The sequence below is a fragment of the Aphelocoma coerulescens genome, chromosome 5, assembly GCF_041296385.1.
Source record: "Aphelocoma coerulescens isolate FSJ_1873_10779 chromosome 5, UR_Acoe_1.0, whole genome shotgun sequence".
Classification (NCBI taxonomy): Eukaryota; Metazoa; Chordata; class Aves; order Passeriformes; family Corvidae; genus Aphelocoma; species Aphelocoma coerulescens.
The window spans coordinates 65,942,160-66,187,385 of NC_091019.1; the positions used below are offsets into that span (position 1 = coordinate 65,942,160).

A 245,226-nucleotide genomic window follows, 5' to 3' on the forward strand; every position below is an offset into this window, starting at 1 on the left:
CTTATCTGGGGCACTGGGCACCCCTTTGGACGCCCACCCATAAGGGGCCATGGCTGGGGGACCCAGCAGAACCAGGACGTGGTGAGTGCACAGGAACACTTGGGCTGGGAAATCACCACAGGGTCCTGCCCTGGGGTGGGGTCAGCCAGGCCCTGCTCCCCCAGTTCCACCTGTGCCTGCAGTATCCACAGGCAGCAGGAGATACTCACTGTGCATGTGCAGATGTGACACAAAGGATGCAGCTCAAGGGCTTGTACTTAGACACCTCTGGGGAGGATTTAAGTGCAGCACAGCTGATAACAGAATCCCAGAATGGTCTGGGTTGGAAGGGACCGTAAAGCTCATTTCATTTCACCCTCTGCCATGAGCAGGGACACCTTCCACTATCCCAGGTGGCTCCAAGCCCAATGTCCAGCCTGGCCTTGGACACTTCCAGGGATCCAGGGGCAGCCACAGCTTCTCTGGACACCCTGTGCCAGGGCCTCTCCACTCTCACAGCGAGGCATTCCTTCCCAATCTCCCATCCATCCCTGCCCTCTGGCAGTGGGAAGCCATTCCCTGTGTCTTGTCCCTCCATGCCTTGTCCCCAGTCCCTCTCCAGCTCTCCTGGAGCCCCTTTAGGCCCTGCAAGGGGCTCTGAAGTTCTCCCTGGATCCTTCTCTTCTCTTCTCTGGGTGGACACCCCCAGCTCTCCCAGCCTGGCTCCAGAGCAGAGGGGCTCCAGCTTTTGGAGCATCTCTGTGGCCTCTGGGCTTGTTCCAGCAGCTCCACATCCTTCTGATGGTGGGGGCCCCAGGGCTGGAGGCAGCTCTGCAGGTGGGGTCTCTCACAAAAGCAGAGTAGAGGGGAATAATCCCCTTCCTCAGCCTCCTGCCCACCCTGCTGGGGATGAGCCTATGCTGTGTTTGGCTTTCTGGCAATGCCAGCCATAGGGAGCTTGCCCACTCCCACCTGCTCCATGTGAACCAGCACAGGAGTGAACACACTTGTCCTCAGCTACTGTTTGCCCACACTTGTGATGCCAACAAGCTGCTGGAATCACCCTGACTCTGGATCCACAGCCCTGTGCTGCTCTTTGGAAGACGTGGCACAGCAGTCAAGGAACAACTAATTAAACTGGAAATGTGGTGGTCACCAGAGGGCCAAAATTTGGCAGGATAGGTGGGGAACTGAGCCCCAGACCGTATCTGCAAGAGGAGATTTTGGGAGGGTGCTGATCATTTCTGCACTCTGGCCCACAGCAGCCAGGGAAAGCCAGTGGCCATCCAGCTTTGTTGGATTCACAGGAGCCAGCAGGATCTGCTCTTCATTCCTGACAGCAGGAAGAACGTTCAAAAACGAACCAATTTTCAGTTCCAGGCATCTGAGCTGTACCAAAGCCATGTGGTGTTGTGCTCCCATTGATATGCTGATACTTAATTCCTGAGTGCCTCCTCCAATACTCTGTGACTGCCTCCCGTTGGCCTCTTCCCTGTGTTTACAGCATCAGAAGGAAACATATAATTTTGGCTCTCTGAAGTGCTGGCTCTCTCATGTGGCACACAGCTGAATCCTGCCCACCCCTGCTGGGCCCTGCGACCACGAGGAGCTCACTCAGCTTTGCAGAAGCTCCATTAGGATTTTTTATAAATAATCCCTGAGATTGCATGTGCCTGTTGCTGCTCCAGTGCAGCAGAGAAGAGACAGGTGTTGTGAGGAGGGATTTCTTACGCTGGACACTCTCAGAGGGGTTCAGATAGGTTGAAAGAGAATAAAAGAAAAGCAGCTGGGGAATGGACAGGGGAGGAAAGAAAAAAGAGGATGGAAAAGGAAATTTGTTCATTTGAAAGTCTAATTAAACTGAGATGGGCTCAGGTCCTGTTTTCCTCATTCTTTTTGAAAATTGCTGCTAAGGTCAAGCTTGTACTGCGCCATTTACTGGCATTTTCTCCTTTTCTCTTGCCATTATGGTACGTGGTATCCCAGTGAAAGAGAAGTGGAGAGGTTTGATGCTGTGCTGTGCCAGAGGGATGGTCTGCATGAACTACCAAGGCCTTTTCCTCCATTATTTCCTATGATCCCAAGTCAAGGGGATGATCTTTTTTCCAGAGAGTGACTCAGCATTTGCTCATTTTCATCCATCTCTTCTCTCCACCGATTCATCCTTCCTTTATTTTCCCAGTTGCAAACAGCCCTTCTTAGGAAGCATCTTTACATTCTTGCTGCTGAATGGTCATGGACTGGAAGGATTCTTGAGGAAAAATGATGCTAAATAGGGGAAAGGCAGAAAGAGAAAATACCCCGCAGAGGGAGAGCTCAGCCAGTGGTTCAACACCGGGAGATACAGCGCTGGAAAGGCCTCAGAATTTTGGACAAAACCTGGATTTAAATCCATCCTGCATTCTGCTGGCAGGAGCTGTTTCATAATTTACCTTGATTTGAGTGTCCCACTTACCCAGGCAGCATTTCCAGTTGCTTTTCATATCCCCGGCCCTTCGCAAACAGAAACCGGGCGCGTTGTGCAACGCTTATGTAAGAGGTGCCAAAGAGACACTGCCAAGGCTCTGCTCTTGCTCAGGTGCCACCACGGACTCTCTGGGACTTGCTGCTGAGGGAATTGCCACCATCCACACGAGTTTTCCTTGGACAAGGCGCTGCCTGAGCCCCCAGGTGACACATCTGTTCTTGCAGTGGTTATCCGAGGTTCTGGGATGTGTTGGCTTCCTCCCCGCAGTTTTTATTGTCACTTCTGCCTTCTTGGGCTTTGCTCTTTCACTGCTTCTGCTAAATTGCATGGGAAAGTCAAAGGGATCAAGATGTCAAATGTGTCTGAAGAGCATTGCAAGGGGATGTCTCCCTGGTGCTTATACTCTCTGGCAGGGATTCCACATCACTGATTTTAATTTCTATACCCTTATTCTAGGGTTAAGAGGCCTCAGTTCCTTGGAAATACCAAAAAGGGATAAAACAGAATCAGCTTTTTCCCTGGTCCTGAAGCTACAACCTTCCTAACATCTCTCTGTTGTTGGTTGTTTTTTTTTTTTCTTACTGAAATATTTTAAGTGAAGCAGATCTTTGTTGCTTAGGAAATCCTGCTATTCCTGCAGTTCCCATTTCTCACCCCGAATTGTGCTATGACCGCCTACATTTACATGGGCTTTGCAGCCAAAGGAATTAGCTTTGCTGCTTCTGTAAACATGATGGCACACTAGGACTGCACAGAGGTATTTCACTGTGGAGGAGACAGAATTCCAGCAGTTAATTAAATCACTTGTTTAATCAATCAGAGTGGAGGTTCTTCCTTCTGGAAGATGCTCTGTAAACTGAAGGAGCTACTTAAGAATAAAAAAACCCATGGACATAAAGAACCATCAATCCAGGCCTGGTTTTACCTTGGTGGCTTGCCTTTGCATTATCTGACTGTGATCCTCTTATTTCTCTTTGTTAGGAAAAGGTTCTTCCCCAGAGGGTGCTGGGCACTGCCCAGGCTCCCCAGGGAATGGGCACGGCCCCGAGGCTGCCAGAGCTCCAGGAGCGTTTGGGCAGCGCTGCCAGGGATGCCCAGGGTGGGGTTGTTGGGGTGTCTGTGCAGGGCCAGGAGCTGAACTGGATCATCCTCAGGGTAATTCCGTGATTCTACAATTTAGAGGTCAGCAAGATCTCTCCTAAGCCAAACTTCCCATTTATTTCTGATACTGTTTTTAATTTGTTCCCTCCCCCCTGCACCGACAAGCAGATGGACATTATTGAAAACATCCTTCCTCACCAGCCTCTTTTTCTGTTTGCAACGTGGCTTTAGTGAGCCCAAGCCAAAATCTGTGCGTGCCAAGTTTGTTTCTAGGATTTCCCCCTGAAGATACACCTCAGCCAGGAAAAGGCTTCCAGCTCCTCTAGGCAGAACCAACTGAATCCACCTGCCTGGATGATTCAGCAAGATACTTGCAAAATGTTCCAGCCAGGTTTGTGCACCTGGGAACGGGGGAAGCAGCCGGGTTTCCAGGCGCCGCTCTGAATTTCCCTTTTTAATGCTGTTTTTCATGGAATGGCCACATTTTCCTGCATCCTTGAGCTGAGCAGTTGCTGTCTGGTCTCACCTCTGCCCTCCTGTGCGTGCACGTGGGAGGGAAGGGCATCCAGCTGGTTTCCTTCCTTTGAATGCAAAGAGCACAATCAGCTGCAAAGTCTCCTGAGATGCATCTACGTAAACGGGGTGACACAAATATAATGTATAGCCACAGCGCCCCTCTTCCTTCCGTGAAAAACAAATCCTGGCACACAGGGCTGAGCTGGGTCTTGTTTCATTCTCCTGCTCCTGCAAGGCACACAAGGCTCCTGAAAAGGCTTTGCTCTCCCATTGGTGTCTTTTCTCTCTTCCCAGAGCATCTCAGCTGGATGAGATCCTCAGTCTACAGCAGACTGATGTTTCCCTGAGCAAGTGTAACTCCCAAGCTGGACATAAGAAACATCCAACAGGCCTGGATGTCTCCTCCTTCTCTTGCCCTCGGCTGTGTTCTCTCCATCCATCTTGCCAGGACTTCTCCCTCTTTCTGCTCTTTATTTTTTCCCAGGCATTTTTTGTACCTGTCATCACATGCCCACATCTGCTGCCATCCCAACTGTCCTCAAAGGGCCATTCCAGCAGCAAGAAACCATTCAGGATCCCGCAAAAACCTGCCCTATTCCTCCTATTCTGAATTCTGATAGCAGAGCAGGTGAAGCAGCATTGACAGCCCTGAAAGCTGCCAAAGTGATGCCAAGAAGCTTTAGGAGGTTCAGCATCCTGAACTGGACTCAGGGCTGGAAGCTGCCCACAGAAAGCCTGGGAATGGCTCCACTGCAGGCCCTTCACTTGTGGCCGTGGGTGAAAGCAACAGTGTGTGTGCCATCAAAGAGGAAAACCAGCCTGAAAAACACAAACCACAAACTTAAAAAAAAAAAAAAAATCACAGGGAAGGTGCTGCAGCAGTTTTGAATGCATTCCATGTGGCATTGTTAGACTGTGTAAAATTAAAGATATTTTAGCAGTCAGATAAAGAACTAGGGCTGAAGTATTTTCTCTTCATGCTGCTGTTTCATACTTCAGTGTCCTATTTGCCAATGAACATGCATCCACAGGCACAGTGCATTCCACTGCTTTTAAAACCACCTTTATTATCTCATTCAGTTAGAAATTTCTACAGCTCTGCATCCACTGTTACCTGGTGAATCTCAGAGTCTCGTTAAAATAACCTTGGCTGTTCTTCCTCCTCAGACTACAACACAAACAGATCACATTCTCCAAATCCACGTAATGCCTTATGTAAAACCACTTAACATTCCTTTTAAGGCTGGGACCCATTCAGATGGAAGATGCTGCATAAAAGCACATTCCTAAACACTCTTGACTAGAAAAGCAACGTGGTCTGGGGTGGAAAATGCAGTGGGAATCGGTGTGTGCTCAGGAGTATGGACCTGGCAGGGCACAGGGTCCATGTCTTTGAACTGAAAACTTTGCACAACTCGTTAGAATCATTAATTAAATCATTAACATTGTAAAAGCCCTCTAAGACCATTGAGCCCAACCCTTAACCCAGCACTGCCATGATCACCACTGCCCCATGTCCCCAAGTGCCACATCCACACTGCTCTTAAAACCCTCCAGGGACGGTGACTCCACCACTGCCCTGGGCAAACAATGCCTGACCACCTTTTCCCTGAAGAAATTTTCCCTAATATCCAACCTCGACCTCCCCTGGCACAACTTCAGGCAGCTTCCTCCATTTCCCTGCATTTTCCTAATCATGAAATGGTAACAGTAGTACAGTCCCAGTGCTGCTTTTATCTATGTACACCTCCCAGTTGTGCTTCCAGCAGGGACTGAGACCCAGCTGGGAAAGGTGGATTAAAGCTCAGAACACGAGATGGGCTCTGAGAGCTCACTCTTCACCACTGGCAAGATGGGATGAGAAGCTGCACCTCCAGGTGGGAAGTGAAACTTAACCCAGCAAGGACTAAACTAAATACAGGAGCTTTTGCAGTAAACTGTAGCCCCTTGGATCTGAGAGATATTCTAGGAGTCCGAGTCTTAATGCACCATCTGCCACTGGAAAATGAAATGTCCTTTTTGCTGTGCTGTCATCTGATGGCTTGTCAGGAGCAGCAGAGCGAAAAGCAGTGTCCGAACCCTCAGATGAGGAAGGGAAAAGAAAAAGGACACAAACAGCTCCCTATCAGGAGCACAGGAAGCTGATTTATGAGGGGAGAGGTAATTGCTTTGTTAAAAATCACTTGAGGAAATACAGCTCTCTAAAGGGTAAATAGCTCCTTATTTGTTGGGGGTTCAGGAAAACTTAGGTATTTATGTTGGAAAGGACACACAGGATGCAGAAGGCTTGGAGAGTACAAGGGGAAATTAAATGGGAATCTCTTTAAGTGAGCAGCCCTGAGCTCCCCTGTTTTGGGGAGGTGGGGCAGGTTACATTTTGCAGCCCAAACGAGCCCATAAATAAATCCCAATAAACCCAAAGGCCATTGTGCAATTCCCAGGAGTCTGCACACGTTGCCTTTGAGTTTAACCTAAAGCACCACAGATCCTAATGAATTCTGCTACAGAGCCTGTGGTTTGAAAGAAAAGCTTATGCAACCCACACCACTCTGTCAGGTACTACATGTGGGATTTCTAAATGGAAGAGCAAGTTCAAAGCCCAGGCTCCATTTTAAACCGAGGATCAGTGCCTGGCTATGTTGGCATTAGAATACATTGGACCTGCTTGGGCTGTGTGGCTGCCAGAGAGGCAGAATCTGTTCTGAAATAACCAATCCTGGACACCAAAGACTCGTACATCTGGCATCCATTTGAATTTTTTCTACCTAACTTCTGCAGACGTATTTCCTGCACCGAGTATGTGGTAGTTTTTACGCCTAGAAAATCACACCTCCTTTCAGGCCCTAATGACTCTCCGTGCAGTGAGTGCTACTTCGAATTCCAGCATTCCTCTGCTCCCTATCCCCACCTTTGGGCTTCTTAAACTGTTTAGCATTGATTTCAGAGACCATAGGTGAGCTTTGCCCAGAATTTCAGCTGCTTCTCTGAAAATAATTGGGAAAGGCAGCTATAAATGCTTTCCACTTTGCAGTTTCACAGAAGCTTCTTTTGACTTAGGGAGCCCAGGGAGACAAGTCCCAACAAGTCCGAGGTAATTCTGGTGTGACTTTCATTGCACTGGCTGCCCACAAAGCTAAATGCCATGGTACCTGATTAGCCCATGAGAAGGATTACACGACGTGGCTGCAAGGCTGCAATCCAGATCAGTCCTACATCCTCCTTCCTCCTCCTTTTCCTCCGCATCTCGAGCCTCTCTGGAAGCATCCCAGCCTCTGGTGTGAAAGATGGAAAGCTTGGCCTGGTGTTTGGTACAAGCATATGTGTGGCTATAAATATATATAATATATAGGTGGTGTAGCCAAACTGGGGCCTTTCTTCCTGCCTCAAACTGAGGGGTACAGGCTAAAAGTCCTGCCTGTCCCCACACGTGTACTTCCTCAATGAAGACCTGTTGGAGCAGGGTCAGAAGAGGCACAAAGATGCTCCAAGGGCTGGAGCCCCTCTGCTCCAGGCTAGGAGAGCTGGGGATGTTCACCTGGAGAAAAGACACTTCAGGGAGACCTCAGAGCTCCTTCCAGGGCCTAAAGGGCATCCAACAGAACTGGAGAGGGATGTGGGACAAAGGTCTGCAGTGACAGGACAAGAGGGAATGGCTTTAAGCTGAAAAAGGGTAGATTTAGGTTGGATGGGCTATTGGGAAGAAATTCTTGGCCGTGAGGGCGAGGCCCCGGCACAGGGTGCCCAGAGAAGCTGTGGCTGCCCCTGGATCCCCGAAAGCGTCCAAGGCCAGGTTGGACGGGGTTTGAAGCAACCTGGTCCAGTGGAAGGTGTCCCTGCCCAAGGCAGAGGCTTGTCACTGGATGAGTTTTAGGGTCCTTCCAACCCAAACCACTCTTGAGATTCCATGAGCCCCGGACGTGGCGGCCACAGGGTCGCGGGCAGGGCAGCGCCCGGTAACAGCCCCACGGCAGCGGCTCCCCGGCCAGAAGCAGAGCGGGGCCGAGCCTGACGCGAGGCCGAGCCTGAAGCGGAGCGGGCGGGGAGCGGGGCCGAGCCGGGAGCGGGGCCGAGCCGGGAGCGGGGCCGAGCGGAGCGGGGCCGGCGTTGACCGCGCCGGGGCGCTGCGGCGGCGCGGAGGCGCTGCCGGCCCGGCCCGTCCCGACCCGAGCGAAACCCGGCTCGGCTCGGCTGCGGAAGGAGAACGAGAAGGAGGAGGAGAAGGAGGAGGAGGAGGAAAAGGAGGAGGCGGCGGCGGCGGCGGTGCTCCCCCTCCCTCCCTCCCCGGCGGGACAAAGGGCTGCGGCGCGCAGGTAGGAGCCGGCTCGGCCTGGCCGCCCCGGCGGACGGGCCGCAGCGCCGGCGGCACCGGAGCTCCCTCCCCGCCCGGCCCCGCTCCCCGCCCGCTCCGGCGCTTCCTGGTTGCCCCGGGGAGCCCCGGGAGCCGCGGAGGGCGCGGCTGCCCGCCCGCCTTTGTCTGGGCCGCCTGGAGCCCCCCTGAGCCGCCGTTGCCGCCGCAGGAGCCATGGGCCGGGGGCCGCCGCGTTAGGAGCATCCCGGGGCCGGCGGGGACGCGGCGCTGGACATGGAGCCGGCGGCGCGGGCCAGCGGGGATATCCTGAGGCGGAACCCGCAGCAGGACTACGAGCTGATCCAGCGGGTGGGGAGCGGCACCTACGGCGACGTGTACAAGGTGAGCGGCGGGGGGGGCCGCCTCTGGTAAAGCCGGAGGATTCCCACTTGTGTGAGAAAGGATTGACTGTGAGCGAGGTGAGGCCCTGGCACAGGGTGCCCAGAGAAGCTGGGGCTGCCCCTGGATCCCTGGAAGTGTCCAAGGCCAGGTTGGGTGAGGCTTGGAGCCGCCTGGGACAGTGGAAGGTGTCCCTGCCCATGGCAGGGGGTTTGACTGAATGATCTCGAAGGTCCCTTCCAACCCAAACCAGTCTGGGATTCTGTGCTTGCAGCACCAGAGAAGAGTCTCTCTTACCGCCGCCCTTCTTGGAGGTTTGAACTGGTGAATATCGCGGGCGATACTTCCCACGTTACTGCCCAAGGAGGTAGAGGATATCTCTTGGCTATACCTGTTTGCAGAACGCATCCAGTTAAAGCACCTGATTAAAAGGGTGCCACTTTATCCTCGAGGTTAATAATAGCCCGTGAAAAGCAGAAGCAGATTAAAGCTCTTCAGAAGCTGGAACGGAGCTGCAGTACGAGGTAGAGTTAGTGCAGCACATCAAGTAGATGCTCTTGGAATGGTGCATACAAAAAGTGACCTTGTCCATGACAGGGAATTGGAGCTGGGTGATTTTTTAGGTTCCTTCCAAGCCAAACCATTCTGGGATTCTGTAATTCCGTACTGGTGTGCACATCGCCAGAACCACGGGCATGGGGGGCAGGAGGTGCAGGCAATGGTGTGTTCTCATAGGAGCTCTGTCCACAAACATCAGGGATGTTCCTCATACCTCAGGGATGCTCAGCAGCTTTTAGGTCTGGATGGATTGTAAAGAAAGCCTTAAAGGTTTCAGCCTGTGCTTGGCAATGTGCGTGTTCAGCTGGATGGAGAGGGAGGCTGTGTGATGTTCTCCTTTGTAGTGCTGTTGAGTGTGTTTAAAATAGACCTGACACAGCCAAGTGTGCAAGGGAAGGTGTGTTACTGTGCCACATAAAAGGCAGGAGTAATTGCTCCTGCTGGGGGAGGGCTCTTTGCTAATGCTCAAATTGAAATTTTATAGATGGATCCTGTTCCCACCACCCCTTTGAAATGGTTACTTGTGACCTCAGGGAGTTATTTTTAAAAGTTTTTGTGGTGCATATTTACCTTCCTCTTCTATTTTTTTTCCCTCTCCTACAGTGTTGTGCACAGATCAGTGAACTTCTTTCCTAGGGATTCTAGCAGTAAATCCTTTAAAAGAACATTTCAGCTGTCATAAATCTGGAACTCAGCATACCTTGAGCTGCTTTGTTTGTGTGTGCCTGCCCAGTGCAGGGCAGCATGACAAGAAATAACCAGGCAGCACGACAAGAAAAATAACTAGTTGTATTGCAGGGAAATGTTTTTGTGTCATCTCTTTGTGGAAAAAGAAATATTCTGCTTCTCATTATCCTGGTAATTAGTGGAGAGCTGTGCTGACATGTCATCCAGCTTCCGGTTCCGGAGCTGGGTTGGATGCATGGCTCTGCTCTGTGCCATGTAAACACATCCATCCCCTTTAAACAAAAAACCCACAACCCTCTGCCCCCCCTCCACTCTTTGGGCTATGAAGAATGCGCCTTCCACTCCTGAAACGGTTTCAGATAAGGAATAAACCCAAACTTTCTCCTCGTGCAGCCTGGTAAATTTAAATCAAAGTTTTTGGCAGCCGTTTCAGACGTTGTTATGAGTCTGAAACAAGTATAAAGTTAATGAGTTTAAAGTAGTTTGAGAGGCTGCATTTGTTTCCAGGTCATTGGTTTGCTCTTTGTTTTTGTAAAGGCCTGCAACAGGGAGGAACTCTATCAAGGGAATACTGAATCAGATGGCACTGCCTCTTATGACAAATATGCACAGCAAACTTATTTTTTAAAGTCATTGATGTTATGATAATTTTAAAAGGTAAACCTTTTTTTCTTGAAAGGACTTGACGTATAAACATTGTACTTTTATTTTTATTAGTCCGTGGTAAGTGTCAGTGCAGATGGCACATCTTGTACTCGTTGAGGGCTGTTGGAAGTGTTTATAAAATGCATTTATTAGTGAATATCCAAGTGTTTCTATGTTGCAGAGCTCAGGAAAGGTTTGCTGGAGAGTGCTCTTAAATTAAAATGGAATTTTCCCCTCACCTCTTCAAGTGGTTTCTCTGCTCCTTCACTAATAATGAGTCACCAGCGTCTCCAGCACAGTTGTTTTTGGGATGTCTAAACCAGGCAGCCTCTCTGATTGTGGGACATCTGCCTCTTCCTCAGATGCTTTTTGGTGGTGGTGGTTAATGCTTCAAATTCTTCTTGAGGCATTTGGTAGCTTTTAGAGTAAATTGGCTCTTTTTTGGATGGTGAAGGCAGAGGTTAAGCAAATATTTCTCTTCACTGTTAGGTTACAGAAGAATATTTAAGGCTTTTCCAAATTTCTCCTGCCCACTTTGCTTTTCATTGCTACCATGAAAGCTTAAAACAGAGATGTGTTTTCTTACTGTTCGTGGGGTTTATTTCTCTTGTCTGTCACATGGCACACAATGGTTGATTGTAGGATTGCTCCTAAGTGCTGGGTTGTTGATGTTGTTTTAATATCTTTTTTTCCCCAAAATGCATTTCAGGGCTGGGGAGAAACCATCTGTAAATAAACTCTTGTCTATTCACAGCCTGTGTAAATAGATCCAAGTTTGGGTTCAGCAGTCTTGGAAGTAATTTCCATTACAATCCTAACTTGTTAGTTGTCTCATCTGTGGTGGGAAACCTTTTTTCTTTTTAATAGAGGATATTAATATCAAACCAGTTCTGATCCATTGGCATAATTTATCCCTTACAGCATTGCACCAAGATATCTTGAATTACTGACTTGTGAAAGAGGCTGTAATAACAAAGATGAGAACTGGAACTTAATAATATGCTGATTAAAAAACAGTCTTTTTTTGTCCCTACTCTCTCACAAATCTACTCTGGCTTTCCTGGAAAGGTCTTCCCACTGTGGTTATAAAAATGAACATCTCAAAGCAGTGTTTAAAAATGACATAAATTTGTTCTGTTTGCACTCTGAATTGCTTCTGTTTCCTGCTGAAATAGATGTTGTGTGTGTGTGGTTAATGGAGAAACACCATTTGACTGGGGTCTTGGAGCAGAAAATTTTAAAAAGCTGCTGGAGACTGTAAATGGATTTTAACCTCCAGCACTAGGAAGTGGCTGGTCAGATCCCATCCCAGGTAAATTCCCAGTGTGGTTAGATGTTTCCCAGGATGGGTTTTCACACCACCATGACCTGTGAGTGAACCTGCAGCTTTTCAGTAGGGCTTTGTAGTCCTGATTTGTTTGAGGCTGGTTTGATAACAAGGTCACGCCATCAGCTGTATAAGCACTCGTTTCTGCAGTCTGTGGTATTTTCTGGAGGTACTTGGAATAGCATAAGACTGGCCTGTTTTGCTTAACTTGTGGAATTTGATTGCATCAGAACATCCACTCATTTGGTTGTGTGTAGTTGAGGATCTTGGTGTCCTCAAGGGACTTTGGAAAACAAGAGTTGTATTTGGGGGATAATTTGCTGCTGCTCGTCCTTCCTGAAATTTCCTGTGTGGATTTTTTTATTGGAGTATTTCTTAATGGCTCTGAATAAGTTTGGTGGCGAGATTATGAGGAAACCTTCAGGTGTCCAAGGCCAGGTTGGAGGGGTTGTGGAGCAACCTGGGATAGTGGAAGGTGTCCCTGTGCCTGGCAGCGGGGTGGAATGGGCTGAGCTTTAAGGTCCCTTCCCATCCAAACCATTCACAGGGCTTGGCTTTTTGTGTTTTTCATTCCAAGTGCCCCAAACAGAGTTTTAACTGATCCTTGGTTCTGCAGAAGGGAACAAAAGGGTGGTTGATGTAAATTGATGTAAATTCATCCTTGTTGAATGCTGTTGTTTGGCAGCTGAGCTGGAAGCCCATGGATGTGCCGGGCCCAGCACTCCGGGCCGGCCGCTCCCGCGGGATGAATAGCGGGATGTCTGTCCTCCCCGATGATCAAACATGACCTTGTGCAGCAATTCTAAAGCTGGCTTGTTTGGGGTTTTCCAAGCAGGATTGTGAGCAGTGCCACAGTGGCTTTCTTTAAAAGTAAGCACAAGGGACAAGGAATGTACCAAATTAATGGCAGAAACTGCCTGTAAACAAGAGACGTATTTTTATTGAATATCATGAAAATTTCATTCTTTCTGGAGTCACCTGCTCAGTCTCTCTTCTCTTGAGATTATTATCATTATTTTTTAATCTCCTTCACCAAATAAGGGCATTAACTTAGAAGAAACCTCCAGTGTTTTGCCACTGATTGCTGCTGGAAAATAGTGAGCAGTGAGATTGAATTGCGGCACACATAGACTCTTTGCTCAAATGCAATTTAAACAACAAAAAGATTTGTTTTATTTTCTTTGTGTTTTCTTTCTTTAAAGGTTGCCATAAAAGTGTGACTCTGTCCAGTTTGAATCAGGCTTCAACCCTGCTTTGTGTGGTCACTGCCTTATTCTCAGAGCTCTGTATTATAATTCTTGGTGCAGCCAAAGGCTGTTGAGAACCTGTATTTGATGCTTAGAAAATAATTCTCAATGTCATTCTAATCTCTCAGATAATGAAAGTTTATCAGTTAAAGTGTTTTACTGCTTAAGTCAATAGGTTAAGAGCAGAGTATTAAAGGATTTTTTTGATACCAGAGAACAGTTATGGCTGTGACAGCTTTTAATCACATATTCCCAACTTTACACAAATATGTTTTGGCAGCTGCAGACCAATTGGATTTGGCCATCCCTGACTCAGCACTTCTGTCCCTGGTGAATATAGGTTGCTTCCACATATAAATGACCATAAAACATCTGTCATGTTGGGGGATTCCACTCTTCCTCTGCAGATCAAAGCCTTCTGGTCAGCAGTGTTTGCTGTAGTCATGCCCGAACTCCGTGTGCTCTTTTTTCCATGTGAAGGGTGTTTGGAATGACATCAAACCAGTGCTCTTGAGTTTTTTCTTATTGCTGTGGAGTTCCTCTTCTGGGAAATGGCACACTTTTGTTTTAGGATGCAAGCAGTAGGATTTCTCTTTTGAGAACTAAGATGCACAGTGGCTTGTTGACACCCTCTGTGAGGATATTCAGGAGTGGAAGGCGAAACCTTTGCATTTCCATTTTGTAACGTTTGTAACAGCTTTCTTTATTAAGGATTTGGTTTTTGATGTGGAATGTTCCAAGCTGCTTGGCATTAAATATTACATCCTGTCACTCATGTTTCTCTTTACCAGGAACTGTAGTGACAGGACAAGGAGTAATGGGCTCAAAGTGAAAGAAGGGAAATTCAGGTTGGATATATGGAAAGAATTCCTGGCTGGGAGGGTGGGCAGGCCCTGGCACAGGGTGCCCAGAGAAGCTGTGGCTGCCCCTGGATCCCTGGAAGTGTCCAAGGCCAGGTTGGACACTGGGGCTTGGAGCAACCTGGGATTGTGGAAGGTGTCCCTGCCCATGGCAGGGATGGAACTGGATGATCTTTAATGTCCCTTCCAACCCAAACCACTCTGGAATTCTGTGGTTTCTGTTAATGGGAAGTTACATGGTGGGAGTAGTGTTTCCCCTATGGTTATTTCTCCCTGTCTCTTACTTTGAGGAGCAGGCAGTCTCCAAAATCTTTAAAATAAGGTCTAATTTCTTCTCAATGTGAGATATCCATTAAGAGGAAGCAAACAGTGCAAATCACACACCACCCACCCCTCAACAACAGAGACCTGAGAGGGAAGAACAGATCAAAGATCAGAACATTTGCCTGCCAGGATCTGCTTCCTTTCTCTCCAGAAGATGCAACGGTCATTTTCATTGCCAACATTAGGATAACTTGGAAAGCATCCAGGATTTCTGGGATGAGTGGCTGAGCCCCAGTTCTGTCAGAGAGGTGCGTGGTAGGAGCTCACAGATCATCCCTGTCAGAGGGAGCAGCTCTTCCTGTCAGCAAGGCCGTGACGGAGTTTGGCAGCGCGTTCCGCTGACACCAGCAACTGTCCGTCCTCATTCCAGCTGGAAAAACAACCTTCCCTGCTACCTTTAGCTGGGTTTGGCACCTGCTGCTTGCTTAGAGCTGGGAGTGAAGGAGGAGAGGCAGCATCAGCCCAAAGTGTTTCCAGTTCAGAGTGATGCAAAACGGGTACATCCCCATATTCATGAAGCTATTCTTCAGCTCAAGGCAATATCAATGCCTTGTGGTTGAGATTGCCAAGGCTTTTCACAAGGACATGGAGTGATAAGATGAAGGGGAATGGCTTCACACTGACAGAGGTCAGGGTTAGATGGGATATTGGGATTAAATTCTTGGCTGGGAGGGTGGTGAGGCCCTGGCACAGGTTGCCTGGAGAAGCTGTGGCTGCCACATCCCTGGAAGTGTCCAAGGTCAGGTTGGACGGGGCTTGGCACCACTTGGGACAGTGGAAGGTGTCCCTGCCCATGGCAGGGAATGGAATGAGTTGGGTGTTAAATTCCCTTCCAACCCAAACCATTACGGGACTCTGTGACTTCCTCACACTTTGCCATTTCATTTGGCTTTTGGATTTTAAATTTTCCAAAGAAGAATTCTTTCCCAGTTTTTGAGGGATTCTTAGCAGTAAGAGCACTCAGCAAGGTTTGGTGGACACAGCAGCCTTTGATTTCGGGAGTTATGCTGGTCCCAAATCCGTTCTGGATTTCCAATAAATAATCACATATGGGGGCTGGATAAACTCCTCCTTTCTAGATGGACAAAAATTTGTGAGTTTGGCACATAGAGGTTCCTGTTCTGCTCTTCAGCTTTCTAAATTCTTTCACCCAAGTGTTGGAGTGATTCATTTCATCCAGCACAGTGGATATTGTCAGCAGGGTCCTCCTCAGCCAAAGCTTACCTTTTTCCATGATGGATGGAAAACACTGTGTGGAGAAGCTGCAGCTTGACTGTATCTCAGGAGCTTGAGTGAAAGAGCACATGAGAGGATGAGCAACAGAATTTATTCCAGGATTGTCCTCTTCCAGTACTTTCACCTAGTCCCTTATCCTATGTGTTGCTCTGTGTATTTCTACTGACTTCTGCTCTTCTAAAGATAGTAAAAAGATCACACAAATGTAGTCAGGGATACCCTCAGAACATCCCAGTCCTGGTGTCCAAATCTGCTGCATTATTGATCCTTCAAAATGGCATCTTTAATGCCAGATTTGATGTCTTGGCACATTGGAATTACTCCTCCCCCAAGTGTATTTTTGTGTCTTCTGCATGAATATAGTGTCTGGGAGGTTCATGTTTTCATAGAGATGAGGAAGATTTGGCTGGAGAAAGAATGTCTGAAAAAAGAAAACTGAATGAACCATATTTTCAGCTCAGTGTGAAAAAGCTGGATTTGTAGCGGGTTTGAAATGTGAATTTTGAGACATTCCAGAAAGGCAAGTGAAGAGGTTATTGCAGAGGAACTCTGTTTTCTTATTGATAAGAAATCATTCCTAAGGGGATTTTTTTTAAGTAGCTTCGTTTTGTGCAGCATTAAAGGCATAACTTCTTCTCACAGTTGAGGAGATGGTCCACCCCAAAAAGCTGTAGTTGTGATGATCCACCCCAAAAAGCTGTATTTTTGTCCTGTTCTCAGCTGTGTGTGTGATTCTTTGCTGATCATTGCTGTTGAAACAATAAAGAATTGAGTTATGTTTGCATTAACTTGCTGTTTAACGTACAGACAACGCAAGATCAGAGTTGAGTTATAAACATCAGGCTCCCAAAGATATTTGGGGGATTTAGTCATTAATCCCGTGGGAAGATAAGTGGTAAAGTCTCTTGTAGAGGCAGAGGTACAAACATGGTAGGTAGGAAGAGTAAAGGGGGAGCCATACTATCTTTTATGGGTGTATTTTCTTTTGATAAAACTAAAAGAATTAAGATTTGACAGGAAGCAGTGCCTGATGGGTGCTCATTGCTCTCAGTGATGGAAGAGCTTCAGGTATTTGTGTTTTATTTATGAGGCCTTGGGAAACAACAGCAGCTGAAATTTTGAAGCATTTGGTCTACAGTGAGTAAAGGGAGAGTATTTGATTTGTCCCTTGTAGATATTCACAGCTGAGACTCCAGACAGTCCCCAGATGAGCAGTTTCTGATGAAACCATTTCGTTTTCAGGCATGTTATGTGATTAAATTTAAAGTACTGGTTGAGCTCTGATCCTCTGATTCTTGGTTAATTATGAAGAGGCAGGAATAACTTTTGGATTAACACAGAGCCTTCTAAACTTTGCCAAACAATTCCTGTCCTGAGAGTCTTTGTTTTTAAATGAGGCTCACAGTATCAAACAGGACAAAGGGATTTCTGAGGATGGATAAGGAGATCTTGATTTTTTGGTTTCATGATCCATCAAGCAGCTGCCTGTTCAGGGCACATGAATGTGGATTTTTCCTTTTTCTCATTCCGTGGGTGTTGAGGTTTGTGTAAATCCTGCATTGGGATGTCTTGAGCACAGACTGACTGTGCTGGCTCGAGGCAGCTCCAGGAGGGATGGAGGAGGAGGACGGGCTGTGGCTCTGCTCCATGAAAGCATTATATGAAATTCCCCATCCCTGGAAGTGTTTGAGGCCAGGTTGGACAGAGCTTGGAGCAACCTTGTAGTGGAAGTGTCCCTGCTCACAGCAGTGGGGTGGAAGGAGGTGGTGTTCAAGGTCCCTTCTGACCCAAACCATTCCATGATTTTAGAAGGAACTTTCCCTGCGTGCTTTGTTGTGCTTCCTCGAGCGGAGCCGAGGGATAGTTTTGGGAACAGGGAAGCAGCCAGGCTGCACAGAGTCTCTACCACGGTTTCCTCTGGCTCTCTCAAGCACATTCCTTAGTGGTGTCTGGCTCGGGAAGGCTGGTCCATGGAAAATGCACACAGCTGCTGGAGGGAGAGGATTTTATGTTCGTTGGAGATGGGAGCAGTGGGAGAGCCGAGTGTCCTCCTGGGATGGAGGGATGGGCCCTCCCCAGGGATCAAGCAAAGGTGAATTAAAAACCCTATAGAAACAGGATAAAGAAACTAGAATATAAATAGACAAGAGGAATGAGGCAAGATGGAAAATGTTCTCAAGTGTGTTAAAATTTAAAAATACTTCTTTTAAAATTCCACTTAAATCATCAGGCCCAATTTACCAGAATATTCTAATTATGTAATAACACATATTACTTGAGAGCACAGTTTTGGTTCATCTTTCAAAGTAAAGTGAGGAAGTGCTTGAAATCAGGTGACTGAAGTGAAACTGGAGCTCGATCACTGTAGGTGAAATTGTAGAAAAAATTCTTATTTTCAAGTGACATCTTGACAGTGTCTTGTTTTCAGGTGGCATCATTTACATGAGTTAATCAGTTAAAATTAAGAAAACAATAATAAAAAGAATCAGACCAGCTTTTTTCCTCTGTTCTGGCTAAAAATAAAGTGTGAGAGGATGAGATAACTTGCACGATTTTCAGTTATCGTCTGTAATGAAATGGCAGCATATTTCCTCTTTACTTCATCAGCAGAAGTGCAAAACCTGTTTTATCTGTAACCTTTCTCATGTACCAGCACATTTAGAACTTCAGTTTTTCCTCACTAAAAAACCTCCTGAAATGTCATTTCTGTTTATTCCAACAGAATTCCAGGTTCTGATTTCACATTTTCTCCTGAATTAGAAATATTGCTGGTCGCTGTTTTATCCCCATAAAACGAAGCCTGTAAATGAATGCTGGGGTTTATTTTAGTAGAAACAGCTGTGCCAGTATCAGAAAGAAGCATCAAATCTTACCCATCTCCCACCCCAAGAAGGTGACAATTGATGCAGTCCAGATGCAAACCAAAGCTTAATTGTAGAGCAGAAAAAGAATCTTCCAGCTTCTATTTTTAGCTAATTCCATTTAACTTCTTCATTTACACAACTTCTTTATTCATTCTTTCTGTTCTGGTCACTGTTTTATTTAACAATAACAACAATAAAGAGCAAAGCACTGACCTGTTTTCTTCATCAAGGCAAATTTATGGTGTGTTCCTTTTAATTTTGTAATTGTGAGTTCATCTCTGAGGAACTGAAATTTTAAGGAGGTGATTACTGAACAGCTTTGTTGGAGGTAGATTTTTCTCCTTAAATCTACATTTTCCACCTGAATCTCTCTAGAGTCTATCAGGTAAATTATGATAAGGAAAAGGAGTTGATACAGATTTTTGCCTTTGGTTTGCATGGTTTCATATAACACTTGCAATCTCAAAATTCCATTTTTTTCCCTTTAAAATGCCAGTGGTGGCTCCTCAGTTTTGCCTTTCTGAAGAGACACATCTCACTGTGTGTTAGCTCACAAAGCAGTAAAAAATATCTTTTTCTTTGGTAAAGAAGTAAATGCTGGTCTTAAATTCCTTAGTTCTTAATTATAAAAAATCAACCCATTGCCTTTTCCTTCAGAAATTTGTTTTTTCTCTGCCTGGAAAACCAGATTTTTTTTTTTTTTTTTTTTTGGTCAGTGAAAAGAAGACACATAGATATTTTCTTTCAAATATTTTGTTTGTCACATCTCTTAGTTCTTTCATCTCTAAGGAATAAATAAATTCCCCTGCAGCTGATGAAGCACACAATCTTTTAATGTTACTTGGGTTTGTACTCCATAATACTGTGAGGGGTTTTTTTTTCTGTCATGGTCTATGCATTCAACACAGGAATACAATAAAATTATTTTACATTTATTCTCCCTATCTTCTGGTGAATAAACCCTTTTAAAATCTATCTTGGTTCATAGTTTAATGTATTTGAAGGTATATTTTCTTTTTTTTCCCTCTTTTTTCTTTTCCCTATTTTATATCCTGGCCTGTAAAGCTGTTGAGCATCTGTTCATTTTTAAGTATATCAGCAGTTCCATGGGCATTCTTTGATTTTCATGATCTTATGTTCAAAAATGTGTATTATTCCCCAGGAAAGCGAGCTATTTCGAGTAGCTTTTCAAACCACTGTAATGCACACAGTTGTGACTTGAAAAGGTTCTTTTCTGCTTTGGTTTTTGCTCCAGCTGAGTCAAAATTGGGGCCTTTGTTAATTTATTTTTTTTCTCATGTGGTATTTGTCTGTATCTTTTGTGCTGCATTAGTTTCTAAACAGTACTTCTGTGGTCAGGGTCTGTTTCTAGCTTTAGCTTTCCAGTTTTACAAGGATGATGCCAAATATTTTGTAAAAGATGATCTGCCAAGAAAATTTCAGAGGAGAATAACTAACCTCTGCTTGGAAACACATAGCTGACTTCTTCTGTTATTTTTTCCCCCTAAATAAATGTTAAGATGTTCATTGATCTTTGCTTCGTTATTGTTATCTTTATTGCCACACTTCTTTGTCCTTCAATAATTATCACCAGGGATGAGAATTAAATGTTTTAGTGGCTACTGAGACCTGCAAAATCCCTTTGCTGATACAAATCCTCAGTCTGGTTTTCTGGAGAATAAAGGGAGTTGGCCTCACATCATTAATGAGCTGTTAATCCCTTATTGCTTGAGTTAATTGGCCTTGAGTAAGAAAGTGTCAGAAGTCTCTGAGTGAAAGGTAGGTTCTCCTCCTCCCAATATTCTCTGACAGAGATAAACTATCTGAATTTCACCAATTGCCAGCAAGAGTAAATACATTTAAGCCTTATTTGCATTATAGCTGTGGTCAGAGGTGCCAGTCTGCATCTGGGATTCAGGTTTTAATGTGGAATTTATTTAAATCCTGGGTCTTCTGCATATTCTGGGTTCTGTCCTTTCGACAGGGGAAGCTGGAAGTGCTGTAAATGTGGAAATAAGGAGTGACAGCTGGGAATTTTTCATCCTGCCTTGTGCTGCTGCATGTTCTGGGGGATGAGAACTGGCAGTGTCCATCTGGAGATCACCAACAAAATCAATATTTGTCTTTGTACGATATTCAGCTCAGAGATCCAAAGTGATGGCTCTGATGCCACTACAGAATAAACTAAAATTAGCATGTAAATCTTCATTTTGGGTTTATCCCAAAAAGTACTGACTCCTGGTTGTAAGAGATGATTGTCTTTTAGTGTCTTGAATCTATAAAGTCTCTGTTTGGGAAATAGTTTCTGAAAGCCTCTGTGCCTTCCACTATAAAGGAGCCTGGTACTGCTCTCCATCTCCAAAAACCCAGCTGGAAGACTGCAGGGGGAACAATTACCTCTGGGTCTTTTCTGCTTCCTAAAAGCCACACAGCCCTGAAAATTAGGAATGGTGTTCGGGTGTCTTTTTGCAGCAGCAGAGAGTAGCCAGACGTCTGCCACAGATGTGAGCAAACCTCCAGTGAGGAGTGGAGTGTCCCAGGGGGAGGGACAGCTGGAGCACCACTCCATGAGGAAAGGCTGAGAGATTTGGGATTGTTCAGCCTGGAGCAGGGAAGGCTCTGGGATGACCTAATTGTGGCCTGAAAGAGCCAAAAAAGTATGGAGAGAGACTTTGGGCAAAGGCCTAGAATGACAGGACAAGGGGAACTGGCTCCCACTGCCAGAGGACAGAGTTAGATGGGATATTGGGAAGGAATTCCTGGCTGGAAGGGTGGGGAGGCCCTGGCACAGGGTGCCCAGAGAAGCTGTGGCTGCTCCTGGATCCTTGGCAGTGTCCAAGGCCAGGCTGGACAGGGCTTGGAGCAGTCTGGGACAGTGGGAGGTGTCCCTGCCCATGGCAGAGGATGGAACTGATCAATCTTTAGAGGTCCCTTCCATCCCAAACCATTCTGGGATTCTGAGGTTCTATGGCAGTTGTTTCTGTCTGGCACAAATCAGCCTATCCAGTAAGATTGGCATTAACATTTGCCAGAATTGTCCTACTTCTTTCGGGGGTTTTTTTAAGCTTTCCCCCTTTGTTCCTCTTACATTTTTAATCCATCCCCAGACCTTCAGCATTTGTTACAGAGACACTCTCAGCACCAGGCAGGAGGGTCTTACCCAGTCTCATACTCTCTTCAGGTTTTCTTGGGATGGAGCTGTGGGGAATTTTGGCTTGGTTTTGCTTATTTTGTTTTACACAAAAGAAGGGTGGAACCCCCCAAACCAAGAACTGCACCTGGGTGGGTTTGGTCCAGGCACCATCTAGGAGGCAGAATCCATGGATTGTTTGCCATTCCTAGGAGTCTTCTGAGGGTGCTTTAGGATGTGCTGCTCCTGGGAGAGGAACCAACACTCTCTCTACTCACTCCAAAACTGGAAAGCAGTAGTGGGAGCTGGGCAGAGGAGCTCTGCAGCCACACTGGGGCCTGGATAGTGATTCTTCCCCTTGACACCATCCTGACACCAAGGTATGGATCTGCTCTGAGCGGGTCTGGCTTGGCTCTGTCCTCTCTGCTTGGCTTAACCTGCAGATTTCTAAGGATATTTTAGTTTCAGAGAGTTTGGCTTCTTTTACAAAATGTTTTCCTAATGTACAGCACTGCGGTGTCCTCCTGTGTAGGATGGCAACTTCAGGCTCACACAGTGAAGATTAACTCCTGTTGCTGTTAATTTCTCAGTAGTTTTCTGGCTTTAACTGACATTTTAGGAATCCTCAGCTCTGCAGTTGGGGTGTTAAACTGACTTGGCAAAGAGATGGTTTTTGAGAAGAACAAACATCTCCTTTCCAGTCATTTAGAATATATTGCTGATACTTGTTTCATCTGCCTGATAGTTTTCCAGCTCTAGTTATAAAGCATTTTTAAAATCTGTTAAATTTAGGTAAATCACAAGAGTAAGCAAAATTGTGTCGTGAAATATAATAAACACTAGGAACATTTCTTTTAAATTCTGCATTAAGACATAATTCAAATTCTGTTACAGTCCAGCAGATCACCATCCACCAAGAATTCCCTGTTTTCATGGTTTTAGGGCAGCCCAGGTGGGAAACATTTCTTGTGGTCACTGCAGTCGAGTGAGAGCTCTTAACAGTGGTAGATGTGAATTCAGAGATGTAGAAAGGTGAATTCAAGGGTCTGTTTGATTTGGTGCTGTGAGATGTGGAAAGAAAAACAGCCTAATGGGAGTTTCTGAACCACACAGAGCAGGTTAAGAGTTATAAAGTGTAAGAGGTCAGAAACTGGAAAGCAGAGGAGCTTCTGTTTCAGTCACAGGGCAGGAGGTCAGGTACCTTTTGAAGGGATATTCAGTAGCTGGGGACAAGCAGGCAGCACTTGAGACAGCAGAATGTCGTGGCCACTGGTGAGTGAAGTTTGGCAAGGGCTGAATAAGCTGGGGAGGGATGGGAGGGCTGCCACAGGAGCTGCAATTATGATTCAATTAAATGAAGACACGCTCCAACAAACAGCTCCTCTGCTGAATGGGGCTGTTGATCCAGGGCTGAAGATGAGACAGTGACATTGGGGAGAGGAGAGGATTTCACCATGGAAGTTGAAAATACTAATTTGGAGCCTGTGAGAGGGATATTGCTGCATGAATCTTCCCTTTCTCTTCCTCTGTGGTTAGGAGAAAGTGGCTGGAAAAGGACACTGAGCACAGATTCAAATGTCCAAGATTCCCCCATTTTTGACCATCTCACGTGGCTCAGTACCATGGACCCCCTGGGCTGGAACTGTTTGGCTTGCACTCTTGAAAACAAATAAAATACAAGTGCAGAGTGCATAACTGGTTCTGAAACCAGTTTTCTGTGTTATTTCTGGTCATTGGCTACAGAAAATGTCCTACCCAGAGTGTTTTTTCTCAGGTGTGGTGTTGGGTGTGCGGTGGGAAGCGTCACACACAGGGATTGCCACGGGTCTCACCTCGGGTTCCATTGTCCCACAGCAGCTGTTTGGGAAGAAAGTCAAGTCTTAATGGGAAAACCCAATGATTTTTTGTGTGTAATACTACAAAACTCTCCCAACTCCCCCAAAATAGTCCTACTAACAGTGCTGTCACATTAGTGGGGTGGGTGTGCACGGTCACTACAGCAACTCAAGGGGATATTAAAAAAAAGCCCCAGAGGATGAGTATTTGTGTTTTGTTTTGAACACAGATTCCATGTGATGTTCTGCAGTGTTAGTATTCAGCTGCTAAAATATTCTGGAAGAGCTGTGCTCAGTGGGATGCTGTCACTCATCCTCTGTCAGGCTGTGGGACAGCTGAAGAGGTGACCAAAAGGCTGCTGCCAAACTCTTCTTTCTCAAGAAATACACTCTGTAAATGACATTGAGCAAAATAAAATTTGGCTGGGGTTCACCTCATTCAAAGATATCCTTGTTCTGATCCCATTCTTGTGTGGGTCACGTTGGAGCTTTGCAATCCTTCTGCCAAAATCCTGTTGTTTTAGTTTCCATTCTATAGGGAACATGATTTTCAGGTTTGAGTCTCATTGAATAAAATCAGGATCAATATTAATTAAGGGCAAAAGCTCTGTCTTCCTCTTGGAGAAAGTCTTACAGCAAATGTCCTGGGAATTTGGGATCTACTTCTGTCATGTGGAAGTGGACCACGTTGTTGAGGGAGATGTGGACACCAGCATGGAGTCTTTCAGCCTTTAGAGTCAAATGAATTCTTAGGAGATTTCCTTACATATCAAATGGATCAAGGCCAGAAGAATTAAAGACAATAAGACATCTAACAAATTTTATCTTCCTTAAAACTGAAATATCAGGTTTCAGAAGAGATCATCAAAATTCTTTATATATATGTCATCTTTATGTGATAAATGTGTATAAATGATGATTTCCTTTGTCAATAATAGCTCATGAGGTACTGAACAGGTCTGGATTGCTTGGCCCCCTGGCCTCTGGCTGCTTTTAGCTAATTTTAAATTGAGACTTGAAATACTGAGGAAATTTCAAGGGATGAGGAGGAGGCAGATATTTTGCTGTTGGGCTTGGCAAATGTAAATAACATGAGTAGAAGAACTGTAATTTCTTAGCCTGTAGTTCCCCCTCTGCAGTGCAGAAGTATATGAATAAGACAGACTGATAGATCATTAATTAATTTTTCACATCAGGGACTTATATTTTTGTCAAATACCATTTCTAGTCAAATTTCAGGTTTGATTCACAAAACCAGTGACGTTGATGTGGTGCCTTCCTGTCTGTGACTTCCTTGATAACTGCACAGTTCTTTTTAAAAACAACCAGAACGATTCAAGCTGCAGTCACTCGTGGGAAATGAGGATTTATTTAACTAACACATCCCAAAGTGATCTGAGGAATCCTGATCTGACAGTTTCCATATCTAGGTGTGTACACGGAGAACCAGTTTTTAGCCCTCGCCTTCTTGCATTTTTAATGAGAGCAGTAATTCATTATTGATCGAGTGTTCAGCTGACAGGTGGGAAAGGGGAAGGTGGAGCTGTGTGTACCTGTGCAAAGCTGCTGCAACCCAAGAGGAGGGAACAAAAGCCTCCAGGGTGACATTTGTGGGTGGGTGACGTCTCTAGGGAAGCATTTTGGGTGATTTGCTGGGTGCTCGCAATGCCAATGTCTAGACTGGAGATCTAAAACCATTCCTTATCTGTGAACATCCACACAAGGCTTTTGAGGGTCAGGGAATACTTGGGATTTTGCCTTTGATTCTGGCAATGACAGGAGTTAATGATCACGTGTGGTCTGGGTGTCATCAACTCAGGAATGTGTCTGGTGGAAGATTAAAGCTGTGGGACCAGAAAACACAGTGGCTCAGACAACTTGATGTGTTTAGGTCATAAATATCAACCCAGTGGGAGCTTTTCTGTTCCAGCAGGCAAAGTCTGATGATTGAAACCCAAAATAGTCCATGTCCAAGCTATAGATTTCTATATAAGAGCTTTATGGTGATACTGGAAAGCAGCAGGACACGATTTAGTTGGGATTGTGTCGTGTGTGAGAGCTGAGAGCCAGGAATCGCAGTGATCCCCAGCCTGAACCTTCAGATCCCAGCCAAGCAGACCTTTGGCAGACTCCATCCATTCCTTCAGGCTTCAGCATGACAGTGGCAGTTACTGCTTGTATGGAAAAGGAATATTTGTAAGGAATACGATCCTTTTAGTACTCCAGAAGTGAAGCTGATATTCTGGAAACGGTGCAGGCGACTTTATCTGCACAGCTGAGCTGCTCGTGGATAAAAGTGTGGATAGTGGAGCATCCCTGGCTTCACTGAGGCAGAGTGTGTGTCCCTGCTGGGAACATCCCTGTTTCCCATCACTCATGTAACAGGACCAGAGCAGTCCCAATCCTTCATCCCACTGGGATCCTGCCTGCTCCTTCTGGGTGTTGAAGGACACCAAGGATTTTGCTGTGGTCTAAGAACACCTCGGTAGGAAGGAGCTTTCAGAAGTGGTGAATGTTTCCTTTGTGGTTTGCAGATGACGCTGAGTGATTTGGTCTGCAGATGTTTGAGTCCTTTGTAGGGTTGTTCAGGTTCTGTTTGAGATCAAGTTGAGTCATATTTGTGTCCTTGGCCTGTGTTTTGACACCCATCTCATGTCTTAGCACTGCAGGACTTTGAAGGGCTGATCATTGGGTTTGGTTTGGTTTGGTTTTTTTCCTGGCTGGAAAGCCTTTCCCTATTTGGAAGCTTGATAAGTTTTGAGGGGATAATCCTTCAGGTTCTTCATTTCTCTATTTCTAAGACAACTTCTTGCCCATGCACAAGAGAAGAATGTTCTGTAGTGACTCCCTTCACAGGGCCAAATTTCCTCTACATCCTTAAGTCCAAACTGATTTAGCTTAACCCAGTTTTCCCTCCATTTTCTGTGATCCACCTCTTCACCAGATTTCAGCTGTTCAGAAGATTCTGCAGGTTTGTTAGGCTAAAAATGAAACAATTGGGTTTGGATTCCTGTAACTCCTGGATGCTCAACAAAAGGGGAATGCCACAGTGCCTAATTAAATCAGGCTGTATGTTCAAAATAACAGTTTAGCTCTGGTGATGGTGTCTGAGTGGTTTAGATCATTAAAAAGTGTTAATGGAATCCCCTCTTAAAACTTGCTGTATCTGAGGTTCCTGCAATGTTTTTTTCCAGCACTGAATTCTCAGTGTGAAGTTTGGAGCATATCCAGAGAGGACAGAGTTCTGAAAAGGCTTAATTGGAGCTGCTGCTTCTTCTTCCTGAGGATTGTGGGGACCAAGGTCTGCTGGAAGGAGTTTGTTTCCAGAGTGAAGTTGTTGCAGGGAGCTGTGACTCATCCCTGGTGCATCTGCAGTGCCTCCTTGCCCCTCTCAGTTCCACTTTCGGGGCACGCTTGAGGTTTGGCACTGTGGGATGGGTGAGCCCCTGATGCATCCTTGGGTGGCAGAAACTTCCCTTAAAAATGGTGTTTGAGAGGTGTGAACTCTCATTTCTAGGTTTAGGTTGGACCTCAAGAGGAATTTCTTCCTGGAAAGGGTGATCAGGCATTGGCAGGGGCTGCCCAGGGATGTGGTGGAGTCCCCATCCCTGGAGGTGTCCAAGGAAAAACTGGATGTGGCTCTCAGTGCTCTGGGCTGGGTGACAAGGTGGTGACAGTCACAGGCTGGATGACCCTGGAGGGCTTTTCCACCCTCAGCAATTCTGCAATTTGCTGGTTGATGTTTTAGTCTGGAAAAGAACTGCCAGGAACACTTCACAATTCCAGCCAGGCTGGTGCTGTGCTAATTCCAAACCCAGATTATCCTCACCCACGTTGGTCTCAGCTTTGCATTGTATTTATATCAGACAACATTGTATTTTTGCACAATCTTTAAGACTGTGAGGTGCCTTTGAATTATAATTAAATGTATTTTAACTCTCTTGTTTCAGGCTAGAAATCTTCATACAGGAGAACTGGCTGCTGTAAAAATAATCAAGTTAGAGCCTGGTAAGTTTTACATTCTTTCCTGTATTTTTGAATCGCATTTTCATTTTTTCCATGTGTTTATTTTCACCCACTGTGAAGTTCTAGACAAAAGAAGTGTTTGGGGTTGGTTTTTTTTGTAATTTCAGTGGTTAGATGACAGGAAGCCCCGCAGGATGTACCACTGCTTTTGGCTGTGTCCTGCTCACTATTTCCTTGTTTGTTCTTATCTGCCTGATCAATTGCTGCATGAAGAGATGTTGCAATCCTGTTGTTAGTACAAAGAGAAGGTTAGGGACAGATGGTAAATTGGGAGCTCTGAGACAGTGAGGAGCTGGTGGGCTGTGGGAGTTGAAAGGGGGAAGGGATCAGGCAGCGATGCTGATTCCCACCAAAGGTGCACTGGGAAAACCAGAGCCCTGTGCTTTTGAATGTGTCATCTTTTCTCTAACCTGTGCTGAGGGAGGAGGGTGGCTCCTACTGTCGCTTCCCCATGGTGTTTCTGCCACTCCTTCTAAAAACAGGGGACACAGGAGATCTCCCTTGCTGCCCAGGAGATTTGCTGAGCTGAAGTTTAATCTGAGTCCTCACAGAGAGTTGAAATCTGAAATTGTGTCCTGAGTGGAAATCATAAAATCCTGGAATGGTTTATGCTGGAAGGGTCACAGAATCCCAGAATGATTTGAGTTGGAAGAGAACTTAAAGACCATCCAGGGCTGAAGGGCCTGAGGGGAGGGTTAATTTTTATTCCTGGTTGGTTCTGGGCAGAAAAAGAGATGGGTTTGAAGGCTAAAGGTAGAAAAAACATGGGGAGACTTGGGGGAGAAGTGAAAACCACTGCCTTTGAGTGACTGTGACTGCTCACCTGCCCTTGGCAGAGCAGGGCTGGGTTTATTGCAGTGATAAGGTTAATTAGGCAGTGGGAACACAGTGGAAATCCCTCGAACCCTGTGTGAAACTCTGTGGCCAGAATTTGGGGCAGTGGGGCTGTGGAGAGCAAACCAGTTTTCCCAGCAGGGCTCTGATGGGGCAGAGCGATGCTTTAGTGACAGAAAAAGGACAGTAATAACCCACTGCTACCTCAGTGAGAAGCTTCCTCCAGCATTGTGCCACTGCAACTGACCCAGGTGAAGTATATCTGGTTTTATTCTGAATTTGGAGAATTGTTTTGAAAGCTGAAGTGAAGCAGAGGCTGAATCCTTTGTCGATAGAACTGAGGGAGGAGCACGATCCCTCCTTTCCTTGGTGCTGCTTAAGCACTACAGTGATAAATGCAAGCCTCTGGCCCAAAGTCTGAGAACCCCATCTTAATTAGCACTGATGACCATGTCTTGTGTTTAATTATATTGGTCTGATCACCACAGGGAAGTGGTTTCTTCTCATTTTGTTGGTTTGGTTTGTTTTTTTTAAATCTGTCTTCTTTTAAATGTTGTCAACCTGATCTCCATCCATAGCATGTACACCCACAGCCTCTTGGCAGGGATCTTGTTGGGTGTTTTGTTTTGAAGGAGCATTATTTACTTGTTTATTCCTTTTTAGCTCTAATGTTCAAAATATTCCAGATTTTAAAAGAAATAAACAACTGACTGCTACACACTTCAATTTTCTGACTAATTTTAAGGGCTTTGAGTAGTTTTTTAGGACTGTACTTGCAGTGCACTACTAATTCCTGGACCAGGTCAGGAGCTGTTGGAATTACCTGTGGTGTTTTCCTGGGAAGGGCAGCCCCCTCCAAACACCAGCACAAGCTGCTGTCACACTGTAGGGCACAGCTGGAAAAAAAATGATAATAAATTCTCTAAATTAGTCACCAGAGAAATAGGCTTGTGAGTTATATACAGCATCTTCTGGAGAGGAGGAGGAGGAGGAGGAGGAGATGTCTCATCCATGGGAATTAATCAGCAGATGGAAAAATAAGAGCTCCAAACTCAACACTTGATTAATACATAGACAGGGGAATTGGGAACAGAAGACAAAAGACTCTTGAAGCAGAAAGTGCTCCAGAGGAGGTGAGGAATGTGTTGAATGAAAGCTGAAGGACCTGCAGACAGTAAAATGGCAGGATTTGAGGAGATTCAGGATATTGTTGGCATAGCAGGGGTAAGTCCTGGTTTGTTCCTGTTCCTCCCTCATCTCCTGCAGGTAGTGAGCAAGTAGGCAAAAAGACTCCAGCTTAAAACAGATCCCAGCATGGATCTGTATTTATTTCATCAGCTCTTACCTTTGTCTCTTCTTCAGGCAAAGGAAACAAACTCAGCTTCGAAGGGTGCTGCCACTAATTTATTTGAATTTGGGGCAGTTCTCTAGGGCTGCTCCCACAGTCACTTGAGCTGTGCTGCTGGAGTCAAAATAGTGTTCTTCCCTTTTTTTTTTTGGCATAGACTTTGGAGAGCATTAGGCAAAAGTATTATGGCACACTAATGACATTTCCCAGCATTCCCTGAGTACAAATGCTTCAAATAATTTGGGAGCCAATTCTATTTCTGAAACTAATCCAACTGTACTCAGCAGCATAGCAGCCAAAGCTGTCTGAAACTCTAAAGCCTCTTCCTTCTATGGGTTTAGCAGATGAATCGAGAGGGGACTCGATACAAAGAGGGAACTATTTGCCAGTGGAGTTTTCAGCCACAGAACTTTCTCCCTGGGAGAATATCATAAAAAATATTTTTAAATATGCCAGTGTCTGTTTTAAATACTGCTGGTCATGATAAATAATGCCCTCTGTCGTGCTCAGAACCTTCTGCAAGGTTACAAGAAGAATCTCACTGCTGGGTTGGTTTTTTTTTTTTTTTTTGGTCCAATGATTGCATTTTCCATTTGAGATCCCAGAAATAGCCAGTTACCTATTTCAAGTTGGATCTGAAACTGGACATGGAGCTGTAGGAGGCAGAGTCATCCAGAGGTGTGTGGTGTTGTGCTCAGTGCATTCCAAGCCAGCTCTGGTTCATGAGGTGTGTGTTGAATCCCATGGTTCTGCTCAGGAAGGTGATTTTCCACACAGGAGCACGGCCACGGGGCTGAGTCAGGGTCAGATGGGGGTCTGGGCCCTCTGGACCACGAGAGCAGCACAGCAGAGCTGCACTGTCAGTGCAGGGCCCTTGGGGACTGAGGCAAGGCAGCCTTGTTTTCCTTATAATAAATTCCCCAAAGATGACATGAGCTATGGAGAAGAACCAGCCTGAGGCTGATTTAAACTAAGCCCAAGGCTGATTCAAGCTAAGCCCACTGGGCTCGAACTCTTGTTGGCAGCACCTGGGGTTGAAGAAATATGAAAATAACTTCTCATTACCACACACACACACACCTTCCCTGCCTTGTGCTGTGCAGCCTGATTGGGTTTGGGATCGTGTCTGAGGCCGAATGCCTGAGGTTCCGAGTGTTCCAGAGCCATTAAAGCCTGGACATGGCCTGTGTGTTCCATTCCGTGTCCCACGTGGTGCTGCCACAGCCTCAAAGCTGCTCAAACCCACTTTGGAGCAGCCACAGAGCAAAGCAGAGGCAGCGTGGACTTCAGAGCCAGAGTGCCCAGCATTTTAATTGTATTTAACTTGTTGAAATGGGGTCAGATTTTACTTTGCATCCTTACAATGAATTTATAATCCACTGTTCTTCTTAAGAAGTGTGTGGGTCCAGAGCAGGATCCAGGTAGTGCAAGTTTTCACTTAAAACAGGGTTTCTGGGATGGGGAGGGTCAACAGAAGGGGTTGTGGTGAGAGAAGGAAGTGCTACAAGTAGGGAAGAAGCTGGAAGGTCACACATTTTAGTTGGAAAGTAATGCAGAGTGTGACACTTGGGGTGAATTCGGAGAAAAATAGCAATAGTGAAGAGGGAGAGTGGAGATGAAAGACTGAGATGTACAACAGTGAGTAGGCAAGGCAAGGAGAGAGGGAAAAAAACTGCTAAGAGAGAGGAATCCCAGAATCCCAGAATGGTTTGGGCTGGAAGAGACTTCAAAAGTCACCTTGTTCCACCCCCCTGCCATGGGCAGGGACACTTCCCACTGTCCCAGGTTGCTCCAAGCCCTGTCCAGCCTGGCTTTGGACACTCCAGGGATCCAGGGGCAGCCACAGCTTCTCTGGGCACTATCAATTAACATGTTGACATGGCTGCTCATAAATAGGACCCCCCAAGCAGGGCAGAAGAGAAAATCCACAGGGAGATTGTTCTGGTGTTGGACCACACGCTCCAGGCTCTGGTGTGCTCCCTGCTGTGGAGCTCGTGGCAGCACATCACCATCGGGGATTATTTTGTATCAGCAGAGAGATAATGAGGACCATTGGTGGTTAGCAGTTGGCAGCTCCATGCCCAGCAGGAAAATCTGCTGGTGGAAACATCACTGGTTCCAAAATAGCTGTTTCCTGCTTGGAATCAAGCTTCTGAGTTTCAAGTTTGGGGAATTTAAATTCTTTCTGTCAGACTGCAGGTTTCCATGAGTCTTGTGAAAAGCAGTCTGGATAAACCAGCATATAAAAGAGTTATATACAAGATATGGATGAAACAGGATGACAGATCATTTTGGGAAAGCCATCCCTTTCATCAGCACAGCCTGAACCTTCCTGAGGTTCAGGAGAGTGGTTTGGAGTGAGTGATTGGGATCTGTTGAGCACAGAGATGTTGGGAAGTCAGCACAGACCTCACCTGTGTGAGCGGTTGGGAGAGCTGGGGGTGCTCACCTGGAGAGGAGAAGGTTCCAGGGAGAGCTCAGAGCCCCTTGCAGGACCTAAAGGGGCTCCAGGAGAGCTGGAGAGGAGCTGTGGCTGTTGCTTGGCTGTGGAGTTTGTGGACTGGGGCAAATCGTTGTCATTCCCATAGGGATTCCTCTCCTTGTTTGGGAACTCAGGGTATTGAAATAAGAAATGTTTGAGGAATGGTCCCCACAGAGGCTGCGATGGTGTGATCCTGCTCTTTGTCCTTCAGTGTCCCTTACAAGTGTCCCTCCAATCCTCTTGTTAAATGTCATCTCGCTTTTAAATGACAAATGTTAACTACAGTGTTAAAAATCCCAAATCTTCGTTATATTATTAAAAATCCCAGGTCAGGCTGCCTGGAGAGGTTTGGGAGTCTCATATCCATGTCCATCAGCGTGGTGGGGCCTGTGAGGGAGTGGACAGGAGTGCAGCAAGGGTGGCTGCACCCTGAAGGTCTGACCTCTTCAAATGTGCCTCTGTCCCACCCTCTGGTGACACTGGGATGACTCTGAGTGCCATCACTACTCTCCTGCTGGCCTCCTGTCCCTCCCTCTGCTCCCACACAGCACCAGCCCCGTGATGCAGCTCTGAAGTGATGCAGAATGAACCAATTTAAAACAAAAATGAGGAATTTCTCCCCCAGGAATCACCTTTTGGACAGCAAAAGGATTCACCACTTTTCCCAGGGATAGTTGTGACAAGTGACCTGGGGTCTTCTTGCAGGATGGGACCACTCAAAGCAGTGGAGCACAGGAAAATATGTGCAGGAATAAATTTGACTAAAAACCATCAGGATCAGGAATGCCCAAAGATCCAACAGTGCTGTGTGATAGGCACTAGAGCCATCAGAGCCTTCCCAGGCTGTAGGATCCAGGATGCACGTGCTCTCCAGCTAGGAAAACGTGGCAGGATCTCTGTACGTTCCAGCTCTGCACAGAGTTACAGAATCATGGAATGGTTTGGGTTGGAAGGGACATTAAAGATCATCTTGTTCCACCCCCTGCCATGGGCAGGGACACCTTCCACTGCCCCAGGCTGCTCCAAGCCCCAATGTCCAACCTGGCCTTGGACACTTCCAGGGATCCAGCGGCAGCCACAGCTGCTCTGGCAATTCCAGCCCAGCCCCTTCCCACCCTCACAGCCAGGAATTCCTTCCCAATCTCCCATCCATCCCTGCCCTCTGGCAGTGGGAAGCCATTCCCTGTGTCCTGTCCTTCCATCCCTTGTCCCCAGTCCCTCTCCAGCTCTCCTGGAGCCCCTTTAGGCCCTGCAAGGGGCTCTGAGCTCTCCCTGGATCCTTCTCCTCTCCAGGTGAACACCCCCAGCTCTCCCACAGGTGAGATCTGCAGGTAGAATAATTCACAGCTGTCCACGTGTCACCAGTTTTCTCCACCATCTCCCATTTAAATACAGATTTATCATGAATTTACCAGCCCTTATCTTGCTTCACTTCTGGCATGGGCTCAGATCCCACCCCTCATGACAGGGCTGTGGGTTCCAGCGGCCGCCATCCGAGGAGAATATTCCATTGTGGAATATTCCCACGTGTCCTGCCTGTCGCTCTCTGCAGAAGTAAAATTCCCTGCCAGAGGAGGCTGCAGTGACTCAGTCCCTGCTCGTGGGCCTTGCAGCCTTCCCTGATGGATGTTCCCTCCTGGCGTGCCACACATCCCAAAACTGCGAACATGTGAGCAGGCAAAAACGAATTTTCCCAATTCCCTGTTATTCACCATCCAATCCTTGCTGGCTGAAACAGATCTCTTTGTATGGATATTTTGTCACCTTTGGTCTAATTCTTTTTATCTTGCTGTCTCCCTCTCAGTGAAGTATTTTCTACAAATTCTGTCTGGGTTTTTTTCCCTGCTATCCAAGGATCTTTAATTTTTGCCCTATTCCAGTGTCTCTTGCCAAGATTAATACTCCAGCTGCCTGGAAACTCTGAATTCGTTTGTTTTGTATTCATTCTTGTCATCTTTGAGCAGCTATACATCTCCTCTCCTATCTCTGTGTCTCATCTTTCTGAATAATTTCCTACATATTTTAGCCAAACTTTGCTCATGGATAACTTCTCTTCTTTCCATCTGTTTGCTACTTCTCTATCAGCTCCCTGTCTTCTTTCTTCTTTCTCTTCCAAATCCTTTCCCCCCCCACCTTTCTCTATAAGTAACCCCCATTTCTTGCATGAATTCTTCATTTATTAATAGGAAATCACAAGATCATCTTTGCTGTCTCCCTCTTCTACAGGCAGGATCATTCCAAGTCATTCCTGGTGGGTTTTTGTTGAGTGTTTCCTTCATTTTTTTTTTTTCATTTGTTGGAGATTTCACAGATTCCCATCCCTTCACGTTCAGCACTGCGATATTACTCCAGTAGGAGAACCTTTTCATCTGTCCAGGGAATGTAGGTTAAGGCAATCTAAACCCATTGCTAATTATGCTGTTATAAAACTGGGAATGGATTATCCCTTCTCCCCACTTCCCTGCTATCTTTTATGTGCCTGAAGGTTGTTATCTTTTCACTGCCAGTCCTTTGCTAGCCTGAATCTCTGCATTTCCTTCAATGTCCCCCCATTAGTCATGGTTCCTAGAACTGCCTTGGCTGGTGCCCCACACTCAGAAGCACAATCCCTGTGCTATCCAGGGGCAGTTCCAGCTGCTGCCTGCAAGGTTTTGCTGTTTTGGGGATGCTTCTCAACCATGATTTTCACATGGGTCAGGATTCAGCTGTGCTGAAAGGCTGCAGCTGACGTTTCAAGGATTCTTTGATTTGAAGAGGCCACGGGGATTTGGCATTGGATCTTCTGAACTCATGGTGGTGGAGAAAGATGGAATTTTTTCAGTGTGGGGTGGGAGGATTTTGCTTTCAACCTTGTTTAGATTTGACTTTCTTGAAAATACTTGAGTAGTTTGAAAAGGCTCCAGTTGTTGACTGTGAGAATTCAACAGTTTGTTGGAGAAATGGGAGGAATGAATCCATCAGATTCAAGCTTGAATTAAAGGATCTTATGAAAATGAGTGAGAGGGACTTTGAACAAGGGCTTGGAGGGACAGGACGAGGGGGAATGGCTTTAAGCTGGGAGAGGGTAGATTTCAGTTGGATATTGGGAAGGAATTCCTGGCTGGGAGGGTGGGGAGGCCCTGGCACAGGGTGCCCAGAGAAGCTGTGGCTGCCTCTGGATCCCTGCAAGTGCCCAGGGCCAGGCTGGACATTGGGGCTTGGAGCAGCCTGGGATAATGGAAGGTGTCCCTGCCCACAGCAGGGGGTAGAACTGGATGGGATTTAAGGTCCCTTCCAACCCAAACCATCCCATGCTTCCATGATTCTCTAAACTCAGAAATCCTTCACTCACAGTGATCATTTATAAGCAGGATGTGTGAATCCAAGCAAAGTTGTAGCTGCAAGGTAACCCCTAAACCAAGCCCAGTGTAAAATCTGTGCTAAATTTATGGAAGTTGTGTTGCCTTTTCTCTTTTTCATTGGTTAAAAAAATACTACTGATGTTTATAAAAAGCCTCTTGACATTTGAAACTTCTCTACTACTGTTTTCCTGCCCCAGTGAAGTGTTTCTCCATATAATTCAACATCAAGAAGCCCTTGAGGATTTACTTAAATCGGTCAGGGGTGGATTCTCGCGAGTGGGTTCCCTTCTACCTTCGTTTTTCAGAGTTATTTTCTTAAATAAAACTCTGGCAGTCACTGAGACATAAAGGTTGTGATAATTTCTGTTGTAACACACTGCTACTTTTTTTGCCAGCGCCACTGTTCTCAGGGAAGCTGCCTCAAAGCTCAGCAAATATAAACATCTATTTTAAAAGAGGTTATTAAAAAATATTAGCTGTGCTGTTACTTAAATAAACACATGAAGAATTCAATTTACAGCAGTGCTTGAGTCCTCTTGGACTTGTCAAAATCATCTAAATTAAAGGGAGCAGGATAAAGCACTTCATGTTTGCTGGGTTGGACATCCCTGACTTTAATATAGGAGGGAGTTTTACTGGGGAAACTTTAAACAAAAGTAAACATCCCAGAATAATTTGGGTGGGAGGGGACCTTAAAGCTCATCCAGTGCCACCCCTGCCATGGCAGGGACACCTTCCACTGTCCCAGGCTGCTCCAGGCCCTGTCCAGCCTGGCCTTGGACACTTCCAGGGATCCAGGGGCAGCCACAGCTTCTCTGGGCACCCTGTGCCAGGGCCTCAGCACCCTCACAGCTGAGAATTTCTTCCCCATATCCCATCTAAATGTCCCTTTCTTCAGCTTAAAGCCATTCTCCTTTGTCCTTCCATGCCAAAGGATGAATAAAGTTAATAATATATAAAATATTACAGCAGAGCTGCAGGGTTTGAGTTCAGGATTCTGGGGAGAACATCCTCTTCTTGGAAGTTCTCTCAAGGGGGTTTCTTCTCTACAGAAATACAAATTGCATCTCTGAAATGACTGCTTTTTAATTTATAAAAATTTACCTCTTTGTATTCAAGTGGCAGAAGCATGCCCTGCTCATAATGGATTTTTCAGTAGATGCTTTTTTTTCCCCCAAAAGATATTTAGGATGTGCCAGTGTGCACAAGTGTCATCACCCAAAACCACCCTTGTGATGAGGCAGCTCTGAGTCAGCCGAGTGGGCGTGCAGGCCATATGCTCCATCCAGGTCCCTTGGGAATGAAATATTCCTAATAACCAGCCTGTGGAATGTAGCCTCCACTCTTCCCAGGCAGAAGACTCTGGAAGTAGCTTCCAGCAGTCCTTGCTGCTGTTGTTGTGCTGTGAGCAGCTGGGGCAGCTCCAGCTGGGGCTCTCTGATGGGTACCCCGGGGCTGCTCCGGGGTTATCCCGTCCCTTCCCGGGATCCCTGTGCTGCTTCCCTGGAGCTCCCCGTGCGTGCCCAGCCCTCTGAACTCACAGATCATGCTCAGGCCTCCAGGCCAGCCCTGCTGTGTTGGTCTTCAAGAAATATTTGTGCCTCATAAAAGCATGGAGTAAGGAATTCTGCTGTGGGGATGGTGGATAACAGGTCGCTGTGCTCGGAGGGTTTTGGCTGGGATCCAAGCCCTTGGCGTGTTTTCCCAAGTTCTGTGCATCGCTCCAGACCTCCCCAAATGTTCAGCCATGCATGATGTAACCCTGGCTGCTTCCTGTTTTTCAGGAGATGACTTTTCACTGATACAGCAAGAGATATATATGGTTAAAGAATGCAAACATTGCAACATAGTCGCCTATTTTGGGAGTTATCTCAGGTAAAACCCCACTTTTTATATCAATATTCCTGCTGGTTCTCTCCTAAAACAATCCCAGTCTGGTTTAGTCCTTGAATCCTCTTCAAATCTTCTTCCAGAGGTTGAATTGCCCTTGGTTTTGTTTTTTTTTTTAAGCCAACCCAATTGGCTTTAAAAAACAAAAGTGACTAATAGTTTGTTTTCTCTGCTGGCCAAAAGGCTGGAATATTTTTATCACTAGGAACAGAACGAAACTTTTCCCTTGGAGATTCTTGCAACAGACCCAGTCCCACTCACACATTTATCAGTTCTAATATAAAAGCAGATCGTTATTTCTCTAGAGCAGAATTGCCTTTGGATGTTTTATTTAATTATAGTTCTCTGGGCTATGAAAGTATGGCCAGGAAGTTAAAAATTTGAGCTGCTGGTAATAATATTTTTCACAGTTCTGGTGTAACAGAGGCAGAACCAAGGTGGTGTCAGCTGCCTGCACCTTCCCATGAAATGTTATACAGGAAATTGGGGAATATTCTCCATTTCTGTGGAGCTCTGTCATTTATCAATTGCCTCTGTGGGAATAAAAATCAGCACTTTGCCTGTTAGGTCTTTTTTTCCTACGAGGCTTCATCTTTCGGTTTCTTGGAGGGCTGCATTTAAATAATCCCTACAGCCCAGATGGACTCAACTGGAATGAAATGGCTGAATTTCTAATTCCCCATTTTGGAGGGCGTGAAGAGTTTTTTAGATTTAATGAGGTAATTTCAATTTAAGATTGGAACACGGAGTTTGGTGTGTTACTTAATTTAATTTTGCCGATAGCAGCTAAACCTCAGGTGTTTTATTGTAGAGTTGAAGCACCACCTTTTAGGTTTGATAATGTTGGAACATTTCTCAGGGACTTTGGCATGAAATTTCCATTTTTATTGGTGAAAATTTATATTGATAACCTGAGAATTTCTATTAATAACACGAGAATTTCTATTAATAACAGTGTAACCGCTGCTCATGTATCAGAATGTATATTTTTAACAGAGAGTGATCAAGACCAAGAGACAATAATTTAAATAATGATGATTGACTCTGTTCTGTATCCACATCAATCAGCCTCTGATGCCTGTGTTTTTATTTTGTTTTGGTAGCCGTGAGAAGCTGTGGATATGCATGGAATACTGCGGTGGGGGATCCCTCCAAGACATTTACCATGGTACTTGGGCACTTATTTTCACTTTTTTTTACCTTGGGAAGCTTTCTGCAAAGAAGAAAAATAAATAATAACTAATAATAATAAATAATTCCCCTATAGGGAATGGTTGGCACTGGATGTGGGGTTTTTTGGGGGGCATGAACTGTGGGTTTTAGCTACGGTCAAGAGATTTTGAGAGCACTTTTCAGATATGGTGACCAGCATTTTATGGCAGAACAGTTGGATATGGACACTGTGCATGGGCTGAGGAAGCAGTTTGTACTGGGAAATCTCAACATTTGATCTTTAAAGGGGAAAAATTGCTCTTATTCCTGCCCCTGTGAAATACCACCTCACTCTTGTATTATTTTCTTTCCTGTAGTTTCATCTGGAGTTGTTGATGCTGTAGAATAATTTATTGGAGTTGTTGGAAAAGCAGCTGGAGACTTGCTCTGCCTTTAAATGATAGCACTGAGTTTTTGGATGCCAGAGCTCTTTCTGCTTTATTTCTCAACTTCTTAGTACAAATCCTTTAAAACAATTCCAAGCCCCTTAGATAGTCCCTGATATGAAACATTCCTATTTCTAATATTAAAATATTAGCAGAAGTCACTTTTTGTTTCCTCACAATACAAAATACTACAAAACCACTTGTAAAATAATAATTAGGATCTGTGAAAACAGGTTTTCTTCTCACTGTGGGTATTGTCTTCTGTTATGGTGCTGTTTGGGTTGGTTTTTTTTACAGAAAGCCTTTCTGTAAAACAAGCAAACAAACCCCTCTTTTCAGCTCAGTGTACAATACAGATCATGTAAAACCAGCCTTTAACTTTTGCATGGACGAGCCATTTTTTGGCTGCTTCACAATGTTATTTATGTGCTGTGTTGTAAATTGACTTTTGAATCTTTATTTCCAGTAACAGGACCTCTGTCAGAGTTACAGATTGCTTATGTGTGCAGGGAAACGCTACAGGTACTGTACTTCTGCAGGTGCACAATCAAGTGTTTATTCCATGTAAATACAGCAGATACAGGAAATTATTTCAGTTCCATCACTTCCACTGGGAACCAAGCAGAAACCAGTTAACCAGGGGCAACCTGTTAGTTTCCATACTGTAAATAAAAATTAGCAAGAAATTCTAGTGTAATACCATGCAAATATTTGCTTTAAGTTTGCACTGCCCTGTGGTGGTAAATTTAATGTTGTGTGGGGGTAAAATACTGCAACCAGATAAATAAAATTCCCTTTTGTTTTGGGACTGCTGATAACTGAGAAATACAAGGCAAAGCACCCCTTATCTGCAGATCTCAAATGTCTCCATTTCCAAATAAAATACATTGAGAAAATTAAATTTATTCAGTGGGACTGGCTTTGTAGGATGTTAACAAATGGCACAATAACTCATTGTGTCTTTTATTTCCAGGGTCTTGCTTATTTACACATGAAGGGCAAAATGCACAGAGACATAAAGGTAACTTGGAACCCTGAGAAATTCATCTTGCAGTTCCTGGTGCAGGAAAAATACTCCTGATAAAGATTTTTAATTTATTTTGTTTTAGGGTGCAAACATTCTACTAACAGACCATGGAGATGTTAAATTAGGTGAGTTCCCTGAATTTTGTAATACAGATTTAAGAGCCCTGTGGATGTGGCACTTGGGGACGTGGGGCAGTGATGGCCTGGGCAGTGCTGGGGAATGGTTGGACTCCATAATTTAAAGGTCTTTTCCAACTTAAATGACTCCATGATTATTTGGGGCAGTGGATGATGATTGAAAGTGATGACAAAGTGTGTATCCATGGCTTGGTTATGTAGGAGATGAGAAGTTTTGCATTCTCTCAAGAAATTATAGATAATTTCATTATTCAACCACCGAGCCTTGAAGCCTCCCAGATTTTCTTGGAATTTTCCAGGCTGGGATTACCTGGCTATCAGTGTTTTTATCCCTGGCCAGGGTGGCAGTTGTCCCTGAGAGTCTCTGAGGATGCCCTGTGTGGGAGGGCATCTCCAGAGCCTGGCAGCCTGTGGAACAGTGGATCTGATCCTGGCTCTGTGTGTGGTGTTGGGCATTTCCACAAAGGTGGAGGAGAGGAAAACTTGGAGGTCTTCAGGGAAAAGCTGCCATGGGATTCTCATCATGCCACTGGAGTCAGGGCAGTTGTGCATTAGTTCAACACCTCCACACCCCTGTGGGGAACCAGGAATGCTGTGTTGGGAAAGGACAGCTTTTTAAAGAAGGAAAAAACCAGGAGTACAACCTTGACACTGAGAGGGGATTCCGCTCCCTGCATTCAACTCGGGATACACAGTGGTACCTCCCTTTTGCCTGCTAAGCTGGCTGGATTTCCCCAGGTTATCCTCCAGCTGTCATACCACCAATCAATCAAAATAAAATGGATTTAAATGATTTTTGGCTCTTCAAGACCACCTGATGTTTGGGAGTTCTGAGGCCAAGGGATGATTGGCCCCTAGACAGAGTCTCCAGGGCAGAGAACAGATGCCCCATCACAGTTCCTCCATAAATAACACACAAAAGGTACTTTTTGTACCTTTTCATCTTACCAAGGATGATGCTGTTTTTCCTCTAGAATTGAATATCCACAAATTCTGGTTGAGGTATTTTGAGATGGAAAAAATATCTTAAGAGAAGAGCTGTGTGTAGAAAGAAAACTCTTTGATTTGAAGTCATGTCAGTGAAGGCATTAATGATCCTATTATTAATCTTTGTTTCCCTTAATGAGTTTTTAATTTGGATGAGACCCATGATTGTTCTTTCATAACACAGTAGGATTGGGGTGTTAAACTGGGATTTCTAAGGCTCTGATGATTTGATTTGATTTTCCAGCTGACTTTGGAGTAGCAGCAAAAATAACAGCCACTATTGCAAAGAGGAAATCCTTTATTGGCACCCCTTACTGGTAAGAAACCACTTTGATTGCTGTGCTGCAAAGCTGAGTCTGTATTTATGCCAAAAAATCTCAAACACACACATGTGTATAGAAATTGCAATAATTCCCTTTCTTCCAAGTAAAATGCCCAGAGGCTAAAAATCTGGGAAGCACTGATTGGAGCTGATCTATTGCTGTAACAAAAGCTATTTGGTATTTGAGGCAGGGTTGTTGTTCCCCCCAAAGTCATTAATGCAGAATATTCTCCTTTTTTGGGGGGATCCCAGTGGTCATTTAGTTTCTCAGTCTTACATTTTTAATGACTAGAATAGTGTCTCTCTGATTTCTGTGCAGAAGGGAAACGAGATTTTTAAATTCTCTTTTAATCATCCCTACTGATTAATGTCTGCACAAGGCAACATTTAATATGCAAATAATCATTGTAAATCTTGAGCTGGGTTAATATGCAAATTTAGCTGGGTTTAGGCATCACTGGGATGCAGAGGAGCTGCCTGGGGTGGTGTTTTTGGGCAAACAGCTTCAACCAGACAATGGCTTTTAATTGTTGCTGCCCTGCTGGAGAAGGAGGGCTGAGGGCAGGGAGATTATCTGGTCATTCGATTTCCTGGGAATGCTGAGCCTGGTGCTATTCCCAGCCCCTGACCTGGGGCAAAACACCTCTGGCTGCTTCCTGAGGACCTCTCCGGGTGGATTCCCCCTTGGGAAGGGGGGTTGTGTGCAGAGGTGCTCTGGGTGATGCCGCGTTGGTTTTCCAGGATGGCCCCCGAGGTGGCAGCGGTGGAGAAGAACGGGGGGTACAACCAGCTGTGCGACATCTGGGCCGTGGGCATCACGGCCATCGAGCTGGCAGAGCTCCAGCCACCCATGTTCGACCTCCACCCCATGAGGTTTGTGCTTCTCTGCCTCCAGCACCTCCCTGAATCCCAGCAGGAGCTGTCAGGATTCAGTTCAACCTTCTCTGGAGCTCAGAGCTGGAAACTCACACCAAGATTCCTTCTCTGGATGTCTGTGTTCGTGTCTGACTTCAAGGCATCAGACTGCAGCTAAAACCTTACATTTGGAATGGGAATTATAACCAAAACCTTGAAATTTAAAAATTTTTTGGTGGCACCTGGCCTAGTGGAAGGTGCCGTGGGCAGGGGGGTTGGAATGAGATGGGCTTTAAGGTCCCTTCCAAACCCAAACCATTCTGGGATTCCAGGATCAGGAATCTGATTAGGAACAGGGGCAGATTCACTGGTGATAGCAAACTACTAGGGAAGCCATAGCCTAATGTTTAACAGGATTATTCATGGCACTAAAAATACTTTATTTAAAGATAAAATCAACAGATTCCATGTATCTCTCTTTTAACACAGTGCAGACTCTAATCCAGTTTCACCAGTATGGTTCTCACCAGAAAGTGTTAAAGTATTTAGATTTTTAAATGAAATTAGTTTACTTTTTTACCATATTATATCATTATTCTTTCTTTCCCTTTAGGGCTCTCTTTTTAATGTCAAAAAGTAATTTTCAGCCACCAAAGCTAAAGGAAAAAGCAAAATGGTAGGTGGAACTCCTTCCTTTGTTCCATATTTTGTTGAAATTAGATGATCCTTAAGGTCCCTTCCAACCCAAATCATTCCATGATTCTATGATTTTATAGATAAAGGGAAAAAATATTTATTATTATTGAAGAAGAGACCCTTCTTTGGTGCTCTTTGTATGTTGGAGAAGAAAACCTTTCCCCTTAATTCCTGTCATGGGGCATTTCCTGGTTTCTTTACCCTGTGATAAATTCCTGGTGCCATGCTTGGTTTATTTCCTGTACCAAAATGTTTTCCATGCAAGTTCCATGAATCAAGTGGGGTTTTGTCCCTATTTTGTTAACTTGGAAATGTCATTATTCAAACCTGAGGTGAGATACCTGGACAGCATTCTGCTTTATCACACCCTCTTGTAATCTGCTTAGCAACTGTCTTAAAATCAATAATACCTTGCAAAATTCAACATAAACCCTCCTTTTTCTTTAAGGTCAGCAACATTCCATAATTTTGTCAAAATAGCACTTACAAAAAATCCAAAGAAGAGACCGACAGCAGACAGACTCCTCTCTGTAAGTGATTTGGGACATTTGGTGAGCTCAGGAAGGGATCTCTTGCTTCCAAATGAGCAATAGATCAATAGGAAACCAAAGGGGAACCATTTTCTTTAATCTTACTACACATGGAGTGAAATCTGAAGGAAAAATATGTTGATCAGCTCTTAGGAAGTGGATTTTGTTGAGAGTTTTTACACAGTTTTACACAGTTTTTGGCAGGTACAGTTACAGAAATTGGCTTCATGTTCTCAACCTTGGCCTTCCTGCAAGTGGGTGCCTCAGCCTTGGAGCTGTGTAGAAGTTGGACTTTCCTGACTCCCAGAAATTTCAGCAGCCCTTGATGTATCTCTGCTTTCCCAGACTCCAAACTGCTGATGTAAAAAATGAAATTCAGGTGTAATTACTGGTTTGACTCAAGTTTAATTCCCAGTTTACAAATGGCCCAGAGTGTGGTGTTTCCATGTTTATGTTACCTGGAAGTCCAGCCATGAAGGAGTCATGGAAAAAAGTCAAACCTCCAGAAAGCAGAAAAGAATCAGTAACTGTATCGAATGCTCATTACTGAAAGTTACCCATTAATTGCATATCAAAACAACTTCTTTTTGTGTTCTTTGCTGTGGTTACAGCACAGCTTTGTAGGGCAGCCTGGGCTGTCGAGGTCTTTAGCAGTTGAGCTGTTGGACAAAGTCAATAACCCCGAGAACCACACCCACTACGGGGAAGTCGACGATGACGATTTTGAGGTGAGAACATCTTTTATTCTCTGCTTTTTGTTGAAAGTGCACTTTAAATGCCCTGCTTTGCTTTGGGAATCGAAGATTGAAGCTCAAACTGCAGCAGCTGCTCCTTGTTCTTGTTGGTTTGGTTGTTGCTGGGTGCTCTTCCCTCACGTCTCCCTTCCCACCCCTGCAGCCTCACTCCGTTATCCGCCACACGATCCGCTCCACCAACAGGAACATCAGGGCAGAGAGAACAGCATCAGAGATAAACTGTGAGTTCCTGCTCTGCTTTCCCCTTTTTTTGGGGGGTGATTTGCCTCTGGAGGACGTCGGTGTCGCTGTTTCCCAAAAATCTCTTCCCATTTGGGAAGCAAACCCAGGAGAAGCAGCACATGAATCTTCAATAATAATTCCTGAAAACTAAAATTAATTATCTATATTCATAAACGGCTCAGATGAATCTAAGGTGAAATGTTGAAGGTAGAAATGGTTTTATCTCCAGATTTGGTCAAAAGTCTTTGGTAGCACCAACACTGGCAGCTCCTCTGCAGCATGTGTATCACACTTTGGGAAATTTGCTCTTCAAGAGTCTCTTTCTTTCACATGCATTTCAAAGTGACAAGTGGTTAAAGAGTTACGTTTCTGTGACTTGGTATTTGCTTTTGGCCTTTCTTGTGGGTTTCATATTTGCAAATTCGAGCATTCAGACAAAGAGGCTGATAGTGAAGTGCTGCTCGTTTGAGAGGCAAATTCAGTGCTGTGTACCCGATATTTACATCTGTTCCTACCTGAATTTCACTGTAGTGAGCACTGAAAGGGCTCTAGTGCAAGATTTTGTGCATTAATTATGAAATTATAATATTTTGTAGTTGATAAGCTGCAGTTTGAGCCTCCTCTACGCAAAGAAACAGAAGCTCGGGATGAGATGGTAAGGAGGAGTTTGGGGGTTTCTTTATTTATTAAAATCACAATCTTGTCACTGTTTTGGGGTTCAACCCTTAGCAACTTGCTGGAAAAATATTTTTAAAGTTCCCTTAGTGACCCTTACTGGATTTTTCACTATCAATTCTTGTTTTCCTGTTCCTTATTGCTGCTTGATCTGGATATTACACCATTTCCAGGTGCTGCTTTAAAGTCTAAGAAGAAAAAAATGTCAATAATTTATAGATTGTAAGATGTTATTTCACTTTGGAATTTGATTTTCCTGCTTGTAGATCATTCTGCAGGGCTGGGGAATCCTCAGGCCTCTTTGTGTGTGGTGGATTAGGTACTTTAAGGCACTTTAGTTTGACAAGGAGGGGTAAAAATAACAATTTCTGCATTTTCAGGTTGTGGCAGCTGGCAGTGACTTTGCTTCACATTGGAATCCTTTTGTTGATGGTAGCAACAAGTAAGTACAGATCAAACCATCTTTTCTTTCTGTGACTTAATATGAAACTGAAAGAAAAATGAGTTGTGTTTAAAAAAATCAAACCATAAGCCCTGATCCACTTTAATGTTGATCATTTTAGGAGGTGTTACCCAGCGTGCAGCCCTCCTTCTGCAGGTGCTTGGTCAAGTCTCTTGGAGAGTGACTTTTAATCTCTTTTAACCACCACCAGCAGCTTGTTTAAAGCTTGTAGGTGGGAAGTGTAAATGCATGACCAGGACAGTGACATAACACAGCCACAGTGAGTTTCCTGCAGCAGAGCTGAGTTCAGGATCCTGCTCTGGCCTCACACTTCTCTTCTGAGCTGTGGCTGTGGTTGTGACATCCTGTGACAAGGCCTGAACTCGAGAAAGGGAAGGAGAAGCCAGTTCTGAATGTTGAGTTTTACCAAGCTCAGTAACACTGCCCAGCTCCTCCTGCTGTGGGTCTGATCAGTGCCATTTATAACTCAGCCATGGAGTGTTTTGGGGTGAAATTTTTTAGGGAAAGATGTGTTTATAGCTGGTTTCCCTGGGATAAAGTACAGGGGCACAATTCTCTCCCAAGTTAGGACTGAATTTTTTTTTTAGGTGTGTACCTTCCTTTTGCTGCAAAAGACTGGACTCTGCCTTTAAAGGCAATCCCTGGATTTGCAGTCAGGAGTGTGGAGGTTCAGATGTAGGGAAAGATGGTATCTGGGCTCAAAGAATTGCTCAGCTCAAAGAGCCTGTTTCCCATCTTTATTTGGAACTGAGCAGCAGACAGTGAATTTCTTTGGGTTTTTTTTCTGCAGATAAAAGTCTTGCATAAGCTGTCAGCTGACACTACAGCCCCCTGAAAAGCTGGTGGAGGTTGCCAGGATTTGAGCCTTTTGAAGCATCCTGATTTTCCTGCTCCCAATCTCATTGTAGCAGGAGTTTGGGGAGCTCTGGGCCTTCACTTTGGGGTGCTCTGGGCTCTGCCTCTCCCTGCCCAGTAAAGGCAGTGCCTGTTTTTCTCCCCTCCCTGTGCCCTGGGTTTGTTTGTGTGACCCTGCTGAGCTGCAGATTGAAGCCTTGCTGGGAGTGCTGGATTTTCTGCAGACAGCTGGAATCTGTGGGGTCAAGGAGCAGGGAGGGGAGGGAAGCTCCTCCTGGCAGAGGGGCTCAGGGATTCGATCCTGTTCCTGTGGCTTTGTCTGTACCAGGCTGTGCTAAAGCTGCAGCCAACATTCCCAGGGCTGTAAATCAGTAAATAGGTACGGATTCATTTGGAAGGAGGGCAGGCACAACAGTCCTGGATGGTGAATCCGTGCTGCTCACTTGGAAACCGCTTCCAGTTGGAAAGATAAACAGGAAATGCATAACTCCTCTGTCCCAGCAATTCTGAGTAATCCCTGGGATGTCCAGAGAGGATGTGTGTTGGAGGGTCCTGGCTTTTCAAACCCTTTGGCTTTTATCTGAGTGGATGGTGAGGGATATCTCTGACTTAGGAATTATTTGACTGGAAAGGGGAATACCAGGATGTGTACCTGATGGTTGAACTGATTCCTTGGTTTTCTCACTGTAGCATTTTAAAATTAATTTTTTATAGATTTTTCTGCATTATGGAGGTGTTTTTTTGATGGTTTCCATAGAATCTCAGAAAGATTTGGGTTGGAAGGGACCTAAAAGCCCATCCCATGGTCAGGGACACCTTCCACTGTCCCAGGCTGCTCCAAGCCCCATCCAGCCTGGCCTTGGACACTTCCAGGGATCCAGGGGCAGCCACAGCTGCTCTGGGCAGCAAGAACATTTCAGAAAGAAAGGCTTTTTCTCCTTTAAATTTTTTAGTAGTTCCTGCTGCTTTCCCTCAGAAGTGACTTGTAGGGAAATTTCACATTAATCCAAATTTGGCTGCGTTTTCCTGGTCATTGCCCTTTAAAGACACAGCTTGAAAATTGCCATTTTGCAAAATTTTTATCAGGGTTTTTTTTTTTCTTCAAGACCATATTTTCAGTGTTGCTTTGATCCTCTAGTCACAATTTCTTTTTTTGTTGTTGTCCCTGGAATAGCTTTGAAACAAAAATTCCCACTGTAGTGGGAAACAGTCTGGGTCTTTTGTGTATATGTATAAATAAGGAAACTTCCCTTTAAGGCTTTTCTCCATTTGTCTCCTAGTAACTTCCTCTGTTCTTTTTTTTCTCTTTTTGTATTGTACTGTTGTGAGACATTTCAACAATATTTGAAATGCCAGGTAGGGAATCAAAAGCTGATGGTGTGAAAGAGAGATCCAGTGATTTTTAGGGGTAAGGGGAAGGAAAGGACCTTACAGAGTGGAAAAGGCCTTAGTGCAGAGAATTATTTCTTTTGGAAAGGGCTGGGAGATGCTTGTTGTGAAACTCAGTGACATCAAGGATGGGTTGAGTTGCACGTGTTGACCTCAGAGCAGAGCTCTTAATTTTATAAACATTCTGCCTTAGGGGACTGCTCACAAAATTTGGCGATGGGAGTGAAGATGTTGAAGAGTGAGTGGATCTCTTTCCTGTACAGTTGCTCTGCTCCCAAACCTCTTCCCTCCAAATGCTGCAGGAGGCTTTGCCACTCACCAGCGAGTGAGGGCTGGCTGCTCTCCCAGGCCTAACACGCGCTTGGCTCCTTCCCTGATCCTCAGGAGAAATCCCAAAGCTCTGCTTTCTCTCCTGCTCTCCTTCCTGAATTATCTTAGAGTCCCTGTGGAAGTGCCTAACACTTAAGAGCAGATTTTATGTTGGTTAATGCATCAGCTGTGAGCAAGGGCTGGTTGTGATGGGATGTGCAGATGACCCTCACAGCTCTGTGCAGCTCCTCTGGTGCTCAGATGTTCGTCTGATCCAGCAGCAAGGCTGCAAACTGCAATCACACAATCCCAGAGTGGTTTGGTTGGAAGGGACATTAAAAATCATCTTACTCCACCCCCCTGCCATGGGCAGGGACACCTCCCACTGTCCCAGGCTGCTCCAAGCCCCAATGTCCAACCTGGCCTTGGACACTGCCAGGGATCCAGGGGCAGCCACAGCTGCTCTGGGCACCCTGTGCCAGGGCCTGCCCACCCTCACAGGGAAGGATTTCTTCCCAATATCCAACCTAAATCTACTCTTCTCCAGCTTGACACCATTCCCCCTTGTCCTGTCACTCCAGGCCCTTGTCCAAAGTCCCTCCAGCCTGAGATCCAGTTCCTGAATGTATACTAATTGGCAAACTTCAGATATCCTTCCTCACAGATTGCTCTATAACATTGATATTTATGAAAGGAGTTTATTAAAAACCAACACTTCTAACGAGATTAATGAGCTTCTCCCCTGCTCTTGGACTTCTGGTTTAACCCTGTGTGTGCAAAGCTCTGCTCTGCCTTTTCTGTGCCTCTGGTTCATCTTATTTCCAGTCCTCAAGGAGTTCTGAGTTTGGTTTAACTCAGACAACTTCTGCCCTTTTCATTGCAGATCGACACTAAAGCGAGCTGGGCCGCCCCCACTGCCTCCCAAGGTGAGAAACGTGGGATTTAAGGGATTTAGCCAGCCTGGGATGGCCTCTTCTGCATTCTGCCTGTGATTTTCCATCAGAGAGGAACCTCTGAAATTATTCTGCTGTCAGATGTCTTATTTTCATACAATCATGGATCTCCTGAGCTGGAAGGGACCCACAGGGATCATCCAGGGCAGCTCCTGGCCCTGCACAGACCCCCCAACAACCCCACCCTGGGCATCCCTGGCAGCGCTGTCCAAACGCTCCTGGAGCTCTGGCAGCCTCGGGGCCGTGCCCATTCCCTGGGGAGCCTGGGCAGTGCCAGCACCCTCTGGGGGAAGAACCTTTCCCTGATATCCAACCTAAACCCACCCTGGCACAGCTCCAGCTGTTCCCTGAGTCCTGTTCCTGCTGACCAGGGAGCTTTTTATCTTTCTTATACTGTGGTGCCCAAAACCTCGCACACTTTTCAGAGGCTGACATGTTTTTATGTCGGAGCAGTCTGACTTGAATTCAACTTGTCTGAGGTTTATTCTTCCCAGGTGCCGTTCCCAATTCCTCTGACATTTCCCAAGTAACCATTCCCCTCTTTGGTTCCTTGCAGCCGAGGATGAACAGTTACCCCGAGGAAAACCTCCCAGATGACGACAGATGCCAGACAATAAAACACTTCCCAGACTCCCAGAACAGAGCCCCAGCAGCCCACAGGAGACAGAGTATCCCAGTTTGTGGGCCCCAGGCAGATTCCTGCCCCATGGGGATGACCAGCAGCATCAGCAGCCCTGGATTGCTCACAGCCAGATACAGCGACCTGGGTAAATGCCTCACCTGTCCTAAAGCTGACTGGCACCCTGGAAAAGGAATTGCTTCCAGAGCCAGCTATTCCCTAGATAATACTTTAAAGCAAGCTGATTATGAGGTGAAGTTTTCCCTTTTCCATGTGTGGTTCTTATTAGAGCCGTGCCTCATGGTGGAATGTTCTTCCCGAAACAAGGACACACAGCCAGTCAATCCCATTACTGTGTTGCCTGCAGGAACAGGAGGAAAACAATGAATGTGTGGGGAGGACCTTGCCACAGCTTTATTCTCAGTGGAATTTGTTCCAGGGACTGTTTGGATAACGGGAAGTGTGTAACTCAGCAGGGACAGCTGTGCTGGGAAGGGTTCAGCTCCCTGAGATGTGCCTATGGAATGTCAGACCTCACTCCTCCCCTCCTGCTCAGCACAGGGGAGAAGATTTTCTATTTCACTGTGTCAAGTAAGCTGCAAACCATGTCTGGGCTCCTTTTCAGGCAATGGGAATGGGATGCTGAAACACATCGAGGAGAATGCAGAAGGACCTGGACAAATCCCTCAACTGCCACGGAAAAAGGAGAAGAGAGATTTCCCTGTAGGTATTGGGCCTCTGGGGCTGATCTCACTGTTGTGTCCTCGAGCTGGTTTTGTGCCAGTGCACAGGAGGTGTTTTATGATCTTTCCTTCTTCCCACAGAAACCAGCAATCAATGGTTTGCCTCCGACTCCGAAGGTGCTGGTAAGAAATCCCATGTGCAGTGGGAATTATGGAAACCTCCAGTCTCTGGTGTGGAAGGTTTATGCTGGAATAAGGCACCAGCTCATCTGGGGGGATTTTCTGCATCTCACAGCCAGTTCCTTTTCCAGTGCTGAATCCACACTATTTGTTTCCATTTTTTTAAACCTTCCAGTCACTGTTCAGTCTGGATGGGAAGGGTTGGAGGCTTCCCTGGCTGTGAGTTGTGATCTCCAGTGGCAGCCCCTGCTTAGGAAGAGAAGTGGGAAAAGGTGGTAGTGATGAGAGGGTGTTTTTGCCTGTTCTCCCTTCATGTGCCATTTTAAAAGCACTCAATATTCATGTTTGTTATATTCAGTAAATAATAGTCAATAGTCTCACAATATAGAATAATTTAGGTTGGAAAATCTCTCTAAGATCACTGAGTCCAACCCTTCCCCAGCACTGCCAAGGCCACCACTGCCCCATGTCCCCAAGTGTCACATCCACATGGATTTTAAATCCCTCCAGGGTTATTGTTCTTACCCAGTAGACACTAAAGCTGTTGATACCATTTTGAGCTCCCTTTGCATTTTTGAATGTCCATGGATTCAAATTAAAAGCAGTGGAAGGCTGTGTGTGCTCAGCTGTGTGTGAGTGGCCAGGAAATCAACTCCTTACACTCTAAATTCGTTTCAGGTTTCAGTTTTGGTGTCTTTCAGATGGGAGCCTGTTTTTCCAAAGTATTTGATGGTTGTCCTTTGAAGATTAATTGTGCAACTTCATGGATACATCCAGATACTAAAGGTAAAGTTATTTTAGGTCTGGTGATGGGGAAAGAAATCAATTTGTAAACTTATTTTTGGTTTGCATTTGAAACCTCCCAAAGTGGGAAGGGAATAATTCCTTTCCCTGGATTTCTTAGATCAGTACATCATCTTTGGAACTGAAGAAGGGATCTACACTCTAAATTTGAATGAACTTCATGAAGCAACCATGGAACAGGTGAGTTCTGGTGGGCTGAACACACGGAATAGATCTGGGGATATTATGGAGCAATGGAGTTTGGCTTTGGAGGGAAAAGGTGGATACCAGGCTCTGGGGCTTAAATGATTCCCATCAAAGCCAGTAATGAAAACCTGACAAATTTTTGTTCCCTGACCTACCTGTATTTTTTAGTTGCTGCTTGTGTAACTCTGCTGTCAAATCTTCTCCTTAGAGAACAGTTCCCTGCCCTTTGTCCCTCCGTTCCATCCCCACTAGATGGCACATCGCAGCTCCTTGGATGCTACCAAAGCCCTCAATCACTGAATTCAGCTGCTGTTGTTATCCCCAAGAAGCTTTTCCTGGGATCTCTAACCCTTTCCAAAGCCATTTCATGCAGTCATGGTCTTAAATCTGGTGTTTTAGAGTCAGGATGTTCTTGAAATCTCATTCCTTGTATGTTTTCCTAAATTATTTCATCTAACAATCTTCTCTGGGCTTTTCCACGTGGTTTTTTATATCCCACTGAAAGGTTGGCTGTGCCAGTGGTGGATAGGGAGAACATTCAGTGCACTTTGAACAAAGTTTCCTTTTCCAGGAGAGCATTCCCAGCTGACAGAGGTCAGGTGTGACCACCTCAGATCCCAGAGGCTTCTGCCACACCACTTGTTCCCACATTTCCTTTTATCCATTTGATGATTTCTCCCCTCCAAATGCACATTCTGAACTGCTTCTCCAACTTTTAATTCTGCTTGCATCTTCCAGAGGGCTTCCTGTCTCTCCGAGGTTAATAGCTCCCAATTCCAGGAGTATATTTTTATTCCATTTGTAGCTTTTCAGTGGAAATACTGAATAAAGCCAGAGCTGTTCTATTAAATAGGAAATTGCTGAGAGATACTCGGGGTTTGTGTCCAAGCAGTTGGATCTTCTCTCTACACTTTCTCCTGCACCTCTTTTCTTACTTTGCACATGGGAGTGGCACACAGGACAAAGTGTTCTGGAATCATGGAATGGTTTGGGTTGGAAGGGAACTTAAATCCCATCCAGTCCCACCCCTTGCTATGGACAGGGACATTTCCACTCTCCCAGGGTGCTCCAAGCCACGTCCAGCCTGGCCTTGGACACTTATTCCAATATTCCATGGTCTGTCTGTGCAGGGCTAAGGGTCCAAAACAGTGAATAAACAGGAAGATGGGATTTTCTCCAGTGTGGATCCTTGCAGGAATGGTGGTGGAGGTGGAGCAGGCAGGGAAAATCACAGCTGAAAATTCCTGTATGTTTCTTTCTATTAATGGAATTCTTTTCTTTTTTCCAGTTATTTCCCCGAAAGTGCACCTGGCTGTACGTTATCAACAACACCTTAATGTCCCTGTCAGGTGAGTGTACACAGAGGAGAAATGACTGCAGTTATAAATAAACAGGAACATTTAAAGTCATGATTGAACACAAGGCATTTTGGTCACCTGGACAAAAGAAGGCTCCAGGGAGAGCTCAGAGCTTCTTCCAGGGCCTAAAGGGGCTCCAGGAGAGCTGGAGAGGGACTGGGGACAAGGGATGGAGGGACAGGAGCCAGGGAATGGCTTCCCAGTGCCAGAGGGCATGGCTGGATGGGAAATTGGGAATTGGGAATTGCTGGCTGGGAGGGTGGGGAGGGGCTGGGCTGGAATTGCCAGAGCAGCTGTGGCTGCCCCTGGATCCCTGGCAGTGCCCAAGGCCAGGCTGGACATTGGGGCTGGGAGCAGCCTGGGACAGTGGGAGGTGTCCCTGCCCATGGAAGGGGTGGGGTGAGATGGGGTTTAAGGTTCCTTCCAACCCAAACCATTCTGGGATCCTGTGGTCCTAAAACAAAATCTGTGTCCATTTGAAGGACAGTGAGGTGGCTTTCAAGTGCTGCTCATCCAGCAGTTTTGCTGCTTGGATGATTCCTGGGTAATCAGTTGTCCTGGAGTAGAACATTCCAGACAGGAATCAGGCACTGTGGGATGGAGGCTGATGGTAGCACTGTGCCTTTAAACATGCAGAATTTGTATAACAACACTTGTCTTGATTTATAGATAAGAAAATATCCTGATATAATTAATTGTTGGTTTGTAATTACAGCCTTTTAAAAATGTTTGCATAAAACTAACTGTAATGAAATGAGCTCTGATCTTCTCTATATTCATTATCATTTTTATGTTATTTTATTTTTCTTCATATCTGGACTTGACCTACCTGACACCTGTTTTAGAAGGTAATTTTTCCATACCTCCATTTTCCTGAACCTTGCAGTTCTATGCTGGAGGAGTGGCTGAGGTGTCAACTTTGCTTTTCTCTCTTCCAGGGAAAACATTCCAGCTCTACTCCCATAATTTAATAGCGTTGTTTGAACAAGCCAAAAAAACAGGATTAGCTGCTCATATTCAAACCCACAGATTTCCTGACAAAATATTACCAAGGTACAAATCTTTCACTTAGAGAAAATTATTAATAAGTGAAAATAGCCATAAATTGTGTTTGGGCTGTTGAGTTGGTACATGAAGGGCCCTGACATCTGTTGTTGATGCATTTTTTGGTGATGATTGTTCCAGGAAATTTGCCTTAACAACCAAGATCCCTGACACAAAAGGATGCCACAAATGCTGTATAGGTGAGCAGACAAATTCAGCTTTGCCATTTATTCCCCTGGCCTTTGTCCCTGGCCATGGCATGTCTGAAATTCATTTCTTTTTAAGAAACTTGGAGTTAGTTCTTTGTTCAGACAAAAGGCTGAGGGAATTGGGGTGGTTCAGCCCGAAGATGTTCCAGAGTGACCTAATTGGGGCATTTCAGTGCCTGAAGAAGCTACAGGAAAGATGGAGAGGGACTTTGGACAAGGACCTGGAGTGCCAGGACAAGAGGGAATGGCTTCCCAGTGCCAGAGGGCAGGGATAGATGGGATATTGGGATTAAATTCTTCCCAGACCCCTGGCACATCCACAAACAGCCTTTTCCCCTTGTCACCTCGGCTCAAGGTGTGATCCAGTTCCAACTTGTAGTGAGGAAAACTTGAATATTTTCCACCAAGAAAGGATCAATAGGAATAAAAATTCTGGCAGCCCGGGGAGGGCAAAGCCATCAGTGCAGTTTGAAGTGCACAGAAGGGGTTAAAGCTTGTGAAGTTGTGGATTTTCAGCTTGGGCTGCCTACAGAATGTTTGTCCTTTCCAATACTGGCCCTGGTGCTGTGTGAAATCAGAGTCATGGAATTACTAAGGCTGGAAAGGCCCTCTAAGATCATCCATCCATTCCCCCAGCACTGCCCAGCCCAGCACTAACCCACATCCCCAAGTGTCACATCTGCAAATTGTACCTTTCCACCCCTAAAAATGAATATAAAGTGTTCAGCTGCACACCTGGAGATCCTGTTTAGCTCATCTGAAGTGCCCACAACAGCCACATTTACAAATAATTCCTGAAGTCAGGCTGCTCCTGTGCCCAACTGAGCTTAAAAAGCCACCCCCAAACCCTGTCCCATGTATTCCATGAGCTATCAGAGCTCCCTGGGAGCTTCCCACCTTCTCTGCCTGGGAATTGCTTTATTTCAAGGCCAGTCTGACCCCAAGCTCTCCCTCCTGGCTCCCACAGCCCCAGGGAGAGGCACTGCAGCTTTTCTGCCCACTCAGCGTGTGGCCTCTGAACTGGGACTCCAGGAATGCAACTGGTTATTAATTAAAGCTGTAATTGAATTTATCTGGAATGTAGCACAATATTAATCACTGTGGATGTTGGGATGGGAAGCCACAAGGCAACAGTGGGAAACTGATGGAACAAGATGGGCTTTAAGGTCCCTCCCAAGCCTAATCATGCCATGATATGATTTTATAATGCTATTTCTTAACTCATTTGTAAAGATAGCTGTAGGGTTATTTTTTCAAGTATACTTTGAACTTGCAGGGTTTTAAAATTACTGTTTTCTGGGGTTTTTTATTTTATATAGTACGAAATCCATACACAGGCCACAAGTACCTGTGTGGTGCATTGCAGTCTGGAATTGTTCTACTCCAGTGGTATGAGCCAATGCAGAAATTCATGTTAATAAAGGTAAGCATTTACTTTTAGTTTAGTTGAATAATTATACAGTTGTTGAAATAACCTTTCCAGAGTTTATGATGGAAAGTATACCTCGGTCTGGTGCCTTTTGTGGGTTGTGAGCACTTGAAAATCTGGCTGGACACATTTTGACTCAGAAAATCTTGTGACTGAAGTAATTTAAGTAATATAAAAGTCAGTTAAGTGCTGAATCAAGCCCAGCACTGGCAATAACAGACCATGATCCACCTCTGCCCAGCCTTCAAAAGCACTCTCAGCAGCAGTAAAAATTCTGTATATTTAGACTTTGTGCATGTTGTTGCAGAGTCATTTCAAGGTAAAAGCAAATTCGCAGAGGCTTGATGATGTTTTGTTTTCCCAGCACTTTGATTTCCCCCTGCCAAGCCCCCTGAATGTGTTTGAGATGCTGGTGATCCCAGAGCAGGAGTATCCCATGGTGTGTGTGGCCATCTCCAAGGGCACAGAGCCCAACCAGGTGGTGCAGTTTGAGACAATCAACCTGAACTCTGCGTCCTCGTGGTTCACAGAGATCGGGGCAGGTGAGGCTCTGGGTTCCTCTTCCACCTATTTTGTTGTCTGGGAATGTTGGATATCCCTTCCTTGCAGTCATTTGGACACCCTTTAGGCTTGGCAGCTTCTCTGCCTAAAGCAGATGGAAGCTGATCCCAGATTGTCAGAACCTGAGGGGAGCCAACAGGAGAAGCTGGAGAGGGATTTTGGACAAGGGCCTGGAGGGACAGGACACAGGGAATGGCTTCCCAGTGCCAGAGGGCAGGGATGGATGGGATATTGGGACTTGGGAATTCCTGGCTGGGAGGGTGGGGATGCCCTGGCACAGGGTGCCCAGAGCAGCTGTGGCTGCCCCTGGATCCCTGGCAGTGCCCAAGGCCAGGCTGGACATTGGGGCTGGGAGCAGCCTGGGACAGTGGGAGGTGTCCCTGCCCATGGCAGGGGGCTGGAATGGGATGGGCTTTGAGGTCCCTTCCAATCCCAGCTGTTCTGTGATTCTGGGATTCTCAGTGTTGTGCTGATCTGCCCACATCAGTACAAACTGTCCTTACAAAACACCTTTTGTTTTCTAAATTTCCCTAAACACCGATCAGACCCTGCTGGTTGGGTTCTCCTTTGTGGTTCCATTCTGTTTCCCGGGATCCTGCTCTTTCCTCTCCTTTCCTGCATTAAAACTCCCAGAAATGGATTCCTGTCCATCCTCCAGCCCTTGTGGGAGGGTTGTTATCTTCAGCTGGTTCTTAAAAATTAAACATTTGGGTTATTTTTATCTTTAAATATTGCTTTTTAGCAGCTCTAGGAACAACTTCATTAGTAAAAACTAGAAAAAAACCTTTTAAACTAGTTTATTATCATCACAATAATGTTTCCAGATGTGGATTTATGGGAAAAGAGTGGATTTTTAGGAATTAAAATTCCCTTGATGGTTCCTTTTGTTTTTTGTGGTGCCTCTCTATGGAGGAAGCTGTGCTGAACTGCAGCATGAAATGTATTTTATCCAGTAGAAGTTGTGTTTTCCTATTAAATACCTGCTTTGAACAGAGAGCTTTGTGCTTCTCCCAGAACATTCTGGGATCTTAGAGCCTTTAAAAAATCAGAGTAACAAATATCACCGTGGAAAGAGCTTGAGGGGGGGGCTGAGTCTTTTGATGTGCTATAAAATAGAAAATAATCCAGTTTCTTTTTCCCCAGGCAATCAGCAGTTGGATGCCATTCACGTGACACAGCTGGAAAGAGACACTGTCCTGGTCTGCCTGGACAGTGAGTAACACAGAACTCTCTTGGATCACTGACTACACCTCGTGCAAAACTTGGGTTGTCACAGTTGTTGATTTTAACTCCACCACGAGTTCATTTTCCTCCCCTACATTATTAATTTGTGTTGTAATATTTCCAAAAAAAGATAGTTTGGATAAGTGGGATTTCACTCTGGTTTTTGTGATTCCATTTCCCCTCTTCATGTGTGCATCACTCTGTCAGGAGAGTCTAAAACCACAGCAAGTGTACAAAGTTTCCTGTATTTATTTTGAGAGAAAGATGCTCTTGGGTTCATTTCAGGCAAATGCTGTAGATGTTACTTTTGGGTATTTCTTTGTGCCTGAAAGATTAAATTAATATTTTACACTTAAATCCTTTTCAGCAGTGGGTTTTAATGGTGGTTTTTCTCTTTCTCTTGAGAATTTGTGAAAATAGTGAATTTACAAGGGAAATTGAAGTCAAGCAAGAAATTGGCTTCTGAGCTGAGCTTCGATTTCTGCATCGAGTCAGTGGGTGAGTGATTTGCTTCTCTGGTGTCTCTCAGAGGTTTAAGAACTCAACTGTTGAAAGCCTGACTGGTTTCTGGTCATTTCCATAGCAGTGAGAACAAAATTTGGGGAGGAAAAAGTGGTTTAGTAATCCATAAATCTGTGTTAGTCTTCTAAAAGTTAATATTTTATTTCAAGTAATAGCACATCCATTTTTTTATAGTCAGGGTAATAATATTTGAATCTAGTTCTCAAGCTGCTGTCTTTAGACTAGGACAGGAGCCTTGCTTCTAAAACTTGAACTGTAGCTCTCAAACAAGAATTTCTGCTGTAATAACCTTTCAGAATCACAAAATTAAATCACTCAGAGCTGGCAGCTCTGTGCTCTCTCCATCCCTAAATGGAAAACTCCCATTTTCCATCATCTGTTTTGAAGTAACTGTAATAATTCAGGTGATGTGTCATTTCCAGCAACTCACAGGGCTTTGGTTGGCAGTGTTTGTTTACACACTTCCTGGAGGGCTCTCCAGAGGCATTAGGAAAACAAGGATTCAGGGAATGGGGTGTGATTTGTGCTCCTTTTTTGCAGTGTGCCTTCAGGACAGCGTGCTGGCCTTCTGGAAACATGGGATGCAGGGCAAGAGCTTCAAGTCAGATGAAGTAAGTGATCTCCAGCCTCTCCAGGTGTCATTCCTCCTGTTCTTATTTACCACTGGATCCTTTGGCTTCTCTCTCTGCTTCCCAAGTGAGAATGTTCATGTTCCACAATGCTTAACATCCATTTATCCATTTCAGTCCTGTACTTTGCATTAAATTGCATTTGAACATTTCTTTCCTTCCAACTCAGACCAATAAATTCCATTTTGCTGTTGAAATGGATCTCAGTATCTGCATTTTTCTGCAGGTGACCCAGGAGATATCCGATGAAACCAGGGTTTTCCGCCTGCTGGGGTCAGACAGGTAATCTCCCTGCAGAAACAGAAACCTTTTGTTTTATTTAAACCAGCTTTTCTAGTTCCCAGCTGGGCCTGGCTTCCAGCCCAGCACAGCTCTGTCTGTGGGCACCAAGTGTCAGGGACAGAGGAGAGATGCTCTTGGCTTGCAGGGTGCCCAGTGCTCTTCTGGAAAAGCCTGCTCCTGGCTTGGATTGTCCTGGTGAGCTGGGAATTACCTTGGCAGCACTCTGTTAAAGAGAATCTTCGCTGGTCTAGAAATAGCAGAGCAAACTAGAACTTGCTTGGGTTTATTTAATCACAGTTATCCAAATCCACACATTATCCAGAACATCCAGCTGAACCCTTCCAGCTGCCCCCAGGTTTGGAACCTGAGCAGAAGCTGGCCCAGGCTCCAGGCTGGACATGTTCACTTGTGGATTCTCAGCCAGCCAGAGGGATAAATGTAGGAATAGATAGGGATGAGTCCAGCAATCACTTCCAACCACAGAATCCCAGACTTGGTCGGGTTGGAAGAGACCTTGAAGGTCATCTTGTTCCACCCCTGGGCCGGGACACCTTCCACTAGACCAGGTGGCTCAGAGCCTTGAACACCTCCTGCTCTCGAATCCCTGATCTCTGCTCCTCATCTGGCCTTGGAACTGCCAAACCCTTTGGTTTGTATTTTCCATCTCTGTACAAATGGAGCAGGAGTCTTCTCTGCCATTCCAGCAAGATGTGGAATCACTTTTTTACCTTGGATCACCCTAGAACTGCTCGGGTGCAGAGGTGAGGATCAGGGACAGAGGCTCTTCAGAGACTTCTTTTGAAAACTCTTTGAGGAAAGCAAAAATCAGAGATAAGTTTAATCCTAAAAACAACAGGAACAACAGAGAAATGCTCAGCATTTGGAAGGGAGAGGGGAGGTCAAAGGCCCAACCACACCAGCTGATGGTCAAAGTCCATCACTGGTCAGTGTGCCAAGATGGGGAGAAAATAATTTTCCAGAGCAGCTCACAGGATCATGATCCAGCAGGACAAAGGGAGAGATGAGGTTGAGTGATCCCTATGAGCCCATCAGGTAATATTCAGGAGGGAGGAGAATTGTTGAGGTTACTGGCTGATGCTTATCATAAGATGTAGGAGGGATAAACATATACAGGATCATGGAATTACAGAACAGATTGGGTTGGAAGGAAGGATAATCCAGTTCCAACCCTTCCACTATATCTCGTCCTGCAGTGTTTTTATCAGCAGTGATGCTGGAAATTGAGGGAACTGTTAAAAGAATGAAACCCCCAAGATACTTTGGGGAACCTCTATCTCCAGTCTGTACAAACCCCTGAGTTTGCTCCTCAGGAGTCACACCAGGAGCTGTTTTTTGCCCCTAACCACGTGGATCCCGTTTGTGTTTGGCTGCAGAGTGGTTGTGCTGGAGAGCAGGCCCACGGAAAACCCCACAGCTCACAGCAACCTCTACATCTTGGCTGGACATGAAAACAGTTACTGAGCAACACTCACCCACCAGACAACAGAGGGAATTGGCCACACTGGAGCCCAGGAGCGCCAGGAAACCGGGACTTGCCGTTTCTTGTCTTGACACCGGAATTGTGTTGGTTTTTGGGGTGGGAATCAATCCATTTTTGCAGCTGGGAACAGCTGGTTCTGTCTCTTGCCACTGTGTGGTTGGTTATATCGAGTTTGCTTAATAAAAGCTGAGATAAAGAGCCCTTTACTCATTAGTTCTAGGGAAACAGAGCCTTGAAACATGTTCTGCAGTAAAGGTGCCATAAACTGTTAAATATTTTCCTTCCCTTGGATTTTCCTTTTATTCTGTAGATACAGATCTAGTGCTGGCTGTTGCCCTGTTTTATACTGAGTCTTATTCTTAATAAAACAAAGATTTGTGTAGGAAGTGGAAGTATCTGCAAAGCTTTTTGGTTTTAAATCTGCCATTGGGTATGGCTTTGTATAATAGACTATTTAATCCTTATTTATTAATCTGCTGCTAGGATGGGGTAATGTCTAACTTTTAGCAAAGGAAGGTTGCAGAGCAGCTTACTTTTTTTTTTTTTTTTTTTTTTTTTACAATTGTATAAAGATTTGATGATTCTTTTTCCTTGTAGGGATGTAGTGCATTACTGAGGGGTGTGTTACCGTGCTGGGTGATCTTGTAAAAAAAAATGCAGTTTTGTACAACAAAGTATTTTGTACTGATTTTTCTGCCTGCAGAATTGCCATAAAAGGGATTTTCTTACTTCCTAGACGTAGGGTGTGTGTACAAAAAGCAGAATATTGATATCAGACTTGTTGCTCCTGAGTGGCTGAGTACAATATCCGTGTGTGTGTGTGTGTGTGTGTGTGTGTGTGTGAAGTTGACTGGCAGTGTGTATTTTTTATATATATATTTATACATATATATATAAAAATGTACAAAACATATATGCTTTATTTTCATAAATTAGGGATAAGCCTTGTGACATGAAGTGGAAATTGTAGCAGGTCACCATCCTTAATGAATGAAAGTATCATGTATCCGACTGCCCACGACGTGTAGTTTATTTATGCTATTCCAGAGGGGAGCCTGGAGCCACAGCTGAGCCTGAGCAGCATTCCAGCTGCTGCCAGCCAGTGCTTTGGGAATGGCTGCTGCCCCAGCTGTGGAGTGTAAATAAACATGATAAGAACCAGTATTCTATATCCAAGCTTTGATCACTTTCTCCCTGTTTGGTCACCTGCATTTTTTTCCTTTCTCTTTCTCCATTGAAGAGTCACATCAGTTCCTTTTGTCTTCCTCGTTAATTAAAATTCTTGAGGTACCATTAAATATAGACTGACTCCAGGAGAGCATCTGGTTTTACTACCTCACATTAGCCTGCTGGCTTTGATGTGAACAGTCCTTGGGCAGGTGCAGTAGCAGCTCAGAAACATTTGAATTGAAGGGTTTTTTAATAAAATGCTGCAGGAGGCAGCTGCCTGTTCAGCTCCTGAGATCTGCTGCCTAGGAAGGAGAGGCTGGAATTGCCAGGTCGTGTGAACAGAGCAGTAAAGGGGTGTGACAGCTGGGGGTGGGTTGGTGCTGTGTTGTCTGCGTTGGCATCGGGCTCCGTGATCCATAATTTAACACGGAGGGAATTGTCTGGGCCCATGTGATGGCTCAGGGATGTCTCGTTACTCAGGACAGCTGCAAGTTGGGAGGGTCCAGAGGGGAAAATAGCCCTGCATACATTTAGCATTTTAGCCACTGTCATTCAAAACTAATTCTTGGCTTGACATCCAAATCAAGTGGAGCTTTTCAGTTCTGACACTGTGTCAAAGCTTAGTAAGTAGTAAGTGTACAGATAAAATTTAAAAATCACTCCACGGAGCATGAAAAATGTGCTTGAAGGGTGGTCAGCTGGAATTGGATCAGCAGTATTAAAAGCAGGACGTGTGATCTTTGTCTTTTAAAGGAGTTCTCTAGTATTGAAATTACTTCTCCACAGGTAACAGTGACTGGTGATTAACCTCAAATGGTGCCACTCCTGGTCTACAGGGACTTTAAAACAAAAATTAAGGCAAAGTGAAGCACCAGGTGTAGATATTGTAGAGCAAACACTTTTTAATTTACCTCATTCACTACAGAAGGTAATTTCAGCTTCATCTTTGAAAACACTTAAAGGAGATCTCTAAAAGACTAGAGGAACCTGTAAATAAAATCTAAATATTTATGGGAAATAACTGGAGTAAATAACTCTTAGGTCATGACACTGTCATGCAGAAATATCAAGCTGAAAGTATTTTTCTTTGACACAAACGACTGGTGTTTTGCTGGATCATAAAGAATAAACTTTAGGAAAGTCCTCATTTAATCAATTTTTTAGCTGTTGAAGCATTTCTAATGGCATGCTGTGAAATGCTTTCTGCTGGTTTCATAGACAGTGGCATTTTTTTGGCATGATCTGCAAGATGCTGTTTCCTAGTGTAAAACCTCACTTTTGTTCCGTACCACAGAGCAGATTTGTGTGTTCCATAGTCAGCCCTGCCAGCCTCGGTGACTCTGATCAGTATAACTTGTGTTTGACTGTTTAATTTAGTCTGGTATTGTCTGTATCTTTGTTTTTGTGGAATTTAAACCAGGCTTGAGAAAGCCTAACGGGAGGAGCTCGGGGGTCATGAAGCAAAAGCTTGCTCAGCCCCTCCTTCCTTGCTCAACTGTTATCAAAGTTTTAATTACTGGATGCACGAGGTCATGTACCCGACTTGAAAGCCTTAAAACAGAGCTCTTGGAAGTACAAACAGCATGGGAAGAGCAGTCTGTGGATTAATCTCTTTGGATTTCCTAACCAAATTCCTTGCAAGTGAAAAATACAGCTGGAATTGTGCTGACATCTCTTTAAAGAAGAAAGGTACAACGCATCAGTGAGCCACGGTGTCTCTGGATGGAAAGGACAAGACTGGGAGACTCTGAAATGTGCATTTTTTACCTTGTTTAGTTGTTAGGTGTAACTGAGACTCATAACTGCACTCGTTCAGTTTGTGTAACCAGGCTTTGTTCCACAGGAATTTCTGTTGCCGTTCAGTCTATGCCAAATAAACTGCTTTATTTGATCTGTGGCGTGGTGACTTGCTGGGAACAATACCTTGTCAGAGGAATCTCAGGAGAATCCAGACGGTCTCCAGGTTTTGTGGCTGCTGTGGGAAGGGCCTGGCGCCGCTGTTCTCTGTCCTGCAGACTGCCGGGAGCCAGCAGCAGCTCCCACGGACAGCGGGATAGCACAGGAGGGAGAAATCAGAGTAGCTGGGGCAAATTATTGCCGGCCCTGCCCTGCTGCCAGTCACCTGGGATCACCAAGGAACCACTCAGGAGTTGGCTGGCTGGAAAAGCAGAGGCTGCCTGCCTTGTACCTGGGAGGAGAGCAGGGCCTGGTGGGTTTCAAAGGGCTGCTTGGAGTGGGAAAACACACACGGCTGAGCCTCGGCAGGATCTAGAGCAGTTTACACCTTGTCCTCACGCTTTGGCTGTTTGCTGCAGGTGCTTCAGGTGCTGTACCTGTATCCCAGATCTTCAGGGATCTGCTGAGGGAGAGGGAGAAGGAGGTTGAAAAAATAATGTAATGAATGTGCCTTTGGGCAACACAAAGAACTGCCAGTTACTGGTAAATAAGTGCACAGCAATATTCCTCCTCTGCAGAAGATTGTTACCTGTGGGGGTCAGTCTTGGCAGCTGGAATGTGAGGACTGCACATCCCTCATGGATGTGGCTTGGGAAGAAAAATAATGAGTGGATCTTTGTTCTGAGTGGGGAAGCACCTCAGGAAAGGACTGGGCAGGGAGGAAGTGTGAGATGGAGTGGGATGCCCACACTTACATTTAGCTCTAATATTGGAAGCAACTACCACCACAAAAGGCCACCTTGGTCCGGGGATGAGGAAAGGGATGATGATCCAGGGACCCAGACGGGGGCACCAGGAAAGGGAAGAGGAAGGTCAGGGATGGAAAAGCTCGACGGAAAGGTGTGGCTGCTGGCAGGAGCCCATTCAGTGACAGATACCTGAGATACTGGAACCGTGCAGTGGGGAGATGTTCCAGGGAAACCTCCAGGTGCCAGAGGGAGGTGAGGGCGTTGCTTGAGGCTGACAGACCCTGTGGAAGGCTCCCTTTTCCAACCCTGCAGGAAAACGGAGTCAAACCTAGAGATCCTCTGGAAAAGCAGAGAGGAGCAAAGAAAACGCGATCATGGCAGGGGGGTGGAGCTGGATGGTCTTTAAGGTCCCTTCCAGCGCAATCCATGCAGTGGTGCCGTGATTCCATGAACACGGCGCTGCGGGGCACGAAGCCCGAGGGGAATCGTGAGGTGCGGAGTCAGCGTGGGGCGCCGGCAGCAGCCATAGGGATGCCCCGCACTCCTTCCCTCACCCCCGGCGACCGCCCCGGCCCTCGCGGTGTCCCCGGGGCGGTTCCTGGGGCCGTCCCCGCCAGGGAGACTCCCCCGCCCGGGGCCCGCCCCGGCTCCGCGCTGAGGCGGCGGCGGAGCGCGGCGGGGCCGCCCCGGCCATGGAGCGCTACGAGAAACTGAGCAAGGTCGGGGAGGGCTCCTACGGCGTCGTCTTCAAGTGCCGCAATAAGGACACGGGGCAGATCGTGGCCATCAAGAAGTTCCTGGAGTCCGAGGAAGACCCGGTGATCCGGAAGATCGCCCTGAGGGAGATCCGCATGCTCAAGGTGGGCGGCTGCGGCGGGACGGACCCCGCTGTGCCCGCCATGGCGAGCCCCGGCGGGGAGCGGCGAGCCCTGAGGGAGCTGCCGGAGACGGGGCGTGAGGGGACAGGGAGTGAGGACATCCATGAAGGGACATCGTGAGGCTACGAGGTGTGAGGGGACGGAGTGTCGTGAGGGGACGGGGTGTGAGGGCAGCAGTGAGGGGACAGAGTGTCGTGAGGGGATGGGGTGTGAGGGCAGCCGTGAAGAGACGGGGCATGAGGGCATCTGTGAGGTGATGGGGTGTCGTGAGGGGGTAAACAAAGAGGCGGGTGTGAAGAAGCATCATAAAGTGCCCAGGTCAGTCAGTTCCTCTGGGAGAAAGCCTGTGCCAGGGAATGTCCGACCCGCTTGTGCAGGGATGGTGATGCCAGGTGATCCTGCCCGGGCCAGGCAGGTGCGGGTGGGAGCTGGGACACGGCAGTGAGCAGCCGCCCGGTGCCTGCGAGCTTCTGCAGGAGGAGCATCAGCGCGGTCAGTCACGGTGTGCCCTGCACAGAGGGATTGATCCAGGCTCCGTCCCCCGTGGAGTCAGGGGTGTCCTGGCCGGTGTGGGCACAGCTCTGCCCTTGGTGTATGTCACAGACCCTCTGCGTCCAGGAGATTCCCAGAGCGGTTGGAGGCGGTATAAAACACATGGGTAGAAAGTGAGGCTGGACAGCATGAGGAGGGGGACAGCCAGGGGACCCAGCTCTCCCTGCTCCCCCTGTTGATAAATCTGCCCCAGTTCCTCCTCAAAGTGCCCTTTCTGAGCCCCTGGTTGTGCAGGATCCAGCTGTGGATTGAATGCCAGGGGCTGTGTAGGGTCGAGTATTCACACGTGGAAGCGACAGCAGAACTGGCCCCAGTGAGCCAAGGCAGTGCCTTGTCTTTGCTGATCCTTTCCTCACTTCTCTGTGAGAGCTCATCCTCACACAGAAGTGGGTCACTCCTTCAGCCTCTGGCTTTATTTTCCCGATGAAATAAAAGCACGGGAGCATCTGCAGTGAGTCACACCCCAGGTCCATCAAGCACGAAGAGATGGGAAGAGACCCGGGAGAAAGGGGGAGAGGATCGGGTAAGGTTTCCTTTCACACTCCCAGCTTCTGGGCAAGGATTCTGCAGCCAAACGTTGTGCCCGTTGCTTCATGCTTAGAGACATTTGCAGACTGTTGGGACTCTGTCCCATCTCTTTTGGATCTCCTGTGTTCATTTGGTCTCCATAGTTTCCTGAGGCTTTAGAAATGTGTTTTGTTAAAAAAAAAAAAAATTCCTTTTATTTGTTACAAACTTGCTGCTGGGGGATGGCAGACAGTACCCTCAGCTGTGTGTTCCAAGAAATGGGAGCTGTTCTCTTTGCACTTTTCCCAGGGTGCTTGTGATTTGTACACCTGCTATCCTAGGAAAACAATCATCTAGGAAAAAAACATAATTACTTTTCGGTTAGATTTTGGGGAGAAGCAACCTAAGTTTTTCTCCTATCCAAAGTAAACAGAGGACATGTAGCTGCATCATTTCAGTAAACAGTGCTAGAGAGACATTAAGATTTAAGTGGTATTAAAAATCTGAAAAAGAAAATAATAATTGCAGAAGTCCCTTGTAAAGCAGATGGGAACTACATTGTCCTTAAGGATCCAAAGCCACTGCAGGTGGCACAGCAGGATCTGTGTTGGGGCACTGTTGATTTTGACAAGTGCAGACCTGCTTGGCTCTTTTCAGCTTTTTCTCTGTAAATAGTAACAGTTTGTTTGTTTGTTTGTTGAGGCACTTCCTGGCTTAGGTAACTCCTGTTTGTCAGAGATGGAGTGAGATTGTGTTTCATCAGTAAAAAATGATGGGCCTGCTAAATCATTTTTCTGCACAATAAACACCTTGCAGACAGAGGGATTTTTGCGGCCAGGAGCCAAGGGAGGTGGGGGTGAGAGTTTGCAGAGTCTTAAAACTGTAGAATCCCAGAATGGTTTGGGTTGGCAGGGATTCCAAAGACCATCACATCCCACCTCCTGCCATGGGTGGGCACTATCCCAGGTTGCTCCAAGCCCATCCAACCTTGGGATTCCCTTCCAGGGATCCAGCTTCTCTGGGCACCCTGTGCCACGGCCTCAGCACCCTCACAGCTGGCAACCCTACATTCCTTCCCAGTATCCAAGAACAAGGGTAAATGGCTTCCCACTGCCAGAGGGCAGGGTTAGATGAAATGCTGGGAAGAGCTTGTTGCCCACCCATTTAGGTCAGCCCCCAAAATAAGTACACAGAGGCTGAGCTGCAGCTGAGCCGTGCTTCACCTCGTGCTGTGCTTGTAGAAAGGGTTCATCTTAAGGAATTGTGACCCTGCAGGAAAAATCTGTCCCCCACACCTTCACCCTGTGCAGTTCCTGACCAGTCCACTCCCTGTGTGTTGCAGCAACTCAAACACCCCAACCTGGTGAACCTGCTGGAGGTGTTCAGGAGGAAGCGGAGGCTGCACCTGGTGTTCGAGTTCTGCGAGCACACGGTGCTGCAAGAGCTGGACAAGCACCCCCGCGGGTGAGTGGCCCCTCTCCCCTGGCAGCTCCGAGCACAGGGGCCGGGGTGTCCGTGTCGTTGCTGCCCTGTGGCTTTTCAGAGGAATTTCATTAATTACAGGAGAGGTTTCTCAGCCCAGTGCCCAGGACTGTCTCTGTTACTGTGGTTTGGCAGTGACATCCACAGGAATGGCGTAGGAGCCTTGTTCCCTCACAGCCCTGCTCACCACGGAGACGGGAGTGCTGAGCTGAGCATTTAGGAGAGCTGTGGCTGCAGCGAACCCCAGGGCTTGGAAGCAGCTTGTGTCCTGCTCCTTTCACTGCTCCCATCACTGTGGGCACTGGGGCAGGGTCACTGGGCACCCAAATACAGAATCAGAGACTCGTAAAGTTGTTTATGTTGGAAAAGCCCTCTGAGACCATCGAGTCCAACTGTTAATCCAGCACTGCCATGTTCACCTCTAAACTATTTTCCCCAAGTGCCACATCTACACTTTTGAACACTTTCAGCCCTCCAGAGTGAGGAGGAGTTCCCAGGACCTGTGCCTGCACCTCTCTGCAAAAATTCTTTTTCAAACAGGTGCTTGCACCAAGCGTGAGCTACACACAGGGTTCGTTCTGTAACACCTTGTAAAGGACACTCCCACTAAATCCATTGTCCCTAATTATCCACGGTACCTTGGTGCTGTGGAAATGCTGAGCAGAAGCCCATAAATCACTGCACAGGCCCGGGGCTAAGTGAATTGCTTGCAGGAGACTGGTTGGGGCTTCAGTAAAAAGAGCCTGTTATTTTTCCCCTCTCTCCCCGATGAGGAGCTCCGGGAGAATGGAGCTGTGCTGGTAGCACGTGGCTTTGTGAGCTGCTGAGCAGCTGTCACCCCACTTTGAACCTGTTCACCTGGAATCTGAAGAGGGGGTGGATAACTCTCTTTGAAGGAAATGCTTCCCATTTGCTTACTGCTCATCAGAACAACTCCAGTGTGAAGGAGCATGTGACAGCTGGCTGCATGCTTTGCTTTTCAGCTTTGCAGGGCAGATGGTCAAGTCTTTGTGGTCAGGTTAAGATGGGTGGACACGTGCTGTTTCCAGCTCATTTGACCAACTCTATCCCCTTTTCAAGCTGTCAAAGCAGCACTCCCATCATTCTGGGATGTTTCTGGAAGGAATCTCTAGTGTTGCCACAGCAGTGTCAGCAGAGTGTCAGTGTCCCACTGACAGGAGAAAGTGAAAGCCAGGCTTGAAAGAAAAACCCAAGCTTGCATTGTTTTGGTTTATTTTTTTTGGGTAGTTTTTTTTCTTTATTAGTGATCAGAAGTTTTTCAGCATTAAACACATGAAATAAAATTGTGTTTGAGTTTGAAAATACCAAGATTGTCACCTCTGCCTTTCCTGGGGTTGTTGAAGATCATTACAGACAGCCAAGGAAGTTTAAGGACTGTTGCCCAGTAACTGAAAGAAAGGAGAGGAGGGACCTGGGAAGTGCTTGCCAGCCGTGGGAGGAAGGAGGGGGATCCAGACCAAAGCAGAGCTTTTATACTCTTGTCTGAACACCCTTCCCTGGCCCATTTTTCACCTCTCCACTCTGGACAATCAGTGCCACAGCAGCATTCCATGTATTTATACCATGGATACTCCAACAGTTCCAGCCCTGAGAGTTGCTGAGGGAGAAATTCCTACTGGCATTTCAGGACTGCCAGGAATGGTGGATGCTAAACACAGCCATAGGACAGGGTCTGATATGGACTCACTTTGCTGTGTGGTCACAGTGGCAGCCCATGCTGGCTGTGACAGTGGTACCAGACACAGTCATACTTCAGTTGCCATAAATCCTCGTGTCTTGTTGCACTGACCGGCTTTGGAAGTGTTTCCTGACCTCCCTGATGGTTTTGCTGAGAGATCCCTGTACAATGTCAGCATTCATTTCCCCTGCAATAATGGAGTTATTATTAATGGCCAAAATACAGCTGTGTTTTTTCCAACAGGGTGCCAGAGTACCTGGTGAAGAGCATAACCTGGCAGACCCTGCAGGCTGTGAACTTCTGCCATAAACACAATGTGAGTCCCCTGACCAGCACAAACGATTGCTGGAACATGGCCTTGGAGGAGAGGGGGGGTTCTGTTGGCACTTCCCCGATTCTGGAGCTTTCATGGGATGGAGTCAGGGGGATTTTTCTGTTTTCATCTGAAACATTGGTGTATGCCCACAATAGCTGCCTTCACTGTCACACAGGCCCCTTGGGCTGGCTGTCAAGGAATGATTTGCTCTAATGACCTTAGACAAGCTTCCAGGAGGAATGGGAATGTATCCTTGTGTGATCCCTGGGCCCTGCACTACTGCTGACCTTTAGGAACCTGCCTTACCAGCTCATCAGCTGGGACCTGAGCAAACTGCTGCTGATTTCACAGAAAGTCCTTCAGCTCACTGTCATGGGGTTGAATCATGGCACCAGTGAAAAGATTTCAAAACTTAGACACAGTAAGCCCATTTTACAACCCCTCTTCTGCTCTCTGGAGGGAGACACGAGTTGTGTACATGACATGCTTTAGTGGGAACATTTTCAGAAGCAGGGAAGGAGAAGGAGCTTTTTGGAGAAGCTCTTTAGGCAAACTTAGCAATAATTGTCTTTGGTTTTGTTCATCTGCCAGCATTTGAGATTTAAGAGTGGAGGAGGAGATGGCCCTGGAATGGATGTTTTGTCTTTGCTGAAAGGATTATGTCCAGTTGAGCAACAGGAACTTGGCCACAGGTCTCTCCTGCTTCCAAGATTTGTTGGTTTGTGTCTTTTTTCCGTTCCCCTGCTCAGTCTGGAAGATTTAATGGAGTTTGAGGGCAGAGGGAACAATGAGATGCTGCAGCCTGACCTGCTGTAGATCACAGGTAATGAGGTTTTATGCAGCTGCCCTTTCTGGAACTCCGTGACAGTGATTTAGTAAGCAGCACTGCAGTCCTCAGGAGGAGATACAATAATTCACCACCAGCTTGGCGAGGAAAGTCCAAGGTGTTTGCTCTGAGGTGATGATGGGAGAGGGACAACGAGTGAGACCCCAGTGAGTAGAGTAGACCAAAAGAAATAAAGGTCTTTGTTAGTTTGATCAGCAGAAATTCTTTGCCAAGCCGAAATTCGGTTGTTGTGAAGGACAAGATCACCTCCAAAGAATCACAGAATTGCTGATGTTGGAAGGGGCCTCTGGAGATCTTCTCATCCAACCCTCCCAGTCAGGCTGGCTCAGCTAGAACAGGCTGTTCAGAAAATTTTCCAGTCAGAATTTCAGTATCTCCAAGGCTGGAGGCTCCACAGACTCTGGACAATCTGTTTGGGTGTCTGGCCATGCTCTCAGTAAAAAAAGGTAAAATTACTTGGTTAGGTTTCAATGGAATTTCCTGTGTGTTCAGTTTGTGCCCAAGGGCTCTGTCCTTTCACTGCACCACCAAGAACAGCCTGGCTCAGTCTCCTTTACTCCTTCCCATCAGGTATTAATGCACACTGAAAGGTTTCCCCTGGAGCCTTTTCTCGGTGGTCCCAGCTCCCTCATCCTCTCCTTGGATGTCAGATACCCCAATCCCTTAAATTTCAGTGGCCTTCACCAGAGTCACATCTTCCCTCTACTGAGGATTCTGAAGCTGGACACAGCTCTGGATGTCTCTCACCTGTGCTGAGCAGAGCTCGTGCTGGGCTTTGCCAGCAAAATCATTCACCAGGAGCTTCCCAGGGGGTTCAGGGAGCTGACTCTGTGGTGTCCAGGTGTTACAGAGCTGGCAGCTGAAGCTGGGAGCCTGCATAGTGTCTCTTCCCAAAGGTGGGCTGTGGACAGGTCATTGTCCTGCTGTTCAGAAATCCTTCCACCTTCTCTTTCAGCAGGAATAACTGCCTGGCACAGTGTGCAAGGGGGTGTGGCTGAATTTATCTGAGGGCCAGGTTAAATACTTCTAACCTTGCTTTTTTTTCTGCTTCCAGTGCATCCACCGGGATGTAAAGCCAGAAAACATCCTGATCACAAAGCACTCGGTCATCAAACTCTGTGACTTTGGATTTGCTCGAATACTGAGTGAGTGCTGACTCTTTATGTACACGGAGAGTAGGATGAGCCATTCCAACACTCACTTGTCTGTGTCTGATGCACTGCAAGCCACCCTATGTACAATTGTGGCTGTGTGTTTTCCCAGGGCAGCTCTGCTAAAGGCTGGGTAGAGATTCCCAAACCTTCCAGGGAGGGAGCCCAGACCCCGAGGTGACATCTGTAAACAAGCAGAGCTCCCTGCTGGCGCGGCTGAGCCGCTGGGGGTGCTGGCACTGGGAGATGGAAGTCGGCCTTGGGCGTTTTGGAGCTGCCCAGCCGTTGTTTATGCAGTGCTGGAGACACAGCTGGAGCTCCCTGGCAGGAAGAGCCCCTCTGGCTGCCTCTGCAAACAATGGCTTCACATTTTCCGTTGTAAATAAACCCCCCTAATCTGGTTTTTTTTTTAGCTCCTCTTCAGACAAACCACATGGGCTCTGAGAACTGCCCACTGGCTGCTGCAGGGCCCTGCTGTGGAACTCTGCACATTTTCATTTGGAGGAAAACACGGTCTTGATTTTTGCCAAATCCTGAGTGTTTCCAGAGTTGGGTTCTGCTAGTGGCCAGTGACTCACCCTGCTCCTGCAGCTCTGGCCTGCCCACGAGGTGCCCCAGCATGCAGCAAGTGATGAGGGCTGGTCTGCATCGCTCTGATCCCACGTTCCTGTTTGTGTCTCTCTCCCCTGACCCCGACCCAGCTGGTCCCAGTGACTACTACACCGACTACGTGGCCACCAGGTGGTACCGCTCCCCGGAGCTGCTGGTGGGGGACACCCAGTACGGCCCTCCCGTGGACGTGTGGGCCATCGGCTGCGTGTTCGCCGAGCTGCTCTCCGGGGTCCCGCTGTGGCCGGGCAAGTCGGACGCGGACCAGCTGTACCTCATCCGCAGGACGCTGGGTGAGTGTCCCCCTGCAGCCACGCCTCTGGCAGGAGTAAAGCCTGCCCAGGAGGGATGCCCTCTCTGGTGGGAATGGGGAGGGGGGCGAGTTAGCAGATCTCTCCCTTTAGAAGGCGCTGGTTTATTTGACGTGTCCCTGTCCTTAAGAAGGAGCTGGGTTTTCCTGGCGTGAAGTACATGTGTTAGCAGGCTCCCAGTGGACCAGGCTGAGGAAGCAGGATCATTGCCTGCAGGCTGCCTGGAACCATCCCTCCACTCTCTCTAGCAGTGTTGGCCTCTGGGAAGCTGGGTCTGGTGCTGGGTAAATTAGGGAAGATGTGGGGTGTGTTTGGCGACCACTGGATGCCCCTCCTGGTCCCTTGGGGTGGCTCAGTGACTGCTGGGATAGGGGAGCACAGGAACTTCTTCAGCTGTCTCCACAGCGCCAAAATCAATGAGGTGCCTGTATCAGAAAGGACCAGGAATGCTTTCCATAAAGGTTTGAAAGATCCAGGTGTTTTTCAGGGTTTGGTACCAAGCAAAGTGGTCAGTGAACAGCTGCATTCGGTTCATCCCAGCTTTGGAGGTCTCAGAAGTGTTGTCAGTGCCTGCTGATGGCTGTGTGCCTGGGAAGGGGAGTGTGAACATCACAGCTTGTCTGCTCCACGTGTTTGTTGTTATTCATCAAGGAATTTTAGGAGGCACTCAGTATTTATTTGTTAAACAAAAGAGCCATTATCCCCCATAACACTTAAACGAATTCAGTCCCATTGATTCTTTTCAATTTTGGTGTGTAACATCTGATTTCTTGGGTGACAGCGAACAACCCCCACTTTTAACTGAAATTAGTTGGAATGAACAGAGAGTTGCAATTTTAACTGAGCAGCTTATAGAACTACAAAGGTGGCTAATGGCTTTAAACAGATAAGCTCCTTAGCTGGAAAAATAGTTCATCACTCATTGCTTCATCCTCCAGAATTCATTAATGCCAGTGTTAAGCAGTTATAATTTATTTTTAATGATAGGTTTTCAGCCAGAAGAGATTCCCATTGGATTGTTGGATCCAGGTGCTGGACTAAGGCAGTGTTCACAGAGCAAAGCTCCTTGATTGAAGCCGTGCCATTATGGGGGTCGGCATTGTACTGGCTCCTTTGCTACAGATTTGATTTTAACATTTTCCTCGCTCTGAGCTGCTCTAAGCTTCAAAAACGCTGCCTTGGGGAAAAGCTACAGCAGGTTCAGGTGGGGCTGTGTTCCTCAGGAGTGTCCAAAGAGAATTTCACCCAAAAGGAGTTAAATTTTCCTGAAGCTGTAATGCTTGAGGCCCTGCCTTTCCTTCAGCACAGTCACACGGGTGTGGGATCACTGATGGCCAAAATGGACATTAACTGTCACAAAAGAACGTTTCCTTGGTGTTATTCCACCTCTTCAGATGTTCTCTTGGATGGCATCAGCCTTCTTAGAAGATACAACCTTGTTCAATGCAGGCATTGAAAAATTAAGCAAATTAATCCAAATTTGTTTTGGTTTTTTTTTTGTTTGGTTGGGGTTTTTTGTTGTTTTTGTTTTTGTTTGGTTTTGTTTTGTTTTTGTTTGTTTTTTATTTTTTCTTAATTCTTGGTCGAAGGGGATCTCATTCCCAGACACCAGCAAGTGTTCAGCACCAACCAGTTCTTCAGTGGGGTAAGAATTCCAGACCCGGAGAGCATGGTAAGAGCTGCCTCCAGCTGCACTTCCCTCCCTTCCCCAGCTTGCCCAGTCCTTTGCTGTGCAGTGTTTTTTCCCTGTTCAAAAGCTTTGTCCTCTACTTTGCCAGTGTGCACCAGAGTTTTATTTGGAGGTGGCTGAACCTCTCATGACATTTTAACTTACAGCCGGTGTAAAAGCAGTCAAAAAATGTTTAATCTCTGCTGCTTTCCTCCATTTCTGGAGGCACATCCTCAGTGATGCCAGGCCTCTGAGCACATGGAGGGATGGAGGCATTTCGTGAGGAACAGCTCATGTTCCTGTGGAAAGCTGGGTCTTGGTACCCTGATGAATGAAAAGTTTGCTAATATGAGTCCACTCACTGGGTTTTTTTCCCTCCAGGAGCCATTGGAAATGAAATTCCCCAATATTTCATATTCTGCTCTGTCTCTCATGAAGGTAAGAAAACTCCAGCTTGTGGAGGAGCCCTGCACTGAGATAAACAAATGTCATCTGGTGTGAGAGTTTGGGACTGAGTTATCAGAGATTCATTGAAAAACAGCTGGTTTGCTACCCAGTGTGATTGCACCTGTTCCTTGAGCCACAATTCCTACTAAAATTGTGGACTCCCCATCCATGGAAGTGTCCAAGGCCAGGCTGGATGGGGCTTGGAGCAAGCTGGGATAGTGGAAGGTGTCCCTGCCCAGGACCGGAAGGTGGAATGAGATGATCTTTGAGGTCCCTTCCAGCCCAAACCATTCCATGATTAATTTTTGCAATTGTTGGATAATTAGCTGCTCCTCAAGCTTTGTGCTGACTCTGAAAAGCCACTCTTAGAATCCATTAAAAAAATTATCAACACATGTACCTGTGGGAATACTCGTTGGCTGTGGGGAGCAGATGGAATTGTGCAGAAATGAGTGTTTTGTGTGATCCTCCACCTTTGCTAAGGGCTGCCTTCGGATGGACCCTGCGGAGAGGCAGACCTGTGAGCAGCTGCTGCAGCACCCCTATTTTGACAGCTTTAGGGAGGCAGCAGAGCTGGGGAAAGAACATGAAAAAAGCACTCGGAAACCAGCCAGGCTGACTCGGAAGCACATGCCAGGGGTAAGGTTTCCATACTGTTTAATATTCCCTGCCTAAGGGGTGGCTGGTTCATTTGTTGGCTCCAGGGGATGGGCTGTGCTGGCAGCTGAGGGTGTTGGACTGGTCTTGGTTTTATCCTGAGAAGAAAACAAACCCCCTGGCTAAAGAGTAACTCATACAAACTGGATTTTGCACTGCGGCTCCGTGGGGCACTGGGGATAAACAGCGCAGCCCTGTGCACGATAAGGTTCATCCAGGAATGTGCATTCCTGACAAAGAGCAGCAGGAGGGCTGAACAAACTGGAAACTCATGTGGCTGGTTTAATTTTGGATACTCTGGTGCTTTTTAATCCTGAGTTATGGAGATAGAATAAACACCACTTTTGTTTGTAACTGCTGATGGGACATGATCCCATGCCCTTTCCACACGTTACCCCACACACTGGGTGTTTCTGCAGCTGGAGCTGCCAAGCAAATGTCTCCCTGCTGCTCTGGCTTTTTCAGACTCCATCCCAAGTCCCCAAATCCAGCCCCACAATGCAACTCATTCCACAGTTCTTTACTCCTGTGAGCAACATTCCCCAGGGCAGCTGTAATGCTGAGCTGGGAAGTTGGAGGTGAGGGATGGAGAACTGCTACCAAGTGTCAATCCTAGTTTGCCTCTCCCATTTCTATGGCCTGGGATGTAACAGCACTATCTTTCTTCCCTAAAGAATTTCTTTAATGAGTGGCTCTCCTTGCAGTCCTGTCACAGAACCCCAGATCCATGACTCTCAGCTTGAGGAGTACAGTAGGATTGAGGATTACAGTAGGAATAGTTGTATAGCTCATATTCCAAGTGAAAAAGGAAATGCGTGCTTTATTCCCATTCCAAACATATACACACAGTGTAACTTTTCCTTTAGTTACAGCACCTGCCTCAGCTGACCAGCAGCAACATTCTGCCAGCCCTGGACAGCAAGAAGAACTGCTGCAAGACAAGGAAATCAAAGTACCACTTCCCAAACATCTGACCAGGGGACAGATCAAAATTCAGTTGTTCAAAGTCATCCAGGATTTATAAACAGAGGATACACAGTGGAAAACTAAATTACTAAAAGTTACAACATTTAGAATGATGTGTCCTCTACTCTGGGCCACTGATGGAGGGGAAGTGATGCAGAAAGAACTCCAAGCTCATCTCAGTGTTCTGTGTACAAAGGCAAATGCATTTTTCTTTAACTGCTGATTGCCTCCTGGTTCAGAATTACCCCAACCTAGTGCTTCCAGTGTGAATGTTAAAACTCTGGCCTGTCACCCCCATTTCAGAGCTGGCAGGAGAACTCAGCCTTGCCAAATACATCAGGCCCTCCTGCTTTAGCCCAGGCCCAAGTCCCTGCTCCGTGAGGAGCTGTGACTGTGCTGCTGGTTGGGTGGAAGATGTGCTGGTGCAGCCCAGGCTGAGAGGGGCTGCCTGGCTGCTCCAGGGAGTTCTCAGCTCCAGAGATACACCTGGCTCATTCCTGCACTTACAGAGCTCAAAGGTTTCAAAGTGCTGGCAGTGGCTTCACAGGCTCAGCAGGCAGGGCACCCAGGAAAACAGAGCAACAATAACCCTGTTGTTTCTTTAGTCTTCCCAGAGCTTCTCCTGCAAGTTTCCTCCTTGAATTCTGCTTCTGGTAAGAGTGAGGGCACTTGCTTGTAGTTACGAAAATGTTTTTATTAAAACTAATCATGAATGTAATTTATAACATTGGCCAGACACAGGCAGGAATTCTACCTAAGTGCTTGTATTAGAACGACTGGGGTTTGTGGAATCTCAGAATATAATACTGTGTTGATCTTGAAAAAAAAAGAAATGTAGCTTCTTTTTCCAGTTGATTGTAGGTATTTTACTGTGGGTACTGAAAAGCTTTCAGCAGAGAAGTTTTCCAGCTTTCCAGCATCCTGTGAAGTTTTCCTTTCTCACGCAAGCTAGCTGAAAACAGTGTAGAGTTTTTGTAAACCCCTACTTTATCTCACAGGTGCAAACTTGTTATGCACAGTCTTGTTATGGTACACTGAAGAAAACATTTTGAAATGGGTGTCGTAGCATTCAGCCAGTCACTCTGAGAGCTGGATGGTCAAGTGACCAATAGCCTTAGCCATTCTTGCGACCCAAGTTATATAAACGAGTTTGTAATTAATTAAATAATCCCATTTTATCCTGGACTGGAATTCTGTGTCGTTCTTCTCGCCGTCCCCGGTGCAGCAGCGACATCGTGTGACGTGTGACGCGTACTGCAGCCGCCGCTGCCCTCGACGTGCGGCCCCGGGCCGCGGGGGCGGAACCCTGAGCTGAAAGGATGGGGCACAAATCCTCGAAAGAAAGCACGGTATTTTCTGCCTCCAAATCTGTGATAACGATCGCGGGAGCTGACATAAGTGACGAAGCTCTCTGTGAACTGCTAAATTGGGCAGCACAACATGACTTTGTAGCAGACCCTGACACTGCCTTTAGCCCAGAAGCTTGGAAACTGTTAGGGGATAAGTTAATTCGTGAGAGCGTGTGCGGGGATAAGACCGTAGTCGACTTGCTCCATACGTGGGGGTCCCTCTATGATATAATGCAGAAGTGGACAGCAGGAGGAGAAGGAAGAGAATTACCGGGCTCTGACGGATCTGAGGGTGAAGGTTCAGAAGGGGACTGATCTGTGGAAAAGACTCCACCGCTGGAATAAGTAAAGTAGGTGTGTTTATTCCAGTGCTGGGACGCACGGGGGATAATTCCTCCAAAGTCATGCGTGCCTACAGCTGCATTCAGCTTGGCGTATATCGGGTTACAAGTTCCATGTTCATTAAGTTTCCCAAGACACCTATACATATTCGTTGCCCAGCCCCGCCTAGCCTCGCCTCGTATTACAATGAGCCCAAAAGTCATTTACATCTGTGCTGTGCTTGCACAGCGTCGTCTGGTGCTCGTGGGCAGGGGTCTCCGGGATGAAGTAAAGGGTCTTCATCATTCTGAACTTTTCACCTTGCTTCCTTGTGCATGCTCTGTCTCTGCCCCAAGTCCAAACTTCAAGGCTGGTTTAAGTTAGTTTTAGGTTTGAAAACAGGATCTTTGGTCAAGATTCCTTCCCTTTATCAATAGTCTTATATCTTCTCATGCTGCTTTGGTAGGTACAGTAAGTACTGAGCAAGCTGCATGCATTGTTTTTAACAAACAGCTTCTTAGCGAATCGTTTAACCTCTGCTTCCCCCCTCCTCCCCCTGATTCAGGACGATGAGTTATCTGAGGGAGGACTGATTCAGGACAGCGCAAGCACAGGCAGCGTACCCGCTGTGTCTGCGATACCGTCGGAGCTGGAGAAAGTCGCGGAGACTGCGCAGGGGTCCTTCCCCTCCCCGCGCGATTACCCGCCTCCTAAATATCCCTCTCCACGCGAGTTTGTGATGCCGAAATACCTTTCACCCGTGGAACAGCTCGCAAAGATAACCAAACAACGCGAAGAGCTGGAGTGCCCCCCACCCTTCGCCCCAGCGGCCTCCCCTCCCTCCTCCGCGGCACAGCCGCCCGCACCGCCGCCTACTTCAGTTACTGTTGCGGGACCTGTCCTTCCTCTGGCCCCGCCTTTGCCACAAACAGGCCCGGCAGCCGGGGTTCTGCCGCAGGCGGGAGGGGCAGGGCTGTCCTGGCGGCGTGGGTCTGGCCGCTCCGCAGCCGGGCCTGGCGGCACCGCACGGACCTCCCGCGCCGCTCCCGGGAGCGCCCAGGGCGCCCTGCTCTTGCACCCGTGCACCCAGCGCCCGGCCATCCGGCACATGCAGCGGTATCCGCATGTTTCCCGGTGCAGCCGCCTACGGCAGGTATCTGGGCGGCTCCGCGGGACCTTTCGCTGCAGGTGGCACCGCTGCCCGAGGTGTTGCTGCCGGCAGCCGCTGCCGGAGCCGCGCCAGGGCGACCCGAGCTGGCTGTGCAAGCCGGCCCGGCGGCCGTGGAGGCAAAGCCAGAAGCGGCGGCAGCGCCCGCACCGACAGCGGTGCCGCCACAAGCAACAACACCTCAAGCAGCACTGCCGCGAGCAGCTGCATCGCTGCCCCCGCACAACTGTCCGCAGCCTCCGCCGCTACTCCGTCTGCCGGCCCCGCGCCCGTGCTCCGCCCGCCCGACGATGCAAGCAGTGTTACTGCAGAAACGCCCGCTCCGCTGCCGGAGACCGTGGCCGGCAACCAGCAACGCGGCTGCTTCACAACCGTCCTGGGACGCCTCCAGAGTGGAAGGTGACTGTGCGTCCAAGAAACTCAGTGCGTTTTTGGGAGGCGGTCAGGTTGCGGGCCCTGGAGGTGGGAGACTGGGATCTAATAGAGAAAATAGGGATGCCTGAAAAAGCAGAGGGACCTGTGCAGAAGGCTCTTCCCAACACGGGTCAGCCTGACAAGCATGAGGTTATTGCTTGGAGGGTGATGCAGGATTTACAATCCAAAGTGGCACAATATGGGCTCGGTTCTCTTGAAGTCATGCAAGTTATTAGAGTGCTGAATACTGATCTGCTTTCTCCCTTTGATATTGAGCATCTAGGTCAGGTGTTATTTCAAGCTGTGCAATTTACAGTTTTTGAGAGCAACGGGAGATGGATGGCTGAAAAGACTGCAGCTCAGAATATGCAGTTGCCTCCAAATGATCCCAGACATGGAGTTGGAGTAGATGCTCTTATGGGACTTGGAGTCTTTTCTAATCCTGATCTCCAAGCTAATTGGGATCCTCTGGTCCTTGAACAGCCTCAAAGAATTGGTATGGGAGCCCTATTAAAAAGCATAGACATGGCTGCTCCTAAAACACGGTATGTGAAAATATCTCAGGGGCAGAAGACCAATTTTTATCCTTTGTGGAAAAAACTGCTGCAGCCCTCGAGAAGCAAGTTGAAGGTGAGATGTTAAGGCAGATGTTGTGCAAACAATTAGTGAGAGATAATGCTAATGATGAGTGCAGAAAAATCATAGATGCATTGCCAGGGGACCCTACATTAACAGAAATGGTCGAAGCCTGCTCTAAGGTGGGGTCTGGGGACCATAAAATGTCTGCTTTGGCTCCAGTTCTTCAGCCTATTCAAGCAAATCCTGATCATGGACAAAGGAAGCCTAAGGTTGAGAGCAAGCAGAAACAGGCTAGACAGAAGCAAAAAGAGAGCAAGGGAAGTGCCCACTGCAAGAGATGGGACAGGCCAGGTCATAATGCAAAACACTGTGAATCTCTGTACCATGCCAATGGCCAGCTTTTGATGCACTCAGGAAATGTGAACAGGAGCGCAGGGGGGAACTGCACTCTGACACAAATGCTTCCCCAGGGCACGGCACCAACACAGGCCCACTCAGCCAGCACCCAGGTATCAGCCGGGCTGGAGGTGCACACTGCAGCAACAGTCATCTTAGAATCCTGTCATGTTCATAAGGTTCCCTGGGATGCATTTGGACCCCTAAGTCAGGGATTCAGTGCACTGCTTGTGGGAAGGTCTAGTGTCACCCTTCAAGGGATCCTTGTACACCCAGGAGTCATTGATGCTGACTTTACAGGCCAGATTTGTGCTATGGTTTACACACCCTCACCCCGTCACTATTCCTGAAAAGACTCACATTGCTCAACTTGTGCCTTTTAAGTCGTGTGTTCCCAGGACAGAACAACAAAGTGGCGGAGATGGCAGCTTTGGATCTACGGGACTTCCGCAGGCCTTCTGGACTGCAGACATCTCTGACCAAAGGCCACAGATGACGTACCCTGATCCTGCCGAATGCCCATCCACCCCAGACTCAGCTCTGAGGTTTGATTGATACAGGTGCTGATGTAACCATCCTCTCCTTCTCTGCGTGGCCTCCCTCATGGCCTTTAGCCCCGGTGGGGTCGGCCATCGCAGCGCTGGGGGGAACCACACAGAGCTACTGAAGCGAGCGGCCTGCGGTGATAAAAAACACAGAGGGGCAAACAGCTACAGTTCAGCCAGATTGCTGCCCCACGTCACTGCAGCTCTGTTGCCCACCGACCACAAACACAAACCAACAGAGAGTCAGTTTATGCGGTGCTTTATTCAGGGCCCGGGGACCTGGGGACTGGTGTCCCAAATCAGGCTTCCCAAAGACCTATCATTTCACTCAGCTCTTTATACAGTTTCAAACATTGGCACACATACAAAACATTAACAATTGATAATCATACCCCAAGCCATATATCTTCATGGTTGTCTAGTCTTAGATAATGCTCAATCGAACTCCCACCACTGAAATCCCCCTTGCATGCAACATATATCGACCCAGAACTATTTACTTTTAGACATGTTCTCCATGCCCAGCTAATTCACTAACGGGTTCTCCATGCCCAGCTAATTCACTACTCCTAACTTCCCCACCCAGCACATTCCATTCCTGTTTCCCAAGAGAACTATTTCTACACCTGAGGCCTTACAGCCTAGCAGAGCCTTAGCCTTACTACTTCTAAAATCCAATATCCTATCCTTTTTGTAACAAGTCCCCCCTTTTGAGCATCCTTCGAGCTTCTTCTGGGTTCGCAAGGATGCTCAACAATTCATGTTGCCTTTTCGCGATAAGCAGGAGGTGGAACGGCTGGTTCTGCCAGAACTTCTCTTCGCATTATCGCCTTCATTATTCGCCGAGAGTGTTGACCTTCCTTGACAATCGTTCCTAAAAGACACTTATATACTATTAAGGCAACTAAAATGATTATAACAATCATGATTCCATACTGTACAATTGAGGATATCCATCCGGACATCCGAATTCCCAGGGAGCTGAACAGTTCTCCAACCCAATTATGTTCTGCCTCTTTCTGAATATTATTCACCTTTCCTTCAATCTGTTCTAATTGACTTATATCCTTTTCTACTTCCTGTGTAACATTCGGGATGTGAATGCAGCAATGATCATCTCTACCATGCAGATATCCACATACGCCATGCTCCTTCAACAATATCATATCTAAAGCCATCCGATTTTGAATTGTCATTCTAGACGTAGCTTGTAACTGCAGATTTAAGTCCTTGAATCCCTTCTTAGTCACAGCCGCTAACCTTTCTGTTTGCCCCAACAATTTGTACAACATTTCCCTGTTTCGATATGATGATATTGGTGCAAAGAGAGATTCTAATACCCACCCAAATTTAACTCCTGAAGAAGGTCCATGCCAATCTTCCCCTTCTTCTAACCCTATGTCTCCAATTTCCTGACTTATATCTCGCTTATGTCTCATTTGTATTTCTGAGGCCGTCAATTTTGTCGATTTCCAAAGAGGACAAAGAGTTGGAACTCCTAAAGTAATTTGTGTAGTTGGACCATCTACCGGCATATGAGTGGTCCAGTGTCCGTGACCCATTACCCAAACTAAATTTCCTGGAGCTCGGATTGATGTAGTTTTACAGTTTAACTCTCCTTCTGTATTTTTGTCTTTTATCGTGTGGTTATATCCCCTACATTCACAGCCAAATCTCAAAAGTACCTTTACTGGCAGTAGACTCACAGACTCACTTGGGCTGTCACAAGTGAAGACCTTAGTGCAATTCCAATCGGTCATTCCAGGTGCATCTTTTCTCCAACTACCCTGTTCTTGATAGGTCTTTGAGTAAGTTTGGTTTTTCCGTCCCTTCCAATAAATACACCATTGAACTGTTCCTATGTAACTATAGGTTTCTAACAAACTAGGTCCCCAGATTGTCTGCCATTGCTCCATGGTAGTTGTGTTTGTAACATTCTGGCATATTATTTCAAAATATTGTTCAGTTGCCGGGACTTCTAGCGTTTGCCTCTCATCGTATTCACACCATCCTACTCCCTGGAATCTTCCGATTTTGGTAAATACAGCATTCGGAAGCTTGTAACAATCTGCTCGGTTCCCCGGGGTTTTCCAGTGTTTCCTTATCACATTTGTCCGATTAACCAATTTAGTTCGGCTCCTAATCTCCTGGGTACAACTTAAGGTAACTGTTCGATTAGATGCAGGCATGTCTGGAGCTGGTATAATTCCCCATGGTATAGGGTCTCCTGCCGCATGGGGCAAAGGCAGACATGCAGTGATTGCTGATACATTTTGTGTTTGCCCAAAATCCCTAATTAAACCCACAATCAGATTCTCTGGTTTGGTTCGGATTTCATCCTCTGGTACCTGCCGAGTCACCCTTGTTCTTTCAACATAAACACTAATCATCCCGGCTGCCCACCAATCATCTCGAGCAACCCAACACCAGTATTGTCCATTATCTTGCTGTTCCAGGACCTCTTTAATTACTAACACTATTTCTTGGGGTTTTCTTCTAATTTGATATTTCCCTTGAGCCACCAAGTTCTGTCCTCCAAACCACCATTCATACTCAGTGTAGCTTTCAGTTGGTATCCTACATCTTAAAACCAAATCCTGCCCTTCCTTTGCGTTATATATTTCCTGTTCAGGCTCGATTCCTCGATCCTGTTGTAATACCACTTCTACCTTCCTGACCCCATAACCTCCCCTATCACCACAAACGATAACACAAAGGTATTTACCCTCCGATCTACCAATCTCTGAGTTCGTTATATTCAACCATCCTCTGCTTTCATTTCCCTGCGTCCACCAACTTGTCCCTTGTACCTGTGGATTCCACATTTCCTGTGTCGTGTTCCATTTCCACCATTTCATTCCAATCTGTTTCTGACACCCTGTCTCAATTTTATGAGTACATTTTATTCTGAGAGGAGGTCCGTCCCACATATCTACTTTCCCATTTGGGAGAGTCACCTGGACCTTATTTTCCGGTTCTGTTTGGGAGATATTTAAAATGTCAAGATTTACGAATCCATAATCATAACTCCCTTTTATCCAAACTATACAAGCATATTTTCCTGTTCTGGCCTTTGTTACATTGGATATCTGCAGGGTAGTCCTACCTTTTTGCTGCTTCTCATCCCAGACCGTTTCTACTCCTTTATCTTGAATTTGATCCTTGGTGATCCATTTCCATCGTGCCCCGACTCTGTCCCATCCAGCTCCCTGGTCATCGACAAACAAACATGTGAGATTTACATTTGAATTCTCCGGTACCCACACCCTTGATTCAGGTATTGTGATTTTAACAAAGGTTTCAACAATTATTATTTTACTCAAGAGTAACAACAACAGCATTAATTTTTGGCTTTGAACACCATTCTTGTGGGAGATAGGGGTTCCACCGACCATCGGGAGGGGACCTTTTTGACCCGTGTGTAATGGATCCAGCTGTTGATCCCGTCGACCTTGAGGGCGGTGTAAGTTGTCATTATCACTTGATGGGGGCTGTCCCATGTTTCCTTCAGAGGCTCCACCGACCAGTTCTTCACATAAACTTGGTCTCCTGGGTGAATATCGTGAGCAGGAGTGTCCAGAGGTAACGGTCAATTCCACTCCAGCGTGGATCTCAGTGCTGCAAGGGTCTTATTTAAAGACAAAACATAATTTACAATCATCTGATCCCCAATTACATGTGGGTCCCCTTGATAGGTTACAGCATGATATGGTTTGCCGTACAAAATTTCATACGGACTTACCCCTATCCTTTCTCGTGGTTTAATCCTAATCCTCAGAAGGGCTAGAGGCAATGCTTGGGGCCACTGTATTTTATCTTCTTGACAAATCTTTTTAATTTGATTTTTCAGAGTTTGATTCATTCGTTCCACCTGACCACTAGATTGAGGTCTCCAGGGGGTGTGTAAGTGCCACTGAATTCCCAGAATAGTAGAAACTTCCTGCACGATTCCTGCAGTAAAATGTGGTCCTCTATCTGATGATATTCCTAAAGGAACCCCAAACCTCGGAATAATTTCCTTGAGAAGGGTTTTCACTACCTCCTTGGCCTGGTTCGTCCTGCAAGGGAAAGCTTCGGGCCATCCTGAAAAGGTGCACACATAAACTAGTAAGTACTTGTATGCCTGAGATTTTGGTAACTCGGAAAAATCTATTTGCCAGTAATCCCCTGGTTGTGGCCCTACACGTATTTTCCCCATTTGGACCTGTCTTCTAACCAACGGGTTATTTTTAATGCAAATCGGGCAGGTGGCATTTATTCTTTTGGCCATTGTTATCATCGAATTAGAGAGTACTATTTTCTTTAGATGTTCTACCAATGCTTCTGCACCACAGTGGAGTTTGTTATGTTCAGTTTTCATGACTACTTTCATTAATTCCACTGGCAGTATAACTTGTCCGACCGGTGTTACATACCATCCTACAACATTCCTTCTTGCTCCAGTGAATTGTGCCAACCGTTCATCCTCCGGAGAGTAGCACGGTTTCTCTTCCAAATAAGGTGCAGCGGGATTTTCTCTTGTCGGTATCAGAGCCATTTGAGTCCAGACCAATCTGGCTGCCTTTTTCGCAGCTTCATCTGCCATCCGATTCCCCTGAAATTCCTTCCCGGAGTCTGCTTGATGACCTCGGACATGCATGATCGCTACTGCTTTAGGTAAGTGTACAGCTTCCAACAACTGAATTATTACTTCCTTATGTTTGATCTGTGAGCCTTGAGAGGTCAAAAGTCCTCTTTCTTTCCACAGAGCCCCATGGATGTGAACTACACCAAATGCATACTTTGAATCAGTCCAAATGTTCACTTTCCTGTCTCTACTAAGGACCAATGCCCTTACCAACGCCCATACTTCTGCTTTTTGCGCTGAAGTTTCTGGAGGCAGTGCTTTAGCTTCCACTATTTCCTGGAGTGTCACCACAGCATACCCTGCATACCTGGTTCCATGCTCCATAAAACTGGATCCGTCCGTAAACAGCTCCACATCGGGATCTGCCATCGGGACATCTTTCAGATCTTCACGGCTGGCATACACTTGTTCGATCACCTCCACGCAGTCATGCTCCAGTTCTCCTTCCTCTTGGGTGGACCTAAGGAATTCTGCTGGATTGAGATGGTTGGTTATTTTCAATTCAACATCATCTTGTTCCCGCAACTGAGCCTGGTACTGCATCATTCTGCTGGAGGAGAGCCAATGCCCCCCTTTTTGTTCCAAGACGGCTGTGACCATGTGAGGTACATATACCGTGATGTGTTTTCCCAGTGTCAGTTTCCGTGCCTCCTGAATTAGGATTACCGTAGCAGCCACTGCTCGCAAGCACCCTGGCCACCCTCCGCTCACCATGTCCAGCTGTTTCGAGAAGTACCCCACGGGCCTCTTCCATGACCCCAATCGCTGTGTGAGTACTCCTAAAGCTAATCTCTGCCTTTCATGCACATACAATTGAAAGTCTTTTGTCAGGTCAGGCAGACCCAGAGCGGGGGCCTCTTTGAGTGCTTGCTTCAATTCCTGAAAGGCCTTGTGCTGTGTCTTACCCCACTTGAATTCGGGTTCCTTGATTGTTTCATATAGTGGTTTGGCCATAAGTCCGAAATTCGGAATCCACAGGCGACACCAGCCGACCATTCCTAGAAAAGATCTTAGTTCCTGATTATTTCGTGGTACAGGGATTGCACAGTTGGCTTGAATGCAGTTCACCCCTATTCTCCTGACTCCTTGTGATATTTCACATCCCAGATAAATCACCTTGTTGCACCAGCTGCGCTTTTTCCTTGGATACTCGGTATCCTGCCTGACCCAACATGTTTAATAGTTCAATTGTTAACTTTGAGCACAGTCCCCGCTCCTCTGTTCCCAGAAGTATGTCATCCACATATTGTAAAACAACATAAGAAAAAGGAGAATCTTTTACCTTGGTAGTTTTCCATTCCTCTAACTCCTTTGCTAGCTGGTTTCCAAAAATGGTGGGTGAACACTTAAATCCTTGTGGCAACCTGGTCCATGTTAACTGTCGCTTGCGGCGAGTGTCTGGGCTTTCCCATTCAAAGGCGAAAATGTGTCGACTCTCGGGGGCCAGTGGGATGCAGAAGAAGGCGTCTTTTAGATCAATCACTGTGAACCACTGAAAATTCTCAGAAATCGATGTTAACAATGTATATGGATTGGCCACCACCGGGTGTATATCTTTGGCAATTGCATTTACTGCTCTCAGGTCCTGCACCAACCTGTATTTCCCATTTGGTTTCCTTACCGGAAAGATTGGAGTATTAAATTCCGATTCGCATTCTTGTAAAATCCCTAATGCTATAAATTGCGTGATCATTGGGGCAATTCCTTTCCTGGCTTCCAAACTGATAGGATACTGTCGAACTCTTACCGGGTGTGCCCCTTCCTTTAATTCAATTTTCACAGGAACGGCTACCCTGGATCTGCCCGGGGTCCCTGTTTTCCATACCCACGGGACTACTGCCTGCTCTATTTCCTGGGGTATCTCCTCTGTCTTTGTCTCTTTAATCACAAAAAGTTTTGCCAGATTCCCCTCCGGGATTTCTAGTTTAGCACGCCCTTTCTCAAATATGATTTTTGCATCCAGTGCCGATAATAAATCTCGCCCCAACAAGCATTCCGGGCTGCTTGGCATATATAAAAACTGGTGATCCAATTCTTTGTTTCCAAATTTGATTTCCAGTGGCCGCAAGAATGACCTCTCCACCACCTCCCCCGACACCCCTACTGAATCACTTAACGGTCCTATTTGTTCATTGATTGCAGAGAAAGTGGCTCCTGTATCTACCCTAAATTCCCTGGGCCCCCCGTCAACTTCCAGGACCACTTTTAGATCTTTATCTAGTCAGCTCTGATTTTGATAGCTCCCCATCATAAAGGCTTGAGCGACACCTTGTGGTCCTGGCGCGAAAGGGTTTAACCCATCATTCGCATTCATTCCCTGATTCATGGGATTCCCTCCTGGAAAGTTACTCATCGGTGTCCCCATCCCCAAATTGAGGGGGCACTCATTCTTCTAATGACCTTCGGCGAAGCATCGGGCGCACTGATTGGGCCCCAATTTACCTCTACCCCTACCCATCATCTGGTTCCCTACATTCTGATTCACAAAACCTCCGAAACCACTTCTTCCCCTGCCCCCGTTTCCTCTGGTTCCGTTTCTAACACCATCATTCCACATTTCCTCTGCCAGTCCTTTTTTCCTATTAGCTGATAAAACAAATCCAAATAGGGTATCTCATCCCACTTCTCATTTTCCCCGTAAATACCGCATCATGGGGGTTATAATTTCAGAATTAATAGTGCCATTCCACGGCCACTGCATCCCCCCAGTTTCATATTCAGGCCATACCTTATTACAATAATCAATCAATTCTCTTTTCCGCAGTTCCCGTCCCAATTTACCCTCCTTCCAATGACTTAGCAAACACCCGAGGGGAGAATCCTCCGGAATATCCTTATCTGAACTTGACAAAGCCCGAAACACCCGCAACGGCATCATTCCAGAGGTATGCAACCACACAATAACGCACACAACTAATAACACACAGACTAATACCAATACCAATTACCACAATATCCAATTCCCTCCTTGCTTATCTCGTCGCCGCGAGAAGCAAGGGCTGGCTCGGCAAAGCTTTCGCTCTGTCTGACGGCCAGCGCCTAGGCTTTATAATCCCAAACCAATGCCCCAACCCTGCGAGTAGAGACTCGTCTTACCGGGCAGGCTACCACCACCGGTTTAAAAGGAATAAAGCACCTTGTGGGCTTACCTCACGGTTGTCCGTCGGACGCGGGGTCGGGCACGGGCTGATGTCTCCCCAGAAATCACCTGGTGCCGGCACGGAGCAGATCACCCCGCGAACCGCCCCTACGACCCCCGGAGTCCCACCTGGGTCGCCAGAAAACTGCTGCCCACCGACCACAAACACAAACCAACAGAGAGTCAGTTTATGCGGTGCTTTATTCAGGGCCCGGGGACCTGGGGACTGGTGTCCCAAATCAGGCTTCCCAAAGACCTATTGTTTCACTCAGCTCTTTATACAGTTTCAAACATTGGCACACATACAAAACATTAACAATTGATAATCATACCCCAAGCCGTATATCTTCATGGTTGTCTAGTCTTAGATAATGCTCAATCGAACTCCCACCACTGAAATCCCCCTTGCATGCAACATATATCGACCCAGAACTATTTACTTTTAGACATGTTCTCCATGCCCAGCTAATTCACTACTCCTAACTTCCCCACCCAGCACATTCCATTCCTGTTTCCCAAGAGAACTATTTCTACACCTGAGGCCTTACAGCCTAGCAGAGCCTTAGCCTTACTACTTCTAAAATCCAATATCCTATCCTTTTTGTAACAGCTCCGCTTAACCTCTTGGGGCTGGGATGTGTTGGCAGCTTGTAGGGTGCAGATTGGGACACATTTTTGACGGGGGTCACTGTGCAGAAGGGTGCACAGTATCCTACACTGCCTTTGCAGTGGCTAGTAAACAAACCCATCTGGGAATCGCAGTGGCCCCTACCAAAAGAGAAATTAGTTGTCCTTCATAAGTTGGTTCAAGAACAATTACAACAGGGACACATTGAGCCTTCTACCAGTCCCTGGAACACCCCTGTTTTTGTAATTAAGAAAAAATCAGGGAAGTGGAGATTGCTGCAGGATCTCCAAAAAATCAATGCAGTGATGGAAAGTATGGGGTCACTGCAGCCTGGTATGCCCTCACCCACCATGATTCCAACGGGGTGGGAAATCCTGATCATTGATTTGAAGGATTGCTTTTTCACTATTCCTTTGCACCCTAATGACAAACCAAAATTTGCTTTTACTGTGCCTGCAGTTACCAAAGCTGAACCTGTGATATCAATGGAAGGTTCTACCTCAGGGCATGAAGAACAGCCCGACTGTCTGCCTGTGGTATGTCGCTCAGGCTTTGTCCAGAGTCCGTGAGCAGTTTCCTGAGGCATACTGCTACCACTACATGGATGATATCCTGGTGGCAGCATCCACCCAGGACGAGCTGCTGAGAATACAGCCTCTGCTGCTCGCTGCTCTGCATTCTTATGGCTTGCAAGTGGCTCCGGAGAAAGTTCAACAGCATCCTTCTTGGAAATATTTAGGAGTCAAAATTCTGGATCAGACTATACAACACCAAGAGGTGCAATTCTCAGGTTCTATTAAGACCTTGAATGATGCTCAGAAATTGCTGGGTGTCATCAATTGGATATGTCCTTATTTAGGGCTAACCACAGCACAACTTTCCCTGCTTTTAAATATTTTAAAGGAGGACCTCGAGTTGAATTCACCTCAGAAATTGACTCCAAAAGTGTGACGAGCGCTGCAGGAGGTCCAACGGGCTGTTTCTGCTCATCAGGTTTATCGAGTGGATCCCTCCATTGCTATCACTGTTTTCATTACTATTCCAGACCTCCATCCTACAGGTATCATTGGCCAGTGGAATGCACAGTGGCCTGATCCTTTGCATATCCTAGAGTGGGTCTTTTTGCCACATCAGCCGAAAAAGACAGCACCCACGTTGTTTGAATTGATCACTTGTCGGATAATCAAATTGCAAACGGTGTTTGCAATTAATGGCAGCAGATCCTGCAACAATTGTTCTTCCAGTACAGCAGGAACACTTTGAGTGGAGCCTGGCCAACAGTGCTCCTTTGCAAAGCACGCTGCAACACTTTTCGGGACAGATTGCTTATCATCTGCCCAGCCACAAATTACTGCAATTGGCAGAATTGACACGCTTCACCTTGCGGCCAAAAAATAGCTGGGTGCCAGTGCAAGGACCCACCGTCCTCACAGATGGGTCTGGGAAAGCCATTGTTACCTGGAAGGAGGGATCTGAGTGGCAGGTGCTGGAAGGCCACGAGTCAGGCTCAGGCCAGCTGGTTGAATCGAGGGCTGCTGCCAAGGCTTCTCAGCAGCTCTCTCAGGTACCTTTGAATTTGGTCACTGATTCTGCTTACGTAGCAGGTATAACCCAACGCTTAGATTGTTCACTTTTGAAAGAAGTCAATAATGCAGCTCTGTTTTCACTATTGAAAACTTTGTGGTGTGCAATGCAAGCTCGAGTGCACCCATATTACATTCTGCACATTTGAAGCCACACCAATTTACCAGGTTTTCTAACAGAAGGCAATGCCAGGGCTGACATGCTGGCCAACCCTGCATGGGTAGGGCCTCAGCCTGACAGAACTGCACAAGCCGAGGCATCGCAGGGTTTCTTCCATCAAAGTGCACATACCCTGCAGAAGCAGTTTCATTTAACGCCAGCTGAGGCTTGGGACATTGTCAGCGCTTGTGCTGACTGTCAGGGACTCGCTGCGCCTTTGCCAGCGGGGGTAAACCCCAGAGGGCTAAAAGCCTTGCAGATTTGGCAAACGGATGTAACTCACATCCCGGAATTTGGCCGATTTAAGAATGTGCACGTGTCTACTGACACTTTCTCCTCAGCTGTGCGGGCGTCTGCTCACACTGGGGAGAAAGGCCGCAATGTCATCGCCCGTTGGAAGATGGCTTTTGCGATTTTGGGCGTGCCTTCTTCTGTGAAAACCGATTATGGCCCTGCCTACGCCTCACAGAAGACGTGGCAGTTTTTGCACCTATGGGGTGTAGACCATACTTGGGTATTCTGCATTCTCCTACAGGCCAAGCCATTGTTGAACACGCTCACGGCACTTTGAAGCGTGTTTTAGAGAAACAAAAAGGGGGAATGCATGGAGAAACCCCAAAGAGCCGACTAGCAAAAGCTTTGTATACAATTAATCACCTTACAGTACCACAACATTCAAATAATCCTGTTATTCTGAATCATTTTCTCTCATTGCAGTCTGCAGGCACGATGCCCCTGCCTCGAGTGGAAGTCTGCCTATGGGATCTACTCCCTAACCAGTGGGAAGGCCTGTGGGAGCTCCCTGCTTGGGGTCCTGGGTGTGCTTGTGTTTCCACAGATAGTGGGGTACGGTGGCTACCTGCGAGATGTATTCACCCTGACCTGTGGCACCAGAAGCAGAATGGGACCAACAGGCAGCCCCCAAATGATGACCAGAGAAATGCAGATCATCAGTCAAATGATCCTTCGAATGATGACCAAGATGTCGACCATCAGTCAGATGGTCCTTCTACAAGCAGAAAATGAACTTTAAGTTTTCTTTCTGTTATGGAGTCAGAATGTTAAAGCCCTTAAGGCTATGTAGAATTAGCAACTGATGTAAAGCCCTTAAGGCTGTTTAGAATTAATAACTGATGTAGTATTGGGTGCGTTAGATGTTTCTCCCATGGCACCGCTGGAGAATCTCTCTGCCACTTTAAATCAGGATCTGATTTGGATTCAGTTTGGTAACAGCCATTACCAAATGGATCCCTTATGCTGTGTTTGTTCTCCTTGCTGCAAGGGATCCTGCAGAGGATTACAAATGCTGCCTTTTTGGTCTTAAACAAAAAGGGAGAATTGTGGATACTGAAAAGCTTTCAGCAGAGAAGTTTTCCAGCTTTCCAGCATCCTGTGAAGTTTTCCTTTCTCACGCAAGCTAGCTGAAAACAGTGTAGAGTTTTTGTACCAAGATTTATCTCACAGGTGCAAACTTGTTATGCACAGTCTTGTTACGGTACACTGAAGAAAACATTTTGAAATGGGTGTCGTAGCATTCAGCCAGTCACTCTGAGAGCTGGATGGTCAAGTGACCAATAGCCTTAGCCATTCTTGCGACCCAAGTTATATAAACGAGTTTGTAATTAATTAAATAATCCCATTTTATCCTGGACTTGAATTCTGTGTCATTCTTCTCGCCATCCCCAGTACAACAGTGACATTTTACTATGTATAAAGTTTTATACTGGGCAAGGAGCATCCTCTTTTTTACTGACACTTAGAGCAAAAATATTTTCCCAGTACATTTTGTGTTCCACAGCAGTAAAAACCCTTTCAGTGGGACAGATGCCACATCCTGTGTGTGCCTGTTGGCCTTTTGTTTCCTTACACATGGAAAACCATGTCTGAAACAGCATTGTGCATACTTGCTTGGAGTCACTGCCTTCTGCCCTTCCCTACCACCAAAACCAAGGATTTGACTAAAAATGCTGTGTTCTCCCCAAGGATGAGCCATTCCCTCAGTGCTGGGCATAGGTGAGGCCCCACCTCCCATCCCGAGGGCAGTTCTGAGTCTCTCACAGGAAAGGCACTGAGGGGCTGGACCGTGTCCAGAGAAGGGAACAGAGCTGGGAAGGGGCTGGAGCCCCAGGAGCAGCTGAGGGAGCTGGGAAAGGGGCTCAGCCTGGAGCAAAGGAGGCTCAGGGGGGACCTTGTGGCTCTGCACAAGTCCCTGACAGGAGGGGGCAGCCGGGGGGGTCGGGCTCTGCTCGCAGGGAACAGGGACAGGAGGAGAGGGAACGGCCTCAGGCTGGGCCAGGGGAGGTTTAGATTGGGTATCAGGGAAAAATTTCTTCATGGAAAGGTTTGTCCAGCCCTGGCACAGCTGCCCAGGGCAGTGGTGGAGTCCCCATCCCTGCAGGGATTTAAAAGCTGTGTAGATGTGGCACTTGGGGACATGGGGCAGTGGTGGCCTTGGCAGTGCTGGGGGAATGGCTGGACTCCATGATCTCAGAGGACTTTTCCAACCTCAACAATTCTCAATGACTTTTATTTATCAGGAATTATGAGGATGCAACTCCAGAGCTGCACAGAACTGCTTTAGTCCACGTCGGCACACAGCAAAAGCATGCTCAAGGCTGCACCCAAGAGCTGCACAAACAGCTCAGTGCTCCTGAGGAGGTGACCCTGCCTGCCTGTAAATCATTCCTTTTAAACCAAACAAAACTCAAAGTGTGAAGAACACAACAAAAGGCCCATACCTCTTTTATTATTAAACCAGCACCCACCGACTGGGTGAGATACTCCCAGAGGGAACAGCAGCAACACCACACGCTGACCGCACACACCCCGACATTCCCCCCACTGCCACTCTGCACTTTGCCTCTGTGCAATAAAATGCTGAAAACTTCTAACTGAGGTATTCAGAGCTTCCCAGAAAAACAGGAAACAGATGCCTATGTGCAGAGGCCTGCCTTGTCTGTTGTTGATCCACCACTGAGTTTAAGCTTAATAAAACTTAATTGCATAATTTCTTAAAAGGTCACGTACAGCTTTTGAGGCTGGACTGAGAAAGCTGGGCTTACTTCCACACTGCAAACACAGCAGTGTCTACAACTTCATTTATGCAACATAAGATAAATGCTAGGAAATCACATACATCTCAGTTACGTGCTGTTGTGTTTATTCCAAATCCAGCTCCAGCTCCAGGTTCGGCAGCGCCTGCTGAAGGACACGGAAAGTCGTTTCTTTCTCTCTGATCCCAGGAAGGTCACTCAGATATAAATATTCAAGGTTCCTGTAAATATTTAAAAATAATATGGGCAACTACTGTTGAACTGTGCTGACAGAGAAATTAGAGAAATTATTCTACTGCAGTTGTTTTGGGTATTTTAAATGGTGACTGGTTCTACTGGAAGTTTGTTTCTGAAGTGGATGCTTGGGGTTTGTAGCTGCAGTATCCAACTGCATCCCATTCCTGAGCACCCAGGTCTGCCCCGAGACCCTGAGGCACCAGAGGATGGCGTGACAGGAAGCAGTGTGAGGTGGGGGAAGCATTAAAAGCTACAGGACACAGTCAAATCCTGCCCTGCAAAGCTGCTGCAGGAGAGGGGTCAGCAAGAGAAGCCAAGGTGATCATTAATTACTTATTCTTGAGCCAAATCCAGCCACCCCACAGCCCCAGAGATCTGAAACAGCCCTGAAACAGTGAGACTGCAGCCCTTCCACCCACCACAGTGCCAAAGAGCCCCGAGCAGGGTGCTGCGGAAGCGCACGGCAGCTCACGTACGTCAGCTTGTGGAGTGCAAGGATGCCTTTGTCTGTGACATTCCCACAGGAAATGATCTTCAGCTGCTGGAGACTCTTCTGGAGGTTGCTGGTCTCGCTGAGCCTCTGCAGACACTCGTCCTGTATGTACATGCACTTCTCCAGCTTGATATCCGTAACGTGCTCCAGGCCATCTGCAAAGGCAAAGGTGAGGATTTGCTTCAGAATTCCAGGACCAACCTGTGCTGGTTGTTAAGTTCTCTATTTGATAACTGCCCCTAAAGCCACCCAGCAACACATTCCTTTATACAGTGGGGCTACGAATCTCCAAAGTCCCTTTGTGGTACTTCAGATATAGGAAAACCTCAGGGTTTGAATAATTTTGGTAAGATTTAAAGAGCTTTGAAATGGGCAAGTAACAAAAAACCTATACAATTTTGGGTAATAAACTATGAATCTCACATAGGAATGTGCTAATGCCAGAAATTCAGGGTCCCCTCCTATGAAAAAATAAACCAGCCTGTTCCCCATTTTGGTTTCTGTTATTTAAAGACCACCCGAAACACTTGTTTAATCTCTTGTTTTGTAAAAAACAGAGAGCTTGCTTTTTGTCTTTGAAGACATCATAAATGCCTGGAGAATGAGCAGAATTACAACTTCAGAGACACCAAAATCATCCCCTGGTGCAGGTGAAAAATAGGATTTATAGTGCTTTTTGCTATGAACTCATTGAAATTTGTGGCACTTCCTTAGTGCTATGGATGCTTCAGGTAAAAGCTGAAGTTCCCAATGTTTTTCCAATTCATACCACACCTCCAGCAAAACCTTAGGGACCGATAAATATTTGTAGAGTAATTTTAAAGGGCAAAAAAACCAATAAAGATTTATCTTGTTAAGGAAGGAGAAAACAGTGCCACTATTGATATTTTGATGCAACTAAAATGAAGACCATTAAGAATAATCTCAGTGTGTACATTACCCAGGTAGTCAAATCCTCTGTACATGATGCAGGAGTCGGTGGCATTGATGGCTTCGATCTTGTACTTGCCCAGGGGCCCCGTGGGGAGCCCGTTGTAGTCCTGCTGCCACTTGGGAGAGCCCTGGTACCTCACCAGGGCCCCGCAGCGCAGCAGCCACTCCGAGGCCGCCCGGTCGGGGCCCACGGCTCGGATGCGCTCATGGTCCACCCTGCAGGACACAGAGAGCACCCACAGCACGGCTGTAATTACTGTAATTACTGCACGGCACAATTACTGCACGGACAACGCTAAAGCTCCCCAGCAAATACCTGGTTACGCGCACGGTCAGAAAAGGAAGGATGTAGTTTACTGAAAATGGTTTACGGGTAACTTTTGGATTGTGCGGTGCTTAGTCTGGTGTGGGGTTTTTTAACTTAAGTGGCAGATGCTTTTTGGTAAAAAAAGAATACAAATACAACCGGATTTAACTCTCCTGACTGTTTCCTTCCGTGTCAGGAAGGACGAAAACTGTGCTACTGGTTAAGGTGAATTTTGGGGTCAAAGAAGACCAGGATTTAGGGATGGGATCCGTGTAGCCAGCCTGCCTTGGCCGTTCCAGGGAAGGGGCGGGGCACACACCTTCCTCTGGAAGGTCACAGCTTTGGAAGGGGAAGCAGGTACGGAATGACGCCTTGCCAACAACCAACATGCAATCTGGGGGGAAAGAGGAGAGTTAATGACAGACAGAAAACGTTTTCTGCAGCATAGGGACTTGATTGTTCTTCTTCACAAACCGCGCAGAAAATTTGAGGGATCTGATAGTTAATTATTAACCAGCGACTCACTCTTACTTGTTGAACACGGCATTCAGCCATCCCCAGAACGCTCTACAACTGCCCGGCGGCGGCGGCGGCTTCCTCAAGAGTGTCCCCAACGCCATCATCACCTTCTTGCAGACGGGAGAGGGGAAAAGGGAGATGTTACTCGGAGCGCCAGCAGCAGCAGGGAGAGGCCGTGCCGCCGTCAAGGCCTGCCCGAGGCTGTGAGCCCGGCGGGGCCCACGGCTGCAGTGGGGAGGCCGTCACCGCCCCCCGGGCTGCCCGCAGGGCCGAGCGGCCGAACCTTGCCCGGAGGCCGGCGGGGCGCTGCCCTGCCCGGCGCAGCGAGGAGCAGGAGGAGCAGGGGCAGCAGGGGCGGCAGCAGCAGGAGGAGGAGGAGAAGGAGGAGGACGAGGAGGAGCAGCAACAGGAGCAGGAGGAGGAGGAGGCGGCGGCCGCGGCGTTCCCTCCGCCCCCAAGATGGCGGCGGCGCTGAGGGGCCGCGCGGGTGGGCTCGCGGCGCTGTGGCGGCTCCAGAGCCGGCGGCTCAGGTGAGGCCGGGGCACAGCGGGGCGGGCCCGCCTCACACCGCGCACCTTCCCCTCGCCCTGTCTCTTTCCCTGTCCTAGGCCCTAACCTTATCCCTATTCCTGTCCGCTGTCCCTATTCCTTTCCCCTCTCCCTATCCCATTCCCCTCTCCTCTTACCTCTGCTCAGCCACTTCCCCTATCGCTTTCCCCTATCATTTTTTCCTATCCTTTCCCCCTCCCCGTATCCCTCTCTCCTATATCCTCTATGTTTGCTATATCACCTTTCCCTATCCCCTTTTCCTCTCTCCTATACCCCCTATATTCTCTATAGTCCCTTCCCCTGTATCCTTTGTCTCCCATCCCTTCTCCTTTCCATTTTATTCACCCTTGTTTCCTCTATCCCGTTTTCCTCTCCCCTATATCCCCTTTATTCCTTATATCTCCTTCCTCTATATCTCCTCCCTTATATCCCCTTTTCCTATCATTTTCCCTCTCCCCTTTCCCTCTCCCCTCTATTCCTTATATTCCCATCCCCATCCCTATCCTTTTCCCCTTTCGCCTATGCCCTTTCCCTTCCCCTGTCCCTTTCCCTGTCCCCGCTCCCTTGCCCCGGGATGTGCTGATGGCCGTGTCCCCGCAGCTCGTTCGACGTGGCCGTGGTGGGCGCGGGGATCGTGGGCCTGGCCGCAGCCCGGGAGCTCATCCAGCGCCATCCCTCGCTGGCCTTCGCCGTGCTGGAGAAGGAGCAGGAGCCAGGTACGGAGTGGGACAGGTGACAGGGACCAACAGGAGGCTGTGCCCAAGGACACGCTGCCAGAACCTCAGTATTCCGTGGGTGTTTGTGTGGAGGGATCAGCTTTTGGGCAGTAGCTGTGCGGGAGCACCTGCCCTTGTTGTTGAAGTGGGTGATGGATTTCCCTTCCTGGAAGTGCTCCAGGCCAGGTTGGACGGGGCTTGGAGCAACCTGGGGTAGTGGAAGGTGTCCTCTTCCCATGGCTGGGGGTGGAACGAGATGATCTCTGAAGTCCGTTCCAACCCAAACCATCCTGGGATTCTGTGACTCTCCCCCTGGCTTTGCCCCAACAGGGAATTTCTTCCATTCTTCTCCCAAGGACGTGTCCTTCAGTGGAGAAGCAGAGTTGTCATCAGTCTGTGCTTCGCTGCTGGGACTTCAGGAATTTTAAGTTAGAGAATCCTGAGCGTTGCTGCTGCACTGTGTGCAAGCTGCAGGTGTGACTGCTGGGGCTCCAGCAGCACGGGAATGTCAGGAGAGAGGAGCAAGAGGGGTGAACAACTGGAACAAGGAGTAGTGCAGGTTGTGGAAGGGCAAGAGCAGGTCCTGCCTGGAGCTGGAGGAATCCCAAGGGATAGACATCAGTGATTAACTCCAAACAGGACCTGTGTGCCCAAGCTCTTGTCTTAAATAGCTCCTCCATCATCCAGGCTGTAAATTCCTCTTGAGATGTTCCATGAATGATACAAAATGACTTTTTATCCCTGAGACACACACAAAGTCCTTAACAGCTGTGTGAGTGCCAAGCAGGAATGACCTTTGGGCATCCACACATTAAGAGGGAGAAGAACCTGACCAAATTACTTCAGTAGAAATGTTTGTGATATTTTTCATCTCTATTTGATCTATTTGCAAAGAGGAAATAGCAACCTAATCCAGTTCACAAATACTCAGAAATCCTCCCAGGCCTGCCAGCATGTCCAAAGGAATTGTGAATTGCACAGATATTATGTTAGATGAGGACTTAAGGGATGTATTTCATGGTAAAAATTGGATTTTTAAAATTAATTTTAGCCTGTAAAACATTTTGGTTGATTGGCTTGTTCTTGAAGGAAAAACTTGGTGGTTTTGGGGTTTTTTTTCCCCTGTTGATCCAACACATTGCAGGCTGTGATGGATTATCATTAACCAGGGCTGGCTGTGTCAGTGTTTCTCTAACCTTTTGAGGCCAGGGGAAGAATTAATTGTGAAGTTCTCTCACTTGATCATCTCTTGTAATGCTGATTTAAGGCAGGACCTCAATTAACTCGTTTTTCTGACAGCTGAAGTGATTAAATGGGAATAAATGTGTTCTAACAAGGTCTTTTTCTTTCTCTTTAGCCCATCACCAGAGCGGACACAACAGTGGTGTGATCCACAGTGGGATTTACTACACCCCTGGCTCCCTGAAGGCCAAGCTCTGCGTGCAGGGGGCAGCCCTGTGCTACAAATACTGTGACCAGAAGGGAATTCCCTACAACCAGTGTGGGAAGGTACAGGAATTCCTGTGATTCCCTACTTTACCCTTGGAAGCTGAGGCTGTGTAATGTATGTTACAGCACGGGCCTGGCTGTGGGTTTGTTCCACACTCTCCAAGTTGCACATAATTTTATACATAAATGTATAAATGTACATAATCCCCTCCTTCCCCCAAACCATCCCTTCCAGCTGATGAATCTCAGTTTGCTGTCGTTCCTCCCAGAGAAGCTTTTTCATGACTCTCCCCATTCATGCTCTGAACCATTTCTAATTTAATGTGTCTTTGGTATGAGGTGAGAGCCAGGACTGGGCAGAGCATTCCAGGTATGGTCAGACAGAGCAGAACAGAGCTCTCCTGTATCCATTTCCTAGTTGTTCCTAACACTCAGTTCAGGTTTTCCGGCTCTCACTGGGCATTGAGCTGCTGTCTCCACAGCACTCTCTATCCTAACCCCAAGATTTTGGCCCCGAGTGATAAATTTGAAGTTGAATTCCATGATTTTTCTTGGAGCAGGAAACTGTCCGTGCTCCCTCTGCTGCCACGCTGGGCACAGGGTGGCACTGTGGATCTGTGCAGCAACACACCTGAGGGGACAACCTGCTCCCAGCTCAAAGCTCCTGTCCTGAAGGGATCAACTGGAGCCTGGGTGATGCTGAATTTGTGTATTTGTACCAACGGCAGGGTGGCAGCAGGAGCAGGGAAGGGCCCATCCCCTGAGCTGGCACTGCTGGGGCACCTCGAGTCCTGGGGGTGGTTGTGGGCTCCTCACAACAAAGACATTGAGGGGCTGGAGCGTGTCCAGAGTAGGGAACAGAGCTGGGAAGGGGCTGGAGCCCCAGGAGAGGCTGAGGGAGCTGGAAAGGGGCTCAGGCTGGAGCAAAGGAGGCTCAGGGGGGACCTTGTGGCTCTGCACAAGTCCCTGACAGGAGGGGGCAGCCGGGGGGGTCGGGCTCTGCTGGCAGGGAACAGGGACAGGAGGAGAGGGAACGGCCTCAGGCTGGGCCAGGAGAGGTTGAGGTTTGATATAGGGGAAAATTTCTTCATAGAAAGGGCTGTGCCCAAGGCAGTGCTGGACTCACCATTCCTGCAGGGATTTAAAAGCCATGTGGATGTGGCACCTGGGGATGTGGGTCAGTGGTGGCCTTGGCAGTGCTGGGGGAATGGCTGGAGTCTTAGAGAGCTTTTCCAACCTCAACAATTCCATGATTCCATGACATTTCCCTGGCAGTGTTCATTCCAGGGGACATGATGGTGAATTACAAGCTTTACCTAAAGCAGCCCACAGGCTTTGAGGTGCCAGAGCTGAGCTGGACCTGGAAGGATCATGGTCTGTGCAAACCTGGCACAGGTAATTCCCAGCCTGGATTAGTCTGTGGTAGCTATGAACAAACTCCATGGTTAAATGAAGTGAAACTGGTACAATTCCACTCAGACCACATCAGAACACATCCTTACTCTTACCGAGGGTCTTTGAGGTTTGTACACCTTGGGTTGACTTCAATTTTACTTTTGAAAGCATCCCAGTGGTTCTTTAAATTCATATTCTCTTCTTTCACGTGCAGACTTGTAGTATCAGGGTGCTTCTGGCAAATATTATCAATTGATGGTAACTTAAACTACAGTTCAACATTTATTTTTTATTTCTCTGTGGTATATTAGTGCTTCCTCAGCAACAGAATTTTGTGCACCTAAGGACACCAACCATTTTTAACCTACTGGATTCATTGTTCACTCATTCACTACTGCTTGAGCTCGATGCCAAACCTGCCCTGGCTGTGTTTTGCTCACTGCTATGCCTCTTTTTCTTTCCCAAAGCTGATTGTGGCTGTGGAACATGATGAAATTCCAAGGCTCAAAGCCCTGTATGAGAGGGGGCTGCAGAACAATGTCCCGGGGCTGAAACTCATTGGGGCCAAGGAAATCCAGGAGAAGGAGCCCTTCTGCAGGGTAAGGGGTTGCCATACTTCTAATTACCTTGTAAGAGCTCTGTTTCTCAGGTGATAATGTTTTTTTATTTAACACAAATATTTTTGTGGCCTTGAGGTTCAGAAGTTCAGAAGAGCCTGAAATTTCGTTCCCATCTGGATTTGGATCAAGCCAGTTTCAATCCAGTTGGTGTGGTTGTTATGTAGCACTTCTCAGCCTGTTCATTTTCACAGCAGGAGAAATGGGTGGAATTCATGGAATACAGATTTGTTATTGATTAATCTATCTTTGTGTGAAAGGAAAACCTGGATATAAATTCCATGTGCTGTTGCATTGTAGGTACAGACAGAAATTTTCTGGGAAAGAATCTATTTTAATCTTTTTTTTTTTTTTTTTTCCTGTAAACATTTTGGATCTGCTCCCTAAAACATTCTTGGCGTGTTCCAGATGCATCTGAGTGTGTGGGGAGACAGCAGCACTCGCTTCTCATGGCAGTGCAGATATTCCAGATGAAATATTCCAACCTTCACTCTTCTTCTGTCTCTTTAAAACCCTTCCAGGGTCTGATGGCCCTTGATTCTCCCTACACTGGGATTGTGGATTACAAACAAGTGGCCCAATCCTACGCCAGAGACTTCCAGGAAGCAGGTGGGACAATCTTGACTGATTTTGAAGTCACAAACATGGAGATGGCCAAAGAAAGTTCTCCAGAAAGTGAAGATGGTAAGGCTGGATTTTTCCCCTCCATTTACTACAAAGATTTTGTTCAAAATGCAATTGTTTTAACTGAAATGACATTTCTGAACATTTCTGTCTCCCAGGGATGAGAAAAAAAGGCAAAATTATGTTAGTGAGAGTATTCAGCAAACTGACTTGGGTTTTTTTTGGCAGGCAGGTCACCCTTCAGCTGAAACATTTAAAGCTGATGGAAGAAAGTGAGAGTAAAATTGAGAAATAAGGTTGTTCTCTCCTCTTAAAATTAGATTTATCTGGATCTTGCATGTGTATTCTTGTGATTGTGATTTCCTTATCCTCAAGGCAGGTTGGATCTGTGCTGGCACAGAGAGGGAAGAATAAAAACCCTATTAATTAATAAATACAGTCATGTCCAACAGCATTAATTATGACAACAGTAGTTGTTCCATAGCTTGGAAGATATTCCAGAGGAAAATTCCTTCCTGGTGACAAGGTGCTTGTTCTGTCAGTTCTCTGTTACTTGTTCCAGTAATTCCTTCTCTTGTCTAATTCCATTTCAGGACTGAAATACCCCATCGTTGTTAGGAACAAAAAGGTAAGAATGAGACAGAAGTTTTAATTCCATCCAGGAAGCTGCTTCTCCTTTTCTTAAGATTTTTTTCTGGTGGATTAATCATCTCTAAATAAAAAAGGTTAAAAAATGGTTTTCAGCAACATGATCAGTTTGCTAAAACAACTGCAAGCAGTTCTTAACAACGAGGATGTTCAAATCTAATAATAATGATGATTTTGGTGATGTAAAATAATAAACAGTAACTTTCTGCTGCCTAACATTTAATGTCCCTTATCTGCTTTACTTGCACATCTGATGCTTGATTTTCCAGGGACTCCTTTTATGACTTGTTCACTTGGTGACAAACACCTACTTTCATGTTTACTTTTGGGCTCTGACATCCATAAAATGATAAGGAGGCTTTTAGCATCATTTTATTGTCATTTTATCATCAGAACTGCTTCAGTAAAACAGGTGCATGACAGGTGCTGTTCCTGCAAGTCAGAGCTGCCCAGGAACTGTGGTTGTAACCCCTGCACCTTCAGGAGGGAATATCTGGAACGAAAACAACCTCACAACCCCTCTGGTAGTTTTTAAATTTAGTCCTGCTGCTTTTTTCCCCTATTTTTGCTCTTTCATTTAAAAGTAGCTTCCAAAATCTGTTAGATTTTTCCACCAAATACTGATTTTTTTCATGCAAATATTTTTCAGTTGAAGAAGAAACCTGGTAGTATTTAAAAACAAATGTAGTGAGCTAAATAAATAGATAATAGTTTGTGATTTTATTTATTTCTTTATTTAGGTGACAAGGTGTTTAATATTTAGCAGCTCTTCATTACCTGTATGCTGTGCATTTGTGTAGCTGCTCCCACCCTGTGGAGTCAAATCAGTCAACAGCCTTATATAACTTATTTATATAAATGGTTGTGGGGTTTTTTTCTGGGTGTTTTTTAGTAGATACATTGAATTTTTAAGTGGTTTTTTTTGTTTCCCACAGGGTGAGGAAATCTCCTGTGGGCACATTTTGACCTGTGCAGGGCTTCACTCCGACCGCCTGTCTGAGATCAGCGGCTGCAGCCCCGAGCCCCGGATTGTCCCGTTCCGGGGGGATTATTTGGTGCTAAAGCCAGAAAAGTGTTACTTGGTTAAAGGAAATATTTATCCAGTACGTACCCCCTGCTTTGTCTGTCACAGCGTGCCCTAAGAGCTGCTAAAAATACAGAAATAGGGCAAAATTCCATGGGTATTTCTGTCAGGCAGTGATCCACCAGGCTGGAGATTCAGTTGGTTTGGTTTTGGGTTTTTTTTTCTTAATAGGGAAAACATGGAACATCACAGTGCCACATGTCCAGAAAACTCTGAATTCTTTCTGTATGTCCTAAAATAAATCCATAGGCAGGATTCAGAAGTCAGGGAGAGATGACAGGAAATGATTATTTATTATTTAAATAATTATAACAGTCTTTTAAAATCTCTTTATTGATAATCTGGACAAAGGGGTTGACTGTACCCTCAGGAAGTTCACAGATGACACTGGAGATCTTTTCCAACCTGAATGATTCTGGGATTCTGTGGTAAATTATTTGATATAGGGTTTAATCTTTTGTGCTAATACCCAACGTTCAGATTTAAGTATTTGCTTTTCAGCTTCCTTTTTGAATTAGCTGATTTTATCATAAAAAAATAGATGTGGGAGAAAAAGGACAACCTTCCTACCACCTAATACAGACAAACAATGGGATGAGGAGGAGCAATCCCAGACAGAAAATAAAATTATAAAGCAAGAAGAGAGAATTCCTAGGGCAGCATTTTAGCTAATCCTGCTGTACATTTAAATCCTGATGTTCTGAATATGAGCTTAGCTTTGCCTGCTAAACACTGGATCTTTGGGAAAATTGGAATGCTGGCATTGGTGTTTGTCTGACCTCTTCTCACCTGGGCATGGTTCAGGATCCTGTCTTGGAATGGGAGGGAGGAACTGGAATTTAAAAAAAAACAAACCCAAACCTGCAGATACTTGTTATTAGCATTAACCAGGCCTGCTAAGTTCAGGTTGTTTTGTACACACCAGTGAGGGTTTCCTAATATTTTGTATTCTATTTTTAATTGCTCCTGGTGAATAACATCAGGGTGTTGTTGGTTTTGTTGTGGTTTGATTTATATCCTGAGAAATCATGTGGACTTCTTTTTTTTTCCTGTTGTTTGTTTTCCTTTCCCCTGAGATTCAGCTTTACCTGGCCCTGCTCTGTTCTCCAGTGTTTTAATTAATGACATGCCACAACTGCACAATTAACAAGCAGCAAAACCAGCTCAGAGCCAATTCTGTGGTTCTGTGACTCAGAACTTTGTGCTGTGGTTGGAAATAAAGTGGCAGATTTGCTGTTTGTAACAGCTCTGATCACTCTCGTGCTCCACTTCAGGTTCCCAATCCTCGGTTCCCGTTCCTGGGAGTCCATTTCACACCCAGGATGGATGGCAGTGTTTGGCTTGGCCCTAATGCAGTGTTGGCCTTTAAGAGAGAGGGCTACAAACTGTTGGACTTCAGCACTGGAGACTTTCTAGATGCTGTAAGCTACAGGTAATGCCTCGTGTTTGTGTCTGCTGAGTGCTCTTGTTGAAATGTGACCCGTGGAAGCCACTTCCTGCTGAAATTCCTGCTTTTCCCATGGTTTTGGTGTGTTTAAAAACAGTTGTGCTGATAAGGGTAGACTTGCCCAAGACATTTGACTTCATGTGGTCTCATGTTTGAATTTTCTGCCAGGACATGTCTCAGCCTGTCAGGGAATGTGGCTGCTCATTGGAAGGTGCTGCTGGAGCTATTCCAGGATTGGTTTTGGTCCAGTGCACTGTGATAACTTAATCAACCTAGACATTAAATCATCATTAAATACCTGCAGAGGGTGCTGGGAAGAGAGAAAGGCTGGGGCAGCTGGGGGTGTTCACCTGGAGAAGGTGCCAGGGAGAGCTGAGAGCCCCTTGCAGGGCCTAAAGGGGCTCCAGGAGAGCTGGAGAGGGACTGGGGACAAGGCATGGAGGGACAGGAGCCAGGGAATGGCTTCCCAGTGCCAGAGGGCAGGGATGGATGGGAGATTGGGAAGGAATTCCTGGCTGTGAGGGTGGGGAGGCCCTGGCACAGAGTGCCCAGAGAAGCTGTGGGTGCCCCTGGATCCCTGGAAATGTCCCAGGCCAGGTTGGACAGGGCTTGGAGCAGTCTGGGATGGTGGAAGGTGTCCCTGCCCAGGTTGCTCCAAGCCCCATCCAGCATGGCCTGGAACACTTCCAGTACTGGAATTCAGAGTTAATTCAACACCATGGCTCTGTGAGCAAGGTTTGTTGAAGCAGAGAAGGGCAAACATGTATTTCTCAAATAGAAAGCATTATGTGATTCCTGATTTCGGGAATGGGAATTTGTGCCCTGCAGTTGCATTTGCTGCCTTCTTCAACAGCTGGACCTGGTGCATTTTGAGGCAGATTTTCCCTCACTGCAGTTGTTTCTCCCCTTGCAGTGGGCTGTGGAAGCTGGTGCTGAGGAACGTGTCCTACGGCCTGGGGGAGCTGTACAGAGCCTTTTCCCTCAGCGCCCAGGTGAAGCAGCTGCAGAAGTTCATCCCTGAGGTCACCACCAATGATGTTCTCAGGTAAAAGCAACTTCTCCTGTTTGGTAAATCTCTTATTTAAACAGCAGAAAATGTGGCATGGGTTTATTCCCTTCCTCCACCAAAATATGATACCAAAGCATGGAGCTGCCTCCAGCTCAGGGGTCCCAGCACAGGAAGGACGTGGAGCTGCTGGAGCCAGTCCAGAGGAGGCACCAAGATGATCAGAGGGATGGAGCAGCTCTTCTGGGAGGAAAGGCTGGGAGAGTTGGGATTGTTCAGCCTGGAGAAGAGAAGCTTTGGGGTGACCTGATTGGGGCATTGCAGTGCCTGAAGAGAACCTGCAGAAAGATGAGGAGGGGCTATTTACAGGACCTTGGAGTAGCAGGACAAGGGAGAATGGCCTCAAACTGACAGAGAGTAGGTTTAGATGGGATATTGGGAAGGAATTCTACCCTGGGAGGGTGGGGAGGCCCTGGCACAGGGTGCCCAGAGCAGCTGTGGCTGTCCCTGGATCCCTGGCAGTGTCCAAGGCCAGGCTGGACAGGGCTTGGAGCAGCCTGGGACAGTGGGAGGTGTCCCTGCCCATGGAATGGGATGAGCTTTAAGGTCACAGGTTGGACTCGATGGTCTCAGAGGTCTTTTCCCATCTCAATGATCCCATGACTGCAGGACATCCCCCACTCTGCCTCCTGAGTGTTAAACCTCCCCCAAAAGGCTCTGTCTCCACTCTTCATCCCTCCTCACTGTCTCCCTGGACACCTTCTCACGGGAATTGATTTCCTGCCTTGGGATAACGCTTTCCTTCTGCTGGCGAGCTCCTCCTTGCTTTTGCAGGGGTCCCTCTGGCGTGAGAGCTCAGGCTCTGGACAGCGACGGGAATTTGGTGGATGACTTTGTGTTCGATGGAGGCACTGGGAACGTTGGGAGCAGGATCCTGCACGTCAGGAACGCCCCTTCTCCCGCCGCCACCTCCTCCCTCGCCATCGCCGCCGTCATCGCCGACGAGGCGGAGCGGCGCTTCCAGCTGTGAGCGCCCGCCGGGATCGGGCAGGTTCTGCCCCTCTGGAATGTGGGGCTCTTCCTGAAGGACACGGAGCCACCAGGCAGCGTGGTGCTTGCCAGGGCAGCACCGGCACGGCTGGGCAGTGCCAAAGCAGCCTTGGGAAATGTTCTCCTCTGCCCTCAACTCCTCAGTGTGGTGAGTGAAGGAGTTGCCGGTGCCTGGTGTGGCGAGGAAGGTTTGGCCACCGGAGCAGGACCAGCCCGTGGGAGGGTCTCCAACCACGGGCAGAGCAGGGAGAGCCTCTGTGGTGGGATTATCCACGTGGATTTCTCATGCCTGTGGTCACAACATTGCCTCCTCACAGGGGGGTCTGAAAAGCCACAGGCACGGGGTGGCTCTCTGTGTGCTCTGATTGCGTTTAAATTGGAGTCTGCAGTCCTCTAGATGACATGGAAGTAATGGAATAGAAGGATAAGCTCTGCTTAAGGGCCCTGCTGATATGGAATTAAAGGCTTTATCAGAGATTGAGAACAATATTCAGAGCCTTCGACGTGAATGTAGAGTATTTCACAGAAAAATAAGCTTAAAGAAGATTCCCAAACCCAAGTCAATTTAGATCTGCAATTCAGATACTCTGTCTGATCACTGTCTCTGTTTTTTATAGAGCTGAAATGGAAATATGGACATAAACAACCACTTTTCATTTAATTTACAGCTGGGAAATCAGCACTGATCAGAAACTTCATCAGTGGGTTTGGCTTTCTTCTTACCTTTGAATGCTGGTAATGCAAAAGGAGCTGATCTTTGTCCAGCCAGTTGAGCAATCCAGGGAAAATGGTCTTTGTAACAGCAAATGTGAAGGGAGGGAAGTTCCAGAAACCTGCCTAAATTGAGTCATGTTTGATATTACTTCCCTTGGAGCCCAAACAGGGATGAGTCAGGAAGGCTTCCCATTTCCCCTGAGCACAGGGGGAGCTCAGACAGTGCTGGTGGTTCCTCTGAACTCCTGTGATACTCAGTTTTTATCAGAGATACACCTGGAGGAGTCTGCGTGGAGAGAGATGTGAAGTAAGCTCGGTGCTGAGCTGAGGATCTGGGAGTGTTCTGCTGAGTTGCTGTAAAACAGAATTTAGTGGCCTCGGGGACAAAGTATTGAGGACTTTATAGCAGATGCTCACAGGATGTTGGGTAACACAGATAACTGTAGCCAGTTTGTACCAGGCAATTGGACATTGATTTTTCCTTCAAAAGTTCATTTCTGAGCTCCTCTGATGGGACTGGGTTGTCACAGGAGGGCTGCTGTGGGCTGATTTTTACTGTACAGATTGGAGACACTTTTTTGAGGGAAAAAAGGGCTTAACCTGCCTTTTTTCTTTATTTTTATTTTTCGTTAGTTTTTTGTCCCGGTGACATCTACTTTACCAGAGAATTGGCTGCTGGAAATTCAAATAACAACCTTTTTCAGAGCAAAGCGTTGGTCACTTTAGGCAGAGATTCAGCTGTTCCAAGTCTTCCAGTGCCACAGGGCTGTGTAAAACTTCCCACAGCAGAACAATCCCACCCTCCCTCCCTGCCAGAAGTGTTGCCTATCAACAGTAAATCCTACAAAAGGATTGCAAAAGCAACTTCCTCCCACACGAGGTGTGGTCCTGACATGTATTAACAGCATAAAGAGCATTAAAATGTAAAGCAGACAGAGAGCAGGGGCAGTCCTAAGTCAGCATTTCCCTGTGCAGCCTGCGGTGCTTTTTCCTCTCAGGTGATGATTGTTTGGGAGTAAAGTTTATTTGAAACTGAAATTATGACTCTTGATGTAGCATTCTGTGAAGTATAAATCTTTTCAGAGATAAAGGTTTTACACTTTTGTTATGAAAATAACTTCAGAGATGATGATATCAGGGTTTCATGCATCAATCTTGTTGCTCACAAAGTGTGGAAATGTATTAATTTATTTTCCAAATGGGTCTAACTCACTTTGATGATTTCATAAATGTGCCTTTTTCTATTATGAGTAAAATAGTGTGGTGGAGTTTTTTTAAATGGCATAAGGTCTGTGTATTTCTGCTGACTCAGAGAAGAGTTTCACTGGAATTTGCTAATTCTCAGCTGAATTAGGCAGGATATCACTCTGTGTAACAGGAATTACTTCAGGAGGGGGACACATGACCAAACTTGTCTTCCTAAATTATCTTATCTGTGCTTCTCACACCTCACAGCTTTTCCTCACTCAACAGGACTGAACTTTAAGGCTGATCTGGGCCTGTTGTGACACATGGGATGAGAATTCCTGAAACTCTGAATAAATATTTGGACAAACACAATTTGTTCCCCAGAAGTATTACAGAATCATAGAACCCCAGACTGGTTTGGGTTGGAAGGGACCTTAAAGCTCATCCCATTCCACCCCCTGCCATGGCAGGGATGCCTTCCCCTGTCCCAGGGTGCTCCAGGCTCTGTCCAGCCTGGCCTTGGACACTCACAGGGAGCAATTCCTTCCCAATATCCCATCTAAACCAGTGCCCAGCAAGGTCAGCCCTGAACTCTGGAAGGAATAGGAACTGTGGGTCTGTGGGCTGTGCCACCACTGTCCCATTATTACTTTTTTCTTTTTGCTCACAGTTTTGGTTTGAGGAACAAGTGTCTTCCCACAGAAATGAATATTTTGTTGGGAACCTCCCAGGCTGCTCTGGTGTGGCAGGAAGGTCAAGCCACGGAGCAGAAGGAGCTGTTGCTGCCTCTGGAAGCATCAGGCTCCTCCAGGAAATCTGTTACAAAGATGGATTGTGCTTTTACTGACAGAAAAGCCCTTTGTTTTGCTGGTTTAATTTATCCATTCCCTTTGTGGACAGGTCTTAAAATGGGGAGTGGAGGGGGTATTTAAGGTGTGAGATTCGAATATGATGCTGTCGGGAGGGAAATGAGGGAAAATTTGGCTGGATTTGGGTGATGGGTGGGTGAAGGGAATGGTGACGGTGTTCTCTGGAGTGGGGAGGGAAACTGCCTCCAGAAAGGGAGGAATGCTGCCTCCAACCAGGGAGAAGAACTCCTTCCAGGTATGGAGAGAAACTGCTGGCAGGTAGGAAAACATCCTCCAAATAGGGAGGAAAACAGCTTCCAGGTAGGGATGGAAACAGCCTCCAGGTTGGAAGAACAACATCCTCCAGCCAGGGAGGAAAACAGGCTCCAGGCTGTGAGAAAAACTGCCTCCAGTTAGGAAGAACAGTCTACAGGTAGGAAAACAGCCTCCAAGTAGGGAGAGAAACTCCTTCCAGGTAAGGAAACAGCCTCCAAATAGGGAGGAAAACTGCCTCCAAGTAGGGAGCAGAAGAGAATTCAGATAAGGATGGGAACAGCCCCCAGGCAGGAAGAGGCACAGGTCTCTAGGAGGCCTCCAGGTAGGGAAATAACCTTCAGGTAGGGAGAGGCACATCCTCCAGCTAGGGAGGAAAACTGCCTCCAGGTAGGAAGAACAACATCATCCAGGCAGAGAGAGGCAGAGTGTCCACGTAGGGAAAAAAAACAGCTTACAGGTAGGGAAATAGCACCCAGGCAGGAAGAGTAACAGCCTCCAGGTAGGGAGAGGAACATCCTCCTAGGAAGGGAGAGGCACATCCCCTGGGCAGGGAGGGAAGCTGCCTGCAGGTAGGGAGGGAAACAGCCTTCAGAAAAAGTGCTTCCACGTAGGGAAACATCCACCAATTAGGGAAACATCCACCAATTAGGGAAGCATCCTCCAGGCCGGGAAGCATCCTCCAGGCAGGGCGAGGCTCCGTGCCGGCCGCTCCGTCCCCGCTCGGCTCCCGCAGTTCCGGGCGCTGCCCGCAGGGGGCGCGCGGGGCGGGCGGCGCAGGCGCGCAGGGCGGCGGCCGCGGGCGGCGGCGGCAGCGGGGCCGCAGCGAGCGGGGCCCGGCCCGGCCCGTCCCGACCCCCGCCTGGCGCCTTCCCCGCGCCCCGAGCGGCCCCGCCGAGCCCCGAGCGGCCCCGCCGAGCCATGGCGGCCCGGCCGGGCGGGTGAGCAGCGACACCGCGGCGGCCTGGCCCCGATGCGGAGCGGCCGCCATGCAGCCGCCGCCGCAGCCCTACGAGTTCCTGGGCGAGGAGAACGGCCCGAAATGGCGCGGCCTCTTCGTGCCCGCCCTGCGCAAGGTCAGTCCCGGCGGCGAGCGGCGGCACCTGCTCGGACCCTGCTCCGCGTCCCGGCGCTCCGGGCAGGTGGAGCCCGGGCCCCCGCCCTGCCCGCGGGCAGCGCCGGGAAGGGCCCCGGAGCCCCCCGCGCCTCCCTCAGGGCCAGCCGGTGCCGCTTCGTGTGGGGATGCTGCAGGTGATGAGGGACCTGGCGGGCGCTGCTTCTCCGTCACCTGCGCTCGCTGAAGTTCGCTCTCCGCTTTCATCGGGGCTCTTGCTTCCAGGGACTGATATCCCGGACTGGGTTGGGTTGGAAGGGGTCTTAAATCCCATCCAGTTCCAGCTCCTGCCATGGGCAGGGACACCTCCCACTGTCCCAGGCTGCTCCCAGCCCCAATGTCCAGCCCGGCCTTGGGCACTGCTAGGGATCCAGGGGCAGCCACAGCTGCTCTGGGCCCCTTGATAACGTTGCTGATGTGCAGGGGATTGGCATCCTTCATCCCTTCCTTCATCCCTTCCTTCATTTCCTCCTTCATCCCTTCCCCACGGCATTTCCCCTGACAGCGTTTCCAGGCTCTTTCCCGAACCAGATTCCTTCACTGAGCCCTCACCTGAGGTGTTTCTGACACTCAGGTGACACCTGTGAGAGCAGACACCTGTGGTGCAGGGAAAAGCCACCCTGTGACACATCTGCCCGCTGCACGAGTGAGAGAAACCTTGTGGGAAACCACACAGGAGAGGAATCCGTATTTTTAGGATGTGTTCGCACAGCAGGGAAGCTCCCAGCCCACCCCCACCTTCCACTGGACACCCCCAGTAGCAGAAGGACTGGGTTAAATTGAGGCTGGAGGGAGCAATGTCCTGCTCTGTGTTGTTTGCAAAGGTTGAGGAGTATTCCACAGTTCTGCCCATAAATACCTGCTGATTTGGGTCTCTGCTGCTGGGCAGGACTGGGGTACGAGTACTTTAGGCAGTGCTGAGTGGTTTGTCTCTTTCTTCTAAGAATAGATGTAGTGATGCTGTTGGGTAATGATTCTCCGTTATTTTTTTTAACAGAATAAAAGATTTGCATTTGTTTTGGGTCCCTGTCTAAGTAGTCTTGTGGCTGGCATAGAAACCACTAATTGCCTGTCTGAAGAATCCTGGATTTTCTGCTCTTTCCTCTAAAATCTCCTCCTCGTAGTAGCTGCTTTCCAGTGTCTTACAGAATGCCAGGCTGTTCTTTCCCTGATCTCTCTGGAATCTGACCGAAAGCAGCCCCTTAACACCAACCAGCATCTGCCCAAATGTGATGTAAAGCTGCAAAAAGATTTCCTTAAAATCTAAAGGTGTTTTCATCATCCTAAAATACAAATGCTGCGAGAGTTGGTGGATTCATGCTGCTCTTACCATTCTTTCTATTTGTGCATTTGGTTTTGGTGAAAAGAGCAGGAATTCAACTTTCTAAAGCAGAGGAAAGGGAGTTGTGATGCCAACGACTGGCTATAAAAATGTGTATTTGCTTATAGCCAGGTTTTTTCTCCCTGGGAAAGTTCCTTGTCTGCAGGACCCACCCTGGAGCATGAAGCAATCGGGCTGTAATGTGCATTTCTTGTGTGAACACACAGTATCAGTGAGTCAACCCAAAATTGTATCATTGTCAGTTCTGGCAGTCGTAGGGAAGCACTCTCAGTTTTAATACATTCTTTAAAAGATACTCTTTCATATAAGGAGATGTTTAAACCAGAACGTTTTATCACTTGGATAATGAGATCTTCTGAGAGAACTATTCCACTGCTTCTAGGAGAGCTGAAGAACCAAATCCAAAGTGTGAAAGCCTCAAATTTTCTGTTAATTTCCCAATTTATTAAACATCACCACTGCTGTTTTCAGACAGTCTGTGATTTTGTCCTGCAGAGGTTTAAAAATCCACTTGTTGGCCAGCTGAGATCTTTCCAATCAGGTTGCTTTGTGATGAAAACCTTACAGAAAGTTTAGTAATTTCTTAGTTAAACACCTGGAATAGAGGGGTTCTTTTACCTTTTAACCTGTTTTTTTAATGTCCTGGATGTTACTTCCCATTCCTGAAAACATTTCTTTTTAATGAGCACTGCTTGAAGGAGAGAGAAGCTGGTAGCAGAAAAAGAGGAAAGGTTTTGGTTTCCCTCATGCATGTTAAAGTGTGAAAAATATTTAATTCTAAAATACACAAAGATGTGGAGCTGGATAAGGAGCCCATGCAGGTCACTAACAATAAAGAATATTTCCTTGCTGCTTGGATTTTAAGTCCAGAACATGCTTTGAAGAGCTCCAGTCTCTTCATTATGCACTCAGCAAGTTTAAGGTCACTTCTTTTTGTCAAACCACTTTTAAACTCTTGCTTTACTTTAATTCTACGCAGTGGACACTTAAAAAAATGGTAAAACACATCAGTTCTTGCTTTAATACGTGAAAAAAAGATGAAAATCTGTCTTTTAAACAATATTTTATGTGCATTTATACTCTTTAAGATTAGTAGAAAGTGCCAAATTTTATGCTACTGAGAGTCTTTTTAGGAAAAACCCAAAGCTAAATGGTAAAATATCTTTAAACCAGATTTTATATATTTGTATGCCCCCATCCTTAGCACTGGCACCTGGGAAATCTTGCAAGTTGGAAAATTAAAGGCAGTTTCATGTATTGCCTCTCTTCCAGCTGGGAGATGGACAAGCACATCCTTGCTCTAAAACACTTTATTTTCTTCTGCTGCTGTGCTGGAAATCTAAGTAGGAAGTGAGGGTAATTCGATATAAAAGTCCTTTCAAAGTAAATGAATTAGAAGAAAACAATATTTTTACATGGTCACTGAGGTTTAGTGACTCGAGCTGCTGTGTGGAGCTGGTAAATCACCTCAAACACATCCAGGGGCTGAGCCTGATAAAGGCTTTTAACCTGGCAGCTGATTTGAGTTATTAAGGAATCACAATTTCAGTAATTGTGGGAACACTCAGGCAGCTGTTCCAGCAGGAATCACAGAGGGTTTCCAGTGCTGGGTGGGTTTGGATCTGTGGATGTGACCGTGGCAGTGCCAGGAGTGCTGGTGCTTAGGGAATGCTGTTGTTGTGGGCTTTCCTTGGGAGTGGGATTTCTCCTGTGGTGCTGGCAGCTTTTGCTCTCCCCATTTTTCATTTCTCCACGTTTGGGTTGGTTTTGCTTTGCTTGGTTTGCTGCTGTTCTGGCCCCGTGGCCTTTGTAGGGAAAGATGTTGAATTGTGAAACCCTTTTCTAAAAGCTGCATTTTGGTTTTGGGACCACCTTTCCTAGCACAGATCCGGTGCCAGAGCTTGTCCTTGCTGAATTCCAGATGGAACTCTCCAGAGGTGAATTATTTTGCAGGTTGAGAATGGGATTCCAGTCCTGTGTGAATTTCAGAGGCAGCAGCTGAGTGTTTCACTGCCTCCAGCCCGGTTTTAATATCCTGGGTGTGCATTGCATAAAAGGTTTTTGGGAACTGTAGTTGAAAAATTCATTCGTACCAAGGACCTTCCATTGCCACCTGGAATAAACTTCTGTTGTGGACACTTGGAACAGGTTTTTAAAATAGACCAGGTGACCCCATAGAATTAATGTGTGTTTTTGATGATAGTGGGGAATGTGTTGTTGGATTTGCAGATAATGGATTTATTCGCCTTAAAATATTCTTGTGTGTCCTGAGCTTACATTTTACAAGGGCCTGGCGTGCCAGAACACAGGGAATGGCTTCCCACTGCCAGAGGGCAGGGATGGATGGGATATTGGGAACTGGGAATTCCTGGCTGGGAGGGTGGGGAGGCCCTGGCACAGGGTGCCCAGAGCAGCTGTGGCTGCCCCTGGATCCCTGGCAGTGCCCAAGGCCAGGCTGGACATTGGGGCTGGGAGCACCTTGGGATAGTGGAAGGTGTCCCTGCCCATGGCAGGGGTGGAACTGGATGATCTTTAAGTTCCCTTCCAACCCAAACCATTCTGGGATTCCACGATTATCATTTGTGTGTGTTCTCGCAAATCCACTGGCAAATTAAAAGTGTGTTTCTGTAAACAAGAGCTGCGTGTTCAGTTGCTTTGCTCTTTGATTTTTCTACACGAAGTTCACAAGCATCTCCCAGGGATTCTTGTTTTGGGTTTTCTCCATGATGCACAAACAGAGCCTGTCAAACAGTTAATCCCCACGGCTCTGCAGGCACCACATGTCGGGATAATCCTGGCACTGGGCACTATTTGCATTTTCTAAAACAATTCCACCATTGCTCTGGACCACTCATCAAATTTCTAGAGCATGACTAAAGGGTTTATTCTTAGCAAATGTTGCATAGACAGATATAAAAGACCATTTTAAGGACTTTTTTTTTGAAGTTTACATTAGTTCAGTGCTTCTGTATTTTAAAACATGTGGGAGTTACTCTGTGTGATGTGTGAGGTTGCAGGGTTGGGGTTAAGGTCAGGAGCTGCAGGGGTGTCCCAACTTTATTCCATGCATGTTTTCCATGGCAGGATCAGGCTCCCCTTGGGTTAGAATTATTTAATGTATTATAGCCTCATTATAATGGATTATTATTTAAAGCATTCTAATTTCATTAGCATCCATTATTATTTAATGCATGATAATTCCAACAGGAAAGTTGCTCATTAAGAAGTTTAAAAATAATAGTTACATTTAGGTTTGAAATCTCTTAGGTCATTTAGCTTCTCATAAATATCTTTATTTGAGCTCAGAAGGCTGGACCTTTGCAGATTTGCAGTTGCTGCAAACATGAATTTGAGTGATCTGGGCTAGTGGAAGGTGTCCCTGTCCATGGCAGGGATTTGGAATGTGATTGGCTTTAAGATCCCTTCCAACCCAAACCAGTCTGGAATTCTATGGATGCATCAGCCTGGAAACAAAGGGGAGGCTGGTCCTTTTACTTAAATCCTATTGTTTTCATGCCTTTTTTCGTTTTTACAAAATTCCTGACACAGGAATCTGTGCTTGGCAAACGGTAACAGGAGAGTTTTTGCAGCCACTGGTGTGAGATGAAGGTGAATTTTAGGTCCCAGGTGTTTAATAGGAACGCTGTGATTTCATTTGGCAGCTCAAGCAGGAGAAACATTTCCTACCTGTGTTGTTCAAGTGGAAATGGGAATTAGTGTTTGCCTTGGCTTGGGGAACAGGCAGAGGAATTAAAAACCCCCGGAGCCGTTCGCTGCCGTGATTCACCTCATTGTGGTGCCTTTCCCCCCTCAGGACTGGGCTCCAGCCCCAATCCCAGTGTGTGCTTTTCCCATCTTCTCATCCCACCTCACCTGTGTTATCCCAAGGAGCCACCTCACCTCCTGAAGTGTCTCCTGCCCACCTCCTCCTGCTCTCCCTGGGTTTTCACCTCTCTCTTTGCACAGTGCAGCCCTTATCTAATCTTCCAGAGGAGCTGTGGAGTCTGTTATTTGCTTTTCTAATTACCTCACTGATTCCCTCTGTGCCAGCCTTTCACATGAGTGGTTCCGGACGGTTACTCATGTGGAAAACGTGGCTTTCCTGGATCCGTGGTCTCTGTTCTCCCTGATATTTTAATGTCATCTCAATGACCAGCTGTTTAATGGAGAAATTACTCTGAGGGTCTGCACTGTCTCCACATTATAGGAATTCTTCCCTGTGAGGGTGGGGAGGCCCTGGAATAGAATTCCCAGAGAAGCTGTGGCTGCCCCTGGATCCCTGGAAGTGTCCAAGGCCAGGTTGGACAGGGCTTGGAGCAGCCTGGGACAGTGGGAGGTGTCCCTGCCCATGGCAGGGGTGGCACTGGGTGGGCTTTAATGTCCCTTCCAACCCAAACCATTCTGGGATTCAAATTCCAGGTCTGAATAATTCAATCTACCTCACTGAGCCGTTCTCCTTGGGAAGGGTGGGATATGAACAGTGGGGAGAGGGAGCCCATGAGTGCTGAATTCAGAGCCCAGAGCAGCTCTCAGCTCCGTGTGGAAGAGTTTTGGGAGAACTGGGAGCTGTCAGCATTCCTTCACATGAGGGCACAGCCACCTCCACGCTGGCTGGGGTGTTTCCCTCCCCTACCACAGAGCAGAGGCTGTGCTGGGCTCCCTCAGGATTTATCTCAATTTAAACAAAGCATTTTATGTGGATGGATAAAATCCAAACACTTAATTTTCCGTCAGTTTTTAAGATTAAGATGTATATATAGTTTGTGTACATGTAAACAAACCCACATTTTGGGTTCTCTTTAACTCTGTATAAAAGGAAACGACAATTAAGTGGAGAAAGAAGAATTTGTGTGTATCTGTGTCATTATTAATGTGTTTTTTCTGTGGGCACCAAGCAGCCTTCCCAGGAGATTTTAAGACAGTCTTTGATGCTGTTTCAAAGTCAGATCCATCATTGCTGCTTTAATTCACCCTCCCCTCAACTGGAATATACTGTAGGAGAAGATTATTTAAATAGCTAAAGATGGGAAAAAATTACATTTGCACCAAAGTGGTGGTGTAAGATGGTTTTTTAATACCTCTGTACAGTCAGTTGAGGGATAATTTTATTTTGCAAACCATGCTTCAAGTTTTTTACAGTAAAAAACTCCAAATGCTGTATGTAGATAAAAATTCTCTTTTACTTAAGAGACTGCTTCATGCTGTTCCTCTCTCAGCATGTTCTAGTCTGATTTAAGAAAGACAGGCCAGCCAGAAATTGCTGTACTGGAAATAAAATCAGAAATTCGTGTGGTTATTTTAAAAAAAATTGACAGTGCATTTTTATTGGGGATTTCTCTCCAGTTTAAGTCTTTGTGGTTCTTTCTAAAGAATTGTGCTTGAAAATTGGGAATATCAGCGCTGTCCCCTTTCACTGAGTAAAAGCAGCAGAAGCCTTGAGGTTGCTCCATTTGGTTCCCTTCTTCCTCTGGAGCATCATCCAGATGAGGGATTAAAAATGCCTTTGGAGCAGATGTTTTATGTTTCTCATGGTCAGGGTTATCTTCAGGAGAGAAAAGATAAGGAATTAAAACACAGACATTTAAATGAGAAACTTCTTGTTCTGAAATCTCAGGTAATACTGGAATTCTGTTTTCTGAAAATGTAGTTTGGAATATGAGTAGGAAATTGGGATATTTTTGCCAAGTCTTTCAGGAATACAGATCCATCTTTTTATGGTGGAATGTGCTGCCTACAGACTCGATGTGCATGTCATGGATTTGGGAATTTTCTGTTCTTGGGCTCTTTTTTTAATGAAAAATCTCTTGTTTTGCTCATGTGCTCACTGTGGAACAACTGGAGCTTTCTGGATGTGTTTTTACTATCAAAATACATCTATTAAGTAAAAATATGTTTAGCTATTTTAGCCAAAGCCTCAGAACAAGCTAAAAAGAAGTTCCTTGCAGTTTTGACTCTGTTTTTTTTTCCCCTCAGCTTTTTGTCATTTCAAATGGAACCCTTTGATCATTGATTTTATACTCTGGACTTCTGGATTTCCCCAAGTCTGAGATCCCGAATTCCTGTGCTTCAAAATTTACCCTGCTGTTATATTGGTTAAAAAAAAACCAAAAAACAGTTTGTTTCTAGTTTTAATACCATTTATCTCCATGAAAAGTTTTCATCCTCATCTTTTCTGAACAGACTCCTTGCTCGGAGGATTAATAAAATCTCACTGAGAATGAATTTTGAGGAGAAGTTTTTGAGGATTTTCATCAAATAAACATTGGAGGGGTGGAAGAGTAGGGAAAAGCTGAGGAGCAAGAGAAGGAGCAGTTTAGGAATTTCAATGTAAAATAAAATTATGTCCCCCAGAAAGGCCTTAAGGCCAAGTTTAAATGCCACTCTTGTACCTGTTATTTAATTTCTGTTCCTTGAAACAGCTTGGGCTAAACCAAGTGTGAATGACACTGCAAAAATTAGTTAGTCCTGCTAATCCTAATCTCTCTTTAAGGACTTCAGACACTCTGCTGTTTCAGAGATAAAATAGTAAAAAATCTGGTTTCTCTGCTCCCTTCTGCTCATGTTCTTGCAGCAGAGCTCTGCCTCATCAGTGCAACAACTTGTGGATTTTTAAAGGGTATTTTAACCCTTAAAAGAAACCATTACCAGACAAAATTCATCCTGTGTAGCTCTGATGTGTTTATTCCATGCCAGTTTGTATAATTGTGCTCAGATATTTCAGTGTGAACCTGAGATCAGTGAATGTCCCTTCTGTAAGAAACATCCCCAGTAATTCCTCCTGCTTTTTCCATATATTCAGTGCTTTATCAGTCTCTCCTTGCTTTTCCAGTCCTCTCAGTCAGGATTTAGGGAATACTGTAAAGAATAAGTGTTCTCTCCTTGATCCCAGTGGCATCTGATTTGATCAGCTGGTGCACAGCTTTTATTACAGTATTTTTGTTTTGCTCTGAAGAACACTGCCTTGATACAAAATTGCTTTTTTCTTCTCAGCATTTATGTCAGAATAACTTCTCTGGAAGCTGGGGAGTGCAGAAGCACCTCTGGGACCTTTCAGGATGCTGCAGGCAGACTCATTTCAAGTGGCAGCTGATCTTCTAAATCCTCTGGGGAGAGTTGTCTCAGCCAAGAGATGCTGGGCTTTGTTGTTGGTTTTGCTCCTTTCAAAGGAAAATTGACTCCAGGACTTAGAGAGGGCCACAGAGATGGTTTGGGAGATGGAACAGTTGTGAGGAAAGGCTGAGCATGTTGGGGTTGTTCAGCCTGGAGGAGAGAAGGCTCCAGGGAGAGCTCAGAGTCCCTTGCAGGGCCTAAAGGGGCTCCAGGAGAGCTGGAGAGGGACTGGGGACAAGGCAGGGAGGGACAGGACACAGGGAATGGCTTCCCACTGCCAGAGGGCAGGGATGGATGGGAGATTGGGAATTGGGAATTCCTGGCTGGGAGGGTGGTGAGGCCCTGGCACAGGGTGTCCAGAGCAGCTGTGGCTGCCCCTGGATCCCTGGAAGTGCCCAAGGCCAGGTTGGACAGGGCTTGGAGCACCTTGGGATAGTGGAAGGTGTCCCTGCCCATGGCAGGGGTGGAATAGGATGGTGTTTATGGTCCCTTCCAATCAGGCCTTTCCAGGATTCCATGGTTTGTGTTCCTAATACGAAGCTGAGATTCCCTGCCACTGTTTAAGGAGAGCTCTGTGCCCCTCTGCTCCTCCTCAGCTGTGCTGGACATCCTTGTGCTCCCAAGAAAGTTTAGGAGAGTATGGCATGAGCTGTTTAGAGCTGGGAACTGAAGTCAGGTACAAATGAAGTCACTTCTGTGCAGTGAAGTCTGAAACAAATGATTGGAGGGAGGAGAACGGCTGCAGTTTGACCCAGGGAATGGGAGTTCCCATCTTCTCCTAATCTTCCTCCTCTTCTTGCTGTTCTGTTCTTGTCAGTTCTCTGGAGCATCATTAAGGGTTCACTGCAGGGACACAGAATTTCATCTGATTTCCTTGCTGGGTCCTGCTCTTGCTGTAGTGGTGCTCTCTGAGAGACACGTGGCAGGGCCTTAACTCGGCACTTCCTGGTTTTCCATTGTTTTGTGAATTAAACTCTCATGTTCAGGAAGAACACAAAATGCCCTGGCTATTGTTGAAAACCTGCTGTCTTAAGTAAGAGTTTTCAAGGAGTGGGTTTGGTTTTCTTGAGGATTCTTTCTTTCTTTCAGGATCTTGTATCCATGTCAGCTGGGAATCAGCTGTGTAAAGCAGAGATTCGTTTTTGAGGCACAGAAAGAGAAATTACATTTACAGGGCTATAAAATAACTTTGCAACAAGACTGGGCAGCTGGATTCAAACTCACAGAGGTCAGGGTTCAATGGGATACTGGGAAGGAATTCCTGGCTGGGAGGGTGGGGAGGCCCTGGAAGAGAATTCCCAGAGCAGCTGTGGCTGCCCCTGGATCCCTGAAGTGTCCAAGGCCAGGCTGGATGGGATTGGAGCACCCTTGAATAGTGGAAGGTGTCCCTGCCCATGGCAGGGGTGGCACTGGATGATCTCTAAGGTCCCTTCCAACCCAAACCATTCTGGGATTCTCCTTAATTTGGAGGAAGCCCTCAGAGCCCCCCAGATTTTGGGAACTGCTCCATGGGCTTTGGGAGGGGTTGTGCCTGTATTTCAGAGCATCAGAATTCAACCTAAGGATATTTCTGTCTTGTCCCAAGAAACTGCCACCCCGTTTGTCCTGTGAATGCCAATGTGAGTATGTCAGATGAGTTTTTTGAAGTGATTTACATGGAATTTGTATGGGGAGAGGAGGGAATTTCCCTGGATTGTATTCCTTACGAATCTTTTGGCTATAGTTTGAGATCTAGTGAGCGCTTTCCTGATTGAGAGGCTGCCAGGGAAAACTGAGTATGGAGACCAACTCCTGAGTGCTTTTCTTTTTCTTTTTAAGGTGGGGTGGTTTGATTGGGGGGATTTTTACTACAAAACAGCCCTGCTGACCCAGGATGAGTTAATTGTAACCCTTTTTGTGTAGGCACATGCTGAGGTTGCCTGGTTTGGGTTGTCTGGTCTAGTTTAGCCTGGAAAACCAAAGTTGGGATTAATCTCCATGAAATGAGATAAAAGGAGTTATCCTGCCTTGCCTTGAAAAGAGGTGTAAGTCAGCTTTTCCTTGCTTTTCCTCTGGTGGGTCCGTGCTGCTCCTCTGTTCAGTCACCCAGGTAGGGTGAGCTGTTGCTACAGGTAGTGACTCCACAGTCACTCATTAGGGTTGGTAACGTCACTGCAGTTACTCATTCAGGAGATGAGTAACTCAGAGTTACCCACAGGGATTGTTTCGCTCCAGTGTTGGCAGAAATCTGCCTTGGCTTGAAACTCCTTCCCACCATAACGGCAAAACGTGGAGTTTGGCATTCCACAGAGGTGCCAGCTTGGCAGGAATAGGAATTACCACCTTAACTCCACAGGAAAACTTGTGAGAAATACTAAAAGTGTGTGAATTTGCAGCACTGGAATCCAGAGTTATCCTGCTTTTGCTGGGATTTGTTTTTAGGCACAGCTTTCCATTAAAAAATCCTAATTCTTTGAATTCCTTTGGCCAGGTCCAGCAGCAGGTTCACCCCAACCTGTCAGCAAAGGAAGATTCCCTCTACTACATTGAGGAGCTGATCCTGCAGCTGCTGAACAAACTGTGCATCGCCCAGCCACGGACTGTGCAGGATGTGGAGGTAGGGCTGGAGGCTGGAAAACCAAGGGTTTGCCTCTGGAATCGCTGAAATTAATTAGGATATTTTGGGCAGTGCAGGTTGGAAGCCCAGAATTTCTTAACACAACTTTGTGGCTGCCCCTGGATCCCTGGAAGTGTCCAAGGCCTGGTTGGATGGGGTTTGGAGCAACCTGGGATGGTGGAAGGTATCCCATGGAAGGGATTGGAACTGGATGAGCCTTAAGGTCCCTTCCAACCCAAACTATTCTGGGATACTCTGATTCTATTTAGATTTTATAAGCAAATTTAATAGGAAATTCATTTTCTTACCCAGTGCTTCAGAAGAGAAATTGTGGGAATTTTTCCTTTCAGCAATATTTTTATAAAAGCAAAATGCTTTGAAGGATTTTCTGCTGCTTGAATGCACATTGGATTTAAGAATTTTTCCTACTTTTTTGACATAAATATGCAAGAAAAAAAATTAAATATTGCAATGAAAGATTACTGTTGTCAGGCCTGGACTGTGCAGCTGAGGGAATAGAGTTGGATGTTCCTGGGACTTTATTGGACTCACTGAGGCTCTTGTATTATTGCAGCTGTCAGCTTTTGTGTCATCATTCCAAAATGAGGGTTTAATGGAGTCTGGAGGGAGAAAGTGCTTCCATGTGGCTGTGACCCGATAGAGCTTTGTAGAGTATTAATTTTACATCAATCTTAGGTCCAGGATTTTCAGCCTGATCCAAAATGAAGTCTTTGTGTGGGATTCTCTGTGTGTGTTGTGGAAATGGAAAGAATTATATATCTGTATATAAAAATATAAATTATATGTGTGTCAAAATTATTATATATATCTATTAATATAAATTATATATGTGTGTCATGGAAATGAAAGAAAATTATATCTATAGGTAAATATATATTATATATCTGTATAAAAAATATGTATTGGCAAAATAACTGCCCAGAGGGCTTTAGATTCTTATTAGATGCCCTTTATTCAACACTAATTATTAATTTTGGATTAGGATTTATTTTTTTTAATACTGATGCATAAAGATTATAGTATCACTAAATAAAAGCAGAATTTAATAGTTCCTTCATAGCTCTTGGGATTGGATCTGCTCCTCAGCTGTTTTTAGCTGTTAAGGGAAAACATGAGAGCTATGATCTCTGAAGTTTATCATGCAGATATTTACATAACAGCCTGGAGCTAATGGAACTGTTTGTTCAAGATGTTGTACTCAAGTATTTGCAGGATCAAGGTCTAAAAATCTCAAATTAGAAATGTTTTATAAATAGAAACAGCCCTTCAAATTGTTCCTAAAGAAAACAGTGGGAAGCAGTGCTGGGGCACAGAAGGCCTGTGTTAGGTTGGATATTGGGAAGGAATTCCTGGCTGGGAGGGTGGGGAGGCCCTGGAAGAGAATTCCCAGAGCAGCTGTGGCTGCCCCTGGATCCCTGAAGTGCCCAAGGCCAGGTTGGACATTGGGGCTTGGAGCAGCCTGGGACAGTGGAAGGTGTCCCTGCCCATGGCAGAGGTGGCACTGGATGGGCTTTAAGGTCCCTTCCAACCCAAACCAGTCTGGAATTCCATGATTCTAAGCTGAAGGATGGCTGAATGCCACCTTACCTCCATTTTTGGGATGATCTCCTGGTAGGATCCCAAGGAAGGGTCATTTGGGGGAACCATCCCTGCACTGTCAGCTGCTCTTCAGGAGGGAATGTCACCCTGTGTTAACCTGGCAGCTGATAAGAAAGTTGGGCATTAAATGGCCACCTGCAAAGACTTAAAAGCTGCCTCTAAGAAAATTTGCCTCTCTGAAGACCTTGGGCCTCCTGTTAGATCTTGGAACATGTGCAAAAATCTTTTAATCAAAGGGACACAAATATTTCCCCGTTTTTTTCCCGCTCATCCTTCAGCTTTTTATTCCTGCCACAAACTTCATCTGATGTAGGGCAAGTTACACTCTTTTCTCAAGTAGGAGCAATATCAACTTGGGTTTTTTTGTAGCCTGTAAACTGTTTAGTGCTTCCTGATGGTGTTTATATTTTGGGCTCCTGGTCTCACAGAATCCCAGAATAGTTTGGGTTGGAAGGGACCTTAAAGACCATCCATATCCACCTCCCTGCCGTGGCAGGAACACCTTCCACTAGAAGTGGAGACTGAAAACGTCTTGCTGCTCTTGTAAAGAACAAAAAGGAAGAGGCATTTTAGGAGATTTGAAGGAGTTCTTGGTGCTCAGGGAAGGGAGGTTGTTGGGGATTGCTGAAAAGAGAGAAACCGAGTTGGGGAAGGAGAGAACAATTAGGAAAATGTGTTGCAAACACTGAGGAGGAGGATAATTGTCTGTACCAGAGGGGAAGCAATTTGCTGTGCTGTATTTTACTTAAACCTCTCTGGTGGCTGTGGTTGGTCTCAGTGCACTCTCTGTTGGGGCAGGAGCGGGTTCAGAAGACGTTTCCTCACCCCATAGACAAGTGGGCGATCGCTGATGCTCAGTCGGCCATCGAGAAACGGAAAAGAAGGAACCCCCTCCTGCTCCCTGTGGACAAAATCCATCCTTTACTGAAGGTACCTCTCACCTTTATTGTCCCTCAGCATAACCTTTAATGTATTTCTTTAATTTGTCTGAAATTAAAGAAGTTTCTCTTCTTGGCGGAGGGAGTAAAGAGTCACCATAAAACTGAATTTATTGTAGGTGTAATAAAAGGAAATCCTTCAATTCATCATGTTCAAGACATCAGTGTGTTAATTTATTACTCTGAAAGATGATTAGTTAGTTTTTAACATAAATAAAACTCAAATACCTTCCCTATTTCAGCAGCTGCTTTGATGCCTTTATTTGTTTCAAAATGCTGCAGAAGCCAAAATAGAAGAGGGAACAAGTAGATCCTGTTCCTTGTGTACTGTCAACCAAGATGTGTGTCAGTGTCCTTTCAGTCACTGCTGAATGTCACTGGTGCCTTGGGTTTAAAAGTCAAGAGATCTTCAAAGGTGTTTCCAGCTGCTGAGAACACTTTATTGGAGCATAAGCAGAAATTAAAGCACTTTTCCAGGTCTCCTTGCTGTGTTCACATACACAACATCTCAGCTCCTGAGGGTTGGTGAGAAGGGAAGGGGTGTCAAGAGAGAAAACAGCATTAAATAAGATCTTCCTAAACTGGTGTTCTTTGGTGAAATCTGGTTTAGAAGTGTGAGAACAGGCCCAGAATCTGATTTTTAGAGGATGCCCCAACACATAATGAGAATACATCTGCCTTATCCAGATGCACAAACTCACCTGTATTTATTGACAGGTAAAAAGGCTGTGTGGTGCAAGCTCTGCAGAACATGGAGCAGGTTCCCAAGGATAATGTGCCACATTCATCCTGGTTTTTTTCTGTTCAGACTTTCCTTATTAAAGTTTCATTATTTTATGTAGTGCAGGGATGCAGAGTGCTCAGTTGGCATGGCAGGGGCTGGAAGAGATGATCTTTAAGGCCCCTTCCAGCCCAAACCATTCCATGATTCCATGAAAGTGAAACCTACTCTGTTCTCAAGAGTCCCCATTAGGGCCAGAGTCCTGCAATAAGCACAGACAAAGATGGAAATTTAGGTACAGGAGTTATTCCACAGAAGTGCCTTCCTTAAAGGAATTCTATTTTTAGGACTGTCAGTTTTAGAGGAGGGATTATGTCAAGTTCTGTCGCTTTTCCTCTTTTAAAATACTGCAGAATATCACAGGTATTTACAGGCATCTCCTTCCAGGCAGATATTCCAATTTCCCTCTGATATCCTCAGCCCTGGGTGTCCCATTACTGTAAATTATCACCACAGATCCATTTCAGTCGAAAATTCAATGTGTTAATTGTCATTCTAGATGAATTTCTGGAATAAATACCATTTGTTTTCTCTTGTTTTCACTTTGCAGGAGGTCCTGGGCTACAAGGTGGATTACCATGTCTCTCTCTATATCGTGGCTGTCTTGGAATACATCTCAGCTGACATTTTAAAGCTGGCTGGAAACTATGTTTTCAATATCCGACACTTTGAAATCTCCCAGCAGGACATTAAAGTATCAATGTGTGCTGATAAGGTAAAGAGTTGGGATTAAAACAGTATTTAGAGGTTTGTTTTTTTTTTTAATTTAGTTGATTTGGAAGGTGTATTTAAAGGAGAATCAGAGGGAGAGCCTGGTTTTACTCAAAGGCAAAGCTTCTCTCCTTGTTCGTGCCAGACCTGTCACAACAAAAATTGAAGTTAAGTCAAGTCAAAGGCAAAGCTTCTCTTCTTGTTCGTGCTGGATCTGTCACAGCAGAAGTTCAGGTTAAGCCTGGCTAAGTTTTGGAACAGCAGGAGCTCTTAGAAGCAGTGTAAGGGCAGAAAATGATGTTGTCCTTCATTTCTCTGCTGTCACACCCTCCTGATGTCACTTTGTCATGGCAGCTCTTCATAACACAGTAAAGACCTTTAGTTTTCATGCCCATTAAAATGAGAAACATTTTTGTTCAGTTTTATCTTCAGCAGGAGGCTTTGTCCAAGGCTTATGCAAGATGCCCTGTTTTCCAAGTTGATTCTGCATGAATTGTAACTTGTTTTCTAGGTCGTACTCACTTCCAAGGGGGAAAATGGCTTTGGCAACTGCTGCAGCCTCCTGCTGCCAAAGTTGAAATATTACTCCCTTGTGAAAGTGATCACAGAAAGGATTGTATTAAAAACTCCAAGGATTTCTCTGAACACACTGAAATAGCTGAGCTGGAGCCAAATGTGAAAATCCGGCTGGGTGTAATTCTCTGGATTTCTTTGCCAGGTTTTGATGGATATGTTTGATCAGGATGAGATTGGGTTGGTTTCTCTGTGTGAGGACGAGCCCTCTTCTTCTGGGGAGCTCAACTACTACGACCTGGTGAGAAATGAGATTGCAGAAGAAAGGCAATACCTGCGGGAGCTGAACCTGATCATCAAAGTATTTCGGGAAGCTTTTCTGTCCAACAGGAGGCTGTTCACACCTCATGTGAGTCCTTTATTGATGGGCAATGCTAATTGCTCCATTAGCAGCCAGAACTTATCCATTTTGCATTAACTGTGCTGGAGGTGAAATCAAATTTGATTTATTGTCTGTCAGTGAATAATGAGCATTTTTTGTGTGTGAAATCCAGTGGGGGAATTGCCATTAATAGCATGGGAGTGGAGCCCAATGGACACAATTCCCTGTCAGATGGCAGCAGTAGCTGGATTCTTTGGGTCATTTAGGTGATAGTTTCACTTTTGCTTAACACAAAAATTAAATCATCTACCTGCACGTGCAGTGAATGCTTGAAGTGACATTTAAAGGCTATCCCTTATCTGTAGAAATTCCAATTAAAACAGCCCTTGGCTGTGGATTCTCTAACTGTGAGGGGAATCTCTGATAAATGATTGAAATATTTGGTTGAAATTGTCTGTGTGGCAAATTCTGTTCTCAGGAGGAGTAAGGAAGGATTGGTGGATCTTTCCTGTGGGACAGGGAAAAGGGGACAGGCCAGCAGAACCTCAGCTGGGATTTTTAGGTGATACCAGCAGGTTAAAAAGAGGCAGCAGGAGCCATTCTCAATCCAACTGGGTTTGGAAGTTCCTCAGGAGCTGATGGAATGGTGCAGATGTGGGGACAGAATTCCAAGGAAGATGATGGGAGGAGAAGGGAACAATGTTTGGGAGCTAAGGAATATTCTTTTGGGGATGGGGATGGGAAATTCCAGGATTGCATGTTCCCACAAGAGGGTTGTCATGGTCTGGGCACTGGCTGGAGGTCAGTGGGAGGTTGGGCCAGAGAAGATTCTGAGCAGGGAGTTCAGAGGGGGAATCCAGGACACTGGAAGGGGCTCCCTCGTTGGGTGTGTGGATTTGAACACTCTCCAAGTAGAATTTGGGAAGGAAGCTGCCAATTCCTGCTCCATTCTCAGCTGAAGGAGCCCAGGAGCTGCTTTAGTTGCACCTGGGGTTTAAAGGATCTGAGCTTGGAGCTGCCATAAATTCCTCCTGTAAATCACCTCCTTCCTGCTGTGTCCTGTGGGACAGGAACGAGCAGAGGGAACAGTGACAGCTGGAAAGGCCAGGAGTGCCTGTCCAGATCCCAGCCTGTCCTGGGAGCACAGCAGCTCCTGGCAAGGATGCTGTGGGAATTGGGCAAGGCTGGATGAGCTCAGGGAAGCCTGGAGGGCTGGGAAGACCACAGAATTTAACTTCCCCTTGCTTTTTGTTGGCTCCTCTCTGTTTACCTCCTGGTTCAGACAAAACCCACTCGGATATTTGCATGTTCCAAATAAATGATCCCAGCCAGGACTCAGCCATGATTTGTGTTTGCAGGACATTGATGTGATATTCAGCAACATTTCAGACATCCACGAGCTGACAGTGAAGCTTTTGGGATTGATTGAGGACACTGTGGAAATGACAGATGAAAGCAGCCCTCACCCTCTGGCTGGCAGCTGCTTTGAGGACCTTGCAGAGGTTTGGTGTTTCATTGGGGTTGTTTGGGGTTTTTTTAACATTAAATCACTCACAAGGGGGTTTTAATTCAAATATATTGTTTGACATCTGGAATGGGAAATGCCTCCACAGAGCAGGGACTCCAGGAAGGATTGAAGCATCAAACCAGCAGGTTATGGCTCAGGATTGTAGTAGAAGTGCTGTTGATACCCAGTGACCTCTAAAATGGATATTAAAGAGTAGGAATAAGAGAAAACACTGCCCAGGGACTGGGTGTGGCTCGTACTGGAATGTTTATTAATTATTCTTTCAGTTTGTTTTGAGTGGGCACTGAAATACCAGAAGGAATTTTATAAAATTCTGAACTACTCCATATTAAAACTATTCTGAATTAAAGAAGGGAATCCCAAAGCTGAAGTGGGGTAGAGCTCAGTTTAGTCAGAATTCCAGAAAAGAGGTGCAGAATGACTCTGGAATTCAGCAGGGAGGTGCACAGGGAAAAATCAGGATCTGAGAGGCAAAAGGACAATTCAGAATACACCACATAATTTTTATTGTCAGGAAAGAAAACTCTTGGAGTGGATGACCAAGGTAGGGATGGAGGTTTTGCTGTCTTTGGACATGGTTTAATGGAATCTGCTTTTCCTTGGGATGTGTATTAATCCCAGGTTTTGGCCCTAAAACATGAGAGCAATCATGTAAACCACTATTACAGAGGAAACCAATGAGTTGTTCTGAGAATAAATCAGGTGAACCACGTGGTGAATGGCAAGGTTTTGGTTTTATCTTAGGATGTTTCTTTAAAAAATAACAATAAAACTTCTATTTCATTTTTATGTATCTTTCGTTTTTATGATCTGAGGATTGCATGAACACCCCAGCACCACCTGGAAAATGATGACATTTTTGTGGCTGTAAGAAATAGTGATTTTTGAGCTCAGGTGCCACTCACTTAGGAAGAGACCATAAAGATAAAGTTTTCTTGGCATTGCTTCAACAAACCATTCATATGTAAGAAAGTCCAGCTGACCAAGTCTTAGCAGTTATTGAAGCATAATTGCTTCATAATGATAAGGAGAAGTGTTTGATCAATAGATTAAAGTAGTTATAATATTGAAACTGAAAAAAAAAACCCTTACATTTGAAATAGTGCAGCATTATCCTGGGAAAAAAATCTGATTTTATGGCAAAAGCTGCTCTTAGTCATCCTGTGCTTTAATGGAAACAAATCCTTTTCAATGAGTGAAAATCTCATCTGATTTTTCATTCACTGAAAAATCCTGAAGAGGAAATGCAGTACAGATTATTTTTCCAAGCTCTTTATGAAGGTAATATGTTTGAATTTATTAATTCAGTTAATATGGAGCAAGACCTGCTTAATAACTGAGCTGTTGATTTGATCATCTCCCATGGTGAGATCATCTTTCTGTCAGTGTTTGCAAAAGGAATCATTAAAGAGAGATATGAAAGTGAAGTGTTTATTTGCTCTGCTTATCTCACTGCCAGGGTTGTTCACTGAGTGTTTCCATTATGAAGGTCCTTCAGCTTCTTGGGAAGGATAATTAAAACCAAACAACCCCTGCAAGCTGGAATCTTCCTGCTTTGTCTGGTTTTTTTCAGCATCAGGTCCCTGAAAGGTTTAAAAACGTAAATATTGTCGTGGTTTTGAGATAAGGAAGCGTGGGGAAAATAAAACATTCATTTCATGTGTGGGGAAAATAAAAAATTTTTTCCTGGTGTGGAGGAAATTCAGAAAATTGATGGCTGACACCCCTAAGTGGGAGATGGGTGGTGGCTGGAGAGCTCAGAACAGGGCAGAGGGTTTCTCCCTGCTTTGAAGGGATCTTCACAAGGCAGCTGATAAAACAAGGGTATTGTCAGTAGATTGTAAATTTGTTTTCTGGTGTTTGTGTTTCCATAAGAGGAGTTTTAAGTATCCACAAAGGAATAAAGGTGGGAAGCAGTGCACACACTGAGGGGGTGAAATGGGCAAACAGCAGTCCAGGCCCTTATCCTGCACTGAGATAATTTATATGGGCATCAGGGTGATGTCTCCATAGAATCCCAGCATGGTTTGGGTTGGAAGAGACCTTAAAGCCCACCCCACCCCACTCCCTGCCATGGCAGGGACACCTTCCACTATCTCAGCTTGTTCCAGCCCTGTCCAGCCTGGCACTTCCAGGGATCCAGGGGCAGCCTCTCTGGGCACCCTGTGCCAGGGCCTCCCCACCCTCATAGCCAAGAATTCCCAATTCCCAGTATCCTGTCTAACCCTGCCCTCCTTCAGCCAAAGGCCATCGATTTCAGTATTCCAGAATTCCATATTTCAGTCACTTTTGCAGCATTGCAAGCATAAAACTCTTTTTTAATGAGTAATCTCTTGGGGACGATCCATAATGCAGTTCATTTCAATCTTAATGTTCATAAAACAAACCCAAAACATGAAAATACTGATTGAAGTCTAAGTGGAAGAAACGGAAACCATTTGTAAAATGCAGTAAAAATTCCAGAAGATAGCAGAGAGCCAGGAGATATTGGCCTGGCTTGTCCAGTGGATTTGCACTGTGGATTCCACTGTGACTTGAAACTTCACCAACATTCAAACAAGCTTTTTCTGGTGGTTGGTATTCCCAAATCCAGCAGCCTGACAAGCACTGAGGTGAAAAGAGGGATGTGCTGATCCCAGCACCGGATAATGCAGTGACTCAGGAGTGAATCAGCCCAGGGAGGCTGCAGGGACTGGGATCAGCCTGACAACAGGTCCTGGCACAGCTCAGCTGGGAGCAGCCAGAAATGATTCCTGAGCAGTTAGAAATGATTCCTGCAGGGATTCCTGTGCAGCCAGAAATGATTCCTGAGCAGTCAGAAATGATTCCTGCAGGGATTCCTGTGCAGGCAGAAATGATTCCTGAGCAGTCAGAAATGATTCCTGCAGGGATTCCTGTGCAGGCAGAAATGATTCCTGAGCAGTCAGAAATGATTCCTGCAGGGATTCCTGTGCAGGCAGAAATGATTCCTGAGCAGTCAGAAATGATTCCTGCAGGGATTCCTGTGCAGGCAGCTTTGCATCCCATCCTGCTGTAGCTGATCCTGTGGAATCACAGCTGGATACTCCAACCAGAGTCATAATTTTTGCACCTGAAACCCTTGATATCACTTGAAGACTTTCCCCTGAGACTGGTTGCTTTGTCCCAGATGAGATATTTTCCATGGAAAAGTGTCCCAAGTTTCCACACTGTCCATCTTTATGGTAAATTGCCATTCCATGTGAAATGGGGTGAAAAGCAGAAACTTCTCTTGGTTCCCACTGCCTCAGTACAACAAAGTTTGTGTTGGCCATAAAGATGGGGAGGTTGAGGAATGCCAAGAAAACGTTGGGCATTTAAAAGCTGGAAGTGAAAAAAGGTTGTGGTTTACTCAATATTTGCTTTGCAAAATCAATATTTTCTTGAAAAGTTCCATCAGCTTATTAAAGGAAATTATTGTACCAGCTGGGACAGAAATATCTTGGGTCCTTCACTTCTGTGTGTAATTCTGTGTTTTTATTTAGGAGCAAGCCTTTGATCCATATGAAACCTTGTCCCAGGATATTCTCTCTCCACAATTTCATGAGCATTTTAATAACTTGATGGCAAAACCTGCTGTGGCTCTCCACTTCCAGGTGAGTGCAAATGAGAAATACTCAATGGCTTTAGTTCTCATATTTCAAAGGTTTGAATTCCGTCAGTAATTCTTTCCTTCCAACTTAGGAAGAGGTTCTCAAGGCCCTGCCCTTTCTTCAGTGTGAGATATTTTGACTTTGCCTCTTGCTGTAAATACAGGGCACAGCTCTGACCCATCCATGAGTGTTTTGCAGGTTTTTTTCTCCTCACATCTTGTTAGAGAACAGAGGGTGAATTCTCACACTGCCACTTCTATTTTGCCTTGTAAAGCCAACCACAGACACATAAACACCATATTTTCATTTTCTTCCTTGCATATCCAAGGCCTCCTTCAGCACTGAGGCTGTGACTGGTGGTTTTTCTGGAATAATTCTTCAATAATTTCTTAGTCATTGCTGCCCAGCAGGATAATCTGTGATTCTTTATTTGGTTTATTACTTCCTTCTGCCACTGTGGCAGATTTATTAAAGATGCTGCTCAGGCTGAGCTGGTGTTCAGAAATGCTCTTAGAGAAGCTGCTGAGCAAGTGGTGGGTCACTGGTGCTCCCAGTTCAGCCCAGTTTAGTGGTGCTGGGGTTCACTGGGGCATCTCTGCAGGATGAGATTCCTCTGAGCCCTTCCTCTCCAGCTCTGAGCCCTTGGTGAGCTGGATCATCTCACTTTAAATACTCCTTGGGGAGTGAATAAGGAAGGCTCTTTGCCTCCTTCCCTCCTAAATGTAAAGCTCAAAGCTGGAATTAAATTCTTTTATTGCAGATTAAATTGATACTCAAGTCAGGTGTCAGTGAATCTGGCCTCCTTTCTGACTCTGAGGTAATTCAGCTTCTCCTCAGCAGTTATGCTATGGAAGATGGCAGGAATTTCACCACTGTTTGGAAAATCTCTCCTCATCTTACAAGCTGAATTATTGCCTTCATTAACTACTGAGAATGGGAAAAAAATCTCATTTTTTAAGTGATAAACCTGTGATTCTCATTTTCTGAGGGTGATACTGATACTGATTTCTTCAGTACCTAATGAGGCCTCCATATTTCTGTGGGATATTGGACTTAATGGAAGCCCAGTGAACATTCTGAGTATTTCAGTGTAAATAATTCTGGTTTTTTTCCTTTCCAGTCCACAGCTGAAGGATTTAAGGAAGCTGTACAGTACGTCCTGCCCCGCCTCATGCTGATCCCAGTCTATCACTGCTTGCACTACTTTGAGTTGCTGCAGGTAAATGGAGCCACACTCTCATTTCTCACTGAAAATAATGATTAATATAGAGAATCTGAGCTCTTAAATAGGTGGTCACGATTTACTTACTTCCTCTGAAAATTAAAAGATATGAAAACATTATTTGACATGGTTCACTCAATTTCTGAAAAGTAAAAACACACTGAAATAATCTTAAAAAGCATCTGTTGTTCTCATGTGAACACTTGAACTACATTTTATTAAACAAATCTTTATTGAACTTGAGTTCTAATGTAGTTAAAAAATTAATACACAAATCCAATTCCTTCTTTCCATGAGTTCTGAATTTTTTGTCCATTCAGAAAAAGCTAAGCAGGATTCAGGTCAGAATTCTCAGTCTCAGGTCACACTCCAGCTCAGTTTATTATTTCAGAATAATCCATTCTTAATATTCAACCATTTGTCCTGAGTCCTAAATGGGAATTAGCTGAGGATAATATAAAAAAGATTCTGTTTGCCCCATTATGTGGGGAACGTTTGCAATACTTTAAGGGTAAATGAATTATTAACTAACAGGGATGAACTTAAATTAAATGGGTAAAACACCCTGTGGCTATAGCTGACATTTGGAAATAGCAACAGGAATTACTCTTTTAGGTTCTCAGTGTAAAATCTGATGCTGTACAGGTGAGTTACAGGGATTTCCTTTGTGGTTTAAAGGATTTACTTGTATAAAGGAGGAAAAGGAAACTTTGCATCATAGAATTTATCTATGATCCAACCTAAATATTTCTAGGAATTGTGTTAATACCAGGTCTGTAATTAATATTTAGCACAAGTTCCTTTTTTCTTCTTAATTCCACTCTTGTTTTCATCATGTCTGCTGTGATTTTTTGCATGATGTTTTCCTGATTTAAAGAAGTAAAAATAAGAGGTGATTTATTTTGACCCACCTCCAGTGTAGGGATTGTCAGAAAGGTTTAAATCCCAGAATGGTTTGGGTTGGAATGGACCTTAAAAATCATCTGGTTCCCACCCCTGCCATGGGCAGGGACAGATTCCAATACATCTAAATATGTGTGATTTCAGTAAATTTTCAACTATTAAGCATTTCTAGTGATAGTCAGTTTAGAAAACAGTTCAGAAAAGCTTAAAAAAAAACCCCAAACAACCTTAATTTTCTACAACTTCCTGACAGGAGGGTGGGGACAGGAGAGTCGGGCTCTGCTCCCAGGGAACAAGGGGACAGCACGAGAGGAAACAGCCTCAAGCTCTGCCAGGGGAGGTTTAAATTGGATATCAGGGGAAAATTCTTCATCAAAAGGTGGTCTCTTTCAAAATAATGGGAGTTCTCTTTCCATAATCATCACCTGCATGGGATAATTCTCTGGAACTTCTGAAAATCTTTCATGTTGAAAAGCCAGAATTGGGTCAGTGACCTGCCTGCCTCATGCTGAAGGTCAGGCTAATTAACGACCCGTTGTGTCTTAGAGCTGGGAAAGTGCATCAGGATGAAATTGAAGGATGAAATCACATGCTGCCACAGCCCTGGGGAAATCTGAACCTTTAACTGGTTTTACAAGTGTAAAAAAATTTGTGGTTTTCCCCTTTTTAGGGAAACATTACCACAGGTGCCCTATTGAGCACAGTTTTCCTCCTATCTTTGATGAATATAGCCTGGCAAAATCACTTTGTCGTGTTTTTATTTATTTTAAAGGCTAATACAGCAGGATGCTGCATGAAAGATGATCATTTTAGCACTGAAAATGTTTAAATTTAACCTTTATCCACAGTGTGTGAGATTTCTGAGGAGAATCTGATGCTTGGCTGTCTCACAACCTTGTGAGCACAGAACAGAAAACTGAACTATCACTGTAGGCAATGGTCAGTCCAGAGTGTTTTGTTGTGTTCCCATTAGTTACAGGTTTCAAATTTGAATTTTATGTTGTACTTTGGAAACATCCTGAATTTACAGCCGGGATTTTTAGAAAGCAGAGTGGTTTTAGGGATAGATAAAGTATTTCTTCAACAATATTAATATATAACATTAAAAACTGGTGGTATTGCTTCTCTGTTACCATTGAATTTTCCTCTAGGAATGATGGTTGAAGAAGACCAAAATGAAAGCAAAAAAGCAACAAAACACTCATATTTTCACAGTTTCAGTAGGGAGAGAAGCTCAGATTGAGACTTTGTCCTTGAGAAAGTTACCAAAAACCCCTTGTGAGCTGGGAGGTGAATAAAATAATGATTTACAGGAGCACAGGCCTTGATTTTAGGTTCTTTTTTTGCAAAATAGCAAAACAAAAATTAATAAAATTGAAGTTTGAAAAGCCTGGCAGTTCTTTCAAGCTGTAGAACTTCTCCTCCTTGGTGGAAAAACCTTCAGGATCTGCATCAGAGCCTCCTCTTTGCCTGAGCAAAGGGATCAGGGTCCTGTATGGAAGAAGCAGTGGATCCTTCCTCCTCAGAGGTGCAGGATTATCCCTAATTCCTGCACATGACTCGCTGTGTTCTCCTCCAGCAACATCTGAAATTATCACTCAGTTGCTTCTCCCACCTTCAGGATTCTCCATTTTACACCATTTTCATGTTCTTTGCATTTCCATGGCTGGTAGCAAGGAAAAGCACAATTTCCAGAGGCAGACATCTGATTTTTCCCTTCCCTGTACTGTTCCTCAGCTCATGAAGTTCCCAGAAATTGTTTGGGCATGGAAAACTAAAAATTTCAGTAATTTAAACAACATGGGAGTGGACCAATCTGGTCAAATCCTCTTCTCTCAATTACTTTTAGAGGAAGCTGAGGGATCCTTGCTGAGGGAACGTAGTGGGGAAAGGAAAAGAAGGATTCTGCCATGCCAGTGAGTGTAAGTAAGATTTCTCTTTAAGTCTGGAGGTAAAACAGAGTTTATTCGAAACTGCATGGCAAGTTGTCATGATTTTAGCCAGCAATTTATTAGCTTGAATTTTCCTTTAAAAGATTCACAGAATCCCAGACTGGTTTGGGTTGGAAGGGACCTTAAAACCCATCTCATTCCAGCCCCTGGAATGATGTGAAAAGGGTTAAAAAGAAAAATCTTTTATTTTTTCAATAGTTTTTTAGGTACCACCTTAAAGAACCAAAAAGAGGAACTTCTAGGCTTTGCCCAAAGCATGTTGCTACTAAATAGATGGAGATTATATGAAAATCTGTGGAATTTCTTAATTCAGGAAGTTTCTGCTGAGCAATGGAGGTGGATCTAGCCTTTATAAAAAGGAAATATATCTGTTCTCACTGTCTTTACATTTTGCTCTAGTAGCAAATCTTGAATTTCAGACTTCCTTTTACTGTTTCTTTGCTCTGTGCAAAATTGATATATCTTCTTGAGTTTGCTGAAGGTGGCAGAATTCAGGATGATAAGAATCAGAGAGAGTCTTGCTCCTTCTTAAATTTGTATTGTTGAGATGGACTCATGGAAGGAAGATACACAGAGTTACATAAACCAGCACTGAATCCTTGGCTATTGCAAACCTTCAAACTCTTCAATCAAACCAGTTTGAAACAGGATGTTGTTGATAACAGGCAAAATAATACCTGGCAATTAGCCTGAAAGGGTAAAGGGTGATCTTTCTGAACTTGATGAATATCCACTGATTTTTCCTGAACCTCTGACAAATATTTTAATTTCATGCACATCTGCTTTCGAGTGGGGCTCTGTAAAAAGTCCCTGACTTGAAATCACCAATTTCACCGAGTGCCGCAGGTAACACCACGTGAGAAGGTTTTTCAGTCTTCTTCCCTTGCTGTAAATGAGGCAAATCTGAAACAAAATAATTGTTTGTTCTGTCCCAGCAATTGCAGGAATGCAGTGAGGATGAAGAGGACAGGGAGTGCCTGAAACAGGCCATCACTGCCCTCCTGAACCTGCAGTGCAGCATGGAGCGCATTTACAGCAAGCACTCCCCGCGGCGCCGGCCTGGGTAAGCACACACAGAGCCTCCCTGAGCCTGCCCACAGCTGGCAGACAGGGAGATAAATCACCTTTTCCTGTTAGAAAATCTGTATATTTCCTTTTCAAGGCATGTCTTGTTGCCAGTTTTCTTTGTAGATGGAGCAGCAGCCCAAAACCTTCACACCCCACTTGTAAGAATAATGCGAATATTTGACTCCTTCCCAGCCAAAGCAGTGCATGGGGCTTATTTGGAACTTGATGAGGGCATTTTGAGGGCAAAAAAAATCATGATTTAAGCAATTAGTTTAGTTGATTGTTTTAGTCTTTTGGGATGGCAGATACGGAATGTGCCTGTGGTGACTTTTTCTGTTCTTCCTTCAAGGGAGCCGGTGTGTCGCTTCTATCACCGACAGATCAGAAGCAAACACTTGGCCATCAAGAAAATGAACGAAATCCAGAAAAATATCGATGGCTGGGAAGGCAAAGACATTGGCCAGTGCTGCAATGAGTTCATCATGGAAGGAGGACTGACAAAAATCGGGGCCAAACACGAGCGCCACATCTTCCTCTTCGACGGTTTGATGATCAGCTGCAAAACCAACCACGGGCAGTCGCGGCTGCCCGGCTACAGCAGCGCTGAGTACAGGCTCAAGGAGAAGATTGTCATGAGGAAAATGCACGTGGTGGACAAGGAGGACACAGCAGAGTACAAACACGCCTTCGAGCTGGTGTCCAAGGACGACAACAGCGTCCTGTTCGCCGCCAAGTCCGCCGAGGAGAAGAGCAACTGGATGGCGGCGCTGATCTCCCTGCAGTACCGCAGCACCCTGGACAGGATGCTGGACTCGGTGCTGCTGCAGGAGGAGAACGAGCAGCCCCTGAGGCTGCCCAGCCCCAGTGTTTATCGCTTCGTGGTGGAGGACTCCGAGGATAACATTGTTTTTGAGGATAACTTGCAGAGCAGGAATGGCATTCCCATCATCAAAGGGGGGACGGTGGTGAAGCTCATCGAGAGGCTGACCTACCATATGTATGCAGGTAGCCTGAGCTTTATTTTTATTCTTACATGGGTGATGAAGTGAATCCTTTTATCTTCAGTTTTTCTGCTCGCAATTAAATGTAAAGTAAGATTTGCAGGGAGTAAAATATGTTATTAAATCACCTGGCTTTGCTTGGAAAGCTCTAAGGAAATTTTGGGTATGCAAACCCTTCATCCTTTAAAAAAGCACAAAAATATGTTTCCATGTTTCATCATGGCTAAAGCAGTGGAGCTGTTACAGGCTGAGTGTCTGTGAAGACAGAAAAAAGTTGAAGGTTATATTTTTTATATTTTCTGTATTTTTTATATTTATTACATCAGCCTGCCACCCTGTGAAGTATCTGCGTTGAAATAGATGCAAATCACAGTCAGCATTTCTCAGCCTTTCCTGTGAAACAGTAGCTGAAAGGCACAAAGTGAAACCTTGAAGGAGTTCTGTGAAGTGCTGATGTTGAGGAAAATGTTGGGTCTCAGTTTTGGGGTGCAAGGAGAAGCTGGTGCTGGTGGGACTGCTGTTAGTTTTTGTTAAACTTCTCCAATAGTACAGCTGCATGATCAGGGAGAGTCATTCCTCAGGGAAGGCTGAGACAGAGTTTTTATGAGAATATTGGATGTGCAGTTCAATATTTTTCAGGCAAATGCACCGAAGAACTGAGTGAAAGTTTCCCAAGCAGTGGCATTTTTGGTGTTTTTCAAATACAGTGCTTGACTTACAACCTCAGTGTCTTTTCTGCACATTAAACTTTTTCTTTGTATTTTATTTCTGGTATTTTGCAACTGGATAAAAACCCACTGCCATCATTTTCTTACTCTGTCCTCACAGATCCTAATTTCGTTCGGACTTTCCTGACCACCTACCGCTCCTTCTGCAAGCCCCAGGAGCTGCTGAGTTTGCTGATAGAAAGGTAAGGAGTGATCTCCTTTCTGAAGGCATGGAAAAGTTTTGGAATCATAGAATAGAATCCCAGAATGGTTTAGGATGGAAAGGAACTTAAAGCCCATCCCAGTCCCACCCTCTGCCATGGGCAGGGACACCTTCCATTATCCCAGGCTGCTCCAAGCCCCATCCAGCCTGGCCTTGGATGCTTCCAGGGATCCAGGGGCAGCCACAGCTGCTCTGGGCAACTCTGGGCCTCCCCACCCTCACAGTCAAGAGTTCCTTCCCAATATCCCATCTAACCCTCCTCTCTCTCAGTGTGAAGCCATTTCCCTTGTCCTGTTACTCCAGTTCCTGGTGAGTTTTGTGTATTCAGAATACTAGAACATCCCAAGTTGGAAGGGACCCACAAAGATCAGAGATTCCAACTGCTGCTTTCCTGCTCAGGATCCCAGTGTCGAGTTTCATGTGTTTTAGTGAAGTTTGTAAACCAGTAACTTTAAAACAATGATCCAGGTTTTCAGTGCAAGCTTCCTTTTCCCAGTTTAAATGAGTTACCTGAATGAGGTATGAGCTGGAGCACCTGGTGTGCCTGGGCTGTGGGTGGTGATGTTGTGAACTGCTACACTGGCTCGTGAGAGAGTTGAGTGCACCCAATCTTGATGGAAATAAGGACAGAAATGTTCCAGGCAGTTTGTTTGAAGGCACAGACTTAAGGTAAACAGCATTTTAATGCAGTGTGTTAAAGCTGCTCTTAACCTCTCGTCTAATCTTCCCTTAATCAAGCCAGCAGGTCCTTAAAAACCTTCTATCCCAGTCTAGACATCTTGTGATGAGCAGAGAACCAGCGACTTAGCAGGGTGTGGAGCTGGGGAGGAGGGAATTCCAGGCAAACTGGATGGCAGAGGGGTGCCTGATTCTCCCCACACTGAATTTATATAAATAAACTTATATAACCTGCAGCTTCTCTCCACGTGCTGCACAGAGGGGCTGTGTTTTGCCTTCATTGCCATCAGCTCTGTGGTGCTTTTCCCCCAGGTTTGAGATCCCAGAGCCCGAGCCCACGGAGGCAGACAGGCTGGCCATCGAGAAGGGGGAGCAGCCCATCAGCGCCGACCTGAAGCGCTTCCGCAAGGAATACGTCCAGCCCGTGCAGCTCAGGTCTGTTTGCCCTCTGCCCTGCTCTGGCAGAGGCAAGCTGGAGTGCCCTGATTGCACACAGCTCCTGGAGACACTAATCTCTGTTGGAGACTGCTGTGCTGTCGAGTAGGGACTTAGCCACGTCTGCCAGCAGCCTAATATCCCAAATCGTGTCCTGATTAGTCCCAGCGGCTGCTGGAGCTGGCCCAGCTGGGATCCCCACCCACAGACACGGCGTGGCTGCTCTGCACAGCGCCTGTGGGTGAGAGATGTGGAGCTCAGAGCGGGGCTGGCCACGCTCTCAATGCATTCCTTGTTCCCAGCCCTGGGAAGATAGTTCCTCTGTTCCCAGTTTTCCAGCCCTGCTGGTGTTTCACTCCCTTTCCCAGCCCCGTGGATGTGTTTGCTCACAGACAGGGAGACTCTTGTCTGTGCTGCACATTGCAGTGGGCTGCAGTGAATCTTCAAGGTTCTTGCTGACCGAGCTAATTTGGGGAACAATTAAGCATTTCTAGCATGAATGAGGGTAATTGTTGCCCTGACTGGGGATCGAGTCAGGAGGAGACACAGATCACAACCAGTGTTTGCTCGAGCAACTTTTATTCATTACACTGATGAGTAGTATCAAGATGTTCCTATTAATGGCACATTAATATTACTATTAATAATATTCTATTAATAGTAATTAATACTATTAATTATATAACCAGAACTCTGCTACCACACATTTCTGTTGGAGCAACAGCAGTTGACTCAAAGTGAAGGGTCCAAGGTGTTCAGAAAGTCACTCAGGGGCCCTATTTTTATCAGACACCCATGTGCATATATACATAAAAGATTAAAAAGATAAATATGTGTGCAGCCCTGTAGTTTTCCTCGACACAGAGCAGCCACCACCTTCTTGAATGTGATCCAAGTTACACAATCTCAGCGTAACCTTGATATCCTGTGTGCTGCTGGCCTTGGACAGCTTACCAGGCCTTTGGTGTTCCCAGTTTATCAGCTCCCTTGGGTTCAGCAGGACCAGCAGCCTCCACAGTTATCAGTTCCTGGGAGAGCTGCCTCTCAGCTCGTGCTTTCCCTGGTTTTGCTGTTTTCTGGGAGCTGTTTCTGATCCATACTCTGTGTTTCCAGTAGCTTGAAACTGTCTTACAGCTGAAAATAAGTGAGTTTGAGCTGCTGGGTGGATACACTGAGCACTTTGTACATTCCAGTGTTGTTAAAAGTACTGACCTCTGCTTCAGAGACTCTGGGATTTGGGAAGAAGGTGGAGAGTTGAAGGTGTTTATCCCTTCCTTCCCTGCTTCCCTCCACTCCAAATCTCGTAGAAGATCCTGTGGATGTTCTGTGCAGAGCCCAGGTGTGGAAAGGGCTGGGACACAAATAAATGCATGTGAGGTCATGGGAGCAAGGAGGTGCTCAGCTGCAAGTTCAGTCAGCACTCTCTGGCTTTCCCAGTGTTCTCACCATGGGATCTCAAGGACAGAGATGGATTAGATAAGCTCCTGTTACGGGAAACGTGGGTCAAAACTTTGCCTCTTGGAAGGTGGCATTGATTTCCAGCCTGAATGATCCATTTGGGCAGGAATTCTTCCATGGGATAAACCTTATTCTTTACCTTGCACACTGGGAAGAGGAGAGTTAAGGAACTTTTTCCATGTGTCCATGTGGATGTCCTTCATTTGTCCTCATTGATGTAGGGCTGATTTTTGCTCAGGTGATAAATTGCACCTGGATAAATCAAAGCGTTGAAGGTGTGAGCTCAGCTTGTGTACTTGAAGAAGAGGCAAACCAGTTTTTTATTCTGATTTATCCTGAGTGCAGAAGACTGAAAAGCAGTTGGAGTTCACTTTTAGAGGTTGGTTTATTGGTGATTTGTCTAAGAAAGAGTAGAGAAAAATCAAGAGGCTGTTTGATGTTGTCCTTAAAGGATGGATCTAGTGCTGGATCTAGTAAGGCCTTTTTGGTCATTAAAAAATTGTGTAAGTAACAAAAAACTTTGAAGCTGAAATTTGTGTGTGGGAAAGAAACAATGACAAATTTAGTTCTTAACAAATAGGAGATCCTAATTAGCTTTTTCATTTAAAAAAAAAAAACCACACCGAAAAACCCCAGGAAATGACATTAGAAATACCAATTTTATCTGATTTTGCTAAGTTTCTTCCTCTTCTGAAACCGTCTCAACACTGGAATTTTTCATATTAGATTTTTAAAAAGCACCAAGCTATATCTATGCTAAAACTATCCTCTAAAACTTATAAATTAGGTTTTAAACACCTGCCAAGCTCAGTCTTTGCTCTTCTCCTTTGCCTGTGGGTATTTTGAGAGTCACCAACTACACGTTTCTGTAATTGAGTTCTGTAGGATTGTGGTTCATTTCTGTGGGATAAAGGATGAAAGTCCTTAAAAAGAAATGAAATATTTTTTTCCTTTTCCCCAGAATACTGAACGTTTTCCGGCACTGGGTCGAGCACCACTTTTATGATTTTGAGAGAGATCTGGAGCTGCTGGAGAGGCTGGAGACCTTCATTTCCAGTGTCAGAGGTGCAGTAAGGGGGGTCCTGTTCCCTTCCCACATTTTGGTGCAGCTTCCCAGTGTGATCCTGATAGTTTTAGGCCTGAGAATATCTTTACACACATGAGTAATTTTAATGCCGTTAATTGAGCTGTTTATGAGGCTCCTCTTTACATGAGGAAGATTTGGCCTGGAGCCTAAACAGCTCCTAAAAATGACTTCAGGCATTAGGATAATACTTTAAATATATTTCCTTCTGGACAGCATGGTCATCCTTGTCTGACTGTGCAATTCAGGCTGTCACCTTCCCCTTCTTCAGAGAGAATTCCTTCCCTTTTGCTTACTGAGTTGTTTCCATCTTGATTTTTCCATTCTGAAGTTCCAGCTGAAAATCATTATCCTTTTAGAAGAGGATATTGGGCCCATTTGGTATCTGTTCTTTATGAACTAGATTTTTTTGGCAGCCTCTGTGGAGGGAAGCAGTCAGTTTTAATCCTTATCCAGGTAACTCCAGGTTTTCCTTTTCAGAGTGCCAGGCCTTACATTGGGCAACAGAATTCTGAGACAATTAAAAGACCCTGGATACAGAGTCACTTTTTTTCACACCAAAACTGTCAGAGGATGTGGTTAAATAGAACTGGTTTCACATGTGTTTATTTGTCAGCTGATGCAGGTGCAAAAACCCATAAGAAGAAAATAGAGAAATACAAACCTGATTAATTTACATGCAGGAATGCAGAATTCTGAGTGTATATTCAAATTTTTGGGGAGTTGGTTTCACTTAATTACCAAAAGTCATTTAAAAATATGGAATTATAGAATGGTTTGGGTTGAAAGGAGCTTAAAGCTCATCTCCTTCCACCCCTGCCATGGGCAGGGTTCACCTTCCACTGTCCCAGGCTGCTCCAAGCCCCATCCAGCCTTGCCTTGGACACTGCCAGGGATCCAGGGGCAGCCACAGCTGCTCTGGGAATTCTATTCCAGGGCCTCCCCACCCTCCCAGCCAGGAATTCCTTCCCAACATCCCATCCAACCCTGTCCTCTGACAGTTTCAATCCATTTCCCCTTGTCCTGTCCCTCCATCCCATGTCCAAAGTCCCTCCAGCCTTAGCTCCAGTTCCCAATGTACATTTATTTATAAACTCCAAATATTCCCTCCCCAGAGATTGCTCTCTAACACTGACATTTATGAAAGAACATGGATTTCTTAAAAACCAACCCATGTAACAAGATGAACGCACTTTTCCCCACTCTTGGACTTGGAGTTTAACCTTCCCCTCCGTCAGTTTAAAACTCAACGTATTAAAAAAACTCACGTGGGTTTGTTTGGGTTTTTTTTAATGATTTCTCTTCCACAGGAAAGTCCATGAAGAAGTGGGTGGAGTCCATTGCTAAAATCATCAAGAGGAAGAAAGCCCAGGCAGACGGGGTCAGCCACAACATCACCTTCGAGAGCCCCCCGCCGCCGCTGGAGTGGCACCTGTGGCGCGTGGGGCACAGCGAGGCCCTGGAGCTGATGACCCTGCACCCCATCGAGATCGCCCGGCAGCTCACCCTGCTCGAGTCCGACCTGTACAGGCAGGCCTGAGCTCTCACTCCTTTCCTTCTCATTTTATTTCACCAAGAAACTGCTCTTCCTTCACACGATCGGTCAGAAATACCCCGCGACTTCCAGAGTTTACAGCAAGAAGTTTCCTTGCTGTCTGCTCGATGTTAAATTATGCAGAGGAGTGGAATAAAGAGGTTTTATCTCCACATCAGACTTGTGACAACATAAATGCAGGGAGGATAATTCAGGAGTCTTACAAAATTCAAATTATAAAATTCCTCTCCTGCTTCAGTGATGGGAGGTTTTGTATTGAAACCAAGCGGTTGCTGCAAGTGCTTCACCTCCCTATTTTCAATTTGTAACTCTTTTTAAGTTGTTTTCTTGCCCTTTCAGAAAATTAAACTCGCTCCTTTGTAATTTTCTTATCTGAAAATGCTGCTTCAAAACCACCCAATTTCAATTAAGATAAAAATGTATTTCCCTCTGTACTCGAGCACTCGTCAAAAAGTTATTTTAAGTTATTTTGTATTCGATTGGGTGGGATTAGATTTGTGAAATACCAGGTCGTGATTAAGGGAAGAAATAATCTTTTAATGCAAACACAGAAATGACAATTTTTATTTGTACTGAGCATTTTGCCTCCTGTTTTGTCATTCCCAGGGCTGTGCAGCCTTCTGAACTCGTTGGCAGTGTGTGGACTAAGGAAGATAAGGAAATTAACTCCCCAAATCTCTTGAAAATGATTCGTCACACTACAAATCTCACTCTTTGGTTTGAAAAGTGAGTGCAGTGCAGTGGCATTAACCACTTTTACCCTGGATATACTTGGGGTTTGCTGGTTTATTTTACAGGCTCTGCCAAATCCTCCCTTGACTTTCCAACTCGAACATATGTAAGATGTGATTACATAAATTTGTATTTGAGATTCTGGAAAGAGAGCCAAAATCTGCACGCTGGATGGGCTTCCTTGGAAAATTTTGATTGAATAACTCACAAAATGTCAGGTTTTATTTCTCAGTGTTTCTCAAATTCCATCTTTTGATCAGGTGCATCGTGGAAACAGAGAACTTTGAGGAGCGAGTGGCTGTGCTGAGCAGGATCATAGAAATCCTGCAGGTTTTTCAAGACCTCAATAATTTCAATGGTGTTCTGGAAATTGTCAGTGCTGTGAACTCTGTCTCAGTGTACAGGCTGGATCACACCTTCGAGGTGAGTTTGGGGCATGGAAAAGGAAATGAAATCAGAATCCAGACCTGGGTCACGCACAGTTCTGGAGTGAAATCCATCGTTGGCAGCAACGCCTCCGTGGAGTAAAAGAGAAAATGAAGAATGTGAATAAAATGGTTTGAGTTTTTTATGTCTCTGAAAGGCAGCACAAGGCCTTTAAGTTATAATCAAATGTTTAATTTTTATTACAGACCAAATTTTGTAAATTTAAAGTTAAAATAATAATCTGTTTTCAGTACTCTCAGGATGCACATGACTGAATTGTTGGGCTGAGAGTGCTGTAATCCAGAGCAAACCATTGACACAAGAAGTTCTTTGAAACCTGCATTTTAATTCCCAGATTTTGCTCAGAGAGCCAGGGAATTGCCTTGTATTTGCTAACCATGCTGTTGAGAAGATGTCAGATTTCCTTCCCTATTTTTTTTTATTTTTTGACAACTCAGGCACTACAGGAAAGGAAAAAAAGAGTTTTGGATGAAGCAGTAGAATTAAGCCAAGATCATTTTAAGAAGTATTTAGCTAAGCTGAAGTCAATCAACCCCCCCTGTGTGCCTTTCTTTGGTAAGTGACATCAAGTTTTTTGTGTGGTGTCACTCTGAAGTTGAGTTTGCTGCAGATGTGTGGTTAAAACCTGATTTTTCTAATCAGGAATATACCTAACAAATATCTTGAAGACAGAAGAAGGGAATCCTGACTTCCTTAAAAGACAAGGGAAAGAATTAATTAACTTCAGTAAGAGGAGGAAAGTGGCTGAAATTACAGGAGAAATTCAGCAGTATCAAAATCAGCCTTACTGCTTACGGATTGAGCCAGAAATGCGGGTGAGCAGCCATTAAATATCTCTCTGGGGATTGGAGAGGGGGGGAAAATGCCAAATAATCTTCTTGTACTGGACCTAATTTTGCATGAATAGTGATTATCAAAAGAGGAGGGAGCCGTGGCTGGCAGACAACAAAGAACCACACAAAGGAGTAGCCAAAAGTGGTGAAAAACTAGATTTTAAATCAGTGAATTATGAGTATTTCATTTAAATTTTCTGCGTGTGCTTATTTTTTAAATATTACTGGTGCTTTCTTCATTCAGAAATTCTTTGAAAATCTCAATCCCATGGGGAAGATACCAGAAAAAGAGTTTACAGATTATCTGTTCAACAAGTCCTTAGAGATTGAACCTCGGAACTGCAAGCAACCACCTCGATTTGTAAGTTTTTCCCTGGAATTTCATGGAATCAGAGAATACCCTGAGTTGGAAGGGACCTAACAGGGATCATTGAGTCCAGCTCCTGAGTTACCTATTTTAAATTAAATGGCTAAAATCCACTGGCCACTATGAAAATCATACATGGTTAACTCAATAAGCCGGATATATTTTCTTCAGAATTCCTCATCATGAGCTGATTTTCCAACTAAACTTGATTTAAAAATACTTCTGATGTTTGTCACTACTAAAATATATTACCTTTGCCTTATTTTAAAACTCACTTTTCCCCCCCAAACCTGAAATATTGCTGTTAAATTTGTATTTCTTACCATATAGTCATATGATAAAATATGGAATAACAGTTCCCATTTCATAATATCAGGAAGTCTTATATTGATACTAATTTAAATATGACTTCTATACATGAAATGGTTTTGGCAGCAGTGTAAGTTAATTTCTGGCTTTCTTTTGTGCAAATATTTGATATTATTGCAAAAACTGAAGACTTTACCAGGTGCAACCTTCTTGCTGAAGAAAATCCAGTTTAATTTAAAGGAGTAGAAATTTTTTGGTTTAAAACAAAACAGCTCCTGGAGCCCAGAGTTCTTTTTTAAGCAGGAAAATCACAATTTAGATCACTTGTTTTTTATATGTTGTAATTGCCTGAGGAACTGGAGACATGTCTAATTTTTTGGGAGAGCTATAAATCATTTTTGCAATCTCTTGTTAGAGGAATGAGTAAGATGATGTTACAAATGTGGCAAGAAAATGCCAGGAATTGCTGTTGCAAAAATGCTTCTTGCAGTAATTTTATTAAAATCTTTTCTGAAAATAGGAGCCCATGCTGCCAGCCTGTCAGCTGGGCAGAAATTCTTTACAGCTCGTGATTTCCAAAGAGAGAATCTTATTGGAATTTCAGGAAGATCCAGTTGTGGGTGCTGTAATGTGCTGGACTCCACTGCAGGATGGGGACATATTTCATCCTGCAAGGCTCAGCTTTGATCTGTGCTGGGTTACACCCAAGCCTAACCAGGCTGGGTTTGTCCACACAGTGACCTGGGTGTAGGAATTTTGTCCTGGATAACCTGGAGGACATGGACAATGTGTTTCCTTGGTCCTGGATGTATGGAAGGGCCTGGTGACCCTCTGTGGTTTTGCTGTTTCTGTGGTGCTGCTCTGAGGCTCTTCTGCAGCTCTGAGGGGTGCTTGAAGTAAATTTCCCTTTCCCAAGGTTGTGACTTGCTCTTCCCAGTGTTTTGTCCTGGCTGGCAGCAGAAACTGGACTCTTCCTTCTTCATACTTGTGGGGAAAAAAAGATTCATTCAGCTGCATCCATAGCTTGCAGGCAAACTCCTGCTGTGTAAATAACAGCACACCTCACATCAGTTGTACCCCTGTGCTGCTCTTGGAGGTGTTCTTGGGAAATACTTTTAAAAATACCTCACAGAGCCTTGGGAATGTTGCAGTATGGAATGGCAGCAGTGCCTGGGAATGCTGCAGTGTGGAGTGGCAGCAGTGCTAACAGCTTCCCTGTTCCCAGCCTAGGAAAACAACGTACCCCCTGAAATCCCCTGGGATAAGGCCCAACACGGGCAGGCACGGCTCCACCTCTGGCACCTTGAGGAGTCACCCACTGCCACTGGAAAAGGAGCCCAGCAAGATAAGTTTCAGCAGGATCACGGAGTCAGAGCATGAAACAACAGTGTCGGCACCAACCTCCCCCAACACCCCGTCAACGCCGCCGGTGTCGGCGTCCTCGGAGTTCAGCGTGTTCTTAGACATTGATCTCAACAGTTCTTATGGTAAATACATTTAATAATCATTGTTGCTGTCCCTCAGGCTTCCCAAATGTATTGGCGTGCGTGCTAGCCTTTAAAAAAAATAAATGGCAAAATTTAAAGTAATTAAATTAATTCCCAGCATGACTTAGATTCTCCACTTCAGGAATGTTTTACACAGGAAATTTTCACTCACGTTGGCAGTAGATAAACCTCGGGGGTTTTCTGATCTCTAAGGTTATTCAAGCATTTATGTGCTGCAGTGCAGTGGTTCTGTCTGGAAATTGTTGAATGGATTTTTTTTATTTCCCAGGTAACAACAGCATCTTCGCTCCCGTGAACTTGCCTCAGTCAAGTGAGTGTTGGAACTCTGTTAAATATTTAACTCTGCCTTCCCTGGGTTCAGGAGAGCTCAATGGGAGTTAAAATCTGAAAGCTGGGATGAGAATGTGGGCTGCATTCAGAAGGGTTCCTTTTAGATCAGATGTCCAGTAAAGAATGTAAAGCCTAAAATTTAAACTGCTGGTTTAGTTTTGGGTTGGGTTGGGTTTTTATCTCCAGGCTCTCACTTGATTTTCCTTCTATTTTGAATGTCCTTGATGATTGCTTTGTTTGACTAAAGCTACAAATGAAGCCATTTGATAATCTCCACTTAGTGAAAATAACTGCTCTGTTGCTGGGAGAGAAGAGACACTTTTTGTACCACAGCTGTGAGGGATATCCTGCATTCACCTGTGTTTTCAGCTTTTCTTTTTCCTTATTCCACATGCTTTTTTTTATATGATTGATTTCATTTCCTACTGGAGAGCACAGGCCTGATGCAGACACAGAGCTCAGTGCGCTCCTAGGAGGAAAAGCAAAGGCGTGACAGAAATCACAAATACAAGTTGGGGGTTGTGTTGTTTCTTAATATGAGGACTTTTTTCTCCCGCTGTGGAAACTCACTTGGAGTTCACTTGATTTATTTTCCTGTCCCTCAGCATTGCCTGCTGACTGCTGATGTGTATCTTTGATGCTGGACATAGGAGAACACTTTGTGAGGCCTAGATCTGATTAAAGCAATGAATTAAAGAATTTCATGCTGCTGAAGTTACTGGTTCATGTTGCTGTGGAGCACAAAGATCTTATTTGAGTTGCTTCGAGTTTGGCTTGATATTCCAGAGTGTGTTCCTCAGATATTGCACAAGGAGTAAAAAATCTGCTTTTCCCTCTCCAGAGACTTTCTTCAGCTCCTGGGGGAGTTTCCCTAAACTGAGTGATGAGCCTCAGAACCCCCCTCCACTTCCTCCACGAAAAAAGATGGATCAGGATGCTTCCAATGCTAAGGTATTGCTGTCCAGCATTGAGTACCTTTGGATAAATCAGGGAATATCTAGAATAATTTAGTTTGGAAAAGACCTTTAAGATTGTCAAGTCCAACCGTCGATCCAAAATGGGCCTCTGTCAGTCCAGAAGACTTTGAGATGCAGAGCTCCAGTTGCCCTTTTTAAAGTTTTGGATTCCCAGTGTCTAAACTCTGCTAGGAATTTCAGGATCATAATGGTCACATTCCCATCAACAGTACAGCTGTCATGTTTCTGACAGCACCACTAGCAGAGGTCAGGAGAATTTCATCATCTGTCGCAAGATTGGCTCTTTATCCAAACATCTCGACAAGGGAAGTGGCTTTAAACTGAAGGAGAGTAGGTTTAGATGGGATATTGGAAAGGAATTCTTGACTATGAGGGTGGGGATGCCCTGGCACAGGGTGCCCAGAGCAGCTGTGGCTGCCCCTGGATTCCTGGAAGTGTCCCAGGCCAGGTTGGACAGGGCTTGGAGCAAGCTGGGATAGTGGAAGGTGTCCCTGCCCATGGCAGAGGGTGGAATGGGACGATCTTTAAGTTCCCTTCGAACCCAAACCATTCTGGGATTCCCTGCTCCCCATTTCTTACACCTCCTTTTTCTCCATGATTCCACAGGGAAATTCCAAGCCGGATGACGATCCTCCAGCAATTCCACCTCGGCAGCCGCCGCCTCCAAAGATCCAACCTCGAGCTCCTGCTTACACCAACCCCCTGGAGCAGCCCCTGCACAGCCCTCCTCCTCCACCCCCCCGGGACCCTCTCCCCGACACCCCGCCCCCGGTGCCGCTGCGGCCGCCCGAGCACTTCATCAACTGCCCCCTGAACCTGCAGCCGCCGCCGCTGGGACGCTTCCCCCGGGATCCCGAGTGGCTGCGGGAGGCCGGCTCCGGCCCCAGCTCTCCGGGCACCCCTCCCAGCACCCCCTCTCCCCGGGTCCTGCGCCGCTGCTGCGTCATCAGCGCCAGCCACAACAACCTGGCCCAGCCGCCCGTGCCCCCCGTGCCGCCCCGGCACAACTCCAGCCCTCAGCTACCAAAACTGCCACCAAAGACTTACAAAAGGGAGCTCTCCCACCCTCCTTTGCACAGACTGTCTTTGCTAGAAAATGCAGAAACTCCTCAATGACCTTAGCCATAGTAGTCATCGACACTGGAATAGTATTTGTAAAGTTCCTCTTTTTTTTTTTTTTTTTTATTTATTCAAAAAAAAAGAAAAAAAGGCAGTGTATTTTAGTATTTTCACAAATTATGCTCTTAAAGTGCTGCTGATCAAAAAAAAAAAAAAAAAAAGGTTTAAATTGGAAAAGAATTCAGACTACACACACTCCAACCTGTGTGGTTGGACAGCATTACCCTCAGGTGAGCAGCAGCATTGCCTTGGTTCATGTCCTCAGTGCCGACACTTCTGCCAGGACACAAAATAGACCTTTTGCACTGTAAACGACACTAAGTGAATTTAAACTGACATCATTTAATTGCACTGAGCCAAAAAAAAGGTGCGTCTGTGGAATTTTTTTCAAATTTGAGCACTAGTGGCCTTTTTTTTAATTAAGGAAACCCAACAATGGGATGATCACACTAAACGAGGATACAGAGCGTCACAGATTTGAAACCTCCGGCCACTTGCCTTGGTGTAAGGCTGGAGGTTCCTGAGTGACAGCTCCTCTTCTGGAATATTCTCATGCCATGTCTTAATTGCCATTGATTTGCTGCTGAAGACAAAGAAAAAACAGGTTGAAATCTTAAATACCAAAATATTCGGTTGGTTCTTGGTTATTTGGAGAAAGGATGAAGGAGGAGTACCCGTCTCGGATAGTGGGGAGGATCCCGAGTACTTCACGTGCATCCTGTTCAGATGTGCCTTTTTTGTTTTGGTAGGCGAAGGTGTCTTAAGCTACAGAGTTTGTCTACTGTTGTGGAGAACAAAGCTATGCTCCTGTACAATTGTTTATATTGTATATTTACAGATATGCTAATCACATGTATAAATTGAAGTTGACTTTGAGGCCTATAACACAGTCTGCTACTCCTGGGATTGCATCCGGCCAGCAGCGTTTCCTCTGGCTTGGGAACAAGTCTTGCCTTCCAGACCTAATAACTCCTCCTTTAGATCTACACTTACTCGTGAATCCACTTTGGAAATTGGTAGCATTTAAACCAGCAAACACTTAAAGCTTTATTAAACTTTTTAAACTGATAAGTGAATGGAACTTTTCTTTGCCAGTCAAACTCCCGTGTTTGAACTGGTGCGAGAGTGAGTCGGTTTTACTGGTAGTTCTGTAGCAGCATTTATAAAGTGGCCTTCACAAGCCACATTTTATTTACTGGTTTGTGGCCTTCTACTGTGCTTTGTATCAGAGTTCTTAACAAGATTAATAAATCACCCCAGTCTTAATTTTTAAGAGCTTGAGCAGTGCGTGTTCCTTGCAAGGACAAGGTTGGGAATTGCATTTTTGACAACACAAAATGCCCCACTTTTCCATGCTGCTGGTCTCTACTTCTGCCTTTGAGGGTTGGGCCCATTCCAGGCTTCCAAATCAGACTCCAGTTCCTCATTGGTCTGCCTAAACTGCTCCCATTGTGTTGGGCATTCCATTTGGAAAATTCTCCTTTTGGGAAAGGAGAGGAGAGATATGACTGAGGAGGGATGTTAATTAGAAATACCCTGAGTTGGAAGGGATCCACCAGGATCATCGAGTCCAACTCCTGGCCCTGCACAGGATCACCCCAAGAATCCCACAGTTTTCTCCTGGGAAGATGTATTTTTCCATCTGTCTCTCAGACAGTCTTTTTCTACTGCCTGTCCCCTCCATGCTCCGTCCCTGAGGAAGAAGAGAGGGGTGGAATCCATCCACGCAAGGGGCAGAACACGTGTTCTATAGGAAAGCTGCTTCATTTTGCTAAAATAAGGTTCAAGAAGTCCCAGATTTGAGATGCATGAACTGGGAGTGCAGGTAAGAAATGAACAATGACTTGAAAAAGTGGAATTCTTTAGCAGATTCTTTGCACTGACTCTTTTGAAGTCCCCACCAGCAGCTATTGCTAAACAAGGAATAATATTTTTTCAGACTTTTGTGTGTTGTTGATGAGGAAAAAAATTCTCTCCCACATTTTAGAATGTACAGATGTCAGCTTTATGCCTTCCTGTACAAGTGTTTATGCTAGAACCATTCTGAATATTCCATAATAAAATATAACACGGCCATGGAAAATGGTCAAAGGCAGTGAGATTCCCACCAGTGTGGTTCAAGGAATGCCAAGAGAGCAATAAATTAACATTTCGGTTACTTCATAATTAGAGGGATAGGTAAAAAGAACAAGAAAAAAAACTGCTGGAGGGGAAAAACGTGAAGTTTGGGTTTGAAGTTGGCTTTTGTGGGAAAAGGCAATTGCCTCAGAAAACTTCTCGAGGAAGATGAGCCTTCCTTCAAGAGGAATCTGCCGACCACCACGAGGCCTCCCATTGCTCTAAAAAAAATTAAATGAAACTAATAAAAACCCCTTTCTTCCACATATCCAAGGGGGGTGAAAATGTATTTTAAAATGTTGATGCAGAATCAATTCAGTTGCTTGATTAAAACCTTTTTTGTGAGTTTATTAAAACCTTTTTGTAGGTTTGTTAAGATCTTTTCTGCAGGTTTATTAAAACCTTTTTTCACAGGTTTATGAAGACCTTTTCCCATAGGTTTGTTAAGACCTTTTTGTACATTTATTAAGGCCTTTTTAAAATTTATTAAAGCCCTTTTGTACGTTTATTAAGATCTTTTTTGCAGACTTACTAAGACTTTTGTAGGTTTATTAAAACCTTTTTTGTAGGTTTATTAAGATCTTTTTTGCGGACTTACTAAGACTTTTGTAGGTTTATTAAAACTTTTCTTGTAGGTTTATTAAGACCTTTTGTAAGTTGTATGAGGGTGGTTTATAAGAAAACCTTCAGGAGGGCTCAGGCTGGAGCTGCTCAGAAGGGATGAGGGAGCGGCTACAGGGAATGAGGTCCTGAGGGCTCCACGCTCCTTCAGGGACACACGGCTGGAGGAATCCTGGGATCATTTCGGCTGGAAAAGTCTCCATGCTCAAGGAGCGGAGCTTCTCCCACCGCCGAGGGCGGGCGGGCACCGCCGTCCCCTCACGGCCCGCCCGCCATTTTTTCCCGCCGGGCGGGGCGGGGCTGAGGAGGGGCCGCGCCGCCTCAGAGCCGCGGCTATGGCGGGTTTCGTGAGGGAGCTGGAGCGGCGGGACGGGCCGGCGCTGCGGCTGGAGCAGCGGGCAGCCGGCGGCGTGGGCTGCGTGGTGTGGGACGCCGCGCTGGTGCTCGCCAAGTTCCTGGAGACCGGCGCCTGCCCCCTCGCCCGCCGCCACGTCCTGGAGTTGGGTGCGGGCACCGGCGCCGTCGGCATCATGGCAGCCACGCTGGGGTGAGCGGGAGCCCCTGCTCGGCGCTGGCATCTCCCTCAGACCCTTTCGATTCCTTTAAACTCTGTTTTCTATGCTGTGCGGAGCGTCCTCAGCCATTGCGTTATTCTCTAACCCCGTGCTTGTGTTACAGGGCGAACGTGACGGTCACAGACCTGGAGGAGCTGCAGGAGCTGCTGATGGTTAATATTGAGAACAACAAGCACCTGGTCACAGGGTCCGTCCGAGCCAAGGTACTGAAATGGTTTGTATGAGCCTTTATTTAATGTCTCTGTTCAGCTTTAACGGGGCTCCTGGGTTCCGGTTGAGAAAGAGTCGGTTTAGATGGGATATTGGGAAGGAATTCCTGGCTATGAGGATGGGGAGGCTCCTGGATTCCTGGAAGTGTCCAAGGCCAGGCTGGACCGGACTTGGAGCAGCCTGGGATAGTGGAAGGTGTCCCTGCCCATGGCAGGAACTGGAACAGGATGATTTTTAAGGGCCCTTCCAACCCAAACCATTCTGGGATTCTGTGATTCTGCACTGGCTTCGTTAAATTGCTAAATTACTTCAAAACACTGCTGTGAGAGGGAACCTTAATATGAGAACACAGTAGTTAACTTTATGCTCAATTCTTTAGTTGTATGTGTTATTACTAAAGCTTATTTTCACTTTTTGTTGGTTTTTTCTTGTTTGTTCTTTTTAGGGGTGAAGATGTAACAGAATTTCAGCCTCCCCCCGATTATATACTCATGGCTGATTGCATTTACTATGAGGAGGTAAATGAGGACTTTGCTAAACCCCTACAGAAAGGTTCTTTGGGAGGGGGGTGGGATCAGTGTGTTCAGTATGAGGAGTATCCAGATAAATATTGTGTTCATGTCATGGTCCCTGTGGTTTAAAGGAATACGTAGAACAAGACTGGAAAAGGCATTTTTAATAGATGTAAGGTCATTTGAGATAAAACCAGAGACTATTTTTGTGTTAAAAATCCCAAATTGAATGTTTGTTCCCCCTCTTTGTCTTTTTGTTTTTGTTTGGTTGGTTTTTTTTACATTGGGAATGGTGAAGCAAAATGTGAACTGTTGAAATCATTGGTAAATGAAATTTAAAAGTGCTACATCTGCTGTTTGGGTTCTCCTCACACTTTCCTTGGGAAGGCAAGAGGGGAGAAATCCTGCTCTAGCTGAGTGGTTGTGGTAGTCTGCCTCGTGTCCTCAGCTGGAGCTCTGTAGGATGTGCACAGAGAGCTGAGGGAAGCTGCAGGAAAAGGGAAATAACCTGAAAAGCCCCATGTCCCAGTGCCCTGCCAATGGCTTTAGCAGCCCCTGCCACTGAGTCCCCTGCCTGTTGGTCCCATTTCCCTGCATTGTGGTCTGGATCTGAGCCATACTCCAGGAATAACTGAGAAAACTCTCACTTTTGAAGCACACCAAGTAATACTCATTGTTGTGTGCCTCAAGGAACATCCCACTCAGCAGTGTGGGATGTTTCTGGCTTGGAATCCAGTTCAGTTTCCTTGGTCAGTCTGTGAAACTCTTCTCCTGTGAGTCCCCCTTTCTCCTCTGCTTCCCAGCTTTCCCCCCCATGTTCTTCTTGTCCCAGTTAAAGTACTAAAAATAACTCCCTGGAAAGCAAAACTGGGAAGTTCTCTCTTGGGTGAAGACTTTAGCTAGAGGGTATTGTAACCAGTGAAATGAACTTGAAATCCACGTGGGAAATGTTTAACCTTTTTGGGCAGTCCTTGGAACCCTTGCTGAAGACCCTGAAGGACCTGACTGGCCCTGACACTTGTGTCCTGTGCTGCTATGAACAGAGGACTATGGGGAAGAACCCTGAAATTGAGAAAAAATACTTTGAAGTAAGTGGTTTTTAACACATTTTTCTTTTAGGCTGTTGCATTGAAAGCGGAGGGAAAATTCAAAGTTTTGCTCAGGAACTCAAAACTCTCTCCTTAGTGATAAAGCTGCTTCTGGAAAAATTCCTTCTCTCTACTGAGAGCCCATTAATAGGTGTTTTAATTGAATATTCCAGCTGATCTTGTGTGCAGGTGAGGAAAAGCAACACAGGGAGCACCTGTGTGGGGATGATGGTCAGTGCAGATTAACTCTGCACCTGTTGAAAAGCAGCTCTTGGGCTGGATTATATGTAATAACGATAATACTGCAAAAAAAAAGGGAAAGGGTTGAGAATTCCAGGGGATTGGTAGGTGTTAATCAAAGCACCTGTTTGATAATTAGTGCCTCACACTCTTGTGGGGCCCTGGCTGTGAGGAGGGCTGAGCTCAGCTTTGCTGAGGTGCTGCCCCCACAATAAACACGACAGGTGTTGGTGTTTCTGGCTGATTTCTGCTTTTTTTGTGATTTATTGCCTTCCTTGGCCTGCAAGGTTCAGCCCAGGCAATCTGAGCACATCCCAGAGCCGATGCTGGGGGGTTTTAGGCTGGTTTTTTTTTCTCCTCTCCCCTTCAGTTGAGAAGGTGGGCAGGCAGGCAGGTGCTGTGGTTTGGCTTAGCACTTCAGGATTAAAGGAAGCAAAATCATGGATTCACAGAATTCATTTTGGTTGGAAAAGTCCTCTGAGATCATCAAGTCCAACCATCCCCCAAGCACTGCCAAAGCCACCAGTATCCCATGTCCCCAAGTGCCACATCCACACATCTTTTAAATCCCCCCAGAAGTGTTTTATCACAAACTTAAATAGATTTTTCTGGAGCATTGCAAGGTGTCTGCAGCTTTGCGTTGGTGCTGGAGTATTTAAGATGAGGGTAGAGGGGGGGAATGTCTGGAATGGTTGTGGAGGCCTTTGTGGAACTGTTCTGTGGGTTCTCTGGTAACCAGCTGCTTCAGAGGGACTTCGAGCTGGAAAAAATTCCCCTGGATAGGCACGACGAGGAGTATCGGAGCGAAGACATCCACATCATGAACATCCACAGGAAGCAGGTGGTAGGTCCACAGAATCCCAGAATGCTTTGGGTTATTGGGAAGGGACCTTAAAGCTCATCTTGTTCCACCCCCTGCCACGGGCAGGGACACCTTCCACTGGAATGGTTCATGGCACCAGTGCAGCAACTGCTGCCAGGAATTCCCAGAGCTGCTGTTTCCTTGGCACAGCGTGAGCGTTCCAGAGGTGGAGCTCCAGACTGACTCTGAAATGCCATTAGGGGGGACCCTGTGGAACCACAGCCCCCTTCCCTGCTGTACAGAGGAGCTGCTTTGTTCCCAAACAGGGTGCTTCAGGTGTCAGCCTTCGTCTTCAGCACCACCTTTGAGCTTCACACTTCTCCTGCTTCCATGCTCTAGTGGGGTGGGATCTCCAGACTGGGGTTGGGAGGCACCAAAGTAATAAAAGTCAAATGCCCAGTGCTGCTTTTGGCACTGTGGGCTCTCGCCAAAATCAGGCTCTAGATGTGATGCTCAGCCAGGATTGCTTTGATCATTTTTGGGTTAATTGATGCAGCGTGAAGAAAATACTTTGCATATTATGCTGACATAACGTGCAGGCTCAGCTCTTGAACAAAACCAGGCCACTTAAAAATCTGTCATCTTTGTGAAAATCTCTTGACAGAGTTTCCCATCGTGAGGTCTCTGACCACAGGATCTGTCCCCTGGCAGAGCTCTGGCGAAGGTGGAGAGGGGATGGGATAACACCACAGAGGGACTGTCTGCAGTGTGGTCGTGACTCATCTGCACCAAGCAGCTTCTCGCTGGCGGACTTGGCACGGGGCTCGGCAGCCGAGGTCTCGGACAGCGCCTTCCGGCAGGAGAGCTGTGGGCCGGCCGTGTCTGCGGGCGCGGGGAGGCGGGGAACGGAGCCGCAGCGTCTCGGGGCAGCGCGGGGGGCGCGTGCCGGTGCCTCTGCTGGGCAGCTGCTCGTGGGAGCGGCGCTGCCGGGCGCTCACCGCGCCGGTCTGAGGGCACCGCGCCGGTCTGAGGGCACCGCGCCGACACCTCCGCGAGGGGAAACCTGGGAGCGGCTCGGCCGGCCGGTCAATAAAACTTTGGCACGGGAGATGGGTGTTGGATGGTGGGTTGTTCTTTCATCCTGCGGTTCCTTTGTCGTTCCCAGAGCTCCCTGGAGGCTCGTTCCAGGAGCTGGGGCTGACGTGGTGATGGGTCCTGCACAGTTGAAATGTGCCTGTGCAAAATCGTTCTGCCTTTTTGTTTTCACCTGCGCTTTTCTGGTGTAAAGAACTGCAGCGATCAAGTTTGACACCTTCAAGTTATTCTGGTGAGCAGGTTCCTTTTGTGGCTGTCGGTGTTTCTGCCTCTTTGAGCACGGTGGTGGCTTGGAGGAGAGATTTTGCAGGAATTCTCACTTCTCTGTGGTGGATGCAGCTGTGGAAGTTGGGTCTGTGACAGAGGCACGAGTTACTGGGGCTGGGTTTTCTCCAAAAAACTGGTGGGTTGGGAAGAGCTTTGTTTGCAGGCTCCCGGGAGTTTTCTGCACCTGTCCCAAGTTCAGGCTCCCTTTATCTCCATTAAGAGAATTCCTTGCAAACTTCCCACATCCTAAAACACTGTCGTGGCTTGCCGAGTGCAGCAGCAATGATTAGCGAAGGCGAGAACCTAATTTGTCAAACCACACGTGTTATTTGTTACCTTGTTATGAAAAGAGCTCCTTAATTACCCAGTGGCCTGCAGGAAGGGATTTACTGGAATGTTTACACCAACATGGCTTCCCAGGTGGAAGCTCTCACTCCAGAAAAATCAGGAAAATATCCCCAAATCCCAGCAGTGGTGGGATGATGTCCCAAAGAGCAAAGGGATGGCATCACACTGGGACACTGGCACCCTGCTTGGTGGTGGGGGTGATGCAGAGAGGAGCAGCCTTTCCCAAGGGTTTGGAGCTGATGGAATAACTGTTCTATCTACAGGACGTGTGGTATCAGCACTTCCTTTTGCACAGGGCTCGGATCCCTTCTTCAGAAGAAAAAGGGAGGAAGTTGTGCTTTTTCTTCCCTGCTGGCTGCTGCTCTGCTGTGCCCTCAGCTTCAGGCCTACAGCACTGAGGTTGTGACTGTCCCTGGGTGAGAGGGGGCTGGGGCTGGGCTCTCACCCCGTGCGTCACCTCCCGTCACCGGCTGCACCCAACGAGGGGATGTAAAACCCAACTGCTGCTGCTGCTCTGCAGCTGTGGAGAGGAAACCGCCGCTAACCAGGGCAGCAGGGAGGGGCTGCCTGTCCCCAGAGCCACCACGTGAAACAGCTGCTTTTTGGGGAGAAAAAAGGGCTTTTGGAAAGGGGGATGGGATCCTCCTGGGGCTCAGCTCCACCGTGTCTGGAGAGGCTGGTGGCTGCCTGCTCTGAACTAGGAGAGGGTGTGGAGCCCTCATGGAAAACAGGATGCGAGGGAGGTGGTGATCCTGATTCTTGCCAACCTCTCTGTTCTCTCACCTGTCCCGCTTGTCCCAGTTGGATTTGTCCTGATTCCTTGGAGAGAGAGTGTGTTTTGGTGCCACTTCTGTTAAACACAGGGGCTCTTTGGAGAAGTCTGGCTGTGACAGAGTCAGGCTCTGCCCAGCCTCTGGGGCACAGCAGGTGCTTTGGAGAGCTATCCCTGGCAGTCCCTCCTGCCATGCCAGCCCAGCTTCTCCACATAAGAGAGCTCATCCCTGGGCTCTACCTTCAGGCTGGCTGTGGTGGGAACCAGCAGCACCAGATCCACCACATCCCAGCTGAGTACCCAGCCTGTGCCTCACCTTGCTGAGATTTGGTTGCATCCTTCCAAGAGAGAGCAGGAAGGTGTTGGTGCTGTGCTGCTCCTGTGCTGCTGCTGTGGGAGCTGGTTTGGTGCCACAGCAGAGATGTTTGGGAGTCTGAGGCATTTGCCTAAAGTCATGCTTAAATCATGGATAATTTTCTGGCGTGATTTCAACACCAGCTCAAGTGATGAGAAACTGTGTGGGCTGTGGGTGCGGAGGTCATGTGTGATTTTCCTGGGAGGGCCGTGATGCTGCTGTGCTGGGTGAGCCCACAGCCCTGGAGGGTGGCTCTGCCTTGTCCCTCTGGTGACAGCAATGGTAGTGCCACCATCCTTTGGTCCCTCTGGGGCTTTGCTGGGCTGCTCACTCGTGGCTGTGACAGCCACTGGAGCTGTTCCAGTCCCGCTTGGATTGAGGGCATGCGGTCCGGGAGGGAGCACAGTGTGCGATGCCAGCTCAGCACCAGCCACATAAATCACTGATGGCTTCTTGCCGTGGTATCAGTCACAACACGGCTCAGAAACTGTGGGAGCTGTGATGCTCCATGGCTATTTTTCCATTTTCTAGAGAAAACAGGAGTAGCTGCCAGAAAGAGTGCCCCAGTCCAGGTCCGGCCATCCATGAGTGATTCCCGGTGCTGCAGCAGAGCCCCCTGGGACTGTGTGAGGCCAGGACCTTCTCCCACAACTCCCACAGGGCTCGTGGCTTTGCTTGGGAAAGTGTCCTCCCCAGCTGTATAATCATTTTCTGTGGCATGTAAGCCTGGACAAATGGACTCTCCTCTTAGAAAATGATACTTCTTGCCTGCAGCATTAAGAGAGAGTGTTGGAAAAGGGTTTTTATTCCTGTGGATCTGCTCCCACCAGCTGCGGTGGGCTCCTGGTACATGGGCAAACAGCTCAGTTAAACGGTGTCTTGGGTTGATTCTGTGGCTGCTGCTGCCGTTGTGCCATTTCCTGAGGAGCCGAGGAGCAAACAGCACAGTGACAACGGCACAGTGACAACGGCACAGTGCCACAGTCACTCACTCAGTGACAGATCACATCTGGGGGCTCTCCCATCCCTGCTGCACCTGCCTCCCACTTCATGGGGCCCTGGGAGGTGGGCAGTGCATGGAGGGCCTGGATCAGGGGAAATGGCTTCCCACTGCCACAGGGCAGGGTTAGATGGGATACTGGGGAGAAGTTTTTAGCTGTAAGGGTGGTGAGGCCCTGGCACAGGGTGCCCAGAGAAGCTGTGGCTGCCCCTGGATCCCTGGAAGTGTCCAAGGCCAGGTTGGACGGGGCTTGGAGCAGCCTGGGCTAGTGGAAGGTGCCCACAGCCAAGGGTGGAACAAGATGAGCTTTGAGGTCCCTTCCAACCCAAACCATTCAGGGATTCCATGATTTCAAACACCAGGTGTTTTGGCAGCCCAACCTGGGGGATGGAGATGTTCCTTGGTGACAGTGGTGGTGTGGATGTGGCTCCTTGGCCTGGCCCACGCTGCCAGCACTGCCCCATGAGTGCCCATACGGTGTGTGGGATGGAGGAAGAGGGATCCCAGCCTTTCCCTCCTGAAATGGTGTCAGTTTGATCTGCTTGCTGCCAGTGCAGTGTCCTGTCATCCCAGGGTGGGGAAGCCGTGGGACTGTGGTCTTGTGGTCTCCTTTCACATCCTGAAACAAAAACAGAAAGTTTCTTTTCTGAGGCCATGCAAACTGTGAGGTTTGTGCAGCACAAAGGCCCCAGAGTGCCTGTTCCTGCACCCATGGGCAACCAGAGCTGTGCATTCCAGCCCTGAGTCCGAGTGTTTGGGCACTCCCAGTCCCAGGGAGTGACCAGGACCTCCAGGGTGATGGTGGTCCACATTTGTGTCCAAGCTTAGTATCTTCTTTTGAGGATCAGTTTCTCCCAGCCACCATCCCGTGGGAAGTGGAAGAAAGATGACAATGAGCAAAGAAAGCAGTGGCTGAAATTGTCAAGCTATTTTGGCCTGTGGAGATGTTTTTGAAGGATGTTTCCCAAATTCCCCTGTGGGATGGATGTCTGAGTCCAGCCTGGGTTTGCCATGGGAGGTTTGTCCCATCCCTGAGAGCTGTGGGACCTCATGCCCAAGGCTGTGTGGTCCACAGGCAGCACCTCCATCTTCAACCCTGTAATTATCCTGTGCCAGTAATTCCTGCCCTCACCAGCTCCCATGAGGAAAGTGGGGGCAGCCGAGGGCTTGTTGGGGTGACTCTGACCAGGAGGCGAACCAGGGCTCCCACTTTGGCGTGGCTGTTTCTTTATCCCTCTTGTGCTTCTGGGTTTGCTTTTTTGGGGTCTATAAAAAAGGAAATCTATGAAACGGGAAAGGCTGAGGAAGTGAGAAAGCAGCAGTGGGCAGGAGGGAAGTGGGGCTGCCTTGGGGAAGCAGCCGGGCTGGGATGTGGCCCGTGGTACCCTGCCAGCGCTAGCTGGGAAGTGCGGGACGTCCCCGTGTCCAGCTGCCAGCAGGACGGGGAGGACGCGTGGCAGAGCCCTCTCCGTTCACACTGCCATGAGTTCACCCCTTTCCTTCCTCTCCCTGCGACCAGGCGGAAAAAAAGTCACGTTTTTCCCGCTGTTCCGTGTCTGCCCTGGAGAAGGGTTTGCTGAGGGTGATGCAGCGCTGGCAGCCTTGAGGCCCCATCCCGGCACGTCCCCATGCCGGCGTGTCCCTGTCCCTGCATGTCCCCGGCCCTGCTGAGCCCGCGCTTCCCATTGTGCCCGAATCCTCTGACTCATCCGTCTCTGCTCCGCTCCAGTGCAATCCCCGGCGCGTGGCCGCCACCGGCTCCCGGCGTTCCTGTGCCCCCTGTGGGGCAGGGATCGGCCGCTTCTCTTCCCACTCTGCCCGGCCTCCGAAGCCCGTCCTGCCTCCAGCTCGGCAGCAGCACAATCCTGGCCTGACATCCTTGGAGCAGGGGCTGAATCCCCTTCTGGTTCGGATCTCTGCGTGCCAAGAGGGAAAACATCTGTTGCTGGATGTCTCCCTGGCCGCTCCCTGCCTCTCCATATGGATCCATGCCCGCGTGCTGGCACCAGTTTCCATGCCCAGCGTGGTGCTCGGACCCATTCCCAGTGCAGGTTCCAGGAATCTGGTCTGAAGCTGTGGATGAAGTTGTTGGTGACAGTTTCTGTGGGTTTTGCTCCACCTGCCCAGCCCAGCAGTGCCAGCCTGACCCAGCTGATGCCTGGTGGCCTCTGAGGGCTGGCAGGGCCATGTGGAGGGATGTTGTCCACACTTCCCTGTGGATTCCCAAGCTTGAGCCACTCTCCATGAGTGCAGGATCCCACAGGATGCCTTAAATAAAAAAGAAATTAAAAAATAACTAACCTGGAACAGCTGCCCCCAGGCTGCTGCTTCACCCTGCCGAGCATGTTCAGGTGCTAAATCCAGCATGGCTGGTTTTGGGGCAGGGAATCACTTTTTTGGGGAGTGCACAATTTTTGGGAGAGTATATAACTTTTTTGGGATGTGCATTTTAGGAAGAGCAGCGTGGATTCAGATGTTGCTTCCCACAGCATTTTCTGGCGCATGCAGAACCCAGTTTTCTCAGGACCCTAAGACATCCAAGAGCCCTGGCAGGAGAAGAACTCAAGTGGGATGGGGCAGGTGGGCTCTGTGAATCCCACAGGAGCTGGGATGTTCCCACAGGAGCCAGGAAGTCCCCAGGGATCCCTCCACCCACACCATGGCTGAGTCACTCCTGCAGGTTTGGCACGCGCAGGAGTGTTTTGCACCCACCACTCCATGTCCTCCATCCCATTTAGGTGCCCAGTTTCCTTTGGATTTGAGTGCAAGGAAGGAGTTAAACAGCTACAGGCTTGTGTGGATTTGGGCCAGATATTTAAAGATCCAGGGCTGGGAAGGGAGAGGGGAGGTGTGATACTCTCCAAACGCTCCCTGCAAACACCTCGGAGGCTCCCGCTGCCGTCCCTGCACTCCCGACAGTGGCTGTTGGGGGAGAGGCAGAAAATGCCTTTCTCCTATTTTTAGCTCTTCCACGGTGTCATTAGAATAATCTGGGATTGGAGAATGTAGCTGTGCAAAATTGCCTGGGAAGGTAGAACTCAAAATGCGAAGGTTTGGGATGCTGCAGGGTAGAGGTGATGGGGATGGAGAGGAGACACATGGCAATGGTCCGGTGGGAGCTGCCCAGGGAGCGCCGTGGTGGCAGGGACGATCCGTGCTGATGTGGCACAGCAATTAATAGACACGTCCTTAATTACATCCCAGGAGAGGGGGGTTTAAATAGAGATGAGGCGCCTCCCAGGGTGGGTTATCCAGGCCAATGGGACGTGCTCAGCCCGGGGCCAGTGCTGGGGACACGTTTGCAGCCTTGTCAGTGATGCCACCAGGCTCCTCGCCCTGTCCATGACAGTGTCCCCTCAGCGCAGCCCTTGCAAAGGCTGTCTGGAGCCCAGTGTGTCAGGAATAAAATACATCAGGAAGAGCTGAGCTAAATGGAGGAGCTCAGCAAGGCCTTGTCAGGGAATGTCCTGCTGAGCCAGGACCAAACCAGTAGAAACTACACCCAGAATCGGCTCCCTCTGAGCTGGAGCTCGTGCAGGAGCCACAGCCCTGGGCACTGTCCCAGCTCACAGCCACCCTCTGCCCCACACGGGTCACCCGCCCTCCTCCTCCTCCTCCTTTGCCCCTTGGACAACTTGGCAAAGTCCAAAGCTAAACATTAGCTCAGGTCTCAGAGCAGCTGCCAGTGGTCAGTGTGCCGCCTGCAGCCGTCCCCTGGCCGGTTGGACCTCGTCCCCTTGGACTCAGCCTCTGCTTCCACGTGTTTCTCCCCCTCATTTAAGGCACTGCCTGGTCCTTCTGTGGCCTCCTGGGGCCAACCATCATTTATTCACCTTATACCCAATCTGTGCCCAGAAAAGCAGCATCTCCCTAGCACATCCTCCATGGTCCCCACCACAGCCCTTCCTCATTGTTCTGCTGCCTTTGCACCCTCCAGTTCCCCTTGCCCCCTCCTCCTTTCTGTCCCTTGAGTTCATCCTGCCAAAAACTGCAAATCCAAACTGTTGGGTGTCTCTTTGGCTGCACCCTGTTCCTGGTGGGGGTTCACTGGGACCATCCTGAATTTGTGGTACCTCCATGCTGAGTCTTTTTTTCTTTTTGGCAAACCAGATCATGGGAAAATACTTGGGACCCAGGTTGGAGAACATCCTTCCTATCCCCAGGCATCTTCCATGCCAGGTTGGAAGTGGACCAGAGCATCTTCCTCTGCAGCCAGACATGAAACAGAGGTCAGAGGCTCATGGTAAACCCTGAGCAAGTGGATATTAAGTCTTGGAGGCTGAGTTTGGAGTGGGGCCTTGGAAGATGGTACCACAACCAAGCCAACTGGGAAAACGGGAAAAAAAGTCAACCCTAGCAGAGCGATAGCCACGAGTCCCAGACCACCTCCCCTCCCTCATGCCTTGCCCAGACAACTCCTGGCTCTCAGAAGGTCTTTTTTTGGGAATAAGCCCCACTCAAGACAGTGATGGCTCCTCTCCACCCCCAGCGTTCCCACCCCACCCCACCCCACCCCAACCATCCCAAGGGATCCCGTGGCTCCGTTTGAAGCCGCTGGAGTGCTCTCCTTGCACAGTTAATTGGATTTGGCTGCTGCGACAGAAGGGCCGAGGATTAGAGTGAAGGGGAGGAATTACAGGCGGGGGCGGGAGCTGCCCTCGGGGTCTTTTGTCCCTGGGGATTATTGGCAGGGGCTGATGGACAGGGTTGGATGTCGTGGTCGGGGCTGGATGTTCGGGACGGTCGCTGTAATCACAGGCGGTGCAATCGTGGTCGGTGTGATCACTTTGTCACAGCCTCGTGGGTGGCCCTGGGGTGGGTGTGGGGGACATGGGATTGACCCCCTCCATGGACAAACCTCCAGCTCTCCTCTGGCTCAGAGCTCAGTGCTGGAAATGCAGGATGCTCCTGGTGCCTTTGCGGGAAGGAGGCTGCTCTGTCCGCATCCACACCCAGGGTTTGCCCAATGCACTGGGCACAAACGTCTAAATAGTGTTAAACTAGCAAAAAAAAAAAAAGCTTGGTGGTGCCAGCACTTGGGATTTTTGGCAATTCCCGACTTGGGGAGGACACTGGATCTGCTCCGGGTCATCTGGGAGCTGACAAAGCAGCCAGAGCATGGTTTATCCAACCAAACCAAAATTCAGAAGCCAGTGGAAGCGAGAAAGCAATGTAGGACACAGCTGGAAGTCACCAAGTCCCCTCCCTACTCAGAGACCACCTGGGCATCCCCTGGAATGAGGCAAATTCAACATGTTGTGGCAGTGTGGGAATTCCAGAGGCAAATCCTGGGGGCAAATCCTGGGGGCAAATCCCGAGGACTTGGTGAGGCAGCAGGAGCCAGGTCAGACCGTGATGCCGCTCACCCTTTATTTTGGCAGGGCACTGCCATCCTCTCCCTCCTCCCTATTTATTTTGGGAGACTGGAGAGAGCATAGCTCATCCTTGCAGCCATACTGGTCATGCAGGACCCAAATCCATCTGGGAGGGCCGGGAGAGCCGGGAGCTGCTGGGGCAGCTGGAGCTGTGCAAGGCAAGTCGGAGCGGTCCGGGAACAGGAAATACCTGCTGCACCTCATGGCAGGGATTACGGGCGTGGCCGCCGGGGTGTGGACACGGACAGAGAGACTCTACTCCCTGCCTCTGCTCCCAGACTCTGCTCCCAGACTCTGCTCCCAGACTGCTCCCAGCCTCGTGAATTCAGCCATTAAAAAAGGAGGACGAGTGGCCAACAGATGAGGAGTAGTGCAGGTGCCCTTTGTAGCTACTTTGCTCCAGACGCTGGGCAAAGTGACCACCATGGCCCAGGAGCTGTGGGAAGAGGGAACTCACAGGCACCAGGCTGCCTGAAGATGGCCAGAGATCTCCTTTTCCACCCAAATCTCCTTTTCCCCCCGAATTCCCAGCTTGCAGCCAAACCCCGACGTCAACAGGTTTGGTAGAGCCAAGAATGTGATTCACTCAGGGAAAACTGGGTGATTCCATAGGGATGGGGTGGCAACATGACAGGCTCTGGGCACCAGTGTGGGGTCTGTAATCAGCCTGACAATCTTTGGTCAACGGGATTTTTCCCACAGGAGAGGGGAGAGGTTTCACGCTGCCCAATGTGGCACTCGGCATCCACCGTGCAGGAGTTAATTGGGTTTTCTTTATGCTAATTGCAAGGGGAAGTGAAGAATGCCCTTAATTAATTGGAGGGCAAATCAGCCGTGCAGAACGGGCCGGATTTACCAACCCATGCACAAAAATCTCAGCTCTCCCTCTTGCCATAGCAACGGGAAAATGCAGGGGATTCTGCTTGTTCAGCCAAAAAAACAGCCGGGATACCCTCCTGTGTTACCCTCACTGGTGAACAGGTCCTTCCCAGGGAAAATTAAGACTCAAAATATGATTTTTGGGGATTAAAAGACTCCTGGGGTGGTCTGGGTGCAGGGAATGGTTGGATTTGTCTTGTGCTGAGGGCCTTGGTGGGGTCCGATGGGACTTGTCATGTCTGGAGGCATCTTGTAAGACCCAGCGCTGAGCCCTGGGAAGGATGTTTGTTCCAGGACAGATGTGGTTCACTCCAGGTTCTCCCACCCTTCTTCTCAGCGTGACTTAAATCCATTTGTATGGGAAGAGGAGTGGGATTAACATGTTCCCCTCTGCATAAATAATAATAAAAAATCTGCCCTAAAAATATAACAACATTCACTCTTGTGAATCAAACCTTGGGAGCAGAGGAAGGCTTTGGAGAGACCCCAGAGCTCGCCTCCGCAGCCGCTCCCAGTGGGAAATTAGATGTTTTCTCCACTTCCATTCCAAGCCTGAAACATCCCTGCCGAGACAGCTGGTTCCACAGGTCCAAAAAAAACCCTGTGTGAGTATGAAAATCATATTGAAAAGAGCTGAAATTTAATTAGGTCACATCCTTGTGATCTGGTGATGCAAATCAGCGCCTGGCACACCGAGGCTCTGCCTGGAAAATGTGGCAGCGGTTAATGAGGAAAGCACGCCGGTGGGATTTCCCTCCCAAGCTGAACAGCTGGGGAAAACATCAGGAAAACTTTGTATCCCTCTGGATTGCTGTCAGGTGAAACCCTCCTGTGGGGCTGTTTCAGGCCTGGAGCAAAACAGGGGCTCCCACCTGGGGCTGCAGCACGGGCGATGCTCGTCGGCATCGGGATGGAGTCAGTCACTGGATTGGCCCTGTAATTCCATCTGGAGCTTTCCCAGGGAGGCCAACGGGCACTGTCAGCCCCCCAGCTGTGGGATGTGGGTCAATATTGACCCTCTGGTTCATCTACACCCACTGTGGGTGCCATGGATTCACGAGCGGGTGCCAAAGTTTGTGCTCCAGTTTGTGGTGCTAAGATTGACCCCCCAACGTCTCCATGCTGGGGCTGATCCCTCCCTCCTTTTGGGGGAAAAACAGTGATTTTTACACATGCTGTCCAGGACATATGCTGGGTGTAAATCCATGGGGAGAACTCTCCAGAGGAACCCTTGGGATTTCTCATGATCCCCCATATCTCTTGTTGCCTCTGGGATCAAACAACACTTCCAGCTTTGGCTCTGGAAAATGAAAGGGAAACCTTCTCCCAGCCCCAGCAGCAGCTTTTCCACCACATTTCTGTGATCCAGCCTCCTGCAACCCCACTTGTGATGTCTCAGATATTTTACACACACTTGTAAGTCTCAGTTTGGGAGGAGAGAGCCAGGCCACAGCTCCATTGCTTGGCAACAGATTTCCTTCCCAAAAATCCCACCCCAAACCCAAGTGTTATATATAATTCAGTGGGAAGGCCCGCAGGCAACGCCCTGAGAACGCTGTCAGGGCAGCCTGAGCTGTGAGAGCTTTGTGGAGGGGATATTTTGGGAAGAGGGGAGTTGGTGCCGGGAAGACACGGCTGGGTGATGGGGAGGTGCTCCCAAGATTTCACACTCGTGTAAAGAAAGGGCAGAAATACCCAGATGCAGTTCCTGAGTCTCCCACAAACCAAGAGAGGATGGTGTGTCTGCCCAAAAAATCCCATGACAGCACTTGGAGCCACATCAGAGCTTTTTTTCCTTGCCATGACCCCCCAGCAGCCCAGAGCAGCTGTGGCTGCCCCTGGATCCCTGGCAGTGCCCAAGGCCAGGTTGGACACTGGGGCTTGGAGCAGCCTGGGACAGTGGGAGGTGTCCCTGCCCATGACAGGGGGTGGAACTGATGAGCTTTAAAGTTCCTTCTAAACCAAACCATTCTGGGATTCTATACCGTGTGGTGTCATTGGGTTTATCTGATCCATAAAATCTGGGATTCATTGAACACAAATATAGACAAACCTTTCCATTTATTTATAAATATATACATATATAAATACAAATGAATCTTTGCAATTGGAGCCAGCAGCAGTCTTTGGGGTTTTTTCCCTTTCCCTGAGCTCACCCCCAGCACAGAAATAGATTTAGATCCAATTTCAATCCACATTTAAAGGTATTTCCATCCAGCTCCGGGCCTGAGCACGGCCCCACGCACAGACTGCAGCCAAGCTGAGCGCATTCAATGTTGGCTCTGCTGCAGAAACATCATCCCATTCTTTTTTCCAAGAGCTCCAAGCTGACAAAGCAGCTGGCCTGGAAAGATGCTCAGGGAGCTCCGGCCCTGGATCACCCAGCCCTGGCAGCTGGGAAGAGCTGCTGGTCCTCCTGCTCCAGTTGGCCTTTTCCAGCTTTATCTTGAGGGGGCAGCACAGATCCCACCAAAGCTCATGGAGAGGTTTTGGACCTACTGGAGGATCCCAAATCCCCAACCTGATTCTTCTCCTGGAAAATGGATCCTGCAAACGAACACACCGGATGCATCCCCCTTCCAGCACAGACGGGGTCTTTGCCAGCACAAGCAATGCCAGCACAGCTGGAGTCTGGATTTCCTCGTGTATTTGGGAAGCAGCTTCATATCTTGCATTAATTGCTTTGTTAATTACCATCATCTCCCTCCGCAGCATCTCTGGGGGAGCGCTGATGATGCGCTCCTTGGCCACGCTGGATCACCGGGGTTTTTTCCCAACCCCGTTTATTTATTAGCTGGGATTACTTTCCAAACTAACCGGATTGAATATTTTTGTTCCACTTGGGCAAGACTTTATTGACCGTGGAGAGGCAGAAATCTCTGCCACAACACCCACGGCGCGGGCGGAGACGCCGAGGTCGGGACGGGGCAGCCGGATCGACGTCCCAAACCCAAAGGGACCTGGGGAAGCAGCAACTCGGGCATCATTTTTTCCTCCGTACTGCTCCCAAAAGCCTCGCTGCTGGCACTTAACTGACTCCAGACACGCTGTATGTGCACGTACATTCCTTGGCCATGCGATCAGACCGGAAAAGATTGCCTTCAGCCCAGGAACCGCAGCGGGAAGGAGGCTGGGAAGAGCTGTGCAGTCACCGGAGCGGGAGCGCTGCAGCCTCCAGAAAAGCTGCAGTCAACACTTTTTTTTTTTTAGGAGACGTGGTGCTAAAAGAGGAACCGCTGCGGGACGCGAGGATGGAAAGGCTGAGATGGGTGGGGGGGCGGGGGGGGGGGGGGAGGGAAGTGCTGTTACTTTGGCAAAATCCCTCTTTCCTCTTGCAAATCTCCCTGTGGGAGGACTTTGCGCAGCACGAGCGCCTGTCCGCGCGTCCGAGCCCCTCCCAGGATCCCGCTCCAAGGAGCCGGCGTCTCCCAGGAGCCTGGACTGTGTTAGGGACCGCTCCCACCGGCACGGCCGAGTCCCAGGGTGGCCGAGAGCACCTCCCCCTGCCGGGCTCACTCCCAGATCAGCGGGGCAATGCCCAAGCCACATTCCAGGTGGGAACCGCAGCCGGATCCAGGCACCATCCCCACGCTCGCGCCACGTGTCTGGAGGGCAGCGTAGTCCCGACCCTCACAGGGAGAGTCTTGCTCCAGTCCCTCAAACCTCATGTTCCAGATCCCACTCTGCTCCCACTAAACAGCCCCCCGAGCTGCCTTTGGGAAGCTCAGCATCCCCAAAACCTGACCACGACGAATTTTGGCAACACCTGCGTGGCCGAGCGATCGTGTCGCAGCTCCAAGCACGGGGTGCTCGGGCAGGAACATGCCGAGCTCTGCGCTTTGCCGAGCATCCCCGGAGCGGGATGGGATGCTCGGGAGCTGTGGCAGGAGCGGGGCTGAGCCCCAAATTCCCTCTGGATGGAATGGGCCTTCCATGCTCCAACAGCCCCACTCTGGAGCGGCTGCGCCGGGCGAGGAGCGCGTCAGTCACTCACCGGTGCCGCACCGGAATTTGCATAATTCCAATTATGTTTCCAAAACGGGGAGCAGGCTCTGACAACAACTCTGCAGTGCCTTGAACAATCAGAGAAGATGGAAAATCCTTGTCTCGGACCTGGTGGCCCTGCAAGCACCTTCCGCTGGCATCGAGTCAGAGGTGGGATTGCGGCGTGGGAAAGGATGCGGCAATCCAGCTTTTGCCATTGAAACCAGTGGATATAATAAATGTGTTTGAGGAAGAACGAGCCTCCCCCAGGCACTGCTCTGCCTCTCTGTCCTCTTGTCCCTTCATCCCCCACCCCCTGCCTCTCCCAGGGGCATCCCAGCTACCACAGCTTCTGCCTTTCCCAGTTTTCCCCTCTACCTGGAGGCAAAAGAAAAGCAGGAATGATGGAGGCGGCTGTGAGTGCCGTTGGTGTGTTGAGCCACTGCTGCCTACGAGGCGGGCACAGCAGGATATTTAATCTCCGTGAGTCACCTCTCCCTCCCTATCTGCCATCTGCAAGTGCTCCGGCCTGAACGGCAGGTTTGGGAACGGGCTGCTCCGGAGCCACGCAGCTGCGCCTGTCCCGGAGCCTTCCCCGCTGCCGCGGCGCACATTTTTGGCAACCTGGGAATGCCAGGGAGCTGGCAGATGTTAAACGAGTCCACGAATCCCATGCCTTAAATAGCACCTGGTTTCCCAAGGGCAGATTCTGGGAGGTGGGATAGAGCCCAGGAGGAAGCTGCGGGTACCACAGGCCTCCTCTGCAGAGCACAGAACCGGCGGCAAAATACTCCGGGTCTGGTATTTAATTGCCCGCGGTTAATTAGCAATCCAAGGGAGGAGGAAGCTGCAAGGAGAGACGTCAATTCATAAACCCTCAAGTGTTGGGAAGCTCCAGATTTTCCGAAGGCCCGAAAGCAGCCCGGCTGCTGAATAATGCATCAGGCTGCCGAGAAGTTGGCAAACACCGGAACCAGTTAATCCACAGATCCCTCTTGGATGCCAGCAGTCCTCCAGTGTCAACGTGATTAACCAGTTTCACTACTGGGAGCGTTTCCGGGAGCTGGAGAGCCTGGAGAGGGGAAGGAGGAGCTGTGGAGCCCCTTCTCCCCCATGGCAGAGCGAGGCTGGGCAGACACTGGAATGGTGAAGAAGGAAAGAGCAGGTGTTGTATTAGAGCAAGAGGTTCGGGTCAGGGAAACCCACAGGCAACTCCAAACAAGGTGAAGAAGCTGCAGCTCATCCTGGTGGGGAGATGCATCCCCCTCCAAAAATCATAATAATGGCCATGGTGGAAACAATAACGGGGAAGTTTTGGTGCTGTAGTTAAAAGTGTAACCTCACATCAAGGGGAAAATGCAGAGCAGGATTTCTCCATGAGGCATCAGCCAAACAGGTACAGCAGGAGCAGAGATCCTGAGATTGCAGGCAGCATTCCTTAAAGGAGAACACATCACTGCCCTACTCCCTGCAGTATTCCCAGCCCTCCCTAAAGAGGCCAGAATGCTGCAGCCAACGTGGCCAGGAGCAGATCCAAAGCAGAGCTGCAGGGGAGCAGCAGCAGCAGCCCAGGAGCATTGCCAGCACCCAGATCCCAGCCTGGATGGTGACCCTGGCTCTCAAATGCCACATATTCAAAATGTTTGGAGGCAAGGACTGGAGGACTTTGGATTCATTAACGAGTCCAAGGTTGTAAGATGAGCCAGAGATCCAGGGACAGCTCGTTGGCAGCGATTCAACTCCTTCCACAACTCAACGCCAGATGCCAGCAGCTTCCACACCAGCCCTTGCTGAGCTTGGCTCTTCTTCCAGTGAGCAGATGCCGGGGAAGCTCATCCCAAACCTTTGTGTCAGGCAGCAAGGAGCCACCGAGCACACCAGCAGTGTCTGTCCTGCTGCTGCCCCTCACCTCCCTGCCCAAATGCTTCTATTTTCAGTGCTGATGTGAAACTTGGTCCAGTCTGAGTCATCACAGCCAAAAAATGTCATTATATTGAAAATATGAGTAGCTCCAGAATATACAGGATGGAATTTGGACACTTAACTGACATTCTTTGGAGGCAAAGGTAAAGCCAACTCCCTGCTCGCCTGCCAAAGCTCCCTCGCCGCGGTGCCAGGCTGGTGCTGGGGTTGGTTACAGCCAGGGCAGCAGCCTGAAAGGCACAAGTACGTGATAGGAAAAGCTTCCTGGAGAGCTGGGTCAGGTCCAGCCTAATCCAGCCCCTGTGGGGAAAGGCATCCTGGCAGATGTTGAGCTAATGGGATAACTGCGGGCGCATCCCGCTCCGCTGGTGCGTGGCAGCTGGAAGCTCCCAGCCACAGAGTCGTGCTGCTCCACAGGAGCCCCCCACTTCCTCAGGGAAAATGAACAGAGCTCCTCAGGGCAAAAATAACAAATATTAACACCACAGGGACTTTGCAATCCCACGTTCCACACGCTAAGTGCAAAGTCTCCCTTGGAGCAAGCACGCCAAGCCAGCGGTGCTGCCCCGTTAGGAGCTCTCAGCACCAAGCACAGCAGACCCTGGAACTCCCAGCCTTCATGGAATGAGTTCCTTCTCCAATACCAGCTTTGCATGAATTGGCAGAGATATTTTGGGCTGGATTGGCCCTGGATGCTTCCCTCTGCTCCTCTCCATCTCCTGCAGTGATGACCCAGGCAGGTGCCTTCCTCTGATGGACCCTCGTGGGATGAGCAGTGCTGGAGCTCAGCCACGCAAGGAGCAATATGGTCTTCTCAAATAGTCCAGGGTAATCCTGGGAAGTTGCTTCCCTGGCTTCTGGGGTCTGCCAGCCAGCCCATCCCATGTCCTACTCTCCTGTAGCTGCGGAGGCTGCTTAAGATTTTCTCCTCTTCCCGCCAAAATGTGAAATAAAAGTGCATTCCCATAGAACAGCTCAAGCATCACTGGGTGCAATGCAGCGTTTGCTGCAGCTTTCCACAGGTTTTCATGCCTTGCAATGACAAAAGAGAAAACCTGCCCTCCTGCTCCATCAGAAACTTTGGGATGAAGCCGGTGCTTACCCCCGTAGTTCAAACAAGGAATCCATTCTAGGCACAAGCATGGGGATTATTTTAGGAGTTCACAGAATCATAAAATCCCAGAATGGTTTGGGTTGAAAGGGACCTTAGAGATCATCCAGTTCCACCCCTGCCATGGGCAGGGACACCTTCTACTTTCCCAGGTTGCTCCAAGCCCTGTCCAACTTGGCCTTGGACACTTCCAAGGATTCAGGGGCAGCCACAGCTTCTCTGGGCACCCTGTGCCAGGGCCTGCCCACCCTCACAGTCAGGAATTCAGGCTCTTTTCTACACCTTGGCTCCCTCCTCTTTTCTGTTTAACCACTGAGGGGAGTTTTCACCCACTGAAAGGCAGCTGGAGCACAGGGATCCTGTACGGATCCAGGAGTTGTTGGTGGCACCCCTGGGGGTTGCTCTCACCTGAAAACCCCCAAGGAAAAATAAAGTAGTTTAAGTGTCACCAATTTCCAAGCATCACCAATTTTGATCTCACAGGACACCCACTAAACCCTGCTGAAGCATTTTTCCTAACTAAAGCTATCTTGGAAGATGCAACTAAAAAAACCAGGAACAGAGGAGTGAAGTGCATCCTCTGCAAGGGAAAACTTGAGGCAAAGCAAGGGCCAGAGCCTGTTAAACCACTGTGAGACTCAGCAGTGACTCACATCTTGACTTTTTCCCCCCCTCCTTTCTTAAGGAGGCCAGAGATACCTGTTCTTAAGCAAGAGCAGAGCCACTTCCTGGACAACCCCCTTGCACACCCCATTTCCCGCCTGTAAAAACCACCTTCCACAGAGCTCCCAGGGCTCTGACTCACCCCTGCACCTTCCAGAGCTGACACAGGGTGAAAATTACACCATCCTGCTCTTTGGGTGCTCCCATGTTTGAAAGGGAGAGGGACTGTGGGGCTCCACCTCAGCCTGAAGCCCTGAGAGCCTTTGCTCAGACATAATTCCGAAACACGAGCGGTGCCAGAGCACGCGCAGGACCTCAGAAGAGGAACTGAGTCAGTCAGCAGAGGTGACACTCACTCACCAACAGCCCATGGGGAGCTGATGCTTCCCCATGAGATGAGGGGAAAGCTTCTTTTAAACTTCCAGAAAGCACCAAAGCTGAGGGGATTTCAGATTCCCCACGCTGAGCCTGTCAGGCTGGACAGATATCAGAAGCAAATCCAAGATAAAAAGCACAGCCGTGTGTTAGAGGGAAGTCTGAGTCACAGTGCTCACACCGAGGCTGCTTCCACATCCACAGCAAGGTCTCTGCTCCTGGCAGTCCCTTTTTTCCCATTCCCAAACCCCAGATAGAGAAGGGCTATCACCTCAGGTCCTCCAGGCTCTCACAGCCCTCGTGCCCAGCTGTTCTGACAATGTTTGTAAAGCCGGACACATTCCTTTGGGAGGACTTGCATTAGCAGGGATAATTTCCAACTACGAATGGTGGGCACACTTTTTCCAAGGCCTGTCCATAAGGACAGGGCCCTGTGGCCGGGGGCAGAGCCCTGCTGAGGGCTGACTCACGGCGTGGTCCGGACTCGGGCTCGCCACGCTCCGATGGGACGCGATAAGCGCCGGCATTTTGAAATGTGACTCACTGCTACAGCGAGAGACACACCAGTTCCCCCTGCTTGTCTCCCAGCTCCGAGGAGTTTAATTAAGTCAGAGTAAGTTCATTTGCCCAGCCACACCCTGGACTGACAGTCAGGCACACAGAGCTGAACACCCTGGCAGGGGAAGGCTTTGGGGAATCACGGCTGCGGTGGCCCCGCGGCCCCTGTGCCCACCTGGCTGGATAATCATGGAATCATGGAATGGTTTGGGTGGGAAGGGACCTCAAAGCTCAGCTCGTTCCATAGGCAGGGGTGCTGCTCACTAGACCAGGTAACGATGCTCCTGAGGATTCCCAAAGCTTTGCAACGAGGAGACAGGTGCAGGGCTGACACCCGGCCTGGCACCTGCAGCTGTGGGAGCAGCCTCGGAGCCCCCGCCGTGCCCTCCGCCAGCAGAGCTCCGGCTGTGACCCTGCTGCCTCTCCCAGGGGATGGCAGCTGTCACAGGATCCATATCCCGCTGCTCCCAGCCCCCCGCAGCCCCAGCACCTGCCCAAGTCCTTTTATCGGCTCACTCGTGTCCTACTCAGGCACCACAGAGTCCCAACGTCACATCTGTCACTCCACAAACACCCCTAGTCACTCATCGGCCCTTTTGTCCATCCCTGCATATTCCACACCGGTCTCATGGCTGCCCTTTCCAAGGAATTTCTTCCCTGGAACACGGCAGTGACAATCCCTCCGTGCCCTCACCTTCCCGAGTTACGTGGGGCCGGCACCGAGGCTGGAGAACCCTGACAATAAAATTTGCTCAAGCGGGAATATTAAAGCAGCATCCTCCTTTTCCACTTACAAAAATAGTCTCTCATCTAATTCTCAAAGGAATTACAGCCAGGCTTTCAATCTGGGAGATCCAGAACAGAGCCCTCTTTATGCCAGCACAACGCCCAACTCCAGCACCAGATTGCCCCTTTCTGCTTCTCTCATAATTCAATATAAGTAACATACCAGGAGAGCTCCGCTGTATAATTGCTTTATTTTCTGCTTATTAGTTCTTTACCAACACTACAGCCATATTGAGAACACAAAATTCCTGGGTACTTCAGTCAGGGAGATCACAGGCCACAAACTCAGTCACTTGGTCGGACACGATTTAACGCCATTCAAAACTTACTCCATAAATTCACATGAACACAAATCGATGCACTTGGAACTCCAGACTGGTTTGTTTCGTACAGAATTCCCACTTTTTCCTACTGGCAGCCACTACCTCGTGCTGAGGTCCAGCTACAGCCTAGAAAGGACATATTGGAAGTGAAACCTGTGGGTTTTTGTTCGGTGGCAACGGCCGTTTCTTTCTGACGGCTCTGCCCCACGTTCCAGTAACTTTTTCTCCCCCATCTCTTCCTCCCCACTCCCCCCCCCAAAAAAAACATTAAAAAAAATCCAGAAGCAAAAGCAGTTTCCTTTCACCTACAAAACAGAATAGCAAAGTTACTTCTAAGGGGATACAAAATTGTGAAGTTAACTTAATGCGAAGGCTGCCCCAGCGCTTGGAAACACAGGAAACCAACTCAGACAAAAAATGAAGGTATTGAAGTTTTCATGTTGACTGAGAATAGGTTTAAGAAAGTTCAAGAACCATTAATAGAGCTTCAAGTTTTCCAGTTTAGGCATTTACTTTGTGCTTGGCTATTTTATTGATGCTCCAGAAGAAAACAGTAACCATATTGTTGTAATTTTAAGTTTTTATACCACCACACTGTTCATTAAGTTACAGCAACAGGAAAAAAAAATAAAAGCTAGAAAATAGAGCAGTGATATTCCAATGGCAAAAAGCCTTGGATTAAAATAAACTAATCTCACTTCCTCTTCTTTAGGGCTGAGATGGAAGAGTTATTTCTACATTAAGCTTCTGCAGACTCTCTCTAATTCACAAAGTCCATCAATGCTCTATCTTCTAGCACCAAGAACCCATCCAGTCCCATTTGCAACCCACATCCAGAAAAGTCTTTTTTTTGGAACCATACTCTTAAGAGGACTTTGAAGTGGTCCAAAGCATTGGATTTCAGAAGTGAATTCAGGATTTTTATCTTCCCATACATCTTTGGTAAGAGCTCCATGTACAATGTACTCAGCATGCAGAGTCGCCACTGCAGCAATGTAGTGTAATGCCCCCAATTCCATGTAAAACTTATATTCTTGAAAAGAGAAAACAATTAAGGAAAAAAAGGAAAATAAAAGCCATTTTCTTCTGGTTTTGTAGCATACATTCCTAGAATTCCCCAACGGAGTTTTAACTCCTGGAAGAAATCGGAAGTTAATCCTTAAGGCTGAATAAGAACCAGCTGCTTTAACAGTTTGTGCACCCAGCGTTAATTAATACTTGATTGAGTTTTTATGCAAATACTCACTCTGGGTGGGGTTTTTGATTGGCCAGTCCCAGCTACAGGCTGTGACATGGCTAACGAGCTGCTTGCCCTTTAAGAACTAATTATGGAAGTTTACATTCAGTGTCGATTCTCTCTCTCTCCCCTCCCCGCTCTCATTAGTAGTTACTCAATGGGCCTCAGACATCCAACATAGTTCCCTTTCCTACAGGACCACAGCAACAACCAGGACACAGCGAGGCTCCAGCCACTCGCAGGAGCTCAGTCCAGGCTTGGAAAACTAAAGCAAGAAGTGATTTCCTCAAAATGGCCCTTCCTGATGTCAGAACCCCCCGGCTCGAGCAGAGCTCAGCACGGAACTCGCCCCTTCGGAAGGCTCCAGCATGGAAAAAGAACAATAATGATAATAACAACTTCCTTCTTTCTATTGGAAAGAATCAGGAATCCTTTAAAGGTTTAGGTACTCTCCAGCTGCCTTGAGATGGAAGCGAGAGGCAAGTCAGTGCTGGACTTTTGCCAAAACATCTGATTTAAAGTCAAACTCATTGCAACATTTTATTGCTGCATCTGCTGGAAAGAGCCTCGGCCCGGGGACTGACACCAAGTAGTAAAAAACTGCAACCAAACCTCATTTAAGACAAAAAGCTGCCCAGTGCCTACCCTGGAACTACAGCACCGTTCATGCCTTGTTTGCTATGTGGTGTGGGGAGCTGGTTTTGCATCCCTCCTCATGCATGATGTATGGTCAGAACTTCCCAGCTGACACTCCAAAGCAGTTCTTACATTTCCCAGCGCCCGACACGCACTTTGAACACTTTACAGTGGAATTCCCACTCTCTGCCACTGCAGGCAAGAATTCCCCTCATTAGCCTGAGCCGTGGAGCCAGACTGAGTCACTGTTTAGTTACAGATTAACAGAACTTAAAAAAAAAAAAAGTCCTTAATATAAAAAGACAGACTGCGGTTTGATTTTAAGCAACAATTTTCAGTTTACTAGATGAAGTCGACCTAGCAACATATCCTGCAGGAATGCAAAAAAGTAGCAATCTACAGCAAAGTGAGAGAAGAGAGAGAGAGAAAAAAAAATATATATATAATCAAAAAAGTAGACCCAGAAAGCATACACTGAAAATGGACCCCCTCCCCCAACATCCCCCAAAATAATCAAACCAGCAAAGGGCTATCGAGAGGAAAAAGGAAAAAAAAAAAAAAACAACCAAAAAAAAGTTACTTAGCAAGTCTATAATGTGTCCTTCCCCTGTTTGCTGGAAGTCTGCCATAGCATCTAGTGCCTGTGTTCGTGTCACATTCGGAGGTTAGAGCATCCTAACGCCAAGCAGGAGGAGTTAGAACAGGAATCCAGCCAAGGGTGCAGGAGGAAAGGGTGGCAACTGGAGAAAGGTGATCATAATCCTATGGATGCGTTTTTGTTTTTACTTTTCAGTAGAGAATCATTCTTCTGGAAAGCCACGTGGGTTACTTTTTTTTTTGTTTTGTTTTTTGTTGTGTTTTTTTTTGTTTTTTTTTTCTTTAATTCTTTGTAGACTAAATAGTTCCTCTCCCATTAGGATTTATAATTGGACGTTAACCACGTCAGCCCTTCGTAGAGTCCATCCCCCGTCGTGGCACAGGAGGGCTGCACATACCAATTCCTATCCCTGATCCGGGTCAGGCCCAGTTTCTCCTGGATCTCGTGGGGTTTCATGGCGTCGGGCAGGTCCTGCTTGTTGGCGAAGATGAGGATGATGGCGTCCCGCATCTCCCGGTCGTTGATGATGCGGTGCAGCTCCTGCCGCGCCTCGTCGATGCGGTCGCGGTCGGCGCAGTCCACCACGAAGATGAGCCCCTGCGTGCCCGTGTAGTAGTGCCGCCACAGGGGCCGGATCTTGTCCTGGCCGCCCACGTCCCACACGTTGAACTTGACGTTCTTGTAGGTGACGGTCTCCACGTTGAAGCCCACGGTGGGGATCGTGGTCACCGACTGGCCCAGCTTCAGCTTGTACAGGATCGTGGTCTTGCCGGCCGCGTCCAGCCCCAGCATCAGGATCCGCATCTCCTTGTTCCCGAAGATCTTGGACAGCACCTTGCCCATCTCGGCGGCATCCAAGGGAGGGCGAGAGGGCGAGCGCCGGCCCGGCGGGGAAGGGCGGGCGGGGCTCAGCGCGGGCCGCGCATGGGGCGGCGGGGAGGCGGCTCCGCTGCTCCGCCGGGCCCGCGGCGGCGGCTCCGCCCGCTCCTGCCTCGGCTCCCGCCGCGGCGCCTCAGCTCATGGGTGCCGGCGCGGTGGCGGCGGGAGGATCCTGAGGGCCGGGGGGGGGGCGCCGGGAAGTGCCGGGAGTGGCCGCGATGGCCCGGGAGCGTCCCGGCCGTACCTGAGGGCCCCGCGCGCCGCTCCCTCCGCCCGCGCCGCCGGAAAGGGGCCGCGCGCGCTCGCGCCCGCTTCCGCCCCGCCGCCGCCCCGCGCATGCGCCCGCGCGCCCCCGCCACGCCCCGCCGCGGCCCCGCCCTCCTTCCGCCCGCGCCTTCCCGCCCGCCCGGCGCGCCTGCGCCGCAGCCGCTGCCCCGCCCCCGGGGGCGCCGCGGGGGGCGGGGCCGCGCCGCTGATTGGGCGGGGCGGGGCTGCGCGTGCGCGGCGCGCGGAGGGGGCGGGGCCGCGGTGGGGAGAGGCGCCACGCGATCGCGCGTCAGAGCGGGGCGCGCGCGGGGCGCGGGGCGCGTCTTAAAGGGGCAGCACCCGGCGGGACGGGGTGGGGAGCGGCCCCGGGACCGCACCCGGGACAGGGAGCAGCCCCGGGAATGAGCCCCTGTGCGGGACAGGAACCCTGCCTTGGGATGGGCGGTTTGTACAGCGAGGGTGGGCAGGCCCCGGCACAGCGTGCCCAGAGCAGCTGTGGCTGCCCCTGGATCCCTGGCAGTGCCCAAGGCCAGGCTGGACACTGGGGCTGGGAGCAGCCTGGGACAGTGGGAGGTGTCCCTGCCCGTGGCAGAGGGTGGCACTGGATGAACTTTAAGGTCCCTTCCAGCCCCAGCCGTTCCGTGATTCAGTGATGCATCATCGGGTTTATGACTCCACGTAGTCCTGGGTCACTCCCTGTGATTCCAGCGGGTGAAACTCCATGGATCACCGCGCGGGACACGCAGCGTTCGGGGCGCGTCCCTGCCCTGTGCCCCGGCACGCCCAGCGCGGGCACAGCAGCTCCTGCACACACTCGTCGGGCCGGTCCCGCCGCCGGGCCGTGTCCCCACCCCGCGCCCCGGGGCTGTGCCCGAGGGCTGGGACACGGGCACGCTGCCAGGGACACGGGAACGCTGCCAGGCTGCTCCTCCGGGCCTGGGCTGCTGGGGCAGGGGGTGCCCACCCCATTCCTGCCGGGAGAGCCAGCCTGTGCCCGTGGTTGCTCCTGAGCTCGTCGAGTGAATGGGGGAAGCGGCGATTGGAACACAAATCCAGCAAAATCGTGGAATCCCAGACTGTGTCGGGTTGGGAGAGACCTTAAAGCCCATCTCGTTCCATCCCCTGCCACGGGCAGGGACGCCTTCCACTGGGATGCACTTGATCGCTTTGGGGTCTCCTCTTGGAGAGCACAGTGTGCATTCCCTTGGGATTGTGTAGGATTGACTTCAGCATATCCTCCCATTCCCTTAAAAAATACCAAATTTTGAGTTGATTTATATGGCTGATGTCCTGGCACATGGAAAGCTGTCCCTCTTGGAGCTGCCAGAGGGAATGGTTTGGTGTCTTTAGGAGAACAGGAGGTTTCCTAGACTACAGAATTATTACGGGATCAAGCTCTTTTCTCTGGTGAGCAGGGACAGGAATGGCTGGAGCTGTGCCAGGGGAGTTTAGGTTGGAGATCAGAGAAAGGTTCTTCCCTCAGAGGGTGGTCGGTGCAGTGCCAGGGGTTGGATCCATGATCCCTGTGGGTCCCTTCCAGCTCAGGATTTTCCATGATTCCCTGATGTCAATAGGAGTTTTCGAGGAAGGCTTTGCTCTTTCCTGCAGCAAGCCAAGAGGGAGGATGCCAAGGAAAACACACCATTCATGGCCTCTTCTGATGAGAGGCTGTGCCAGGGTACAGCCTGCTGACCCCAGGGCTCAGGAGTGTCCCTGCCTGCGCCGGGCACTGCCAGAGTTCACGCTCTGGTGATTAAACCAGCAGATAATGCTGCTAATTATCATACTGGATTGGGATTTGCAGCAAGCCCTGATCCTGCTGGATGCAGCTGGTTCAGTCTCCTCTCTCACTAACATGGGATATTTATCTAAACACAGAGCTAAATATTTGCAGGGCTTAAATTAACCTCGGGATGTGGACATGAGTGGGTTTTCACTTGGCTCTGCTCCGTGTGACCATTTCCGTGCTGGTCAGTTCATTAAATCAGGCAGCAAGAGACCACGAGTGGTCAAAATAGTAGAGAAAGGTGATGTCAGGAGCTTTAAGGTCCTGCCTTTGCCCATGAGCCGGAATCAGTCACTCTTCCCTCGGCCTCGGAGCGGCTTTTTGTGCTCTCAGGAAATGACTTCTGGTGCTTTTGTTCTGACAGTGCAAAGTTGAGGGGAGGGTGCGACCGTGCTGAGGTTGTTCTGCTTTCCTTTTTAAGAGCTGAGAGGTTCCTTTGGGGCTTTCTCGCAGGATCTGCCAGCTGAGGAGCGTGGATCTCAAGGATTAAGTGAAAATAAAGCACAGGTGGTGGAACACGGGGCTGGGTCTGGGATGCTCGGCTGTCCGGGCTGTGTCACCCACCTCTGGGTACCATGGAACCCCATGGAATGAGTAACTGCAGGGTGGGGCAGTTCCCTTTCCATCATCTGCTCCCCCTTTTGCACCCAGACATGCTGTTCCTCGGGTGTCTCCTCTTGAATCTTGGCTTTGTTCTCCTTTGTTGGAGACTGTGTTGTCCCCCATCCTTGGGGACTGGGTGCAGATAGGGCTTGGCCCCCTTTGCCTTTGCCCATTTCACCTGGCAAACAGCTTTCCTGAACTCCTCCTGTCCTTTCCCTCCTGGAAAAGTGATGGGACCTGTGCAGCACCTGCAGAGGTGCCCAGGGTTTCTTCTTTGAGCTGCTCCTGCACTGAAGCCGTGTGGGGATCGGGCCCTCCCACGACTCAGCAGCACTTCCTGCTCTGCTCCTCTCCCTGCAGGGCTCCTGCCTGTCTGTGCTTGATATCAGACACAGGACCCTGCTCCAATCCCTCTTATCCCTCTGCCTGCTCCTTTCCCAGTATCTCTGGGAGGGCCCGTGCCTGAGTCGTGCTGCTCTGGGCTGTGGTCGCAGCTTCTGCCTCTGCATGACCCACTGAGAGCACCCAAAATTGATCTTCCCGTGATCATCCACGGCTCAAAACCTGCCAGAGGGAAGTGATGAGCTGCACATCTTCCCACAGAAATCCCAAACTGATGTGGGGATGCGCCCTGAGTGGCTCAGGTTGGAAGGGACCACAGTGTGTCACCTGGTGCCACCTCCATGCTCCAGCAGGGCCATCCCAGAGCACAGGGATTGTGTCCAGCTGGTTCTGGAATGTCTCCAGGGAAGGAGACTCCTCTGTGGACAATCTGTTCCAGTGCCTGCTCACTGCACAGTAAGTTGTTCTTCCTCAGAAGAGAAATGGGATTCACTCAGCCAAATGCTTTTCCACCTGTGCTGGGATTTATTTCCAAGGATCCTCCCTGCCCTTCCCGACCTCACAGTCTGTGCACCGGGGGAAGATTTGCCACGGTCTGGCAATGCTTTTGAAGGAATTATTCCTGCTCTTTAGGAGGATAGATAGCAACAAGACATTTGAGCACTCAGCACTTCGGGTAGTTAAGATCTCAAATTAGTCACTAATAAACTCTGTGCACGTCAATCCTGGCAGCTCACGTTTACCAATCCCGCAGGGAATGGGGGAGAAGCTGGAGAGAGAGCACCACCTACTTTTGGAACATTTCAGTGGAGAGTCCTGTTGGTTTCCTTAAGTGAACAGGAAGGAGGGTAAACAGGAAGCAAATGGAAATAGCTTCAGTAAAGCAGAAAAAGGCTTTGCTGTCTGAGGAATCCCACTGCTGTGTCCCTGCAGAGCCCCTGCAGCTCACCTGGGAGAGCCAGGACATAACACGGCCTTTAAAATGGGAATTTGCTTGGAAAGACAGGTTCTTATTTTTAAGAGAGCGACTTAAGCAGCCGTGGGTTGGAAATGTGTCACCACAGATGAAGTGTGATGGTCTGAGCAAAGCAGGTTCTTCATCTCAGCCATGCCCAGCCTGAAGAAAAAGGATTTAAATCTACTCCGTGTAACCACCCCCAGGGAAGGAAATGCACCTCTGGGCACTGTCTACTCCATACAGCACAGTCTTACACTGCTGATTGATTTTCAAGATCAAATACCCAAAAAAAGCACTTAAAATACCCAAATATGTTCTAAATCACCTGAAAAACATGAGCTCTTAGGAGGAGTTCCGTTTCAAACACCTGCTTGAGAATTAAAACCCTTCTCAGGTCCTTGGCAACCCCCAGTGAGTTACTGGGTAGCCTGCAGGAGTTAAATATTTTAAAAGTTAGTTTAATATTTTAAAAGTAAGTTAAATGTTTTAAAAGTGAGGTAAATGTTTTAAAAGTGAGGTAAATGTTTTAAAAGTGAGCACTGGCTGACAGTGTGTGTCAGTGGATGGGGTGTCCCGTGTACCTGCTGGGGGTTTACAGCCCAGAGAGTAAAAAGCAATCATGGTTATAAAGTGATTAGGGGTTACAGCCTGGGGAGAAGGGCAGCAAATACCTGTGGGACCTTGTGGTAACTCAGCTGGGCCTGGCTGCTCCTTATCTTTCCTTATCTTTCCTTATCCATAAGGAACCCGTGGGCAGTGCAGGTACCAAGGTTTGCATTTATTGTTTTCCATGGATTTGCACGGCTGTGTTTCCATGGTCTGCCCCCCACCAGAGGTCCAGGTGCTGTCACAGCAACGTGAAACACCAAATTAAGCAAACCTTGTGGAAATTGATACTCATCAATCAGAGAATTTCTATCTCTTTGAGTATAAATCCGATTCCAATCGTTTTGGACCATCAGGCCAAACCTGTTTTAATGTGGTGCAGCCCATCTTTCCTCACTCCCTCTTTTGACAGAGATGGGAAAAGCCTCTGTTGCACCGATCCTTCAAAGACCTTTGTGGCTTTCCAAGGAAGGAAGAGGGAATATAATAACGCTCTGCGTTTAGTATCTGTGTTAGATACATTCTCCGGTTGTGAAAACAAATGACATCCTTGATATAACAATGGCACTCCAGGGGTAGATTTGTCCTGGAGGGATCTGAGACAATGGGCCAAGTGCCCTCTGCCAGGGTGAGTCAGGAGAGAGGCGCTTTCCCAGAGCACTTGGCCCTGGTCATTGCAGCCTGTGGGCAGGGAGGGGTGGGAATGGTTCCCAGGGATGTCTCAGCCCTGTTTCCTGTGATTCGGGATGCAACAGTGGCTGGGATTGGCAGGAAGCTGAACCTGAAACCTCCGAAGGTGTGTGTGTGCTACAGGCAAAGGGGCATCAGAGAGATCCCTGGGATCTTCCCATCTGTTAATGAAATGGAGGAGTAGAGGTGGGAAGGGGTGTTGGAGAACATCCTGACTGCAGCAGGTTTCTGTGAGCCTGAGTGTGCTGAAACCATGCCATGAGGATCCTGAAGAATCTCTAAAAATCCCACAGGTATCATCAGGAGAAAGCCCTGTCCTGGTCTCTGGGTATTCCTCCAGCTCCCTGTGGAAGTGAGGAAGAGATCCCCCAAAGCAGGCTCCCAGCAGGAAAACCAGTTTGACACCCTGGAGAGGAGAAGCTCCAGGGAGACCTCAAAGCCCTTTCCAGTGCCTAAAGGGGCTCCAGGAGAGCTGGAGAGGGACTGGGGACAAGGCATGGAGGGACAGGACACAGGGAATGGCTTCCCACTGCCAGAGGGCAGGGATAAATGGGGTATTGGGAAGGAATTCCTGGCTGGGAGGGTGGGCAGGCCCTGGCACAGGGTGCCCAGAGAAGCTGTGGCTGCCCCTGGATCCCTGGAAGTGTCCAAGGCCAGGTTGGACAGGGCTTGGAGCAGCTTGGGACAGGGGAAGGTGTCCCTGCCCATGGCAGGGGTGGGATGGGATAGAGTTTAAGCTCCCTTCCCACCTAAGCCATTCAGGGATTCAATGATATTTGGGGGGTTTTGTTCATTTTAAGTACATCAGAATGTCCTTACAGGTACTATTGGCAAACCAGCTGGGTCCTCCTTTCCCAGGGGGTTCTCAGGAGCAGACAGAGGAAATGAAGGCGGGAGGAGGATACTGCCTGACCAAACCTCCACATGCCAAAATCCTGGATCCACCACCATGGCAACACCAGCCTGAAAAATCCTGAACCTTAACAAGAGTAAGAATAATTTGAGGCCCATGGTGGGATTTTGGGGTGTCCTGTGCAGGGCCAGGAGCTGGACTTGAAGATCCTTGTGGGTCCCTTCAGCTCAGGGTATTATTCCGTGATTCTCTTCTGTGATTCTGTGGTTGCCTGGCCCTTGGAAGGGGGAGTTTTGGGGCTCAGTGTGATCCCCAAGGTGGTTATAGTTAGGGTTGGATCCTGGCTTAGTTGTAACTCTCCGCACAAAGCCACAGCTCCTGTGGGGGAGCTCAGCGGGATCCTGGAGCAGCTGCTCCTGCTGGGCGGGATACAACGGCTGTGGGATGAGCTCCTGGGGGCAGGGCACCCCCTGAGCTCAGGGATGAGCTCCCGAGGTGTTCCCAGCTCTGAGGGGGCTCATTTTCCATCTCAGGTGTTGCTTTGGTGCTGCCCCAGGGCACAGCTCTGTCAGACCCTCCATCTGTATCCTCACTGTGCCTGGGCCCTCCTCAGTCTGCCAAGCTCGTTCCCATCAGATTTTCTCAGGGAAAACACGGAGTTTCATGTCTCTGCTCTCTCAAATCCCTCCTGCTATATTTTTTTTCATGTGATGAAAAATGTACATATTTGTGGCAGGAAGAAGAATCCCCATGTCAGTGGCAGGAGGAGGGGATGGGAGAGGGTTCCTGGATGTGTTTGGTGTTATTTCTGTGGGGGTAGTTTGCCTTTCTCCCCTGTTTGTGGATGCCAGGCCTCCCTCTCCTCATGCCTTGACCCCTAAATCATTATCCTAAAGTCTTTAACCAAAACTCCAGCTGTCACCAACAGCTCTTCCTTAAGGAGATAAAAAGAGCCCAGAACAAGATCTGGGATCTCTCCCGTGCAGCCCTGACACCCTTAAGGCTTCAGCCTTGTGCAGCACTGGGGAAAATCTTATTTTCCTTCCCTGAGATGGGATTGCCCTGGACTTTGCTCCAGTAACTCGGAGCGGGCTGGAAGAAGTGCTCAGACACCTCCCAGGTGGGTCTGGCGGGGCAGGAGGTGTGTCCCTGCCTGGAGCAGGAGCACGTCCCTGCTTGGGCAGGACACCCTTGCCACGACCTCTGCACTGGAGAAACACAATGCCGTGAGCCATCCGTGGAGGAGAGGGACCAGCCAGTTATTCCCATGGGGTACCTGGAGCAGGTCTCTTTGACAGAGGCAAAACACAGAGTTAAGATGAAAAGTCCTCAGTGAAAATGTTCCTAGGCAGCTGCCTGTTATGGCAGGGAATGGATAGAAGCAGGAAGCTCCTGAATTTTATTCCTTTCCTTTGGTTTTTGTTATTTCTATATCCTTTGCTGGGAATCATTCAGCTCGTTACACCTGCAGTGAGCAGGCTGCCTCTCAGACATTCTGCAAATCCTCCTGAGCTCTCTCTGGGCACATCCTAGAACAGGACCACGAACTTAATTTTTCAGCCTACAACAGCATAACCTGGCCTGTCTAAACCCAAGTATTGTGTTGGATGCTCACTTGAAGAACTAAATTTTGCTTCCTGTGCCTGCTGCTCCTCCCACCGTGCTGCTGCAGCATTGAGGAGTTCCCGAGGCCGGAGGAGCCGGTCCCGGAGTGATGGGGAGCGGAGGCAGCGGAGGGAGCAGCCGGGCACGGTGGCTTGTGCCTGTAATCCAAGCTCCGGGGAGGCTGAGGCTGGCGGACCGCTGAGCCCGGGGGTTCTGGGCTGCAGGGGGCTGTGCCGAGCGGGCGTCCAAGCTAAGGCCGGCATCGATATGGTGGCCCTGGGGGAGCCGGGGGCCACCAGGTCGCCTAAGGAGGGGTGAACCGGCCCAGGTCGGAGACGGAGCAGGTCAAAGCTCCCGTGCCGCTCGGTAGCGGGATCGCGCCTGTGAGCAGACCCTGGAGCACAGCCCGGGTGACAGGGCGGGACCCAGCCTCTTTTGGCATCTTTGTCCCCTGGCCCCAGCCTCTTTTGGCATCTTTTCCCCTCGGACCCAGCCCCTTTGTCAGCTCTCTGTGCCACGGAGCAGCCACAACACCAGGGAAAAGCAAAAGCACTCCTAGGGATTGCTCCACCTGCAGATGCCGCGCCAGCCGCGCCCACCCAGGCGTGCTCAGGTTTTGGTGGGGTGTGTTGGGATTTCCTTAGGGATCGCAGCAGATGTAACTGTTAAACTGGGAAATGCCGGCTTTCTGCAGGATTTCCCATCGTGTTTCTGGCTGCGAGTCGCTCCCACCCCTCCCTCAAACGCTGCCGCTCCAGACCGAGGCATTCCAGCTCCCAGGAGCGTCTCATTATCCTGCTCCGGCGGGTATTTCCTGTCACAGCTCATTTGCGTCCTCGGCTCTGAGCTTTGCGCTCTCAGGAAAACACTGGCAAATCGGGAAGCTTTGCTCTACGAGGAGTTTTCCAGAACAGGGAGTGGGACATCCCTGATCTGCTCTGTGCGGGGCTGTCCTGGAGACAGAGCTCCGTGCTGCGCCTCGCTTGGCTTGAAATGAAAACAGAGCAGCAGGACGTGCCTCCTCTGGCTCCAAATGAGGAGTCTGGGCTCCTTCAGCAGCGCAAACCTCCTCAGGAATCATTCCTGTCTATCCATGCGTTTTTAAACATAAACCAGAGGGAGCTCAAGGACGTTCCCTCAGTTCCCCACTGCCGCTGTGTGGCCAGGCAGAGCTCGCACAGGATGGATGTCAGGGAATCTGCCGAACTGCTGGATCAGGTGGCTTGTGGATGGGATGTGAGTGCTGGGAAGGCTGAGGTTGCGATTTTGGGCTGCAGTAGTTGTGCTGGTGGAAGTTCGGTGTGGATATGGTGCTCCTGAGGGAGCTGGGATCACCAGGTTGCCTAAGGAAGGGTGAACCGGCCCTGGTTGAGTTGGAGCTGGTCAAAATTCAGGTGTTGATCCATAGTGGGATGGAGCATGTGGATATTCCCCGTGGCACAGCCCAGGCAGAGCAGGACTGCTCCGTTTTGCCTGGGGAACGGGGCAGAGAGGGCTCGGGATATGTCAGTGCTGAGGCATGAACAGCATGGAGATAGGGGAAAATCCCAGCCAGGACAGGGGGGAATCCCAACCAGGAGAGCAGAGCAGGAGCCACATCTCACAGGGATTTCTTCAGGGAAAGAGAAAGGAAGAGAGGGAAAAAATTAGATGCTTGTAAAATGAGAGGGAGGAGACACAAAACCACTCTTAAAGAAATTCCTTCATGGGAGAGATGCCCCCGATCCTAAATCCCACTGTGAATCTCTGATAACAACCCCCAAATTGTGTAAGAAATGGGGAACTGGGGTTTGTGCTGATGATGGGGAGGGGGAACTCTTTCCTTGGCCTGACTGCCTCCTCAGCAGGGAAAACTGAGTATGTGCTGGGGGTGAGAGGGGGATGGAGGGAAAGGGGAAGGAAAAGAAGGGGAAGGGGTAAAGGGAAAGAGAACAGGGAAAGATAAGGGAAGAAGGGGAAGGAAAAATGGGGAAGAAGGAGAAGGAGGCAAAGGGGAAAAGGACAGGAAAAGGAGAGAGGGGAAGGAGGAAGGAGGGGAAGGAGAACGGGAAGGGATAAGGAAAAGGAGAAAGGGGAAGAAGGGGAAGAAGTGGAATGGGAAAAGGGAAAGGGAAAAGGACAAAAGGGAAAGAGGGGAAGAAGGAATGGGAAGGGGGAAAGAAAAGGAGAAAGGGGAAGGGAGGAAAAGGGAGAAAAAGTATAAAGGGTAGGAATGAGAAGCAGAAGAAGAAGGGGGAGGAAGAAGAGGAGGAGAAGGAAAGAGAGAAGGAGAGTAAGGAGGAGAAAGAGGAGGACGAGAAGAAGGAGGAAGAAGAGGAGAAGGAAACAAAGAAGGAGAATAAGGAGAAAGAGGAGGACGAGAAGAAGGAGGAAGAGGAGGAGAAGGAAACAAAGAAGGAGAATAAGAAGGAGAAAGAGAAGGACGAGAAGAAGGAGGAAGAAGAGGAGGAGAAGGAAACAAAGAAGGAGAATCAGAAGGAGAAAGAGGAGGACGAGAAGAAGGAGGAAGAAGAGGAGGAGAAGGCGAAGTAGGAGAAGGAAGAGAAGGTGGAAGAGACGGCGAAAGGGGAGGAGGAGAGGGAAGAGAAGGAGGAGGAGCAGGAGCGGCAGGAGGAGGAGCGGGAACAGCATACGCAGCAGCAGGAGGAGGAGCAGGAGCGGCAGGAGGAGGAGCAGGAGCGGCAGGAGGAGGAGCAGGAGGAGGAGCAGGAGCGGCAGGAGGCGAGCCGGGGGCGGAGCGGGGCGGGCTCCACACAAAGCATCTCGGCGGCGGAGCGGGCTGGCAGCGCCGGGCGCGGTGGCGCGCGCCTGTAGTCCCAGCTGCCGGGGAGGCTGAGCCCGACGGATCGCTTGAGCCCAGGAGTTCTGGGCTGCCGTGCGCTGTGCCGAGCGGGCGTCCAAGCTAAGGCCGCCATCAATATGGTGACCCGCGGGGAGCTGCGGGACACCAGGTTGACTAAGGAGGGGTGAACCGGCCCAGGTCGGAGACGGAGCAGGTCAAAGCTCCCGTGGCGGTCAGTAGCGGGATCGCGCCTGTGAATAGCCACTGCAGCGTAGCCTGGGCAACACAGAGACACGCGGGCTCTCCTTTTCGCCCCAAACACAACACAAAACACAAAACACCCCAACAACAACCCCCTTTTTGCCCTCAACAGCCCCCACGCCAACACCGCCTCCTCCTGCCACCGCCACGCAACGCGCCCCGCACCGCTCCCTCAAAAACACCCAGCGCCCACAAATCTCCACCACTAATCCCACCCTCCAACAATACCTGCGAACAAACGCTGCTCAACGGGGTCCCGCGGGATCCCTTTGCTGTCCGACACGGACACGCGTGGGCTCCTTTCCCCCGCTCAACACAGAGAGACGCGGGACCCCCTCTGCCGCTCCCCCCTCAGCCCGGCACCATTCAGTCACACACGGCACCCTCCCTTTTTGCCCCCTTTTGCCGCTCTCTCCCGGGGCTCTTCGGTCACACGCACACCCTTTTCTGCCACCTCCTGACCCGTTTTGGTCATCCCCGGACCCTTTTTTGTCACCCCGGGAGTCCTTTTCGTCACCCTCGGACCCTTTTCTGTCACCCCCGGGCCCCATTCGCTGCCCGTCCCCTCAGAACCCCCGCGCTCACAGCGCCTCCTCTCGGTTGCGCGCGGCACCGCCCCGCCGGGCTCGGCCCGTGCGCGGTCGCGAAGCGCCGAGGATTGGCGCCGGGTGCGACCCGTAGCCGGCGCAGGCGCGGGGTGGCCGCGGACCGCCGGGAGCCGTGAGGGACCGGGAGCCGGGATTAGTGAGGGACCGGGAGCCGGGATTAGTGAGGGACCGGGAGCCGGGATCCCTGTGGATCTCGGCGGGCGGCACCGGCGCCATGAAGTCCCGCTTCAGCACCGTCGATATCCGCGCGGTGCTCGCCGAGCTGCGGCAGAGGTACCGGCACTCCCCGCCCGTGCGGCCCCGGGGAGCGGGGCCCGGCCCCGTGGGTCCTGGTCCTGCCCCTGCTCCTGCTCCTGGCCCGGTTGTTGTTCTGTTCCTGCTCCCTCTTCTGGCCCTGCTCCTGGCCCGGCTTCCCTGCCCCGCCGTGGCCTCAGGGCTGTGGGGGCTCTGCCTCTCCATCGTGTCCTGCTCTCAGAGCTCTGCCCCTCGGCGCTGCCCCGCCTGGGCTCTGCGTAACCCCCTCACCCATCCCCCGTCCCGTTCCAGCCCTGCCTGGAAGGGCAGGGACACCTCCCACTGTGCCAGGCTGCTCCAAGCCCCAATGTCCATCCTGGCCTTGGACACTGCCAGGGATCCAGGGGCAGCCACAGCTGCTCTGGCAATTCTATTCCAGGGCCTCCCCACCCTCCCAGCCAGGAATTCCCAATCTCCCATCCAGCCCTGCCCTCTGGCACTGGGAGCCATTCCCTGTGTCCTGTCCCTCCATGCCTTGTCCCCAGTCCCTCTCCAGCTCTCCTGGAGCCCCTTTAGGCCCTGAAAGGGGCTCGAAGCTCTCCCCAGAGCTTTCTCCTCTCCAGGCTGAACAACTCCCACCCAGCTGGGAAGCTGCTCCCACCCGTGTGGAGCTCTGACCCTTCCTGGTGTCCAGCCCCACTCTGAAGGGAGTGACTGACACCGCCCAGGCCAGTTCAGTGCTCATACTGGGATTACTGGTGCCCTGTGCTCACAAAGGTGCTCTGGTGTAACCAGTTCATTTTGCATCCCTGCCACAAAGCAGAGGGCTGGCAGGAACTGGCAGCTTTCTGTGGTTTTTTCCATTAATATAAATTTCTCCATCTAATTTTCTCCCTCTCTTAATTGCTGTGTCTTCAGAGCAGTTTCTCCATCTCTGCGTGGTTTTTGCTTCCAGCTTGTTCCATTAGTCTTCCTTTGCTGCCCTTTTGGTTACTGCTCAGTGATTCATATAACTTGCTAATTTATCAGAACTTGGTAATTTATCAGAACTTGCCTTTCTGTGTACTTTAATTGCCACTGGGATTTTTCCAGCCAGTTGTGTTTTGGATTCTCCAAAGCATTCTGTGTTTCCCTTTTGGCAGCTTGTTGGGAATGAGAGTGAACAACGTTTATGATGTGGATAACAAGACCTATCTCATTCGCCTGCAGAAGTAAGAGCTTTAAATACCTTTATTTAAAAATTCTTTAGAAATGCTGTGTGAAAACTAGATTTTGTTAATTGTCTGCAGTAATTTCTGGCTTGTTTCCAGTGAAATTCTGCTGTTCTTTGGTAAAATGCAGTAATTTTTACTCAAAAAGTTCTTAGGAAATAGGATCTGGAATGTGAAACACTGCAGAAAGCACCCTGCAGACTGGTGGGTGGTGAGGGATGGCTGCTCCTGTGCCACGTGGAATCCCGGAATATCCTCACTTGGAAGGGATCCAGAAGGATTTTGGGGTCCAGCTCCTTTGTTTTGCCCCCAGGCCGGACTGCAAGGCCACGCTGCTGCTGGAATCCGGGATACGCATCCACATGACGGAGTTTGAGTGGCCAAAGAACGTGATGCCATCGAGCTTTGCCATGAAGGTAAACTCACCAGAGTTTGGGTTTTGGTAAAATGGCTGGATATCAGGAAGGAATGTTCATGTTCTGTCCTTGGAGACAAGAAAATAGGGAAGGATTATCCCGGTGAATCCTGATCCAGCGGGTGGCTGAAGACAAGGGAGGACGTGGACTTAGGATCACACTGTTGATGTTCAGTGCCTGAAACAGTGAATATTTAAATTTATAAAAACTACTGCTAAGCTGCTGGATATCTTCTGGACCTCCCAGCCCTCCTGGAATGTTGCTCCAGCAAAGTCCTTGTCATTCCAGTTGGATTGTCTGAACTTTTAGATGCTGGATGCAGCAGCACCCTGCGGTACAGAGTCCTCTGTTCAGTCTCCTGGGTTTTGGGGGTTCAGACCTTGCTCCAGTCTGTTAGGCTGGGCTCCTGCAGGTGGGTCCACAGGTAGATCCACAGGGATACAGCCTGGGATGACTCCCATGGATCTGCTTATCCTCTGGGTGCAGCCAGAAATGACTCAGCAGAGATTCTGTGGGGTGGCTTTCCACAGCAGAGATGGATACAGGGATAATCCCAGTTCTTACAAAATAAACTCTTGGAATTTGAACTAGCTGCTCCCTTGAGCTAAAAAAACAGCATGGAAAAAGTGTCTTAACGTTAAGAATTGGGATCAATTACATTTATATTTATAACAATGAAGGTGTGAACGAAGGTGTGGCGGGAACCAACTTTTTTGTTCTTACCGCTATTTGAATTCAATAGAAGGTGGTTGGTGCCACGTGAGGGCTCCACAGCCGAGCCATTCCCAGATGTTTCCAGCATGTCCCAGACATTTTTCCCACCCCTGGCAGTGCCGGAAGCACTTGAAGACGCGGAGGTTGGTGAGCGTGAGCCAGCTGGGGATCGACCGCATCGTGGACCTGCAGTTCGGCAGCGACGAGGCCGCCTATCACCTGATCGTGGAGCTCTATGACAGGGTGAGCGAGGGCTCCAGCAGTGTCCCCCGAGGCAGGGACACCAGGCTGGCCTCACTGAGGGTCCCTGTGCTCCCAGGGGAACGTTGTCCTCACTGACCACGAGTACATCATCCTGAACATCCTGAGGTTCCGCACGGACGAGGCGGACGACGTCAGGTTTGCCGTGCGGGAGCGGTACCCGGTGGACAGTGCAAAAGCTGCTGTGCCTCTGCCAACTTTGGACAGGTAATTTCAGTTTCAGAGCTCTTAAATGGTGTTGTTTATCGGGATAAACCCAAATTCCTTGGAGCTGTGAAAAGCTTTGGGTAGTTCCTCACGTATTACAGGCCGCTTTTAGTTTCTTTTTTTAAGGCTGGGAATGTTTTGTAGTTTCTAAGCAGTGCAGTGTTGTTTTGTTGTTGTAAAACACATTGTTCTTTGGAATTGCAACTCTCCCTTGTCCCCTGCAGGTTAACTGAAATCATATCAAATGCACCCAAAGGGGAACAGCTGAAGAGGGTTCTCAACCCACTCCTTCGTAAGTAACTGGGCTTTGTTAGAAGATGAAATGGGGTCAATCAATGTGTGTTATGTCATGCTGGAAAATATGAATAACTTACCATAGCACCCTGGAGTGGCTTGGGTTGGAAGGGACCTTAAAGCTCATCTCATTCCACCCCCTGCCTTGGGCAGGGACACCTTCCACAAGCCCAGGTTGCCTTGGGAAACAGACATTTATTGTTTCCAAGCCCACTGCACAGAGCTGAGCCTGCCCACGGTGCTGCAGGGATGGGAGCTGGGAGTGGCTCTGGTGGAGCTCTGGTTTGGGGCACTTTGCACCATCCTGGTACCAAACAGGAGCTGTAAGTGTAAAGGTTTTCCTGAGCACAGAACCAAATCTGTCTTGTGTGAGGTGGTCAGAACAAAATTGGTTTTCCTCCTGACCTGGCAATGCTGACAAAGCAGAGAATTCCCTGAACAGCTCAAATCACACCTAAGTGTTACTTTCCCCATCTCTTCATTCTCTTTTTCACCAGTTTTCCCTCTCTTTCTCTACCCTGGTCTGCTAAATAATTGCTATTATTATATAATAATAATAATATTACTGTATAACACTGTATAATGGCTAATTATTGTCCTCCACTGCTCCCAGTTTTGCTGTATCCATGCTGGAATTTGGTATTTCTGATCCCATCACGTAGGAAACCTTGGCCTCACCATGGTGTTACTGATCCAATTACCAGGCACAGCTGCTCTGCTCTAAAATCCCCACCGTTTTTCTCTTGGTGGGAATTTGGCTGTTTCTCACCTCCTCCTCCTCATCCACCCATGAAATCCACCCATCCTTCCTGCCCTTTCCCTGATTTTTGGTACTTCTCACTCTTCTCACACTCTTGTGTCCAGTTTTTTTTCTAAATGCAAATTGTGAATATTTTCTAGAGATAATCCATTCTTTCTTTTCTTTTTTTTTAACAGCTTATGGGGCCACTCTCATCGAGCACTGCCTTATAGAAGCTGGATTTTCTGGAGCTGTCAAAATAGATCAACATCTGGAAAATAAAGGTAGAATATTTTAAAGGCTGGGCCACAACTATGGGGATTTTTATGTCTGTGTAGTGGGTTTTATTTTTTTTCCAGAGAGGTGAGTAAAACTATAATTCTGACCATGTGGTTTTATTTTTAAATGTTTTTAGCTTGAGGACCAGCCTTATTTACATTAAAAGTCTTGATTTGTGCATGAATTGGAGGTAGAACATCAGGTTTTATACATTATATACATTATTATGAATGGTTTTATCATTAAACACCACCTCACCCATGAGTTGAGTTCTGGTTGTACAAAGGATGTTTGACAAGGAGAATTAACATCAAAGTCTTTATTTGTAGCAAACATTGGGGATTTGGTACAGTGGCAGCTTTACATTTATTGGGAAATCAAAGATTTGGGTAATAAAATCAGAAAATATTTTCCTGCATCTTATTTTCCTTGTGTGCTTTATATTTACCATAAATCTAGAGGATTTTTTCCTTCCTACTGGATTATGGTGCTGAAAAAAATAACTTCTCACAGCTTCTGCTTTATGCTTTGCCTCTGCAGCTTTAATTTTATAAAGTGCTGGTATTTGTGTGGTCTTTTTTTTCCCCCTGAAACTTGAATAATTATGTCCTAAAAGCACCTAAATAGATTTTGATATTAAAAATTTCCCAGGTGTAAACCAAATGCTGAGACTCCTGTTTAAAATGAGCAATAATTGCTGGAGTGAAGCACCAGGGATGAAATATTTCTGCTGGTTTATTTTTCTCTTTAGAAAACCTTGAAAAAGTTCTTTCAGCTCTAGAGAAAGCAGAAGAATACATGGCCCTCACTGACAACTTCAGTGGAAAGGTGAGTCTGGGGAGGGTTATCAGTTATTTGGGATTGCAGAGTTCAACTGGCAAGCAGGAATTCCTCAGGATGTGCAATTCCTGGTGTTCCCAGCCGTGGATTTTATTCCTGGGTGTCAGGTGGTGATGTGGAATAAAAATTGCTTCTTTCCACGGGGGGTGGGCAGCAATTAAATAATGCACAGGCAGGTTGTGTAAATCCTGGGAGATTTGCACTTGGGCTTTAATAAATAATAATAAAGTAACGATTTACTTTATCACTGTAATAATACAGTAATAAATTCTGTAATAAATTCTGCACATAAACTCTGCATTTATGGGGTAATCCTGAGGGTTGGAAGAAGTTCACTTCTTTTTCCAGAAGAAATTGGAGTCAAGACAAGCCAGTAAATCCCCCTTGCCAGGGGCAGGGATTTACTCAGGCACAAGGTTCCCTGCTGGAATTATTTGCTGTCTCATGCTGATTACACCTAACTTTCGGTATCTTTTTGATACAAAAATGATATTTTTGTATCTTTTCAGGGTTATGTTATCCAGAAAAAGGAGAAAAAGCCAAGCCTGGAACCAGATAAAGCAGCAGAAGATATCTACACGTAAATATTTGAAGTATTTCTTCCCTTTTTTTTCCTGCTAGTCTGCATCACAGAAATTAGTTTTCAGGTGATAATATCAAATGTGTATTTTACAGATATGAGGAATTTCATCCTTTCTTGTTTTCTCAACATTCAAAATGTCCCTACTTGGAATTTGACTCATTCAATAAGGTACAGTGCTTTTGCTGATGCTGTACTTAAGTGCTTTAATTGACTGCTGCTACAAAGAGTAATTAAAACGTAGTGCAGAGGTTGTTAATGAAAGCAGAGACCTTGGAAGGGATGATTGATTTTATGGATAAATGTTTGATGAGAAAAGGCCAGCTCCAGCTGGGCCTTCAGGCTGCAGCTGGGCAGTGCTGTGTCCTGAGCTCAGATCCTGGAGCTGAGTGTGGAACCTGTGAGGGAGGTGGATGTTTCCAGCCAGAGCATCCCAAATGCTTTGTTCTGGAGAGCTGGAATCTCAGTTGTCTCTGGAGTAAACAGTTGTGACAGACATCACATTTACACTTTTCCTGTTACTGCTCTGAAAGCCTCAGGCCCCTGATTTGGTGTTTCCTTGGGTGTTGTCCTTCCTGGTCCTCCACTCGTTAACATCTGGAATCATTAATTGCCTCTTGTTCCCGACCTTGATCTCCAGAATTCCCATTTCATGTTCCTGCCCTGCTTCCTGCCTGAACTCCTGTCATCTCCTTCACTGATCACAGAATCCCAGAGTGGTTTGGGCTGGAAGGGACTCAAAGATCATCCAGTGCCTCCCCTGCCATGAGCAGGGACACCTCCCACTGTCCCAGGTGGCTCCCAGCCCCAATGTCCAGCCTGGCCTTGGGCACTGCCAGGGATCCAGGGGCAGCCACAGCTGCTCTGGGCACCCTGTGCCAGGGCCTCTTCATCCTCACAACCAGGAATTCCTTCCAATCTCCCATCCATCCCTGCCCTCTGGCAGTGGGAAGCCATTCCCTGTGTCCTGTCCCTCCATCCTTGTCCCCAGTCCCTCTGATGATCTAAACAGCCTCAAACCTTCCTCATCTTGTGCTTTAAGCACAGCTGGAACACCAGGAGCTGTTTTTAGGCATTCTGGGTCTTTGTGGGTTTTTAACTGACCCAGTGGAGCATCAGGAATTCGGGGCAGACAGATCTGTCTGTGCAACCATTTAATCTGAACCAAAGCAGCTTCTTTTGCATCATTTCTTAGCAAAAATGATGGGCCATAGTTTGGCCACTTATTTACCTGTGTGTTTGCAGTGAGACACAGCCCTGAGTGTCTTGCTGAATTCATCCCACGGGAAGGGAAATGGAGAAAGCTCCTGGAGGTTGTTTCAGCCTCTCTCACCTCTTTTAGTGCTTTGCAGCCACTTCTCTGCAGGGACCCTGCTCTGCCTGCTCTGTCAGACCAGCCTGGAGATTCTCCAACCTGATTCTCTCTTGCAGGCAACAGATGAGTTCTACTCCAAGCTGGAGGGGCAGAAGATTGATCTGAAGGCCTTGCAGCAGGTATGTCCTGATCCAGGACTGGGGCAGCTGGGATGGCTCCTGGATTTCCTGAGGCTTCACTTGCTTCTGGCAGTGATTACCTGATGCCATTTATATTTACATTTATATTTATATTTACATTTATGTCTATATTCATATCTATGTCTATATTTATATTTATGTCTATGTTTATATTTTGGTTTTTTGCCATCTTGTTTTTGAAAGGAAAAACAAGCACTGAAGAAACTTGAGAATGTCCGCAGGGACCATGAGCACAGACTGGAAGCTCTCCAGCAGGCTCAGGTAAGACAGATCTGGGGTTTTAATTAACAAGATGCATAATCACAGAACCATGGGATGGTTTGGTTGGGAGGGAGCTTCAATCCCATGCAGCTCCATGGGCAGGGACACCTGCCACTATCCCAGGTAGCTCCAACCTGGCCTGGAACACTTCAGGGATTGGCAGGACTGGAGCTGGATGTTATCCTGGGCCTCCACTTCAATCCAGTCTTGGATTCCAAGATTCCACTTCAATCCAATCTTGGATTTCTTCTCCACTACTTCCATTTATTCAGAACTATTGCTGAGCAGGTGTTTAGCTCCAATGGCTCCAACCTTCTCCTTTCCCTAAGGAAGCTGATAAGCTGAAAGGAGAGCTGATAGAGATGAACCTGGAGGTGGTGGACAGGGCCATCCAGGTGGTCAGAAGTGCCTTGGCCAACCAGATCGACTGGACTGAGATTGGGGCCATTGTCAAAGAGGCCCAGGCCCAAGGGGACCCCGTGGCCACGGCAATCAAAGAGTTAAAGCTGCAGACAAACCACATCACCATGCTGCTGAGGTGAGTGCACTGCCCAGTGGCTGCAAAAACCTCATCTCACCCTGGATCAGGAGCTTAGAGATTAAAAAAAAAAAAACCCCAAATATCTTTCTTATAGCCAGAAGTTTTGGTGTGAAAGCTGGGACGTGGCAAAGTTAATCCATGAGGTTTTAGTTACCTCACTTTCAGAAATGTACAGAATAAACTTGGTTTTGGTTGGTTCCTTGGATTGGAAAAATCGGGCTCTTTATCTTCTGCTCTTGTTTTCTTTTTTCCTCCAAATTTTGGCTGACTCCAAGACATAAATGGGCTGGAATGAGGGGCCTTCCTGTGTCTGCACAGTGAGAAGGGTTTAGAGGCTCCTTGGACCCTTTCCAAACTTCTGAGAGAATTAAATTAAGAGCACACTGCACCAAGGATTAAAAATTAACCAGTTCTCTTATCTCAATCATCTAATGCCATGTGTTTTTAGGAACCCATATGTGTTATCTGAAGAGGAAGAGGAGGAGGATGATGCTGATGCAGAGAAAGAAGAAACAGAAGAACCAAAGGGAAAAAAGAAAAAGAACAAAACGAAACAGTTGAAGAAACCTCAGAAGAACAAACCCTCGTTGGTTGATGTTGATCTCAATCTGTCTGCCTATGCCAATGCCAAAAAGTAAGATTTTTTTAGATAATATGTGTTTTTGTAGTAGAAATTTCTCTGTGTTTGCAGTTGTTGGTGATAATATTGCAGGAGGAAGGGCTTTGGGATATCTTGTTAAAAATAAGAGTTAAAAATGGAAATGGCAGCTTGCCCTGAGCTCTGGGATGGGAATTTCCCTGGTCCAGACCCACTGGTGCAGGGCAGCTGGTCTGTGGCTGTCACACTGATTGGATTTTTTAATTAATTGAGTCAAATTCTGCACATGGAACAAAATGCAGAGGCCTGGGATAAGTGGGATAAGGATGAAGGAGTGGATCTGCTGGGATTTCAGGGACAAACACTTGTGTTTCACAGGTACTACGATCACAAAAGACACGCAGCCAAGAAAACTCAGAAGACAGTGGAAGCTGCAGAAAAGGTATTTTTTTTTTTCCCTTGGATTTGAGAAGATATTTAAAAGGGAAATCCCTGCCACTGCTGAGTGGAAAATCCTGACCTGGTCTGAGCAGCCCTAATGAGATGTGAAAGGGAAAAACAACCAGCCAGGGTTGTTCTATTCCTGACATTTTGAGCTCAGTGGAGGATTGCAGATCCCTGATGTATCCTCCTTTTCCACCAGCAGCATTGGGAATACTCAGAACAGGTGGAGATACTGACAGACCAGGACTTAGAGTGGACAATCAATGGAAATCCTTCCAATCCAAGAGCTGATCATTTTGGGGAGCAGCTCTCTGGGGTGGAGTTTTAGGGGCAGCTGTCTGACAGGAGCAGGGCTGGGTGGAGCCTGCACTGTGATAAAGTCCAGAGCCATTTCCTACCAACTTTCCCCGTGTTCACTCGGGAATTTTGTGATTCCTGCTGGATGGTGCTGGTGCTTTCTGTCCAAACAGGCTTTTAAATCAGCTGAGAAGAAGACGAAGCAAACCCTGAGGGAAGTTCAGACAGTCACCACCATCCAGAAAGCCAGAAAGGTCTATTGGCAAGTACAGCTCCCTCGTCCTTCTCTCATGTCCCGTGTCAGGAGGGATCTTCACTGGCTTAGAAGTGGAGCTATTTAGGATTTCTGAGCACTGCACTTTGCATTGAGTCTCCCTACAGCTGCTGCCTAAAGTCAGAGAATCCCAGAATGGTTCCCAGGGATAATAACCCAAAGAAGCTGTGCCTGCCCCATCCCTGCAAGTGTCCAAGGCCAGGCTGGGTGGGGCTTGGAGCAACCTGGGACAGTGGAAGGGTGTGGTCCAGTGGGACTGGATGAGCTTTAAGGTTTCTTCCAACCCAAAACATTTGGGGCTTCTGTGATTTAAAAAAACAACCAACAAATGAAACAAAACCCCAAAGCTTTTAATCACCTAATAATTGAATTATTAAAATAGAAATCAATAGGAGGACTGTGGTGATGGTGCTTCTTGTTTCATCTCACAATCTCACTGCCAGTGATGCTGTAGCTGTCCCGTGCCTTGTTTTTATGGCCCAGGCCTATGGATGGAAGTGAAACTATTTGTAGTGTCATAAATTGCAGATGCTGAGATGGATAATCTGAGTTTGGTATCAAAAGCCACCTGTGCAATGTCCTGTTAGTTCCAGGTGTTTCTCACACCGTGGATTTGCTGGAATTTGGCAGGTTTGAGAAGTTCCTGTGGTTCATCAGCTCTGAGAATTACCTGGTCATTGCTGGCAGGGATCAGCAGCAGAACGAGCTGATCGTGAAGCGCTACCTCAAACCAGGTGGGTCCATGGAGGGGATGTGTGGGTTTCCCTCCTCTTTCCCAGTTTTGGGAATGTCCAGCAGTGACATGGGAAGGTCTCTCTGCTTTGTTCTTGAGTTGGGCCTTGGATCAAAGGGAATTTTGGGATGGGAGTCCCTGTGGTGCCATGGGGTGAGAACAGGTTGGATGGGCTCCCCTCAGGAGCAGAGGAGCTGATTCTCCCTGGGACAAGGATGGACTAAAAGGCTTCTGTGTCCCCATCCTGCTCCTTGAGCCAGACCAGCCATTTGCAACTAATGTTAGAGACTTCCCTGGCTCCAGGGATCCGTGGATCTGACTGGAGTCTCCTGTTTCCCAGGGGACATCTACGTGCACGCGGATCTGCACGGAGCCACCAGCTGCGTGATCAAGAACCCCTCAGGTACCCGTGGGACCCTGGGGACGGGAGCTGGCAGTGCCTTTCCTTGGGATACCAACCAGTCCTTCCTGGGAAGCTCCCAGGCTGGGTTAGGGCAGGGCAGGATTTACTGGATCGTGGTGTGCTGGGTGTTCCCAGGTGAGCCCATCCCGCCGCGGACGCTGACGGAGGCCGGGACCATGGCCCTGTGCTACAGCGCTGCCTGGGACGCCCGCGTGGTCACCAGCGCCTGGTGGGTCACCCACAGCCAGGTGAGCACACCCAGGCAGGAGCTGTCCAGCCACAGCACCCCAGGGAACTGGGATGTGGCCACAGACAGGAGCTGATGGGTGTGGGTCAAACTCGTGTGGGAGACTGTGGAGATCGCACCAAAGTCGTGGTGGTTTTATTCCCTGAGTACTCCTGGATATATCCTGGGTTTGTTTCCTGAGTTACTCACCCAGGACTCCTAAAACACAGTGCTGGTGGGGTGTGATTGGATGGAAACGTTCCTTAGGAAAATTCCCTGCAAGGGAGAGGAAGAACCCCTTGGATGTGGAGTCCTGCAGAGCTGTTCCCAGGAGTTCAACTCTCATTGAACCAATGTTTCTCCTGGTGCTGTTATTACCTGATGCTGCCCTTCTGTCACAGGGATTTTTTTACAGTTTATCATGATTTTCTTTTAGGTTTCTAAAACTGCCCCCACGGGAGAATATCTCACTACTGGGAGCTTCATGATCCGAGGTGAGGCACAAAGGAACAGTGGGAATGGGATGTTTTCCCAAAGGTGCTGGGCTCTCCTGCAGTGGCAGCCACCCCCTCCCTCCCTATGAACAGCCAGCAGATCCCACTCTTAACCCAGAAGTCTGTTGGGAATGGCTTAGACTGAGTATCAGGCAGCTGCAGCAGCATTTTGAGTTGAGCCCTGGGCAGAAGTTCATTAACTCAGCTGCTTCTGAGCTCTCCTGTTCTCATCTCAGAGATAATATAAGCCCCAGTGTAATTTTTGGGTAGCCTAGAGCCTGTAATAAAAATGAATTTTGGGAGTACATCCTGCAGCGTGGCTGCTAAACCTCCTCATGAGACTCTGCCTTTGTTTTCCAGGGAAAAAGAATTTCCTTCCACCTTCCTATCTGATGATGGGCTTCAGCTTCTTGTTTAAGGTACAGCTGTTCTGTGCAGCTCCTGATGACTTTTGTAATTTGCTTTGAGCTGCAGGAGGCTTATTTTCTGTATCTTGCTTATCAGTGTATTCCCCATTACTTCTTTTCCCACTGGGACAAATCCCATAAAAGGCTTCTTGCTGATAATGACTCTGCTTTCATTTCCATCTTAGCCCAGTGTGCACTATCTGCATTTCAGACAGACTCTGGACATTCCTGCCTCTCCCAGGTTGTTATCCCAGCTCTGTTTGGAGCATGGGCTTGTTCAGGGAATCTGGGAGTGCAGCTCTGTGTGTCACCCTGACTTTTGATGTTGGCACACTCAGGTTTAAATGAGCTGGTTTCATTTTCTTGCTTTTTGATGGAAGAAAGTGTTAAAAAGGGAAGAAACAGCTGAGCGAGGTGTTCTGTGAACATCACCAGGCCTGACACAGAGGCTGCTCTTTTTTAGGTGGATGAAAGCTGTGTCTGGAGACACCGGGAAGAGAGGAAGGTCAAAGTGCAGGATGAGGACCTGGACACGGTTTCCAGCAGTGCCAGTGAGCTGGTGGCTGAGGAAGTGGAGCTTTTAGGTACAGTGGGAGGGACTGGGTGCTGTGGGTGCTGCTGGGGGGATCCTTCAGGGTCTGGGTGATCCCAGATTTTGGATCACTGATAGGACAAGGGGGAATGGTTTCACAGTGCCAGAGGGAAGGGATGGATGGGATATTGGGAAGGAATTCCTGGCTGGAGGGTGGGCAGGCCCTGGCACAGGGTGCCCAGAGCAGCTGTGGCTGCCCCTGGATCCCTGGCAGTGCCCAAGGCCAGGTTGGATGGGGCTTGGAGCCACCTGGGACAGTGGAAGGTGTCCCTGCCCATGGCAGGGGGTGGAGTGAGATGGGCTTTAAGTTCCCTTCCAACCAAAACCATTCTGGGATTCCATGATGGATCAGTTTGGTTGTTTCTGTGTTTTCCTGCCCTGTGTGCCCCAGATGGAGGAGACAGCAGCAGTGAGGAGGATAAAGCTGAGGGTGAGGAAGCTCCAGAGGGTGAGGAGGCCACAGCTGAGAGTGGCCGTGAGGAGGGCGTTGCTGAGCTGGAGCAGGGAGGAGGGAACACTCCTGCTCCAGAGGCTGACTCCGAGGAGGACGAGGGAGAATCTGAGGAGGAACATCCAGAGCCAAAGAGGGAAGAGAAGGAGGAAGAGGTGAATTACCCAGACACCACAATCGACCTGTCACACCTTCAGTCCCAGAGGTGAGAGAAGCAGCAGCTGGGGGCACCTGAGGGTCTCTAAAACACTGCCAGGACAAGGCTGGGATGAGCTGCCAGCCCTTCTTTCCATGCTCAGCAGTGGGAATGCTGCCTCATTTTCCTTTCAGGGCTGCTCACACCTGAGACACCGAGCCCTGAGCTGCCTCTGCTGTGCCAAGCTGGTGCAGAGCAGCTGCTCTGTGTGAGGCTGTGGGCTGAGCTCATCTCCCTGTTGTCCCTGGGATTCCTTGGGGGGTGCACAGAGGAGGCATGGAGTGAGTGCACATGGGGCTGTGTGCCTGGGCAGCTGCACATCGGGGCTCCCTCGGTGCCCAGGCTGTGTTTGGTGCTTGGTGTGCGTGAGAGGAGCTGGCAGAGAGCTAAGGCATGTTTGGTAAGGTGAATCCCAGGATTCCTGCCCTTTCCAGTCACCAAAGTGGGATTGCCAAGCACTAGAAAGCTGAAAGTGTTACAGCCAAGCTGCCCGGGTTTGGGCTGTGGTTGGTGTGTCCATGGTGAGCTGCCCTGCATCTGCTGATGAGCTCCTGTTCCATCTCCCCACAGATCCCTGCAGAAAATCATCCCCAAAGAGGAAGAGCCCAACTTGGTAAGGCCCCAGCTCCAGTGGGTGGCTCAGAGCAGTGGGAGCTGCTGGGCAAGCTCTGCTCTGAACTGCCTTTCCCTCCCCAGAGTGACAGCAGGGCCCAGGGCCGGAGGCATCTCTCTGCCAAGGAGAGGAGGTGAGAGCCAGTGGGTGTTCCAGGGAATCCCAGAATTCCAGGATGGTTTGGCTTGGAAGGGAGCTTAAATCCCATCCCATCCCACCCCCTGCCATGGGCAGGGACACCTTCCACTGTCCCAGGCTGCTCCAAGCCCCAATGTCCAACCTGGCCTTGGGCACTTCCAGGGATCCAGGGGCAGCCACAGCTTCCCGAGGCAAATGCCCCATTCCCTGCCTAGGTCCTGGGCACAGGCACATCTGTACCCACTCCCAGCCTGGGCTGATCCATGCCCATTGTCCATCCTGCATTTCCAGGGTGGGATCCTGCTCCTGTCCTTTGGGAATGCTGGCTGGGAACAGTTTCTTGTGTACCGTGGGCTGAAGAGGTTTTTCTGAGAAGGGGTTGTTTCCAGTGTTCTCTGGATCCCTGTGGCAGGGAAGCAGGGTGGGAATGCTGTCAGGAGAGCAGCAGCCTCTCCTGTCACAACAAAGCAGGGTGTTGTGGTTGTTCTCCTTAGAGAAATGAAGAAAAAAAAGCAGCAGAACAACTCTGAGAACTCGGAGCTGCCTGAGGAGAAGCAGAAGGAGACAGAGACAGAGACCCAACCTCCGGCTGCTGCCAACAGCCACAAGGCTGCTCCAGCCCCTCAGCCCATCAAGCGGGGCCAGAAGGTGGGCAGGGACCAGGGAGACCCTGGGCTGAGCTGTTGGCATGGAAGTGTGGACAGAAATCCCAGATTTCCCGGACATCCGTGGCTGCCTGCTGGTTTTAGGCTCGTGGTGGTGCTTTGAGTGGTTTCAGGATGATGGTGGTGGGGGTTAGCACGGAGCTCACTGGGACCAGTCCCTTGGTTAGTGGTGAACTGCTCTGAAAGAGTTTGGGATACTGGGAAGGAAAGTGCATGTGGGGTCAGCAGCTGTGGATGCAAAACTCTGCTAAAAGTCGTCATTTCTGAAGCTGTTGGTGTTTCCTCCTGCAGAGTAAAATGAAGAAGATGAAGGAGAAGTACAGGGACCAGGATGAGGAGGATCGGGAGCTCATCATGAAGCTGCTGGGGGTGAGGGGTGGAGTTGAGCCTTCCCAGGGGTGTGGTGGCTCCGGTCACCAGCCCTGACCAGCTGTGTCACCACAGTCTGCAGGCTCCACCAAGGAGGACAAAGGGAAAAAAGGGAAGAAGGGGAAGACAAAAGAAGAGGCAGCAAAGAAGCAACAGCAGAAAACCAAAGCCCCCCGTCGTGCAGCTGGAGGGGGCAAGGAGACCCTCCCAGCAGGAATCCTGCTGCACGAGGCACAGGAGCCAGCCCTGGATGAGCTGCAGGAGGAGAAGGTGAGGAGTGGGATGGGAAGGTGGAGCAGGAGGATGGGAAGATGAGGAATAGGATGAGAAGGTGAGGAGCAGGAGGGGAAGGTGAGCACCTCTCTCCTCTCCTCCCCTGTCCATGTCTGTCCCTTGCTGGGGCTCTCCTGGCTCTGTGTAGCTTTTCCACCCAGAAGGCTGAGCAGCTCCCCATGGATTTTGAGCACTGTGGAGAGCTCTGTGCCTGTTGCCAGGGCTCAGGGAGCCCACTGGATTCCCAGAGCAGCCCAAAGCCCTGCAGCAATCCATGTGCTCATCCTGCTCCCAGCACAGCCAGAACTGGGGCTCGGAGCAGTCCCGAGGATCCCGTTCATCCAACACCTCCCCCTCAGCTGAGCTGTAACCGAGCTCCCAGCCCTGTTGTTGGGATTTGGTATCTCTGAGCCCCATCTCCCTCCTCCCAGCTTGGCGTGTGCCAGGCAAATCAGAGCTTGGGAAGAAACACTCCACCCTCCCACCCACGGCAAAGTGCTGCTCTTAGCTTGGCTGTGGAACGAGTTCAGTTCTCTTTGCAGGGAGCATGGGGCTTTCTGGGGCCTGCTGATTAAAGAATTCATTGGGGACGGGGGAGGAAGAAGCAGCTCTGTGGTTTCTGAAGCCCTGATGTGTCCTCTGTTTGTGTGTGCAGGAGGAGCAGGACCAGGAGCAGCCAGGACTGGAGGTAAATGCTCAGTTCTGTAAGTGCTGAGCTGGGGGCTGTGTTCCTGCTGGGACTGGGACATGTGGGAGCCCTCCAGGAATTTGGACACACCTTAATTGTATTTTTAATGATTAACCTCCTTTTCTTCCTGCCCTGCTCATCTCCACATCCTCCATAAACCCAGAGCTGGCTCCATGGATGTTTGCCCCTGGTTTTTGCCTTGGTGGCTCTGGGCTGGAGGATGACACAATGAGCAGTGCAGGCTGTTCTTTAGTTCAGAAAGTTTATTTACATATAAAATTGCTTCAAATGTTTCTGTAATTACAGGCTCTGGGTGTTGCCCAAGGCTGGGAATAAGTGAATTCCTTTAAATTCCTTAGTGGAGGAGGATAACGGTGTCTGCTGGGGGAAGCTTTGGGTGACCCTGGAACTCCATTGGGGGGCCCAGAATAAGATCCAGCAAAGGGTGTGATTTTAGTGATCAGAGAGGATCAGTCACAAATCCTGGCTTGGCAATTCCTTGCCAGTGAAGTGATCATGGAGCCATGGAATGGTTTGGGTTGGAAGGGACCTTAAAGGCCACCTATTCCCACCTCCTGCCCTGTGACTCCGCAGGGAGGGCTGAGCACAGGGCCTGGGTCCAGTGGAGCTCTTTGTCCCCCAGGACAGCGAGGCCCTGCTGGACTCCCTGACTGGGCAGCCCCACCCCGAGGACATCCTGCTCTTTGCTGTCCCCATCTGTGCTCCCTACACGGCCATGACCAACTACAAGTGAGTGGCAGCACCTTCCCTGGAGGGGATGTGGTGAGAGTTTGTTTTATTTACAGAAACCTCTCCTTTGGGCAGGTATAAAGTCAAGCTCACTCCAGGCACGCAGAAGAAGGGCAAAGGTATGGTCTGAGAGCCCTGAATCCTTTCCTGTGCTCTGCCTGCTGAAGCCAGCCTGCTTTTCCAAGCTGTTTCACTCTTCCCTGTGTTTTTTCCAGCTGCCAAGATTGCTTTGCACAATTTTATGCAGTCCAAAGAAGCCAGTGCACGAGAAAAGGACCTGTTCCGCAGCGTGAAGGTGAGGCTTTCGCTGCAGTTTTTCTTGTACAAAGCAGCAGCAGCAGCAGAATGTCCACAAGTGCCATTTTGGGGGGAAATGCTGCCAGAAATGGAGTGTCCTGCTGGTTTTTTTTGTTAGCAGTGCTGTTTGTCAACTCTGCTGGGGAAGGTCTGAAGAGTCCAGCAATGGTTTGGGGTGGAAAGGATCTTAAAAACCCCATTCCATGGGCAGGGACACCTTCCACTATCCTAGGTTGCTCCAAGCCCCATCCAACCTGGCCAGGGACACTTCCCAGCTTTTCCTGTACTGCTTAGGCTGGGAAGAACCATCAGAACCTGAGCCTCAGTGGTAGCACTGGGCCTTTTGTTCCTGCATTGTCACTCGTCTGACAAAAGCAGCATCTTCCAAGAAACCCTCTGGGTCTGGGAGTGGGAATTGCTGGGGCAGGGGCAGGTGCTTGCACTGGGAGTTGAAGTTGGAGGTGTCCTGTGCCCCTCTCCCCCAACCAGGTGCTCACCAGAGCCAAGGAAAGGGATCACACCCGTGCTCCAGGCCAAGGAAGGGCTTTGGAAATGCCTTCCTGCTGTGGTCACTTTCTCCTCTTTCATGTTTCCTAGGACACGGATTTGTCAAGAAATATTCCCGGGAAGGTGAAAGTGTCTGCACCTCACCTGCAGAACATGAAGAGGAAGTGATTCCATGCTGGGGGTTCTCACCCCCACCCAGCCCCGGGGCTGGGACAGACGGACACAGATCCACACTAGGACTGATCCAGCACCCAGGGCCTGCATTCCTGGTGCTTTAGCTGGACTCTGATACAAATTGCAGATAAACATGGAAGTAAATTGCTGGCATTTGGTCAGGAATGTCCTCCCCTGCTGCTGCTTCTCTGTTGTTCTGCACTGCTGGGCAAAGGCTCTGGAATTTGGGGCAGGAAAACTCCAGGGTGTTCAGTTCCTTCCTGCCCTGTGCCTGTGGCAGGGCCTGGAGCCTCCAGGACAGCAGTTCCAGTGGAGAATGCTTCCCTTGGGAAGGTGGAATTGTGTTTTCCCCCAAATACTCCCTGGCTGTGGAGAGAGGGAAGGTGCAGGCCCAGATCCCCCAGCCCAGTGTGTCAGAACCCCGTGGAGGGGAGGAAGAGCAGGGCTGGGAGTCAGGATAAACCCACAGGATCTCTCAGGAATTACAGCACAGGAATTGTTCTACAAGTCGAAGTTTTTAATTGTTTTTTGAAGACAGCTTAAAACACGATCCCCCCCTTCCCCACAGCAGCATGGCCTGGCCCTGTCCCCCCTGTCCCCACAGAGCTGGGTCAGCCGGGGCAGGGCTGCCCCTCTCCCTGTCCCCACAGCCAGGGGACATCCCTGGGGCAGCTCCAGGTGCAGGGGAGCTCCACAGGGCCGGGAACAGGCACGAGCACTCCCAGTTACACTCGCAGGGCAGAATATCTGCTACCTAAGGTTCACAATTGAAGTTCCACAACATAAAAATTCCAAAAAAAAACCAAACTACAGCCAAGCAGAGAGTAGTGGTGCTTTAACATCTCAAGGTTTACGACAGTTTATGGACCGACAACGGGACAACTTCCAGATCCTGCTTCTCTGACCTTAAGCATTTGTGACAAAACATGAAGCTGTGGACTAAATAGGACCTGCAGCCTCCACTAAAGCAACACTCCAGCGTCGTGGTGTGCTCAGCATTCCCAGCTCCTGTCCCCATGGACCCCCCCTCCCCGCTCTCGGGGTCGGCCTCACCCCCTCAGGGTGCACAACCCCAGACCTGGTTGCAGCTTAAGCTCAGGCTCCGTCTCCTCTGGCATTAAATACATTTATTGGAACATCTCACACAAAAAGAGGTTCTCTCTAGGCCATTCACATGCACGGGGGGGTGAGAAGCGACTACCTACACACAGAGAGGGTTCAGCACACACCTTTCATGGCTGTGGGCGGGGCAGCCTCACGCCGGGGCTCAGGAGCCCGAGGTGTTGTTGCTGCCGAAGCGCTGGTTCACGCTGTGCAGCAGGTGCTTGGGCAGGCAGTTCCAGGAACTGGCCAGCATCTCCTTGAAGCAAATCACAGCCTCGAGGCACAGCCTGGGAACACAGGGCAGCTGTCAGCAGGGATGGGGCTGCACGGGGAGCTCGTTCCTTACAGCTGGGGGTGCTGTCGGCAGTGCCAAAGGTGCTGAGGGGAATCCTGCTCCATCCTCACACCTGGCTGCTGCTCTGGCAGGGTTTGGTAGAGGGAGAAATGCTTTCCAGTATTTTAGGAACATGAACAGGTCTAGTGGTAACCCTGCCCCACTTGTCTTAGAATCACAGAATGGGTTGGGCTGGAAGGATCTTAAAGCCCATCCCATCCCACCCCTGCCATGGGCAGGGACACCTCCCACTGTCCCAGAGTGCTCCGAGCCCTGTCCAGCCTGGCCTTGGACACTTCCAGGGATCCAGGGCAGCCCCAGCTTCTCTGGGCACCCTGTGCCAGGGCCTGCCCACCCTCCCAGGGATTTCCTCCTGCCAGCTAAGCTGGGACACAACAGTTCCATGTTAAGGTCTCGCTTTCTTACCTGACGAGAGATCTTGGTTGTAGGGAGAACACAAGGATTTCATTACTGTGAGCCTGGAAGGTGGGAGAGAGAGGGAGAATTGGTTCTGTGGGTTCACAGCAGGAGCCAAAGCAGCCCAGGCTCACACAATCACAGAATCAGGGAATCCCAGAATGGCTTGGGTTGGAAGGACCTTAAAGCTCATCCCCTTCCAACCTGCCCTGGGCAGGGACACTGGAGGAAGCCTTCAGGTCTCCAAGCCTTCAGGCATCTGCACTGAGGGGCTTTGGACAGGAGCAAAGCATTTCCCTCTCAGGCTTTGTTTGTGATCCCCACGAGATCAGGATGATCAGGATGATCCAGCACTGCAGATCCCCTGGGAAAGGAAAGCTCAAAACCAACTCACAGCTTTGGAATGGGCCAGAAGGTTGTTGGCACAGCCCCCGAAGATGATCACCTCGCCCTCCTCGCTGGCACAGGCCGTGTGCCACAGCCTGGGAACAGAAAGCAGCACCTTCATTAACCCAAAATCCCAGCTCCTCATCCCAGCCAGGCCAAAGGGGGAAAACCAGGAAGCATCACTGCTTTCAACTCCTTAACCTGGCTAAGATCACTTCCCAAAGCAGAGGGAGGAAGACTCGTGTTTTCCATGCCACACTCGTGCCTCACAGAGGTTTTGGGGCTTTAAATTGCAGGTCACCAACTCCTATTTCCTCAGCAGAACAGCCCTGGGTGTGCACAGGATGAGCCTCTGGCCAGGACCTTGGTGACACCGGCCTGTGCCTGGTCTGCTGGCAGAGCAAGGACACTGGTTCCAGTTAGCTCTGGTGCTGGCACTCACAGTTCAGAGGCCTCTGCAACCACATCAAACCCTAAATGCCAGGATCAAACCCTAAATTCTGTTTCCTGCCATTTCACAGGCTGCTGGCAGCACCTGCCCTGTGTGGCACTCACTGGGATTCTGGGAGCACACAACAACCTGCACCTCTGGGACACATGGAAAAGGAGAGCTGTGAGGAGAAACCAACATCCTCTCTCCGACAGCCACCACCAGGTGATCCCACACCCCTTTTGTAACAAGTTTCCAGGGAATTGTCTGCCATACCTTGGTTTTTCGGAGTAGTTATGCTCAAACTGTACCCACTCGTTCTTGCTGATACAATAAATCCAGGCATCACCTGAAAACAAGCAAAATCCCAGACAAAACCAGGATTCTGTCAGTCCTGTGAGCTGCTGCAATAAACAAATACTCTGGTGTAGCACAGCCCATTTCTGCTCTTAGATAAATCAAATATTTTAGGAAAAAAACCTTATAAAACATTGGCTCCTGTTTGATATTTAACAGAGGTTTATGGGGGTGGGGAATTGTAAAGCTGTTACTAATTGCAATTTGCATTAGATAAATTTTTAGAGCAGATGAATTGCTGGAAGTTCTGGTGTCTCCACACCCTCAGCAACTCCTGCTCTGTGGAAGGAGCTGTTGGATCCATGAGGAGTTGGATCACAAGAACACAGGAGGAATTTAGAAGGAATTCAAGGCAATCATTCAAGCTCCTGTGCACAGCTGTTCCAGAGCACAAAGCCATCACCAAATCCCTTTGGAATGACTTACTCAGGGGCTGCTTGTCCGTGGTGAATCCTCCGAAGAGGAAGAGGTGATCCGAGGAAATCGGTGTTAAGGAATGCCATGATCGGCCAACAGGGCAGATGCCTTGGGTGAGTCTGGATTGCAATAAAAACACCCCAAATCACCATGAGGGACAATAAAATCCTGCTGCTCTTTCCTGCTCTGATTATTGTTCAGCTATCTGCAGGATACTGCAGTGACCCAAGGACAAGTTTAATTTCTTTAGACACAAAGAATTTTACACAGCTCAAGTCTGAGTACCCACATTTCGTTCCACTCCCACGTGTCCAGGTTCAGGTAGTAGAAGTCGTTCATTCTGGACTCCTACAACGAAGCAGAGCATGGTTCAAATCTCCTGATGAGGTTTGGGGTATCACAGGTTAAACTGGGCTGGGCTTACCCTGTATCTGCCTCCAAACACGTAACCCCTGTTCCCAACCGTGGCACAGGCGTGAGCGGCTCGAGGGGACGGGGTCTTACCCTGGAAAGGGACAGGGACATCACAGATCAGTCACCAGAGGACAAGAAAGGCTCAGCTCAACTCAGATTTAAGGCCAGCAAGGAACAGAGTGAAAAAACCCAGCCAGTAAATGGTCCTGTGTGCAGACTTGGTTTTTTGATGGATGGAAGGTGAGAGAACTTGTTAAAAATGGGGTTTATTTTTTCCCTCTTGAAGTGTATAAATTTTGCTTTTAGCACAGGGTTCAGCCACAGAAGACAGACTGTAAATGAAACAGTGACATAATAAATCCTTATATCCATAAATCATGAAGTGTCCAAGGCCAGGTTGGACACTGGGGCTTGGAGCAGCAGTGGAAGGTGTCCCTGTCCACAGCAGGAGTGGAACTGGATGAGCTTTAAGGTCCCTTCCAACCCAAACTATTCTGGGATTCCATTAAACAGAATTTTTCTTGAGTTTCTGAACTACTTGAGACCTGTATGAAGTAACCAAAGCAATTCTTTGGCACTCTGGAGTTCCTTGTCTCCTATTTCATTTCCTCCAACCCTGTGGCAACACTACCCCATTTCCCTGTTCCTGAACACTCCTGGGACACTCCAAATGTTTGTATCTGCAACTAGGAGTGTTTAATTCTCTCCTGACACAATTCAGCACCCCAGGGACAGGTACCAGCCATCACCTGGCAGTGAGGGTGACAGCAAACCACACATTTCACTGTCCTGAGCTCCCCAGGAGCACAGCGCAGCTGAAGCATGAACCGAAGCAAGTGACAGGAAAAAATGGATGAAGACAGATCAAAATAAAAGGCAAATTTCCTCTTTTTGGAGAGTGGATGTGTCTAAATGAATGGTTTAAATTCAGTGGGAATGGCTCCAAGAACACTTCTGAATAACATTACTGAGCTGTGACTTAATTAATTGACAGCAGACCATTAATTACCGTGGTTATGGGCTGGCTCCAAGTGAAAGTTTCAAGGTCCAGAACATGCACGTGGTCGTTCCATCCTCTAGGAAGACCTGAATTCTTTAAAAAAAACAAACCATAAAGAAGCAACAAGTTTTAATAAGCACTGAGTAAATATTAAAAGCTGCAATAAAAATGACTTCCAGGGTTACTTACCCAAAAAGAGGTTTCATCGAATTCAAACGTTCCACGTTGTTTCCCTTCAGGAAAATAGCCATAGCCTCCAAAAAATATCAGCCTGGAGGAAAACATGGACCAAGAGCTGTGAGAAATTCTGTCACATCTGTTGTTATAAAATATAAATACAAAAAAATACAAACACAAATACAAACACAACTATAAATACAAATATAAATATAAATACAAATATAAAGGCTGTGCTCAGAAAACCAGGGAAGCTCCTTTGGTTTTCCAGGTGTGGGGCTCTGTTTGTTGCCTAACCGACCCTCCCACCCACATCAAATCCCTCTGGAGCTGTTTTCCAGCCTCAGGATTCCAAGCTTTGCTCTACTTCCAGATCTATGAAGCTGTCAGGGTGTGCTGCCTGGTCACTGCACTTCAGCCTCTGCCACACTCTTCTCCTGGAGTTTAAATGGGAATTACCTCCAAGTTTTATCTTTGGGGTTTAGCCTGTATTAGAAACTGGCATGGCTTTGCCAGAAGTTCCTACAGGATTATGGAGGGACAGAAAACAATCTGCACCACCTAATTAACCACCCACAACTGCAGCCCTGCACAGATTTACATCTAAACTGATCCTATCAGGTGTGGTGATGATGAGCTTGCTCCCCACATCAAGGACCTGAAAACCAGCACTGTGGGCAATTCCACAGAATCACAGAGTATCCCCAGCTGGAAGGGACACACGAGGATTTTCCCACCTTTCCTGAGTCTCTGCAGCAAATCCCACAGCAAATATCCTGACTGGGAGCTCTCTCCATGGAGTGGCCAAAGCAGCACAGGACTTAAACTCCAAAATCACCAAGATGGTTTGGCTTGGAAGGGAGCTTAAATCCCATCCAGTGCCAGCCCTGCCACGGGCAGGGACACCTTCCACTAGCCCAGGTGGCTCCAAGCCCTGTCCAACCTGGCCTGGGACACTTCCAGGGATCCAGGGGCAGCCCCAGCTTCTCTGGGAATTCTATTCCAGGGTCTCCCCACCTCCCAGCCAGCAATTCCCAATTCCCAATATCCCACCTCTCCCTGCCCTCTGGCACTGGGAAGCCATTCCCTGTGTCCTGTCCCTCCAGGCCTTGTCCCCAGTCCCTCTCCAGCTCTCCTGGAGCCCCTTTAGGCACTGGAAAGGGCTCTGAAGTCTTCCTGGAGCCTTCTCCTCTCCAGGTGAGCATCCCCAGCCGGCACCACGGGGACTGCACGGAGGAGGAGGAGGGAGAAGCCAACAGGGAGCAGAGCTCTCCCGGGGGCCTCACCTGTTCTTGTACACCCACACCCCCAGCTTGTCCTTGGACGAGGGGGGCACCCCCTGGCACTCCACTCTCACCCACTGCAGCACTTTGTCCGTGGATCTGGAATTTAACATGTAGAACTGGGAAAATAAAAAGAGTTTTTTAACTCACACAGCTCAAAGCTTAAGTCTGCTGTTCAAATAGTAACTTTTAATTCACATGTGTTGGTATAGAAACAGTAATAAAGGAAAAGTTCTTTTCCTAGCTGTAAACCAGAGCACTGAAAACACTGGGAACAAAACATGGATTTGCAAATCCTGACCCTTTTTGCAGACTCAAACACTTTTTACACCACTAACAGGGTTATGGACACTGAATTTCAGCATCCAAAAGCTGTTGTGGGACACAATAAAGGTGTGTACAGAGTACAATTGTCTTACAAATAAAAAATGGTTAAAAAGTTTACAAAGTGGGGGGTTTTACAGCACCACCCCTTCTCTGCATTTATATAATTGTACAGGAAGAGAACCAGCTGCTACAATTACATAAAAGAACTGAAATGTCAGAATGCCACAGCAGGAAGGGGAGAAGTCACACCTTACAAATGAGATTTGCTTCAAACTGTCTGCAAAAATTCCATCAAACTCCTTCTAGTTTATATTTACGTATGAAATAGATCTTGTATTCAAATATATAAATAATGTATTTATAAAGGCCAAAACTATTTAATTTAGACCACACTGCCAGACTATCAGAAAATATCATTAATTAATTCTAGCTGACAGGGCAGTGATTGGTCAAAGATTGGATTTGATGATCTTGGAGGACTTTTCCAACCTAAATGGTTCTGGGATTCTGGGACTATCACAGACTCTAGGAAAGAAAAACATTTCAAGCCACCCCAGACCAATTCCAGTTCAGTTCCTGATATTATTTCAGGCAACTCTGGCAATTCCCATCTTTTAAAATCAGCAAACTCAAGAGGCAGGGACACAATCCAATTGATAAGGGGAATTGCACAAGAACAGAACCAGTGCCAGGTCAGGGTGTTCCTGCAGAGCTGTGAAGTTTCCAGGGCACAATCCTCATGGGAAAGGATGGGATGAAGGAATTCCTGACCTTGTTTGTGTTGCCCCGTGCGTGGTGACCCCCGAAGAGATAAACCACTCTGTCCACACACACGGCACAGCTGCCAGACATGGAGGGGGGAACATCTCCCTCTGTCTTGCTCTTCTTCCTGGAAAAACAGGCTGGAATGTTTCACCTGCTCACAGTGAACAAGGATGGGTTTATCTGGAGGGTTTTAATCACAGCAGGTCGCTGTGGACATTCAGTTCTCAGTTCTTCCCACCTTTTCAGGTGTAACAATTCACAAAACTACCCTGCTATGATGGAGGGCTGGGGGAAAGGCAGTTTAGTTAATAGATGGGTTTTTTGGGGGTAGGAATCCCATCTGCCCAGCTCAGGAGTTTGGAATGCTCAGAATCCTCAGGCAAAGAGGATTCACCTGTGTAAACTGCAGGTTTCACTCTGCTCCTGGATTTTTCCTGTTTGTAAACATCTTAACCACAGAGAGGAGATTCCAGCCCATGTCCAAGGCTGCCCCTGACCTCAGGGAGGGCTGGGAGGATGGCTGAAATCCCACTTCCTGCAAAGCACTGAGGAGCTTCTTTGGCTGCATCAACCTTTAAAAACAACTCCTGGAAAGGCCAGAAACTCAACAGGGATTCCCTGGCCACCACTGGAATCAAAAGTGGTACAAACACAATTTCCAGCAGCTCCGTCCTATCCCAGGAATCCCAAAACACCTCACACTGGTGATCACACACTCCTATCCAGGCTGCCTGTCCCTGCTGCCTCTCCTACTTCACCCTAGGAAAACTTACTTGATGTTTTCACAGAAAAAAACCCAACCCAAATCTGAAATCTTTTACACATTTTTGCAACAGTTTGACAGTGGGAACAAAGAGGTCATGGAACTCTCTCCCTGCTCAGCCCCTCAGTGTGCTTTCCACACCAGTTTAAGGATTTATCTAATTTCCCCCCCCCAATTAATGATTTACTGTACCATCTTCCAGTTTCCATGTTGTAGATCCATATTTCATCCCTAGGCAGGTAGAAGTCATAAAATCCCCGGACCTGGGCATTCTGCAGGACAGGTCAGAGAAGGAAAAGCAGTGTTAGAAGGATGTTTGACACACGGAATTACAGACTCCTGGGAATGTTTACACCCCTCTGGGACCTAATCACAGCAGGAGCAGTGCCTGTACTTCCCACACTCCTGTACCTCCCGCCTGCACGGAGAGCAGGAATCAGCCTAATTCAGCACCTGCTGGGGACAATCAGTTCCCAGCAGAGCCAGATGGGGGTAAATGAAGTTAAGTCCCTATTTTATAGCCCAAGCCAGGGAGCAGAAATGAGCCAAAAGTTCCTTTTCCATTCCCCCACCCCCTCCACGACAGGAGTTTATTTACTGAATTCACTGACAATGATTTTGTCACTGAAATGATTTTGTGGTGCTGCAGCACACGCACCCCCAGTGTGACAACCACCACCCTGGGATCCTTAACACCCAAAATACAGTTGTGTAAACAAAATCACCACTCCTAGGGTGCACAATTCCAATCAGACAATATTCTCTTCACAAGCTGCCAAAGGCAAACAACACCCCAAAATCTGTGTATCTGCCAAGGTTTAACACTCGTGATTGATTTCAACGTTGCAAAACACCCTGAAGTCGTGTTACAAATTGTTCACTGGAGCTGCTGTGTTGCGGGGGAGGAATAATTTGCCAGAGTCACTCCCAGATTGATGGGACACAATTCCCAGTGCGGTGGGTGGCTGTTCCAGAGGAGCTGTACCTTGTATCCTCCCCAGACGTACATGCAGCGCCCGTCAGTGACGGCCACGTGCCCGCTGCGCTCGGCGGGGCTGTCGTTCTCCAGCTGCTCAAAGCCGTCCTCGGCCGGCGCCGGCAGCTCCTCGTCCGCCGGCAGCTCCTCGTTCTCATCGGCCATCTCGGGACGTGCTGCACACACAGGGACACGGAATTCCTTCAGCTGGATCATCCAGTTGAACCCCTGGTCCTGCACAGACACCCCAACAACCCCACCCTGGGCATCCCTGGCAGCGCTGTCCAAGCGCTCCTGGAGCCCCGAGGCCGTGCCCATTCCCTGGGGAGCCTGGGCAGTGCCCAGCACCCTCTGGGGGAAGAGCCTTTTCCTGAAATCCAACCTAAACCTCCCCTAACACAGTGTGGGGGTTGGAAAAGCAGGGAAAAAAAGCAGGAGAAACTACACACTGTTGCTTCTGATGTTTCACTGGGAAAAGTTATTCCATGAGTCAAGAAAGTTCCAGGTGGGGACTCATCAGTGGTGCACAGTTTATGATGGTTTCAGTTGCCAATGTGAGCCAAAGTGACCATTAATACAAAAAAATTAAAATCTTATCTATAAATACTTTAATTGATCTGCCCGGAGAAGCTGTGGCTGCCCCTGGATCCCTGGCAGTGCCCAAGGCCAGGTTGGACATTGGGGCTTGGAGCAGCCTGGGACAGTGGAAGGTGTCCCTGCCCATGGCAGGGTGGGACTGGATGGGCTTTAAGGTCCCTTCCCAACACAAACCATTCCACGATGTCAAAAAAACCCAATCCAAAAGGGAATAAATTTGACAGCTTTGCCTACAACAGCAGCAAATCCTGGAGGTTTTCAGTGTTCCCCACATAAACCTTTAATGCAGGACAATGTCACGTACTCTATGCAAAATTCCACAGAAGCAATGTTCCTGCTCCGAATCCATGCAGAATGCCCAACCCCAGACTGTCCTGGGAAGATCCAAACCTCAGGGAAGCCAAACAGCCCAAGGTTGTGCATCCAAAGCCAGGGGAAAGGACCTTAGTGAGACAATCACACCCTGCACTCCAGGGTTGGATACTCTGGCTTTGATATTCCCCATCAACACTCCTGAGGGACTTTTGCTGTTTAATTTTAATCACTCCCACGACGGAGACGCCGCACCACCTTCGAGAGGTTATCTGTGAGCTTTAATTACGATTTCTAATTTAGATTAGCAAGCCTTGCCCACAGCTCCGTGAAACCTACCTGCTTCGAGCTAGCGGTGTCTTCACCGCCTCGGAGAAATAACACATATATAATATTTATATATAATATATACGTATAATATTATACGATTAATTTTACCCCTCCGACACGCTGGGCCGTGTCCCTTCAGCCATTTCCCCCTCAGCTCCCCGCAGCCCCCGCGCCCTGCGCGCTCTGCCCACCCCCCTCACACACCGCGGCGAGCAGGCGGGGGCTCCTCACGACACGTTCCTCTGTCGCGACATGCCCGAGCGCAGGGCGGGCCCGGCGGGCTCCTCACGACACGCTCAACTGTCGCGACATCGCGCCCGCAGCGCCCGCCCGGCGCCATTACCGGCCCGAGCCCGGCCCGGCCCCTCCGAGCCCCCCCGGCCCCGTCCCGCTCCTACCGCGGCCCCTCCGCTGCCGCTCCGCCGTCCCTCCGCCGTCCCTCCCTCAGCCGCGGCCGCGCCGCAACATCCGCCGGGCGGGCGGCACCTTCCGGCAGCGCCGCGCAGGCGCGGGGCGGCGGCACCGCCAAACCCCGAAATTCACCCTGGAGCCGTCTGAGTTAGCCCGAAATTCACCCTGGAGCCGTCTGAGTTAGACCGAAATTCACCCTGGAGCCGTCCGAGGTACCCCAAAATTCGCCCTGGGGCCGTCTGAGTTAGACCGAAATTCACCCTGGAGCCGTCTGAGTTAGCCCGAAATTCACCCTGGGGCCGTCTGAGTTACCCCAAAATTCACCCTGGAGCCGTCTGAGTTAGCCCGAAATTCACCCTGGAGCCGTCCGAGGTACCCCAAAATTCGCCCTGGGGCCGTCTGAATTACCCCAAAATTCACCCTGGAGCCGTCTGAGTTAGCCCGAAATTCACCCTGGAGCCGTCTGAATTACCCCAAAATTCACCCTGGAGCCACCTGAGTTACCCCAAAATTCATCGTGGAGCTGTCTGAGTTAGCCCGAAATTCACCCTGGAGCCATCTGAGCTACCCCAAAATTCACCCTGGAGCCATCTGAGTTACCCCAAAATTCACCCTGGAGCCGTCTGAATTAGCCCGAAATTCACCCTGAGGGCACCCGCACACCTCAAAGTTCACCCTGGGGGCATCTGAACACCCCAAAATTCACACTGAGGGCACCCGTACCCCCCAAATTTAACACTGAGGGCTCCTGAACTACCCCAGAATTCACCCTGGGGGTACCTGGACTACTGCAAATTAATATTGGGCGCATCTGAATCCCCCAAATTCGCATTGGGGGCATCTGAATAACCCCAAAATGAACATCGGGGGCACCCAAACCACCCCAAATTCACACTGAGGACCCTTGAACCCACCAAAAATTAACACTGGGGGCATCTGAACCTCCCAAAATTAACATTAGGAGCATCTGAAGCTCCCAAATTCACATTGGGGGCACTTGACCCACCCCAAAATTAACACTGGGGCACCCGAACAACCCCAAAATTAACCCTGGGGGCACCTGAACCCGCCAAAATTAACATCAGGGGAATCTGAAACCCCCCAAATTCACATTGGGAGCATCTGAAGAACCCCAAAATTAACCTCAGGGGCACTTGAACCACCCCAAATTAACCATAAGGGCACCTGAAAAAACCCAAAATTAAACTTGGGGGGCACCTCAGCCCTCCCAAAATTAACCCTGGGGGCACTTGAACCCAACAAAATGAACCGGGGGGGCACCTGAGCCCTTGCAAATTAACCCTGGGGGCATCTGAACCCACCAAAGCAATCCCAAACCCCCAAATCAAACCTTGGGGGCACCTGAATCTCCCCCAAAATCAAACCTTGGGGCTCAAGGGGGCATCTGAACTCCCCCTCCCCAAAAAAGGAGGGGAAGGAGTTCAGCACATAAAATGAGGCTGTTAAAATACCCAGTCACAAAACTGCCTTTTTGATACAAATGTGCTCCCCCCAAATCTCTTTTCCCCAAGTAATTAATTTTCACAGATTGCAAAATCATCAGAAACTTGTCAAAATGCCTCTTGATTCAACTCTCTATAAAATTTTAATGACTGTGCTCCTGTTAACTAAATTTTTGAAACAGAAAAATAACCAGTACTACATTTGCTTTTTTTTTTTTTTTAAACAATAAATAAGCAACTTTGTTGGTTTTTTTTTAAACAAGAACGAAATAGAAACTTTGCACATCCAAAATACAATATACAACTTATTTCCAAAAGGACTTCCTGATGGCAGAAACAGTAAAACCAGGTGATGAAGTTTTCCTATAGAGACCAGGTGATGTTGCTCGTTGCAGCTTTTTCTTCCAAGTTCCACAATTCCCTGATGGATTTTCCTACTTGGAGCATGAGGTGTGGGGCTCCATGGTTGGATTTTGGTCAGAGGCTGGTGGAATCAAGATTTGGTGGTGGTGGCAAATTCATTACCTTTAGGACTGACAAAGAGTGAACGTCCCCAAGACACCAAGTTGAATTTATCTTTTTGGGAAGGCTGATGGGATAAGGCCAAAGAGGATTTTTAGACTTAAACCATATTTTATCCAGCTGAAATGCATCATGTCCCCTTCCAAAAGAACAGGTTGTGTGGGCTGTATGGTCAAGACCACGACAGCAGAGGTGAACAATTATCTAGAAATGAAGTTGTATCAGTTTTCCATAACGCAGGAAACAAGAGATTCCCATAAAAAGGATTTGCTGTCAAACTTCACTTAAAAACCCAGCTTAACACAGAGCTGTTCTGGAACAGCAGCAAAGTTCACTAACAAACCACTCTGAGGTGTCCCAGTATCTCCCTGCCCTGGTTCATGTGGAGTGGAGCTGGCTTTGTCTCTCAGTCTCAGCTTTCCTCTCCTGCCTGTGGGTCATGGCAGCCCAAAAGGTGATTTTTTTCAGCACTTCCTGCAGAAGTTTGGATGGCAAGCAGGGAATTTGGTTCTCCAAGAGAGCTGCATTCTTCCCAATGCAGTCAAGACACAGCCTGAGGAAGGAAAACAGAAAAAAAGAAAAAAAAAATTGAAGTAAATGGTTTATATTCTAACAAATGACACCTAATAGAAGCTGGTGATGTGCACTAATTACAGGTGTTAATTACAGGTGTTGTGGGTGCACATGCAGGGAATTACTCAGCACCAGTGATTAAACTGCTGTGCAGCATCACACACTGAAGGGTTCAAGAATTTCCTGAGGAAGCAATTGGGTATTTTACCCCATTTCTGCAGGAGTACGTGGCTGAAACACCACCTGGGATAGTGGGAGGTGTCCCTGCCCATGGAACAGGATGGGATTTGATGTCCCTCCCAACCCAAACCATTCTGGGATTCTGTAACTCCAACTCACCTGAGCAGGGAGTAAGGTTGAGTCTGAAATATCAACAAATCACTGCAGTGACCCTGAACAACAGAAAAATGAGAACCATTAGAATGGCCAACAGCTTCTCTACCTCAGGTATTTTCTAGATTAATGTCACATTTATTACCACGTGCATGACTTAGAACTGATTATACCTGACTATTTAGAAGGAATCTGAATTACAAATTCCTTTTTATTCTCTCGGTCCAGAAGGCCTCAGGGGACTCCTCAGTGCAATCAGTGGTGTGTAAATTATAATAATTTTCTCAGTGGTGTGTAATTTATAATGGTTTCAGTTACCAATTTGAGCCAGGGTCTCAATCTGGTTTTGTTTTGGTTTTTTTTTTTAATTAAAATCCTATATAAAAACATATTTATGAAGTGATTTGCTCAGAAAGATTTTTGGACTCCCTGTTCCTGGAAGTGTTCCAGGCCAGGTTGGAAGGGGCTTGGAGCAACCTGGGATAGTGGGAGGTGTCCCTGCCCATGGCAGGGGGGAGGATTAGATGGACTTTAAGATCCCTCCCAACTCAAAGCATTCCACGATTTTCTATCAATTATAATTATCCCAGTGATGGGATTTATTGTTCCGTTTACTGACCGTGTCCATAAAAAGCAAATCATCTTTGCTGCCACCAAACACCATCACTTCTCCCTCCTGTCCAAGGCAGGCTGTGTGCCACAACCTGGAAATAAAACCACAAACACAGTGAGTGCCCAAGAAACAAGGAGTCGTGTGTTATCAGCAAGACCAAGCCATTATTTCAGAGGTAAAAAATAGTACCTTAAAATATGTCACTTGTTTGTTTAATAATATAAAAGGAGAGAGCAATATGACTCCCCACCTCATGAGAGTTATTTTCATACAGACCAATCTACTTTGTCATTATTTGACTCTTCTGTACTCTGGGCATATAAACTTTGTCTTATTTATCAGCACAGTGGAAAATTTTTAGACAACTCTACAAACCAAGCTTTTGCCAAGCTTTTCCTTAGGCAATTTTCCACTTTCTTTGATTCAGAAGTACAAATCTCGTGGCTTTCAGACTGGGGGGGTTCTCAGTACTGACACGGATCCCTGAGCACTTGGATCTCCAGTTATCCTGGTGCAGTCTCACACTTCCCCAAAAGATTCCTGGGATCACTTTCTGTGAGTCCATGACTTAGAAGTTTTATGATACACGATAAAGACCCCACAAAAGCAAAGCCTGACTTTATAATCTTGCTTTCACAAAGCTTCTGCCCTTTCAGCAGCCACCCCTCGTGAGATTTATTTTTCACCATCAGATTTTTCTGCTGGTCTATCACCACTGCTGATCGGCTTTAGAGCTACTGAACCAAAATCAAATGCACCACTGAAGTTTCATGCAAAAATAAACGTTCCCCCTTTCTTTCTCCATTCACATCAGTCCTTAGGAGGTACCTCACCTTTTCCCTTCCTCGTACCTGTGGACAGATCTGTCTCTGCCTGATCTGCATTAGGGAAACTCTGGGCTTGGTCACGGAGAACACTGGGAAGCCTTTCCTGCCTTGATTCTGGTGACATCCTAGCTCGCAACCTGAGGCTTTTCCTACTGCCTGAGAGTTTCTGTCCTCCCATGGGCTGCTCTAACTTATCACCTAAACATTCTAACAGAGCACATTATTGAAATCACACAGGGCTCTTCCAGCTACAGCAACAGCATTACATGGGAATGAAAACATTGGGAATCCAGGAGTTAAACAGTTTGTTCTCTATTTAAACCCAGCATGCAAAACGTTGGCTGAAGTACAACTGATGGACAGAAAGAGGAACAGTATTTTCTACCAATTCAGAATCACCTGAGAAGGCAGTTTTTTAGAAATTACTACAACTGAAGGTTGAAGGAAATTATTCTCTTCAGAATTTGGGGAGGGCTTCAGAGCTGCAGATGCATCAGGAAAAGACACCAATGAAATTTATTACAAAAGAAGAGAAATATATAAAAGAAGTACACATGTATGTATTACTGCACTTTAAGTCACAGGAGCAATTGAATTGCCTTAAAGCTTTTCCAGCTGCAGAGACCCTGCAGTAAATACAATCATGGCAAAAGTACTTCACACTTAACTAGTTCAATGTACAGACAGGTTTTTTTGTATGGCTCCTTTTATCCAGGTTTCCAGGAGCTATTCCAAACCCACCTGGACACATCCCTGTGTCACCTGCTCCAGGTGACCCTGCCTTGGCAGGGGGTTGGACTGGGGGATCTCCAGAGGGCCCTTCCCACCCTAAGATTCTGTGAGTTCCTGAACAAGGTTAATGAGGTTTTGGGGTTTGGTTGAAGGAGGGGAGGTCCTTTACTTCTATAAAGATTTAGGTCAATGAAAGGTGCTCAGCCCTAAAACCCAAATCCCCAAATCCTCAGGTGGTGGAGACCCATGTTTGGAATTGAGGGAGCTCAGAGACTCCTGCCAGGATGTGACCCAAAGGCTCTGCTCCCTCAGGAGCCAGCACAGATCCCACTGTGGGATCTGCCCTGGGATTGCCTGGGAACCACCTGGGGGGGGCTCAGGAGCTCCTGATCCCAGCCCCACTGCAGAGCAGGGCACAGAGGTTACTGAGCTGCTGCTCCTGGGGCTGCTCCCCAGCACATCCCAGCCCTTCCTGAGCTTTTTCCTGTAAAAATCGCATCACAGGGAAGGTTTAGGAGATTAAAGAACTGAACACAGACCCCTGGCTGCTACTGCTGTGCTGTATTTAAGGACTCCTCAGCCCTTAAATATCATAAAAAGATCACAGAAAGAAAATATCAGTAATCATAAAAAGAAAATATTTGGTGAGGCTGAGATCTGAGTTTATTTGGGCTTGAAAGAGTCTGAAGTGTAAGAAAGCAGAGAAGTTGGTTTAGCTGTGGCTGTTGTATTTAAAAGACAGCCCAGAATGGGATAAAACAGAAAGAAAATGAATGGAGGTGAAGATATTTCAGTAACAGACACAAGGCAGGAAGCAGACCAGAACTGGACATTTTTGTATCAAAAAAGAATGACAGAAAATTGTGCTGAGAGTTCCTGGGTGAATGCAGAGAATGAATTCAATGAAAACCTGAATATTTACTATCTAGAGCAAACCAGTGCAACAGCATTTAGAAACACAGGTAATGCTTCAAACACTGTTAACACTCAGTTTTGCTTTTGAACCCTGAAAGATACATCAACTTTTTTCATGGTTCTCTCCTCCCCTGTGTCTAAAAATGCCTCAACATTAATCAGCTTTTATTATTCTCCTTGGTTATTAATTCCACAAGTTTTTATGGTTTTCTTTATCTAACAATAATTTGGCTACAGAGCACCAGGTTAGTTGGACACCCAGATCCTTCATCACAAAAACATCTTTGCATGCAAGTAAGCATCAGTGATAACAGAAACAAATACAAAATGAGGTATGAAGGCAAATAAGGTGTTAAAGCAAACTATTCAATCCCACTGCATAAAAATACTGTTCAATACTTTAAAAATTGGTTAATTTTTAAACCTAATTAAATTTCAGCACACAGGATTTATGTTTCTGTACCTAGGCCTGCTCTTAGGCAGATGGGTGAGCTGTTTCCATCCATTTGTTGCAATGCTGTGGATCCAACCATCACCTACAATATAAGAACACTCATTAGTGGGGTTTTTGGGACCAAGAATTACCTTTTTTTATCCACACAAACAGCTCTGTGTTCTAAGAGCATGTTTTATTTAGCTAACAGTAACATCATCACTTCATGAAGCTGCATCTTTTCCCTCTTTGTAATTTAGTGTTGCCACAGAACCCTCACTGCACTGAAATCTGGAATTAAAACACAATCAATCTTTCTTTTGGGTAAACTGAGAAAATCCTGCCAGTGGATTTATCTGTAAAATTATTATTATTTTTTGTCTTAAAATTATTTTTGCTACTTCCAGGTTTTTTCATGAAAACAAGTTGCCTTTTCTACAAAAGGAACTCCTGTAAGACTATCCCACACCCTGTCTGCGTGAGTTGAAGTGCACAATGGAATGATAATCTCTAAATTACTTACTCAAAGGAACATTATCAGAGCTTAGTCCCCCAAAAAGGAAAAGTCTGTCATCCCCAATGGGAGTCAGCGTGTGCCAGGAGCGATCTCTGGGCTTCTCTCCACTGATATTAATCCTGGGTGAAATAAAGAAACAAAACCCCCCACATTTTCAAACGAAGCTGAAAATCAACTTGGCAGAAAATTTCAGTTTGTCTTAGAACAACTCTGGGTATTTTCCCAGTGAAAAACCAGATTAAATACCCAAATAAACTGCATGTACATGTAGGGAAACAGTTAACTGAGAAAAAATTTCATGAATCCTCAGGGGCCTCTCCACTCCAAGCAAAATGAACTTAAATGACACAAGAATCATGGCTTTGCCTTCCATCCCAAAGCTACCAGCTCTTCAACCCGGTGCTCACCCAGACTTTGAAATAAATATTAGTAAAGAGGGGATTTCCTAAGTACAAAACAGATGTAGGTTTATTATTGCTAGAATCTCATATCATCAAAATGCAGATCTGAAATCTGTTCCAGCTGAGCTGCTTTGAAATTGATTTTATTTTAGCTGGGTTTGCTTGAGAATGTGAACACTAAAGATGCTGATATCCCAAAAAACCAGTTTTGGTTGGTTTTTTGGTTGGTTACTTTCCTGAGGTAACACCTCACACACAGATGTGAGCTCAGCCTGAGCAGTGCAGACACCCATCTGAATTCCCTCTGCACCCAGTGAAGAAATCCAGGTCCTGACAAATCCAACTGGGATTTATTGTCTGTGGCTCCCTCTGGAGCAGCTGCCCCGTGCCCAGGAATTGCCTTGGTGAGGATTGGAGGGATCTCCCTGCTGGGAATTGCTGAGTTTTCCCTCTGGAGGCAAAGGCTGAGGGATCAGAGAGAATTAAACAGGGATTGCAAAGTGCCCTGCTAAATTTGGCACTGAAGTTGAGGCCAAGTTGCAATGTTTGTTTGAATCCAAGTGCCTGCTTTGGAAAAGAAGCTTCTAAAATTGGCCAAGGGGCAGCCTGGGCTTTGATGGTTAAAAAACCCCGTAAAACAGATACTGATCAGTGATAAAATTTCAATTTTCATGCACAAGAAATGATCCCACTACAAGAAATAACCTGATATTGAATGACAATTTAGTAGAGCTCAAGGTAAGGAAAGCAACTTCTGGGTAGTGGCAGCTAAAATAAATCTTGCAATCTCCTGCTGGATGATAATCCTGGGTTAGTGGGTTCACATTATGCAATTCCTTAAGAAAGCTGTGTAGAGTTGAGTAAGAAAAAAAACTTGGCTGGTTAGGAAATAAAATCTTAATTTACTAATAATTATTTATTGGCTCCTTTTGTGATTAAGAGATGAAATAAATAATTAATAAATATGAACACTTTAATTTCTGTGAGGTGCCAACAGCAGCACACACTGTGAAAACTCTTTTTTCTCCCCAATAGCTTAAATCTTTTTAGTCTTAAATTGCTCTTTTCAGTCTCTCAAAGACTCTTCAGAGGTGCTGCAATAGCTGAACAGAAGATCCCTAAATTTACAGGGATCCAAGTCTATACTAAATCATGGATAAATCCTACAAGCTATTCTTGGATCACCATATAGAAATAACTTGACTTTTGGAAAAATCTTCATTTTTTACGATTTCCTGGTCTTTTATGGAAGAGGCCCTTCCCCAATTTGTGCTGTGATTAGCTCAGCTACAGACAGTAAACCCAGCATTCAAAAAGCCCTCAAACCTGGAATTCCATATGGATAAATGTACCCAGCCTGAAAATGAGGGTGTTAAATCACTCCATGCTGTGCTTTAAACAGCCTCATCAACGCTTTGGTACAGAGCAGGAAAAGCTTAGTAACCACCATCAAATTAAATTCAATTGAAATCCCAACCTCGCAGCTGCTAAAGCAGTCCCCAAACCCTCATTCTCCTCTTGGAAAAGCTGCAGGAATAGGCTCTGGAACTATTTAACAATATGTTTCCATCTTCTAAATTCAGTCTGAAGTGTTACAGAGGCAAACCTACCTTCCAGACCAAGTCCAAGTGTCTAAATTCAGGCAGTGCAAATCATTCATTCTGGTTTGCTAAAACAAAGAAATAAAATCCCAGTCGGGTTATTTTAAGCAAACAATAAACAAAGCGTTTCAGTGAAGCCTTCCTGGGACAGAATATTCCAAGTACCAATATTTTGAAGAAATCTGTACCCATGTGCCTTAATATAAATCTGAATTATGTGGCAGATGAAAAGCTTTTCTCCTCACAAAAACCATGCAACTCTCAGGAAAGTGCCTGTCAGGAATATTTCCAGTCATGCAACAGCACTGTGGGGCCAATTTTAGCTTTTAATAGTGAAGAACTTTGTTATATTTATCCAATTCCTGCAAATGTATTTAACTTGCATCCACAGAACTCCTGGCAGGGAAATGCAGGTGGTGTTTTACTCTCCTATTGTTGCCTCATGTTATTTTTCTTGATATCGTGATCAGAAGTTTGTATCCTCCTGTCTGGCCACTACTCCTTGGAGTATCCTGGTAGTGCTGTACTCAGTATATTCCCATTAGAAGTCCATCATTGTCTGTGCTTTTCCCTCTTTTCCTTTTACAAAGTGATCACCAGCAAGGACAAGGTTTTAGGACCCTTTAGCATTTGCCATAAAATCAAATCAGAAATCCTTCCACTTGCTTATCTGCCTGTGATTTGAGATGGAGGAAGTCTCTGACTGCCTTGGGGGTGGTGAAGGTGATAAAAGGATTTCCTTGCTTGACTGGCAGCTGTGATTCCCCTGGGGGACTACAAAAACCATCTGGGAAGTAGGGAAATACATCTTGCCTTACCTTCCAACTCCTTTTCTCCCTGGGCAGTCCATAGATCTATTAGAAAAAGCCTTTCTCCAGCTTGCAGATCCTCTGAGGCAGAACTAGGCTGAAAGCAGTGGTTTTACCCCTAGGAGTGAGTCTGAGGGACTTCCAGAGCTGTCCAGCAGAGCTCTGGGAAGTCTCTCAGGGATTTGGGGGAACAGCAAGGTTTTCAGGAGTGCTACGGCCTCCTCTGCCCAAGTACTGCTAACCCTGCTGTCCTGGGAAGGGAATGGTAACCAACATTTTGGGATGCCTTTGGAGAGGGCAACAGGATAAAGACAAGCAGATTGTGAGGGTTTGGGGCATTGCCTGAGACATTTAATCCCTCAAGAGGGTGAATAAAAACACCAAAGTGTGGTCCAGCTGACAGCCAGGGCAACAGATCTGTCTTCCATGACAAGTCTATCCAGTTTCCTGCTCCTTCTGGTGGCTTTGAAGGGGATGAGGACCAAAACATCCAAGCAGAAAGCAAAATGTGCTTGGGATCTTCTGCACTCCTGGGGAAAACCCAACATCCTGGCCTCTACAACTGAAAATATTCAATCATATTGGAGTAATACAATTTGATATGAATGATATCTATCAAAGAAAGCTGCTGTTATGCTGAAATTTAAGGTTTCAAGAGGATCCTGTTTGAGACCTCCTCGCTGACCTTCCTTTCCTAGGCATTGGGTAGAAGATGGAGAAGTTCTCAGTTTCATGGTGCCTGGGAAATCAGTGTATTAAATTCTTTACATTCTCATGATTCAACAGCTGGACAGATGCATAATTACAGCAACCTCACTTTGAATTCAAAACACCACCAGCTGGACAAGATTCAGGCCTTTAACATGGCTTTAACAAATAAAAGCATCTTTCCACCCAACCCTTCTTTGGGAAGCTGGAAAAAACACAAGTTTATGGGATCATCACTTGCCACACAGTTCTCCTGCATTTCTGTTTCCTGCTGTCTTTAATCATTCTGCTGCCAATCCTAAAATGATTCTCAATTGGCTTAAGAGCACCAAGCCTCCTAAGAGGGTTTGCATTTCCCTTTGAGCTACGAGGGCTCCTGAGACATCCTGCTTATCTCGGGCAAGTTCATTTCTCTGCAGCCCAGTGCACTTTAAGCAGGACCTGCTTTGTCTCAGGATGAGCACGATGAAAGGCTTTAAGGGTGACATTATTCACTGCTGGGACAGGGAGTTCTGCAGCTCTCCCTCCTGCATTTACAATCAAACAGCTATTCCAGCTCCAAGCTTTGTCAAGAGAAGGATTGCAGCTCCAGGAATCTTCTGAGCTTTGCTGACAGGAGGGGTAACAGAAAATATAAACATGCTTACATTAAGGCACCAGATGTGTGAAGAGCTGCTGCAAAGACTTTGGTTTATTACTTCATTCTCAACATGAAAATTTTCCACTTAAATCAAACATAAGACTTGCATCAACTTCTGGACTAACTCTCCTTCCTTCCCACTTTCTCCCATTCCTGTTTTGCCAGGGGCTTACCTGAAGGAACTGAGTCCACATAACACTTCTGAGCCTGTTTTCAAATGATTCCTGGTACAACTGATTCTCATCACCATCATCATCATCATCATCATCTTCTTTTACCAGTTCTAGCTCCAAGTTTGGAAAAAGGTGCCCTTTCCTCCCAGAAAGATGAATAGGAGAAGCCTCATGACACTTCCTGGCCCTTTCTGGTTCCTTGCAGAGCCTTTTCCCTGGGAAGATTTGTATTATGGTGAACTAGAAGGAGAAGGAGGAGCAGAGCAACCCCGTATTTGCTCCTTAATTTCTGGAGAAAAGCAAAACTTCATCCTTTGGGGAGGAATTACTGCTGGTGTCAGGAAATTTAGTGTTTTTCTGCTGTCTTTAGCTTTCTCGTTTCATGACTTACATTAATTCCTCAAGCCCCACTCAATGTTCCCTCACCTTTTTCTGTTTCCTTCCATTTATTTCTAGGATAGAAAATGGATCAATAATAATCACCAAGGTGAAAATTACACTCGCTGCTCTCCCACAGAATTAAATACAGCTTTCCACAATTTCACTCTTCTCTGACACACTTTCCCAAGTGGTTTCACTGAAATTTGGCAAGTTTTTAAGGAAGCTGAAGAGAAAAACCTTTTCAGATCAGAGCCTTCTGAATCCTGTAGTGTCAAACAGTTAAACAGAAGCGTGAGGGCAAATCCTCTGAGGGCAGATCTAATCATGCAGCAGCACAGTGGAGGAATGACAGGTGAGCTCCAGCTAAATTGTAATTTCACTTGCAGAGGCTGCATGAAACCCCAGCTTGAGTTACAGAGCAGTTCAAGAGTGCAGCAACCCTGAGGTGAGCACAGAGCCCTCGCTGACAAATCCCTGAGGGAAGGAGGCTTTGGAAATGTTCAGGAATAACTGGCAGGGCAGGAGGGCCTGGGCTGCACCTTTGCATCTTCCCAGCTGGGCTCTTTCCCCTCTCAGCTCCCGGAGTGAGGAGCAGGACTTGGCTGTGGTCAGCAAGGGTTCAGTTATGAGCACAGAGAACAGAGCAAGTCCAGGGCAGAGGCACAGGGCTCACTTAGAGCATGGATAACCCTGATTTTTCAACCTCTTCTCAAATCTCTTTATTTCCATCAGTTATTTGCAAACCCAGTTTGTCCAAACCTACAGCTCTGGAAGGTGCTGAGTGCAGCTCTCTCAGGCTTGAGCAACAATTCCAGAGATCAAAGGTCACATAATGGCAAGAACAAACAGGATCAATTTTAATTATTTTCTTTTCTGTTTGCTCTGGAAAGGCACTTAAATAAAAACCTCCTGCAGTTGTGGGAAGCCATTGAGACTGGAAAGTGGCTGGACATGGTGTGGTCACTCTGCCCCTGTTTGGTGTGTGGGGCTGGTTTCTGTCTGAGCAGCAGGAGTGGAAGCACTGCAGGTGTGCCCAAGGAATGTCACAGCAGGAAAAACAGGGAATGGGGAACAAAGTGCAGTTTTACACTGCTGCTGTTTGCCAGGACGTGGGAATACAGGGGTGAGGCTGTGGCAGCTTTCCAAGGTGGAGTTGGCACATGTTCACTGTGGGGCATTCTCAAATTCCTTCTCTTGTCTAGAACAGAACTACAGGAACTCAGCACTGGGGGCTTTCAGAAGCTTCTTCACTGTCACTTTCTGGAGTAGAGATAGAAAACATCCAGGCTCATCCTCTAGCTGAGTAGGATTAAAGGCTCTAAAATCAGCTGTAGTGAAAAGAGCTAAAGACTTAAATTAAAAATAAAATACAAGAGTGCAGAGTAACTTAAACTGGGAGGGTTTTAACTTGCCTTACAGAATCTCTTCTTACATTAATGCTTCAGCAGAGAAGAACTGAGGAGAAAATCTCCTTTAATTAGCACTGGAGAATTTCCAAGTGTTGCCGAGAGGTTTGAGTATCTCCTTGCTTACCAGGGGTGGCTTCATGTTTTTTAGGTACAGATAATCAGGGGGGTGATGCCTATGGCTTTTTTAAGTTAAAAAGAGTCAGGAAGAGTTAAAATCACACAGCCACAATCCAGGCCTAAATTAAATATGCACAGATTGCATCCTTTTGTCTATTACCTCTTCCAGACATCTGTATTTCAGTCACTTATGTGCAAAAAAGGGCAAAATTAAATTATAAAGCCAACTCAAATCTGTTATTTACCAGGTAGTCATCTGTGTTTTACCTTTTTTTGGGACAATCATTAACATTACAGACAGATATATTCTTCTTTTTGTAGAGGGTGATGACAAGCAGCATCCTGGATTCAAAGCCCTGAACATCCAGGTTAGGCCAAAGACATTTGGGATTTTTTTCCTACTACAAAATGAAAAAGAAATAACTGCCAGGAAAATAATATGACTGCCAAGAAAATATTTAATTACCAGCACTCGTCCTCCAAAGATGTAACCTTTATTTCCCAGCACAGCACATGTATGAGCTGCTCGAGGCTGAGGTGGATCTCCACCCTGAAAGAACCAAAATAACCCTTCAGAATATCAGCAAATCTCCTGGACAGTTGTATTTTCTGATGTACAAATCATCAGGAACTGCCACTAAAACCTCTGGAAATCACATCTTAAAATTTGATGTTATATCCACATGTCAAGAAGTCCTCCCAGTGTAAATCAGAACTGAAGGTGGCAAAACTGGCTTTTACTTTGCAATGGTAATTTTAGTTTTTGCATTTGGTTTTATAGGAATTTTAGAACATCTTGTAAAGACCATAAAATACTGTCAGACACTCTTTAAAATATACAATTTCTACTGAGTTCCTACATAAACTCACCTGGATTTTAGGAACTTTATAGAGTACTTTCATCTCCTGTTATCTGTGACAGGTTATCCCTGTTAATTGTACACGGATACAGTTTTCCAAATGCCTGGGGCCCCGCTGCTCTGGAGCCAGGCTGGGAGAGCTGGGGGTGTTCACCTGGAGAAGAGAAGGCTCCAGGGAGAGCTCAGAGCCCCTTGCAGGGCCTAAAGGGGCTCCAAGAGAGCTGGAGAGGGACTGGGGACAAGGGATGGAGGGACAGGACACAGGGAATGGCTTCCCAGTGCCAGAGGGCAGGGATGGATGGGAGATTGGGAATTGGGAATTGCTGGCTGGGAGGGTGGGGAAGCCCTGGAATAGAATTCCCAGAGCAGCTGTGGCTGCCCCTGGATCCCTGGAAGTGTCCAAGGCCAGGCTGGACATTGGGGCTTGGCGCAGTCTGGGATTGTGGAAGGTGTCCCTTCAAATTACTTTTGCCAGCATCAATGTCTAGAGCACAATAATTATTCAGAACTCAGTAAAATCACAATTGTGTCAAGAGATGAGACTAAAAACCACTCACTCGGATTGTTGGTTGAGACCATGTCTGTGTGGTTGTATCAAAAACATGAACGTCATTGTGCCATCCCCAGAATATCTGTCCTTCCTAAAAAAGAAGAAATTAAAAAATATATATTTTATTTTTAAATCTTTCTGCTTATTGAAGGATACAAACCTAGAAGGGATCTGTAAAAACAGAGAATAAACTAAAGTAGTTTTAATTTCATTAGAAGATGTGGTGATATTTTTGAAAATGCTGCAGCAGCTTAGACTCAGTTGAAGGTCAGCAGTGCTCAGGGATCTTCAGGCTGGTGACATCTGAAAATTGGCTTTGGGCCCCAAAATCAGACACTGCAGCAGACAAATTTCACCTTCTCAATTTTACTGTAACACACTGAGAAATAAATAGATCGTAAAAACACTAATTCCTGTGTGTCAACCTTTAACATTTGATATCAGGAGCATCCTGCCAATGCTCTGATCAGTGATCTTTGTATTAATTAGATGAAATTAATGTAGGGAAGTTGATAATCCAGGTGTCTTTCTGGACAACAAATTCAATAAATTAACTAAGAGTATTTGTCAGTTAGACTTGGGAAGCTACAAATTCCCTGGTGTTACTTCAAAGAAATAAATCATACAATTTTTCTGGGAGTTTCAGCTTCAAAATATACTTTCAGATTGAAATCCTGCCTTTTTCTTGCTTTGACAGCATTTAATTCATTGCACTCCAAGCCCAGCACTGGGAACCTGGAATATGTGGAGCAACCACCACTCCCAACGTGCAATACCTGGAATTTCAAATCTTTAAAGATTCCCAGTTTGCATTTCTGCTGATGCTATAAATAAAAGAAAAACCAGACAAATTTTCATACTCATCAAGGATGATGAACAGGATCTTTTTTTTTCCTCAATCTGAAAGGACAAATCAGTGGCAATGGGGACAAATCTCTTACCCAAAATGCATCGTGGACATCGAAACAATCACTGAGCTCATTGTGCTTCCTGCAGCCATAACCCCCAAAATAGATTAGCCTGAAACAACAACAAAACCAGTTCACGGAGCTGTTCTGTAAACAAGATTAAGATGACTAAGCTGTAATAATTAATATTTTGGGTTACTACTGCACTAGCAATAATATAAACAATGAAAACATTTTGTGTTGTACCTGATGATGCAAACCCTGATGAGGTGAAGGTCACAGCTACACCCTCAACAAACCTGACTGAAACCCACACAAGGAAATAATTCAAGACACCTCAAAGTCTCTGTTCCTCTCTCCAAAGTTTATTTTAAGTGCTGTTTTCAAGGAAAAATGGGAAATAACACCCAGGACAGTGAAATGCCTCCTTCTGCTCCAATTCCTGCCCTTCTCCAGTGAAATTCCTGTGTTCCTGCTGTACTTTCTTGCCAAAGGTTGTACACAGATGTTCCCAATGTTTGTCCCACAGATGCCTGGGACACAAAAAAATCTTTTTTTTTTGTCTTCAAATGAGATTTTTCAACCAAACACTACTGAAATCTCCCACTGCAAGGATCCTCACACACTTCCCAGGCCAATATTCCACCCAGGAAAGGGCCATCCGTAAGTAATCCATTTTAAATGGAAAGGTTCCACTCTATCATCTACAAGAGCTGATTTTCTCAGCATGCAGATGACACAATACTCTGAATAAACACATTTGGTTTTGAATGATCTCGTGTTAACAGCTGGGGAGTTGTTCAAATATCTGTATTTTCCTATGTCTTGCAGTTAAGTGAGAATTACAAAACCAAGACACAGCACCCAGGGACACTGCACAGCTTCTGCAAAACCTCTTTAGATGTGGAGTCCAGAAAGAGATAAATCATTTCCATTTGATAATGTTCACTGTATATCATATTCTGACTTGTTTGTAAGAGCTTTAATAACAAGTCACTGACATGGCACCTTCTTGTGATCACTTATTATTATTATCCAGACATTTTCCATAATAAACACAAAACCTGGAGTATTTCTGTTTGGGCAAACTCTGTTTATTTTCTAAACATGCTCAGTCACTTTTGCACCACAAATGTCCAGGCTGACTCAGTTCTTGCAAGATAAAGAAAATCACTGAAATGCCTTTGGAACTGTCAGCTGTTAAAATCCTTGAAAAGATTCTAAATGTATTTATTGCAGGTAATAATTTAATGCTTAAAATAATGAATAGAACAGAGAGAGTAATTTTTATAGTAATTTTAATTTATCAGTATTTTTATACTGATTTTTAATGTGTGAAAACCATGAAATAGTGCATAGTGACTTTCTAAAGTCTCAAAGCATTCTACAAACTTTCCCTAAATATTCCAACCCTCTCCTAAAGTGGGGTTTTATTTACCATTAATTCAGCTCACATGTGAGGAAATTCTGGTACAAAGTTGTTAGAAAATCCTACAGCAAGTCAAGCTAAAATTTAGAGTTTCCTGCATCCCAAACCTGTGTTCTCTTCACTTTTTAACACTTTCTCTCTGCAATTAACACATATTAAATATTTTTCACGTGTTACCTGTTCTTGTACACCCAGCAGGAAAGTTTGTCCCGTGGTGTGGGAGGTTGACCTTTAAAATTTGTGATTTTTTTCCACCTGTAGGTTCCAGTTTTTGTTCTCAAATTGACGTAATACAGCTTGAAAGGAAAAAAAAAAAATTACAATGTTTTCAGTATAAAGCACAAATCACCACCAGAAAAAACAACCCGCCACCCCCAGAAGTCAGGAAATAAAAGAGGAACTGGCAGTGAGCTTACAATGGCAAATACACCACAAAAACGAAGTTAAAGGGGGAGAATTGGCAGCAAGTTTAACGAGAGGCTCATTTTCACTGATTTTCTAGGCAGGAGTGAACACTGACTTCATTTATATTAAATGATAAAACAACTGATTTCAGCTACTTTGTTAATTCAGTTTTCAGTTACAAGGAAAAGTGGTAGCTCTATTTTAACCTTAATTATTACCTGATTATTTAAGGCAGTGAATTGCTATCAAAGAATAAAAATAAAAGTTATATTCAGCGATTAATCTCAATTGTCAAAATATTTTTTTTTAAAACTAATTGGGAAAGCACTGGCATAAATACAGAAAGTTTTAGAAAAATAAAGCTTTTCCTCAAATTTCTCTTTAATTGAAATAGAAATACATCAGATAAACAACAAGGTCAGTGTTAGTACTTATTAAAATCAAATGTTATGGAAAAAAAAAAGACTACAATACCCGATTACTGTATCCTTTATCATCAAATCCCCCAAAAATGTACAGCTTCCCATTGATGCTCGCCCCACAGCTCCCTGACATGGAGGTGGGTAACTCCCCTTCCATCAGGTGCATTGTCCTGCAATTTAAAAAATACATTAAGCCCCTTCAAATCTGCCAAAATGTAACAATCTCAAATAGATTTATTCAGAATTTTTAGACTTAAAGGGTGAAAACACAGTTTGGGCCATAACTAGGATTAGGAACTACAGCTGAAGTTGGGCTCCTGTGGTGGAAGAGAATTTCCAGGCGGATATTGTGTGTTTATAAAACATTTTGATTTTCTGAAGGTGAAATTTGAATTAGAAAGAGCTTTAATAGAGCTGACACATAATTTATTCAAAGTCTGGAAATACTATTAACTCCAAGAATTCCTGAAATGAGAATCTGGCACTGCTGTGATTCAGAAATGGAAAACTGAGGCTCCTGCTCCCTCATTCCTGCTGTGCCCTGCACTCAGCCACACGTGTACAGCTGTCTGTGCTGAGAAGAAGCAGATCCTGGTTAAATATAACCCTGAAAATAAAGTTATATTTAACCCAGATCACTCTCCTGATCCCAGTTCCCTGTTAGCACAAACTGCTGGACTGGGACATCAGGGAAAACCAAGGGAGGGCCAGGGGGGCTTTGGGCAACCCTGTCCCACAGGAAAGAGACAGCAAAGCACGGTCTGTGTGGGGAAAGAATTGGGGAAAAAAAGAGAAAAGGCGGAGGGAAGGGGAGAAAAGTGGGGGGGACATAGGGGAAAGAAAGGGAGAGAAAGGGGGCAGGAGAAGGGGGGGGAGAAGGGGGGGAAAGGGGAGGGAGAAAGGAAAGTGGGTAAAAGGAAAGGGAAAGAAGGGAAAAGGGGGGAAGAAAGAAAGAAAAAGGGGAAGGAAGAAAACAAAAAGGTGGGGAAGAAGGAAACAAAAGGGTGGGGAAGAAGGAAACAAAAGGGTGGGGAAGAAGGAAACAAAAAGGGAGGGAAGAAGGAAACAAAAAGGGAGGGAAGAAGGAAACAAAAAGGGGGCAAGGAAAGAAAAAAGGGAGGAAAACAGAAAGTGGAGGGAAAGAGAAAAAGCTGAAGTTCTGAGTTATTTTTGAGTTGCAATGTATATGGAATTAATACCAAAAATAATACATAATTGTAACCAGATCAAGAGCCTGAGTTCCCAGTGTTTAACTGTTCTAACACAAAAGTAAATGCAGGAAAAACTAAGGCAAAATAAACTGCCAAGTAAATGCACCTGTGCTAACAGAGCCTTGAGCCAACCATTTCCAACGTTCCCTTGAACACAATAATTAAGACTTCAGCAATGGAGGTGTTTCCTGGAGTTAATTTGCCAGCACAGCTCTGTCCTTCAGTGTTTACATTAAACACCTGCTGTTTAACCTGAGCAAAGTCACTGAAGCCTTTTCACTGCAGATCAATGACACCTGCAAAAGTCAGCTTTAGGTAATAATTAAATATAAATGGTGCCACTTGCCATAGCCCACTGTCCATGTCATAGATCCAGAGCTCATCGCTGGGCAGATAAACTTCATTTTCTTCAATTGACTGAAAGAGGAACGTGCAAATGTTAAATCAGTTCTGCTTTCCACACCATACATCTGAACACGAAATGCCAAGCCATGTTACTTAGCAACACTGAATAATCTTAAGGAAATCAGCTACCAGAGCAGAAGTCACACCCCAGTGTTACTGCTCTGAGCATAAAACCAATTTATTTTTAAAATAAACAACTGAATTCCTCCTCGGGACCGCTCAGTAAAGGCACAGATTGACCAACTTAACATTTTGCCAAAAAAAAAAAAAAATAAAGATGTGCAACAACATCAACCAGATTTGAAGCTGCTGAATTAAAACTCATTTTAGATACTTTTAATCAGGAGCCATTTCCATTGGGCATAGTGGAAAAATGTAGAATAAAAAAACAGAATATAAAAAGTGGACTGAAAACACAAAAAGTTACTTGCAGCAGCTGAAGGAAGGAACTTCAAAGACCAAAATGTCAAATATACACGAGAAAATTAATTCCTCTGCGGAAAAAATATTTATGAAGACTCACGAACAGAGGTCATTAAGAAAAATAATTTGGGAAATAATGATGAGGAAAAACAACAAACAGGAGAAGGAAGCCCAAAAAAATGCAATACTCATGCTGAGTAACAACTACAGCATTAATTATTGCCTTGGCATTAGAAAGAAATTAAAGCCTGGCAGTGAGTAAGCAGCCAGAGTCAGTAAAGAAATAAAAATAGGATCAAAATTAAACAAATGTGAAGAAGTTAAAACAAAACTGAAATGTAGTTAGCGACAATTCAGTTACTGATATTGATTGCCTGCCTTCAAATGATGTTTTATCATGACTTTCTCACTCTGACAGGTGCCAAGCAGGCAGGTACATCCTATTTTTGGTACATTTATTCTGCCAGGTACCTCTGCTCTGGTGTTAAACACTCCTGGCAGCTTCTGCAACGTGCAGAAGTTGACTCAATTTAATCTGGATATGTCAGAGGTCGAGAATTTGCTCCAGAAGCAGCCCTGAGCAAATACACCGATGCCAAAAATAAAGTTTGCTGGGCCGGAGTCATCAGCAACACGTGAAAAATGATTTATCTGAGTAAAGGGCTGCTTAAAGAACAACAATTTTCATAATATTCCCAACAGATAAATACACAAAACTACTCAGAACATTTGCAAAGTTTATCTGCTAAACTTAATATACATTTTCTGTTTTAAATGTCCCATGAACGCACAACTTTTTATTAAAAACCCCTTGAAAACATAGTGCTCGTTAGTTCAACCTCAGTTTTAGAGACCAGAGCACAGAAAACTACTAAAGATTACCAGTGATTTGGGGGATATTTAGTTATACAGAGTATTATGGAGTTTAAATCCAGGAGTCTCCAACTAGAGTTCTTTGGTCGAGTATGGAAGGACAAGCTTTGAACATTTTAAAGTTACCTTAGCCAACGAAAAATATAGATAGAATATGAAACATGTTTATAGAAATAAGAGTTTCCACCTGATAAAGACCAGGAATTACACCAAGCACAGATATTTTCAGTTTTATGGCAAATGTGCACAGACAGATAAGATGAACAGATAAATGTAAACAGAAAAATAACAGATAAAACTAAGTGGATGTATTTAAGGCAGTATAATTTTTAGCTCTCTTCTGGGTTGAATTCATAGAGCTAAAAGACACGAGGATTTACTTATGACAGAACGAGAAGTGTTCCTTCAATGAAAAAAAAAAAAGTGTGTTTTAGCCTGCCACCAGCTTGTTTTCGAGGTGACAACAGTGCTTTCTACACGAGGAAAACACACTGTACGCACCACACAGCTACTAATAAATAAAAAAAAACCGCGGGGACTCGGCAACAAAAACATGAATTACATCCTGGAAAAACTGAGCCACAAATTACAGCCGTTAAGGCTTGAAGGGAGACGCGCTCTGCGCACTGAGGAACGAAAAGCACGTTGGAAGGGGACGGGAGCGAACCGGCTCCACCAGCCCGTCCCCACACATGCTCCGTGACGGAGGCGGCTGCAAACGGGGCAGGAGGAGGGCGCTGATCGCGGACTCCCCGCGCAGGGAAGGGGCCGCGGGACGAGGCGCTCGGAGCGGCCCCCGCCCGTCCCCTCAGCGCCGCCGTCCCCTCAGCGCCTCCCGCCGCCATTCGAACGGCGCGCGGCCGCCGCAGCCAATCAGCGCCCGCGCCGCAGCCCCGGGCGCCCGCCGAGGGCTGAGGGGCGGCGGGGGGACCCCCCCTGCCCCGCCCGGGGCTCCGCTCCCCGCGCCCGCAGCTCCCTGCCGGCGCTCGCTCCCGGCTCCCGTGCAGTCCTCGCCCGCCTTACCACGTATCCTCCCCACACGTAGAGAAAGTTCCCATCCACCACGGCACAGTGGCCGCTGCGCTCCTCGGCCACGCAGAACTGATCCGCGGGGTCCGCCGCCATCTTGGGGGGGGGGGAGGAAGAGGAGGAGGAGGAGGAGGAGGAAGCGGCTCGGCTGCCTCAGGGCTCGCGTCCCGCCACCGCCTCCTCCGGGTGAAGCTGCGGCTCCGCCGCCGGTCGCTCTCCTGGGGCGGACGGGAAGCGAGGAGGGTCCAAAGTGTGGGGCGGCACCCGGCGCGGGATGGGAGCGGACGGAGAGTCCTGCGCTGCCCCCGGTGCTGGGCAGCAGTGCCGGGCTGAGGTGTGAGGCGGAATAAACCGTGCGGGAGGATGTGAATAATGCGGGAGGATGTGAATAATGTGCGCGAGAGGAGGAAAGAAGCACCGAGAATAGGAGAGCTAAGCACAGACCACAGGGCAAGAAGGGAAGGAGGAGCTGGGTCCCGAAGTGGGACGGGGTTTAAGACTTTGGGCAAGGGCGTGGAGTGATGGACAAGGGGGAATGGCTTCAAACTGACATAGGGCCGGTTTAAATGGGATATTGGGAAGGAATTCCTGACTGTGAGGCCCTGGCACAGGCTGTCCAGAGAAGCTGTGGCTGCCCCTGGATCCCTGGAAGTGTCCAGGGCCAGGTTGGACATTGGGGCTTGGAGCAACCTGGGATAATGGAAGGTGTCCCTGCCCATGGCAGGGGGTGGAATGGGATGGGCTTTAAGGTCCCTTCCAACCCAAACCATTCCACGATCCTGTGGATTTTGTGATAAGACAACCACAGCATAACTCCCTGTCTCTGAAGGTGAGACAAGCCACGCTCCTGCCAGAAACAGCAGATATGAAATGGTAGCTGATATTAATTAAACAGTTGGGCAGTTCCAGTTCTTACACTGTTGTATCAGCAACTGGGTCAGTTCCAGCTGAACTCTGTGTCCAGCTGGAATTAATGGAGTTCAAAAGAAAACAGGTACAGCTCTTCAGAGACAGGAGAACTTGTGAGAAATTAGCACTTTTGCATCTTATAAAAGGGCACCAGAAAGTAATGGTAAAGATTTTCTTGTGACAGTAGGGCATACACTTCTGTTGGATCTAGGAGGGAAGACATTAATTATTCCCATCAATAATTGATAATATTAATCATAGAATGTCCTGAGTTGGAAGGGACCCACAAGGATCATCCAGTCCAACTCCTGTCCCTGCACAGGCACCCCAACAATCCCACCCTGAGCATCCTGGAGCTCTGGCAGCCTCAGGGCCGTGCCCATTCCCTGGGGAGCCTGGGCAGTGCCAGCACCCTCTGGGGGAAGAGCCTTCTCCTGATTCCCACCTAAACCTCCCTGACACAGCTCCAGGTATTCTCTCACTGGTGACAGAGTGATCAGCACCTGTCCTGAGCTCTTAAAATGAAGCCACGTACTGATGGTGCATTGGGATGGTGGATAAAATGCAGGAGTCAGTATTTGGAAGAGATAAGAAAAACACGAGAAGTAGACAAACTATCTATAGATCTGTACATCAGGTAGAGCTGCAATGTGCTGTCTCTGGAGATGTGGTTTTGCCAGTGGAGCAGTGACAGACATGAAAACAAGCTGTTTGTCTGTGTAACAAAACAATTCCATGGATCCAGGCAGATATGCTGGCTGATCCTGGACCACTGGGCTCTCTCCAGTCACTCTCCAGCTGCTGTGATGCCCAGCAAAGCCATGGAAGGCGACGGAGACAAAGATCTGGGCGTAACTTCCAGAGCTCCAGACAGATGGCTCAGTGAAACACAAGGCTGCAGCTCACACTGGAATACTTTTATATCTCTGGTGGGAGGCTCCAGGCAACCTCAGAGAGAGCCCCCAAATCCAGCAGGATGCTGTAGGAGTGTGCTTTACATTCCCTGTTTGGTCATAGCTTTAGAGAAAACTATTTTTGGACGAGGGGCACATCCCTTCTCCAGGTGCACCTTCCCTTATGTGGCGAGACATGAGCTGAATGGCAAGATCAGGTTTTCTTAGAAGGAGAATAAGCAGTAATTTTAGCAAATGAAGGTACTTATGTAAGAATTGGGCTTATAATTTGCACCTAGCTGTATGCCTGCGATGAGAAATGAATCATATTTCCTGCCAAAATAGCTGAGACCTGTCAGATCTTTGTCTGAAGAGAGTAGCAGCAGCTTCACCCATGAGCTCACTCCCCGATGAGGAGTGATTATAAATTATGCAGTTGAGAATGGACTATAGAAAACAGCTGACATTTTTTGTCTGTCTAAATCCCTGCAGTCTTTCAATCCAACTCTTTCAAGAGTTTCTTTGTGAGCCTTCTGTGGAATCAAGCTGTACTTTGAGAGATGGAGATGAGCGTTTGAATGAAATATCAGGTATTTTCCATCTGGAGAGAAGGCAGCTACTCCACAATCCTGGAACTGTGCCTGTCCCTGGATCCCTGGCAGTGTCCAAGGCCAGGTTGGACATTGGGGCTGGGAGCAGCCTGGGCTAGTGAAAGGTGTCCCTGCCCATGGCAGGGGGTGGGATGAGATGGGCTTTAAGGTCCCTTCCCATCCAAACCATTCTGGTGTTCTGTGATTATGTAAAAACAGCCCTGCAGGCCATCCTGTGCTCGCAGGACCAATTCACAGCCAGATGTATTTGATGGATGTTTTGTAGCAAGAAAACCTGAAGTAGGAGAGACTCTGGAGTACCGGAGATGCAGAGGAACTTGTGCTGGGCCTACAGGAGAAGAGGAGGGGGCAGAAGAGTTGCCATCTACCATACCTGTAAAGTACTGTCATGGGTTAGCATGGCTCAGTTTAAAGGCACGGAAGTAAGTAATGAGTATTTTGGACCAAACCA

At 47.4% G+C, this 245,226-nt stretch overlaps 10 protein-coding genes and 1 long non-coding RNA gene across 20 annotated transcripts; 7 read left to right on the forward strand and 4 right to left on the reverse strand.

The window, feature by feature from the left end:
- Positions 1-8,245: 8,245 nt before the first annotated feature.
- On the forward strand, positions 8,246-63,449 carry MAP4K5 (mitogen-activated protein kinase kinase kinase kinase 5). Of its 3 annotated transcripts, XM_069018674.1 has the most exons (33): positions 8,246-8,373; positions 8,581-8,753; positions 27,414-27,471; positions 37,279-37,369; positions 38,488-38,552; positions 39,449-39,504; positions 39,956-40,003; positions 40,092-40,134; positions 41,378-41,450; positions 42,197-42,328; positions 42,924-42,986; positions 43,455-43,536; positions 44,148-44,264; positions 44,434-44,512; positions 45,110-45,168; positions 45,569-45,630; positions 48,089-48,133; positions 49,088-49,130; positions 49,714-49,924; positions 50,402-50,499; positions 50,601-50,642; positions 51,341-51,425; positions 51,544-51,623; positions 52,918-52,978; positions 53,926-54,040; positions 54,173-54,231; positions 55,560-55,663; positions 56,034-56,211; positions 57,374-57,442; positions 57,860-57,952; positions 58,517-58,587; positions 58,832-58,887; positions 60,282-63,449. In XM_069018674.1, the coding sequence occupies exons 2-33, from the start codon at positions 8,646-8,648 to the stop codon at positions 60,367-60,369; spliced, it is 2,634 nt and encodes an 877-aa protein (XP_068874775.1). In that variant the 5' UTR covers positions 8,246-8,373; positions 8,581-8,645; the 3' UTR covers positions 60,370-63,449. The 3 variants fall into 3 exon arrangements, with proteins under 3 accessions (XP_068874775.1, XP_068874774.1, XP_068874776.1); XM_069018673.1 differs by lacking the exon at positions 8,246-8,373 and having other exon boundaries at positions 8,403-8,753; XM_069018675.1 differs by lacking the exons at positions 8,246-8,373; positions 48,089-48,133 and having other exon boundaries at positions 8,403-8,753.
- Positions 63,450-64,848: 1,399 nt separating this feature from the next.
- On the forward strand, positions 64,849-77,479 carry CDKL1 (cyclin dependent kinase like 1). Its single transcript, XM_069018676.1, has 9 exons — positions 64,849-65,063; positions 67,483-67,604; positions 69,565-69,637; positions 71,539-71,629; positions 72,337-72,537; positions 74,145-74,227; positions 74,606-74,662; positions 75,155-75,310; positions 76,195-77,479. The coding sequence occupies exons 1-9, from the start codon at positions 64,896-64,898 to the stop codon at positions 76,300-76,302; spliced, it is 1,059 nt and encodes a 352-aa protein (XP_068874777.1). The 5' UTR covers positions 64,849-64,895; the 3' UTR covers positions 76,303-77,479.
- Positions 77,480-81,309: 3,830 nt separating this feature from the next.
- On the reverse strand, positions 81,310-97,110 carry DMAC2L (distal membrane arm assembly component 2 like). 3 transcript variants are annotated; one of them, XM_069018678.1, is made up of 5 exons: positions 96,758-96,849; positions 95,927-96,135; positions 94,970-95,141; positions 94,340-94,477; positions 81,310-84,694 (listed from the first exon to the last, which is right to left on the reverse strand). In XM_069018678.1, exons 1-4 carry the CDS (start codon positions 96,847-96,849, stop codon positions 94,363-94,365), a joined length of 588 nt encoding a protein of 195 aa, XP_068874779.1. In that variant the 3' UTR covers positions 81,310-84,694; positions 94,340-94,362. The 3 variants fall into 3 exon arrangements, with proteins under 3 accessions (XP_068874779.1, XP_068874780.1, XP_068874781.1); XM_069018679.1 differs by lacking the exon at positions 81,310-84,694 and adding an exon at positions 97,029-97,110 and having other exon boundaries at positions 93,916-94,477; positions 96,758-96,852; XM_069018680.1 differs by lacking the exon at positions 81,310-84,694 and adding an exon at positions 97,029-97,106 and having other exon boundaries at positions 93,916-94,477; positions 96,758-96,855.
- LOC138112020 (uncharacterized) lies at positions 85,945-92,854 on the forward strand. Of its 2 annotated transcripts, none has more exons than XR_011151524.1 (3): positions 85,945-86,462; positions 88,458-88,578; positions 91,921-92,854. It is a non-coding gene; the product is annotated as an uncharacterized lncRNA (long non-coding RNA). The 2 variants fall into 2 exon arrangements; XR_011151525.1 differs by lacking the exon at positions 91,921-92,854 and adding an exon at positions 89,920-91,912.
- Positions 97,111-97,191: 81 nt separating the features above from the next.
- Positions 97,192-109,300, forward strand: L2HGDH (L-2-hydroxyglutarate dehydrogenase). The gene is made up of 10 exons (XM_069018677.1): positions 97,192-97,275; positions 97,895-98,010; positions 99,368-99,519; positions 101,322-101,453; positions 101,993-102,155; positions 102,689-102,723; positions 103,679-103,846; positions 105,102-105,259; positions 106,188-106,319; positions 107,115-109,300. The coding sequence occupies exons 1-10, from the start codon at positions 97,205-97,207 to the stop codon at positions 107,308-107,310; spliced, it is 1,323 nt and encodes a 440-aa protein (XP_068874778.1). The 5' UTR covers positions 97,192-97,204; the 3' UTR covers positions 107,311-109,300.
- Positions 109,301-111,213: 1,913 nt separating this feature from the next.
- SOS2 (SOS Ras/Rho guanine nucleotide exchange factor 2) lies at positions 111,214-152,780 on the forward strand. The gene is made up of 23 exons (XM_069018682.1): positions 111,214-111,429; positions 122,390-122,515; positions 124,934-125,065; positions 126,405-126,569; positions 127,284-127,487; positions 128,819-128,962; positions 132,492-132,602; positions 133,720-133,818; positions 137,612-137,739; positions 138,094-138,749; positions 139,574-139,655; positions 140,666-140,788; positions 143,208-143,311; positions 144,641-144,860; positions 145,492-145,611; positions 145,878-146,040; positions 146,502-146,619; positions 146,707-146,879; positions 147,142-147,258; positions 148,799-149,060; positions 149,350-149,391; positions 150,253-150,362; positions 150,995-152,780. Exons 1-23 carry the CDS (start codon positions 111,343-111,345, stop codon positions 151,502-151,504), a joined length of 3,996 nt encoding a protein of 1,331 aa, XP_068874783.1. The 5' UTR covers positions 111,214-111,342; the 3' UTR covers positions 151,505-152,780.
- A 1,786-nt stretch (positions 152,781-154,566) lies between these two features.
- VCPKMT (valosin containing protein lysine methyltransferase) lies at positions 154,567-160,718 on the forward strand. 5 transcript variants are annotated; one of them, XM_069016091.1, is made up of 7 exons: positions 154,567-154,793; positions 154,925-155,035; positions 155,477-155,549; positions 156,512-156,631; positions 157,611-157,712; positions 158,962-159,000; positions 159,679-159,705. In XM_069016091.1, the coding sequence occupies exons 1-6, from the start codon at positions 154,582-154,584 to the stop codon at positions 158,980-158,982; spliced, it is 639 nt and encodes a 212-aa protein (XP_068872192.1). In that variant the 5' UTR covers positions 154,567-154,581; the 3' UTR covers positions 158,983-159,000; positions 159,679-159,705. The 5 variants fall into 5 exon arrangements, with proteins under 5 accessions (XP_068872192.1, XP_068872191.1, XP_068872190.1 ...); XM_069016090.1 differs by having other exon boundaries at positions 159,647-159,703; XM_069016089.1 differs by lacking the exon at positions 158,962-159,000 and having other exon boundaries at positions 159,647-160,718.
- Positions 160,719-179,673: 18,955 nt separating this feature from the next.
- On the reverse strand, positions 179,674-181,177 carry ARF6 (ARF GTPase 6). Its single transcript, XM_069018683.1, has one exon. The coding sequence runs from the start codon at positions 180,799-180,801 to the stop codon at positions 180,274-180,276; it is 528 nt and encodes a 175-aa protein (XP_068874784.1). The 5' UTR covers positions 180,802-181,177; the 3' UTR covers positions 179,674-180,273.
- An 11,124-nt stretch (positions 181,178-192,301) lies between these two features.
- Positions 192,302-210,044, forward strand: NEMF (nuclear export mediator factor). Its single transcript, XM_069018684.1, has 33 exons — positions 192,302-192,471; positions 193,575-193,643; positions 193,957-194,059; positions 194,891-195,016; positions 195,093-195,241; positions 195,466-195,533; positions 196,472-196,558; positions 197,305-197,381; positions 197,903-197,973; positions 198,069-198,144; positions 199,405-199,467; positions 199,672-199,749; positions 200,079-200,287; positions 200,739-200,924; positions 201,267-201,330; positions 201,803-201,891; positions 202,534-202,637; positions 202,977-203,039; positions 203,175-203,287; positions 203,702-203,759; positions 204,120-204,178; positions 204,630-204,750; positions 205,150-205,414; positions 205,976-206,018; positions 206,102-206,151; positions 206,651-206,804; positions 207,113-207,190; positions 207,266-207,460; positions 208,119-208,151; positions 208,795-208,901; positions 208,977-209,020; positions 209,117-209,196; positions 209,796-210,044. Exons 1-33 carry the CDS (start codon positions 192,413-192,415, stop codon positions 209,871-209,873), a joined length of 3,219 nt encoding a protein of 1,072 aa, XP_068874785.1. The 5' UTR covers positions 192,302-192,412; the 3' UTR covers positions 209,874-210,044.
- Positions 210,045-210,697: 653 nt separating this feature from the next.
- Positions 210,698-220,748, reverse strand: KLHDC2 (kelch domain containing 2). The gene is made up of 14 exons (XM_069018685.1): positions 220,668-220,748; positions 219,040-219,206; positions 218,247-218,326; positions 217,298-217,415; positions 216,203-216,318; positions 214,929-215,010; positions 214,749-214,832; positions 213,750-213,830; positions 213,615-213,673; positions 213,335-213,444; positions 212,828-212,900; positions 212,129-212,216; positions 211,744-211,796; positions 210,698-211,270 (listed from the first exon to the last, which is right to left on the reverse strand). The coding sequence occupies exons 2-14, from the start codon at positions 219,193-219,195 to the stop codon at positions 211,147-211,149; spliced, it is 1,224 nt and encodes a 407-aa protein (XP_068874786.1). The 5' UTR covers positions 219,196-219,206; positions 220,668-220,748; the 3' UTR covers positions 210,698-211,146.
- Positions 220,749-222,267: 1,519 nt separating this feature from the next.
- On the reverse strand, positions 222,268-242,491 carry KLHDC1 (kelch domain containing 1). Its single transcript, XM_069018692.1, has 13 exons — positions 242,357-242,491; positions 239,979-240,049; positions 238,474-238,591; positions 237,772-237,890; positions 236,199-236,277; positions 235,265-235,348; positions 234,314-234,397; positions 229,620-229,678; positions 227,615-227,727; positions 227,122-227,194; positions 224,191-224,275; positions 223,578-223,630; positions 222,268-223,218 (listed from the first exon to the last, which is right to left on the reverse strand). The coding sequence occupies exons 1-13, from the start codon at positions 242,456-242,458 to the stop codon at positions 223,044-223,046; spliced, it is 1,215 nt and encodes a 404-aa protein (XP_068874793.1). The 5' UTR covers positions 242,459-242,491; the 3' UTR covers positions 222,268-223,043.
- Between the last annotated feature and the right edge of the window lie 2,735 nt (positions 242,492-245,226).

Coding starts and splice junctions, on each gene's coding strand:
- MAP4K5 (XM_069018674.1), top strand. CDS start 8,646: ATGGAGCCGGCGGCGCGGGCCAGCGGGGATATCCTGAGGCGGAACCCG. Junction 57,953..58,516: donor TTTCTGCATCGAGTCAGTGG/GTGAGTGATTTG, acceptor CCTTTTTTGCAG/TGTGCCTTCAGGACAGCGTG. Junction 58,588..58,831: donor AGAGCTTCAAGTCAGATGAA/GTAAGTGATCTC, acceptor ATTTTTCTGCAG/GTGACCCAGGAGATATCCGA.
- CDKL1 (XM_069018676.1), top strand. CDS start 64,896: ATGGAGCGCTACGAGAAACTGAGCAAGGTCGGGGAGGGCTCCTACGGC. Junction 65,064..67,482: donor GGGAGATCCGCATGCTCAAG/GTGGGCGGCTGC, acceptor TGTGTGTTGCAG/CAACTCAAACACCCCAACCT. Junction 72,538..74,144: donor CCTCATCCGCAGGACGCTGG/GTGAGTGTCCCC, acceptor TCTTGGTCGAAG/GGGATCTCATTCCCAGACAC.
- DMAC2L (XM_069018678.1), bottom strand. CDS start 96,849: ATGATGGCGTTGGGGACACTCTTGAGGAAGCCGCCGCCGCCGCCGGGC. Junction 96,136..96,757: donor CTGAATGCCGTGTTCAACAA/GTAAGAGTGAGT, acceptor TGTGTCCTGCAG/GGTGGACCATGAGCGCATCC. Junction 95,142..95,926: donor CAGAGGATTTGACTACCTGG/GTAATGTACACA, acceptor TTGCCTTTGCAG/ATGGCCTGGAGCACGTTACG.
- L2HGDH (XM_069018677.1), top strand. CDS start 97,205: ATGGCGGCGGCGCTGAGGGGCCGCGCGGGTGGGCTCGCGGCGCTGTGG. Junction 102,156..102,688: donor TTCTCCAGAAAGTGAAGATG/GTAAGGCTGGAT, acceptor ATTCCATTTCAG/GACTGAAATACCCCATCGTT. Junction 102,724..103,678: donor TCGTTGTTAGGAACAAAAAG/GTAAGAATGAGA, acceptor TGTTTCCCACAG/GGTGAGGAAATCTCCTGTGG.
- SOS2 (XM_069018682.1), top strand. CDS start 111,343: ATGCAGCCGCCGCCGCAGCCCTACGAGTTCCTGGGCGAGGAGAACGGC. Junction 146,620..146,706: donor CCCCTGTGTGCCTTTCTTTG/GTAAGTGACATC, acceptor TTTTCTAATCAG/GAATATACCTAACAAATATC. Junction 149,392..150,252: donor CGTGAACTTGCCTCAGTCAA/GTGAGTGTTGGA, acceptor TTCCCTCTCCAG/AGACTTTCTTCAGCTCCTGG.
- VCPKMT (XM_069016088.1), top strand. CDS start 154,582: ATGGCGGGTTTCGTGAGGGAGCTGGAGCGGCGGGACGGGCCGGCGCTG. Junction 156,632..157,610: donor TTGAGAAAAAATACTTTGAA/GTAAGTGGTTTT, acceptor TCTGGTAACCAG/CTGCTTCAGAGGGACTTCGA. Junction 157,713..157,833: donor TGAACATCCACAGGAAGCAG/GTGGTAGGTCCA, acceptor TCATGGCACCAG/TGCAGCAACTGCTGCCAGGA.
- ARF6 (XM_069018683.1), bottom strand. CDS start 180,801: ATGGGCAAGGTGCTGTCCAAGATCTTCGGGAACAAGGAGATGCGGATC.
- NEMF (XM_069018684.1), top strand. CDS start 192,413: ATGAAGTCCCGCTTCAGCACCGTCGATATCCGCGCGGTGCTCGCCGAG. Junction 195,242..195,465: donor CCTCTGCCAACTTTGGACAG/GTAATTTCAGTT, acceptor TGTCCCCTGCAG/GTTAACTGAAATCATATCAA. Junction 203,760..204,119: donor TGGGAGCTTCATGATCCGAG/GTGAGGCACAAA, acceptor TTTGTTTTCCAG/GGAAAAAGAATTTCCTTCCA.
- KLHDC2 (XM_069018685.1), bottom strand. CDS start 219,195: ATGGCCGATGAGAACGAGGAGCTGCCGGCGGACGAGGAGCTGCCGGCG. Junction 217,416..218,246: donor AACATGGAAACTGGAAGATG/GTACAGTAAATC, acceptor CTGTTTTTCCAG/GAAGAAGAGCAAGACAGAGG. Junction 212,217..212,827: donor AACTACTCCGAAAAACCAAG/GTATGGCAGACA, acceptor TTCTGTTCCCAG/GCTGTGGCACACGGCCTGTG.
- KLHDC1 (XM_069018692.1), bottom strand. CDS start 242,458: ATGGCGGCGGACCCCGCGGATCAGTTCTGCGTGGCCGAGGAGCGCAGC. Junction 238,592..239,978: donor GACATGGACAGTGGGCTATG/GCAAGTGGCACC, acceptor TTTAAATTGCAG/GACAATGCACCTGATGGAAG. Junction 235,349..236,198: donor ATGTCCACGATGCATTTTGG/GTAAGAGATTTG, acceptor CTTCTTTTTTAG/GAAGGACAGATATTCTGGGG.